This window comes from Tiliqua scincoides, chromosome 9 (assembly GCF_035046505.1).
Source record: "Tiliqua scincoides isolate rTilSci1 chromosome 9, rTilSci1.hap2, whole genome shotgun sequence".
Taxonomy (NCBI): domain Eukaryota; kingdom Metazoa; phylum Chordata; class Lepidosauria; order Squamata; family Scincidae; genus Tiliqua; species Tiliqua scincoides.
Genome location: NC_089829.1, coordinates 3,132,654 through 3,419,701, shown reverse-complemented (window position 1 = coordinate 3,419,701; position 287,048 = coordinate 3,132,654). Strand labels below are relative to the sequence as shown.

The window sequence follows — 287,048 nt, the reverse complement described above, 5'->3', positions numbered from 1 at the left end:
ATAACATGCTGGTATTCCTCCAAACTGTGATTTTAGTGATTTTGGTCAGTAGTAGTAGTAGTAGTAGTAGTAGTAGTAGTAGTAGTAGTAGTAGTAACTTTATTGTCATTGTGCTACAGCACAATGAAATTTATGCACCTTTGAGATACAAGCATAAATATATACTACAATTCCAACAATCTCACTCACCCACGCATACATGGATACACTATACAACATGCATCATAATATAAAAACAGTATAACAGACCATAATGCTCAGGAGCATGGTAACAACTATATCGCCTTATTCAACGTAATTATGGCTGTGGGCTAAAAACTGTTCAGGAATCGTGTGGTGCTGCTCTACTAGTTCTGTATCGTCTACCCGAAGGCAACAGTTCAAAGAACTTATGAGCCGGATGGAAGGGGTCTCTCAGAATACTATGTGACTTTTGCGGACAGCGAGATGTATAGATGTCCGCCAAAGCTGGTAGATGAAGGTTGATGATGTGCTGCGCAATCTTAATAATTCTCTGCAGAACTTTTTTGTCCCCTGCAGAGCAATTTCCGTACCACACCAAGATATCCACTAAAATTGAGTGTTGGGAGAGTTAGAACAGACAAAAGAAAATATTTCTTTACTCAGCGTGTGGTTGGTCTGTGGAACTCCTTGCCACAGGATGTGGTGATGGTGTCTGGCCTGGATGCCTTTAAAAGGGGATTGGACAAGTTTCTGGAGGAAAAATCCATTATGGGTTACAAGCCATGATGTGTATGTACAACCTCCTGATTTTAGAAATGGGCTATGTCAGAATGCCAGATGCAAGGGAGGGCACCAGGATGAGGTCTCTTGTTATCTGGTGTGCTCCCTGGGGCATTTGGTGGGCCGCTGTGAGATGCAGGAAGCTGGACTAGATGGGCCTTTGGCCTGATCCAGTGGGGCTGTTCTTATGTTCTTATCATAGGTTAGGACACTCTCAATGGTGCAACGATAGTAAGACACAAGTAGCTGCTGTGATAAATTTAACCTCCCAAGCGTCCTCAGAAAATATAACCGCTTTTGTGCCTTTTTTATCAACATGCTGGTGTTAATAGTCCTCTGTGAGAGGTCCTCTGTGATATAAATACCTAGGAATTTGAAACTAGCAACCCTCTCCACCTCCTCACCATTTATTTAAAATGGTGTATGTACATCCCTCTTTTTCCAGAAGTCAATTATAAGTTCTTTAGTTTTTTTGATGTAAAGTGAGAGATGATTTTCTTTGCACCACAATAACAACTCCTGTACCTCCTTCCTATAAGCAGACTCATCATTTCCGCTAACAAGCCCCGTCACTGGAGTAACACTAGTGGTGTTACACCCCTCTCCCAGGGTGTCAACTTACTAACACCTTATTGCAGCAGTTATCAAACTTTTAGCACTGGGACCCACTTTTTAGAATGACAATCTGTCCAAGACCCACCAGAAGTGATGTCATGGTGGAAGTGACATCATCAGGCAAATTAAAATAAATCAGTATAAATAATTAAAGTAAAACAAATAATTAAATAAGCAGAAGCCAGCCCTGTTCCACCAAGTGAATTTCCTCTGTAGCCTACCTGCAATAACACCCCCCTCCTCCAAAACCAGTAAGGTTTTCAGCCCTACCCAGTGCCCAGTTCAATTTAAACTTCTGTTTAAACCAGATCACTGTCAGGATTCACCTGGCTTTGCAAGTCTCAAAAAGGTTCACCTTATCAGCTGAAGCCTCTGTTTTGATCCTTTTTAGTGGGGAGGGGGGGGCTGCCTTCTGGAGCATTTGTAGAGCTCCAGTTCCATCAGATCAGGACCATTCTGGGGGCTTCACATTCCCCTTTGCCTGGCCTGATCACCAGCCAAGGCATGTTCGCTTACTCGTGAGTAAACGCAACCATGAGGCTTAGTTTCGCTTTCCATAGGGCGAACATTCCATACATTCATCTTCTCTGAGGGAGGGATTTCCTTCTCAGGTGTTTTGGGGTGCTGTGTTCATTGGATCAGGACCATTCTGATGTTGTTGGATTCCTCTCAGCCTGCCCTTTCCAACAGACTAAGGCCTACTCACCTAAGTTCACCTACTCACACGTAAACATGTGATACAGCTTCGTTTCACTATCCATGCATTTTTTGTTCTCCGATTTGTTTGACCATAAGATAGATAGAAAGGATATATTCATTTGATAGAAAGGAGATATTTCACCCTGTTTTTTTGCATTGCATTCTGCTGGAAATTCCACATCCAACGGTATATAACACTATGGTATTACTCCTAACCACCGTGATTTTAGCATGTCAGGCCCCCCCAGTGCGTGTCAGCCCCCCATGCGCGTCACCCGGTACAACCTGCACCCCCCCAAGCGACTCTACAGGTCACAGGGTTCCTGATCTTCCCTGCCAGCTAGTCTCTAACTCAACCAGCTTTTTCTCATACCTGACCCTCTCCTTAGATTCCCCTGGCCCTGATGGGTCCGTCCCCTTTCCTGGTCCCACCTACCCAGCCTGGTCGCCTTCTGGTCCTAAGCCTTCTGGAAGGAGGGAGGCTCCTGCAGACACTTACAGCTCCATGCAACTCCAACTTCTGTTAAGCTCTGTTTACAGAACATGTTTTTCTCTTCTCTTGGTCACAATCTCCTGTGCATTCCCCAACCTCCTGCACCCACATGTTCTGAAGTTCTGACAGTGAAGGATTCCAACTTGCAGTGACAGATGCATGGCTCATGTTTTCTTTCTCCGAAGATGAATTGAACCGAGCAATCCTGTAATTACCCTGCCATCTTATCCCTGTCACCCTTCATTGTTCGAAATGTCTGTTCTTTGAGGCAGCAAACTCAGCTTGTCACCTGTGAAACTGTAGCAGCTTCCTCAGTCCTAAGAGTCATATTGGTATTTTTCACTTAGAGGGAAAATGTAATACCTGATTGCTAATAAAAACAATACGCAGACATTTCTATTTCCAGTGTGGATGGGCAGGCAGTAGAAATTGCATTTGTAAATGAAGTGTGATGCAAAAGGGCATGCATGGATTTCCGCTCATATGTCATTTGGTCTTACGCATGTGCATCCAGAAGGAACACCCACTGAGTTCAGTGCAGGGAGTTGAACCTACTTGGAATCTGAAACCCCAAATCAGCTCAGAACTGAACTCAGATCTCATTTGTCTTGAACCAGAACAGAATGCCTAAAGAGAAAATGAAAGAGAATAGGCAGAGAATGCCTATTGTGGAGAAGGGAATAATGCCTGTTCAAATGAAGTGGTTACAGCACAATTCTATGCATGTAGAATTGCATGTAGAATTCTATGCATGTAGAATTCTTACTCAGTAGTAAGCTTCATTGGGATCAATGGGAGTTACTTCTGTAAGTGTGTATAGCAGCTGTGGTTTGAGCCCTGGGGTCATTTGAGGTGGCATGTAAATGCTGCCCCATCAAATTCCCCAAATAAGTGCGGGAGGAGGGGGAGGAGCCTCTTTCCCTTTGGGATACTGGTAGCCCCCTTCTGATAGATGGGGAAACAGGGTGGCATGGGTGCTGCTGTAACTACCACCTCGTGCGTTCTGCTCTCTCAGTTGCACTTGCAGGGAGAGGCAAGGAAGGCTGTACCCACCCCTTATGTCCCCTTCTGTGCTGCCTCCTTGTTTGTCCTCACATGGGGCATGAGGAGTGGAGCATGCTGGTCTCTTCCTGTTCATTTTAAAGAAGAACCATGCAGAGGACAAGCAAGGAGATGGTCTGAGGCAGGAGGTAAAGGGCAGGATCACTGTGCCTTGACTTTCCTGGCCCACACAGCTGCAGCCAAGTGGGCAGAGAGAGTGAGGAGGTTGTGACAGTGGCAGCTGCTGCAATTTTTGCTTTTCCTCCAGCATGGAGAGAGAAGAGGGCTTCTCACTGAGCAGGAAGAGGAGTGAAGTGCTGACCAGAAGGGCTCCATCACCAGCAGGGTGGAGGAGGACAGTGGACAAATGGGTGCTACTCATCAATTCACCATCACCCGAAAGTGCTGCTCGATGTGATTCGTTCATGTTTTGTCATCTGTGGGCTGGCCCTGGGGTTTAAGAGTGCAGCCTGAATCCATTATCAAGCGCTTGGCTTCCTGTTGTATAATTCATGTCCCTGTGTTTTATCCTACTGTATGTGTTTTGTTTGGAAAACACCCAAAAAATAATGAACAATTAAAATAATTCCTTTCCCCCCCCCCCCAGTTAAATAATTGTCATTGTGTTCAATTTAGATCACAAAAATTGCCAACCTTTCAGACCCTCTGAGTCACATACAACAACCTTCAGAGAGCCACAAGATGGGTACACCATGTACATGTGTTTTAAATCTTCTTTTAGTTCCTCCAGAGTAAGTATGCAAGAGTTACAACCTTAGGGCCCAATCCTATCCAATTTTCCATTGCTGGTGCAGCTGTGCCAATAGGGCATGCACTGCATCTTGTGGTGGGGCAGCAGTCACAGAGGCTCCGTTAAGATATGGGAACACTTGTTCCCTTCCCTTGGAGTTGCATTGCGACTGCACCAATGCTGGAAAATAGGATAGGATTGGGCCCTTAGGCTGGAGACAGTAGTGTTTAAGTAAATGACTTGAGAAAAGTATTCCTTCCGTGGTGTGTTCACACATTGCTTTTTATCTGTGGTAATGCTGATCAAACAGCTTCTAGAGGCTCTTGATATTAACCCTAATATTGTCACAAGCTCTCAAGTGAAGTCAACTCTGCCTTTTTCTGTCCCTGCTTTTTCATGCCAAGTTCACTGTCCTGAACCATAGTGGAAGACTATTATGGCACAGATGTATTTGGCTAGTGAGCAAATCTCATCATTTGGTCTGTTTGCTTGGTTCCCATGGCAGAGCTAGCATCCAAGGCTTTAAACAGTCAGATGGTATTGCTGGCAGGCCACAATACCGAAGTATATGACTTAGTGTGCCAAGGCTTGATGGTATGTAAAAGCTTCATGAATGAACACCACTGGTCTCAGAGCTGGAAGCAAGATTATTTCACCTGAGCAGGGTTAATCCACAGCTGCACCTCCCGCTTCCCTCATTTCATATCACATTCTCTTCCCGTTGCTGTCCCAGAGTTGCAAGAACGGGGACAAGTGGCTGCAGCGGAGCAATGAAAGGAATTTTGTACAAGGCTCTAAGAATGGTGGAGGAGGGGCTAGAAAGGCAGAAGTTTATGCTTCTTAAGAGAAATACAGATTTTATGGGGAGGGATGCACTCACACTGATGTGCATACATCAGGGAAAGGGGAGTAGAGCCTAGTGTGCTCAGCATGCACTCACCCCTTTCTGCTCCCTGCCTACCCGTTATTAGACCAGCAGCTGAATTGGGGGGGGGGGACTTTAATTTGTAGATGCTGCCACTGTCCCAGGCTACAGGCAGAGTGGGGCTGTATGGAACCCCTCCTAGGCTAGCACTGAAACCAGAGATTCTTATTAATAGACCAGTAGCAGTAGTACTGGGATCTGCCAGCAGGCTATGCTGGAAGGTGGGAATTAGGATGTGAGGTCATTCCTTTCCCATTCTGAAAATGGCCTTCTGGCTAAACTGATATGGTTGCCTCATGGAAGCCACATGGCTACTGATATGCGAGCAAGCTTATTGGCACTTGGCACAGCCACTGCAGGGGCTGCAGGGTCAGGGTCAGGAAACATAAAAGGGGAATCTGATGTTTCTTGTTTCTTTAAAGCTCTGTTTTTGTCACTTTCTCAGGTCTGAAAGGGAGGCCCTTGTGAGTGGCGTCCAGCTAATGGAAGTTGATGTGTTTTCACCGGAGTGCCATAATAAACTCTGAAAGATTGGAGAGGCATTGCTCCCCCCATCTGCTACTCCTGCAGCTCAAAACAACTTCTGAAGTGTATAATTGCAATTTCACACTTTCATGAGAGAAGATTTTCTAGGAAGGAAATGAAAACAAAATGAAAACACCGAAAATGTCATGGGCAAGAACAAAATATGCTTCGGTTGAGCTGCTACTAAGGGACCGACACTGCAAATGACTGTGGAAAATTGCTGTGACTGAACAGGGTGCTAGGTGCTGTATGCTGGCTCAGTAGCATAGCTAGAGGGGGGCAAAACGGTAAGCACTGCAGGCACTGCAATACGCAGTGTAAGTGGCCCCACCCACTCACCATTGGAGCCATTCCAGGCAGCAACAGCAACACACAGGCATATGCTGAACCAAATGGCATCTCCTGTGCATTGCCATCGCTGCCCAGATGGCTCAGAAAGGGAGTGGGAGGGGCCGCTTACATGGCACATCGCAGCACTTGCAGTAATTACTGTTTTGCCTCCTCTCTAGCTGCACTATGTGCTGGCTGGGCTGCTCAAAAGAGCCATCTGCTTGGAGCCAGTTATATCATTTTGAAACCATATGGATGATGTCTTCTGACACCACTCCTGCACACAGACCACCTCTGCCTGGCATCTTAGAAGGAATCAACTAGTTTTTCAATATTTGAAAAAGCAGCTCTTTATTAGGTGTTCCTTTAAAAGCCAAAATTAAAAATAACAGATTCAACCCTGGAGTCCAATGGAGTGATGGTTGCAAACACACAGGCACACGCAGACTTTTTGCTTGTCAACACACAGAATTGGTCCTGAAATCTCCTGAATTTGGAGAGTCTACTATCTTGTAAAATGTATGCATAACTATGCATAATATGTCCAGCCTAACTGACCAGGAATCAAAATGAACTTTTGGGCACATTTCAAGCAGACAACCTCAAAAACATGAGCCTCTGCAAATCATTGCTTGGATCTTTCAGAAAGGTTCAATTGGGCCCACAAAAGGATGAAGCCTTGTGAGCATCCTCAGCTTGCAAAGGTTTGCAAGAAAAAGAACCTTTGGGTATAGTTGGTTTTCTCACAGAGGTTCAAACCGTTGCAGGAAAATTCATACATGGTCTTGATTCTGCTTGTACGCATTCAAGCAGGGAGTACTATTGCTTTTTAGCTCCCTTGGTGGAGCTAAAATGCTTGCACCAGCTGTGAAGGTGAAAGCCACATGTGCAGACCCTACCTGCCTCTGCATGCTTCTAACGTATTCACCTGGGAGCAGAAATGGACAGGCTGGTTTAAGCTCACCCTAGATCTGTTTGAAAATTACCTAACTTCTTCCCCAAACCACAAATTTCTTCCCTATTCTGTCCTGGAGTAATGTGATATTGGAGGCTGTGGGTTGCAGTCTGTATCTTCCTGCAGCGCCTTACTGCGTCCCACCCAGTACCACCCACCCCGTCTCCCCAGCATGCCTAGCTCTGTAACAAGCCTGCTGGTGAGAATGTGCCCTCCAGAGCAGTGGTCTTCTATGAGTCAAGAACTGGGACCCACCCACCTGAAGAGTTTTCCTTTCAAGAGTCCAACGGACAAGAGGGGCAGACATGTAAGCAGCCCTGGTTGCTTTCCTTTAACTGTCAAGTTAAAGGATTCAGTGTGCATCGCTGCTGTGTCATTCTGCCCATTCCTTCCAGGTCAGTTGAAAGGCGGGGGTGGGGGGGAGAAAGAGGCACAGCAGCAGCACGCATTCTGTTTCAAAAAGTGAGGAGAGAGAATATGGAAGTGAGGAGAGGCAGAGGGAGCAGTGTGACAGGGAGAGCAGGTGGGTGGGTGGGAGACCAAGGGAAGAGGAGAGGCTTGGCCAGAGCAACATTCATCCTGGGATTCCCTTTTTCTGGTTATGGTGCAAAACTGAATCCCAGCTGTTAGCAGCAGTCCTGCTGGGACTATGGAGGGCCTGCTGCTTCCCTGGCCTGGTACCTTTACCCAGGAGGCCTGAATTATACTTTCTTCCACCCCAAATAACCAATCCCAGAAGTTACTCTTTTTTCCCCTTCAAAATACCAGTTTTTCTAGAAGCCTCCGCTTAAAAAGAGAATAGAGCAAATACTCAAAGAGGATTTTTGCAATGAGAAAAGCATCCCATGATGGTTTTTCTGATAAAAATTACATTTCAAAGTGGGGGGGGGGATCATTTTGGACCATCTGTGCTCCATTTGCCGTGCAAAGGCTTTTCATCAGTTCTCATTAGGCTAACCTCCAGAATGTGGGCTGAGGGGTCAGACCAGGGCAGCTGCCCTGCATGTGGGACGAAGGAGCACCATATGGAGAGCTCTAATGTATGTTAACAGGCATCAGAGGGCTAAATTGAAAGAATAATGGGTTGTCCTTGGTGTGGCAGCCATGCTGAGGCAAACTTCAGCACCGATTTATCAGAGGTAATTTCTGGTCATTACGAGGCTGTTAAGTAGAGCCCAGCAGACAAGCAAGAGAGATTAATCTGACACCAAGAAGACTTACGGTCTGGCCTTCTATGACACTCTCCTTCTGGCCCACCCCGATAGCAAATGTCACCAAAAGCAGGTTTTCCTGCTTCTTCTCTTGAGTCTACAGGGCATAGATGCAAAATAAGAGCCTTGTGGCACCTGAAAGACTCACAGAGTGTTGGTTTGGTTTGTCTTCCAAGTGCCACAAAACTCTTGGGTGTGTATATCTTTGCTATAATAGACATGTAAACATGGCTGCCCCCCCTCCCTGGAGTTTGTGTCAATGGGGAGGAGATCATGAAGTGTATCCAAAGGCTGTATGAAGGTGCTACAGGTCAGAAAGCCCCTAGGGTATGCCACACAGTCACAATTGCAGTGGGGCCACATGTCACCTGCCAATACTTGGAAGTCTCACTAGTTGACAGGCACTGACTGGTAGTGAATGACTGGTAGTGTCTCACCAAGTTTTCCAGCAGGGGTATTTCCTATCCTACCCTACCTGGAGACACTGTGAGGACTTGAACCTGGGAAACTTCTATGCAAACCAATGGTTCAATCAGTGAACTTTGAACACTTCACCCTGGATGGTGCCCTGGTGTGGGCATGGAGGAGCTTCAGGCACCTGCCCCTATGCAGTCAGGCAGCCAGCAGCAGGGTGAGGGCTATCCAGTGTTTTGTGTCAAGTGTCACATGTATGATTATATGCCTCATGGGTGTGTCCTTGGTGCAAGGAACTCCAGGGGCTCAGGGAACATATCTGCTCCCTTGAAGCCTTGGTTGCCAACCTGGAGAAGCAGCAGTAGACAGAGAAGGACCACAGAGAGACTTCCGGGGACAAGTAGGCTCCGTTCCACCCTCAGGTGTGCAGTTCCTCAGCTGCCGGTTAGGAAGTCTCAGGGCTGGAGGACATCATCCTGGAGAGGAGGGAAACAATCCCCTAGGGGGGACCCCTTCTCCAGGGGATGGGCCCATATCCAATTGCACGAAGGATACTCCTTGGCGGGGGGGGGTCTTCTTGTAGTGGGTGATTCGATTATCAGAAACATAGAGAGGGGGATGTGAGGACCACATGGTGACTTGCCTGCCTGGTGCAAAGGTTACAGACATCACTTCTCGTCTAGACAGGCTGGTTGATAGTGCTGGGGAGGAGGTAGTGGTTGTGATGCATGTTGGCACCGAAGATGTGGGCAAGTGTAACTGGGAGATCCTGGAGGCTAAACTTAGGCTATTGGGTAGGAAGCTGAAAGCCAGGACCCCAAAGGTAGCGTTCTTGGAAATGCTACCTGTACCATGCGCCAGCTAGGTGGGCGGAGATCAGGGGTCTCAATGTGTGGATGAGATGGTGGTGTAGGGAGGAGGGGTTTAGATTCGTTAGGCACTATGGAACATTTTGGGACAAGCGGAGCCTGTATGAGAAGGACGGGCTCCACTTGAACCAGAATGGAACCAGACTGCTGGTGCATAGCATTAAAAAGGTGGCAGAGCAGCTTTTAAACTGATCCCTGAGGGAAAGCCGACAGGAGCCGAGGGGCATTCGGTTCCCTATGGGACGAGGATGGGGAGGTTAGAGAACAACAAGGTAAAGACACAGTAGGAGAAGAAATTGGCAATGGAAGCACGATGGGATGTGATAAACGGTTTGGCACAATGAGAGGTTGCAGGGATAAAGGAGCTAATAAGCAGCCCATCCTGGGGGATTTCATGCCGAAGTGCTTTTATACAAATGCCCGAAATCTCTGAGCAAAGATGGGAGCACTGGAATGCTTGGTGACTAAGGAAAACATTGATATAGTGGGCATAACAGAAACCTGATGGAATGTGGAGAATCAGAGGGATACTGCAATCCCAGGCTATAAACTCTACAGGATGGACAGGGAGGGGCACATTGGAGGTGGGGTGGCCATTTATGTTAAAGAAGGGGTAGAATCCAGCAGAGGTTGAAGGCGGGTCCAACTCCACCATAGAATCTTTGTGGGTTAAATTACCAGACCTGAAGAGTGATGTAATACTGGGGGCGTACTATCCTCCTCCAGACCAGAAACGTGAAGGGGCCCTTGAAATGAGGAAACAGATCAGGAGGGACAGGGGACTCATGGGGGACTTCAATTATCCTCACATCGACTGGGTCAATTTGTGTTCTGGTCACGAAAGAGATTTATTTATGTATTTAGCGTATGGCAACTGTTACCCTGCACATGCCCGATCTTGTCTGATCTCAGAAGCTAAGCAGGGTCAGGCCTGGTTAGTACTTGGATGGGAGACCACTTGGGAATACCAGGTGCTGTAGGCTTATACCAGGCATGTCCAACTTCAAACAGGTCGTGATCTACTCTTTCTGGCCAAAAGTGCTGGTGATCTACCACCATGAAAATTAAGTTTCAAATTAGTTTCAAATTAAATTTTAACCCAATAAAGTTGGAGGTCCCCCCCCCCATCTTCAATAAACCTTCTGTCATTTACTTGGATGTGATCAGCAGTTAAGCAAAAACAAAACAGAGAGACAAAGATCCAGTAAGAACTGCGAGGGGAAATGGAAAGTACATTTTTTCTTAAAGTTTTATTGACTAATAACTTTCTTTAACTTTTATTGAGTAATTTGTGTTATACTTAGGTTGAGTATTGATCCAGGCTGATCTTGCACAATCTTTAATATTTCGCTCTTGCTCGTTAGTGAGACGTCTGAGCCTGCATTTTATCCACCAGCTTTTTGAAGCTGGGTGAATATTGCGTGAGGGCCAGTCTCAGGGAATCCCAAAGATGTTCATCTGACATGTTGGAATGTTGTGTACTCTTTGTCATTTTCAGATGGGAAAACGCAGATTCACACAAATAAGTTGAACCGAAACAGGAGTGCACTGCATCTTCTCAAGTTGGGAAATTTGTCTCTAGGCACTAGCTTCCAAAACGATTCTTGCTCAGCAAGGGTCTTGAGAAAAATGTCATTTTTAAGGGTTAATATTTCCTTTTCAAGAGATGGCTTGTTCAATTAGTAATTTTTACTGATAGCAGCTGCAGTTTCTTTAATGTCCACATCTACTTTGTATGGGTATGACAAATACTCCACAACTGTTCCAATTTTTTGAAAGTCACAGAATCTATTTTCGAATTCCTGGATAACAGAACAGACTTCTGTCACATACTTCTCGTTCTGAAAAACAAAATTTAGATATTGTCCCAGATGGTCCTGCATATTAGGAAAATGATCAAAAGTGTTGTTTGCAAGGTCAGTCATCATTAGCTCAAATTTGCTCTTGTAGGATGAAACTGTACTCATCATCTCACCAATGCATTTGTTTTTACCTTGTAGTTCAAGGTTCATATCACTTAGTTCGCCTGTAAAGTCAGCGAGAAATGCCAGATCACATAACCACTCCTCATCTTTCAACTCTGCTTCTTATTTCATTCAGCAAATCACGAAATCTTTGCAGAAATTTGTGCCTACTTAGCCACCTTATATCTGTGTGCAAAATGATTTCCACTGCCCCTTCATCAAGAGTAAGATTAAAAAGCCGTCTTTGAAGTGGTCTTCCACGAACTGAATTTACAATTTTGAAAGTGATGTCCATGACAGTCTTTGTATTGAGTCTCTTGCTTGCCAAAACTTGATGGTGAATGATGCAGTGGTAAGAAAGGAAATCTGGGAAGTCGTCATGCTGTCTGCAGAGGGCTAGGAAACCATTAACCTCACCTGTCATTGCTCTTGCTCCATCAGTAGTGATGGAAACAAGTTATGCAATGGAAGACTACACTTTGTCACAAAAGAATGGAAAGAACTGAATATTTCCTGACCGGTAGTTCTCCCTTTTAAAGAAATCATTCCAAGTAGTTCTTCTTTAACACTGAAGTCTTCAAAAACTATCTGGATAAAGACTAGTAACTGGGCTATGTCTGTAGAGTCATCCAGTTGGAGTGAGAAAGCAACACAATTTGAAACATCCTCCAACAATTGTTCAGTTGTGTCTCCACACATCTTTTCTATTCGCTGCACGACGGTGTTTCTTGACAATTGTACATCTTGAATAGCAGCTATGATCTCTTTTTTATTTTAAAATCCTTCAAAAAGATTGTCAGCTGCTTCAAGAAAACAGTCTTTCTTATTTCTGCTTCTTAAAAACAATCTTCAAGGTCAGCAACCTGATCGCAAAGAAATGCAAACCTTTCACTGAAGGGGAATTTGAAAAAGATTGTTTTCTTGTTTTACTCAATAAAAGTTAAAGATTAAGACAGTTAAAGAAAGTTATTACTCAATAAAACTTTAAGAAAAAATGTACTTTCCATTTCCCCTCGCAGTTTTGGATCTTTGTCTCTCTGTTTTGTTTTTGCTTAATTTGCTTAACTGCTGATCACATCCAAGTAAATGACAGAAGGTTCATTAAAAATGGGGGGGGGAAATCCTCCAACTTTATTGGGTTAAAATTTAAATTGAAACTAAATGGTTGGCAACCTTCAGTCTCGAAAGACTATGGTATAAGCCTACAGCACCCAGTAATCCCAGGCGGTCTCCCATCCAAGTACTAACCAGGCCTGAACTTGCTTAGCTTCCAAGATCAGACAAGATCAGGCATCTGCTTGAAATTTAATTTTCATGGTGGTAGATCACTGGCACTCTTGGCCGGAAAAAGTAGATCACGACCTGTTCGAAGTTGGACATGCCTGTGATAGAATATTGTTAGAAACAAAAGAAAAATATACTTTTAAAAATGTATATGTTTTTATTGGATTTTGAGATGCAAGAAGAAATAGTAAAACAATGTATGATAAAATGGGCACAAAATATAGGCCATAATATCATAATAGATCAATGGGAACAGATCTGGAAGCATAATATAAAACTTATTAGAGCAACACATTTTAAAAACCTGAATTATTTTGTTTAAAATGATTTTAGATGTTATAGATAAAGAAAAAGATGTGTATTTAGTTATGATTTTAATTGTAGTGAGGATTTTATATGTTAGGTATTGAAAGGATTTTAAAATACCATTGAAAGATGAATTAATAGAGAAAATATTGAATGCGGCAGAAATGGATAGGTTTTCAAAAAAATTGGATCAACAATGAAAACTGACACAAATTGAGCAATGGAAATAATTTTATGCTTGGTTGAAAATGAAGTTTTAGAAATATATGACAGGGCATTTAGATGATTGTATTACATATATACTATGATCGATATAATAGATGAATGATGAATGAAAGAGGTAAATTTAGAAGAGGAAACTGATTAAGATATGTAATGATTTATTAGTTTTAGAAGTGGCAAAAGTCCCCTTCTCCCGAGGTGCCTCCTGGGGCACACAGCATCCGGCAGCAGCCTTTCTCAGAGCCACCAAGGCTGTGCTCCCCAGGCAGCTCAGAATTGGGCTGTAAGATGATTACTGGGCTGGGGCACCTTCCTTATGAGGAAAGGCTATAGCGTTTGGGTCTCTTCAGCCTACAAAAGAGGTTCCTGATGACATACAAAATCATGCAGGGAAACGATAGAGTGGATAGATGCTCTTTACACTCTCACATAACACCAGAACCAGGGGACATCCGCTAAAAGTGAGTGTTGGGAGAGTTAGGACAGACAAAAGAAAATATTTCTTTACTCAGCGTGTGGTTGGTCTGTGGAACACCACAGGATGTGGTGATGGCATCTTGCCTGGATTCCTTTAAAAGGGGATTGGACCAATTTCTGGAGGAAAAATCCATTACGGGTTACAAGCCATGATGTGTACGTGCAACCTCCTGATTTTAGAAATGGGCTATGTCAGAATGCCAGATGCAAGGGATGCAAGGAATGCCAGGATGCGGGTCTCTTGTTATCTTGTGTGCTCCCTGAGACATTTGGTGGGTCACAGGAAGCTGGACTAGATGAGTCTATGGCCTGATCCAGCGGGGCTGGTTCTTATGTTCTCCTCAACATGCAGTGGACTGAATGAGGGTGAGGGAATATATCACCAATCCAGCCCATAATGTCCACTCAACCTTGACTTTTGTACCTAAGCCATTCTATAAAGTCTCTTGTGCTCACTCTCCTCCAAAGGTACCTTTGGAGTATTAAGGATACCCTGGAATTTGGATTCAATTTCATGCCCAGTTGAAGAATTAAGGGGAGGAGGTCTGGTCTAGAGGGTACAGCCTCCATTAGCCCGAAGATAACATCAGAAGGTCACCAGTTCGAGGCCACCGGCAGCTCCCTGAATGGTGAGACCTTGAAGCAGGAGACAAACCGAGCAGAGTTATTCCATCTGCTCTTCGGTGTGTGAGCAAAGAAGCATCTTGGCTGCCCTCCATGTGAGAGATGAAGGAGCTGCTCATCAGCCTGCGTGGGAGGCAACTGGAGGCCAGAAGTGACACCAGACCAAAAAAGATCCATCTGAAATGTTGTTGGTTCTTGAAAGAGAGAAACTTCTATGATTGTAAAAATCCCCTTGAGGGATTTAGAAACGCCTGCCTCTGTAAACCACCTTGAATAAAGTCAGAGGAGTAATCCGATGACCAGAAAGGCAGTATATAAATAAGGAGTTTTTTATATAAATTTAATCAGGGATCAGGGAGTATATAAATAAGGAGTTGTTATATATATTTATAAGGAGTTGTTGTTGTTGTTGTTATGCCTGCCGCCCTCGCTCCATCCTGCTGTATCCACCACCTGAAGAACTTGACATATGAGTCACATGCTTCCCTTCAGACCCCTCCTCTGTGATTAAGCCCCTCCCCTGGAGTTCTGAGACAGCCACGGTTTCCTCCTGCTCCAGCAACCTGCCAGCCACTCTGCCAGAGAAATAAGGTGGTGTGTTTTCCACCCTGTTCACTCACAGTGGAGGGTGTGAGGCTCTCTCTCACACACATACCGATTGCAGAGCAGACTCTCATTCTTTGCCGATTCAGCCTGTGACCACATTTCACATAAAACACTTTTGAAAAGGCAATGTCCTGATTATTATCCCATAGTATCCTGGGGACTTTGCATGTCTTTGCATCTGTCTTCACGGCAGAAGACCTCGGGCAGATACCGCTGCCCAAACGGCCCCTCCTGACCGAGGAGTTAAGTCAGATAGAGGTTAAAAGAGAAGATGTTTCAGACCTCATTGATAAATTAAAGATCAATAAGTCACCGGGCCCTGATGGCATCCACCCAAGAGTTGGATTAAGGAATTGAAGAATGAAGTTGCTGATCTCTTGACTAAGATATGCAACTTGTCCCTCAAAACGGCCACGGTGCCAGAAGATTGGAGGATAGCAAATGTCACGCCTATTTTTAAAAAGGGAAAGAGGGGGGACCCGGGAAACTATAGGCCGGTCAGCCTAACATCCATACCGGGTAAGATGGTGGAATGCCTCATCAAAGATAGGATCTCAAAACAAATAGACGAACAGGCCTTGCTGAGGGAGAGTCAGCATGGCTTCTGTAAGGGTAAGTCTTGCCTCACGAACCTTATAGAATTCTTTGAAAAGGTCAATAGGCATGTGGATGTGGGAGAACCCGTGGACATTATATATCTGGACTTTCAGAAGGCGTTTGACACGGTCCCTCACCAAAGGCTACTGAAAAAACTCCACAGTCAGGGAATTAGAGGACAGGTTCTCTCATGGATTGAGAACTGGTTGGAGGCCAGGAAGCAGAGAGTGGGTGTCAATGGGCAATTTTCACAATGGAGAGAGGTGAAAAGCGGTGTGCCCCAAGGATCTGTCCTGGAACCGGTGCTTTTCAACCTCTTCATAAATGACCTGGAGACAGGGTTGAGCAGTGAAGTGGCTAAGTTTGCAGACGACACCAAACTTTTCCGAGTGGTGAAGGCCACAAGTGATTGTGAGGAGCTCCAGAAGGATCTCTCCAGACTGGCAGAATGGGCAGCAAAATGGCAGATGCGCTTCAATGTCAGTAAGTGTAAAGTCATGCACATTGGGGCAAAAAATCAAAACTTTAGATATAGGCTGATGGGTTCTGAGCTGTCTGTGACAGATCAGGAGAGAGATCTTGGGGTGGTGGTGGACAGGTTGATGAAAGTATCGACCCAATGTGTGGCAGCAGTGAAGAAGGCCAATTCTATGCTTGGGATCATTAGGAAGGGTATTGAGAACAAAACGGCTAGTATTATAATGCCGTTGTACAAATCTATGGAAAGGCCACACCTGGAGTATTGTGTCCAGTTCTGGTCGCCGCATCTCAAAAAAGACATAGTGGAAATGGAAAAGGTGCAAAAGAGAGCGACTAAGATGATTACGGGGCTGGGGCACCTTCCTTATGAGGAAAGGCTACGGCGTTTGGGCCTCTTCAGCCTAGAAAAGAGACGCCTGAGGGGAGACATGATTGAGACATACAAAATTATGCAGGGGATGGACAGAGTGGATAGGGAGATGCTCTTTACACTCTCACATAATACCAGAACCAGGGGACATCCACTCAAATTGAGTGTTGGGCGGGTTAGGACAGACAAAAGAATATATTTCTTTACTCAGCATGTGGTTGGTCTGTGGAACTCCTTGCCACAGGATATGGTGCTGGCGTCTAGCCTAGATGCCTTTAAAAGGGGATTGGACAAGTTTCTGGAGGAAAAATCCATTATGGGGTACAAGCCATGATGTGTATGCGCAACCTCCTGATTTTAGAAATGGGTTATGTCAGAATGCCAGATGCAAGGGAGGGCACCAGGATGAGGTCTCTTGTTATCTGGTGTGCTCCCTGGGGCATTTGGTGGGCCGCTGTGAGATACGGGAAGCTGGACTAGATGGGCCTATGGCCTGATCCAGTGGGGCTGTTCTTATGTTCTTATGTTCTTATGACTTTTACCCAGTTAATTAAATGGAAGAAGCACTTTTTCGATGTGCTAACATCCTTACATTTAGCCAGGGGAGGGCAACTGTCCCTGTCCACACTAGCGTGTTCTAGTGTTTGTTTGTGTCTCCCTTGAGTTCCTTTTTCAGAGCATGAGTTCCCTACAGGGAAGGGTCTCCTTGTTCTTTCTGCTTTATGAAGCTTTGTTGTTGATGGAAAGTGGTATCATTGGTATCAATTGTCGGGGTTCCCCTCCTCCCACAAGTCCCCAACTTACCCAGGGGGAAGGCTTCTGAGCCAGAGGATCAGGGAGGAAGCCGGTGGAACATGGGGCCACCTCCCCATAGGCTGCCTGGGCACTCCTGTAGGCGGCAAAGCGCAGCAGAGGAACACGGCGTGCTGAACCCCCCGCTTCTCCCTCTGCCTTGGAGGAGGGAGGGCGAGACAGGACGCAGGCCATTCAGCTGCTGGGCAGTCGCCCCTCCCCCGCCTCAGGGAAAAGGGGAGCATTCCTTTGCCCAGCCAGCCAGGACCTGCCTTGACAGGCAGGGCACCTGGTTATGACAGGGGCCCACAACCAGACCTCCCAATGTCACCTACCGAGCTACAGGACCCAGGTGGGCAGGGCCAGCCCAACCCCCAAAGGCAGAGACCAGAGCAGAGGCAGCAGCCTTCCCAGCCCTCTCAGGAACAACCCTGGCATCTCCAGGTGAGGGGAGTTGGGAGGGAAACAGAGAGAGGAAGGGGAGGAGTTGTGGTAGTCCCAGGGGACGGCTGTCCCAGAGACAGGACCGTTTTGTACCATTCCTGTGAGGGAAGGGGAGGGGCCAAAGGGGAGGGGTCTGCCCTACTTAAACCTGGAGGTCAGGGATGACAAGGCAAATGCTACCAACCCAAAGATGGGAACCAGGTGACACAACCCCCCTTCTTCTGGTGAACTGTTCTGAGGCCTCCACAAGGGGGCCCCCCTCGGAAAGGCTGGGCGGGCCCTCCCCTCCCCCCACAGGGAGGCCTCACATCAATCAATTAATTAATTAATAATTAAACCATGCCTCAGCTCTGATCCAAATTGCCACCCCCAGCTACAATTAGCCACAGGGGAGAAAATGTACAGGTACAATTTTAGCTTCACTAAAGCGGTTCATATGCTTCTGCTCCTTATTCCTGCCTCCATCTTCCTTCCATTCCTCCATCGTGTCAGTATCTAGCCTGTAAGCACCTCGGGGCAGAGATCTGTCGTCTTCTTCTTTAATGTAAACCACCATGCACACTGAGGGAGCTATAGAAATTATAAATGGAGCAAGAGAAAAGAGTTGCAGCACAATCTTATGCACATCTACTCACCGAGTAGAGACCTGGGGCCCAATCCTATCCAATTTTCCAGTACTGGTACAGCTGTGCCAACAGGATGTGCACTGCATCCTGTGGTGGGGAGGCAGTCACAGAGGCCTCCCCAAGGTATGGGAACATTTGTTCCCTTGCCTCAGGGCTGCATTATGGTTGCACTGGTGCTGGAAAGTTGTGTTGCAAGGCGGATAAGCAACTCAGATGAACGACTCAGTACACAGAGATGAAGGTTCACAGGCTTTTATTGAATTGTATACAATTGGTTCACAGGAGTCATGTCCAAAGAACAGACCCCATCTGAACACTGGTCCTTAACCTTTATACCACACAATCCTTTGTCTGAAAATCTAGACCTCATTCGCTGAAAGTTTAACATCATAAATGGGGCTAACTTTTAACAGGATATAGATAAAATACTATTTACATACAAGATGAAAAATAGGTGGGCAACAGATGAACAAAACCATTGATTGGCTCTTATTTACATACAGGTGGGGTTTCATCCTAAAACTTTGCCAAAATTACACAATTTCCAAAAGTTTTAAAAAACCAGTAGGGTTCGCTGTAACATCCTCATTAAAGAGAACTCAAAAACACTTAAACACGGGTGTGAAGACCTTATTTGGTAGAACTTCTGGCCCATTTATTGACAAATATTCCTTTCAAACCCTTCCTAATCAGGATGGCCTTGCTTGAACTACTTATCTTTTTTGCATCTCTTTTCCTGGTTTTAGTATATTCCCTGTGGGCCCTCTGCAAACCTTTGTAAACCAGAGTCTTTTAAACTTCCTTTTAACAGTTTTAGTCTATGTCTTAATTCTATTATAACTATTGTGACTAGTTACTTTGAGTACATTGGTATTGACGGCTCTATAGTGGTGTATATAAGTGACCTCTTCCCTTTTGTGGCTGGCTAAGGCTTCAGCCAGCTTCTTGTGATTTTTCATATATTTTAAAACAAGCCAAACTTTACTGCACCAGGATTTCTTTTTAAGAAATCCTTCTCCCATTTACCTTTAAACAAGTTACTCAGACAAGCCAAGCAAACTGTTTGAAGCAACCCTGCACCAGCCCCCTTTAACATTCATTTCTCCATTTCAGTTGCAATGTGATTCTCATGGATGTTCTCTGCTTATCTAATTAAATGTATTCTTTTTCTAAATTCGTCTCTTGCAAGTGTCCAGCTAGCTAAACACTTTTCTTACTTCTAATGACTACAATGTTGCATATATGTGTTTTCTCAGCTTGTGATATCTTGGCTGGCCATATACTTCTGCCAAGATGTAGATACGACTCCCTTTTCCAAACTCTAAAGTGTATCACAGCCTTTGAAGCTCAAGGTCTCTCTTCTAAATTATTCCTTCAAGTGGCTTTTCTGTGAGACTAACTATGATGTTAAATAAAACAGCTTTTTATTTTGTGTACCTTTATGCTGTAGCAGTGTGGCTGTTAAGCTGTTAAGCATTTGTTTCTAAAATCAAGCAGCTCTCTTCCATTGTGTGTTATACTATAATATCTCTGGGTTAAAAAGCTTTTAAAATAATTCTTAGTACTCTGCTTATACCTTACTGGGCTATCCAGTTACTTTACAATCTAGGGTTAAGGGTCACCGTGCCTCAGTTGGGCCCCTACTCTACTAAGAGCCCAATCCAAACTTGAACTTGGGCCAATGCTAGTCCCTTGCTCTGGCCAGGAAGTGTTGCAAAAGTGCCATAAAGCACTCTTGTGCCACTCTTCTTTTGGTTGGTGCACAGCCCTTGCCTGCATTCCCAGTTGTCTCCAAGTGCTGCTTTTGAAAACAAAAACCCCATCAGGAGTTCCAATCACAGAGCCAAACTATGCCTGCTTTGCTCTCTTCTTCCCCAGAGTACTGTGAATTTGCCAGGTTCTGGAATGCACATTGATGCTGCCCGGAAGCTGGCACTGCCTGTGTTCTTGCTGCTGCACTCTTATCTTTCCTTCCCAGGCTGTAGATCTATAAACAAACAGGTGCTGAGTTTGTTTTCCTACAAGGACATAGGATTCTCCAGCATTTTCTCTTTCTATCAACCAGACGGGCTCTGAAAACACCCTCCAGTCCCACGTGCCACTGCGAGGATGTGCTGATGTGGAAGATGGTTCAGAAAGAAAGTCTTTCCTGCTGCTTAGCATTCTAAGCTGGGCCCTGTCTGTCTGTCTGTCTGTCTGTCTGTCTGTCTGTCAGGATGTTCTGCCAGATTCCCACTCCAAGCCTCACTTAGGGAACTTATGCCCACTCTAAGCTAATTAGCTCCCCTTTCGTTCCCCAACAATGGCCCCAGTTCTCTACAGCAGCACTGCTAGACTCCACCACCAGGGTAGCTTGCCTGTTTAAACTGCAGGGACTCAGTTCCTAAGGCAGCAGTCCTTCCCGGTATAGCAGCACACCTCAGCTCTCCACAGCCTGGTCAAGTAGTCCTTTAGTCAGTCAGAGTGATTAAAGAGTGACTAAAAGTCAGACTAAAACCTTTAGTCACAAAGTCAGTCAGAGTATCCAGGGCAAAGTCCAAAGTCAATAAGCCAAGTCACAGTCTGAGGTCAGATTCCAAAGTCAATAAGCCAAGTCACAGTCTGAGGTCGGTCGGTCGGTCGGTCGGTCGGTCGGTCGGTCGGCCTGCCGGCCGGCCGGCCCGCCCGCCCGCCCGCCCGCCCTCCTTCTACAACCCACAAACCCTTCCTGCCTCAGGTGCTCTTATATCCCTGAGAGCCCTATTGCCTTCAAGTGGCTGCAGCTGTGCAGCACACTCTGCTGGATGCCCAGGCCTTACCCTTAAAGGGGCCACATCTACCTCCTCGCCAGATCTTCCGCAATTCCAATACACAGGACTGTTCCAAAAGATTTGACCATGAAGAGTTGCTTTCATTTCCATCCACACAGATAGGGTGAAGCTTCCAACACTTCCACTCTCTGAGCCCAACGGGGGTGTCATGGGGGCGCGAACCCCGATGGGGATGACGCACCCATGGGGACCCGGCCGGGCCGCAGGAGCTCACCTGGAGAAGAGGCCAGGGCAGCTTCCTCCGGGGGGCTGTGTGGCTGGGGCGGACGCCCAGGACCTGCAGCTGGGTGGCGTACGGCACCAACGGGGCTCGCTGCCTCCACCGCGATGCAACCCCATGCGGGAACATCGCCACCGCTGGGGAGGCAGGACGCCCCTCCCGCCCACGTGGGTGACAGCGGGAGTTGGGGGTGGCCGGTGACGGCAGCACCCAGCGGGCCGGCAGAGGGGCGCGCTGCGGAGGGGCGGGGATTCCCCACTGGCTTGAGAATGGGAGGGGTGGAAAGGAGAGGCCCAGAAGAGGGTGTAGGCAGGCGTTGGGGAGGAAGTATAAGAAGAGGAGAGAGATGGGAGGAAGGGGAGGGGGCCCGTGAAAGGAACGAGGCCACTCCCCTTTGCCTCAGAGGGATGTGAGACAAGGAAGAGGGAGAAAGAGAGCCCGGGTAAACACGACCTGAGGGATGCCTAGGAGCCAGTCCCTTCGTAGGACGAGGAAGAGGGCTTGGAAAGGGAACGCCCTACCATCCCGGAGGAACCCTAGACGTGTCAGGGAAAGACCCGAGCAAGGGAAGTGGGTGTTTGGAGGTATCTAGCCTTGACACTCCCTTACGTCAAGTTTGTGAGAGACCAGTGAGAATACAGGGGTTGGCTATGAGAAGAAAGTCTTGTTAAGTAGAGGGGAACGCAGACTCATGAATGTCAAAGCGCTGACTAAATTAAATCGCATTCACAGAACTTGGACTGCCGCCTCTACTTCTTCCCGAGCAGCGGGTAGGAGGAAGGGAACCCCTGGGGGGGAGGCGGCTGCAGGAATGGACATCACAGGGGGATTGAGACAACATGACCCTTTTCCATGAGACAACATGAGACAACATGACCCTCAACATGACAGGCAAATTTCCTCACTTTGGTGCTTTTCTCGTTGTCAGGCTGGCTCTTTTGATGAGTATCTCCTGATGATTCTGGCACAGTGATTTTTGTTTACCTCTGTCCCTCCAGAGACTGCTGGAGTCCAGAATTCAGTCCCAGAGTTTGGCCAATCATGATAAGGGCAAAAGAAAAGAGACAACAACTGGGTCCCCTGGATCCAAGATATATTCACACATTGTGTATTTTCTTTATGATAGCAGAGAAGTGAAAGCACTGAGTCTTAACGCTTAAGCATTACTGTTTAAGTATTTTGTCTTAAACTAGTAGAATTTCCTTGTCCTGGAGTAGATGGGCCTTGGGCCTGGTCCAGCAAAACTCTCTTAAGACCCATATAAAACTGCCCAGATCCTTCAATTAGCCTCAGAGGCCTTGCTGATTGAGGCAGCAACTGTTACCCTGTACATGCCCAATCTCATCTGATCTCAGAAGCTAAGCAGGGTCAGGCCTGGTTAGTACTTGGATGGGAGACCGCCTGGGAATACCAAGTGCTGTAGGCTTATACCATAGTCTTTCGAGACTGAAGGTTGCCAACCATCTCCCTATACTGAACACTATCTCCTGATCTTGTCTGATCTCGGAAGCTAAGCAGGGTCAGGCCTGGTTAGTATTTGGATGGGAGACCGCCTGGGAATACCAAGTGCTATAGGCTTATACCATAGTCTTTCGAGACTGAAGGTTGCCAACCAACCTTGCTGATTGGCCCATTGTCCTAGTCTCTACATTTGCAGGTTTCTGATGCAGGACTTGTGGTGGTTCCTCCATTGTGGAATGTCCTCCCTGGGAAGATCTGGCAGGCTCTCTCATTTTTTGCCTTTAGGCAGTCTGTTCTGATATTCTTATCCAAGCAGGCATTTGGCATTTAGTTGTATTACCTTCACGGCCCCTTTTGTGTTATTATTTTACATTCCTTTGTTTTGACTAGTGCTTTTTTCCTCTAATGTGTATACCTCACCCTGGATACTTTAAAAAAAAAAAATAGAAAAGTAGTCTATAGTAGTGGTATACATTTATAAATAAATATTAGCGCCAAGGATGTTGGAAGTCCAAGCACTACAGACCAAGCTGGACACCAGACAAAAAACATCGAAGGGAGTGGGAGAAAAAAGAAGGGCAAGGCACTGGAGCCCTCAAGTGTTTCTGTACCTCCCAGATACAAATGTTCTCCAACCTCCAGTCATCACTAGTTCAATAGTGTTGGCATCCTTCAGTCTCGGAAGACTATGGTAACGCGCTCTGAATAGTGTTCTGGAACAGAGTGTCCTCTCCAGTGCGCGAAGCCTGGGTAAAGGATATGGAGGATAGGCTGTTACCCATGCAGCAAATCCCCCCTCTCCACGTCGCTGAAATGGTCCAATGGAAAGGCAGAGGCCAATACGGTTGGTTCCAGCAGCGTCGCAGGAGTTGCCAGAACATGACTGTGTTCAGCCATGAACTGCCTCAGGGACTCCAGCTCCGGATTTTGCCTCGAGGTTGACTCCTGAAGCCTTTTCCACAACTGGATGTAGCCACAAGGCAGTGGAGGTTTGGGATCAGAGTTTTCCTTCTCTCAGATGAGCTGCCTTCCCAGGCTATCGAGTCCCATCTACCCGGTGGCTGTTTAGTCACCTCTTACGACAAGTACAGCCAAACTGAGGGCCTGATCTTATCCCCAGCCCCCAGGGGAAAGTTCAATAGTTCAATAGTATCTTGATGCAAAGAGAACTTTCTTGTTATATACTGTGATGTTTTTGTATTTATTATTTTCCTCTCTGTGTGTTATAATTATAATCCTATTTTTAGAAAAGTAACTTTGATAAAAGTTTTTTTGCTTTTTGTTTTTAATGGAGGTCTGGCAATATTAGGCATGTAATGAAATTGGCCTCTGCTAGATGCAAAGCAGATTTCTAGTTGTGCCAAGGGCTGCTGAAACAAGACAGGTGACTTCTCATTTTTCTAAATTATAAAATGTACATGTTCCCTGAATCTGTTTCCAACACGCAGGGCTCAAATCAGTCACCAGCTCTTTCTGTTCACAGTGCCACAGGTGACACTGCCATTTTCCATTGGCCAGAGGACTTCGGGCACCTGAGAAGAAAAGCAAAGCAAGCCAAAAGCAAGGGGTGGGGACCAGCCAGGCATTGACCAAGGAAGGAGGTGCACCTGCAGGAAACTTTCCCCTTCCAAGTAAGGCTGCAATCCTGTCCACACTTTCCTGGAAGTAAGCCCCACAATGAGACTTACTTCTGAGTGGATTGTGGAGTAACTCTGCTTCAGTCTCCCATTGCCCTGGGAATGCAGAAACAGGAAGGTGTCTTGAGGTTGTTAGGAATGGGAAGGAAGAACACATGGCTGAGGGCATTATCTCTCCTCCCTCTGTTTCTAAGTCCTCACACTATGAAGTTCTTATCAGCCGCTAGCTCCTTGCTCCCAGTGCTGGGGGGTCTGCCGGTTCCAAAAGGGAATTACCAGCCTATGCAGTCAGCAGTTTGCCATCCTATCCCATGTACCTCCTGACCTGGGAAGTTGGGGATGCCAGGAGGGCTGCTTGGATGCTACTGAGGGACGTGAAGATTAACAGAGCCACTGATTGCACATAGTCTGAGCTGTCTTCCAGTACCTTCTGCACCACCAGAGCACTGCAGTCCAGCTTGTCTGTCTCTGCCCTTCAGTCTGCTCTTCCTGCCTAAGTGCCCGCCACATGCCCAGCCTGGAGTTCTCTGTTCAGGTTGGTGAGATCATTGTGGCTCCAGGCCTCACACTCCAGTTCTCAGCTTTCCTGACCTCTCCCCACCCCAAAATTCAGAGATTCCTCCATTGGATAATTACCTCTGAAGAAGTAGCCTTGTTTAAGTGTTCTCCAGTGGAGGAAGGGTGCATTCCTTAGCATGGGTTTGCCCCTGAGTTGCAAGGAGGGGGGTTCTAATCAAGTCATATGACCTCCTCCATTTGGAGGGCTCTCATCTCCCAGATTGGCCCTACCTTGCTGGCGAAAGGTTGCAAGTTACACTGCTCCTCATTTGAGGTGGCTGTTTCACTCTTCCCTCCTTTTTCTGCTGCAATAAATGGTTTTTCTATTTTCCTCCTCCTGCCTCCTCTCCCCTTGTCCTTTAAGGGACTGGATGGAAAATGCGGTAAAGCTTCCTCAGGGGCTCCACTTCAGCAGTAGGGAGCTTAAATTTTTTTCATGAGGGACTTTCACACCAGGAGCTTCTCAGCTCCCCCATGTTATTTTCCCCCCAGTCTGCCACTGGTGAGGGCAGCAATGGTCCAGAGCAATGTTTCTCAAACTGTGGGTCGGGACCCACTAGGTGGGTCACAAACCAATTTCAGGTGGGTCCCCATTCATTTCAATATTTTATTTTTAATATATTAGATGATGCTACCATGGGATGTGACTGCATTTGGGGAAATGTTACAGACCTGTACTTTTAACAAGTTACTATGTATATTCTTTTAACAGTGATAGTCAATGGGACTTAGTCCTGAGTAAGTGTGGGTAGGATTGCAGCCTAGGATTGTTAAAAAGTTTCCTGCTTCATGATGTCACTTCCAGTCATGACATCACTTCTGGTGGTCCTGACAGATTCTCATTTTAAAAAGTTAAAAAGTTTCTCTGAACCACTGGTCCAGAGAAATCATAGTGCCAACTGCCTCATTCTCCACATTCCGCCACGACCTGAACAGGTCCAAAACCTTTGCGCCTCACAGCTGTTGCGGTGGGAGTGAAGGAGCTGGTGCTGTGTACTGACCCTGCTTTTATTCCCAAAGTAAACTCTTCATTTCATGGAGAACAGGAAATCAATCCTCCTTTTGCAGCACCCCAAGCCATCCACAAGAGAAAATCTGGCTCAGGTTAGATGTGAGAAGAGTGCTCTGTTTTTATACCCAGCCTCTACACAAGTCCAAAGCTCTGTTCATTGCCTTTCAGGGAAACTCCACAGGAAAGAAAATCTCCTCTTCTGCTTTGGCACTCTGGATAGTGAAATGTGCTATAGAGTACTGGAAGTCTCTCTTCTGGAGGATATCCAAGCACATTCATTTAGAGGTGAGGCTACCTCAGCCGCTTTCAGAGCGGCCTCTTCACTTAGTGACATCTGCAAAGCAACGATGTGGACCACACCTTCGCCAAACATTCTAAGATTGTTTTTGCTGCTCCTTCAGATGCCTCCTGTGGGAGAAGCGTTCTCCAGAACGTCCTTAATCCCAAAGTGAATGTCCCTGTCTCCTACCCAGAGAGGGTACTGTTCTAGTACATCCCACGCTAAGGAATGCACCCTTCCTCCCCTGGAGAAAAGACAAGTTCCTAACATTTTCAGGTCTTGTTCTCTGTGGAGGAAGGGGCATCCTGCCCACCTCCTGAATGTGGGATGGTATTTTTGAGTTGATGGGACTGTCCCCTCGATTCCCTCTCCTTTTCTATGGACCATTTGCAGGGCCTCTGAGAGAAATTTTATCAGGGGGTGCAAAGTTTCTTTTGGGCCTCTTCCCAATGAGGGAGGGGGTGAAACAGAGTGGGGGGGTGGCAATGGGGGCAAAACAGGCAGGGGGAAAGTGGCAACAGCCAGAATTGTCTTTGAAGCCCAGTTCTACCAGTCTTCGCAATGCAGAGCTCAGGTCTACCTGCCTGCCCGGCATTGGCAGCTAGATACAGTAATACAGAAAACCAAACACACTCCTAAGTCTCTCCAAAATCTTTCAAATATAGAAAATAATTGCAGGGGTTTAGTAGCATTGTATTTAGGCTCACACTAGAATAGAAAGTGTCCTGCTTGCACCAAAACGGACTTCTGCAGCAGCTGCAGTCCCACAGCTATGTCACTAAGCTCCTATATACTCTTTCATGGTAAGCAGATCCACAAGCCAAAGAGCTACTGTAGCAGGTCGGTTTCCTCCCAGATGTGACACTGTTAAGGAATGTATGCATTCCTGCGTCTGGTGTGCATGGCTTGTGACAGTAGTCACTGCCATGTGCCTACGGTATTTGTCCCCAGCATCCCATGCGGGCAGTGAGTCTAGGTGATATTGGGAAATGTAAGATCCCAGGAAATTTCTGGATCCCCTCCTTGGGCTCCTGGGCCCCCTTTCTGACCCTGGGCCCAGGTACAAAATACCCCCTTTACCCCCCTTCTCCTAGGCCCTGACCATTTGTCCTACTTGACTCGAAGCTCTCCCTAGTTTCTACTTCTGACTGTGCCTGGACATTTATTTTCCTATCTGAAGTTACTGCGGATTGGTTCTCATACCATCTGGGACACGAGAATGCTCTGTGCAGAGGAGGTCATGTGCCTTGATTAGACCCTGCCTCCTAGCAAACCCTTGCTAAGGAATGCAACCTTTCTCCACGGAGAACAAGACTCCTTAGGTAAGAAACATGTCTTTTATCAGATCTTTTATTCTCCAAACTCCCTGGCAAGGAGCCACCAGAGTCTTTCGCACAAGGGGAAGTGTATTGTCTCGATCTCAAAAGCAGAAGAGTCCTTTTCTAAGGCACCCTGAAGAAGAGATGGGCAAGTGGCCCATGCAGGTGGACTTGCCCATGATTCGCTTTTGAGTTCTGACAATGTGCTCTTGGGCTGCCATGACTTGCCACCCCCAGAGTGGATATTGGCAGAGGAGACAAAGACATCAGCAATGAGGCAGCTTTGATTTTTGGAGAATCAAAAGCAGAGGTGGGCGACAGCTTTTTGTGCTTCAGTTTTCATGTGTGTGCATGGAGTGTGTGCATGGAGGGCATTTTCTCAGCCATTCGACTGTCTTGAAATGCTTTGAGAAAATCTGGAGCTGGCTTGCTGTCTGCAGGGTAGCTCCATGGTGGAGCAGTTGCTGTGCATGCAGTAAGTCCTAGTGTTTGGCAACTCCAGGGAAAGATCCCTGTTCAAATGCTGGAATTGATGAGCAAATTTCTCATGACACCTGAGAGATAGGAATGGAAACGCCTATCTGTGTTCTATCTGTGAAACTCCTCTCTCCTCTCTCCTACACTCTGCAGAGACAGTGTACTTCTGTCTGGGGGAAGCAGCAGAGGAGGGTTGCTGGTTTCATGCCCTGCTTGTGGACTTCTTGTTGGCTCATCTGGAATGCTTGATTTGATGGGCATCTCCCTTGTTCTTAACCAGGCTTGCCCCAGATCGAAACCAGGAGGTCTCAGCCCCCTAGCTCTTGAAAGAAACACCAAGACAAAAGAAAGCCATCAGGTCCTGCTCCAAGGTGCCTTTAGGCCATGCTTTTATTTGCAGATGGAGGCACCAGAAAGCCAAAATTTGAATCATTAAGAAAGAAAGAAAGAAAGAAAGAAAGAAAGAAAGAAAGAAAGAAAGAAAGAAAGAAAGAAAGAAAGAAAGAAAGAAAGAAAGAAAGAAAGAAAGAAATCACAGATGGGCAGATGCTGTTTGACCATGGCAGGTAGAGTTGCCAGGGACGGGGAGCAGGGGCAAGAGGGGAAAGAGGGTTGCCAGCTTCTGAACCCAGTCCTCTTACTGGTCCTTTGAACAGCTGGTTGATCTGTAGTCACTAGCAGGTAATTGCTTTCCCAGCTCCTTTCCCCTTTCCATGCCCTGAAAAATATATTCCTCTGCTGGTTTCTGCAGATCCAACTGCTGTTAAAGGGCCAGGAGCAGGATTTTATCTCCCCCCTGGCCAGTTAGCAACCCTACACTGTGGGAGATGCGTCAGAGGGCCCCTGATCCAGAGGCAAAAGAGGCGGGGGGGGAGGGAAGGGGAACAATGTTAGCAAGCGGTGAAGGTTTTCCAGAAGAAATTTTTACAGGGGGCTTTGCGATCTCGCTGGTTCAGTTGGGATAGCTGCCCTAATACCGAGTGGTCTTCATCAAGTTTGTCCTCCAGTGGGTCATCCGAGTTGAACAAAGATGTCATATCATGGCCCATGTCCACCCCGTCAAGGAGATCTGCCAGCATTTTCATGATCAGGCCTTTCCGGGCTTTGGTTTGCTCCTGTAGTCAGGACACACACACGGACACACACACACACACACAGAGAGAGAGAGAGAGAGAGAGAGAGAGAGAGAGAGAGAGAGATGGTGAGATTTTCTCCCTTGCTGGAGAGTGCAGGCACACAGGGTCTCAGAAAGACACAGAGTTGTGGGGTTCAGCCTGGCACTCTCAAGGTTGCCACATGCTGGGTTTCTGCTCCTTCCACAGTTTGCTGAAATAACCTTTTCTGAAGGGAAACTGGACAATACATGGAGGGGCAGACTGCAGGGTACTGCAGATCAGATGATACCCTCATCTGATCTTGGAAGCTAAGCAGGGTCAGGCCTGGTTAGTACTTGGATGGGAGACCGCCTGGGAATACCGGGTGCTGTAGGCTTATACCATAGTCTTTCGAGACTGAAGGTTGCCAACCACATTGGAGGATTTGGGCCCCCTACCAACAGAATCGTGCACCTTGTCACTCGTCAAAATACTGATGGTGTACCTTGCTAATTTTAGTACCTTGTCAGTGTGCCATGAGATGAAAAAGATTGAAAATCACTGATCTACACTGACTGGCGGCAACGCTCCAGGGCTTCAGACAGGAATTTATCTCTGATATGCCTAGAGATATTGCTGGGGATTGGACTGCATGCAGGGCAGGCATTCTGTCACTGAGACACAGCTGCATGTCTTGAAATGCCAGCTGCTGGGAAACAGTAATAGGAGACAACTCTTGTGCTGCGCTTCTAAGAGACATCTTGCTGGCCACTATGCAAACAGGATGCTGACCTAGCCCTAGATGTACCCTTGGTCTGACCCAGCTGGGCTCAGCTTATGTTCTTTTTGGCCTTGGTGGCTGATGGAACCTCCATGTTCAGGCACTGTGTACCTGTGAATTCCATTAGGTATGTGGGGGAGAAGCAAACTATTGCTTTCAAGGCCTGCTTGTGGGTTTCCTGGAGACAAGTTGTGGGAATCAAGATGCTGGACTTGAGGGCCTTTGGTCTGATCCCACAGGGAGGGTGACTTGCTCACCCTGCACAATAAGCTTCCCTGCCAGAATTCCCTGCTCTGCATGTTTAGAGAGACATGTTTTCCTCTTGGCCTTTTGCTGTCTTCATCAATGTCTTTTCTACAGTCCCTGCCTGATTCCTTTAACAGAAAACAGACAAGCAAGAGTTATGAGTACTGTATTACCACCCTTGCATTACAGCCCCTAGTCAGTGTTGGCTCCAGAATTTGAAGTCCCTGGACCAAAAGTCCTGTGAGGACCGCCCCTATGGACCGCTTCCCGCCATCCCTTGGCAAACAGCAGTTACCCTCACTGCCTTAGAACTTGGCAAGCCAGCCAGGGGACAAATGTGTGCCCCCCACCCTGTGCCTCACTAGGCCAATACCTGTGGAGATACCGTAGCCTGCTTAGTACTTGAGGCACCAGAGATTTTTTTGCACCTTCCAAAACAGGTTAGAATCCATTCATCCCCTCTCTTAACACACCTTGGGGACAATGTGTGGTGCAGCAAAAGAGTTCTGGGCCAATAGACATGACAGCAGGAGATTGGTTAGTTTAACTGTGTGAACTAGCTTGGTCCCCAATTAAAACTGGTACAGTTTAATTTAAATACATTAAATTTCCCTTACTTTTCAATCTTACCAGTCCCCTGCTATGACTTTCCCTTTCAGCAACACAGACACTGTGTTGGCTATTGTACTGCTATTTATTGTTTTAATGCCAATAAAGGTTTACGGTATGGTATGGTACATTAAATTTGAACAAATGAAAGCTAGGGAAGTTGAGCAAGCTGACAGTCCCTGGTTGAATCCCCCAACATCTCCGAGAGAGTCGGGAAAGACCTTTGGAGAGTCTTTTCCAGTCAGACCTCTGCCAGTGACAGCAGACTCGGCATGGCAGCTCCTTCCACTCCCACTCCCCAGAAGGGGCGTGTGGGGTGTTACACCCTCCTCGTCTGTTGCTTTCCTCCCTCCTATGTTTTTCTTTGGCTGACCTTGAATACCTGAAGACAAGGAGAAAAAACCAGCATCTTCAGGACAGACGGACACTGAGGGAGATAAGCCAGGCGTCCCTGTGTCCACCTTTCACTTTGAACCTGGGACTTCTTGCGCATACAGGTCGGACTTCTTGCACATACAGAATTTGCCCTCCTGCCTAATTCTTCAATACCTAATTCTTCAGTTTGTTTTTCTCCCTGGAACTGCAGGGCTGGACTCCGTGACTGAAGGACAGGAATGGCAAGTGGTTAGTGATATTTCTGGTGACCCATGCAGGGATTTTGTTGTGTATTATCCTGCAAGGATGGGGGAGGAGAAGCTGCATTGTTTGAATGGCCTCTGTCCTGTGGAACTATTTAAGATGCAGAAGTTCTGTTTTACTTTGCATCTGGTCACTCTTCCATCCCCCCAGCTATCCAGGCAGAAGTTCAACAGCTACATGCAGCCAGGATGTAACTGGGAATGCTCTATCAACTTTCACACTGCTTTCAAAAGGACAGAGACTACAGTATCAAGAAAAAGGGGACACAGCTAGCCATGCTTTGGGTCGAGTTTGGTTTACATGGGGCCTCTATAGAATTAAAAGGGATGGTCTGTTAGCAGTGTAGTTGGAGCTCAACTACAGGAGAGCATCTCTGTTGTTTACAGAATGTCCCAAGTTTGATTCCTGGCATCTCTAGGTTAGGATGGAGAAGCCACTGCCAATGTATCCTAAACTGGTCCTGACTTAGTATTGTTATTATTAAGAATATTTATATACCTCTCTTCAACAAAAAAAAGTTCACAAAGCAGTTTACAGACAAAAATAAAATAACTAAGTGGCTTACTGTCCCAAAAATGTTCACAATATAAAAAGATGCAGAACACCAGCAAACAGCTACTAGAAAACACCCTGTGCTGGAGTGAAGAAGGTCAATTACCCCCCCCCCCACTAAAAATGGACACCACTTGAGAAAAGTGCCTATTTACCCAGTTAGTAGGAAGGCAGCTTCTTATGTTCATTGCAACTGAAATTGTAGAGAGAGGAAAAAAATACTGGAGTAATTGCTGTAAACTAGTTTAGCTGCTGTGTAACACTTAGAACCACAAGGTAGTTACTCAATCACTTGATTTAAGGCAAGCAGTCTTTTTGGACTCTGCAAAGAAGACTAATGTTTTTTTTCCATAGCAGCACCTTAAATAGGCAACAATCCAACAGATGCTGCTTTACCCATTCCAATGTTCCCACATTGGGAGGAGTTGCACCTGTTGAATTTTTGCATGTGAAAGGTGCTACTATGAGGAAAAAATGTTACTCTACCCCAAAAGACTCTAGATACTAGAAAATAAGGAGAACAAGAACTCCTCTAGCTAAAAAAAAGTGGAAACCTTAAGTACTTCTTTTCATTTCCTTCCAGAACCACCATTCAGAGAGCAATACCATAGTCTTTCGAGACTGAAGGTTGCCAACAGGGATAGGTGGAAAGTAGATTTTCATGACCTGGCTTGGATTGCCAAGATTAGGCAGATACATGATGATGAGACAAACCTACAATTTCTGAGATCTGGGAAAGGTGTGATTTCTGAAGTGCCAATGGTCTTGAATGAATTTCATAAAGGCCATCCCAACTATTATTAATAATTATAGATACAGCACCATCAAAGTGGGTGATGCTTTAGAGTGAAAAGACCAAGAAACTTGCAGTCTATATATTAATACAAAGGAGATAAGGGAGTAGAGACAATACAATTAATGGAGATAATACAATTATTAATACAATTAATACAATGGAGATAAGGGGGTGGAGGCAAGGGTAAACATGGGAAGCCCTTGCTACTAGTTCAGTCACACACAGTTAAGTAATCACCCTTTCCCCATTTATCTGCTTCCTTTCAGTCTGCCCCATCAAGATGGCCAATACAAAGGATGCTTTTGAAATGCAGCATATCAAAAAAACGACATCTTCTGTGGTGCTTTGAAATGATATCTATTGAAAGCACCAGAAAAAAATTGGGGGACACAAAGAGGACAAGGTCTTGGGGATTTCTTGGGGACCCATGTTTTACCCCACACATTAGATTTTCTGATAAGAGAAACACTGCTCTTTCCTCCTTAATCAATACTCTCCTACTGAACGTATTTTCTCTTGTCCACTTTGATGGAGTTAACTTTTAAACATGCAGGCTTAGGAATGCAGCCTTATTTTAATTTCCAAGTGTTGATTCAGCAGTGGAAGTGAGTTGTTAAGTGTGTGCATGTGTGTGAATTGCCCCCCTTACCCTACCTGAAACGTTTAATACCACTTCTCGGTGCCCTTTCCAAACAAGAGACATGCCTCAAAAGAAAGATTATGGAAACCTGTCCCGTCTTTGCTTTTCTTCCCCTTCACCCCTCCTCCTTTTTCCCCCCTTCCATCCCTTCTTTCCATTCCTGCCTGCCTTCTCCCTTTTCTTTTGCTCCCTAGTTCTTTTGCTGTCCCATTTATTCTGCATTTGATTGCTAGTGCAAAACTCTCTGCCAATCCCTTTGAGTGATTAAAAACCCTTCCTTCTTCCTCAGACTTCACTCTCTCCTCCTTTTTGCTTATGGTTCTCTCTTCTCCCCGTTTCTCCTCTTGCCTTCCCCCTCTTTGTTCAGAACTGCTCACTCTGATCTGTTCTCATGTTGTCTGCCTCTTTAAAACCATGCCTAGTTGTGTTCCATTGGCTTGCAAGAAGAGATCTGACTCTCTTCAAACACGATTTTTCATTAGGTGCCAGCATGCTTGGAAGCTGCTAATGAGAGGTGTCCCACCCTTCCACTCCCCATGCCAAATCCCAGTTGCCTGAAGGAATGTGGTGCTTTTTGACTCACCCTGCTGCTCAGTATGGAAAATTTGTCCTCTCCCGGCAATGCAGATGCTCGCACACTCCAGACCAACAGCAGAACTGCTATGAGTCTGGCTACCAGCTGCATGATGGATGTTATCTGGAAGCTCCTTGGACAAGGCTGAGCGGCTTCTCGATTCTGAGCTGTCTCAGAAAGTGGCTGCCACTCGTTTTATAAAGCCCTCCCTGAGCAGTGCCAGCTGACACAGAGAGTCAGATCTCCCTTGCAAACCAATGGGACTTTAGAGCAGTGTCAGGCCAAGCCTGCTTGAGGGGGAGTGTGGCAACATAGAAGAGCGACAAGCCCAAGGATGTGCTTTCAGTCGATGGCAGAGGAGAAAGAGTGTGTCTCTCTGCTCCTTTCTTAAAAAGAAATCTAGACAGCCAGCAGAGCCCCACAGCTGATGGGGCTGTGCAAAACAGAGTCAGCTAGTAGTTCCTTCTGCTTTCCTGCAGATGAGTGTTACCTAGTTAGGAACACAAGAAGTTGCCATATTGAGTCAGAGCATTGGCTTTTCTTTGTCAACATTGTCAACACAGGCTGGCAGCAGCTATTTAGAGTTTGAAGCTGCAAAAAGGTGGATTGAAAGGGGGGGAGAGAGAGAGAGTGCCATGTACAACTCTATATGTGCTCAAGAGGGCGGGCTGATTTGTACATTGCATTCCCCATTCAAACAGAAGCTGCCACACAGCAGTAGATGCTAATGCAGATTTGTTTGGTTGAGAGTGCGATCCTAAAAAGGCAATGGTCTGGCGCAATTCCCCATAAAGCACTTTTGTGCCACTGGGAGAGGAGGGAGGCCCACTTGGCAGACCTAAAAAGTAAGCCCGCGCCAGTCAAACTAGGCTGGCGTGGGGATCTGGAGGGGCGTGGGGAGGGTGGGAGGGAGGCAATTTGGGATGGGGGAAGGCGGGCAGCAGGTGAGGGGGCAGGGCCATTATCCGGCATGTATGTATGATCCCATCCCTGTTCCCGGGCAGTCCAGGGCAGCTGCTCAGATCTGCGCCACCTCTTTAGGTGGCGCAGATCTGAGTTGCCCCATTGGGGCTGCTGCCATTTTACGCAGGGAAAGGGGAAACAATTCCCCTTGCCCAACCCATTGGCCTGCCTGCTCCAGGGCAGGTTAGGATTGGGCACTGCACTGTAATGCGCCTGCTTCTCCTGTGCCTGCTTCTCCTGGAGGAGGTGCTGCCATGCTCACCGAGGCCTGCTTCCGAGCTAAGTGTGATCACAGCCACAATTGCCTGCCTGCTTCCAGGTCTCATTGCCACTTTCCCTCCATCCCAACTCCCCCTCATCAAGGTCTGATGATATTATTTGTGAAACGGCTGATGGTCTCGGATATTTGCAACAGTAATTTTTGGGAGTAGAACCTGGCCCACTGTTTTGGCTGCTTTGTTGTGGCTGCACTCAGTCGTGCAGTCAGTGCTGGCCTGCTGTGGAAGGTGTGGTGGTTCAGTGAGCTCAAGATGATTTCCATATACAACACCAATTTTAAAACAGTTGCCTTAAGTAAGGCCTACACTGAGGACCTACATTTGGTTTGAACCAAGGGTTGGTTGAACCGAAGCTACTGTATATTTTCATTTGTATTGGGCGTGATACAGTAGTTTTGACTCATCACGATGCTCTCTTGTTGCTAGCGTATTTCTTCCTTGCTATCTTTTCATTATGTCCTGCCTTTCTTCGCTGATCTTAAGGAAGCAAAAGAATACAAAGAATACAAACAAAAACTGGTTCAATAAAATCAACAAATCTGCTCAGGGCAGAGTTAAGATCCAAACCGCACTTGCTCTGGAGCAGTCTCTAACGGAGCAATCCTATGCACATCTACTCAGAAGTACGTCCCATTGTGTTCACTGGGCCGCCTTCCAAAAAAGTGCTTGTAGGATTTCCAGTACATTGCACCAGCTCTCTTTTGGTCAGCTTACAGAGAGGCAGCAACAGCCCAAGTTCTTCCCAGTCTCATCTGGGTTGCCAAACAGTTCCCTCTTCAGAAGCCAACAGAAAGAATCTTCTCTCTCTGAACCCAGGAATGAAATGGTTGGAAGGACTGAAATACAATGGTGACTTGGTTGCATGCAGAGTGAAGAAGTACAGGTTGATTAATCCATTGGCATCGCAATCCTGACTTGCGCTGGAATGGGGAGGCTGGCAGGTCTGCCCTGTATCCAATGCGAGTTTGGGCCTGAAAGCGGCTCAGCCTGGGGCAAGGGGAATTGCTTCCCTTTACCCCAGGGAGAGCCACTGCAGCCCCAGTGTGCCTTCTAAGGCGTGGTGCAGATTCAGGCTGCCTGGAGTTGCACAAGTGCTGGATCCTGGCCCCACCCCCTCCTCTCCCATTGCCCACCCTCCCCTACCCTGAAACGCCTCCTCCCTGCTCTCACCAACCCCCCTCCCTCAGCCCTGCACTGACTGAGCTCGGCTTGTGCGGACTTACTCCATTCCGTCACTGTGGAGGCTGGATCTGGCCTACACAGGTAGGCGCACCTTTACGGCGCATTCGCAACACTCTCCGGCCACTGGCTCAGTGCAATCTTGGGACTGCACTCTAAATCAGGCTGTGCTAAGAGTTTTACATCTACAGTAGGACCTCCAAAGTTGACCACCTTTCTATAATGACCACCTCCTTTAGCTGACCTAATTTTCTAGAGCCTTGGGTTTTTCTAGACCTAATTTTCTAGAGCCTTCCCCCCCCCGTATGTTGACCACCACCCCTATGTTGACCAATTCCTCCAGTCCCTTCAACTTAAAGAGGTTCTACTGTATATGTAACCTGAACTGTAGCTCTCTAAGAAGGCCTTGAATAGGCAGTGGAGGCTCAGTAATCCTGAGGCTGCACAAGTTCCGACAACTTCTCCAAGGAAGGAACGGCCTATGTTGTTTTGCCAGCAATAGTAACTACTGGGGGGGGGGGAGGACAGGGCGGCAAGTACTAGAGGCATTGCAATGTGCCATATAGCAGCCACTTCCACTCACTGTCAGAGCCATTCAACGTAGCGACAGGTGCCACAGGCGTAGCTACAGGGAGGCAGCGCACTAAGTTTTGCAGGGAGCCTTCCTGCAGTGTTCAAGTGGTTCCCCCCTCCACTTGGGAGCCATTCACCTTTGTTTCCCCCCCCCACCCACATGGCTCCCAAGGGGAGGGGGAGGAGGCGCTTGCACATTGCAGGGAGGTTTCCTGCAAAACTTAGTGCACCGCACCCCCTCTCACTACACCATTGTGAGAGGTGCATCAGTGTGTTGCCACCACTGCCTGGACTGTCTCTGACAGCGAGGGACTACTTACATGGCACACTGTGGTGTCTACAATACCTGGCACCCCCTGTTGCTCCGCCACTGTTTGCCAGCCTACCAGGTGTGCACGTGTTGGTCTCTGTCCAAAGCAGCCCTGCTCTTCCTTCCTGAATATTAACTTATTAAATATGCAAAAACTGGTCAAGTTGCTCCAGGCTGAGTGCTAAACTTGTATTTTTTTGTAAAGCATTTACCAGGGCAAATTAGACTTGCTTCTAAATAGTGATTTTAAAAGGTAATGGTTCTCTTTTGTGACTGCAGCCAATAATGGACACTCTTGAAATGAGAGATTATGTAAGATGCCCCCCCAGAACTTAAGGAGCCTTCTAAAGTTGATTTTCAATATTGTATTTCAATATTGTATCGTTTCATAGTCATAAAATCCTGTCCTTCCTTTGATGAGCTTCAAAGAGTGTGACACTCTTGTTCAGCCAAACAAGGGTTGGCGGTTGGGCAAGGTACATGCATGTCAGAAAGTCCAGCTGGCCAGCCTGACCCCTGACCCTTCAGTATTGGTGGCAGATAAGCACCATCAGAAGGTGGGGAAGTGTGTGCCATTGGGACCCTGTGCAGGGCTTTGTTCCAACCTCAAAACAAATCAGGGAGGTTAGGCTGAGACTGATTCATCCAAGATCCCCTAGCTGAGCAGAGATTTGAACTGACACTCCCTTGTCTATGTCCCCCAGTCTAACCACTACAAGATGGACGCTGCGGCATGAGGTGTACTGCAATTCCTCAGCTACAGCCCTGGGTTGGACAAGCGCCCGTCCAGCACAGAAGAACCCACTCACAGATTTCTTCCTGCAATGCAAAAAGGTGCTGGAATGTTCATCCCACGGTTTTGCAAAACCCTGTAGCCCCAGAGCACCATTTTCCCACAGTGCAGCATGAAGCCGAAACGTAGCAGGTTAATTAGCATATATAATTAACTACAAGGCTGATGATGGGCTTATCATCAGTAATAATGATGAGTAAACATGGGGGAATGCTGTGTTGCCCCTTAGCAAATTTACCTTCTGGCTAAGCTTTGTGAAAAATATATATCTGTGTGGTGGGGACCTATCAGATATCTAAATGTTAGATCATATTTGCGTTTACAAAGACTTCAGAATGCATTCCTGGCAAATTCTCTCTCTCTCTCTCTCTCTCTCTCTGAGGCTTTTCAAACACCTGCCCCTTTATTGAAGTCTCACAAATTGCACTGCAGTGGTTACATTTTGATTTTCATGGAACACTTCGTCCTAGGAGTGTGGGGGAAGAGCAGTATGTCTACTCAGAAGTAAGTTCCATTACTTCTACTAAGGCTGAAAAGCATCTTACAAATATTGTAAAAAAGGAAATCAACACCAGAGGGCAGGAGTTGCCTTGTCCTCATTGAATGGGCCCATTGCTGCAGTCAGTGTGACCTAGACAGGTAACCTTCTGGTCAGCACTGCCTCACTTCAGCACCACCTCCTTTCAGACAGGATGAATAAACCTTAGGATGAAGAACTGAACGAGTCTCATATTGTTCTTTGGTTTACTGACTCACCCATTTCTCTTCCCTGCCTCTCTTCTCCCCCTTGTGGTTATCTGGACTGTACACACCTCAGGGCAGAGATCTTCAATCTGCATACGCTGGCAGTGCCCAACTAAGGCTGCAATCCTATACACCAGTGATTTCCAAACTCACTGCTGCCATGATGCCTTTGCACTCACGGGGCTTTGCATGGTAGGCATTAGATCCAGTGGGCCACATGGTGTGAGGCATCCTGTGGTGTCCCAGAGCACTTGGAAAGCCTTCTGAGCCTCCAGAGGGCCCTTTAAGGGCTTAAGCGGGTGCCACACAGGGCTCCACACAGGGCTCCAGAGCTCCCAGGTTAGTGAGGGGTACCAGCCTGGGGGGGGGGGGTTGATGCCAGCCAGGGAGGCACACTCTTACAGTCATGGCCTTGGACATGACATCGCCCAGGGTTGCCACTCTCACATGGCATCTTCTTCCTAGCTCATTGGGCTGAGACCACGTAAAATCTCAGGAGATTGTGGGAGACTTGTGTGATCTTGCGCAATTCTTGCATGAATTGTGTGAGATTTCATGCAATCTCAGCCCAGCAAGCTGGGAAGAAAAGCCCCTATGAGTGCAAAGGGCACTGAGACCACAGTGAGTTTGGGAACCACTGATGCATAGGATTGCAGCCTTCGTGTGCCACAATGGACAGCTTGGGAGGACTGCTCCACGTGCCCGCCTAGGATAAGGTCCCATTGTATTCAGTGAGACTTTCTTCTGAGTAGACACACAAAGGTTTGTGCTGTAATAAGTAAGGATGGTTCACTGTACATTCTCTGGCCTACCTTCTGAAAAGTGGTTCTTTTTGGGAACATGAAGCCACTCCCTTTTGTTTCGTCACAGAGCTTAATTGGAGTTAAACATGTATTTCCAATCCTTATGAAACAGAGAAACTGGGCATCCAACAGCAAGTTCTGGTAAGAAACATAGAATCATAGTGTTGGAAGGGGGCCTTAAGGCCATCTAGTCCATGCGTCTGACACCTTTTGGAGATGCACTACAGAAGTGTAGGGGCCCACCCTGGAGGGGCCTGAAGCAGGCTTGTTCTCCTCAGATTGGCTGGAAGGGAAGGGGTTCCAGCACCCTTGTCCTCCTCCTTAGCAGAGCTGCCACACCTGGCTTGGGAGCAGGAGCTGTTCACCCCACAGCTCCCTACTTCACACTGCCTCCCTCTCATCCCTGGCTTCCCTGTTTTATGGAGCAAGCCTGCCCCCTTTTGGCCCCTCCCCTTCCTCCAGGTGGGGCAGAAAAGGCCTTTTCTGTTCCTGGTTTGTTTCCTTCTGTGTTCCTTGTTTGCCCTCTGTCAGGTTGGGGTGAGCCAACCTTCTTTGCCTCCCTCTAGGGCAGGGAAACCTCCCCACCCTGGGTATGGGGTGCCTGCTCCAGGGTAAGTCAGGGATCAGGGCATCTGGGAGGGGCATCCTTCTTCAAGCAAAATCTTCTGTAGTACATCTCCAAAAGATGTCAGTCAAGCCTCTGCTTGAAGACTCCAGAGATGGAGAACCCACCACTTCCCTCAGTAGTATCAAACTGCTCTTATCATTAAGAAACTGTTTCTGATATTCAACTGAAATCTCCCTTTCTACAGTTTAAGTAGTGTGGCGTACTCCAAGGTAAGTATATTTAAGACTGCAGCCTCAGACAGGGTTTAAAACTTTCCAACCCATATGTGGAAATCCTTGATTGTTTACACAATGAGAGCAGAGCTTCACATCCCATAGCTAGATCGCTAGAATTACTTGGAACATCAGGAAGCCAGGGAAATGTTGTGCTAGAATTGCTGCCGGCTTTGTACCAGATGCCAATCTAGCAGCCCAGCCCTAGGCTAGAGTAGGACTGGCAGTGTGATCATCGACAGCCTGCTTCATCCCTCACTGTGTCAAGATAAGAGACGCAGCTCCTGCAGTTACCTATTCCAAGGCAAAGCCGTGAAACTGGAGATAGTCTTACTGGAGGAGCTATTCAGCACCACCGAGAGCGCCATCCTCTTTATGAGTAGGGCACAGAGCCTATATTTACAAATTTGCTTTTAATTCCTTAATGGCAGTTTGCCACCTAGAAGAGGGATTTGGAAGATAATCTTTTACCAACAGATGAAGTGACATCACTTTTGAGGGGCGTTTTGCTCTCTGACACCAGGGACAGCATCCAATATGGCTCCGATTTATTGACGCAACATCTTCTTTGACAACATGCAGTTTCATTCATTGCTTTGCTTGTTTCCTGATCTTTCTCAGGAAGGAACCTGTTTGTGCAGCAGACTGGACACACAATCCAATCCTATGCATGTCTACTCAGATGTAAGTCTCATTAAAGTCAATGGGGCTTGCTCCCAGGAAAGTGTGGATAGGATTGAGCTGTGAGTTAGCTTACAGACGTTATGTATCCAGAAATGGGGATTTGGTTTCATTTATTCTGTTTTTACTTCCTTTGTCTAAACAGCCTTGTGTGTGTATTGAAACTCTCACCCTTTGAGGCTGACTCAAACTACAAGAAAACTTCTACGCTCCATCCTTATATTTTACAAGCTGCAGACTGTTGGGCTCTTGTACAACATGCCCCCCACCCCCTGCCCTTTTCTTAACATCCAGCGTAATAAAGAAGCCTCGAGAATGGAAAGGCTTGATGTTAGCATTGGTCTGAATAAAGGTGTTATTCCACTGTTGATCATGGATCATTTGCATGCCTCTGATGCTTCTGAAACTAGAAATCTCTACATTGATTGTGTCTGATGCAAAACATTGCACATTAAAATAAAAATGCACTCCCAACCCCAGGGTGTTATCTCTGAATTAACTTTGTAAGGCTCTGAAATTGAGAGGACATAAAAACAACCAAGATGCAATAGGAAGCTTAGCCCCTGTCCATGGGTCTGTTGTGCAGAAGCAAGTCTTAACCAAGGAATAATAAGTTATCCAGAAACTTTGAGTTTGTTTATTATCTTTCTTTTTCTAAGCAAGGGAAGGGATGTGTTATAGGAGCTTATGTTGGGTTATATTGCTTATAGGAGTTACAAGGAGCTTATAGGAGGAGTTATAGGAGCTTATGCTGCAAGCTGGAGAGGGTTACAAAATTGGCCTCCAAAACTCATGCTATATAACCTTTAGGAAAGTACCCTGACCTCATGCTTTCTGTAATGTATTTACCCCTAAAATGCAAGCAATTTTTTATTTATTTGAAAATTTATATCCCGCCTTTCTCATGTCAAAGCACATGCCCAAGCTGGTTACAAAGTACAATATAGCACAACAATGAAGAGTGAAAACATCAAAACTGAGGATTAAAACTGTTATCTAGTGGGTCCATGCGAATAAAGGAAGGCTCAATATGTTTATTGAAGATAAACAGCTCAATATGTTTATTCCATCTTCAGAACAGAACCTGGCAATGAATCATAAGGCAAACACCGCTGGCTTTTATACCCTTTAGCTCCGCCCAGACTCCCTATGAGTGGTGCAATTGAAACATTAACTAGAGGGCCAATTGGATGGTAGGATTTCGATCCATCACCCAATTGGCCAGCCATAAGTCTGGGCCAATCAGTTATGCAGGATTTCGATCCTGCATTTCGATTTCGATCCTGCATAACTTCGATTTCGATTTCGATTTCCTGCATTTCGATTTCCTGCATTTCGATCCTGCATAACTTCGATTTCGATCCTGCATAAATTGCATACATAACAAAAACATTAATGTTAATATTAAACCCAAAAACATTGAAGACATAAACAATGCAAAATAAAGCCCAACACACATCATCGAGCCATTGGGAGGGGGGAGCAAATTAGTTCAGGGAAGCAGTCAACAACAAAGCATCAGATGAGACAGGTATATTTTGAGTCCTCATCAAAAAACCATGAGGGAGGGAATAGTTCTTCATTCCTCAGCAACATCAGGTCTTTCCATGAGGACAGATCAGGAGAGAGATCTTGGGGTGGTGGTGGACAGGTCGATGAAAGTGTCGACCAGTGTGCGGCAGCAATAAAGAAGGCCATTTCTATGCTTGGGATCATTAGAGAGGTATTGAGAACAAAACGGCTAATATTATAATGCTGTTGTACAAATCTATGGTAAGGCCACACCTGGTGTATTGTGTCCAGTTCTGGGCGCTGCATCTCAAAAAGGACATAGTGGAAATGGAAAAGGTGCAAAAGAGAGCGACTAAGATGATTACGGGCTGGGGCACCTTCCTTATGAGGAAAGGCTACGGCATTTGGGCCTCTTCAGCCGAGAAAAGAGACGCCTGAGGGGGGACATGATTGAGACATACAAAATTATGCAGGGGATGGACAGAGTGGATAGGGAGATGCTCTTTACACTCTCACATAACACCAGAACCAGGGGACATTCACTAAAATTGAGTGTTGGGAGAGTTAGAACAGAGTAAAGAAAATATTTCTTTACTCAGCATGTGGTTGGTCTGTGGAACTCCTTGCCACAGGATGTGGTGATGGCATCTGGCCTGGATGCCTTTAAAAGGGGATTGGACAAGTTTCTGGAGGAAAAATCCATTACGGGTTACAAGCCATGATGTGTATGTGCAACCTCCTGATTTTAGAAATGGGCTATGTCAGATACAAGGGATGGCACCAGGATGAGGTCTCTTGTTATCAGGTGTGCTCCCTGGGGCATTTGGTGGGCCGCTGTGAGATACAGGAAACTGGACTAGGTGGGCCTTTGGCCTGATCCAGTGGGGCTGTTCTTATGTTCTTAACTACAATTCCCAGGAAGCCTTGCAGGTCTCTTGTTATCTGGTGTGCTCCCTGAGGCATTTGGTGGGCCGCTGTGAGATACAGGAAGCTGGACTAGATGGGCCTATGGCCTGATCCAGTGGGGCTGTTCTTATGTTCTTAACTACAATTCCCAGGAAGCCTTGCAGGTCTCTTGTTATCTGGTGTGCTCCCTGGGGCATTTGGTGGGCCGCTGTGAGATACAGGAAGCTGGACTAGATGGGCCTATCTAGTCCCCCCCCTTTTGATCTCTCTCTTTCTTTCCCCAAAAGATTCCTCAATAAACTCTTTATCTTCTTTGAAAAGCTCTGTCTTGCGGTTATTGTTAGCCTAATTTTGAGGCACTTTGAGATTGGTTGCACTTCTCATTGATCCCAAACCTTGTCACACTGGTTTTGACCTCTTGCTTGCTGATGTCCCCAATTTTAGTTATGTGCACATGACACATGCAGGTCACACGTGTACATGTTGGCAACACTGCCGGAGCCGTACTGAGCAGCAGAAGCAACGTGGACATATCTCCTGTGCATTGCTCCCACATAGGATGTAACACATGTCCCGTTTGCACACTTGCATCAGCACTGGAAATTTTGATCGGATTGGGCCCTTAATTCCCATCTGGTGATGCAGTGGCACCAGTGCTGGCTACACTGCATCCTGCAGGGGAATTTCAACAGCTGGACAAATTTCAACATTTGTCCCCTTGCCCCTGGGTAAGCCCTATCAGCCATTATGGGTCAATGTGGACCTGCGCCAGCTAGACCTGATGCATGTCTGCAGATCAGGCCCAGGAAGGGAAATAGGATATGGCGTACACAGACATCACCGATCCCACCCCCTCCGGGTCTGATCCATTTACCCCTGCCTCTGTCGCCACCCTCCACCTGCCCTATTTCATCCCTTCCTGCCCTCCCCCTCCCCCTCTGATCTGGACTTCAGTGAGCATCCTATGCTCCGCCAGCACATGTGGGAAGGCCCAGGCCTTCCCCCCAGCATGCTGGTTTCTAACACTGTCCGAAATAGCTTTATGGTGCTTTTGCAACAGTGTGTGCCAGCAGAACGTGTGTTCTACCAGCACAGCCTATCCATGGGATCAGGCCGTCAGTCTTCCTCTAATGGAATGCAAAGCTCCACTGATTATTAATTATTATTTTTTTAATGTTCAGAATTGAAAAGGATAAAAGAGATTCTTTCTAAGCTTGTGCACTTTGATTTGTTCAGCAGTGGTGGAAACTGCTCTCTGGATAAAGGCAAGAAGCATCTCAAAGGACTTTGCCTTTTATAGACAAGTCCCTTGTCACACCCCTGAGGAAAACTACACAATGTTCTGACCACAATGTTTCCCCAGGAGCAGTGTTGGGGAGGGCTGTGGAGATGATGAGTCACACTTGTCTGCTCACCTGTGACCCAGAAGCACATGCTATTTGCCCTCTAATGCATTTATGTCTTTTGCCAAACCATTGGTTCTACACAATGAGCGACCATCATAACTAAATAGACCCATTTCATGGTTACGTGTTTCCCAGAGATGTATAGCCTGCTGCTCAAGAGAAAACTCAAGGATGTGTGGGGTGGTGGTGAAAGCAAGGTGACAAGGTCTTGGCAAAAGACATAAATGCATTAGAGGGCAAATAGCATGTGCTTCTGGGTCACAGGTGAGCAGACAAGTGTGACTCATCATCTCCACAGCCCTCCCCAACACTGCTCCTGGGGAAACATTGTGGTCAGAACATTGTGTAGTTTTCCTCAGGGATGTGACAAGGGACTTGTCTATAAAAGGCAAAGTCCTTTTCTAGTCTGTTCTAAAAGTCTGTTCTAGAACCCCTAGTGGATTTTTTAAAAATCCATGGATAAAAAAGCAATGGAAAAATAGATTGAAAGACCCACATCAGGTTTCTTGCCCCTCCATTGCTCCTAATGAAATATAGTCTTGCCCCCACATCTGCAGGCGTTTAATTGAGGTGTTTGTTTCTTGTGAGCAAGAAAGGACTACAGCCTAAATCTTACTGAACACAATGGGCTTACTTATATAATAAATGACACTATTTTCAAATACCTCTGATCATAATACGTTTGTCAACTCAGAAGTAAGTCCCATTGTCTTCAATGGGGCTTACTCTCAGGAAAAGTGCAGCTTTAGAGAGGTACAGCACAATCCTAACCATGTCGAGTGTCACAAACTTAGGGGGGGTTGGGGTACTCAGAGTTCTTGGTTCTCAAACCCTAAAGCCCTCAAGGCCCCCCCGTCCAGTAGTACTGCCACCACCCTGAGGTACTGCCAGTACCTCAGTCCAGGGACACTGAGACCCTCTAGGCTTAACTCTATCCGTTGCAGGCACTGAGCGCTTTCTCCAATTAAAGCTTCAGTCCTCAAGTTACTAGACCTCAATGAGCACTTGGTAGCTTGCTGAACGGCTAGGCAGGATTGTCCCCAACAGACAGTGAAACAACTTGGTAAAAGAGATTTTAGTTTATTAAGTACATAAGGTTACATACTGTACAATAAGGCAGCAAATGCTAGAGGCATAAACATCTAGGAAACATATCAGCAATAGAATAATAAAGCTAGCTGGCTATCTCTATTAATCCCTATCTCTCACCTGGGTCAGTTACTCTTGTAGATCTTTTAGCTCCAGGCTACCTGTGAAGCCAGATGCCCATGGTGGACAATGGAGCTCCCAGCGTGCAGGATGTTGCACCCCAAAACTCTGTCCAAGGACCCGGGCACACCCCTTGGGCACTCATTATTATACTTCTCATGCTAATAGTACTGAGGTGACCATACTTATTTAGACTGTCCAATCAGAAACTTTTGAGGACAGAACCTTCTTGGAGTGGGTCTGGTTGCCAGCCCTCCTAGTTCTTACCCTTCCCAACTGGAGATCCATAGCTGCATTCCATTCCAGCGCCCCTCAGTCTACTGAGGTGTTAAACATTCCAATGGGTTGTAATTCTTATTGTCTGTCCTTTCTGGCCAGCAAAGGAGAGACAACAATCTCTTTGTTTGTTGACTCACATTCTTGCAGCTAGGAACTGCTAGCCACTACTCCGTTAGTGACTTAGTTTGGTTCAGGCGTCAATGCTAACCTCAGCCTAAACTGTACATATTCATGACATCTAGTCAGAAGTAAATCCTATTGTGTTTCGTGGGGCTTATTCCCAGGAATATTCCATCTTTTCTCTGAGCCTTGTGCTTCATTTACTTGTTGCAGGAATCCAGCTGGCAGGGATATTTTTGCAATGGTTTGAAAGAAAAACATTTTGAACAGCAGAGTCAACTGGAGAAGCAACACAGGCAAGAAAGAAGAGCTATAGGCCCCTGTTCTTCACTAAGAGGTGAGATGGCTGCAGGCTCTGGAGGTGACTCAGGTGGCTGTAGATGTAGCAGAAGATGAACCAGAGAGGTCTTCAGCCAGTCACAGAAGGCCCCCAAGAGCTAACATAAGTCATAGTGATCATCATCCAGTGAGCTTTCTATGCCACTGGCCTGTTCCCAGCAGAACTCATTTGTCAGAATGCTGCAGACCCTCCAATAGAAACTGTAGAGGGATGTGTGTGCCTTGTGGTTGGTAGCATCTGTGCACCGCTTACTGAGTTTGCACTGTCCTCCATAGCCCTCCATAGGCATTTAGATCCTTTGATCCTTTAATAATTGATCCTTTGATCTAATGTTTGGGGGAACATTTTGGTACAAGCAGAGCCTGTACAAGAGGGACGGGCTTCACTTGAACCAGAATTAAGAAGGTGGCAGAGCAGCTTTTAAACTGACCTCTGGGGAAAGCCAACAGGAGCTGAGGGGCATCCAAGGGGCATCCGGTTTGGATCCAAGGGGATCCGGTTGGATCCCTTTGGGATGAGGATGGGGAGGTTGGAGAACAACAAGGTAGTGTCAGAGTACGAGAAGGAACTGGGAATGGAAGTGTGATGGGATGCAATAGACAGTTTGGCAAAAAGAGAGGTTGCAGGGATAAAAGAACTAATAAGCAGGACATCTTGGGGGATTTCATGCCCAAGTGCTTTAATGCAAATGCCCAGAGACTCTGAGTGAAGATGGGAAAACTGGAATGTTTGGTGACTAGGGAAAACATTGATATAGTGGACATAACAGCAACCTGATGGAATGTGGAGAATCAGAGGGATACTGCAATCCCAGGCTATAAACTCTAAGGAGGGACAGAAAGGGGCAAGTTGGAGGTGGGGTGGCCATTTATGTTAAAGAAGGGGTAGAAGCCAGCAAAGCAGAGATTGAAGGTGGGTCCAACTCTACCATAGAATTGCTGTGGGTTGAATTACCAGGCTTGAGGAGCGATGTAATAGGTATGCTATCATCTTCTGGACCAGAAACCTGAAGGGAACCTTGAAATGAGGAAACAGATCAGGGAGCATCAAAGAGGGACAGGGTTGTAATCATGGGGGGGACTTCAATTAGCCTCATATCGATTGGATCAATTTGTGCTCTGGTCACGAAAGAGAGACCAGATTCCTTGGCTTGCTAATAACTATACCTTAGAGCAGCTATGGAGCCCACCAGAGAACAGGTGACTCTGGATTTAATATTGTGTGGTACTCTGAACTTGGTTAGAAATGCAGATGTTCCTGAGCCATTGGGGGAACAGTGACCATGCTGCAATCTGCTTTGACATGCATGTCGGGGGAGGAGTACCAGGCAAACCTGACACAAAACCCTTGACTTCTGAAGGGTACACTTCCTTCAAATGAGGAGGCTGGTTAGAAAGAAGTTGAAAAGAAAGGGAAGTCCAGTCCTCCAGAGTGCACGGAGGCTGTTTAAAACAACAGTAATAGAGGCCCAGCAGAAATGTGTACTGCAAAAGAAGAAGGGCTCGACTAAGTCCAGGAGGGCCAGCATGGCCAACGAGCAATTTTGGAGAGTCTATAAAGGGCAAGGAAGCTTCCTTCCATAAATGGAAGTCTTGCCCTAATGAGGAGAATAAAATGGAACATAAACCCCTGCTAATTGGGTAAGAGGCACTTTTTCAAGTGAGTGCTCCTTCTTTTTAGCAGGGGGAGAGTAACTGGCCCACCTCACCCCAGCACTGTCTGTTCTAGTGGCTGTCTGCTGGTATTCCTTTGCATCTTTTTAGATTGTGAGCCCTTTTGGGACAGGGAGCCATTTAGTTATTTGATTTTTCTCTGTAAACCGCTTTGTGAACTTTTAGTTGAAAAGCGGTATATAAATACTGTTAATAATAATAATAATAATAATAATAATAATAATAATAATAATAATAATAATAATAATAATAATAATAATAATTTGTATTTGTATTGGCAACCTTCAGTCTCAAAAGACTATGGTATCGCGCTCTGAATGGTGGCTCTGGCACAGCGTCTAGTGTGGCTGAAAAGGCCAATTCGGGAGTGACAATCCCTTCCACACTGGGAGCAAGTGCAGTCTGTCCCTGGTCTGTCTCCCTGGCTATGGGCCTTCCTTCTTTGCCTCTTTGCCTCAGACTGTTGGCCAAGTGTCTCTTCAAACTGGGAAAGGCCAAGCTGCACAGCCTGCCTCCAAGCGGGCCGCTCAGAGGCCAGGGTTTCCCACTTGTTGAGGTCCATCCCTAAGGCCTTCAGATCCCTCTTGCAGATGTCCTTGTATCACAGTTGTGGTCTACCTGTAGGGCGCTTTCCTTGCATGAGTTCTCCATAGAGGAGATCCTTTGTGATCCGGCCATCATCCATTCTCATGACATGACCGAGCCAACACAGGCGTCTCTGTTTCAGCAGTGCATACATGCTAGGGATTCCAGCTCGTTCCAGGACTGTGTTGTTAGGAACTTTGTCCTGCCAGGTGATGCCGAGAATGCGCCGGAGGCAGCGCATGTGGAAAGCGCTCAGTTTCCTCTCCTGCTGTGAGCGGAGAGTCCATGACTCGCTGCAGTATGGAAGTGTACTCAGGATGCAAGCTCTGTAGACCTGGATCTTGGTATGTTCTGTCAGCTTCTTGTTGGACCAGACTCTCTTTGTGATGATGATGATGATGATGATGATGATAATAATAATAATAATAATAATAATAATAATAATAATAATAATAATAATAATAATAATAATAAACAACTATGGCAAAAGAAATGTGAGAAGATGATACAGGAGGCCAAGAAAGACTATGAGCCAGCAACACATGGCCAGCAACATTAAGAGGAATAATAAAAGCTTCTTCAATGTTAGCAGCAGAAAACCTGCCAGAGAAGCAGTTGGGTCGCTGAACAGTGAGAGAAGGAAGAGGAGATAAAAGGGGACTTAGAGATGGCAGAAAAAAAAATATGTTCTTTGCATCTGTCTTCAGGGCAGAAGTCCTTGGGTAGATACTACTGCCTGAACGGCCCCTTCCTGACTAAGCAATTAAGTAGAATAGAGGTTAAAAGTTTCAGACCTAATTGACAAATTAAAGATCAGTAAGTCACTGGGCCCAGATGGCATCCACCCAAGAGTTATTAAGGAATTGAAGAATGAAGTTGCTGATATGCAAATTTGCTAACATATGCAACTTGTCCCTTAAAACGACCACAGTGCCTGAGGATTGGAAGATAGCAAATGTCATACCAATCTTTAAAAAGTGAAGGAGGGGGACCCGGGAAACTATAGGCCGGTCAGCTTTCAGGTAAGATGGTGGAATTCCTCATCAAAGATAGAATCTCAATAGAATCTCAATAGATGAACAAGCCTTGCTGAGGGAGAATCAGCCTGGCTTCTGTAAGGGTAAGTCTTGCTTCATGAATCTTTTAGAATTCTTTGAAAAGGTCAACAGGCATGTGGATGCGGGAGAACCTGTGGACAGGGCCTCTGAGAGGAATTTTATCAAGGGGTACAAAGTTTCTTTTGGGCCCCTTTGCAAAGGGAGGGGGGTGAATCAGAGTGGGCAAGGGTGATTTGTACGTGAGGGTGAGTTGTAATCTTGCTGGGTGTGGCTGCAATCCTTTCCACACTTTCCTGGGAGTAAGCTCCATTGACTCAAATGGGGCTTATTTCTGAGTAGACCTATATAATAATAATAATAATAATAATAATAATAATAATAATAATAATAATAATAATATACAATATTTATATACCGCCTTTCTTGGTCTTTATTCAAGACTTTATTCAAGGCGGTTTACACAGGCAGGCTTATTAAATCCACGCAGGGATTTTTACAAATTGAAAGAAGGTTCTCTCTTTCAAGAACCACCACATTCAAGATGATACACTCCGATCTGGTTTAACATTCTGGCCTCCATCCTCCCACGCTCCGAGCAGATGGAACAGCTCAGCTGCAGCTTGCCAGCTGCTTCAAGGTCGCACGGTGCCGGTGGCCTCGAACTGCCGACCTTGTGGATGTTAATCTTCAGGCAAATGGAGGCTCTACCCTCTAGACCAGACCTCCTGCCCTACATAGACCAGACCTACATAGGCTTGGGGTCTGTGTCAGCTTAACCCAGGATCCTCACCTTTCTCTTTTTCACTTCAAAAAAGAAAAAAAGCCACTCTGGATGACTTTGTCTCCAAAAATTGATTAAAAATAAAAATCCCCATTCCTTTTTAGCCATTCCCCTTTTTCCTCCTGCCTCCTTTTTTTTTTGGGGGGGGGGGGAGGTACTCTGTTGGCTGCTATTGTAAGACAAAAGGCACAATCCTAGCTAGGTCTACTCAGAAGTAAGTCCTATTGTGTTCAATGGGACTTACTCCCAGGAAAGCGGGGTTAGGATTCCAGCCAAACAGTCTCTAGGTCTCAGTTTGCATCAGTTTGCAATTAGCAGATACACACAAAACAAAGTCTTCACCCCTCCCTTCATCACTTCCCCCCTCCCTTTCCAAAACCCTCCAGGTGTGCTGCTAATAAACTCAGGGCACAATCCTAACCAGGTCTACTCAGAAGTCCTATTTTGTTCAATGGGGCTTACTCTCAGGTAAGTGTGGTTAGGACTGCAGCCTCAGAGTGCTGGCAGCCTTGTTTCTAGTGTATAATTATAACAGCTTCATCCCCATTTTGGGGGTAACTGAGGTGAGGTGTTGTAATGGGGAGCCGTGGCCAGTGGCTACAAGGATCAGGGGAGGCTTGAGCCAGAAAAGTTCAAGAACCACTGTTCTAGTGTGTTCTTCTCCTGCCAATTATTCATAGTTCATCAAAGGATGTAGATCACCTCATCCCATACTCTTGGAATGGGTTAGCTTGCCAAATGTCCATCCTGTCTTACTTACTGGAAACGCTCTGCTTTTGGATTTGTCATTTTGAATTAATAATGCTGGACTGTAGGTTTAAACTTGCAAGTAGGCCTGGCAACTGGCAACAAACCGTTGACTGTCTCAGTGGCTTCACCACCACAGGGATGGAACCCATTTGTCCTGGGCTTCCTGTATATTATAATCCACATCTCCACCAAAATGCAGCTGCTGACTTGGCCTCTGTTCCAGGCCGTCATGCTTTAATTAGAGATTGTTACTGACCTTCCTCAGTAGGAGATGTAGCTCATTAACTGGTATGTTAACTCTGAAATGGGTACAGTAAGGAGGCTGCACCCTGTACATGAAGCTCTGGCCTTGGCACCTTCATCTGCCTTCATGCAATCAACCACTTAGAATTGTCCCAAACGCTGGTGCAGCCACAGGGTACAGTTATACTGCAGGCACCACAACATGCCGTGCCGTCGGAGCCATTTTGGGCAGTGAACAGGAACGCTCTTGTATGTTGCCATCGCTGCCTGGAATGGCTCAGGGAGTGGAAGGGGCTGCTTACATGGCTCATTGCAGTGCCTGCAGTACTACTGCACTGCCCTCTGTAGCTCCTGGTTCCAGTCCAGGTATCTGATGGTATCCCTTCCTCAGGTATCCCTATAAGTTGTACCTCTTCTTTACTCCAACACATGGCCGTCTAGCCTCTGCTTGAAGACCTCTAACAAGGGAGAGCCCAGCATTGCACAGTAGGAAATGCTTCTTTGGGCCTAACCTGAAGCTGCTGCCCTGCTGTTTCAGCCCTTGGGTTCTGACTGGGAGCCACTGAAAGCAGGTCTCCCCTTTTTTCTACCCGTCATCCCATCCAATGCTTGAAGATGACTCTCCTCTCTTCACTTAGTCTCTTCTCCAGGCTAAACATACCTGGGTCCTTCCACTGTTCCTCAGATGATTCGGTTTCCAGACCCCTCACTTACAGAATACTTCCTAGTTCTGTAGTAATATTTCATTTAAAAAATACAAAGAGGAAGAAATGAAAAATAAAATGGAATTGTATCCTAGACATTTCTAGAGCACTGAACAAACCGTGGCCTGTCATTAAAATTATAATTTTTAGAATTTTTGTTTTACTTTTGGACAGTCCACCACAGCAGGCACCCAGCAGGCCACATCACTTCCAACAAAGATTTTATCGACAGAGTACCACTGAAGGGCTTATTTAGAATTTGCTTCTTGAAGGTCTTTAGACACTGAAAAAGTGGAAATCTTTTGCCAAATATGTACTCAAATGTCCTCATGTACAGAGGAACCTAACAGTGCCATTTTGTGCAGATTTACTCAGAAGTAAATCCCACTGCAATCAATGAGGTATACTGCCAAGAAAAAGAATTGCAATTTAAGAGCCTAAACCTATACTTACCTCCTGCTGGCGGCACTCCTCTTCCCTGGCACCGATTGCCATAAAGCAGTCAGCACCAGTCGTAAAAGGAACTCCACCAGCGTTAATCAGTGTGGTTTCTTCTCCCACAGCTTACTGGAGCAGGTAAGTCAGCAGGAGAGGCAGAACAGGGTGGGGGAAGGGCGAAATGGTGGCATTGAGGGGCAAAACTGGGTTGGGAGGGGTGGGGGATGAGTGGATCTCGTTCTGGTTTGGTGGCAGTAGCACCAAACTCCTTCCTGGACCTGATCCCACTGGGCAGGTCTATACAGATATACACCAGCAATTTAGCTCTGAGTAGATTCCCCCTCCCCCAGTCATGGAGGCTTAACCCTGTTTAAGGCAACAATTACCCTTATCCACAAGAGACCTCCTGGACTGCCCCCCTCCAACACAGGACGCAATGCATTGGCACTGCTGCATGGGAGGGCGTGGGTGGAGAAAAGATTGGATTGGGCTGTAATTCTCTTTTCCGTTGTGTTGTTGTACATGTCTCTTTTACAAACAGGTTTCTAACAAGATCTGTGATGGCCTAGATGTCTTTAAAAGTGGATTGAACATTTTTGGAGGAAAAAGTCAATCACAGGTTAAAAGCCATGATGACTTTGACATGATGATTATGCAACCTCTGGGTTTCAGAGGTAGACTATCACTGAATACCAGATGCAAGGGAGTGGCCACAGTATCCAGGTCTCTTGTTATCTAGCTTGAACTCAGAGGCAACTGGAGGGCCATATTGAGACATAGGAAGTTGAACTATATGGGCCTCTTGCCTGATCCAGTAGGGCTCTTCTTATGTTCTTTCCATTTATATGATTGTGGGGGCAGGCAGGCCCTGTGTCAGTTGTTCAGTCAGGTCTAGGTTGACCAAATACAAAGTGGGGCACAGTGCCTATAACCACAGTGCCTTTAACCACTGTATCGAAGAAGGAATTTTGACTGGTGTAGCTTTTTAAACTCTTCCATGTTGAGCTGAGAGGGAAAATTCCCTCTTCTAAACAATGATTAAAGGCACTCAGTCCCACTTTGTATCTGATAACCCTAGCCAGGCCTGCTCCAGGTAGCGAATGTGAGCTGTCCGGGGCAGAACATAAGGGGCCTTTGTGAAAGCTTAGGGCAGCCTCAGACTGCCCTAAGGAGGGTCCCAGAGGAGCCTCAGACCCAGAGGAGGGTCTTGAGAATTCCCCAGCGTCTGCCTCCTGCCTTTATTCAATGGCCTAAAGTCTCAAGGCTCATGCCTACCCTATACCGAGCTCCTCCTCGTCTGTTGGGGGATCATTATGTACAGTCACCCCTGCCCCTTCCTGCCCTTGCCCATGTGAAAGTAATGCTCCTTTCATGGGCCCCAGTCTTGGAAGGAGCTTTCTCTCTGCCTGTTTGTCATGCCAGGCTTGCCAGAAGGTCTTTGAGTCTGTGGCTGCATTGCCATGTTGAGAGATCGTTATCTGGAGGGGATGGGGCTGTTTGTGACCCAGTTGCATCCCAATGAACCCAGAGGTGGCTGCCACATTGGGCACTGACTGCACCAGTTGGCTGAAGTCACCCCAGCCACTTCGGGAAGGTCACTGTGGCTGGGCTGCCTGGCGAAAGGCTCAGTGGAGCCATGGAAGAGCCTCCTGGCCATCAGGGGCTCTCAGCGGCAGCCCATGGGGGCTGGAGGTGAGGACCACTCCAGACAATGTGGTTGAAATATTCCCTCAGGAACACCTCTGTCTTGTCCAAATCTAACTTCAGCTTTTTCACCCACATTTGTCTCTCATTACACTCTATCCTTCCCAGATATCCCAGTCCCTGGTAGAACAGAATTGTTTGTACTTCTTTGGAATAATCCTTGTTGGCAATCAAATCTATAGAGGCTACTAAAATGATGGCCTGGCTGTCAGCCTCCCTGATGAATCAAAACTTCCTGAATCAAATCTTCTAGTTAAGCTGGGATTGTGGGCAGAACGAACCAGGAACAATAAAAGAGGGCCGAGGCTCATTTTCCATGAAATGGGTCATTACCTTCCCAGATTGCTCTTGGATTAACTCCAGGAACAGTTTGCATCCACCAACCATACTCTGCGAGGGTTACTTAAGGAGCATGGAAGCATTCCCAGACAGAGACCATCCTCTAAGAGCAGCTCTTAGACCGAGCCCAAGGAGGACTCTCTGATCCAGAGTCATCATGAAGAAGATGGTGCTTCTGTTCTCTGTCATGCTGCTGGTTTGGGCTGTGAATGCTTCAAAAGAAGATGAATGCATGGAAGAAGCAAAAAGTGTATTTGACAAGGTATCTAGAATGTTGAATACTGTGTGCAATGCTGATTGCCTTGGGTTTTCTTTCAATACACAAGGCATATGATGTGAGTGACAAATTGGAACATCTTTGTTATTTTCAAGAGGACTTGCATGAGCCATGTCCAAGTCCACAAAATGACTAGTTGTCTAGGAGAGAGCTGAAATGTCTCACTCATCCGTTCAGGGCTCAGAAGGGATGTGTTTGCAAAGCTTGAGGGTTGAGGATTTTGGGTGGGGAAAACATGGGGGAAAAGCCAAAGGGGCTTACTAGCAGGAGGGAAGACTGGCCCCCAGAAGCGAGGGCTGCCATTCCCACCCTACCCCTTGGAAGGATGCCATGCATGATGTAGGGGGCTTCTGGCATTGAGTGGCTGGTTTGTCCAACTACCCCACATGGCTTGACAGACCTGCAGCCTCCTACCGCATGTCAGGATTGGGTCTCTGGGCACAGATTGCTCACCATGCATCACATGACTGCATATATCACATGACTGCATATAAATTGGGGTTACTTCCCAGGATCTCCCCCCCCCCCGAATCTTCTGTAAAGCTGAAGGGGTGCCTGGCAGATGCTTATAGAAGAAAATTCCTTGATAGTTATGGTAAGGAGTCCATAGAGAATAGAGAACGTGCATTGCTGTAGAAGAACCAGTTCATCTTTCTCTTTTCCCTACAAACAGGCACAGGGCATGATTGACGCTGTTAAGGACAAAACAGTTAAAGCATATCATGGTACGAAAGATCTATGGAATCGCATCAAGCAGATATGGAATGGAAAAAAGTTCTGTCCCGAAGTCAAAGAAGTGAAATGTGGCAAATAGCTGAATCCTCCTCTTGGAATGGCAGTCGGCTCTCAAGCTCCTCCAGATGCATTCCGCAATCACTCAGAGAGAGCCACGGAACATCTCCAGTATTTCTTCCATCAAACTTCCCACTGTCTAAGTCCCCCACAACTGGGGGCTTTGCTTTCCCGCCAGTGCTCAGGCTTCTGATTCTGCTGTTTCTATTCACAATTAAATCCCCATCATGCACCTTTGTCTGAGTTTCCAACTTCATTTCCACCAGAGGCCCAGAACTGTGCAGAGAATGAATTTTGTGGTGAGCTCATATGGGGCTTATACACTCTCAAGCAGAGAGTGACCAAATTGGATGAAGCGGTGGGGGGATGGACCCAAGAGAGTGGGGGCAAAGACTGGAAAACTCCAGTGCCCTGCACTTGGTTGGCTGTGGGTGGCCTCTCTCTTGGTTGCCTCTCCTCTTTTCACCAGGCCTTGTGTTCTCTCACCCTGGAGAGTTGAGAAAATCCTGCCTTCACCTGAGAAAAACCTGTGCTCTTTCCTTTGGAGAAAAGGGCAATGAAGAGAGGGCATGATTAAGGCTTTTTTTCACCGAAGACTCATTGAACCAGGAGCCATCCACTGAAAGTAACTGGTGGGACACTCATGGCAGCAAGAGGAGACATCAGGAACATGCTGAAGCCTGCGCCACATAATGCAGCAACCACTGTTGGCCCTGATTGCTGTAGATTTGAATTAGACAGAGTATGGCAGAGGCCAGGGCTATCAATCCCCATAGATTGTACAATCTGGGCCATTGGTGCTAGCTGCTTGGATGAGGAAGAGGCAGTGAGGCAGCAGGAGGGGGTTAAACCAGCTGGCTTCCTCCTCCTGCCTTCTCCTCCCAGGGAACACAGGCAGCCACCTTCACATGGTAGTTGCTTATCCTTTCCTGAGCTCCTCATGGGCTGCTGGGGGATTTTTATGGACAGGCTTGTCCATAAAACAGGGCAATTTTATGTCCATTTTTATGGACAGGCTTGTCTCCACCCTGCCCCTTCCTGCCCTTTCCCCTGTGTAAGTGATGCTCCCTTTGCGGGCCCCAGTCCTGGAGGGAGCCTCCTCTCCATGCCTGGTTGTCCTACCAGGTCTGCTGGAAAGTTACTAAGTCTGGGGCTGTGTGGCTGTGCCATTGGCCAGTTATCTTGAGGGGGTGGTGCTGTCTGTGACCAAGTCACCTCACGGAGAACCATCAGGTGGCTGCATCAGGTCCCAATCACATCACCTGGCCAAATTTGTCACAGTGGGCTCAGAAACTTTGGGGAGGTTGCAGTGGCTGGACTGCAGAGAAGGAATCAGGGGGTCCACAGGAGAGCCCGTTGGGACTGGAAGTGAGAACTGCTCCCCAGAAATGTTGCTAGCTGTGTTGCCTGTGTGGAATCTCCAGGTTCAGAGTCAGGATATCTGTGAACAGCAGTTGCTGTGGGGTCAAAGAGTGGGGAGGGCCACTGTATTCATGCTCTGCCAGTGGGGCTTCAGATTACCCATTGTGGGAAGAAAGGTGATGAACTTTATTCAGATCCAGAAGAGCTCTTCTTATGTTCAAACAAGCCTGGTCAGAAAGGTCCTTTAGTGGTCAGGTAGGACCACCTGATAGGTTTCATTAGGTGATCATCAGGTGCTTGGAAGGTGGTGACCTGCAGGCCAAACCCCCCTCCCCAGGTGCCATATTTTTGATCTGTCATGGGGTCTGTACCCTGCTAGGACTGAATTATGGGGAAGAGAAGGCAGTTGTAATAACAAGGATCAAGCTATGACAACTTCTCAGAGAGGAGGTGGAGCATATGTGCTTTTCCTCAAAGAGCTCAGTGCATGGAAAGCCAGGAAGGAAGGTGCAGGTCAAGACCCCAGCCTGTCAGGAAAGGGACTTCCAGGAGAAGACCAACTGACCTAGGGGAGTGGCATCTAGTGGGTAGTGCACACACACCCCTTCCTGCTTTCACTTTCCTTGGACCACTAGGCTGAATGGAGAAAAACCTTGGTCATTCGTATCTGCTCTCACCACTCCAGGCTACAGAAACCAGACATAGGAGGACTGCCTGAGAAAACCCAACCTTCCAGGACAGCACCCCTGAACCCCAGAGGTTCATAGTAAAAATCAAACCCACAGCAGTGTCTGCAGGGAGGAGATGTGGCAATCCACTGAATCATATCTGAACACAGACCAGGCAGACCAAGGGTAAAAAAATAAACTAGTTCATTAACAGTCCAAAAGAAAAGGGAATTAACAAAATGGAGAATGAAAGGTGGACGGTAAAAGTACAAGTAGCCTGTTGGAAAATGCTCACGCTTGGCTGGAAATAATAAAGAAATATTTTTGCCGAATGGATGCAGAAAGGATCCCCCAACCCACTACCCATCCACCCCAACTGTGTGAAGCAGAGTAGGTTTGCATGCTGACTGGAGTCAACAGACGGCCACTCTATCCACTCCCTTGACCAAGATGGGCAAGCTTCACTGCCCAGTCGCCAAGCAATTGTCAGTTCAGGCAGGAACAGAAACTGAATCCACCAACAGCACAACCTGGGAGTGAATGCAATGTCCAAACAGAGGGAAATGGCTGCTTGCAAAAGAGGCTTCTGAACACAGGAGCTTCCGTCCCGTTAAACGTGTCCAAAAACCCATAGCAATTAGCAAAAATAGTGGGAAATGCAGGGTGTTAAATCACACAGCCAAATGGAAATTGAGCTATGGAGGGCCATTCTGGGCCTTGGCAGAGCTGACCCCTTTCTGAGTGGAATTGGATAGCGTTGACTCCTGTGTGTCTATAGCAGTAGCATAGCTACTAAAGGTGCTAGGGGTAGCAAATACACCGGTCAACAAGCTTTAGGGGGGCAACAACCTGAGCTTGACACTAGTGGCCAAAATTGTGAAAACCTTGGTATTTTTGAATAACACTATCATGTTACCCAACATGCAATGCAGAATTTAATGCAAAATGCAGTGAAACAATCCAGGTCAAAATATCTCTATTCTAGCAAATGTTACAGCCAATTAACCAGAAAATAAAAACGCACCTGCATTATGTAACAAAAACTGAATTTTCTTAACTTAAAACTGACCAATGAGACCACTTGTTCCAAGAGCCAATTAGGTGTTATTATGATATAGCAGGGAACCAATAAGGTGTTAATCTGAGTCCGCTCTCATTTCCATGAATCATAATACAGTTGCCGCTGCTAACTGGGTCAAGAGGCACTTTTTCAAGTCTCATACGTAGGAGTGGGAGAATAACTGCCCCACTTCACCCCAGTACAGTGTTTCTAACCAGTATGGGGCACACTTTTTATTAATTAATTAATTAATTAATTAATTAATTAATTAATTAATTAATTAATTAATTAATTAAATTTGATTTCATCATGGGGGGGCTACAAAATCTTCTTTGACCCTGGGTAGCAGAAGCCTTAGCTATGCCGTCAGCTGGGGAGGGGAGGTGGCAGAGCAAGTGTGCCACAAGCTGCTGTGAGGAGGAGGTGGATTTCCCCCCCATTCCATTTTTTTTAAAGCCTGGACGTGACATCACTTCTGGAGCATCATTTTGAGCTACATGATCAGGCTACCAGGCTACATGATCATTAGCTACCCCACTGCATCCAGGCCTGCCCCAGAAGTCTTTGAGGGCAGGCCAGGCCTGGTTTGGGCTGTGAATGCTTTAGGCCTGGTGGGAACCAGTGGCCAGAACTTGGAGCGCACTGTGAGCTCTTCCCATCTTCTCTCTATGGCTGCTGAAATGGGGTGGAGGGACTCAGTAACACAAGGATAAGGAGCAGGTTCCAGTTTCCATCCTAGACAATATCTCCAGATTGGGCATGTGTGCTGCATCCTGCAGTTGTGGGGCAGTCACGGAGTCTTCCTCAAGAATGTTTGTTCGCTTACCTTGGGGCTGCACTGAGGCTGCATTGGCCCTGCAAAGTTGCATAAGGTTTGAATGGAATTTCCACCCCAATATGTGTGCTTTGGATGATGGCCTTAAGCTGCTTCCCTCCAGATAGGTGTTTATGTGCCACTGGAACCAGATTCTGTTCCGTCCACTGTCCCAACAGCTTCTGGAGAAGTGCTCAGTGTCTGGGGCATGAGTGAGGTGAGTCTCAAAATGCCTCAAAAGGAAATGAGGCTAGATCATCCAAAATTCCCTCTGTTCCTCAGCTGCGAAGGTGCAGGGTCCTTGCTGCCTTGGCATCTGATAATTTTGTGGGCAGAAAGGAATTATGAAACCTCCCATCTCTCTCGGGTGGCCAACATCTCAAGAGCCTCTGCTCTGGGGGTTTCCAGCAGAACAGAGAAACACAGCCCAGCCTAGAGAGCAGAAATCCCTGTCCTTGGACCAATCCCCTTGCCTTTCCAGTCACAGCTTCTGATCCAGGCAGACCTCTCTGTGTAGTGACTTCATGGAAGATATTACCGAGGAGATAGGGTGTGGTGTCCACAGTGCCCCTTGCTCTAAGTAAATGCAGGGTTAAAGCCCAGGTGGTAGCTGGAGGGGTGCTGCACAGCTGCAGCCACTAGAGGCTAAAGTGAACCTGGGAGCATGTAAACAGCACCTGAAGGAACTAGTGGTGTGGGTTGTAGGAGGAGTGTATGTTGGAGAGGTGAGGGGCAAACTGACATTGGACTGTGACTCCGCATATTGAGTCTGGACTCTTAATTGGCAACTTTCATTGATTGGACTGGGAACTGACTCTGACTTGTTTGCTGCACTGGTGAGTAAAACCAGGGAAACTAATCAGCCTTAAGCGGGTGTGAGGCCAAGTGGGGAGGAGCTGTGATGTAACACTCTGCACCTTCCCTGGCCTCTTCTCCTGGATCTGGACAAGCAGCTTGGTCCAGCAGTCCTACATGGTCCAGTGCACCGTCATGGAATCACCAGGTCTCCTCCCTCCCCCTCTCAGCCTTGTCTTCCAGGCGAGTTGAAGATGGAGCCAGTTCCAGTCCTTGTGAAACTCCTGCTTCTTCTTGCTGTGGTGCTACCAGCGATCCTCAAGGTAAGACTCCAGGGAGTGTGGGAAGGACCAATGTGACTTCTGTCACTGAAGTAGCCACAGCAGGACAGGCACAAAGAATCTGAGAAGCCTTGTGGCTCTGCCCACCCCTCCTTCTAACCTAGCCAGGAAGCCCACAAGCAAGGCTGAAGTCAACAATGGTCCCCAGCACGTGGGCCTTCAAGGGTACACTGCCCCTGCACCGGAGCCATCATGTCTAATATCCAGAGACAGATGGATCGATATCCTGCCTTTCACAAGAGATTCAAGGTGGCTCATGGCAGGGATCAAAACACAGTAAAATGGTAGAAAGGAGGGAAAACCAGAGCGCTCCCCTTCAAGCAGAAAAGGAAAAGTCAGGGAAGAAAAGAGCAACAACACAATCAGAGAAGCAACCATGCTGTCAGCCTCCTCCAGAGGAGCAGTAATCAGTCTGATTTTCCCTTCCTTCCACCAAAACCATCTGACTCTGTCAGGGCATGTGGCTGTCACACTGGTATGACAGTGAATGTCATGACTGACAGCAAGAAAGCCTAGGCATGTCTCCTCACAAGTAGGCCCAACAGGCCCAATGGGACTTATTCCCAGATAAGTAAGAACACAAGAAAAGCCCTGCTGGATCAGACCAGAGGCCCATCTAGTCCAGCTTCCTGTATCTCACAGGGGCCCACCAAATGCCCCAGGGAGCACACCAGATAACAAGAGACCTCATCCTGGTGCCCTCCCTTGCATCTGGCATTCTGACATAGCCCATTTCTAAAATCAGGAGGTTGCGCATACACATCATGATTGCTTGTAACCCGCAATGGACTTTTCTTCCATAAATTTGTCCAATCCCCTTTAAAGGCACCCAGGCCAGATGCCATCACCACACATCCTTTCACAACAAGTTCCACAGGCTAATTACACCCTGGGTAAAGAAATATATTCTTTTGTCTGTTCCAACTATCCTGACACTCAATTTTAGTGGATGTCCCCTGGCTCAGGTGTTGTGAGAGGGGAAAGAACATCCCTCTCTCCACTCTGTCCATTCCCTGAGCAAGTTTGTATGTCTCGATCATGTTCCCCTTCAGGCACCTCTCTTCTAGACTGAAGAGCCCCAAATGCTGTAGTCTTTCCTTGTAAGGGAGGTGCCCCATCACACAAATCATTTTGGTTGCTCTCCTCTGTACCTTTTTCGGTTCCACTATATCCTTTTTGAGATGTGGCAAGGAGAACTGTATGCAATACTCTAGGTGCAGCCTTACCATTGATTTGTACAATGATATTACAGGTAGTGCCTTGTTATCTACTGGGATTCTGTTCCAGAACCCTCAGTGGATTAAAAAAAAAAGTCAGTGAATACTGAATCAGTGGAAAAATAGCTTTCAAGACCCACTTCTGGGTTTCTTGCTCCTCCACTGTAGCCCCAGAATTCACTGGTATAGATACTATACCTCACACAGCTGGTATAGTTATATCAATGAATTCTGGGTGACAGTGGAGGAGCAAGAAACCCAGAAGTGGGTTCTTAAAGCTATCTTTAACTCCAAGAGGCTTGCAACAAGTGCAGTTTAACAGTGCAGAGGTAGGAAATGGGATTTTGGTGCTTCTTTTCTTGTTAAAAGACATTTAAAGATGGACCCCAGTATCAGAGGATGCCAAACCAGTGGATAATGAGGCACAGCCTGTTTAATATTGGCCATTTTATTTTATACCTGAGGTATTCAATCTGTGCACCCCGCCTCCCTAGTGAGGTGTGGCTAGCCTCCAGGGGCATCCTGATGCATCTGGGGGGAGAGGTGGCTGTAGCTGCACGTGCTGCCTGCTGACTTGCTGCTTTTCTGCAGCTGTGAACGAGGTGGGTCCCTGCAGCGTAGGGTGGGGAGAGGTGGGAGAGAAGGCTGACTGGGCAGTGGCAGAAGTACTGCATCTCATAAGCTCAGGGTGCAATCCTGGTAGGCTTCAAACTGGGAGGGAAGGGTAAGTACAAGCAGCTCAGCGATCTTCTCTACTTGGGATGGAAGGAGCCCTAATTAGGGCTAATTAGGAGCCCTAATTAGGAGCCCTCCTAATGCCCCTCCATCTTGCACTCCTCCATCTTGCCTGGGGGGAGTAGGGGTGGCATCTGCATGTTGGGGTGTATGTGTGTGAGCAGCCCCCACTTACTTTGGGGTGAGTTGTTATCTTGCTCAATGTGGCTGTAATCCTTTCTACACTTTCCTGGAAGTAAGCCCATTTGACTCAAATGGGACTTACTTCTGAGTAGACCTACATAGGCTTGGGGGTCTGTGTCAGCTTAACCCAGGATCCTCACCCTTCTCTTTTTCCTCCCCCTTCAAAAAAGAAAAAAAGCCACTCTTTATGACTTTGTCTCCAAAAATTGATTAAAAATAAAAATCCCCATTCCTTTTTAGCCATTCCCCTTTTTCCTCCTGCCTCCTTTGGGGGGGGGGGGGTACACTGTTGGCTGCTAGTATAAGACAAAAGGCACAATTCTAGCTAGGTCTACTCAGAAGTAAGTTCTATTGTGTTCAATGGGACTTACTCCCAGGAAAGTGAGGTTAGGATTGCAGCAAAACAGTCTCTAGGTCTCAGTTTGCAATTAGTTTTTGCAGTTGTGCAAAAACACACAAAACAGACTTCCCCTCCCCCAGCAAATTCATCACTTCCCCCCTCCCTTTCCAAAACCCTCCAGGTGTGCTGCTAACAAACTCAGGGTACAATCCTAACCAGGTCTACTCAGAAGTAAGTCCTATTTTGTTCAATGGGGCTTACTCTCAGGTAAGTGTGTTTAGGATTGCAGAGTGCTGGCAGCTGTTTTTTTGTTTCTAGTGTATAATTATTCATCCCCATTCATCTTCATCCCCATTTTGGGGGTAACTGAGGTGAGGTGTTGTAATGGGGAGCCGTGGCCAATGGCTACAAGGATCAGGGAAGCTGTGAACCAGAAAAGTTCGAGAACCACTGCTCTATACCTTTTCTAATGATCCCAAGCATAGAGTTGGCCTTCTTCATCGCCACCGCACATTGGGTTGATACTTTCATCAAGCTGTCCACCAGCATCCCAAGATTTCTCTCCTGATCTGTCACAGGCAGCTCAGAACCCATTCGCCTATAAGTGAAGTTTTGATTCTTTGCCCCAATGTGCATGACTTTACACTTACTTACATTGAAACACATCTGCCATTTTGCTGTCCATTCTCCCAGTTTGGAAAGATCCTCCTGGATCCTTCTTCACGATTCCCTCTGGTCTTTGCCACTCTGAAAAGTTTAGTGTCATCTGCAAAGTTGGCCACCTCACTGCTTATCCCTGTCTCCAGGTCATTAATGAACATGTTGAAAAGCACCACTCCCTTGGGGCACACTGCTTTTCACCATAGTGAGAATTACCCATTGACACCCACTCTTTGTTTCCTGGTCCTCAGCCAGGAAGCCTAATCCATCAGAGGATCTGCACTCTTATTCTCTGACTGTGGAATTTTCTCAGCAGCCTTTGGTGAGGGACCATGACAAATGCCTTCTGAAAATCCAAATATATAATATCCACAGATCAGTGTGACATTTGCCATCCTGCAATCCTCTGGCCCCATGGCCATTTTTAGGGACATGTTGCATATTAAGAGATCAACAATGTCATTCTTCAGTTCCTTAAATACTCTTGGGTGGCCATCTGGGTCCAGTGATTTATTGATCGTTAATTTGTCAGTTAGGTCTGAAACATTCTCTTTTAATCTCTATTGATAAGTCAATGGGACTTATCAATCAATGTGATAGTCAATGGGCAGTGGCATAGCTAGCGAGGGGCAGGGGGGCAGTCCACCCCAGGTCTTGGGGGGGTTGTTGTTGGCAACCTTCATTCTTGAATGTCTATGGTATCGCGCTATGAATGGTGGTTCTGGAACAGCGTCTAGTGTGGCTGAAAAGGCGGATTCGGGAATGACAATCCCTTCCACAGTGGGAGCAAGTGAGTCTGCCCCTGGCTATCAGCCTTCCTTCTTTGCCTCTTTGCCTCAGTCTGTTGGCCAAGTGTCTCTTCAAACTGGGAGAGGCCATGCCTGCCTCCAAGCGGGACACTCAGAGGCCAAGGTTTCCCATCTGTTGAGGTCTATTCCTATTCCCTCTTGCAGATATCCTTGTATCGCAGCTGTGGTCTACCTGTAGTGTGCTTTCCCTGCACAAGTTCTCCATAGAGGAGATCCTTTAGGATCTGACCATCGCCCATTCTCACGACATGACCAAGCCAACGCAGGCATCTCTGTTTCAGCACTGTATATACACTGGGGATTCCAGCTGAAACCAGGACTGTGTTGTTTGGAACTTTGTCCTGCCAGGTGATACCGAGGATGCATCAGGGGCAGCGCATGTGGAAAATGTTCGGTTTCCTCTCCTGTTGTGAGCAAAGAGTCCATGACTCGCTTCAGTACAGAAATGTACTCAAGACGCAAGCTCTGTAGACTTGGATCTTGGTATGTTCTGTCAGCTTCTCGTTGGACCAGACTCTCTTTGTGAGTCTGGAAAATGTGGTAGCTGCTTTACCGATGCGTTTGTTTAGTTCAGTACTGAGAGAAAGAGTGTCGGAGATCGTTGAGCCAAGGTACACAAAGTCATGGACAACCTCCAGTTCGTGCGCAGAGATTGTAATGCAGGGAGGCGAGTTCACATGGTTCAGGAACCATGACCTGTGTTTTCTTCAGGCTGATTGTCAGTTCAAAGTCTTGGCAGGCCTTGCTAAAACAATTCATGAGCTGCTGGAGATCTTTGGCAGAGTGGGCTGTGACAGCTGCATCCTCAGCAAAGAGGAAGTCACTCAGACATTTCAGCTGGACTTTGGACTTTGCTCTCAGTCTGGAGAGGTTGAAGAGCTTTCCCTCTGGTCTGGAGATAGATGCCTTCTGTTGCAGTTCCAAAGGCATGCTTCAGCAGGACAGTGAAGAAAATCCCAAACAAAGTTGGTGCGAGAACACAGCCCTGCTTCACGCCACTTCAGATGTCAAAGGGGTCTGATGTGGAACCATCAAAGACTACAGTGCCCTTCATGTCATAAGAACATAAGCACAGCCCCACTGGATCAGGCCATAGGCCCATCTAGTTCAGCTTCCTGTATCTCACCACCAAATGCCCCAGGGAGCACACCAGATAACAAGAGACCTCATCCTGGTGCCCTCCCTTGCATTTGGCATTCTGACATAGCCCATTTCTAAAATCAGGAGGTTGCACATACACATCATGGCTTGTAACCCGTAATGGATTTTTCCTCCAGAAACTTGTCCAATCCCCTTTTAAAGGCATGCAGGCCAGAAGCCATCACCACATCCTGTGGCAAGGAGTTCCACAGACCAACCACATGCTGAGTAAAGAAACATGTGGTTTCCCAACACTCAATTTTAGTGGATGTGCCCTGGTTCTGGTGTAAAGAGCATCTCTTCATCCACTCTGTCCATCCCCTGCATAATTTTGTATGTCTCAGTCATGTCCCCCTCAGGCGTCTCTTTTCTAGGCTGAAGAGGCCCAAACTCTGTAGCCTTTCCTCATAAGGAAGGTGCCCCAGCCCGTAATCATCTTAGTCGCTCTCTTTTGCACCTTTTCCATCTCCACTATGTCCTTTTTGAGATGCGGCAACCAGAACTGGACACAATACTCCAGGTGTGGCCTTACCATCGATTTGTACAACGGCATTATAATATTAGCCATTTTGTTCTCAATACCTCTCTAATGATCCCAAGCATAGAATTGGCCTTCTTCACTGCCGCCGCACACTGGGTCGACACTTTCATCGACCTGTCCACCACCACTCCAAGATCTCTCTCCTGATCTGTCCTCATGGAAAGACCTGATGTTGCTGAGGAGCCAAGGTGGACATCTTGGGGAGAATCTTGAAGAGGCCGTCCCTGCTGACCAGGTCGAAAGCCTTCGTGAGATCTATGAAGGCTATGTATTGGAATCACAGAAGATCAGGTGAGGAGATAGCAGTGACAGCAGTGGGCTTTGAGCAGAGGGTGTGCTGCACAGCTGCAGCCACTAGAGGCAGCCAGGCCATTACATCAGGCCATTAAGGAGCACCTGATGCAGAGAGAGTTTGTGGATTGTAGGAGTTGTTGGAGTGAGAGTGGAGGAGGGAGAGGAGGCTTGCTGGCAAAACAGACTGACTTTTTTGGCTAAACTGACCTACTGGCTTGTGGACTTACAGATTGACTCATGGCTCTACCTATTGGACTGACTTTCTGGCATACTGATTCACAAACTGGCAAGCGATCAACGAACTGGCACTTGGATGGACTGGAGGATGAACTGCAAACCTACAGACTAACAAATGGACTAATCTAACAGACTGCTGCGTGGTGGAGAACTGAAGTGGTGCTGCTGCTTGGAAAGCTGGGTCCCTGCAGACTTACAGGCAAGCCACCTACTGGTCTCCTTCCTGCTGATACAGGCAGATTTAGCTGTAGTCAAGCTGGGGGAACTAATTAGCATTAAAGTGGGCACAGGATCTCTAGGCAAAGCTCAGAACAGGGAGCTTGGCAGGACAGGCTATAAAGAGTGGCTGTCGTCGTTCCCTGCATTTCTCCTACAGCTGTCTAAGGGAGAATACCATATCGGTGGTGGACCTGTTGGCTCGGAATCCGCACTGCGATTCTGGATAAACGCTCTCTGCTGGAGCCTCTTTAGTGCAACTCGGGCAAACAGCTTTCCTACAATGCTAAGGAGAGAGAAGCCACAGTAGCTATTGCAGTCACCCCTGTCGCCTTTTAGTGCATATTTTTAACAAAAACAAATACCTCTACCTCTATGCCACCATGGATGTTTGGAATCCACTTTTAATGATGCAATCCTAACTGCACCTTGGGCCTCGTTTGCGCCTCCTCAGAAGTCAGCCGGGCCGGCACAGGGAGGTGCGCTGGCCTGCCGAGGCTGAATCCACCCTCTGTGCCAACTCCGGCAGGGAAGGCTGTGTTGGCCAAGCTCAGCTGAGGTCTGGGATGGGTGGGGAGGAGGCGGGAGGGAGGTGTTCCGGGAGAAGGGAAGGGCAGAAAGAGGATGGTTCTGGGGGTGGGCGGGCGGGCAGGGAGTGGGAGGCGGGGCTGTGCAGTTCCCGGCACATCCCAACCCTGTTCCCGGAGCAGTGTGGAGTGGCTGCAAGCTGTTCATAAGAACATAAGAACAGCCCCACTGGATCAGGCCACAGGCCCATCTAGTCCAGCTTCCTGTATCTCACAGCGGCCCACCAAATGCCCCAGGGAGCACACCAGATAACAAGAGACCTCATCCTGGTGCCCTCCCTGGCATCTGGCATTCTGACATAACCCATTTCTAAAATCAGGAGGTTGCGCATACACATCATGGCTTGTACCCCGTAATGGATTTTTCCTCCAGAAACTTGTCCAATCCCCTTTTAAAGGCATCCAGGCTAGACGCCAGCACCACATCCTGTGGCAAGGAGTTCCACAGACCGACCACACGCTGAGAAATATTTTCTTTGGTCTGTCCTAACCCGCCCAACACTCAATTTTAGTGGATGTCCCCTGGTTCTGGTATTATGTGAGAGTGTAAAGAGCATCTCCCTCTCCACTCTGTCCATCCCCTGCATAATTTTGTATGTCTCAATCATGTCCCCCCTCAGGCCTCTTTTTTCTAGGCTGAAGGGGCCCAATCGCTGTAGCCTTTCCTCATAAGGAAGGTAATCATCCCCAGCCCCGTAATCATCTTAGTTGCTCTCTGTTCCACTTTCCTCAGACTTAAGGGACTTCTCAGATACCTCTCCAGAGGTGGCGCAAATCCAAGGAGACCCATTGGGGCTATGGTGCCTTACCAGGGGGTAAGGGGAAGAGTTTCTCCTTGCATCTGGCTGAGCCACTTCTGGCCCTAGTCTTGTGCTGGATACAGCACTGGCCTACTGGCCTGCCTGTTCCAGCGCAAGGTAGGATTGTGCTGCACACCAGTGACCAACAAGACCCAAACTTCCCACACCAATATTAACTTCCAACCCCCTCCTATTCAACATGCTACAGGAACTGACCTGAAAGACTTTGCATATAAGCAAAACCCATGAGAATGTTTTTCTGCTATGATTATTAACTTTGCATAAACTTTACATAGTTAAACAGAGTTATTCTAACCCCCTCCTTCTATTCCCAGTCCCCATTCCCACAAGAATTCACTTAATGACTCCCTGATAGTAATCCTTCCACCTATTCCCCCCTCCTCCCCCCAATATTAGCCCCCCACACGTTCCCCCTTGATGATTTCACCCCCACCAGGTTCTGGGGTCCAGTGATCAACAACAATAAGTCCGCTTTCCTTAGACTTATGCCACCTCTGGAGGTGGTGCAAGTTCGAGGTGACCCATTGGGGCTGCAGAGAAGAGTTTTGCCTTACCTACTGGCCTGCGTGTTCCAATGCAAGATGGGATTGCATTGAGGCTAAAAGAGAAGATGTTTCAAGCTTAATCAACAAGCTAAGGATCAATATGTCACTGGGCCTAGATGGCATCCTCCCAAGGAACTGAAGAATGAAGTTTCTCATCTCATGACTAAAATATGCAACTTTTCTCTTAAAATGGCCATGGTGCCAGAGGACTGGAGGATAATGTCACACCAATCTTTAAAAAAAGGAGAGGGGCCCCACAGGCCTCAGGGAGCACACAATACAACAAGAGACCTGCATCCTGGTGCCCTCCCTTGCATCTGGCATTCTGAGGCAGCCTGCTTCGAAAATCAGGAGGTTGCACTTACCCATCATGGCTTGTAACCTGCAATGGACTTTTCCAAAGGAAAAGAGTTTAGTCCCCTTTGAAAGACACCAGATGCTATCACCACATCCTTTGGCAAGGAGTTCCACAGACTAATTACACACTGGGTAAATAAATATTTTCTTCTGTCTGTCCTAACTCTCCTAACATTCAATTTTAGTGGCTGTCCCCTGGTTCTGGTGTTGTGTAAAAGGGGAAAAAAACATCCCTGCGTAACTTTGTATGTCCCAAATCATGTCCCCTTCAGGCGCCTTGAAGAGCCCCAAATGCTGTAACCTTTCTTCACAAGCATCCCCTGCTCCTTTCAAACCTCTGAGCATCACCCCTCCCACCCCTCCCATGCAAGGGGTTGCTATATTCTTTATTAATCACATTTTTATATGCGGTAGCCCTTCTTACAGCTGTTCCATTCCTTTTGACCTCACAACAACCCTGTGAGGTAGATGAAGCTGAGAGAAACAGACTGGTCCAAGGTCACCCAGGAAGCTTCATGGCTGAGTGATCTTCCAGGTCTAAGTCCAACTCCCAAACCACTACACCACCCTGTTTCTCCTATCTTTAGAGTTAGATAGGACTCCAGCTAACCAGAGGCCCAGGCCTTCATTCTGGAGGGATGATGTAATGAAATCTTCTAATCTAGGCTGTCGGTCCCCTGGAGAGTCCAACTGGAGAGTCACAACTACAATCTTGGCAATTAATTGGCACAACCTTGGAGTGCCAGGCTCAAGGGAGTTTGCACCACCCAAGGGAGTTTGCGCCACCCAGCCTTTTTTCTCACATCCAGTTAAGCCAGATTAACCTAGTGGTGGCAAAGTTGGCTGCTGGTTCACGAAATTGAGTCAGCCCCAGGCCCAGGGGCTTACCTACTTGCTGCAATGGAGTAGGACCTTCCCAGCTGTGCTCTGCAGTATCCCCAGCTGTTTCTGACTCTGTCCACCTTCAGATGGGCAGTGAAGTTCTTTTGCTTGACTGCCTTCTAGTTTTCTTCTTTCCCTTTGCTCGTTTTGTGGCAGGCTGTTCAGGCAAAATTATTTCGATCTGTGTTGCTGTATTTTGAAAACAGAGGTTAATATTGTTTGATTGAATGGTTGCTGCTGGAGCACCCTCCTACAAGGGGTTCCTACAATGGGGCAAAAAGATAGCAGAGGCTGCAACCCTGTACACACTGCAATGTGTCACACCTCGCGGCCTCCTGCTGGGTCAAGCCATTCTTCCATGTCATTCAGTATTGCCAGATACTGCCAGATACTGGCAATATTGCCAGTATTGGCAGCCTCTCTCTAGCCCAGGGGTGTCCAAAGTTTTTGGCAGGAGGGCCACATCATCTCTCTGACACTGTGTCAGGGGGCAGGGAAAAAAAGCATTAATTTACATTTAAAATTTGAATAAATTTACGTAAGTTTACGTAAATGAAAATATTAAAGATGAACTTATATGAATGAATGAAGGTCTTTCTTCTTTCTTCATTTCTTCAAAAGCCAGCCTTTCCTTTGCTGCTGCTACTGCATCAGAGACATGAAACAGCAAGCAGTGGAAGGAGCCCTCATCCCACAGCTCACTCAAGAGGTCAAACGGTAGCCCTCATGCTGAAAGCAGTTGCATGGGACCTGTGCAGGCTCCAGCAAGTCTCTGGAGGGCCAGAGGCTCATTGGGACTCCCTGAGGGCAGCATTAGGAGTCCTTGACGGCCGCAAGTGGCCCCAAGGCTGGGGTTTGGGCACCCCTGCTCTAGGCTTTTAGACAGGCATCTTCCCCAGCCCAGTTTTGAAATTGTCTAGGACAGTGTTTCTCAAACTGTGGGTCGTGAGCCAATTTCAGGTGGGTCCCCATTCATTTTTGCCAGTTGCTCTGGGTTTTTTGACATATTTAACTCCCCAGAATCTCCAGTGCCGGTTCAACAGCCTAGCAACTGCCAGGGCCTACTTTGCCAGCAGCATTCCCCTCTGTTTGGACACTGCATTTGCCCCCAGGTTGTGCTATTGGTGGAATCGGCTTCTGTTCCTGCCTGGATTGACAAGTGCTTGACAACTAGGCAGCGAAAGCCTGTCTATCTTGGTTGGTGGCAACCATGCACATCCCCTATCCCAGGCCTGTTCCACTCACGTGGATCTGCTTGCACAGGTCTGAGAAGACCTGTTGCAGTTGCTGGGGTTTGCCCCAGGGCAAGGGGGCAAATGCCCTCTTACCTCAAAGAGCCTTCCAGCCTTCCAAATGCAGCACAGACCATACTGCCCTGCTGCATTACGTGTGTGTAGGTGGGGGGTTTGGATAGGACTGGGCTGTCTGTTGCCCTTTTCTCCAAACAAAAGAGTACCAGATTGTTTTTCCCCAGGTGAGGGCAGGATTTGCTCTACTCTCTAGGGCAGGGGTCTCCAAACCCCGGCCTGGGGGCCAGATGTGGCCCGCGTGGAGCCTCTATCTGGTCCGTGGCCAGCCTCTTGTCCCCTGAAAACCTCTAGCCCACTTGGCCAAACATGACTGAAGCTATGCTCTGGTTGTGTCTGGAGGGTGTTCAAGGGCCAGAGAGGTTGAATGAATGATCCCATTCATTCATTTAATCACTCATGTAAGTTCCATCTCTAATTTATTTAAATAAATTTTATATTTAAACTTTTTTTTCTGACCCTCAACACCATGCCAGATATTTGATGAGGCCCTCTGGCCAAAAAGTTTGGAGACCTAGTGGTCTAGGGCAGGGGTCGGCAACCTGCGGCTCTAGAGCTGCTTGTGGCTCTTTCAGCTGTCTGCTGCGGCTCCTCCAGGCTGTAGCATTTCAGTGCTACTTGGGAAGCAGCTTGAGGAAGCTGCTTGGTGTGGCACAGAAGCCATGGCGAAGAATCAGACAACAGACAGGTTTCAGAGAGGTGCAGAAAGGCTGGAAGCGGGAGCAGGAATGAGAAGTCCATCTCGCCCCGCCTCTTGCCAGCTTTATTTATACTTTAAACATGTCGCAATCCCTTGCAATACACTGAAGGCCAGGGAACCGGCTGTCTCTGCCCGGCTCTCCGGCTAACCACAATACACATTCCATTAACAAAGATAAGGGGTCTTTTTCATAACACTGTCTTCCCATCCTCCTCTCTTGTTTACCATACCCAGGCAATGAATCAGAAGTCTGCAGCTTCTAACAAGGCAGAGGCTTCTAGATGTGTCTAGGTGCCAACGCAAGTGTGCTTGCCGATTGCCATGTCTCTAAAAGCCTGATGTTCTATGCATTTTCCTACACAGGTGAAAGTGGCAAAGAGTGTGTCAGGAGGCACCTGTGTTGGGAGGGCAGGCTGCTTCCCTCCTCTCCCTTCACCCCCAACTGCCCCGCATTGGTTTCCCTTTTCAATTTTGCCCGCTCTGCAGGCTTAAGCACCCTGTTTTTCCCTTCCCCAACTCTCCAGCAGGCTCAGCCAATCAGCATCCAGCAGGCTCCTGGCTTTTTCTGTTGGAATGGCTCAGGGCCCTTCACTGGCTGACCTGGCTCATGGCTCCACACTATCCTGGGAGTAAGCCCCATTGGCTACAATGGGACTTCTGAGCAGACAAGTTGGTTGGAGCTCTCAGGCTGCAGTCCTCTCCACACTTTCCTGGGAGGAAGCCTCACTTGTGAGTAGACCTGCATAGGAGGGGGCATAGGCCCCTTGTGAGTAGACCTGCATAGGAGGGGGCATAGGCTCCTGGCTTTTTCTGTTGGAATGGCTCAGGGCCCTTCACTGGCCAATCCTGAGCCGCCTTCCTCCTCAGCCGTTGAGAGCCCTTGCAGCCGACTTTCCCTAAGCAGGTCCCCACAAGGAGAGGCTTTTCCTCCACATCAGAGGAGACATCCTGTGTGTCTACTCAGTAGTAAGCCCCATTACAGTGGATGAAGCTTGCTCCCAGGAAAGGGTGCCTGGGATTGCAGCCGTGGAGCCTGCTCCTATGTGTAGACTCAGTTGTAAGCCCCATTACAGAGGATGAAGCTTACTCCCAGGAAAGGGTGCCTGGGATGGCAGCCTTGAAGCCTGCTCAAGGCCAAGTGAGTGGGAGCCTGCACAGGTCTGTTCCAGAGTAAGCCCTGATGTAGTCCCTGGGCTACTCCCAGGAAGGTGTGGAGGGCTGTATCCTCAGCCTCCTCCTGTGCAGGTCTACTCACAAGTAAGCCCCGCTGTAGTCAGTGGGGCTTCCTCCCAGGAAGGTGTGGAGGGCTGCAGCCTCAGCCCCCTCCTATGCAGGTCTACTCACAAGTAGTCAGTGAGGCTTCCTCCCAGGAAAGCGTGGAGAGGACTGCAGCCTGAGAGCTCCAACCAACTTGTCTGCTCAGAAGTCCCATTGTAGCCAATGGGGCTTACTCCCAGGATAGTGTGGAGAGGGTTGCAGTCTAGAATAGTGGATAGTGAGGGAGGTCAGGCAGGCAGGCAGGGCAGAAGCTGGCCTGTGGTTGCCCCCCCCCCAGCTCTGGCTTCTTCTCTTCCCCACCTCTGGAGTCTGTGTCCTTTTTTCCTTCCAGCAGGGTGCCTCTGGAAGGTGGGGGGAGTTCTTTAGTATCCATGTAAGATAAGCAGATATCATAACTGCCATATGTATTGGAATCCTGGTGAGGAGGTAGGCTGTGGTGTCAGCAGTGGCCCCTTTAAGGGTAAGGCCTGGGCATCCAGCAGAGTGTGCTGCACAGCTGCAGCCACTTGAAGGCAATAGGGCCCTCAGGGATATAAGGAGCACCTGAGGCAGGGGGTGTGGGTTGTAGAAGGAGTGCAGGTTAGAGGTAGGAGATGAGACCTGACTGACTGACTTGGCTTATTGACTTTGACTTGGATACTCTGACTGATTTGACTGACTTACTTTGGAATCTGACCTTGGACTGTGACTTGGCTTATTGACTTTGGACTCTGCCCTGGATGCTCTGACTGACTTTGTGACTAATGGACTGCTGGAGACACTGGAGTTTGGTGTGTGACTGCTGTGCCCAAGACCTGCTGAGGACCCAGGGTCTGCTGTAGTGGTGGGAGGCTGCTGGCAGGAGAGAGGACCTCTGCAGGTTGAACAGGCGAGCTACCCTGGAGGTGGGGTCCAGCAGGACTGCAGGGCAGAACCAGGGTCATTTGTTGGGGGAAAGAAGGGGAGCTAATTTGCTTAAAGTGGGCATAATTCTCCAGGCAGAGAATGGCCTTGGAATCAGGCAAAACACCATAGAGGACCAGGCGTCGGAAAACACAGGACAAGAATTACACAGGACAAAAACACAGGACAAAACTAACTAAAAGCTACAAGAGGGGGTTACATTATAAAAATAGGACCTATAAAAGCATAAGGGTGAAAGCATAAAGGGACCTATAAAAGCATAAAGTGCAGAGCTTGGTGTTGGAGACAGCTGGACAGTTCAAGGGTGGCCATTGCTGGAGGGGGTCATAGCTGGAGGGGGGCGGAACACTCGGGGGGCCATACAGCTTCGTTCCCCCTGCCAGGAATGGCTCCAAAGAGAGGGGCCGCTCGCCCACCTCCCTGCCAGGCTGAGTGCTCCGCCCCCTCCAGCTATGCCACTGGCCATTGGAGCTCTCCAGTCTTTGCCCCACCCAGTTGGGCCCTGGTGTGGTGGCCACCGTATGGTCTGTGTGGTGGCCATCTATAAGCCCCATATGAGCTCACCACGAAATGGGTTCCTTGCTAGCTCACTCTGCATAGTTCTGGGCCTCTGGGGGAAATGAAGTTGGAAACTCAAACAGACAAAGGTTCATGACGGGAATTTAATTGTGAATAGAACTGACAGAATCAGAAGCTGGCGGGAAAGCAAAGCCCCCAGTTGTGGGGGCTTAGATGGTGGGAAGTTTAGATGGTGGGAAGTTTGACGGGACAGATATTGGAGATGTTTTCTGGCTCCCTCTGAGGGTCTGTGATCTGCATCCAGAGGACTTTGAGAACCATCTGCCATTCCAAGAGGAGGATTCTGTTATTTGACACATTTTGCTATTTTATGGTGCTGCCTTCTCTTCTGCACCATGGTTCTTGCTTTCACGATACTTATGATTTTCACCCATTATCTTTTTCATTCCCTCCATGAATTTCTTTCCGAAATTCTTAAACATGTTCTTCGCAATATTATATCCAGTCTTCAGCTGTTTGTAGGGACAAAAGAAAGATGAACTGGTTTCTCCTACAGCAGTGCAAATTCTCTATTCTCTACAGACACCTCACAATACCTGCCAAGGAATTTTCTTCTGTAAGCATCTGTCAGGCACCCCTTCAGTTTTACAGAAGATTTTGGGAGCTATCCTGGGACATAACCCAAATTCATATGCACTCATGTGATTGGACGTGGTGAACAATCTGTGCCCCAGAGAAGCTTTTGGCCCCATCCTGACATGGGACAGGTCTGTCAAGCAGTGTGGCCAGTGGAACCAACAGGTGAGACTCGGTGCCAGATCAGAAGCCCCCTACAACAGTGGTCCCCAAACGTTTTAGCACTGGGACCCATGTTTTAAAATGACATTCTATTGGGACCCACCTAGGTTTACAAAAAGGAGATCTAGAAAGAAATAATATTTTATTTATTTATGTATAAGTAATAATAACCAGGAAAAGACCCTCAAACATTTATCTCCCTATATTTACACATGCTTGCAAACTGCAGGAGCTGAGCTCTTTGCAGGGTAATTACCAGCTTTTTGTATCAGCTTTTTGAATAGCCTCAGGACTTGAGGCAATTAGGGCGCAATCTAACCAACTTTCCAGCACTGACTTAGCCACAATGCAGCCCCCAAGATTCATGCCCCCAACAAACATGTTCTTAGCTTGAGGAGGCCCCCTTGACTACCTCCCCACTGCAGGATGAAGTGCACACCACATTGGCGCAGCTATGTCAGTGCTGGAAAGTTGGTTAGCATTGTGCCCTTAGTTATCTTTCCATCACCCTTTGGTGACCCATCAAAAATCGGATTGCGACCCACAGTTTGGAAACCACTGCCCTAGAACTGTGCTACATCATGCTTGGCATCCTTCCAAGCAGTCTTTGGTATGGGGGGGAATGGTAGCCCTCTCTTCTGGGTGCCAATCTTGCCTCCTGCTAGTAAGCCCCTTGAGCCTTTTCCCAGTGTTTGCCCACCTAAAATCACCCTCACCTATCTTCAAAGTTTGCCTGACTTTTCACTTCTAAGCTGAGAATTGACCAGTGAGACATTTCAGCGCTCTCTTAGATGACTGGTCAGTTTGTGGATTGGGCCAGGGCTTCACACAACTCCTCTTGAAAGACTAGAAAGTCATGCCCCAATTTATCACTCACATCATTTGCTTTGAGTCTTACAAGAAAGGGCAAACAGCATTGCACACAACATTCAATGTCTGAGATACTTACAAAATACATCATACCACTTCCTTTTTGTTTCTTCTGCTCCTCGTCCTCATCCTTGTCCTTGTCCTCATCTCCTGAAGCATTCACAACCCAAATCAGCAGCATGACAGCAAACAGAAGCACCGTCTTCTTCATGATGACTCTGGAACAGAGTGGTCTAAGGTGCAGAGAGGAAGAGCTGCTCCTAGAAGATAGTCTATGTCTAGGAATGCCCTTCTTAAGTAACCCTCATAGAGTATGGCTGGTGGATACAAACTGTTTCTGGAGTTAATCCAAGTGCAGTTTGGGAAGGCAATGGCCCATTTCAGGAAAAATGAGCCTCAGTCCCCCTTTATCGCTCCTGGTTCGTTCTGCCCACAATCCCAGCTTAACTAGATTTGATTCAGGAAGTTTTGATCTATCAGGGAAGTTGGCAGCCAGGCTACTCCCCACCATTTTAGTAGTCTCTATAGTTTTGATTGCCAACAAGGATTATTCCAAAGAAGTACAAACAATTCTGTTCTACCAGGGACTGGGATATCTTGGAAGGATATATAATGAGAGACAAATGTGGGTGAAAAAGCTGAAGTTAGATTTGGACAAGACAGAAGTGTTCCTGAGGGAATATTTCAACCACATTGTCTGGAGTGGTCCTCATCTCCAGCCCCCATGGGCTGCCGCTAAGAACCCCTGATGTCCAGGAGGCTCTTCCACTGGCCTTTTGCCAGGCAGCCCGGCCACAGTGACCTTCCCGAAGTGGCTGGGGTGACTTCAGTCAGTGCCCAATGCAGCAGCCACCTCTGGGTTCATTGTGATGCATCTGGGTCACAAACAGCTCCATTGGGGAAAAAAAGTTGAAATTAGATATGGACAAGACAGCTTCCTTGTCTTGCAGCTTCCTTGTGGGTCAGAGGGTCAAGCTTCCTTCCTTCCTTCACAAGGAAGCTGCTTGAACCATTCACGAATGAGGCTATGCTGTATCTCAGAAACTGGACATGATATGGCAAAATTGATGCCATTTTGGGAATCAGTGCCCCAAGGAATAGGGATAGGAATAGGTCTAACTATTCAGACCACAAAATGCATGTTGGCCTGTGTTATTACAAGCTTGTGTCTGCGTGAGTAAAAAAAAACTGGTCTCACCTAAGCCCGGCCTAGGCCACTCAAGTCTGCTACTGGAGCAAGCATGTAAGATGAGTGTGTAGAATTGGTCCACGAGACCCTGGACATGTCATTTTCTGATTTTCTCTGATTTTCTGATTTTCTCCTTCTTCCACAAAAGCCCTTTGAATTTATTAGAGCATGTGGCCATCACCCTGTTATGACACTGAGGGCGCAGTCTAACTAACTTTCCAGCAGCAAGGTAAGAGCAATGCAGCTCCAAGGTAAGATAATAAACATTCCCTTACCTTAAGGAGGCCTCTGTGACTGCCACCCAACTGGTGGCAGCACATTTCCCATTGGCACAGCTATGTCAGTCCTGGAAAATTCGTTAGGATTTGGGCCTGTATGCCACTTTACAGCATGTAAGCATGTAAGACATATACGAGGGTCGCCCAGAAAGTAATGCACCACATTTTTTTTCTCAGCCTACAGTAATGGTACGAATGCGAAACTTTAGATATACATTATTTGAATTTTCAGGAGTGCGCACACAAATTTTTGGTTTCTTCAGACAGATAGCATAGCTGCAGCAGTGTTTTGAAATGGCGTCTGTAAGTGATGTACGTTACAAGCAGCATTTCGTCATTGAATTTCTCACTGCGGAGAAAGAAACTGTTGGGAACATTCACAAACATTTGTGTACAGTTTATGGAGAATCTGCAGTCGACAGAAGTACAGTTAGTCGCTGGGCACAGAGGGTGAGGCCATTAGGAGGCGGTTCGGCAGAGCTCCAAGATTTGCAGCGTTCGGGGCGGCCATCCACGGCTGTCACACCTGACAAAACGCAGCTTGCTGATGTGCTCATTCACGAGGACTGACGCATAACGACTAGGCAGTTGGCGCTGAAGCTGTCAATCAGCAAAGGAAGTGTGGATGCAATCATCCGTGCTCTTGATTACTCAAAAGTGTGTGCACGATGGGTTCCGCGCTGTCTTACGGTGGACCACAAATCTCTCAGAAAAAACATTTCTTCTGAGTTGCTGAAACGTTTTGAAGATGAGGGGGAAGCGTTCTTGTCCAGGATTGTGACAGGTGATGAAACCTGGGTTCACCATTTTGAGCCCAAAACAAAACGACAGTCGATGGAATGGCGTCATCCTCAATCTCCACAGAAGAAAAAATTCAAAGCAACTGCTTCCGCCGGTAAGGTCATGATCACTGTGTTTTGGGACTGTGAGGGCGTCATACTCATTGATGTGATGCCAAGAGGCAGCACCATTAATTCTGAAGCTTATGTGAAGACATTAACCAAACTCAAGAAGCGCTTCCAGCGACTTCGGCGCCATAACAACAACAACATGTGAATATTTGATTCAACATGATAACGCTCGGCCTCACACAAGTTTGAGGACTTTGGAATACATCACTAAACAGGGTTGGACTGTGTTACCCCATCCACCCTACAGCCCTGACCTAGCTCCCTCAGACTTCCACTTGTTTGGGCCATTAAAGGATGCCATTCGCGGAAGACATTTTGACAAAGAGGTGATTCGCACTGTGCAGAAATGGCTTCGTGACCAGAACAAGGAGTGGTACCGACAGGGCATACATGCCTGTAGCATTTCAGTGCTACTTGAGGAGCAGCTTGAGATGCTGCGTTGGTATGGCAAAGAAGCCATGGCAAGAATTAGACAACAGACACAGGTTTCAGAGAGGTTGAAAGTGCTGGAAGCAGGAGCAAGAATGAAATCAAGGGAGAAGTGAAGTGTCTCCCAGCTCCTGACCCAGCTTTTTATTAAGTCTTAAAACACATAATATAAGGCTACATAATAGGGAAATTTCTAAGAGGATGTTGACATTCATACTGGCTGTAACCCGCCGGCTCTAAAGCTTAACCACAAACACATTCCTAGATATGATTCTCCTTCATAACATTCTGCTGCTCACAGGCACAGAGTTCAATGACCCAACATATTTTCAAGGTTGGTTGAGCGTGCTCAACTGCGCAGGCGTGCCTGACTGTCCTTGATGCCAAATATGCAAAGACATCTTAAAGCCTGTGCATCTTAAAGCCTGTGCATGTAAATACTACACATGCCCTTGTGTCTCACTGGAGGAAGGCCATAGAACTGGACGGAGATTACGTGGAAAAATAGGGAATGTAGAAGAAACATCATTATTTCTTGTGTGTAAGTTTCATTGTGTTCAATAAATAATTGTTGAAGAAAAAAAATGTGGTGCATTACTTTCTGGGCGACCCTCGTATAAGCCCCACAGAGTTTAATGGGACTTACTCCCAGGTAGGTATGTTCAGGATTGCCTCTACAATTATGTATCATGAAGGTCTCTCAAAGACTCTTTGACTGGCTTTATCTAAGTCAGGCACTGGCCACACAGGTCTCAGTCCAATCAAAATTACAACTCGGAAGCAGCTGTGCCAACAGATTGTGTGCGCTGTGTCCTGTGGTGGGGGGAGCAGTCACAGAGGCCTCCACTGTTCCTTTCCCCTGGGGCTGCACTGGGGTTGGAAGTTTGGATAGGATTGGGCCCTCAATCTGCTACTGGGATGAACCAGAGGCTTGAGTCCTGTTTGGGGAGCTCAGAGCCTGCAAGTGCTGGGGACTGTAGGACTTCAGCATCCCCTGGGCTGCAGGACTGGGTGTTAGAAGGGGTACTGGTGCCTATCGGAGGGCAGATTGCCCTGGGGGCTTATACACCCACCTGTTTGGTGTGTTTGGCCAGTCAGGAGAATGTGTGCAAGAACTTGTACTCAACATTTGGCTTTCTGCCTAGGAACTGTGCCTGACTCTTTCCTGGAGTATGAGGAACTCCACCCTTGAGATGGGAGGATACACAAGATCAAATTGGGAACATGCATTTCTGACTCACTTAGGGGTGTGACCAGTGAACCAGAAGTGTGTATAATTGGTCCATGAGACCCTAGACCATGAGAGACTGTCTGTGGAATTCATTGCCACAAGATATGGTGATGACCACTTCTTGTGTGATCTTAAAGTGGGCTTGGACAAACTCATGAAGGACTAGAAGTCTTATCGGCTACTAGTCACGATGGTGATGCTCTGCCTGTGGGTTCATACATAGTGTGCCCCTGAATACCAGTTGAAGCCCCCTTCAACTGCAGTGGTGGGAGAGAGGTTCACCTTTGTCTCCTCCCCTTGAGTTTCTTCTGGGGCCCCTAAGTGGTTATGGGAAAGAGGATGCTGACCTCAATTCACCTCTCATCTCAAACATTTTCTTACATTCTTATGAAATAAATTTGAAAACTCAAGAAGGAAGAGGCAGAGTCGTGTGATTGGGGTTTATTTGTGAACAGAGCTTTTCCATCAGAAAAGCTATGTACAGTAAGAATTGGAAGGAGTTACTGGGGAAGGAGGCCCCAGGTGGGTGGAAGGGACATCTGATGAGACAGATATTGGCAGTGGCCTGTGGATGAGCTGGAGGGTCTTCAGTCCAGCACTGGACACTGCACTGTTCTTCACAGAGAAGGTCATGGTTTGCACAGCAATGCTTATGCTTTTTATTTTCCCCGTGCAGTGGCATCACTAGGATTTGCGTCACCCGGTGCGGGAGGCCTGTGCATGGGGTGGGGCAACACCCCAGGTGGTGGGCATGGTGATGTACCATCACTCTGCCCCCACTGGTTTTTTGGCTGTACCTTTTGATAGAACACAGATATTTCAATGAGGTTTGTTTCATTGCATTCTGCACGAAACTTCGCATTGATTGATATATAACATGATGGTATTAATCATGGTATCCAAACTCTAATTTTAGTGATTTTGAAAACTTGTAGAGTCTCTCACACACACACACCCCATGTCAATTTACTAACACCTTATTGCAGCAATTCTCAAACTTTTAGCACCAGGACCCACTTTATAGAATGACAATCTGTCCAGGACCCATTGGAAGTGATGTCATGGCCAGAAGTGACATCATCAAGCAAATTAAAATAAATAATTGAATTAAAATAAAAGAAATAATTAAATAAGGGGGAGCCAGCCCTGTTCCACCAAGTGAATTTTCTCTGTAGCCTGCCTGCAATAACACCCCCCCAAAAGAATCCATGAGATTTTCAGCCCTCCCCAGTTTAAAGTTCTATTTCAAGCATATCAAGGTAAAGACCCACCTGACTTTACAAGTGCAAAATATTTCTACATTCCCCTTCCCAGTTCAAGCCTCTTTTTTGTCCTTTTTGAGGGGAGGAGAGGCTGCCTTCTGGAGCATTTGTTGCTCTGGAGTCAGTTGCACTCCAGAATTGGGACCATTCTGGTGTCCTCACATTCCCCTTGTGCCTGATCACAAGCCAAGGCAAGTCTGCCTACTCGTGAGTAAACGCAGCTGCGTGACTTATTTTCGCTTTCCATAGGGCTCTCCTCTCACAGCAGGGAGAGAGGGACTTCCTTCTTGGGTGTTTTTGGGGGGCCGCATTCATTGGATAGGGACTGTTCTGGTGTCATTGGATTCCTCTCAGCCTGCCCTTTCCGGTGCACTAAGGCAAGCTCGCCTTAGTGAGTAAACACGCGATACGGCTCTTTCACTTTCCATAGGGCTGCATGCATTTTGGGGTTTCTGGTTTTTCGGCCATAACTTTTGAAGGAAAGGAGCTATTTCACTCTGGGTTTTTGCATTGCATTCCATTGGAAATTACACATCCAACAGTGTATGGCATGATAGGGTTGCTCCTAAAAACAGAGATTTTAGCACATCACCCCCCCAGTGCGCTTCACCCCCCGTGTGTGCCGCACAGCCCGCACCCCCTGCACCCTCCTAGCGACGCCAATGTCCCCGTGGTCTTTTCTTGCCTCCTGTCTTGTATTTATCTGGGATGATAACATCATTGCTAAAATCATAAAATCCTGCTAATTGGGTAAGAGGCACTTTTTCAAGTGGGTGCTCCTTTTTTTAGCAGGGGAAGAGTAACTGGCCCACCTCACCCCAGCACTGTCTGTTCTAGTGGCTGTCTGCTGGTATTCATTTGCATCTGTTTAGATTGTGAGCCCTTTTGGGACAGGGAGCCATTTAGTTATTTGATTTTTCTCTGGAAACCGCTTTGTGAACTTTTAGTTGAAAAGCGGTATATAAATATTGTTAATAATAATAATAATATTTTCTCTGGGCATTTTGATTCTGGCTGGTGACATTGTTCCCAGAATAAAAGTTTGCACAGACACCTGACTGTTCACTGCTGGTTGCTAAGAAGAGAATACTGACAATTTTTAGATCCTTGCAAATTGTGAAGCTCTAAGCTGGAACTTGTTTAGTTTTGGTTTAGTTTTTAGTTTTTGGTTTAGTTTCGGCACCGGTTTTTCCCTCCCTGGTTCTTTGGTTGTTGCAGCTTTAGACAGGTGCTCCCCCCCCCCCATTGCCATCTCCTTTTGTTCCTGCCTGGTGTCCTGGGTGAGAGTAGAGTAAGGGAGAGTGCTTCTTAACAGAGACACCCTATTTTGTGTCTATTCTTACAATTTCCAAGTGTGATCAGGAGAGAGAAAGGGAGCAAGGATAAAGGAACACCCTCCTCTGCTGAAAACCCCTGCTCTATAGGTAGTCTGCTCTGTGGTAGCCAAATAGTGTAAGGCCGTTCCAGAGAACAACCTCTTTTCCCATCTGCAGGACCAAGATCACACATGGAGCTTCTCTAGGGGTCAATCTGCAACTAGAGAGCACAGGGGATGTAGCATGGTGACTACGGGACAGTGATATGAATCAGGATCTCCCTAGGTGGAATTTTGCCTATGCCCCGGACTCAATAGATGGCTTTATGCAGGCTACTGCATTCTGGCCTCAATCTTCCCTGTCTGCAATCTGGGGGTAATAACTGAAATTCACCTTACAGAGTTGTTGTAAGGCTTCCATCCTGCACACAGCCCTTGAAGTGTTTGAAATTCTCTCTACCTGCCTTCCCTTTTTGGTGTCCTCTCTTCTTTGATTTTCTTCTTCTAGCACCCACAGTCCAAACTAGCAGCATTAGCGCCAGCAAGAGGGCCACCTTCTTCATGATGGGTTACGATCTGAGTATCCTCCACAGGCTGGACACAGGAGAGCCACTCCTTGACTGGATATGCTGCCAGACCTATTTATGTAGCCCTCTCTGGAGGGTGACACCGCCTGTTTCTCTATTCACACCAAGTGCAGTTTGGAAAGGCAATGTTCCACTTCTTGCTTGCATGGGCCATCCTCACAGAGAGCAAGCAGGTACCCTCCATCCTCTTCCTGGATTGTTCCTGGCTCATTCTGCCCCGAATCCCAGCTTAGCTCAGTCTCATAGCTAAGCTCTTCCCAAACTTTAAGGAATACATACTTTGACCCATTGGGAAGTAACCATCCCCTTACTTGTTTCCATGGTTGTGTAAAGGGGAGGCTCTTCCAGGTGAGTGAATTACTGCACTTTCAAAACCAAGGTTTCTCCTTGTTGACCAGATCCAAAGACAGATTTTTATTTTTATTTTTTATTTTTGGCTTGGGGGATCATGAGAATTGGCCCCAGAATTGGCCCTGGTTTTCCTGCTCCTTGACTCAAATCCTCACCAGGATTTAAAATGGGGAATTCAGGCTGGGGAAAGGACTCCCCCTCTCTTAGGCTGTCACATCTTCACCCTGCCTGTAAATGGTTAGGCTGTGGCACCATCTGGTGGTTGGCTCACAGGCAGCTCCAAGCAAGCCGTCCCCCCATGTCCCTTCTTGATGCTCCCTCAGGTGCTAACAAAGCCCTTTCCCAGCCTCACCCTCGTGGCAGCGGTGGGGCTTCTTCTTAAGAATGTAGGAAGCTGCCCTATACTGAGGCAGAGATCTGGTTCCTCTAGCACAGTGTTCCTCAACCAGTGGTACTGGTACCACCAGTGGTACTTGAGGTATTCCTGGGACTCCTGGACACCTGCTGCCCACAAGTGTCATGGTAGTGGTAGTGGTAGGAGGCTCCGTGTAATGCTTTTCCATGCTCAAAAAAGGTCTCCCCTACACCCTGAGCCTCTTATTGGTGTTCGTCACGTTGCATCTGACCTCCCAGCCCAGAAGTAATTGGTAATTATGTCATCGCCAGTTCCTTCCGGTGGTACTTCAAAAAGGTGGATCATGTGAAGTGGTATGGTGGAGGGCAAACACGGAGAAACACTGCTTTAGCACTTCTGACTGCTTTGGCAGCAGCTGTCCAGGGTTTCTTCCTCTGACCTCCCAGGGACTGATACCTCTTGCAAAGCAAGTGCTCAGCAATGGCCCCTCCCACTTTCCTCAGCGGCTCCATGTCAGTTCCTGTTCAGCCACATTGGCATCCTGCACTGGTGTCTGATGAGCTTCCATCAACACAACTCCTGATGGAGCCAGTTCATCCTCTGTGCCATTTGCTATGGTATAGCTACACTCGTATATTGCACTTTTTGCACGGTTTGAGGAGATGACTCAGGGTACCCAAAGAGGTACATTTTTTCGTACATTTTTTGTACATTTTGAGGACACAACAGTGTTTGGTACTTCGTGACACAGGCTGCCATTTCACACTTGGAGATTAAATTCAGTTAGATCGAGGAGGTTAAGAAAGAATTCAAAGAATTCAAAGGTCAGGATGCCTCCCAAGGATATAGATCCAAAACATCAGTGTTGCCATATTTTTTAGCTGCTGTGCCCCAAGTCAGGGCAGGTCATTGTACTGTAGGGGCAGGTCCAGAGTTTGTGTTTGCGGGGTGGGGGGGCATGAGCAGTAAGGTCACAATCCTAACCAACTTCCCAGCACTGATATAAGGGCACTTCAACACCAAAATAAGGGAACAAACATTGCCTATCTTGAGATTTCTGCTTCTTCAACAAGCCCACACGCTTCATGCGGAAAGCCTGCTTTGGAAACTTAATGTGGAAAGCCACAGGCCTCCTATGCCTTTAACAGGGACATTGTACGACAGACAAGAATTTAGCAGCTGTTCTTATGCGCCAAGGACCAGCTAATCCAGTGATTTTCAACTTTTTTCATCTCACAGCACACTGACACCCCTTGGACTAAAATTGTCAAGGCACACCATCAGTTTTTTGACAAGGTACACCATGCTGTTAGTAGGGGGCTCACATCCCCCAATGATCCTACCCCAAACTCCCGCACATGCAGACCATTTGCGGCACACTGCGCAGTGGTTGAAAATGGCTGAGCTAAGATTAAAGGCTAAGATTAAGATTAATTAAGGGCCCAATACTATCCAACTTTCCAGCAAAGGAATGTTTGTTCATGCTTTGACTTTTTAGTTGGTTCTAATATGTTTAAGTGTGTGTGTATTGTCTGAAAGACACCCAACCCTATGCATTATCTGAAAGACACCCAACTCAGAAGTAAGTCCCATTATAGTCAATGGGGCTTGCTCCCAGGTAAGTGTGGACAGGATTGCAGTCTAAGAGAGCCCAAACCTAGGCATGTCTACCCAGAAGTAAGTCCCATTATAGTCCATGGGAATTACTCCCAGGTAAGTGTGCATAGGATCACAGTCTGAGACAGCACGAGAAAAGTCACCAAAAAGCACAACAGATGAGTAGAGAGTGAGGGGCTGGGAGGTTTTTAGCTGTACAGCTAGCAGCTTAACCAGGTTGATGTCATGGCTGGAGGGCCCCTGACCCAGGTGACCTGCAGGTCAGCAAAGATGCAGTTGACCAGCATGTCTACCCATCCCTGCTGGGTCTGGAGGAGCAGCAGCAAGAGGCAAAAGGAGCAGCCAGGCACGGCTCCACACACCCAGCCCCCCCCTTGGATCTGCCCTGGTGGTACTGTGACTTGTGTTGTGGGCCTCTTGTTGTGGGCCAGCAACCTCTAGCACTGGACCCATGGGGGAAAAAAAGCCTTCCCAGTGTGATTTATTGTGGCATCCCATTACTTTTTTTCCTGCTCACTGATGTCCACAGCACAAGTTGTTCTTGATAAGAATGATGCAGGTATTCAATCTCAATACATTCAGGTCTAGTCCAGCTCTTTCCTGGTTCCTTCCTATATAATCAGGGTGGCAACTGCCTTCTGAGATGGAACAGGCACAAGAGGCAGCTCACCTGCTTGATCAACCCGAAAAGGCACCCCCACATTGATTTATCATGCAACTGAGCTGCAGCTTGCTTATTGCCATTCTGCTGATCTATACAACGACAACTGTTGCCAAGGCAGAGATGGGTGATACCTTGGGAGGCAACCTGGTGAGTAGTTGGACTAGTCAAAGAACAGGGTTCAAGATGGTGAGCTGACTCAAAAGAGGCCGGTCCAAACAAAAAGACCCTCTCCTGTTTATGTTGGATCCACACTTCCTTTTGGCTGTGGCCATTTATGGGACACTCAGTGCCCTGCAATGGAAACTTAATCATGTTGGGGACGCTCTAGCCTTGCACTGATCTCCCCTGTGGTCCTTCTGCCTGAATGAGGGCTTTCAATGGGAACAGGAAGTGAGGGCTGTGTGTTTGCCTTCCTTTGATCTCCATGTCTGCCGAACTGTTGTAGCAGGCTTTCAGGGGGGGGGGGATTTGACTCTGCAGACACTGAAGATTTCCACATATTCTGGTGGATCTCTGGTGGATCTCCTCATCACTGAAGAGGCTGCTTGTACAGGTGCCATTCCTGAAAGGTCAGTACCTCATGTCTTTGGGTTTCTACATGGCAACAACATTGCTGCTAGGCACAGAAATACCTTCTGTAAGTTGTTTTGATCGCTGCATAACTTACAGAGACACAGGGCAAGAGACCAAAAGAGTAGTGGAGGGTTGTGAACTAGGATGCAGCCAAGGCTAAAAGCAGAAATTACAGAGACAGGGCTGGCCCATCCAGCCAACTGAAGCAATTGTCTCTGGCAGCAGATTTGTGTGGGTGGGGGGTGTCCATCACCTCTGTCTGCCTACTTGCCATTTCTGCTTCTCCTTCTCCTTCTACTCCCTGAACTGGAAGACAACAGAGAGCAGGAAGAAATGTGGAGAAGAGAGAGCCAAACTAGAATGTGGAAGGAATTCACACATCACTGGGTAAAAAGTGTATGGAGGTCTTGGGCCAACCGCAGACAGGCCTGAGGCTGAGTACCAAGAGAGTCAGTCAGTCAGTGGGAAGAGGCTGGGCCAGGCAGGATGAGATAAATCTGCTTTGTTATTCTGATGGCTAAGTTGGGCTCCAGGCAAGGCTTTTATAGAGCCAAATGGCTGGCTAACAGCATCACTGCACCCCAGAAGGAGCACTTGGCCCAAGAACCTTGAATGATGCCAAGAGCATGATGATGATCAGGCACCAGATCAGGCCGCCAGGTTAAGTCACACATTAACTAAGCACCTCTCAATGTGTGCCTTGATTCAGTCTGCACACATTGACAGATTTCATGTAACAGGTTTGGATACCTGGTGAGGGCTTATCATGCTGACATGTAATCTGCTTAGGAAAGGGAGAGGGAGATCCTCTCCCTCACTGAAATTGGCTCACTGAAAGGGGGGAGAAGTCATTCATCTCCATGCATGCCATGCTTGCCATACTGCTCTCCCTGAACACTTTAAGGGAGTGTTCTGCTCCCCCTGTGAGAGTTCATGAAGCAGAACAATGTTCTGAAATTGGGAGAGAAGGGGGATTCCCTGGCAGGGGTGCCAGATGAAGCAGCAGCCCGTGGGTTGGGGGCAGACTCTGAATTGGTTGACCAGGGTGGCAGAGGGGACAGGCAGGAGGGGGGGAAATGCACACCACAATCCACAGAAGCAGGCGGCATGAGGACAAGTTGCGGCTGCCCTGGGCTTTGGCCAGTGAAAGAGATTCAGCACCTGGGACAACTCCAAAGATTGTCCAGGGGGTGATGGCTCAGCAAGCCAGGGAGGCAAAAGAGGGGCAGGCAGGAAAAGAAGGGAACTGCAGAGAAAAGGGGGCAGATTAAAGCAGTCACTCAGTCCCCACATGCTTCTGTGCCAGCTTTGAGATTGTAACACGTTGCTGTGTTGTTTCAATATTTTACATTTTGTACGACCGCGAAAGAGTTTGAATTAATTGCTTTCCTCTTCAGTTCTTTCAGACAAAGATCCATGTTAGAGAGGGTGTTTTCTGTTTGTTTTTCCTATTAGATATCCTTTCACTGGGTGCCTGCTTAATACTCTTATTTTTTTAGTGCCCTTCTTTAAAATGGGGAGAAGAACCATGTTGAGCCAAATGCTTTATCATGTTGAGCCAGGAGCTTTATCATTTGCTCCTTTTCTCTACCTGGAGGTCCCTCCCCCCTTTCTCCTTTAGATCTCCAGTGATCCTTTCGATCCTCCAATGGTCAGATAGTGGCAAACAAAACCCTGTCCTCTGTGTCAAAGAGGGACTCTTGTATCTATTTAGAAGGGTGTCATGGTCCTAGCACTATGTCTTGGGGCCACCCAATGTGGCACAAGGACTTTGCAACTGTGGGCAGGCAGCTCTGTGATTTTCTGTCCAGCACACACTAAATTGGGTGGGAGACTTCACCTCCCAAACCAAGCTCCATGTGGGTCCGATAATTTTGAGTGGTGGGCTGGATTTGATCCATGGGCCTTGTTCTAGAGGGACAGCTGCATTAGTCCCATTAGCTGCAGCAGATACAACCTTGACAAAGCAGGTTCCTTTCTAAGCCAAAAAAGACTTGTTCTATGAAACACTTACCCATCTATAAGAAACCTAAGTGAGAAGGGCCCCTCACTGTGAGAAGGGATACAGAAGATTCCAGGTTCCAGTCAACTATGGGAGAAGTTCAAGCCTCCTTCTGTTTACTTTCAACAGGACACCTCAGGTGACTGGAGTGGAAACTTCAGAAAACGTGACACGATTAACCCCAAAGACCTTCACATTTCTCCCAATGAGCGCTATTATCAACCAGCACCAGACCATCCAATAGCCTTGCCTCTGAGATCCTAATTGTGAAATATTTCATCACCTGCTCTTCCCCCTTCTTGCTTCTGATCCAGGACCCGCAGGTGCACCCAGCCTGCCCTTGCTCACAACTCCTGTCCCAGCAGGCATTCAGAAATTCAACCAGACCTCTGCAAACAGAACCCACTTATCAGAGCTCTCGCTGTCTGTAAAGGGATTCCAACATTGTCATGCTTAAATAAAACCAAAAGAGTGCGTATTTCTGTGTCTTTATTGAGAGGCATTTAGCAAAGATCTTCATTTGACTCCAGAATGGTGTGGGAAGAAGACCAGGTCATCAGGTAGCAAACTGTGGGTGTCAGAACCAATAGGTCTAGCCCAGGGACCCAGGATGCAGCCCACGGAAGCTTTTAATCTGGCCTTCAGGCTCTCAGCAGTGGCAATTACTGCTGAAAGGACAGCACATATGAAAATTTGGCTCTACCATATCTTGAAATACGATTAAGATTTGCATATTTTCTCTTCTGCCATTTGCAACTAATGAGTTTCTAAGTGAGAAAAAGTTCTTATTTTGGTTGTGACCTTTTTAATTACATCACTTCCTGCCTAATGACATCACCTCTGACCCTCAGCAGGCATCATGAATGCTATTTGGCTGGCTGTATTGAATGAGTTTGACACCCCTGGTCTAGCCCATTTAGCACAATGCATTTAGAAATTCTCTTTCTTGGGGGGTTTTCAGGGAAGTCTCACTCAATGCCCATTTTAGGACTTCTGATCCTGGTGCAGCAAGTCGAACCATCAGTGGCACATGAAGGGCTATTAGGTTTGACCTAAGCCCTCTTCTTGAGCCCATGTCATAGAAGGTGCACCCTTCTGACAATAAGACACTTTCTCAGTCCTAACTGCTGGAGGTGGCACATCCTGTAGTTGAGTCCTTTGGCTCCAGCCCCCTCCGTCTCTTGTCTTTGAAAGCTTGTGCCACTGTATGCTGCTAGTCATTGACATGCCATGAAAGTCTTTCTTGGTTTTTAGGGAGGTGCCATCCAGTTCAAGCTCTCTGTTGGAGAGGTTCAGATGCTAGATAGTTCCATCATCTCTTGCATTTGCTACCAACAGGAAAAATCAAACCACCGGGTTTCAGAAAAACCTTCACTCTTCAGAAAAAGCAATTAAAAGGTTAATTTAGAAGATAATTACCTTGATTCTGAAAAATTTGTTCCTGCCCTGAACCAGACTAACAGCAAATAAAACTTGACCAAAAGGCTATCTGACATTTCTTCGTAATTCAAGTTGCTGTGTGCTTGCTTTGCTGTGTACTTGTATAGTGCCACAAGACCCTCTGGGTGATCCAGAAGTGACTACAATCACCCTGGCAAGTGCCTGCCTAGGTGATTGTGCTGTGGCCAGTGTCTCCAGGCTGACTGCAGCACTTTGATTGCCACTGATCAACTGGGCAGTGTGGAGCAGGGACTCAGAAGTGCCTGCCATCAGGGGGGTGCTTACAACTCCCCCTCCCCACATACCCTGCCACCACCCTTTTTTCTTTCAATTTGGCTCAGAGACTTGAGTCGGAACTTCAGACTTGAGGGCAGAGACTTGAGACTTGGGATTACGGACTTGAATATATAATTGCAGTTTGCAAATAAAGTTAGAGCCAAACATGCCAAACCCAGCATGTCATACATTTTGTTCTGAAAAGCACTTTGTGAAGGTAGATGATGGCATCCAGGCACAAGCCCCCCTCCCCACTTCTGCTGCACTGCCTGGACAATGCTGGGTGAGACACTCCTGATGCTTCCACCAACTGGGTCTCAGGTTGGTCACACTAGCTTGGCACTTTAATCTAGGATTAAATCCTGGGTTAGTCAAGTCTTATCATGAGTTGGTCAGTGGCTGAGCAATAGCAGTTTCAGGCTAGAGATCCTTTTTCTTCTGCAATGCTTTGTCCAACCCTCCTCTGGTCCATTATCCTGTTTATAGTGTTGCCCACCCTTCTGTCTATCTTTGAAGAATGCATGTTTGGCAGCAATCTGACTCTCCACTGAACAGAACAGCCCTAAAGAAAGAAGGAAAAATGACATGAGGCAGAAGACTCTAACTAGTAGGCCAGCCAGCTCCTCAATCTGACCAGCACACAGGTGAAAAACATATGAATCCAGCATTCATTTCTGGGCCTAAGGCACCATCAGAACCCAAGCCCAGTCACCCACCCTGCCTGAAAGCAATGCAGCCCTCCTCCTGGAAGTGGGGGCATGGGCGCAAAGGCACAGGCCTTATGGGATCCCAGATGGATGCAATTGACCCGCCCCTCCTGAATATCCCTGTGGGCTGGTTTTCTGATTGTACTATTCTTTGTCAAGGGTACACACAAGGTCACAGGATGACCAAGGGTCCCTGTGAAATGGGGCTCTGCTCCTGTTGCAGAGGGATTCTGTAAAAGACCAAGCAAGCATGGCCAGCCGGTAATGATCAGGAACGAGGGGAGCATAGGCGGTCAGGCTTGCCTGCCCAGCCAGCTGCTGCTGCCACCCTCCTCTTCCAGTCCTACTTGAGCATGAAGAGGGTGATAGAAGCAGCACTCCCTTCCTCCCGCACCCCATTGCCATGACCCCTTTGGTGCTTGCATGGGAGAAGCAGAGCAGGATGAGGCTCAGGGCTGGGGCTGGAAGGGGGCGGTTGGTACCACCCTGTGCTCCCCTTCTTGCTCTGCTGCTTCCCTTGTGGAAAGGGAAACAAGCACCCAGCTGGCCAGAGGATCGCTGAGGCTCAGAGGACAATTGGCCTGCATCAACAGGGGTGCTACAAAAAACAGGGTGGGTGGGTGGAAGGCATGGGCTCTGTGGTTGGAAGGGTTGGGGCTAAAAATCAACTGGCTCCCTTTTATCCTGGGTTATCCCTTTTATCCCTTTTTAAGAACAGCTTCATGCAATGGAGGGGGAGCCCACTGCAAGACCAGGCCTGCTGCATTGGGAGGGACACGCAGGCCCAAGCCTGACCGCCTCCTTGCCCTCCAGATCTGCATTTGGGCTCCACCCAGACGTGGATTGCTGTGCCTGGTACAGCTCCAGAAAGGCCTGGAAGCCTTTGCAGGGCAGGAGGGAATTGAGTTGTCGCAGCCCTTCGATTGAAATCACCCAAGAGAATCCTGTCTGGCCTGCCATGAGGTGGGCAACCTGCCTGCCTGCTCTCCTGGCCCTGAATGTGGCATTGGCCACAGAGGAGGCTGTCGTGAGCGATGGCTCCACCAAGGAGTGGATGGTGAGTACCAGGAATGCTGCTCTTTTGGGTGCAGGGATTCCTGGGGAGGAGTGTCATAAGGGCCTAAAGAATAGAAGGTTTGGATAAGTGACTAGTCCTAACGAAGCCAGCATGGAAGACTCGAAATATGGATGGATGAAATATGAATTACTTACATTGCGTTTCAATGTAAGTACATGTAAAGTCATGCACATTGGGGCAAAAAATCAAAACTTCACATATAGGCTGATGGGTTCTGAGCTGTGACAGATCAGGAGAGAGATCTTGGGGTGGTGGTGGACAGGTCGAAGAAAGTGTCGACCCAATGTGTGGTGGCAGTGAAGAAGGCCAATTCTATGCTTGGTGTCACTAGAAAAGTTATTGAGAACAAAACAGCTAATATTATAATGCCATTGTACAAATCTATGGTAAGGCCACACCTGGAGTATTGTGTCCAGTTCTGGTTGCCGCATCTCAAAAAAGACATAGTGGAAATGGAAAAGGTGCAAAAGAGAGCGACTAAGATGATTACTGGGCTGGGCTGAGGAAAGGCTACGGCGTTTGGGCCTCTTCAGCCTAGAAAAGAGACACCTGAGGGGGGACTTGATTGAGACATACAAAATTATGCAGGGGATGGATAGAGTGGATAGAGAGATGCTCTTTACACTCTTACATAACACCAGAACCAGGGTTCATCCGCTAAAATTGAGTGTTGGGAGAGTTAGGACAGACAAAAGAAAATATTTCTTTACTCAGAGTGTGGTTGGTCTGTGGAACTCCAGATGTGGTGATGGAATCTGGCCTGGACGCCTTTAAAAGGGGATTGGACAAGTTTCTGGAGGAACAATCCACCGTTGCAAGCCATGATGTGTATGTGCAACCTCCTGATTTTAGAAATGGGCTTTGTCAGATGCAAGGGAGGGCACCAGGATGCAGGTCTCTTGTTATCTGGTGTGCTCCCTGGGGCATTTGGTGGGCCGCTGTGAGATACAGGAAGCTGGACTAGATGGGCCTATGGGGCTGTTCTTATAGGTCTTGTAGGATGACCAGAGAGATCACAGCTTCAGCACCAGAGATATGAGATCAAATCCAAAAGTTTCAAGGTCTACTAAAGGCAAGAAGGGACTCATGCATCTGAGAGAGAGAGAGAGTCTGTTTGCATAAACGTAACTGTGCCTTGCTATTTAGTAGGAACCTCAATTAATAACTCACTGTGAGCCCAAGTCAACCTGCAGGGGGCTTTCTTTTAAAGTCCAGATTCAGATCTCTCACTTTAGGAGAAACAATGTTCTCTTTGCATTTGGGGGGACTCTTCTTTAACTTCCAAATGCTACAGGAAATGTAGCACAGCATTAGCAGGGCCTTGTGGGCCCAGCTCCATCACAGATCATGTGCATACTGAAAGTCCCAGGCGTGATCTATTTAAAGTCTCTCTGGTTGGGAAAGTTGGATCCCGACCTCAGGCTTTGAAGGACTGCTCCTGTAATGCCAGTCTTTGAGAACCCAAAATGTTCTGTTGAGGCCAAATGCTTTTTCAGAACTGTTTTAATCAGAAAACATCTCAAATGACACCTTTGCTTGGGGTTGCTGGTGCCTTTGACCACAAGAGGTGTGCCCAGTCACCCCTCAGAGCAGCAGCGGCATCTCTCACCCCTACTCTCTCTCTCTCTCTCTCTATGTTTGGGCAGCCTATTTCTGATCCTCCTTTCATCCCTGCCCTTCTTCTTCCCTTCCTTTAGGCCTTTGCCTGACTGCCTGATCCCTTTCTCCTTTCCCTCCCCACAGGCTGATGGGAAGGCCATTTTGAGGCTCCCCAACCAGCACTTCTTTCCCCATTATTCAGAGGTCTGTGCCATCTTCAGTCCCCGGCTCAGAAACTCTGGGGGCCTAAAGAAGGCCAGGGCATGGGCAGCGATGCTGAGGGCCCCCAGAACAGCAGAGGAAGCATCTCACTTCTCCTTCCAACCAACAGGAGGCGCTCCAGTCTCGCAAGGGGAGGTCCCTGGAAGATGTCCCACCTGACAGCAATCGAGCTGTACGTGCCACTTCAGAGAAACCAACGCCACTGATCTGCAAGAAGTTTTTTGAAGGAGGCTGGAGAGATTGCTGACTCTGCTCTCGCCGGCTCCTGGCTCCTGCTGATGAAATGGTTTCACTACCCCAATGCATTTTCCCTGGTGTATGTTGTCCTTTGCTATGTGGTGATTCAGTCCTCTTACTCCACTCAGGGCTGGCTGGTTTTGGGAGGAGGGAGCAGCATTTTCCACCAGAAAACTGGGCCCTTGCTTAGCGATTGATTGTTGCTTGTCTTCTTGCCCCTTCTCCAGTTTTGCCTCCAGTAGACATGCAAAACATGCTTCTGCACAACCCACAAATCAATAAAGAATGAAAGGGGGAGAACCTGCTAATTACAGACTCCTTGTTATGGTCATGCTCTACACTGCTCTGTGTCCACTTGGTGACTCAGTCATGCCAGTAGCCCAGCCCTGCCAGTGGGAAGTGAGGGTGACTCTCCCCCCAGCTTGGTTGGATAGGGGGTCCTGCTTTCCATAGAGGTGAAATGAATGGCAGCCCCAATCCTGTCACCCTACCTGAGGTCATTTTTCTGGGGTGAAAGTGGGATTTGCCAGTTGAGTCCCCAGAAGCACCCTCCCCTCAGTCATGCCACAGCATCACTCGGGGACTGCCTGTGAAAACCATGGCAGCCACCAGTGGCGAAGACAAAAGAAAAACGTGCCACTACAGAGCAGGACAGTGGTCAGCAACAAAAAGGTATGTGGGGGAGTGTCTTTCTCTCTCTAGGTCTCCCCTCCCCTCAATTGGAAACAACAGTACCCCTTGATTCTCTTCTTGTGCACCTGCTATTGGTAGCCCCTGAAAGGTCACTTCATGAGATTGCCTTGCTAGTCCAATACAGGCATCCCCTGCAGCTCCCCAGTAATGCAACTCTGTGATGAAATCGTTGTGCAGTATTCAAATTAATTACTGTTATTAATATCATTAAGACAGAATCTTGAATACAGGGAGAGATGGCTGCCTTTGTCCTTGCCTTTGGGCTCCCCAGAAGAATCTGGCCATCACTGTGGGAAGTAGGATTCTGCCCAAGATGGACTTGATCTATCTTGGGATACATCCTGGGATACAAGACACTCCAAAGTCGCCAGGTATGGGGAGGTAGATGAGGCAGAGCCTCTCCACTGGAGTGTCCACAGTAAAGCACCACAGCCATGTGAGGCACCCGTGTGCTTTGTGTGTTGTGGGTGCTTCATACAGAGGTAGCGCTTCTCGAAGGACTCCTGTGTGGAGGCTTTGCCTCACCTGCCTCCCTACACGCTGCTCCCTTAAAGTCACTATGCCTAGCACGCAACTTGCGGGGATCTTGTGGTGGGCTAAGGGAGGAAATTTCCCCACAAGCAGGTGCTCATTGCCTGCATCACTGCAACTTACTAATGGCCCCACCAAGAACCGAGCTGTGCAAAGGCTAGATGGCTCAGAATAAGCTGGCAAGGCCTGCAAGGAGCAGATAATACTTATGGTGGCAACGCAAATGTAGCCAACAGATGTTCCCATTGGCCAGCTCTTGAATGGCCCTGTTTCGTGCCATTAGAAAGCAAACAAAACCATCACGAATGATGTAACATGGAACAACCGCTGTGCCATGCCTATTAAGAGAAGGCATTGTACCCATTAGGAGAAGATGTGCTGCTCACTCAAGAGCCACAGCTGCAGCCACAGGCCATAAGACTGGCACGTTTTGCCCAAAAGCACCGGCAAAATTGAGGAAGACAGGGAGAGCCAATGGAAAGATAGCCCCTAGAACAAAGGCTCCCAACCTGTGGACCATGGAGGCAAAGATGGGAAAAGTCATGGACCACATGCAACCCCCCCACCCCTGCACACACACAAAATACAATTATAGTCAGAAGATTTATTAGATTTATTATTTACAGAGAAGATTTGTGCATTGCTGTTCTTATTGCCAGCTGTGGCTGTGGGTGGTCTGTTCTCCACCCTCTCTGGTGGTCTGTGGAGGGATGCTAAGAATGTAAGAAGAGCCCAAGGCCCATCTAGTCCAGCTTTCTGTATCTCACAGTGGTCCAACAGATGCATAAGAGAGCATAAGACAACACGAGACCTAAATTCTGTTGCCATTCCTTGCATTCTTGAAGTAGCCTTCTTCTAAAATCAGGAGGTTGCACATACCCATCATGAGGAAAGGCTACAGCATTTGGAGCTCTTCAGTTAGAAAAGAGGTGCCTGATTGAGACATACAAAATTATGCAGGGGATGGACAGAGTGGATACGGAGACACTCTTTTCCCTCTCACATAACACAGGGGACATCCACAAAAGTTGAGTGTTGAGAGAGTTAGGACAGACAGAAGAAAATATTTCTTTATCCAGCATGTAATTAGTTTGTGGAACTCCTTGCCACAGTGATGGCATCTTGCCTGGATGCCTTTAAGAGGGGAATTGGACAAATTTCTGGAGGAAAAGTTCATTATGGGTTACATGTCATAGTAGGTATGTGCTCTTGGTTTTAGAAGCAGGTTACCTCTGATGCAGGGGTGGGCACAGCAGATTGTGTCTGCTGTCTTGTGTGCTCCCTGGGGCATTTGGTGGGCCACTGTGAGATACAAGAAGATGGACTAGATGGGCCTTTGGCCTGATCCAACAGGGCTCTTCTTATGTTCATAGGTGGCTTTCTAAGTACAAAGTATAGCAACAGGTAGAAACAAATAAGACATTAAAAACAAACAAATAAGACATTAAAAACATTAAATTTTCACATTATGATATAGTGGAATGAACCAAAACAGAGCAGAAACAAGCAATTAATGTAAGTCCAGGGAGGCAGTCAAATCACAGTAGTATTTCAGAGGCATGGGGGGCAAATATCCACTCAGCAACCAAATGTCAGATGAGAAAGGTATGTTTTGAGCCCTCACCCAAAAGCCATGAGCAAGGGAGTAGTTCTCAATACCCCTGGGAGGGAATTCCACAGTTGTGGAGCCACTACAGAGACGGCTTGCCCCCAAGCTGCCACCCCTCTCACCTGGGACAAAGGTGGCACTTGCAGAAAAGCCCTGTCAGATGACCTAAGAAGCTGGAATGTATGGAAGGATGGAATGTCTTTCAGGAATGTCTTTCAGGATGGAATGTCTTTCAGAACCTTAAAGGTTAGAACTAGCACCTTGAATTGGAACCAGAAGCGAATGGGCAGCCAGGGAAGCAGCGGTCCAGTCGAGTCATAACATCCAGCACCTATAACCACTGGTGTACCTAGAGGTGGGCAAATGGGGCAAATGCCCTGAGCGCCGACCCTCCAGGGGCACTGCCTCAAGCCTCCCCCCCGCCACCCTCCCACCCACATGCCCGCTTTTTCCTTTAAAGGGAGAGAAGCCGGCAGCTCAGCCGGCTTCTGTCCCTTTAAGAAAGCCTCAAGAAAGGACCGCTCCAGGACTGCTCAAGGTTCTTGCTTGCTACCTCTAGCAAGAAGCTGCTTCTCTGGGAGCAACTCAGCACTGGAATGAGCCACCCCCACATCCTCCTTTATAGGAGGAAAGGGCAGGGCCCTAGAACATCAGCGTGGCTCATGTAGCGCTCCGTCAGGACCTCGGTTGCCTCCTTTGTTCCCCCTTTTTTCCAAAGGGGGAATGGAGGAAGTAGCCGCAAGAAAGTAATTGCGGTGACGATGACGTCACCGCAATTACTTCCAGGTCACGGGTGGGGGGCAAGGGGGGCAGAAAACTCGGGGACCCCCAGGTACACCACTGGCTGTAACCACTCAATTCTCTGCATTGTGCACTAATTACAGTTTCTGAACTATTTTAGAGGGTAGCCCCACACAGAGCTCATTGCAGTAGTCCAGTCTTGAAGCTACTAAAACATGGGTCACCTCTGGGAGGCTTTCAGGTCCAAACAGCTCAAGTATGGTCTCAGTTGACGCAAGCTGGGTGAACACATTTCTAGCGACTGCTGGTTCTCCAGAGAGAGCTGAGAGTCCAGGAGAACTCCCAAACTGCACACCTGTTCTTGTAAGAGGAATGCAACTCCGTTCAGATAATGCAGTATTCATAATGGAAGGCATTCATAATGGAAGTGCGCCATACCAGTAATCCTTTTGGTCACTCTCTTCTGCACCTTTTCCAGTTCCACTATGTCCTTTTTGAGATGTGGTGACCAGAACATTTATACAATGGCATTATAATATTGTCTGCTTTATTCTCAATTCCTTTTTTTTTAAATTTATTTTTTATTATTTTCCAAAATAAAAACAAACAACAAATATAGGCAAACACATAACAAACACAAACTCAATACACAACACACGCACAAACACAAAAACACACCATTGGAGGGGTGCAGGCAATCATATAACAATATATCTAATCAATCAATACATATCTTCTAATCTTGTTCTTCTAGCTTAACCTCTTAGTATCATTTATCTATCATATCATATCTTGTATAATAGATCATGTATACAATATATTCATCTAAATGCCCTATCTTATACATCTACAACTTCATTTTCAACTAAGCATAAAATGGTCTCCATTGCTCTATCTGTGTCAGTTTACGCTGTTGAGCCAAAGACTCTGTAAGCCTATCCATTTCCACCACATTCATTATTTTCTCTATTAATTCATCGTTGGAATTTTAAGAACTTTCCAGTATCTAGCATATAAAATCCTTATAGCAGTTAATATCATAATAACTAAATACACATCATTTTCTTTATCTATAATATCTTCATTATATAATATTCCTTATCTATAATATCTAAGATAATATTAAGCAAATAACTTTTGCAATTGAAGGAAGACTTTCGTTTTTGAGGTGAATTTAAGCCATTTATGTTGACAGAGTAAATACTCCATCCTGCCTTAACCATCATGTTTCTTTTTACTATTCACCTTTTTTTGTCTTCTTCTTGTTGCTATCAGTGAGTGCCTCTTTGCCCCTCTAGTTTCTTCCTCCTCTGATTCCTCAATTGTCTCTGAATCATCTGATTCTTTTCTTCCAGCTCCATTTCTACACTTTCTAATTCTTTTCTTCTCAATTCCTCTTCCTTGTTTTCTTCATTTCTCGTCTCACCTTTCATCACTGTTCTCAAAAAAATTTCTGCTTTCATTGTTGAATTTATATTATATATCTGTGTGTGGAATTGAAAAAACATACCTTCTGGGAGAAGCCATCTATATGGTATTTGCTTTCCTCTTAAAAATTTTACTAGCTCTTCATATTCTTTTCTCTTCTTTCTCACTCTCCATGGGACATGTCTCAGAATTTTCACTTTCACTCCACCATCCATTCCTTTTCCTGTGAGATCTTCAATATTTTATCTTTGTAAAAAGTTCTGATGAATTTCACATGGATTTCTCTTGGTAGTTCATATTTTCTTAGATAGAAAGTGCTCACTCTTCTCGCTGAATCCAGATCCTCTGTTGGCGTTTTGATCCACTCTGATATTAAATCACCACTAAGACGTCGTGTTTCTTCCCCTTTCTGTTCTGGTACATTTTGTATTCTCACCACTCGAGCTGCAGTCTCCATCTGAATTTCCATTAAAGTTACCTCTCCATCGTATTGGTTTTGTTCTATCTCCTGTATTCTAGATTGATCTTTTGTTGTCTTTTTTTCTAATTTTCTAATCTTTTGTGTATTCTCATCTGCTTGATCTTTCAGTTGCACACTAAGATTAGTTGTGTAGTTAAAGCATCCAGACTAGCTTGAACCTGCAAAAATTGATTTGTGTGCTGCTGTCCCATCATACCTAATTTTTCTATATTGTCTTGTAATGTCAGCTTCCAATCTTTCCCTTTCAGTTCCTCTTGTGTTAGTTTTCCCAAGCTTGACTCCAGGGCAGGAGAGCCCCTAACTTTTGCTCCTTTTCCTGTCATCCTTTTTCTTCCTTCTTATATCTTCTTTCCTGTAAAACTCAAATATCTGATCACCTATATCACTATCAGTTACCCATATATCACATCACATCATAAAAAAAAAAAATTCAACTGCTCACCCATAAAAACCAACACAGGGGAATTTTAAATCAAATAAACCTTTGCTTTGCAATGTTTTTTTAATGCCACTAAATACTCTCAGGATATCCTCCTCCTTACTTCACTTGTCAAGTCCTGTTCTTATCCTTGCAATGTCTTTTTAAATCCACTAGATGTCCCCGATGTTCTATTCTTCTTATTCTGTTATCTTGGTTCTATTGCTTACGTTTGTTGCTATATCAACCACATTCTGTTCCAAGAGATAGTCCAAGGAATTCAAAACAATGAAACCGCTTTTGCAAAACAAAGAAATGCAGATCTCCAGCCCTCTCCACAGGGACTCCAAGATCTCCACAGGAAAACTGAATGTTTCAAAGCAAAGTTTTTATTCCAAAAGGATAAATTTTGGATATATTCCAAAAGGATAAATTCCAAAAGGATAAACAAGTTTTAGATTTGTAAAGTTAGAGTTATGCTCTCATATTTCCATAACAAGCTCAGCAGGTCTCCTCCAAAGCTTCTTCTCACACAAGCAAACAAATGAGCAGAGAAAGCCTCCCTCCTCTTCCTCTTCCCAGAGGGGGAAAACCTGCCCCTCCTTCTTCTTCCCTCTGGCAAAAGCTTAATCAGGCAGTCAATTAATCAATCAATGCCAGACACACACAGCAGAACAACACTCACTTAGTTCTTCCAAGGTCCTTCCCTGCTTGGGGCCTTCAACATGAATCCTCACCAACACTGACACTGATGGCTGGGTTCCCTTAGAGAAAAAACAGCCCCTGGAGACCCTTCCTCTCCAAAACTGTACACCATCTGTAGGATTGAATCTCTCCTGATCACAGATCCTCGGATCTCATCAGACCCGATTTTTTGGCAGGAAATAGCATGCTTTCCCAAGAGCTTTCAAGAGCTCAGAAAAGCTCTCCATTCAGCTCAGAAAAGCTCTCAGAAAAGCCTCTGGCCCCACCCCCCCTTCTCAATCCCTTTTTAAATGATCCAATGCTTGGGCATGGAATCGGCCTCCTTCACCGTCACTACACACTGGGTCAACACTTTCATCAAGTTATCCTCCAGCACCTGAAGTTCCCTCTCCTGATCTGTCACAGACAGCTCAGAACCCATTAGCCTATATGTGAAGTTTTTATTTTTTGCCCCAATGTGCATGACTTTACACTGACTTACATTGAAATGCATCTACCATTTTGCTGCCCAGTCTGCCAGTTTGGAGTGATCCTTTTGGAGCTCATCACAGTATCTTCTGGTCTTCACCCCCCAGAAACGTTTAGTGTCATCTGCAAACTGTTTATCCCCAATTCCAGGTTATTTATTAACAGGTTGAAAAGTACAGGACAGATCCTTGAGGCACTCCACTTTTCACCTCTCTCCATTGTGAAAACAGCCCATTGATACCCACTCTCTGTTTCCTGGTCCTCAACCAATTCTTAATCCATGCGAGGACCTGCCTTCCCTGATTGTGGAGTTTTCTCAGCAGCCTATTATTTCTAGCTCAACAAGACACTGGAAGTGATCCAAAGCAATCTTTATTTCCCCTGAGATCTTGCAGACCATTTCTCAGGTCTCATGGACCACCTCTGGGAGGCTTTCAGAGGCACGTGTAGGCCGCACATAACCTCCTCTCACCTCCAAATATCTCCCAGGTGTGACCAGAAGGCACTTCTGATTGCATCTGTGAAGTTTGGTGAGGCCCTTCGGATATGTGCCAGGACCCATGGTAAGTCAAATCCATGGGTCTTGAATCCACAAATAAGGAGGGTCCACCCAGGAAAAGGAATTTGTGAGACTTAAAGCTCAGGGCCCTTGCAAAACAGGACTTGTTTGCTTAGCAAACACAAAATTAGGGAACATAAGACGGCCGAAGATGTGAGCATCCCTGACGGTGGAATTTCTCCTTACCACCAACAGGGGCCTGAAGAGACACTTGTGGCAGACTTCAGGTGTGGGGGAAATCACGCTTCCTGCTCTGTTGGTTATGATACTGGACCTCCATGGAAATTCTTGGGGTCTCTGACCTGCGATGAAGGCACCAGGGTGGGCATGTTTGCTAGTGGCTGTTGGTGACGCCATCTTCTGGACCAGGATTGCATTTCTTGAGACACAACAATGACCAGCAAACAGCATCTCTGGGTTCTTTATGCACAGTTGGCACTGCCTGTCCTCTGAAATGGCAACCGCTTGACGCCAACATTGGCTCCTCTCTCATTCGGTTACTCAGGCTCTTGTTTGGATTGTGGAGCTTCTCTTCCCAGACAAAGCAGCACCAAACATGCCCTCTCCAGTCCTTGCATCTCTAGTTAAGGGTCAGAGGGCTGTTCCAAGCCGCAGCTTCCCCCAGCATTTTGAAATGGGGTGAACTTTTCGTGGGGATATTTTTGTTACAGGGAGCTTTTCTTTGAGATGGGGTGGGATAAAACATTTGGAACCTTGTAGCTTTGACAAAACAGTGGCAGCCGCTTTGTTTTTCAAATGTTTTCTCCTTTCCCTAAAATAGGAACAAACAATGACCAAAATACAGAAACAAGAAATTTTGCACCAGCGCTGTAGTTTGTGTTTCTCACCAAATTTTGGAGTTCCGTGTCTTGGGAGACTGTGCCTCTGCAGGGGAGCAATGGCAGGAGTGGGTGCAGGATGCTGGGCCAAAGGGCCCCCTTTGAGTATATAAAGCAGGGCTTATATACTGGAGTTCCACTGGTCAGAGAAGTTCAAAAGCATGCCACAATTTCAAGTTACTAGTCCTCATTGAGGACAATTCTACACATACACACCCATGCAGGAAAGGCTGAAACTCAATACATATAGACTTGGGACTATGACTCATCAAACTAAATAGGATTTACTTCTGAGTGAGTATGTGTTGCTTTTTAGAAAAATACAAAAGTACATACTGTATAACAGAAAATGCCATCTAAATGACAATAGCCAATATCTAGCTGAGATAATTCCTCCTGTACTGATCTAAAGATGTGACTATATGCTAACAATTAAAATTCAACATTCATTCCCTAATAAGAGTTTGCCTAACTCACAAATGTATTCCAGACTGGCAGGAAGCATGCTTGATGCTTGACTGCCAGGGTGGTGTAGTGGTTTGGGGGGTAGACTCAGACCTGGAAGATCCAGATTCAAATCCCCCCTCAGCCATGAAGCTTCCTGGATGACCTTGGGCCAGTCACTTTCTCTCACAGGGTTGTTGTGAGGAGAAAAGGAGGGGATTGATCACTCTAACTTTGACCATAGGAAGCTGTTGCACAGAGTCAGACCCTTGGGCCATCTTGCTCAGTATTGGCTTCTCTGGCTGGCAGCCAACTCTCTGGGTTTTGCATGGGGTTTTCCAAATCACCAGAGAAACAACAAATTAAAGCAAAATTAAAAATGCTGTAATGACAAGACACATCTGACCATAGCCTGAAACCCGATGCTCAGACACAGAAGGACTGAGCAGAACTACTAGCCAAGTGGAAATGCTTTGTAAGAACTCGGGTCTTGGCTCAGTGACCAAAAAAGGCCCGAAGACAAGCCCTGCTGGATCCAGCCACAGATTCCACTGGTACAAGCCAGTATTCTGCTTCCCACAATGGCCGACCAGATACCAGGAATGGGTGCCCCCCCCCTCCTCCCACTGTTCCTCTGCAACTGGGATTTCAGGTCAGCTGAAGCTGGAGGGAGCTCTCCCTCAGAGCTCTCCCTGTGCTGAGACAGCACAGACCCACCCCCCAGCCAATTTTGGGAGAGAGCCTTTGGCCAGACAGCCTCTCTTGACCTGAGTTTTCCAGCCTGGGCTAGTGGCAGCCTGTTCAGTCCCTGTCTGCCTAGTTAGGAATGAAGAAGAGAGCAAGGGAGACCAACGTTGTGGTTGCCATCCTTTAGGCACAGGGTCCTTCTTGCCCTCTATCTCTCCACAAGACAACAAAACACACAAGACAACTTGGGGGGGGGGAGAGTGTCATTCTTTATTTGTGGACTGGAACCATCTCAATCAAAAGAAGGCTTCAAATGACTGGACAGGAGAAGAGGAATATTTCCACTTCAGCCAGCTATCTTCAACTTGGGGGCCACCCAAGTCTTCCACAAGTGGCCTGGAAGGGGTTGGCATGTGGCCCACTGCTGTTAGCATGCCTGCCACGTGCCACCCCTGTTCTTAATTCTACACCCCAAAGACCAGTTGTTTTCAGCACTTGGGGGCTCAGGTAAGGCTCGAGAGCCACGCATCAGTAACTTTTCCAAGGATCTCTGTCCACGGACCTGGAACTCCCCCTGTGGGTTGAAAGATGAGGCGATGTTAAGGCTTCAGGCTGAAGACCTGATGCAGTAGACAGTGTTCACACAACCATGCCATCCTCCCACTCTGTATTAATGAGGCTGGCTCTCTTTTGACTCTGCCTCCTACCTACTGGAAAATTATGTTTCACAGAAGCCACCAGAACAAGGCGGCCCAAGGTCTCCAAGTACACAAGACAGTGTGCCAAATTCCTTCCCTGTACAGTGCCTTGTGACCTGGCTTACCTGTTTGTACCCCAGTTATGAAGAGGAAGGGAGCAGGAAAGGAAGTGTGGAAGAGGGAGAATAGGGTGGTCCAGGGCAGGAGTGTCTCTCCTGTCCTCCACACTTTCTCTTCTGACCTAGTCCCCTCTCAGATTCAGTGTGTGGGAAGAATGGCAACACCTTCTACTGTTCTGCCCAGACTGACCTTGTAGAGTCTAAACATTTTACAAAAATTCAATCCCAACATTCTACCTGTCTCTCTTATGACCTGCCTCCTCCCAGTCTTGGTGCCCAGAAGGGAGTGGCTGATACTCACTGCCTGCTTTTCATCCAGAACAGCTTCCTCTGTGGCCAGCGCTACACTTAGGGCCAGCAAAGACACCAAAAGGCTGGCTGTGAACTTCATGGCAGATGGAGCCAGGAGTTTTGCTGGCGAGGGGAGACCCTCACAAAGGCTGAGAGAGATGGCTGTACCTTGAGGTTCACTCAAGCGGTGCTTGCAGTCCAGACTGGGCTGTTTAAAAAGCCTTCCCGGAGCAGTGCTGGAGGGTCCAGCCCATTGCTGAGTGGAATCCAAATGTTATTTTGAGGGTGATAAGCAATTTTCTGTTTGAAAGGGGAACATCTTGCACTTGGTAGCTGGAAATGCCCTTGGGGGAATGACACGCTACAAACCAGAGCACGGCGTCCTTCTCCAGTCACCCAGGCAGAAGGAGAATCCACGTGACTATCTGTGCCCAGAGACGTCACTGGGCCACTCAATGCAAGAGCTCACTGCGTCACCCCCATGATGCACCTCCTCTTGTACCAGAATAAATTACAGTAGCATAAGCATAACCTAATTGCGGTAGCATCACGAGGGTTGGTGTCACCCCCCATTAACTTCATATATTTGTTCATTTACATATAGAACAGTACAGGTAATCCAAGAAACAAAAGTGGCCAATTTGATGACCCTCACACAAGTGAAAAAGAGTTCTAGTAAGCTCTGATATATGGAAATGAGACCTGACCTTATTGCAGTGGTTCTTTAACTTTTCTGGCCCGCAGCTCCCGATCCTTGTGGCCATTGGCCAGGGCTCCCCACTACACCACCTAACAAGCATTACATCAGTTACCCCCAAAATGGGGGTGGTGTTATAATTATACACTAGAAACAAAAAAAAGCTGCCAGCACTCTGAGGTTGCAATCCTAACCACACTTACCTGAGAGTAAGCCCCACTGAACAAAATAGGACTGTAATGCCCATAGTGGGCAAAGACCCCACCCCTTGGTGTGTGACCAAATGTGGGGGGGCTTACCCTGTTGATGACAGGTGGTCATTGGCGGAGAGATAGGCAGGAGACAGACACGGTCGCTTTACACAGTTGATTTACTTGTGTCAGACATTTGATATTCATGGGGCCTGTTATGGGGCAGGAGGTCTGGTCTAGGGTAGAGCCTCTGTTAGCCCAAAGATAACATCAGAAGGTCGCCAGTTCAAGGACACCGGCAGCTCCCTGAACTGCTGAGAATGGCGAGACCTTGAAGCAGCTGACAAGCTGAGCTGAGCTGAGTGATTCCACCTGCTCTTGCTGTGAGCAAGTGTCTTGGCTACCCTCCATGTGAGAGATGGAGCTGCTTGCCAGCCTGCCTGGGAGAACTGGAGGCCAGAAGTGAGACCAAACCAGGAAGATTCATTCTGAAATGTTGGTGGTTCTTGAAAGAGAACCTCTATGATTGTAAAAATCCCCTTGAGGGATTTAGAAACGCCTGCCTATGTAAACCGCCTTGAATTAAGTCAGAGGAATAATCCAATGACCAGAAAGGCGGCATATATTTATAACATTGTTGTCACAGGCCCTTTTGGCTTACATAGATTTGTGCCATTGGCACACGCTCGGATCATTCCCTGACCCTTCCCGACCCCTTGAGGTTCCAGGCAGAGCTGTCCGGCAGGTTCCCAAGGGGTTGCTCACCTGCTGCACTGGTGTTTGAGGTCAGCCCAGATGTCCTCGGGAAGGCCCCAAGCACCTCAGTGTTTGGACTTCGATCAGCTGGCCAGCGTTGGGGAGAATTGGCTTACAATCCTAGAGCCTGCAGCCTTGCTTCTCCTGGGGTCATCCCAGGGACCCAGGAGGGTCCCAGTCCTGGGGGCTCCCAGTCCCGGTTTGTTCCCTCCAGGACTGAGGCAGTCAAGACCCCTTTCAGGTGATGGACCTGCAGAATAAGGCCGGGGTTGCTTAGCCCTGTGGCACTGCTGCTGCCTGGAGAGGACTGACCTCTTTTGAAGCCTGTGTCTGGCTTAGCCAGCTGTACCCTTTCCGGCCACTGTAGCTGTTTGAGGCTTCCAGGAGGCCATGGGCCCTATTCCTGGGGAGATGCCCTGCCTGGGGGCCCAATCTTGGCAGTACTTGTGACTTACCCCCAAGGAGGCCCCTGCCCCTGAGGAGACCCCTGCTCCTGCCACAGGGGGCTGGGCCCAGGTGACAAGGACTTACTTCTGAGTAGACCTGGTTAGGATTGTGCCCTGAGTTTGTTAGCAGCACACCTGGAGGGTTTTGGAAAGGGAGGGGGGAAGTGATGAATTTGCTGGGGGAGGGGAAGACTTTGTTTTGTGTGTATCTGCTAATTGCAAACAGACTCAGACTGTTTGGCTGCAATCCTAACCTCACTTTCCTGGAAGTAAGTCCCATTGAACACAATAGGACTTATTTCCTAGATAGGTCTACTTGAGTAGATTGTGCCTTTTGTCTTATAATAGCAGCCAACATGGGAAGTACCCCCCCCCTCTCCAAAAGGAGGCAGGAGGAAAAAGGGGGCTGGCTGAAAAGGAATGGGCATTTTTATTTTTTAAACAATTTTTGGAGGAAAAGCTTGACTGATCAAGCGCTGCTTTTTTTGAAGGGGGAGGAAAAAGAGAAAGGTGAAGATCCTTGGCTAAGCTCTCACACACCCCAAGCCTATGTAGATCTACTCAGAAGTAAGTCCCATTTGAGTCAATGGGGCTTACTCCCAGGAAAGTGTGGAAACGATTGCAGCCATACCAAGCAAGATTACAACTCACCCCCAAAATAGATGGGGTGCTCACACACATACACCCCAACATGCAGATGCCACCCCTATTCCCCCCAGGTAAGACGAAGGAATGCAGGCTGGGGCATTTGGACACACACACCCCCACTAAGAGCAGGCCGGACTCCCTCCTTCCCAAGCGGAGGAAAGCGCTGCACTGCCTGTACTTACTGGTGGAGCTCTCGAGGTCGTTTCCCTCCCAGTTTGAAGCCTGCTAGGAGCGTGCTGTGCTGATGAGATGCAGCACCTCCACCACTGCCCAGCCAGCCTTCCCTCAGTTTGGCGAGGAGGCTCCACCACCTCCCCCCACCATGTTTCACATGCCCTCCCCACCTCACACTGCCCCACCTACCTCATTCATAGCCCACAGAAAAGTAGCAAGTAGGGAAGCAGCACAAGCAGAGCAGCTGTGGCCACCTCCCCCCCATGCCTCAGGATGCCCCTGGGTCACGCCCCCTAGGTACTCAATGCACAGATTGAATACCTCAGCCTTATTGGTTCCCTGCTGTGTCATCCTAACACCTTATTGGCTCTCAGAACAATGAGTTCCATTGGTCAAGTTTTGAGTGATTGGAAATCCACTTTTGTGGCATAAGGCAGTTGCGTTTTCCTTTTGTGGTTATTTGGCTATAACATTTGATAGCATACAGCTATTTCAACTCAGTTTACTTCACACCACTGTTTCTACCTCGGCTCATTTGATGTTTGCTTGCAGAAAGCTCCAGAACATCCTTCCTCAAAGGATGCACTTGCAAGCCGGAGGACTTGTTTAAACACACACACACAAGATTAAGATTATGCTACAGCAACCTGTATTGTATTGGTAGTATTGGCTACAACCAATATGTATGTAGTCCTATTTACCTGTAACCTGGAGATTAATACTGGGCAACATAAATGATATTACTCAACTGGAAGATGCCCACCAACTTGTGCCCAAAGATGGATATCTTACATTTATCAGTGTTTGAATGAATTTGTATGCTATTTGAATCAACATCAGTTGTGTATGGACATAATATAAAAGAATCATAGAAACATCAAGTTGGAAGGGACCTAAAAGGTAATCTAGAACAGTGGTTCTCACACATTTAGCACCGGGACCCACTTTTTAGAATGAGAATCTGTCAGGACCCACCGGAAGTGATATCATGACCAGTAGTGACATCATCAAGCAAGAACATTTTTAACAATCCTAGGCTGCAATCCTACCCACACTTACCCAGGAGTAAGTCCCATTGGCTATCATTGTTAAAAGAAAATATACACAGTAGCTTGTTAAAAGTACAGGTCTGTAACATTTCCCCAAATGCAGTCACATCCCATGTTAGCATCAAGTCTAGTATATTAAAAATAAAACATTGAAATGAATGGGGATCCACCTGAAATTGGCTTGCGGCCCACCTAGTGGGTCCCGACCCACAGTTTGAGAAACACTGTCCTTGAGCATCTCCAGCAGGTGCTTGTTGAGCCTCTGCTTGAAGATCTCCCATGAGATCCACCAGCTCTCTCGGCAATCTGTTCCACTGCTGAACACCCCTGACCATCAGGAACTTTTTTCCTGCTATCCAATCGGAATCTCAGTTTTTATCCGTTGGATCTAGTTCTACTTTCAGAGGAAGAAACAGAACAATGTAAAAATCAGTGGCAACACGGTGAGTCCTAAGCAGGGACGTGCAGTGGTGGGGAGGCAGGTGAGGCAGAGCCTCTCCACCAGACTCCTTCAAAAAGAAGGACCACCATGTGAGGTACCCAAGCTCAACTGAACACCTCACATGCTCAACTCCAGCCTCCTCACCCATCACAGATCCCTGGCCATAAAAGCAAGGGCTGATGGCCAGCCCTAAACACCCTGTCTGTAGCCCACAGAGTTATTTTATACTAAATGTTAAAGATCCTTGAATCACCACTTGGCGCTGTGGTGCCACTTGGCACTGTGTGCAGTTGACACCTTTTGTGGCCTAGATAAGGGGTGTCCAAACTTTTTGGCAGGAGGGCCACATCATCTCTCTGACACTGTGTCAGGGGCTGGGAAAAAAAGTCGATTTACATTTCAAATTTGAATAAATTTCAATAAATTAATATATTAAAGACGGAATTTATATGAATGATGGTCTTGTAGTAGCTCAATTCACTCCCGAATTGGCCTTTTCAGCCACACTAGACGCTGTTCCAGAACCACCTTTCAGAGCGCGATACCATAGTCTTTTGAGACTGAAGGTTGCCAACAACAACAGTAGCTCAATCCCCAGGGGCCGGATTGGGAGCCCCCAAGAGCCACAAGTGGCCCCAGGGCTGGGGTTTGGACACCCCTGCCTTAAAGGGACAGGGACCCACATGAATTGGTGGGTCAAGACTCACCAGTTTGAGAACCACTGCTGTAGAGTGTTGTGCTATGAACTACTTTACATACTAGACCTGTTCCATTCTTCCCCCCCAGGGAACTGATTCTTAGCCAGCATGTAATTTCAGCCTACGACTGGACTTCATGTACCCTCCCCATGTCATGTAGCATTGTGATATTATATATGCTCCACCATCCAAGATTTCATAATACATGGTCCACAATTTCTAGTAGAATAGTGGGAAGTCTGCTTTAAAAAGAAAAGACACACATGTATACACAATAGATGTTGAGATTCTCATGATGCCAAGTTCTACCTATAATACCAGATTCCAGTGTAAACAGAATAGACCAAAGTTGTGTTTTGCTTCCTTGAAGCATAAACAGTATAAATGCTGTTAAGTAGGAAATAGGTATTATTTTCTACTGGCTGTGGTTCATCTTCCCAGGCTTCCAGACCTTCATGCGTATTTAAAAAATCCCTTTCCCCACCTCCAAGCCAAAACATTTTGGCATCCTTCTCCCATCAGAGGGCAGAGCTAAGTTCTAGGATGAGATTGAGCTCAGCTAATCTTAAACATAATTCTGTAACCACACACCAATACTCTAAAGACATGTGAAGAGAAGAAGAAGAAGAGAAGCTGCCAGCAACAGAAAGTGAGATCCATCTCCAAGAAGAAAGTATGGTTCTAGTCTCCACTTTGACCAATGGGAGGATGCTCTGCATTTAAAATATCTCCCTAACTCTGCCCCCCACAGCCAACATTCGGAGCAACAGTAGCAGGAATTGACCACAGGCGGGAATGTAAGTAACATGCAGTTGGAGGGAGATTCAATTCTAGTGTCACCCCCTCCCTCCAAACACTGACAAAACATGATATGCCAGTGATTTGGGAGTACAGAGGAGGTGGCTGGTAGAAAGAAGACAGACAAAGGAACAATAGGTATCTTCAAATAGCAGGGTGTGTGCGTTAACTCTCACCAGGCAGTCAACGAACAAGGCAGTTTGAGCTTGCTGTGGTCGTGTCCCCCCCCAACTTTATCCAACTGATCATTGCTTATTATACAGCCAGGGAACAGGATCCTATCAACAAAACAGTTTCATGGCTCAAACTGCCAAAAGAGGCCCCAAATGTCTACCCCTTTATTAAAGTTCATTTCTATCAAGCTCCACTGGGGGAGCGACTAAATCCATCCAATTAAAAAGCCCAGTAGGCGTTCTTCTGAGAGCCAATGGGCTCCGAGTCAACAGCAAGGTATTCTTTTCGACACCTGAACAGATGAAGGGGAAACAAAGAAAGAGAAAGATCGATCGGTGAAGGTGAAGTGCAGTAGGATGGAGGAGGGTGGAGCAAAGAAATCTGGCGCCCAGGGAGGTGCTATCAAGCCACCTTCAGCTCTACCCCTACCATCCTTTTTGTTGCATCAGAGGGGAGGAGTGCAGAACCAATCACTTGATATCCTACAGTAGGCAGAAGACTGATAAAGGGAGATAAAAATTACACCATCAGTTATAAATACAGCACTTGGATGAGCAAGGGGGAAATGACAAGGAAGCAGGCGGAAGCCCCCAGACTCTCTAGAGTCCATTCCCAGTCCTGGGGGGAGGGGAGAGAGTGCAGCTCAAGCATTGGCCCATCAAAGCCAAAACTGTTGCCTTTCAGAGTCCCCGAGAGGGTGCAAGTCTCCAAAAGTCAACTCAATATACATCATTGGAAGGAATGTTTGGCTGAAGCGGCAGCAGACAGGAAGCTGCAAAAAGGGCCCATGGAGGAAATCCGCCACATTGATGTCACTTCAAGATCCTCAGGGAGGGGTGTCCATAGGCGAGGGGCAGAGATGCCTGTCAAAGCTCTCACACAGTGCTCAAGGCCTGGAAGACAAGTAGAAAGTGTGAGGGTGCCACAGCGGGCAGAATGAAACTGGGCAGACAGTCGCACACCAATTCACAGCTTCTGACCTTGGCGGGAAAACACCTTCTGCGGGTCAAAGATACATTCAGGAATAGGAATATTATTAACCTGAATCCCCTCCCCCAAAAAGGATCCATCTAGCTTGGAATCTTGTCACCTGCTGGAAAATCTCTTGCAGGCCCACACAGTGCACCTGCCTCACAGACTTCTACACTAGTTCTCTCCAAACTGGGGGAATGAGAAATACAACAGCAAGAACAGTGTGTGCTTACTAACAGTGCACTGACTTCTGGGAAGCCAGAAGCAGGGTACAGAGGGACAGCAACCCCCACCTTTGCTAGTCCCTTAGCCACCAGTTTTCCAAGATACACTGCCCCATGACCATGGAGGTTCCATTAAGTGTGTACGTGACCCATACAAAGTGTACAAATTATGCACACTGGGATAAAATACACACACACACACACACACACACACACACACAAAACCCCAAATGCCACATATTCAGCATTACCTTTCGTGCAAACTCTGGCAGGACAAAGGCTGCCCGGTGGATGTCCGAGTTGTAATACTTAAGATTCATCGTTTCCACCTGCTCTTGGGAGAGCTGCTGGACAGGCTCCCGGAAGTTCGTGCTCTGCAAGGAGAGTAGAGAAAACCTCTCTTATTGGCTTGCCCAGTAATGTGAAAAGGGGATGCCCTGATCCCAAAACCTGCATCGTAAATGGCTGGATGTTTCGGGGCAGGAAAATTACACCTATTTGGCGTCTCTTTGGCACACAGAGAGTTTTAAGATATCCTCGGCACTTGAGGATCTCCAGAAATGAACAGGTTTTGATGCGTGCTTTTGAGAGTTCTGGTGTGTACCTCTGGGCACCACTTAACAATGAAGCAATAATGTGTAGCGGGATTGACCCCTCCTTACATATTTCTGGGGAACTCAGCAACTCCTTAGGAAGAGATAATGAGAGCAACAGCTCCTTACACCCTGCTTAGTATGGTTAAAAAAAATTCTGAGACAAATAGATGCTTAATTCAAAGTACTCTATTTTGCAACTAGCTCCTGATAGTGGATCTCGGGTTTGGGGGATGAGAATGTGGCTCAATGAAGAACTCTCTAGAAGGTCCTAGATACCATCCTTGGCACATCCACATAAGGCTGATAAAGATTGTGCAATTGCTACAAGTCAGTGTAAACAATATTGGGTTAGCTGGACAAAGAATCTGACTCCAGCAGGCAGTTTCACATGTTCACCAAAAATGAAACAGATCCTATAAGGAATGAAGTCCACCCACATCTAGCACTGCACAATCATGTGTTTTCAAAAGGTGCTCTCTTCCCCCCCCCCTCCACCTTGCTGATAATAGTTTATGGCTAAAAGCTCCTCACCCCACCAGGGCACACAAAGACTCCAGCATAAAAATATCAGTGTCCCCAAAAAGGAGAAAAACTCCTGGTACTTACCGGGTTCTTGCTACAGAGCATGAAGCCGATCTGACCACTGGGATATGTTGGGATGGTGCAGTAGGCGTATTCTACCACAGGGAACAAAGATTTGCAAAACTGACGCATCTTCTTAATGAGGTCAAGGTGTAACCACTGACATTCACCTGGCCAAGAAAAGAAGATGTTACAGCATGTTTGTTCGGGGTGGGGGGGCATGCACTGCAAACTTCCCAAAAGTCCAGGAGAAGTTCAGGTACCCACGCTCCCCACTCTCCCTAGACACCAGAGTAGGCAATTTTCGATATTTAAGGGATTCCAGGTTGCAGCAAAACATTGGGCAGATGAGTTCTGATGTGGGGTGCCATCAACAAGAAGGTCCTGCATCACAGAGAGCCACAGGCTTTCATGGAAGATCTTACAGCACAGGGAGGTATGTGTTGGAACTCCCTTGTTGGAGCTGGCCAAAAGATGCCCAATCTAGTCCAGCATCCTTTTTTCCCCAATCAGATGCCCCCAGGAGGCCTACAAACAAGGCAGTAGGGTGTGGTCCTCACAGGTAGATTGCCTCTGTACCTAGAGGCTCAATTTAGTCATGATGGCTAAAAGGAGGGAGCCTTTCCTCAAGTAAGCAGGGCCCAAGGCATCCTGGGGCTTTACAGGCACTTCAAGGCAACCAACCAGCAGCTGCTACAGAAGGGCAGCTCCAAGACACACAGAAATGACATGCAGGTGAACCCTTTTTATCTGCCGGTTCAGAACCTGCAGATTTGACTCAGTGCGGGTTTCAGACTGGAGCATCCCACCTGATCTCCCAAATGTGATTGGAAGCACCTTCCAGTCACATCCAGGAGGCCTTCTGAGGCCCCTGAAGGCGTCGAAACTGTGGCTTGGATCAGTTTTGATTATCCGTAGGTTTTGGTATCTATGGAAGGGTCTGGGAATGGAACTCCTGCAGATAAACAGGTTCAACTGTATGTTTTGCCCTCACCTTGGCAACAGAGGATTCCATCTTCCCGCAGGGCCGTCTTCATCAGCTGGTAGTAGGATTCTTTGAACAGGCTTTCTGCAGGACCTTGAAACAAGATGACAAAGACATTTCCCAAGGGGGAGCTGTTTCACAGCCCTCAGGAGGAATCAGAGGGGAGCAGTGGAAGGGGGAGAGAGGGGGGAACTTAATATGTGCCCCAAACCACAAAGTGAGAACTGGTTCAATTTCAAAGCAGCGCTTTACTATTTCCACATTGGGCAATCTGCCTCCCCTAGAAAGTTCCAATGGTGAGCAGAACACATAGTTTTACTTAACACAGCCAAGTGTTTAACTGAGTGGCACGGAGAGCTGGTTTCACATGGAGGCAACCCCAGGTTCAGAGGACACAATTCCCTAAGCTCATGCAAGAACTTTCCAGAAATGGCATGAGATGGGTCTAGTGCGTTTGTTCGTGCAGGAGTCCAAATAGACACCCAGACAAATTCTCAGTGCTCACCCATGGGGTCCGAAGAGTCTGTGATGATCACGTCAAAAGCCTCTTGGTTCTGCTTCATGAACTCAAAGCCATCTCCGACGTGCAAGGTGAGTTTCGGACTGGAGTACCCCACAGCCATGCCTGGGAGGAACTTCTTTGATGCCTGAATCACATCCTGCAAGGCAGACCACACCAGAGGTTGGATAAAGGACGCAGGCCAGCAGCCATATGAACACCATTAAGCCCTTCAGAAACCCACCTTTCACCCCTGAACGCGTGCATGCCCAGTTTTCTTCAGCTCTCTTTTGGATGACCAGATAAAGAAGAGGACCAGCCCCCTGTGTTTCAAGTGACTGAGAAGAGGAGCAAGTGCCATCAGCTCACTCAGGGTGAAGACATAGCAATTTAAAATGTATATTTGTCTACTCAACTATTAAAGACAAAAAAGACTCTGTCCTCCTTTACATTTAGTCTGTTTCTCTTCTAATTTTTTCTATAAAAAAAATCTGCAGAAGCAACTTTGGATGTTCATCATCAGTTAAGGGGACCAGCAGGTTCTGGGGTAGGGACCTCTATCCATGACCACAAAAACACCCTGGAGTGGAACTAATAAAGCCAGAATGGAAAGGAACTGGGAAAGCTTTGCACTCACTGCCCAAGGACAACCTTCAAACTGCTGCCCCACTGGGTCTGGGGAAAGGGGTGGAGTCAGGTTGGAGAGACAGGCTGCTGCATCCTAGGATCCTACAAGAAGAGACAGGCTGGCAAAGCCACACTCTCAGCCTCTTCACCTGCCAAACCTGTTCAGAATGGCCACAAACTCCACCTCCTGCTGAGTCAGCATTTCCTGCCTTGAGCTGCTAGCAGACGATTGGTCCAAAACCAGCTGCTTGCCCCCATCTCTTTTCTGGGACAAGAAATCCAATGCCAGCCCATCCCTGCCCTTGAGCTGCCATTTCTCAAAGCAGCAGACTTCGCCAGCCGGTCCTAAAGAGGACAGCCTCCAGCTGCCAAAAACTGCAGCTGCTTTCTGGGGATGCAAACCAATGCTTCCTCCTCCACCTAACTGCAGAAGCTTTATTCAGAGTTAAGCTGCTGTGAGCAACCCTTGAAGCGGTGTTGTTATTATTATATATTATTATTATAACCCAACGCTGGGTGCAAGAAGACAGAGGCCTGGAGACGTGGCGCTCTGGAGACATGCATTGTGCTATGCATGGGGAGGCTGCATGCAAACCCAACCCCCAGGCATGCACTCCCCCCAGATACAAAAAGGGAGGGTGAAAGGATCCCAGAAGCTCCTTGATGCCACAAGCCATAGGAGTAACCCAGAAGCTGTCCATATGAACTTGCCACCCCTGGCAGAGGAAGCAAATAGAAGAGGACTCCCATCCCATGGGAAAAGGCCAGTGCTGGCGGCTTCTCTGTTTAGGGCAGGGGTCTCCAAAGCCCAGCTTGGGGGTCAGATGCGGCCCACAACAAGCCTCTAGTTCCTTGCTCAACAAGCCTCTGGCCTGCTCAACCAAATGTGCTCCAGTTGTGTCTGGAAGGTGTTCTGAGGACCAGGGAGGCCATGTGCCTCTCTTAAAAATGCCTTCTAAAGGCCTAAAAACATCATCACCTCCTAGTTTTCCTGAAAAATCAGAAGTGACATTTTTGGGCTGTCTGAAGGCCTTAGGCTTTCTAATGTATTTATTTAAATTTTATATTGAAAATTTATTTATTATTCTGGCCCTCGACACCATGATAGATATTTGATGTGGCCCTCTGGCCTAAAAGTTTAAAGACCCCTGGTTTAGGAGATTAAAAAGAGATAACTTGGAAGAGGAGACCTACCAGATCAGGGCTGGTCACCTTTATTTTTTGCAAGATTTGCGTGGCCCAGAGAAATCTTGAACTCGGGGGCCGAGAGAAGGAAACAGACCCTCCTGCTGATCAGGACAGGAGAAAGCAAATCCTTTACATGATGTGACAGGAGAAAGCAAGTCCTTCACATGATGTGACATCAACATATGGAACTCCATGGCCAGCAGCTAGCCTAGCTGGCTCCAGAAGAGAAATCCCTTCCTCACTGCACTAAGGCAAGACAGGGAGGGAGGTGGTGGTGGTGGTGGGCAACCTTCAGTCTCGAAAGACTATGGTATAAGCCTACAGCACCCGGTATTCCCAGGCGGTCTCCCATCCAAGTACTAACCAGGCCTGACCTTGCTTAGCTTCCAAGATCATGGTATAAGCCTACAGCACCCGGTATTCCCAGACGGTCTCCCATCCAAGTACTAACCAGGCCTGACCCTGCTTAGCTTCCGAGATCGGAGAGAAAAGAGAGATTGTCAAAGTAATTTCTGATTACAGAGAGGCTGTGAGAATAATTTCCAACAGCTGACCAAGGAGTTTCCCCAATGCCCTGTCCCTTGAAGCAAGACAGGATCAGACCGGCTGAACAATTTCCACATTTCATCACTGGGCAGTCTTGCCAGTGTAAGGGGCATGACCTGTCCTGCAGTTCTGTGGGCTTAACTGAAAGAAAAAATGGATTTTTCTCTATGGGAGAGGAACCATACCCTGAATTTTCATCCGGGGGGAAAGGGGGGGAACCTAGAAAGCCAAAGTTTGGGAGGCCCCAGGATGCTACTGACGCACCTCGTCGATTTCACACTGTATCACCGACTCCACTGATGGATGCTTCACCACTTCTCGCAGGACCCCTCCATCGCCACCGCCGATAATGAGCACCTGGGCAAAGAAAGAAGGCACCGTCATTGAAGCCTGAGAGCATTCAGGGAGCCAGCAGGGGCTTTAACTCTGCTTGCCTGATGCTGCTCTGTGAGCTGTACAGGCTTCTATCATTCCCCTGAAATTTTCTGGGTTCAGCAGTTAGCAGACTTGTCTCTTTCCTCCACACCTCTCAATTTATGGGCCTCTTTTTTCAAAATGTTTTCCTTTATAAACCCATGGAGAAAGCAGGATCTTATATTCATTTCTGTTTTGTTTCTTTTCCCTACAAGGACTAGAAGCACTGGATTAAAAAAGAAAAAGAAAAAGAAACAGCAGCATTTAGATACTATATTCTGCACTGGGGGGGGGTGCAGCTGCAGTCACATGTGGTCCTAGCCAGTAATACATTGCATTTTGCAAAATAAGCAAGCTGTCCCATTAGGCAAGGAGTATCATAAGGCAACCAGGACAATTTTAGTGGGGGAAATACGATGCAGAGCCAAAAGCTCTACTCAAAAGTCTCCCAAATCCAGAGCTTCCTTGTGCGACTAGCTGGAATTGAGGTGGGGGAAGAGACATGTAAGAGGTATTCTCTAGTGGGGAGCACACAAAATGCCAAAATCTCACCTTCTGTGGATTAGGGTGGCTGCACAGGGGCAGGTTGGCAATCATTTCTTGGTAGGAAAACTCATCTCTCTCCGTACATTGGATGACGCCATCAAGGACCAAGACATTCCCGTACGTTTTGCTGCGGGCGAGAGGCAAAGAGTGGTTGGCAGGGATGGAGATCGCAATGGTGGGGACTTCCCCACATCCTCCTGAACCTGCCTGGCCCCTTCAAATGACTGCAGGGGGCTCTTGCTGGAATCTGTCATCTGAAATCACTTCCAAGAACTAGAGACAAGATCCTTCTTGTCACTGGTGGCCATATCCATGGAACTGACAGCCCCCTGAAATACACCAGGCCTCCTTCATGCTCATGTTTCACTGTTTGGACCTGTGTTATCGTGAGCTGCCTTCTGCTCCTTTTGCCTGGGGAGGTAGGGCAAGAACAACACTTTGCACTCGTACAGCATTTTGCAGTCACTTGCACATTACAAAACAACCCTCTAAGATCAGTAACTATGACTCTTTCCATATTGCAGATGGGAAAGGCGGGGGGGGGGATGATGGCGGGGGGGATGATGATGGCCTAAAGCCCCACACAGCACAGTCCTTTGCCTATTTACTCCAAAGTCAGTCACACTGTACTCAGTGGACCTCATTCCCTGGTTAGTGTGCACAAGGTAATTGTAGTGCAAAGGTGATTTGCAAAAGTCCTGATTCACACCTCAGTCACTATGCTCCACCAACATCCCACGCCACCATCACTTAAGCCTCAAACCACCCTTGACCCCCAACTGCAGGGAATGCTAAGCAAATTCAAGACACTCCCTCCCCAGTCAGACTGACAGTCCTGGTCAGCTAGCACTCTGTTTCCCCACAGTAATCCACACTTGAGCTGAGTTGGAGACCCTCAAAAATGAACAGCAGCCAAAGGTTATCATATTACCAACCCCCCATTTTATAATGGAGATGGGAGATGGGACCTGACCTCAGTTTTCCCTGCAAATTGGTGAGGAGCACAGCAGGGCTTTCTTGATATTCTTCTGAAGTGGTTAATACAGTCCTTATTGCTATTTTATTACCAGGGCTGCAACTCAGTGCTAAAATATGCTGCATGCAGAAGCAGAGTGAACCGATTCAAAGTGGGACAGTGTGTCCATACCGTGAACCATGGTACAGAAGAGCAAATTTTGGCAGATGCAGATCAACATGGAAGGGTTTAAAGAAAGCTGCATCTGCCAAGATTCGTTCTTCTATACCAGGGGTCTCTAAACTTTTCAGCCGAAGGGCCACATCAAACATCTGGCACAGTGTCGAGGGAAAAAAATTAAATATAAGATTTAAATAAATACATTGGAGATGAATGAATAAATGGGCTCAAATGTCCAGGATTTCTCCAAACACTAACATAGCCTAAAGCGCACACTTAAACGGACCCCCATTCCCCTACCCCACAAGTACAACTCCAGTTTGTTTGGTCAGCTGGGCCAGAGGCTCTCAGAGTATCAGAGGCTGGCTGCAGGCCAGATAGAGGCTGCAGGCCGCATCTGGCCACTGGGCCGGGGTTTGGAAACCCCTGTTCTATACCATGGTTCAAGGTAGAGGTACTCTATCCCCTTTTGCATCTGGTACCTCTACTGCTGTATCAGGCCTCAAAATCCAGCATCCTTCTGCTTTCCTACAGCACCAGTCAGATTAGGCCCACTCCAAGCCCAGCGTTCTGCTTCCAGCAGGGTGTGAAGCCCACAAATGGCAGCTTCCTCACAGTGCAATCTAGGGTGTCCCTAGGGGGGACAAAGAGGGGGACAGAGTGCAGTCTCTACCTTGAACCATTGTACAGAAGAGGAATTTTAGCAGGTGTGGCTCAACAGGGAAGGGTTTAAAAAGCTGCACCAAGATTCCCTCTTTTATAGAAGAGGTTCAAAGTAGAAGCACTCTGCCCCCCCTTGCATCTGGCAACCCTAACTCAAGGGCCACCTAGGCCTACCAGAGCCACCCCCAGAGCCCCACTCCCTCTCGCTCCCTGATTGATCACTGAGGGGTCTCACTGCTCTAGGCCCGGGGGACCAGATGCAAAGGGGGACAGACCGAGAGCAGCCTCTACCTTGAACCATTGCACAGAAGAAGGAATTTGAGCAGGTGCAGTTCAACAGGCAAGGGTTTAAAAAGCCCACGGACCACTGAGGAAAAAACTGGGAATGCTGCAGACCACATGCAGTGCTGGTTGCGGATGGGGTCCATTCTTCACCCTCTCTGGTGGTCCATGGCGAAGCATCTCCTGAGCAAGTGCTCCCCCACGGACTGCCACAAAGAATGGATTGCCCACAATCGCAGCTGACACTTCAGCACCAGCTGTGGCTACAGGCGGCCCACTCTCCGCCCTCTCTGGTGGGAGAAGTACTTGCACATGAGATGCTGGAAGTGAACACAGACAGTCCCTTTTCCTCAGAGACCTTGTGGACCACTTCCCAGGGTCTTGCGGACCACAGGCCGGGAAGCAGTGCCCTGCGCATGTCTTCAGCACCAGTGGCATAGCTGGAGGGGGCGGAGCGCTCAGTCCGGCAGGGAGGCTCAGTGGGGCGGGCAAGCTGGAGCTGTACAGGGAATGGTTCCGGAGGGGCCACTCGCCTGCCCCACTGAGCCTCCCCGCCGGGATCAGCGCCCCGCCCCCCTCCAGCTACGCCACCATTCAGCACGCGTGGCAGGGAGCAGACCTGAGACTGCACTGCTGCTGCCACTCAAAGCGCTGGGCCAGGCAGAGGCCAAGTTCTCAGCACCACCAGCTCCAGGGGATCTCAGGCGGCCGTCCTGGCGAGATGCTCCGGGCTCTGCAGCCCGGCTGCCGGGCAGCGAGAAGGGGGAAGCACTGAGTCTACTTGGAAGAAAGTGCCACTGAGTTCAATGGCGCCTACTCCCAGGGACGCGTGCCTGGGAGTGCGCCCGAGTCCACTGAACCCCCGAGGCTGCCTTCCCTGTTGTGACACGTGTCTGGCGCCTCCACACGTGCGCTGCGCCCCACCTCCTGAAGACGAGGATCTCCTGGAAGCGCGAGCGCCGCTGATGCAGCACCTCCTCCACCTGCAGGGAAAGGGCCTGTCCCGGCCACAGGCTGCACGTCTCCCGGAACCAGCCCTCCCGGAGCACGGCCGAGGCCGAGGCGGCTGCTCCGGCGCCGGGCTCCATGGCCGCTCCGCTCGGGGCGCCTCCTCCGCGGGCGGCTGCAGCCCCAGCGCCAGCCACCTGTGCGCGCCTCAGCCTAACCCGCGGGAAAGGCGCGACGGGGGCGCGGCCGCTGCCGTCCCGCAGGCGCCCAATGTGAGGCCGCGCTCTCCCACGCCGGCCTCTCGTTGGCCAGCCTGGAGGGGGCCGGGAGGACCAATAGAGAGCGGGCGCGCAGAGGCAGCGGGGTAGGTTGCGCGCTCGGGTGGCCACGTGGGGTCGGCCGGACTGGGCGTTCCTGCCGGTGAGCATGCGGGGAGTCAGCGGGTGGGCGGGGCTCGCTCCTGATTGGCTGGGAGGGGGAAGGAGATAGGTTGGCAGCCTCCACGTGGCTTGTGGCAGGCAGTGGCGGAGCGCGCAGCCCAACCCTGGCAGGTCTACTCATAACTAAGACCCCCTGTGTTCAATGGACTTTACTCCCAGGAAAGTGTGCACAGAGTGTAGCCTCGGGCTCTGCCACCCTGGGCTGAAGGAAGGCTTTGGAATCAAATTTAATTAATTACTTATTTAATTACTATTTAATTAATTCAGTGGCTCTCACACATTTAGCACTGGGACCCACTTTTTTTAGAATGAGAACCTGTCAGGACCCACCGGAAGTGATGTCATGACCAGAAGTGACATCATCAAGCAGGAAAATTTTTAACAATCCTTGGCTGCAATCCTACCCAAGAGTAAGCCCCATTGACTACCATTATTAAAAGCATATACTTTTAATATATAGCTTGTGAAAAGTACAGGTCTGCTACACTTCCCCAAATGCAGTCACATACCATGGCAGCATCAAGTCGAATCTATTAAAAATAAAATATTAAAATGAATGGGGACCCACCTGGAATTGGCTCACAACCCACCTAGTGGATTAAAACCCAGTTTGAGAAACACTGAACTAATTAATTAAAAGTTTCTGGTTAATTGGCCATGGTGTTTGATAGAATACAGATATTCCAATGCGGTCTGTTTCATTGCATTCTGCATTAAATTACCTTTCCAATGATATATAACATGATGGTATTATTCATACTGACCAAACTTTTCCTAATTTTGGACACCATTCATGTCAAGCTCAGGTTGTTGCCTTCCCCCTAAAGCTCACTGCATGGTGCAATTGCCACCCCTGCACCACACCCTTAGCCACACCACTGCTGCAGAGCTTTACTTCTGAGTATCTGGGTTTGTTTTTTTGAAGGCACAAGGTTGCTCTTCTGCCTCCAAAGCCAGGTGCCTCCCTGTAAGGATGTCAGTTCTCCAGGATCACCTTGGAGCCTCCAGGCATCCCGTCTCCAGCTGCACACTGAAAGCCAGGCTGGAGCAATAGTGCCCCTCTAGCTACACTAAGTTTTGCACAGTGCCTCACTGTGGTGTGCAAGCAACCCCCCCCCCCAACCATTCTGGGCTGCTGGTGGACCTGAATGACTCTGAAGGGGGGCTGCTTGCACACTGTGGTGAGGCACAATGCAAAACTTAGTGCTCTAGCTACACTAGTGGCCTGGAAATTTCCTGCATGAATTTCCAATGTTGTATTATGTGGGGGGGGGGGGGAAGAAGGGGGGAAATGTCCCTCAATAGCCACAAGTCACACTTGACAGCCCACACTCCCACACTCCACATCTGGGGAAGTTGGATGAAGACTTTTGTTCAAGTAGAAAATTAAATGCCCAGTTGTCCCCTTATGGCAGAGCTTTCAAGCAGTACTTTTCAAGCAGTACTACTTATGCTTTACAAGCATAGCTCCAAGAATGCTCTGTCCTTAGGACCTCTGAACTTGGTCAGACTACGTCCAAGTTCAGAGGTCCTAAGGACAGAGCATTCTTGGAGCTATGGGGCAGAGGAGAAGAAAGGGCTTGGCTTTGCCTGCTCATTTAACTGGATTCAAATATTTTCGAGGCAGAAAAAGATGAACACTGATAGGCATTTAAATCAGGCTGCTACTAGGACATCTGTGGCCTCTGCTTTTTCCCTCCTCCAGGTCAAACCTTCCCCTCTGTTTTAAGCAAAACACAGTCCAGGACATAGATCTTAGTGCTTCCGAACCTACCTGGAAAGGCAGGCACCATCTCCTGGTACTGGACAAATTCATTTATCAGCAAGGCATGGCAATGCACTCTGCAGCTGCTCAGAGACGCTCTAGCTTGCCAGCCAGCCCAGGAAGTTCCAGGACTGGGGGCTAAAATTGCTGCTGCCCAATTTCACAGCAGCAAAATATGGTTGGGTTCTTTTCTTGCACAACTAAGTGAGTAACCAGGCACTGCTAATTTTCTGCCTTGATGAGAGATGCCTTGAGGCCCACATCAAAGGCTGGTGGTTGCCAGGAGCTAGATTCCAGTCCCTCCCTAGTAACTGGAGTCATCTGAGAGGAAGTTCAAAACATCACCAGCAATGCAGATTTTAAAAATCTTTTTTTTCCTTTTTGCAGAGGTACATTCCCCCCTCCCCCTTTTTGAAGCCTATGATGCAGCCCATTTGTGACACAGGCAGGCCATTTTTCCTTCTCTGCAGGCCATTTGTGACACAGGCACCTGCAGCCGACAAAACAGTGGACTTGGGCTAGGAAAGCCAAATTCAAATCCCCATCTCTCTCATGACTGCTGGCTAGTCCCAGGCCAATCCCTCTCCTCTTTTCCCTCTCGCATAACACCAGGACATCCACGAAAGTTGAGTGTTGGGAGAGTTAGGACAGACAGAAGAAAATACTTCTTTACCCAGCGTGTAATTAGTTTGTGGAACTCTTTGCCACAAGAAGCAGTTATGGCATCTTGTCTGGATGAATTTCTGGAGAAGTTCATTACGGGTTACAAGTCATAGTAGGTATGTGCAAGCTCTTGGTTTTAGAGGCAGGCTGCCTCTGATTGCCAGATGCAGGGGAGGACACCAGGACGCACATTGTGCCTGTTGTCTTGTGTGCTCCCTGGGGCATTTGGTGGACCACTGTGAGATACAGGAAGCTGGACTAGATGGGCCTTTGGCCTGACCCAGCGGGGCACTTCTTATGTTCCTTCTGGGGTCATGTTTTGAGCTTATTTCTCTGTTTTTTTCAATTTACAAACTAATACATGCCTGGCACCACCAAGGAGTCCCCTGCGTGCATCATGAGAAACATTTGTCTTGTGTTTTCTAAGTATTATCTTGATGTAATCTCTACAAAAAGCCTGAAATATTATTATGCCCATACTGCAGATGGAGAAGACAGAGGCTGAGAGGGCATGGCTTGCCAAAGGTCACCAGTCAATTCAAGGCAAAGGCGAGGTCTGAAGAGGGTCCTGGACCCTACACTAAACTAGTTCTCCAAGTTACAAACTAGAGTACTGTTCCATGATGAGTCTCCCCAAATACACAAAAGCCAGTATCTTATTTTTAGGTGCCCTTCTTTGGCTGAGAAATTGACAGGCCCCAGCTGCTGCCCAGATCCAGTATCAGATGGAATAGTAATGATGCCATGCTGTCAAACAGAAGAAATCCAATCCAGCCAGGATAGCGTGGTGGTTGTATACTATGCAGTAGCTGATGCATTCTGGTCAGCCCTGGTCAGCCCACAAGCTAAGAGTGAAGCAGCAGCAGGCCTGCTGCATACATAACAACTCTGTGATGATGGCTTTCCCTAAGAGGACCAAGAGCTAGTCGAGGGGGCCAAGCTGTCTGAGAAGCAGACTCTCACAGGAAGCTGCTTCCAACCAAGTCAGTTCATTGATCCGTCTTGTTCAGCACTGTCCACACTGATCGGCAGCAGCTTTCCAAGGTTTTAAGCAAGGAGATCTTTCTCAACTCTACCAGGAGATGCTGTCAGGAACTGAATCTGGGCCCTTCTACATGCAAAAGCAGGTGCTCTGCCCTGACCTAGAGCCCCCATCACCTTATCAGAAACCCTTAAAAAAAATAATTTAAATAATTGAGAGAAGAAAGGGGGGGAAGAGACAAGCCTATTCAGATTTTCTCTCCCCCAGTTTTGGGGAAAGAAAAATAGTTTAATAGTCTTTTCTTTTAAAAAAACATACATCCATACAAAAAGCACTAGCAGAAACCAGCCCCCCTCCCCATTAATCATTTCACTACTGTGTTCCATAGGTCTTTTTCCAGAGGGTTCCTTGAACAGTCTTATCTTTTCGGCCAGTTGTGCCTGAAGCCCCTGTGCAGAGAATGAAAGAAAGTTCACTTTTTTTAAACAGTCAATTATTTGGGGAACTTTGAGCTGACCGCATGATGCATTTGCTGTCTCAGTACTTCAGCTATGACTTCAGGCTGGGTTAATTGTTTGGGTTTTACTGCCTGGATCATCCAGGGTGTCTGACTCCCAACTGCCCCCAAAAGTTTCTATCCATTGGAAAGAAGATATCCTGGTGGAGGGGGAGGGGGGATTTTGCCTGAAGGGTTTGTTAGCTCAGTCTTGATACTGAAAACAAATTCCAGAACCCATGATCAAAAGAACCTGGTTCCTGAATTTGAGATGAGTGCCTGTCTCCTGAGCTGCCATTCTGTACAAAGCTCTTGTGACTGGACCTCAGGATGTAAGGAAGAAATCAGGTGGATCCCACCAGTGTGGCTTCTGCAGACACGCATGTTGTGGACTAAGGACCAAATCCTATCCAATTTTTAGTGCTGGTGCAGCTGTGCCAATGGGGCCTGCACTGCATCCTGTGGTGTGGAGACAGTCACAGAGGCCTCCTCAAGGTATGGAAACAGTTGTTCCCTTACCTCAGGGCTGCATTGCGGCTGCACCAGAGCTGGAAAGTTGGGTCATAAGACTTTCTGAAGATTTCGATGCTAGGGGATCCCAACATGACAGGATGAAAACAAGCCGTCTGGACATACCTCCTGGACTTCCCAGCCATGTAGGTCAGGCTTTTCGATCCAGCGGGCTGCTGAACTTTGCTGGCTCCCAAAAACTTCTTCTGTTGTTTTTTTTTAATTTAGGAGAGAAGGAGAGAAGACACATGACCGAGCCGAAGTCACTCCACGACTCAACTGGCACCTGATCCATGGTGCAGCCTCGTCCCCCCTCTAGCCCTTACTCAGTCCCCTATCCCCCACTCCAAACTGTGACCAAGCTCAAGTCCCTTTGCACCCTCCCTCTGCTGTGTCACCCAACACTAGAGGGTGCCTCTCTGCACTTCTGCTTCATGGACTGACAAGGGCTGCATCAAGACGGATGAGCCAGAGCTGGTGGGGTGGCAAAGAGCCAGAACACTCTTTGCAGGCACAACCCGAGGTGTGGGGTCACTTTTCTTCCCCCAGAGCAGATACCTGGTGTCATTAACAGAGGCTTTCCTAGCTCAGAACGGAGGCTTCTTCTGGACTCTGACTACTATTCAGTTGCACATGGGAGTTTTGGTTCTCCGTGTTTAGCAAAAACTGAAAAATACCTCCCTGCAATGGCTTGCCTGCCTGTCCACTCGCCCACCCCATGGTCTTTCAGCCCCCTGTTCTTTTAATGCCACTGCTTACAGCACAGAACAGCCTTACCTTGCCAGTGTGGGCCAGTTTGGCAGGGTCGAACTGTGACGATGCTTTGGGCTTGCTGCTCCCTGGAAGAGAGGAAGGGAGGAAGGCATCTTTTGACAGAGGTTTCTAGGACTTGGATTCAGAGCTCAATTTGGAGCTGGTGCTGGGTGTCTCAAACATGTCACAAGGCATGCCTGCAACACTCAGTGAGCAAGCTATGAGCTCCAGGTGGTGGAGAGGTTTGTTGGGGTGGGGGGAGGAAGGAGCTGGATTCTGAACTCTGTGTCAGGTCTTCTGGCCTGACACGGAGTCTCTCAGCTCTGTGCTAGCAAAATAGCTGTGCAGACTTGAGAAGCCCCTTTGTGGGGCTTGGGGCTTTCCCCAGAGGGACAAAAGTCCCCTTCCTCTGAGGAGACAATGGAGTAGTGGCCGCCAGGAAGTAGTGGCCGCCAGTGGCTGCCAGGAAGTTTAGGACTGGACTGTATGTCTCTTACCTGGAGCAGTGGATGTGTGCATCTTGATCCATTTCAGGAACATTTTAATTCACCTAGGGCAGCAACTTCCTTGGCCTGCCCACTTGTCTTCTATTTCCGATTTAAAAGATTTTCACCTTAGCCTCTCTGTGATCTCTTTGGTCTTGCCCACAGATGGTAAAATCGAGCTTAAAGAGTCATCACTCCACCCATTGAACCATACTGCTTTTCTTCACACAGGAGTACCGGCAGGTCAGACAACCGATTATCCTGTGACTTGCACTTACCGGCAAAGACCTGGAGGTCAGATTTGCTGTAGTCAAAAGGAGTGAAAGGCTTCAGGGTCTCAGCCTCCTCTGGCTGCTGGGCAGGCTTGCCCTTTTTCTTCTCTTGCTTGGGCATGTCTGTGCCAGGCTCACTTGCCACTCTCGCCCTCTTCCTACCAGCTTGTTCTTGCTACAAACACAAGGAAGAAGAGATTTTTTTTAAAAAAGAAACTTTTTTTCTTTAACATAAAAACACTTAAAAGTTTTAACCAGCAAAAGTGGTCAGAAGTGCCCAGAACAGCAGAACAAAACCTGGGAAAGAGAGACTTACTGCAAGTAGCTGGCGAACGGAAGCTGTGTTCTTGGCTCGCTCTTTGCACTCTTTCTCAGCAGTTGCACGAACCACTGGTGGGGGGTGGAAAAGACAGGATGGGTGACCTTCAAGGAGAGGCTGTAGCTGGGTGGTTGAGCCTGTCTGCATGCAGAAGGGCTTGCCAGGACATACAGGTAGGGCTGAGAAAACCCCCTCCCCAAACCCAGAGAGCCACTGCCAGGCGCTATTAATTTGAAAATACATCTGGGCCGCCTTTCAGGCCCAATGTAGGGACCACCAAGATGGCACACAGACATGGACATTAAAAGAACCAAGAATCAAAACAATCCAGAAGCAAGTAGGGAGTGGAGTCATCTACAAGAGGCACTAAGTGATTACTCAGAAGAAAGCCAAGCAATTCAAGGAGGTCTTCACTCTCTATTCAAAAGCAGGCCACAGGGGGTCAGCCTGGCATCACAGAAAAAGGAAGCTCCAGAACCAGGGGCTGCCTCTGAGAGAGCTGTCAATACTGGGCTGGACAGCTCAACTGCTGGTTGGGGCAAGGCAGCTCCCGAGACAAGAAGAGATCCCTTCCAGCTGGGACACAGAAGGCCCTCCATGCCACTAGCTCAACTCTAACCAAATCTGTTCAGAACTGGAAGTTTGTCCAGTCCTTAATTCTGGAAGTTAATTTAGGGTCCTGGTCATGATTCCACAGTGCAGCAGGCAGAATGCAAGCGAGCCAGCCTCACCTGTCTGCTGCAGCGGCTTCTTTGGAGGTGGCTCTTTCCTGGCAGGTGCTTGGAGCTGTGCTTGGCTGAGGAGCTTCCATCGGTTACTGATCTGGGCAAATGAAGAAGGCAAAATAAAGGGATAGAGTGCCACCAACCATCAAGCCCAGAGCCTGGTGTTTAGCCGTTTTGTCAAGTCAGCCCCCCTTGACCAGCTGGAACAGTGTGTGGGGGGGCAGCTCCTGGAGGGCAGCTGCCAGCCAGTGCCATTATCACTGGGCTAGACTCACCATGAGTTGGGCCCAGGACTCAGCTCTTCTCACCTGCACACACCAGGAACATACCTCATAGATTTTGGATGATGGATCAAACTTGGCAGACTGGGAGATATGAGCAGGGTTCTCTTCTGCAGGCAAATACTGAGGAAGAAAAGAAGGATATGATGTGACCATCTAAGTCAGGAATGGCCAATTTCTGTGTTCAGGGTATGTACATGTGTGGGAGACTCCACTCTGCCCACAATGGTTCAGGTGGGGGCCCTTCTTTCCCCCCGTTGTGCCCAGCCCCCAAGCAGCAAGTCTCTGCAGTAAACACAGCAACATGCAGCAGTGAAGGCTTCCAAGCGCACACAGCTCAAGTGCTGCCCTAGTCATTAACATGTACAGTTACCTATTACGTGCTCAAAATAAAAACAAAAAGGAGATGCAGCATGGAATCTCTCCAAAAGCATTTTTTCCTGCTCTTCATGAATGGAACCAGGGGCAATGCTTGTACTGTGCCTCTACTGAAGAGGCAAGACCACCTGTCAGCGAGGTGGGAAATAAATCTTGCAGAATAAAATAGCATAAAATTTGAACAGCATACAGATTTGTTGGTGATCCTTGGTCTAGAATGCCATGTTACAGTGGGAAGACACGGCTTCTCTCTCACACACATACACACCTCCCCCTTGGTTCTAGCCACATGAATTTGAATTTTACTTCTTTTTATGAATTTGAAATTAAGTTTTCAAGTTTGACGGATGTTTACTAAACACGACAATTATCTTCCAGAATTAAAATGAAAATTACTGGAAATAAGAATCCCAACCAAGAGAGAGAGAGCCACCTGCATATGTGTAAGCTGATTACAGCCCAATCCTATCCACACTTCCCTTGGAGTAAGCCCCATTGACTATAATGGAACTTACTTCTGAGTAGACATACATAGGATTGGGCTGTTAATTGTCTATTCTCCCCAAATTTCTTCCTGCCTCCATTTCCATCCTTTTCATCTGTTGTCTCCCTTCTGCCAATTTCAAAACTGTGAGCCTCTTGGGGCAGGGACTGTTTCTTCAAGATCTGTACAGCATCACGCACACAGATGGTGACTATTTAAACAGAACACACACATATAAGGATTTGCTTATTGCCACCAAGGAGGGAGTGACCAAGGGAGCAGCGTGGTGAAGTCTTTAATAAATGTTTCCCTTGGGAAGTGTGCAGGATGGTCAAGCCCTGCCCCTTCCAAGGAAGAAGCAGCCAAAGCCAGAAATAAGGAACATTTAAAAGAGTGGACTGGGGGAAGTGGCATAGCTAAGGGGGTGCAGGGGGTAGCAGTTGCACCGGGTATCAAGCTTTAGGGGGGCAACAAGCTGAGCTTGACACTAGTGACAAAAATTGCAAAAATCTTGGTATGTATGAATACAGAAAGGTAATCTAATGCAGAATGCAATGCAACAAACCACAATGAAATATCTGTATTCTATCAAACATTATGGCCAATTAACCAGAAAATGAAAACACAACTGCCTTGTGGAACAAAAAGTGGATTTGCTTAACCCCAAACTGACCTGTGAGACTGATTGTTCTGAATGCCAATGAGATATTATGATACAGCCTGGAACCAATACCTTTTTATTTATTTACTTAATTAAATTTGATTTTGTCATGCAGGGGGGCTACAGAATCTTCTTTGACCCCAGGTAGCAGATATATGCCTTAGCTATGCCACTGACTGGGGGGAGACAACAGTGCTAGTGGGTGGTGAGCTGCTGGGGGGAGGAGGTAGGTTCCTCCAAATTTTCACTTTTTTAAAAGCCCAGGCATGGTCTGGTTGTGACGTCACTTCCGAGGCAACACTATGAACTCGGCACCGGGCTACACGATCATTAGCTACGTCACTGACCGGGGAAGGAAGTGCTTCCAGTGAAAGGATGCAGGTTTAGTAAGAACACAAACAAATACACCCTTTCTGACACATGTGTCTGTGTGCTTGACAATGGCACAATATGAACGTTTACTTAGGAGACAGAGGAGGAACTGCACAAGGGAAACGCTGACATTTTATCCCGGTCCTGAATCAAGGGCAGAGAAGATGGGAAGAGTTTCAGAGAATGGAGAGGAAGCAAGACACATAAGCATTGCTACTGCTCCTGGTGAGAACCTGCCTAGCCGTGGAGTGCTGGGTCCCACAGAGCAATCAGGGAGTGGCTGCACCCCAACTGACCAAAATACCCCAAGGTATTTTAGAACTGGAGAGGCTGCTGGTGTGAGAGGCTACTGCTCTGGGGGTGATGTTTAACACCTCTTCCTAGGGGTCCCCTCTTGCATGCATCGGGGTGCAAAGAGGATCTGAACAAGCACTCATTGTACAGGTACAGCCAAAATATAAATACTGCACAGGTAGTATTGAACAGAGACCAACAGGAAGTGGAAGTTTTTGCAGAACATGGAGTTGGGAATGTGCAGCCTCACCCCTTTCCCCCAAAATATGTGACCTGCATGAGCATCTAATGGAGAAACAGAGATTGAGATGGAGTTTTGAGAGTGTTGAGTTCAGAGAGTGTCCATCTACTGTTATGTGTGTGTGTGTGTACACACATTGTGTGTGTACACACACACACACACTATATCTATGTATAGAGATGTACACAGAAAAAGTGTCCATCTACTGTTACGTGTGTGTGTGTGTGTGTGTGTGTGTGTGTGTGTGTGTGTGTGCACGCGCGCGCACTGTATCTATGTATAGAGATGTATACAGAAAAAGAGCCTAGAATGCAATGCTGGTACTGGCAGGCAGAACTGTTAGGCACTGGACTGCCTAAGACATTGTATTGGAACTGCGGAAGATCTGACAAGGAAGCAGGATGTGGTGTCAGCAGTGGCCCCTTTAAGGGTCAGGCCTGGGCATTCAGCAGAGAGTGTGCTGCACAGCAATGCTGAGGGCAACAGGGCCCTCAGGAATAAAAGCACTTTGTTGTTGGCAACCTTCGGTCTCGAAAGACTATGGTATAAGCCTACAGCACCCAGTATTCCCAGGTGGTCTCCCATCCGAGTACTAACCAGGCCTGACCCTGCTTAGCTTCCGAGATCAGACGAGATCGGGCACGTGCAGGGTAACAGTTGCATTTGGTGTGGGTAGTAGAAGGAGGAAAGCTTGAGGAAGGGAGACTGGATTGATGGACTGAGGAGCTAATGGACTATTAGAACTGCTGATGGACTGTTGTGTGAATGGACTTTGGAGGCTGCTGGAGCAGAAACTGCTGGAGACACTGAGATTGGTGTTTGGCTGCCATGCCCAAGACCTGTGGTGGACCCAAGTGTTGCTGTAGTGGTGGGAGCAGCTGCTGGCAGGAAAGGAGGACCTCTGCAGGTGGAACAGGTGAGCTACCTTGGTGGTGGGGTTCAGCAGTGCTGCAGGGCAGAACTAGGGTCATTTATGGGGAAAGAAGGGGAGCTAATTAGCTGAAAGTGGGCAAGTTCTAGGTGGAGCTTGGCCTTGGTATCTGGCAGAACAGACATTGTCCACTGCTCAAAGATAACATGAATACAATGAAACCAAGAGACAGGAATAGGAAATAAGAAAGGAAAAACATTGCTTGTAGCAAATCGGAACTCGTTACCATTCGAAAGGGGTTTTCAAAGGACTCCATGATGTGGCGGGCTTTCTGCTGTGCAACAGTCAACTTCACACCCTCCTCTTCCTCCACATCAGGTTCCTGTGGGAATGCAAGAACAACAAGGAATTTCAAACTGGAAGGGTTTCAACAGAGGGTTGAAGGGAGAGGGAATCGGACTCTGCTGCGAGCACAACATCCAAAGTACGCTCAAGCGTAGCTATTTCCGGATTTATATACACTTGCAGAGTCCAACTCCAAATTGATTTGGGGAGAATTTGCTCATTGCTATTTGAGCCCAAAATGATCATTAAAAGGGGACAATCCACTTCAGATTAGAGCCCAAATAAAGCCTCCTTCCTATAACTAGATATGGGAGGCCAAGAGAGACTATGAGGAACACATGGCCAGCAGCATTAAGGGGAATAATAAAAGCTTCTTCAAATATGTTAGAAGCAGGAAACCCACCAGAGAAGCAGATGGCCCTCTGGATGGTAAGGGAGAGAAAGGGGAGATAAAAGGAGACTTAGAGATCGCAGAGAAATTAAATGAGTTCTTTGCATCTGTCTTCACAGCAGAAGACCTCGGGCAAATACTGCTGCCCGAATGGCCCCTCCTGACCAAGGAATTAAGTCAGATAGAGGTTAAAAGAGAAGATGTTTCAGACCTCATTGATAAATTAAAGATCAATAAGTCACCGGGCCCTGATGGCATCCACCCAAGAGTTATTAAGGAATTGAAGAATGAAGTTGCTGATCTCTTGACTAAAATATGCAACTTGTCCCTCAAAACAGCCACAGTACCAGAGGACTGGAGGATAGCAAATGTCATGCTGATCTTTAAAAAGGAAAAGATCTTTAAACCCGGAAAACTATAGGCCGGTCAGCCTAACATCTATACCAGGTAAGATGGTGGAATGCCTCATCAAAGATAGAATCTCAAAACACATAGATGAACAAGCCTTGCTGAGGGAGAATCAGCATGGCTTCTGTAAGGTTAAGTCTTGCCTCACAAACCTTTTAGAATTCTTTGAAAATGTCAACAGGCATGTGGATGCGGGAGAACCCATGAACATTATATATCTGGACTTTCAGAAGGCGTTTGACACAGTCCCTCACCAAAGGCTACTAAAAAAATTCCACAGTCAGGGAATTAGAGGGCAGGTCCTCTCCTGGACTGAGACCTGGTTGAAGACCAGGAAACAGAGAGCGGGTGTCAATGGGCAATTTTCACAATGGAGAGAAGTGAAAAGCGGTGTGCCCCAAGGATCTGTCCTGGGAACGGTGCTTTTCAACTTCTTCATAAATGACCTGGAGACTGGGCTGAGCAGTGAGGTGGCTAAGTTTGCAGACAACACCAAACTTTTCCAAGTGGTGAAGACCAGAAGTGGAGCTCGAGAAGGATCTCTCCAAACTGGCAGAATGGGCAGCAAAATGGCAGATGCGTTTCAATGTAAGTGTAAAGTAATGCACATTGGGGCAAAAAATCAAAACTTCACATATAGGCTAATGGGTTCTAAGCTGCATGTGACAGATCAGGAGAGAGATCTTGGGGTGGTGGTGGACAAGTCGATGAAAGTGTCGACCCAATGTGCAGCGGCAGTAAAGAAGGCCAATTCTATGCTTGGGATCATTAGAAAAGGTATTGAGAACAACACAGCTAATATTATAATGCCATTTTACAAATCTATGGTAAGGCCAGACCTGGAGTATTGTGTCCAGTTCTGGTTGCCACATCTCAAAAAGGATACAGTGGAAATGGAAAAGATGCAAAAGAGAGCAACTAAGATGATTGCTGGGCTGGGGCACCTTTCTTATGAAAGGCTACAGCGTTTGGGCCTCTTCAGCCTAAAAAAGAGACGCCTGAGGGGGGACAAGATTGAGACATACAAAATTATGCATGGGAAGGATAAAGTGGATAGAGAGATGCTCTTTACACTCTCACATAACACCACAAAAGAAATTATTTCTTTACTCAGCATGTGGTTGGTCTGTGGAACTTGCCACAAGATGTGGTGACGGCATCTGGCCTGGATGCCTTTAAAAGGGGATTGGACAAGTTTCTGGAGGAAAAATCCATTACGGGTTACAAGCCATGATGTGTATGTGCAACCTCCTGATTTTAGAAATGGGCTATGTCAGATGCAAGGGAGGGCACCAGGATGCAGGTCTCTTGTTATCAGGCATGCTCCCTGGGGTATTTGGTGGGGCTGCTGTGAAATACAGGAAGCTGGACTAGATGGGCCTATGGCCTGATCCAGTGGGACTGTTCTTATGTTCTTAACTTCCACAACAGACTCTAGGGTGGATTGTGAGAGCGAATATACCAAACTGGATATATTTCCCACCATCTTCCTGTGCTTCTGCCCAATGAAGCATTCTGGAAACATCTTTAATATTATGGAAAGGGTCAGTGTCATGCCCCCAGTCTGTGAGGTCAGGCATTGTATCCAATTTACTTGTTCCCTTGCCTTCTGGCTTTCTCCTGCAGAGCCAGTGTGGAATAGCACTGGGAACACTGGGGGAGATCTGAACTTGGGTCTCCAAATAACCATGAAGATTGCTTGCTGATCTCAGGCTGGTTGCACCCTCTCACAGGCTAAGCTACCAAAACAATAGCCTCCTTAATGAGAGAAAGAGAGAGAGAGAGAGAGAGAGAGGGCAGCTGGCTGACAATCCATCAATCCTCCTCTCTCCAGCGGACCCCTCCCTTCCCCCTGAGCATGTGAAAGAAAGGTGATAGCTTTGCATTGGCCAAGGGAGGGACTGAGTGAAACGCTTGGACAACTGATTGATGGATTGTCTTCTTAATAACTCTTAGAGTCAAAAGGTCAGCAAGTCAGTTTTTCAAAAAGAAACTTTGTTTTTTAAATTGATTTGCTATAGTGTGTTTTCTGCAAATCCACTGTGAGTGCTTGGAATGGAACCCACACGAATAATTAGTCTCAACTGTATTGTATTTTCTAAAACTACATTTCATTCCTGAAAAAGGCAGAATTTCCACCCTTCAGCCTGCCATAACTTACATTAAAAATACTGATGCTGGCTCTTAGCTGGAGGCATGGCGAGTCAGGTGACTGCCCAGTCCTGTCAGTTTCCTGTTCCGTCTCTGAAAAGAGGGCTGCATGCTCCAGGGAGAGTCCAGGTGCTATGTGAGGACAAAGGTGGCAAGGGGGAGGAGGGTTAGGCTGCTCCTTTTATTTCACAGATTTGCATCCCCTTTTCTTCCAAGATGCCCAGGGAGAGAATCCTCCTTACTCTCAGCAACTGTCAGGGTATGCTGCTCCCAAATCTGGAAGTTCTATTTAGCCCACCAGAGCTCGTATCTGTTGATTGGCTTTACCCTCTGTGAACGGGTCTAATCCCCTCTAAAGCCATCTAAGCTAGGGCAGCTTGTGGCAGCAAGCTCCATAAGTTAACTACATGTTCAAGAAACACAGGTTCAAAGCCCCCTTGACCAAGAGGAGCTTATTGTACCATTCTTCCAATTCTAGCCAGAAGAGGACAAGCCCCCCAAATGTCCAGGTGCCCACTGTGGCATCTCATTTTTAAAACCTTGTTGGCTACTGATGTCTTGCACCTCTGCTATTGCTAAAACCTTGTGCTGCTTCATTTTTAAGTGTTCCACCCAAGGACCTCTCTTTGCACTCCCCTGGCATTACCACGGTTTTCAGTTTTGGACTTTTGTTCAACATGGGGCCAGATTACCGAGGTCTAACTGGTGAGCCTTCTCATCTGGAGGGCATCGCGAGCTGTCGTGTGGTCCAAACAAGTGATTCTCCGGCTTCTGCCAAAAATAAAAGATGCAGGAACTGAGCCTTGTTTTCAAAAGCGCAGGTTGCCTTCTCAGGCCCCAGGGGAAAACAGGCCTGGAATGGGAGGGAGGTTCCTCCCACCAAAGGGGACCGTGCACAAAATCACTTGCAAAGCCCTGCTCCTGAAGCAGGTGGGGAGTAACCCACTTGCTGGATAATGCCCACTGCTGAGGAAGAATGAGTCACATTGCAACACCCACTGGCTGTGTGAAAGCAGCACAATTCACGTCATAATGAAAGGCGAGAAGTTAGATGGGGGGTTCTGCAAGAGTCTAAAACAAAGGGAGGATTGACCCCAGAGGCCACTTACCTCTACAGTTAGAAGAGGCCCTTTCCTTTTCACTCCAGCTACAAGTTCAGACTAAAAAGGAGAGGAGAAGGAATTAAAAAATCTACACCCAACAACCTCGTTTGCCTCGGAGTCTTGCATCTGCCCACTCCGCTGGCTCTAAAGCCCACTTCCCAATTAGGGGTTGAGCTCTAACTGTTCAGGAGAAACAGCCTGCGCTAGGCTGCTGATGGACAACCCGTGATCTTATCTTCCTTTGGAGAAGGGTTGGAGCTTGGAGACACAGCAGCTGCTTTTCATGCAGATAGTTGTGGGGTCAATCCTTGGGAAGGGCTGGGAAAGGAAGATCTGTGTCTGGAGCCCAGGGTGCCCAACTGGGCTTAGAGTAGCATCGTTACAGTTCAGTCCTAAGAATGTTGACTCTGAAATCAGCTCCACTGAGGTCAACGGGGCCTACTCCCAGGTTCAGGTATACAAGACTGCTGCCTCATATTCTTTCCAGGCCAGGGAGCTTGGGCAAATGTGCCTGATGTAATGTGTCAGGCACTGAAAGTAATACGCTCTCTGCAGTGGTCCCCTACCTTCAGCAGTGGCATCTCTCTGGCCTGCTGGACAAGGAGGTGTATTTCGTTGATCTGCTGTCGAATGAGCGGCGGGACTGGGTTGCAGCAGGCGATGATGCCCTGAGGTTCCCTGTAGATGGAAATGGGGCACAAAGTCACCTGATGTACATGTGGCAGTGGACTCAACATAGTCATTAGTCAAAAATGAACCAGAGCCAACCACCAGAAGGCGAGAATTCAGGTGAGCTGAAACTGCTGGTGTGTTTCATGGTGCCAATTCAGAAAGCTCTTAACACTCAGGCTTAAGTATGTAAACCCCTGCTAACTGGCAAAGAGGCACTTTTTTCAGGTGGTGCTCCTCTTTTTAGCAAGGGGAAAGTAACTCACCCACCTCACCCCAGCAGTGTCTTTTCTAGTGGCTGTCTGCTGATTTTTTTGCATCTTTTTAGAGCCATTAGTTATTTGATTTTTCTCTGTAAACCGCTTTGTGAACTTTTTGGTTGAAAAGCAGTATATAAATACTGTTGCTATTATTATTATTAAAGAAAGCAAGAAGGTTCTGATTCTGAGAGAGATATGTAGTCATTTTGTGGCAGGATGGAGATGCTTCCACCAGCTACTGCTAGCTTCCCTCCCAGCCCCTGCAGCAGAGCATCACCCCTACTCCAAGGGAGTTTCCTCATTGACAGGAGCACCCCTGCCAATAGTGGTCAACATCATGGACCCCATTCCCCAACATCTGCTACAGGCAACTTCTTTTGCAACACTCCTGTGGGGGATTGAGTGGTGACTCAGGCGGGAAGGCCAGAGTGTGACTGTTGGAGCACCAGGCCAATCACAAGAGAGTGAGCCACGGGCTGGGGGTGGGGAGCCATGATATGAATCCTTGAGACACTTTCTCCAACCTAGAATTTACCTGCTGAATTGGAGAAACTTACTTGGGCAGTTCCTCAGCTATCTTTATCAGCATGTGGTTTGGAAGCACATACCTATGGCACAAAAAAACAAGTTTAGAAGCGGGGCCGTACATCATCCTTATAGCTCCCAAAATGTGTAGTCAGAGAGAGAAGAGAGGGTGCAAGAAGGAACGAGCAAATCTGTGAGAGAAAGTCGTGTTGCTTGTAGAGGAGGTGCCTGTTGCACTCCTGCAAATCACTGTCCTGGCTGCTACACGGCAACTCACACAGAGTTGCTATGGGGCCATCCTCCAAGGGTCAGCACTTACATCACACCTCTGGTTCAGAGCCACTGAGAGCCACTTGCGGCTGATGTGACAGTCATCCTTCTCCCAGTCAGGACTGTTCAGAAGGAGATACAGGGACAGCGCAGTGAATGGCACTGCAGTGAGTGAGCACAGTGAATGGCACTGCAGACTCACTGCGCAGTGAGTGGCAAAGGGAGTAGCCTCCTTTGTGGATGGGTGTTTTAGGGGGGATGACGTGAGTCTTCCTGTGGACCACTGGCAGTCCTTTCGCCACACCCAAGTAGGCTTCAATACACTGTGTGAGAGGTAGTGCTCTAAATCAAGGATGTGCACTGCAGGGGCGGCAGGTAAGGCAGAACCGCCCCACCAGCATCCTCCAAAAATTGCCGCAGTCACCCAGTGATCGTGCATGCTAATCACTTAGACTGCAGTAATTTTTGGAGGACGCTGGTGAGGCGGTTCTGCCTCACCTGCCACCCCGGCATAGCATATCCCTGGTCTAAACAGAGAAGCAACAGTAAACATAAGCTGGCAAACAAAGCACTCCTCACCCGGTGCTCTCATCCTCTTGACGGGCCATCCTGTCCCTCCAGGCAAAGAGCAACCGAAAGGCCGTCAACTGCTGGCTGTTGAGGTGCTTCTTCTGCTTCCGGTACAGCTCAAGGTACGAGTCCTCAGTGAAGATGGGCTTGATGTATTTCTAAGAGGGAAGAGGCAATGTGTTCACCTGGAAAAACATGAGTGGCTCTTCTGCTAATAAACCTGGGGGGGGGGGAACCTTGGAGAAATTACAAATCTCATTATGGGGGACAACCAGCGACGTGCCCTGGCAACACCTGGCCAAAAGCAGAGAGGAAGTTCCAACAGCAGTGCCACAAGGTGAGTCACCAGCTCAGGAGGCCATCTGAACTTGCCCATTGCTACAGAAAGGCGCCAGAGCTTTGCACCCGGAAAGTCCCAGGTTTGAGCCCTGGAGCCTCCTATTAACCAGCGCTGTAATAAATGGAGTTTTCCTCCACCTATTTTCATCAGGAAAAAAGATGCTAAAACCAAGCAGATGCCTCCTCAAGCTTCATCGTAGAGGAGAGGCAGAGTATCCAGGCTCCCTTTGCATTTTGGGCACCCGGCTCCTCCAGCTGCCCCTGACGCTAGGATCTCACCTTTAAGCAGATGGCTTTGCTTCTCTGCCACACCACCCGGAGCTGGGAGGGCAGCCTGCTGGCTTGGTCCCACAGTGCCTCCCTCATTCGGTCGTAGATGTAGAGCAAATAGTGAGTGTCGTCACGGGCGTACTGGAACATCTCTTCTGGGAGGGGCCTGGGAGAGGGAGAGCAGGGAGTGGATATCGGGGATGACGCAGGTTCTTACCAGTTCTTTCCTACTCAAAGTGCTTGCTGAGAGCAGCATCTCATCGTTTGTTTTTCCACTGCAACTAATACCATTTTTTTCTGATTGCACCTTCATCCGTTTCAGTTAGAATTCGTTATGACAGACCAAGAAAGCCCCAGGGAACATGAAGAAGGCTGCAGAGAGCTAATGCAGGGATGAAGAGAACAAGCTGCAATCCACAAGGCTGCAATCTGTGCAGATCAACACACCTGGAAACTGACCAGGTGGCTCTTAGGCAACCGGGCATTCAATCAGTGAGGGCCCACCATTCCATGTGCCTTGCTCACTGCCACCTGCGGCAAGTCCTGGCCTCCCTCCCAGCCCTGGAGCCGTGAAAGGGCAAGGACGGTCTTTGCAGCTGCATGGCACTTTGGAGTGTTTCAGAAATGATCCTTACCACCACCCCAGCTCAAAAATCGGGGAAAAGGATTGGCTGCTATGTATCTTCAGGGCCAAAATGACAAGCCACAGACTTCTGCTAGGGTGCAACAGAGGAGGAATAGGAGGGACTGCACTGACTATACTCAAATTATCACCCAGGGCCTTGGTTCAGGTGCCCAGTTTGTTGGAAGCTTGACTGGTATCCACGAGAAGCAGATGGCTTGTTCCTTTGGAATGCCCTTCCTACTGACCACATTATATGCCTTTGGGTGCATGAAGGAGTAGTGGTTCTTCAGTAAGACTTTTGGTGCTGCCTAATATTATTATACTTATTCTACTGTCTGCTGATTTGGCTGCTTTAGGGAATTAGTTTTGATGGTCTTAACAATCATCTTACTGATTTAGTCAGGTATTTATTGGCATTTTTTTGTAGTAAACAGCCTTGGACTGAATAGGCGCTAAGGTGCAAATAAACAGTCTCACTGCTTCGCTTCAAGGCTTGGTCTAGATCGAAATAGGGGATTATTCCTGCAGTTCTGCTGGTTTCCCCTCCCCGACAAGCAACACAAGCAGGCTTACCGTATCCTCCAGTCAGCAAGCTGATACTGCTTGTTGGCATCCACGCTGCAGTAGAGCTTCAGCAAATAAGCCAAGGAGTGACTCCCCAGGTTCAGCAACTGGGCAGCCTGGCGTGTGTCAAACATGTTCACCAAGTAGAGGCCAAAATCCCTCTGGAGCCACTCCACGTCTGAATCAGCCCCATGCAAGACCTGAAATGTTCCACCCAGGACAGACAAAGAGAAGACACATTAATTATTATTAACATCTATTTTTTCTGAAAATTGCTTTGAATGCATATAACAAAAATTTAAACTTCAAAAAACGTTATATTTCAACCATAGGGAAAAAGAGGTGTATCAAAGTTAACATTTTTCTTAACTCTGGGAGCTCCTCATGCACCCCATGGACTCCCTTCCTCCCCAAGTACAGGCCCCAAAGTTTAAGAATCCCTGGCTTAACGCATCAATTGTTATGAAAATATTTCTTTCCTGGGTTGTGGTTGTTTCTGTATACAGGTCAAGAACAAAATTGTGACAGCTCATCAAGGAACAGTTCCCTTACCCATGTCACCATTCTTTGCCCACTAGATGGAGGGTTGAACCCATCTGTCACGTTTTTGTCCCAGGAAAGCTACCTCTGCTACCTCTTCCCTTTTACATCTAAACAGATCCTGGTTTTCCAGTCGAGCAGAAAAGGAAGCCACTCGGCCCAAGCGCCATTCACAGCAGCCTCAGAGAGATGCCCCTTCTTACCTTGACAATCGCAGGGTCTGTGAAGACTTCGTTTAGGATGTACAAGTCACTCCGCAATTCCAGTGTATCGATGAGGAAGTCTTCCGTCCGGGTTGAAATCTGCATCAGGCATGTCAAGCCTAGGAAGCTCCGGTAGGAATGGTGCTACAGGATGGGGTGAAATGGGAAGAGGCTCCATCAGTTCAAAACAGACACATCAGGCTGCCTCTTGAAGGTTCATGTGGATTTTGCCTCGAGAGTTTAAATGGCAGGCTCGTGTTCTGAAAAACTGACCCCCACCTCTCCTTGCAAAAGTTTTTAGGGGTTATTCTTATGCAACAGCCTCAAACAAGCTTTTACCTCCAAATCCAAGGCAAATTCTTTACAACCCACTAGTTTCTCATTCAACTCCACCAACTTGTCCAAGGTAGAGACAAAATGGCAGGGTGTTTCTGCAAGAGGACGGTACATCTGGCAGGAGAAAAAGGACAAATGTTAGGATTTTACTGGAACTGGGCTGCAGCTGCAAGGTCAAAATGTTTCTGAAATAGGGTGTTGCGATTCAAGCTGAGGACTCACCTGGATGCATGGTTTGTCAAGGAGCTCAGCTGGGGGTGAGAACTGCTCCAGTTCGTACAGGTAAGGGTGAGCAAACCTGCACAAGTCAGGAAGAGACACAGACTTAATTCAGGAGGAGGGGTGTGAGGAGACTCCAACTGCAGAGAAAAGGGAGTGGGCAATGATGCGACAGGCCAGCAGTTTCCAAAGTTTCTCCCTTCAGGAAACCCTTTTCTCATTGGCTCACTTGTCAAGGATTTTGGGACATACTCTAGGATGCACTGCTGGTTCATGTAAAGCTGGACCTGGATTACATATTTATTTCTTTTAGGGCACAATCCTAACCCCTTATGTCAGTGCTTTCCAGCACTGGCATAGTGGTGCCCATGGGACATGTGCTGCATCCTGCAGTTGGACGTCACTCATGGAGGCCTCCTCAAAGTGAGGGAATGTTTGTTCCCTTATGTCAGTGCTGGAAAGCACTGACATAAGGGGTTAGGAGTAAGCCCTTAACCAATTAATTTTCTTCCTTTCTACCTCACGTGGCTGACAGGCAGTAGATGGCAAGATAGAGATGCCCCCTAAGCATCAACTCCAGCTTCAGGAATGAAGGGCAATGGAGAAGCCAGACCTGGCTAACTGGGCAAAGAGGGTCTTTTTAAACAGGGATTCTCTTATGTTTAGCAGAGAGAGAACAACTGTCCCTCTTCATCCTCAGCACAGCATCCCTTCCGGCGGTTGTTTGCTAGTCTCTCCTTTGCATTATCTTTAAGAATGTGAGCCCTTTACAGACAGCCCTTTACAGTCTTATTCTTTTGCTAGGCAAACTGCTTTGTAACCTTTTTTTTTTGTTGGAAAGCAGCAAACAATTAAATGCACCCCTCTCCTCCTATGATTGCTCTTACATATCCTGCTCAGTCTGTTGGGTCCTCTGCTGATGCAGGAAGTCGGCCAGGGCAGCTGGCACATCCAGGTCCTCCGGGCGCTCCTTCCGTTCTTGCCTGCATTTTGAGAGCACTGAAGCACCAGAAACAAACAGTTAGGTGTGCTGGCCACAGCACTCTTCTGTCCTCACCAAGGACACCTCTGCCTCTCTGACATCCTCACCTTCTGGCAGGGGCTTCAGAGCGTTGGGCTTGACAAAAAGCTTTGGGATGAAGGGGGTGTTGGAATTATCCACCTTCTCACGGAACTTGACTTGGGGACGTGCAGTGTTTCTGGCGTGGAGCAGGCGGAAGGTTTCAGACTTTGTTCTCTTGCTGGGGTCCCCGTTTTGCTTGAAGGGGGAGGACAGCGTGACACATGTTAAGGCAGAGTGAAGAAAATCAAAGGGGCAATAGGAGGGCCCAATTGCACTAGACACTGCAAATGGTCCTGCCAGATGAGACTGAAGGAAGAACTCCCCCAACCCACTTGTTTTGCAACGCACAACTCTCACCTTTCGGTTCCAGCTGGAAATGATGGTCTTGGGAGCCTGCAGGCCTGAGGGAAGAATAGGCTGCTGGTTCTTGTTCACACCTGCTGCTTCGTCCAACAGAATGCCCTGAAATGTCAAAACAGGAAGTTCTGCAAAGTGCCACGGTGAGAGAGCCCAAATGGCAGCTGCTCCTGGCTGAGTTGATGGATGAGGCCTCACTGCTGCCCCTTTTTCTCTAAGGCTGCCAAGCACACTGTTCTAGTTGGGTCTGGTGAGCGAATGATCTGGCTAGCCAGCCTACAGGGAGAGGCATCAACCAGGAAGTTGAGAGGACTCTGCACAGGGCCAGGGTCCACTCACCACTCTTTCCAGGATGGCATCGTTTGCATCGACAAGCAGATCAAACTTATCCTCCAGCTCTGTGACTTTGCTCTGATCCTTGATATGGCTACGGCAGCCGTGGTACTGCATCACTCTGCTCATGCTGACGAGAGAAAAAGGGGAACGCACAGTGAGGGGGAAGCATGAGGGACTTGACTCTCGCTGGGGAGTCCAGATCCTACTCTGAAGTTTTGCCCCCCCCCCCGTTCCATTCTCTACTCATCAGCAGTGTGCCAGGCTTCAACCAGATCCAATCACCATCCCATCTGAACTGCAGGGGTTTTAAAGGTGCTCAGAACCTCTAGTAGCGATTAGTGAAATATAGCTAGTGGCATGAATGCAGCAATCCACTGGAAGTCATGACCTCCTTCTGTATCTTGTCCTCCTGTGGAAGGTCTATTACCTAGGCCACAATAGAGCAATCTACTGCATGAAGCAAAGAAAGGGAAAGCTGCACCTCCAAGCTCCATGCAACGTGCCTGGCTCCCCCAGGGGCAAGATTAGCCAGTCTGGCAATTGGAACCAACACTGAGAGACTTACCAATGCAGCAACCTGTCCCCTTGTGTTTCGCAGTAGGCCTGGAAACCTGGGAAGCTGCGGTAGAAGTCATACTCATCTCCTGGCTGAGGAAGGCCACTTGATGCCTTGGTGGCGGACACAACTGTGCCGAGGGCATGCTGCACAATGAAAACAATGGCCTTGGAATAATCAGGCAACTTCTGCATTTGTATGGTTACAGCTGCCATACCCTAGAAAGCCTATCACAGCAATTTCCTTATTTATTTATTAAAGGACCAATCTGGTTTGACTGAGTACATCTCACCCATGCTCTGTTTTTTTTAATCTATAACTCCCTGTCTCTGAACATCCTGTCTCTGCATGAATACATTAGACAGGCCTCTCCCATATGTGCCTCAGCTTTCCCTATCTGCAATATGGCCATGACTCTGTTCTGCCGTACAGGGTTGCTGAAAGGTTTGCATCAAAATAACAGATATGACTGTGAAGTGTGCTGAATGCTCATAAGAACATAAGAACAGCCCCATAGGCCATAGGCCCCAAGATCAGGCCATAGGCCCATCTAGTCCAGCTTCCTGTATCTCACAGCAGCCCACCAAATGCCCCAGGGAGCACACCAGGTAACAAGAGACCTCACCCTGGTGCCCTCCCTTGCATCTGGCATTCTGACATAACCCATTTCTACAATCAGGAGGTTGCGCATTCACAACATGGCTTGTACCCCATAATGGATTTTTCCTCCAGAAACTTGTCCAATCCCCTTTTAAAGGCGTCTAGGCTAGACGCCAGCACCACATCCTGTGGCAAGGAGTTCCACAGACCGACCACACGCTGAGTAAAGAAATATTTTCTTTTGTCTGTCCTAACCCGCCCAACACTCAATTTTAGTGGATGTCCCCTGGTTCTGGTATTATGTGAGAGTGTAAAGAGCATCTCCCTATCCACTCTGTCCATCCCCTGCATAATTTTGTATGTCTCAATCATGTCCCCCCTCAGGCGTCTCTTTTCTAGGCTGAAGAGGCCCAAACACCGTAGCCTTTCCTCATAAGGAAGGTGCCCCAGCCCCGTAATCATCTTAGTCGCTCTCTTTTGCACCTTTTCCATTTCCACTATGTCTTTTTTGAGATGCGGTGACCAGAACTGGACACAATACTCCAGGTGTGGCTTTACCATCGATTTGTACAACGGCATTATAATACTAGCCATTATACTAGCTCAGTACTAGCCATTATACTAGCTCAATACTAGCCGTTATACTAGCTCAAATGTACATTCAAATACTTATTATATTGATTTGTTAGAGGCCCTGGGCTGGTTTCATGCAGGGTTTGCAGGCAGCGCAGAGACAGAAAGAGGAGAGAATGAGGAGGGCTGCAATCAGACAAGGGGTGCAATCCTAACCAATTTTCCAGCACCAAGGTAAGGGCAATGCAACTCCAAAGTAAGGGAACAAACACTGCCTTACCTTGAGGAGGCGCCTGTGACTGCCCCCCAACTGCAGGATGCAGCACACATCCCACTGACGCAGCTATGCCTATGCTGGAAAGATGGTTAGAACTGCAACCAAAGTCAAGTCATTTGCAGGATGGGGGGGGGAGAGAACTGCAGATAAGTGAAACCGCAGACATAAGACCCATGGATATGGAAGGGGGGCTGGAGTGGCGAATTCTAGACACCTGCTGTGTTTGCCAACACAAACACAGTAAGCTTTAAAAATAAAGCAGGACAGTAAGCTTTAAAAATAAAGAAATATCTTGATTATAGGGTTGTCAATGCTCCTGGATTGATCTGGAGCAGGGGTGGGCAAACCCCAGTCCACGGGCCATTTGCAGCCCTCAGCCCTTCATGCAATCCAGCCTGCAGGGAGCTCCCATTCTCCAATGTGACTCGGGCCCATCAGCGACTGTTGGAGTTCACACTGGCCCGCGACTGCTGGTCATGACCACCAGACACGAGTTGCGGGTAGAGTTACAGCAAGGCTTTCTGTAGTCTCCATGTGTTTTCTGCTTTTCCCTGGGCATTATTTTAACCTCCCCCCATTGCCTCTGAACAACTTATGCACATCGCCATGTGTTTCGGACTTGGTCTGCATGTTTTCCTGTACAAGAGGTGTGTGGCAAACAGTTCACAGTCCTCATGTGGTTCTACATGCCTGTATTATAGTTTTCATGTGAGTTATAAACAAGCTCAGCAAAATTCATTCATTCATATAAGTCCCTCTCTAATGTATTCATTTATTTAAATTTATTCAAATTTGAAATTTAAATGAATTTTTTCCCCAGACCCCTGACAGAGTGTCAGAGAGATGATGTGGCCCTCCTGCAGAAGTGTTTGCTCACCTCTGGTCTAGAGCATCAGTCTCTGGGTGACTCCGGGGAGCAAACCCAGAGATATTAACAGACCATCTCTGGCTAAATGCCATTAAATAATTTCAGGGGGGGAGGGGAATAACATCTGCTCAAATGGTGCAACCAGATTTGGAAGCCCCACTTAATTATTCACACTTGGTCTGCAGTGACTCAAAGTACTAAGCGTCTTGCAGCACCATAATAGTCAATTACCATCCAAATCCTCCTTAATTATGTCCAATTATATAATATCTATCCTCCATATAATGTCCAATTATAATCCCAAATCCCCCCCCCCGGGGAAATCACAGGTCAGGTTCCATCCGGTTGCATAGGAGAGGCGCCTTTCCATGCCTGGGAAGGACAAGTACTGCTCAGAACTCTCCTCTCCAACACAGGTCTACCAGGCTTAAGAGACTACGACTCCCATCATGCTTAGCGCTCACAAGACCCAGTAAGGCTACAGCTCCCATCATGCTCAGCGCTCACTGGACCAAGTCTCATTGGCATCCTTCAGTCTCGGAAGACTATGGTACCGCGCTCTGAAACTGGACCAAGCGAGACTACGAATCCCATCATGCTCAGCGCTCAAGGACCGAGCGAGATTATGACTCCCAGCATGCTTAGCGCTCACAGGACCCCATCAGGCCCCCATCAAATACCCTCACGAAGGAATCGGCATCCTGGAATCCCGGCAGCACCGTGCCCGCGCTGCCGCTTCCCGTCTCCTGCGCCTCGGCCTGGGCGGTCAAGCTCCGGCCGCCTTCCTCCGCCGCCATTTCTCTTCTCTGAGGGGCCGCCGCTCCTCTGCCTCAGCAGACAGCCGCCATGTTGGACGGCACTTCAGGCTCCAGTCGCTAGTCCCGTTTTCTCTCGCGAGAACTCTTCTGAACAGGAGGGGCCACGCGCTCTCCGCAGACACGAACCCGGAAGCTGCCCCTGGCGACCCACGTGGCTCAGGGCGGGCGACTCGCCGGCAGCGGCTAGAGCGCCTCTCTGTTGTGTTCGCCAGCAGTGGATGACTGGAAGCCTGCCCTCGCTGGGTCCTTCTGAGGCCCCTGCCCAGGAGCACTGCCCGAGGGGCAGCTGGCACTACAAGAGGACCAGGCGCCCCACCCCGTGGGACCCCCAAGAAGGATGCAAAGTTAAAGTTAAAAGTCACTCATTCTATCAGGAAGTTAAACACTATTATTTAGAACACTTAAATTCTAAATTTAAACTCTACTCCAGTGGCTCTCCCACATTTAGTACCAGGACCCACTTTTTAGAATGAGAATCTGTCAGGACTCACCAGAAGTGACATCACCAAGCAGGGAAATTTGTAACCATCCTAGGCTGCAATCCTACCCAAGAGTAAGTCCCATTTACTACCATTGTTGCTCACATGGAGGAGGAGGAGGAGGAGGGCGTTTAAGTTCTTTTCCAGGACACCAGGCTAAAAAAAGGACATCCTGGAGAAAGAGGGCATTGTCTGGTCACCCTGGCACTGCCACTCCCAATTCGCTCTACATCTTTGCCTATGGAATCATTCAGAACTGATTCCACAGACCTAGCGGAGAAGACGGAGCTTCCTTTCAGGGCCAATTGAAGGAGCTGTGTTTGCTCCAAGAGCTAACCTGAAGAACAGCAGCAGAAATGGATAACCACAGTTGTTAGTTTGGTGAGGACAGATCAGGTGGTGCCTGGGGGAGACTAGGGGGAGGGCCTAGAAAGGGAGCAGAGGATGCTCTCAGCTGGGGAAGCAGGGGGAGAACTGGGCAGCAGTGAGTGCGGTCACTGTTGGGTGAGGTTAGCCTGGAAAGGGAGCAGAAAGTGATGCTGGTGGGGAGGGAGACCAGTATTGCCTCTTCACTCAGTCTTCTGGACATGAATTTGTTCAGATTTATTCAGTTTGATTTAATTTCCTGCTTCCTTGATAACAAATCCAATTCTACCTCCTACACTTATTAATGGGCCCAGAGATGCCTCCCAGCTCACCTGTCCTCCCCTGGGGTCCTTCATGGCAGTTATGGATGAAGACACACTTCACAATCCAGCTTTACACAGGTCAGGTACTTTATTGGCACAAAAATATTCAACTACAACATGGCATCTAAAGATAGGTACACTTTGTGCATCCTTAATGGTTGTTTCATTAATAGAATTGTAACAATGCAATGCACCCGCTCTTGTGTTTAACACCCATTCCTCCCTCCCTCCAATATCACTCAGGTTCCTTTTCTAAAGCCAGTCCTGATTTTAGGCTCCAGATTAATGCTTTCCCCTAATTTCTCTCTGCTCAGTGCCAGCATGGAAAACTCCTCAGAGATAAACACTTACAATTGGTAATGTCCCGTTCCTATTATGATAACATGGCTCCTACAGATTCTTATAACTTCTTTGTCCTTCCATGCAAATTTAGTCAGAAACATGCTATAATTAGATTAGCATCCCCCAGTGTCAGTCACAATTTGGTTGGAGCAAGGTTTGAGATAGGCAAGGTAAACCGACCACAGAGCAACAGATTGCTCCTTCTTACACGCTTTGTACCTCCCATATTTAAGCAAGGTCACTTGTGTCATGGAAATGAATTCACTGCAGCCTGACTATGTTACCGTTACACGCTTTTACTGAAGTTTCTTGAAGAAACATCATTGTCCACCATTCTTACCGTCCCTAATTCCCCCTAAAGGCCAAACTCTTCTTCAGCAGCACTGAGTATATATGCCTATTTTAATCCACTTCAGAAGTTCCCAGGTGTGTATGCTGTGGTAGGCCAACCACCCACCTCGCACACAACAGCTTAAAACAACTTAATATACAGCATTTTCCTCTCATTTACATTTCAAAATATCTGAGAAAGGCAATTTCCCCCCCCCCTTCTCCGGTGTCTCTTTTTTCTCCCCTCCTCTCACTCCTCTCACTAGAGGGACATTCTGGAGCACAAAAGCCTCCAGGAGGATCCGCTGTAGATGTTCTGTTGCAACATTACCAAAAAGGGCACCTGAAGGAAAGAAAGAACAAATGTGAAACAAGTGCCTGTAATTCATCCAGGATACAAACCGCTGCGCACTGGGGGGGTGGGATAGGCAGAAGGGGAAGAATAACTTTTTTTTTTTTTGAAAGGGGAAATTATCCTTTTGCATGTCACAGGTATTCATCCAGAAAGGTGGTGGCATGACCCCAGGCAGCTGACTCAAACCTCAATCGGTTCTGGGGAGAAAGATGGGAGTTCAGACCACAATAGATCAACACAAGAGTCAGCACCTTGAGGGCTGCAAGGGGAATTGGAGAAGTTTAGACTTGATACAGACCACACAGAGCAAGCTCAGATGTTGATCTAGGAACGGCCTGAAGCTCACTGGGAACTTCAGCTAGTTTATTAATCCAATTTATTATCCAATAATAATAATTGGATTTGTAATCCGCCTTTCTCCCCAGACGGCACACAAGGCAGAGAGCCCCCATGTTAAGGGGAGCTGGGAGAAAATTAAGCTCCACTGCAGGGTCCTCTAGGGCAGGGGTCTCCAAACTTTTTGGCCAGAGGGTTGCATCAAATGACTGGCACGACATTAAAAGAGGAGGGGGGCTCCAAGACGGCTACCAAGGCAGCTGTCTCTACGGTGTGCTCCGGTTTTTAATTCTATTTATTGGTTTTAACTATTGTTTTATCGAGAACTACCGTGGCAGTTTGGTCTGTGAAGGCGTCCTCCTCCAGTTCCTAATTGAAGGTATCTTCTTGGCTGCTTTTTGAAGCTTCCTTATTAGTAATTCCGATATCTGCACTCCAAATGGGAAGAAAACGCCAACTTTCCTAGGAGAGTCCTGACCTTGGGTCTCCTCCCTCAGCCTTTAAACAACCTAAACAATCTAAACTTGAGGATTTTTTTGAACCTACAAGGAGTCCCTCCCATGTTTCTCATGTAGAGGCTGATACAGACTTCCCGAGGACTAGTGACTATTCACGCCTCTCACCAGATCTCTGATTAGAGACCTGATTGATGATCAGGGTCGGGACCCTCCAAGTGTTAGGGAAGCTTTACCAGATTCTGGCACTACAGAACTATTATTGCAACAATTTACTTCTATGTCTCTGGATGTGAAGAAAATCCTCAAATATTTAGAGAATATTCTGCTTCTCTTAAAGGACCAGACTCCAAATTATGTGAATCCTTACCTGCACCTTTGTAAATCTAGCTCTACCTTTAAACCCTCAGAGCCTCAGGCTTTTCTTCCTCCCCCAGAAGAGCCTTTTCTTCCACCATCTGGAATTTCTGCTACCAAGCTTATATTGGACCCCAAGATTGTTGCCTTTTCAGTACATTATCATCCAAGGCATTCTCCGGACTGGACGCAGCTATGGAAGGCTAAGAAATACTTGTCAAATATTTTGAGGAAAAACCTTTCTAAGATAGACCTGTATAAAATTGAGAAACTGCCTTCATTTTTACGGCAGACACGCGTTCTTTTATATTTTAGATCGCATTATGTCCCGAGCCTGATATTCCCTCATGCCCATGTTTTTAGAGACCTAAGTATTTTTCCTCAAAGACATTTTAAAAACTTGATTACTGCTCGGCTGCAAGTGATTAAATCCGGGAAGCCCTTTAAACTCTCAAAGGAGGCTCCTGTAACTCATAACATCAATACTGCACACAGTATGCCACAACCAGAATGCCTTTTCCACTCCTCATCCAGCTCTCCTTCTCCTTCGATGGCCTCTAGACCTAAGGACTTGAGATGCCCTGCACTCTATACTTTTCCTTCCGACAAGCCTATTGAATTTAATGAGAGCCCTCCATCTATGTGTCCCTCTCCTCTTTCTGAGGGTGTCCCCCTTTCACCTATCTGTGTTGTGGATCGATCTTGGCAAAGTGGTGTATTTACTCTTGTCAATGCCCAGGCGCAAGCTGTTCCTCCGAAGACTTTCCTTCTCTCTACCATGTCGACCACCAAGCCAGCAGCTCCTTCTATGATTTCCCATTCTGTTCCCCCAGAGCCTTGTACCACAGATACTTGGTCGAATCGAAATGATAAGCCTTATACGCCTGTAAGTTCTGGCTGAAACAGTTGCGTTATTTCGGAAATTCCTCTAAATATTGATGTTGATGTATCGTTTCAATGACTACTGAATTTTTCTTCATTCCCCTCACCTTCTGGATCTCCCTCCAAGTCTTCACTTCGCCGTCCAGTAAGTCAGCTTAAATCAGGAGCTACATTTAAATCTGAGCTCTGTCAGCCTGTCAACTGGATCACAGAAAGGAGTCTATCGTCGCCCGTGGAGAGGCCACATCTATCTTTTGCATCTCAAAGTCCTCCTGAAATTATATATTGCAATTCTGGTTTGACTGCTCCGGAACCTAAAAGGCCTTCATTTATAGTGCCAAGTATCCTTGATACTTTAAATGTTATTTCTTGGAACATCACTGGCTGGATTCATAAATCCATGGACAACAATTTTAAAGACTTTTGCTCTCAATTTGACATAATCGCTTTTCAAGAGACCTGGCTATTGCCGGCATCATCTCCTTCTATTCCTGGTTATACTGCCTTTGTTAAACTAGCTGCCAAATCCTTGTCCGGCGGACGGGCTATGGGAGGTCTAGCTACTTTAGTCTCTACCCATAAAACTTTAAAGACAGAAGTTCTAGACATTCTTCCTAGCTTAAATATTTTGGCCATATCTGTGTCCTGGTCTCCCTCCTTTAAATTCATTTTGTTGAATGTATATTGTCCCCCTAAGGATTTGCACTGTCCTGAGATTTCTACGTTGGCTGCTTTGGATCAGGCGATGTCGGAACTGCCTGAGGAATATCCTGGTCTCCCCGTTTTATTAGTCGGGGACATGAATGCCAGAATGGGGCAAAATAACACCACCATGGGAGATAAACTGGGCCTAACTCCAGAAGAGATTATTTATCTCCTGGAGAGATTCTCATTTGACGCTGGAGTAAACAAAGCCAGCATAACTTTATTCAGTTTGATTTATAAATACCACCTCCTTATATGCAACGGCTTAACTCCAGACCCTGACTCTGCTTCTTTTACCTTTTTTGGCCATAGGGGCAATAGTGTCATCGACTATATGTTGGTTTCATCTACCTTTTTGCCCTACTTTCAGTCCTTCAAAGTCCTATGTAGGCCAGAAAGCGATCATATGCCAATCTCTTTGGTTATTTCCTTGCCCTCAGGCAATCAGAAGCAAAAGTCTCTTCTTTATTGCTATGCGAAAGAAGACTCCGTTGGTCAGACAAACTTCAGGACCAAGTATCTTGTCTTCTGGGATCCACTACTCTGTTATCACTCAGAGACTCCATTTCTGAGGCCTCAAATCCTTTGGTTATTTATAATCAAATTACTGAAGAAATTAGGCCTCTTCTTGTTACCTCTAAGCCAACGGGACAAGAATCACACTCATATGACGGCTGGTTTGATTGGGAGTGTATTCGACACAAACGATATTGGCCAGAGCTCTTAGAATCCTGAGGAGGAGGGATTCGGCCGTAAACTTTGCCTCCTACATCCAACTGAGGAGAGACTATAAAAACCTTCTAAGATCTAAAAATGCTGATCAGGCTAGAAAGTCTTGGCAAGACCTCGCCTTGGCCGCCTCTGAAAAGGATTCTTCCAAGTTCTGGTCTTTGATCTCTAGAGGTATGAAGCCTCAACATGGCGTTTTGGATAACCAGATAACTACCCTCCAGTGGCAAAATCATTTTTCGGTGATCGTCACTGAAAATGCAAATTTAAACTTGTTATCTCCTTTTTGTGACTTGGCTACTCCTTCTCTCCGTCTCATACCGGATGGGGAACCTGTCACCTCGGCAGAAATAAAAGACTTGATATCTTCTATTTCAAATAACAAAGCCCCGGGCCCGGACATGCTACCTGGTGAACTTTTCAAACACAACCCAGACTGGTGGTGTGAAATCCTTATTAAATTATTCTCCCATATAAATCACTCTGGAGATTTTCCCCAGGGTTGGGAGGATAGTATTGTGGTGCCCATTCACAAGAAAGGTTCCAGATCGAACCCCAAAAATTTTAGACCCATTAGCCTTCTTAGTGTAGCGTCCAAACTTTACACTAAGTATCTCCTACGCAAATTGGAGGCATGGGCTAAAGACAACTCGATCATCGCTGAAGAACAGGCTGGGTTCCAAAAGGGAAAGTCCACGTTGGATCATAGTTTCGTTATCCATCACTTGATCTATAAATACACTCAGACTGGCTACAAAAGACTTTATGCGGTTTTTGTTGACCTTACCTCGGCATTTGATTCTATTAACAGAATGCGTTTATGGCAGAAGCTATCTGCAACTAACATCGATAGGAGACTCCTTCTTTTAGTGCAGAGGATTCATATGAACACCAATTTAAGAGTCAGACTTGGGACATCAGGCATGCTCTCTGAGAAAATTTCTACCGATAAGGGAGTTCAACAAGGTTGCCTATTGGCTCCTTTTCTTTTTAATTTTTATATAAACGATATTGTACATGCTCTCCAAGGACCGGAGTTTTTTCCTCCTGTGATAGGGGATACTAAACTTCCAATTCTTTTGTATGCCGACGACATACCATTTTTTTCTATTACATCTATTGGGCTGTGCAGGTCATTGTCTAGATTAAGCTCCTTTTGTATACAGTGATGCCTCGCAAGACGAATGCCTCACGCAACGAAAAACTCGCAAGACGAAAGCATTTTGCGATTTTTTTGGTGACTCGCAAGACGAATTTTTCTATGGCCGTGCTTCGCAAGACGAATTTTTGCAAAGCAAAATGTTTGCTGATTTTTAAATGTTTTTCTGTCATGTTTAAAAAGTTGAAGTTTTGTGCTTGAAATTTTTGAAATCCTCTGTACAGTATGTATGCCTTTAAAGAGTACTTAATAAACACTTTGTAAACCAAATTTGACTTTGTTCTGACTTTTTTTGCCCATGGGAACGCATTAATTAAATTTCAATGCATTCCTATGGGAAACCGCGCTTCGCAAGACGAAATTTTCACAATACGAAACGACTCGCAGAACGAATTAATTTCGTCTTGCGAGGCATCACTGTACAGGAAAAAGTGTCTATAAACCACAATAAGACTAAAGTGGTTCTTTTTGGTAAACAAAAAAAAATGGTTGGCAACCTTCAGTCTCGAAAGACTATGGTATAAGCCTACAGCACCCAGTATTCCCAAGCGGTCGCCCATCCAAGTACTAACCAGGCCCGACCCTGCTTAGCTTCTGAGATCAGACAAGATTAGGCATGTGCAGGGAGCCCAAAGCACAAATGGAGGACTGACGGTAATTCCATAGAACAACTTAGAGCTTTTAAATATTTAGGCGTCACCTTCAACACCCAACTTGCCTGGTCTCCTCATTTAAATATGGCCAAGCTTAAAGTAGCTCATACAATTCAATCTTTACTACACTTTATGAGAACTAAAGGAGGTAACCTTGTGACTCCTGCGGTAGAGGTCTTTGCTAAGAAAATAATCCCCCAAATTATTTTTGGAGGAGAAATCTGGGGCTATTCAAAAACCTCTACATTAGAATCAGCCCAAAATGCTTTTATATGTTCATTATTAAATGTCCCTTGGCAAACTTTATCCCCTCTTCTCAGAGCAGAAGTGGGTTTAATTTCGATAGAAGCCCACTGTCATACTGCGCTAGCTCTGTACTGGTATAAATTAGCAGCAATGGATGATTCCCGTCTCCCCAAGATGTGTTTTAGAGAACAACTTTTTAACTCTGCTCGGCTGTCCTGGGCAACTTTAGTAAAACAGATCTTGGGGAAATATGAAATAGTCACGGACACTTTGCCTTCCTATATATCTAAAAACGTTAAGGCTATGGTAAAAGATACGTAAAATTCGACTTTACCATATGAGACGTGACTTGTGTAATATTTCCAGCTCACCTTACTCATCTTGAACATAAGAACAGCCCCACTGGATCAGGCCATAGGCCCATCTAGTCCAGCTTCCTGTATCTCACAGCGGCCCACCAAATGCCCCAGGGAGCACACCAGATAACAAGAGACCTCATCCTGGTGCCCTCCCTTGCATCTGGCATTCTGACATAACCCATTTCTAAAATCAGGAGGTTGCGCATTCACATCATGGCTTGTACCCCATAATGGATTTTTCCTCCAGAAACTTGTCCAATCCCCTTTTAAAGGCGTCTAGGCTAGACGCCATCACCACATCCTGTGGCAAGGAGTTCCACAGACCGACCACACGCTGAGTAAAGAAATATTTTCTTTTGTCTGTCCTAACCCGCCCAACACTCAATTTTAGTGGATGTCCCCTGGTTCTGGTATTATGTGAGAGTGTAAAGAGCATCTCCCTATCCACTCTGTCCATCCCCTGCATAATTTTGTATGTCTCAATCATGTCCCCCCTCAGGCGTCTCTTTCTAGGCTGAAGAGGCCCAAACGCCGTAGCCTTTCCTCATAAGGAAGGTGCCCCAGCCCCGTAATCATCTTAGTCGCTCTCTTTTGCACCTTTTCCATTTCCACTATGTCTTTTTTGAGATGTGGCGACGAGAACTGGACACAATACTCCAGGTGTGGCCTTACCAAAGATTTGTACAACGGCATTATAATACTAGCCGTTTTGTTCTCAATACCCTTCCTAATGATCCCAAGCATAGAATTGGCCTTCTTCACTGCCGCCGCACATTGGGTCGACACTTTCATCGACCTGTCCACCACCACCCCAAGATCTCTCTCCTGATCTGTCACAGACAGCTCAGAACCCATCAGCCTATATCTAAAGTTTTGATTTTTTGCCCCAATGTGCATGACTTTACACTTACTGACATTGAAGCGCATCTGCCATTTTGCTGCCCATTCTGCCAGTCTGGAGAGATCCTTCTGGAGCTCCTCACAATCACTTCTGGTCTTCACCACTCAGAAAAGTTTGGTGTCGTCTGCAAACTTAGCCACTTCACTGCTCAACCCTGTCTCCAGGTCACTTATGAAGAGGTTGAAAAGCACCGGTCCCAGGACAGATCCTTGGAGCACACCGCTTTTCACCTCTCTCCATTGTGAAAATTGCCCACTGACACCCACTCTCTGCTTCCTGGCCTCCAACCAGTTCTCAATCCACGAGAGGACCTGTCCTCTAATTCCCTGACTGTGGAGTTTTTTCAGTAGCCTTTGGCGAGGGACCGTGTCAAATGCCTTCTGAAAGTCCAGATATATAATGTCCATGGGTTCTCCCGCATCCGCATGCCTGTTGACCTTTTCAAATAATTCTATAAGGTTCGTGAGGCAAGACCCTTACAGAAGCCATGCTGACTCTCCCTCAGCAAGGCCTGTTCGTCTATGTGTTTTGAGAGAATGCCTTTGATGAGGCATTCCACCATCTTACCCGGTATGGATGTTAGGCTGACCGGCCTATAGTTTCCCGGGTCCCCCCTCTTTCCCTTTTTAAAAATAGGCGTGACATTTGCTATCCTCCAATCTTCTGGCACCATGGCCATTTTGAGGGACAAGTTGCATACCTTAGTCAAGAGGTCTGCAACTTCATTCTTCAATTCCTTAATAACTCTTGGGTGGATGCCATCAGGGCCCGGTGACTTATTGATCTTTAATTTATCAATGAGGTCTGAAACATCTTCTCTTTTAACCTCTATCTGACTTAACTCCTCGGTCAGGAGGGGCCGTTCGGGCAGCGGTATCTGCCCGAGGTCTTCTGCCGTGAAGACAGATGCAAAGAACTCATTTAATTTCTCTGCCATCTCTAAGTCTCCTTTTATCTCCCCTTTCCCTCCCTCACCATCCAGAGGGCCAACCGCTTCTCTGGCGGGTTTCCTGCTTCTAACGTATTTGAAGAAGCTTTTATTATTCCCCTTAATGTTGCTGGCCATGCGTTCCTCATAGTCTCGCTTGGCCTCCAGTATCACCTTCTTACATTTCTTTTGCCACAGTTTATGTTCCTTTTTATTCTCCTCATTAGGGCAAGACTTCCATTTACGGAAGGAAGCTTCCTTGCCCTTCACAGCCTCTCTAACTTGGCTGGTTAGCCATGCGGGCACCCTCCTGGATTTAGTGGAACCCTTCTTTCTTTGCGGTATACACCTCTGCTGGGCCTCTATTACTGTTGTTTTAAGCAGCCTCCATGCACTCTGGAGAGACTGGACTCTTTTTACCCTCCCTTTCAACCTCCTTCTAACCAGCCTCCTCATTTGAGGGAAGTCCGCCCGTCGGAAGTCAAGGGTTTTTGTTAGAGATTTGCCTGGTATTCTTCCCCCAACGTGCACGTCAAAACGGATCACAGCATGATCACTGTTCCCCAATGGCTCAGTAACGTTTACATCTCTAACCAGGTCCTGCGTACCGCACAATATTAAATCCAGAGTCACCTGTCCTCTGGTGGGCTCCGTGACTAGCTGATCTAAGCCACAGTCATTTAGCACGTCAAGAAATCCGGTTTCCTTATCGTGATCAGAACACAAATTGACCCAGTCAATATGAGGATAATTGAAGTCCCCCTACAACCCTGTCCCTCCTTGTCACCTCCCTGATCTGTTTCCTCATTTCAAGGTCCGCATCCTATTTCTGGTCTGGAGGACGATAGCACGCCCCCAGTATTACATCGCTCCTCAGGCCTGGTAATTTAACCCACAGAGATTCTACGGTGGAGTCGGACCCACCTTCAATCTCTACTTTGCTGGATTCTATCCCTTCCTTAACATAAACAGCCACCCCACCTCCAACACGCCCCTGCCTGTCCCTCCTGTAGAGTTTATAGCCTGGGATTGCGGTATCCCACTGATTCTCCGCATTCCACCAGGTTTCCGTTATGCCCACTATGTCAATATTTTCCCTTGTCACCAGACATTCCAGTTCTCCCACCTTTGCTCGTAGACTTCGGGCATTCGCATAAAAGCATTTGTACACGGACAGCCCCAGGATGCGCTGCTTATTCGCTCCTTTGTCCCTGCATCCTCTCATTGTGCCAAACCGTCTATCACATCCCATCACACTACCTTTCCCAATTTCTTCTCCTACTCTGCCTTTGTCTTGTTGTTCTCTAACCTCCCCATCCTCATCCCATAGGGATGAGGAGTCACGAACCGGATGCCCCTCGGCTCCTGTCGGCCTTCCCCCAGGGATCAGTTTAAAAGCTGCTCTGCCACCTTTTTAATCTTGGCTTCCATTGTTTAAGTTATCATTTGTTTCAGAAAATTATTTAACTTATCTTACAGTGCCAGCATTGCGCAAAGCCTTTACTGCCTTGCGCTTTCAGTGTATGCAGACTACAGTCCTTGAAGGCAGATATAAAAATACTCCCTACCATCTACTTGCATTTGCAACTCTGGTGAAATAGAGGATATTTCCCACTATCTATTAAAATGTCCTTTATATGAGCTTCCTAGATCAAAATATCTATTTAATATTATTGCTCTGTTCCAAGAGAGATCTACCTCAGCTTTGATTTGCTGGCTTCTGGCTGACCCTGACCCTGATGTCACTTATAAAGTGGCTATCTTTGCCCTTGTGGCAAAGAAAATATGAGCCAAATTTTTGTTATCTTAAACTCAAATTTTTTTGTCCTCTTTATTAGTTGGCAAGATCCCGATAATGGTTGAAGCTTCTTTTATTTTTGAACTATTCCAAAAAATATCCTCCATTTTATGGATCTGACCTACGCTGAGTACTAAAATTTTTTGCCTCATTTTATGTGTTTGGAAGGCTGTAATGCTATTGTTTGTTTTATATGTGTATATTGCAGTATGTGCTTTCATACATTGTAATGACCTATGGTTATATAATAAATTCCTAAATTTCAAATTTCAAATGTCTGGCACGGTTTTGAGGGCTGAAAAAAAATATAAATATAAAATTTATATAAATAGAGATGGAACTTAGATGTGTGAATAAATGAATGAATGGGCTCATTCATCCAACCTCTCTGGCCCTTGGAACACCCTCCAGATGCAACCAGAGCATAGTTCTAGTCCTGTTCAGCAAAATGGGCCAGGGGCTTTCAGGGGACAAGAGGCTGGCCACGGGCCAGATAGAGGCTCGCCGCGGGCCACATCTGGCCCCCGGGCTGGGGTTTGGAGACCCCTGCTCTAGGGAGTCAAGCTGCATCCTCTGCTGATGGAAGGGTTCAGGCTAATAACTCTTGCAAAATATTGTGGCTGGATGGGTTTCTATCTATAAGTCAAAGTGCCTTCTTAACAGATTTCTGAGGCAATCCACTGAGACCAGATCACCGAAAAAGACAGCTAAAAGAGAGGTGGTTGATGCTTCAATAAGTCTATTCTGAGAACATGCTAAGTTTGGGAGTTTCCTACTTGGCATCTGAAAGCTTCAGGGCTATGGCCACTGGGATGAATGAACTAGCAACTCTTTTTTCATCCCATCTGGGACTCTCAGAGAAGAGGGGGACGGGGCTCAACAGCTGTTCTGCTCCAAGGCAAGGCTCACCATCCAATGTAGCACTGGCAAAGATTCTCATGGGAAGTAGCTTGCTTAATGAGCAGCTCCACCTGTGTGGGTACGTCCAATGTTTCATCGTGTGAGAAGTCGCGCCCTAAGTAATGAAGAGAGAGAGAGAAAAAAACAGCTTAGGGGGCTGCTCACAAGCCCCCCCTTCCACCACATGTTGCAAGAAGGAAAGGAATGCTTTCTCAGTTCATTTTGTCAGACAGATAAAATGTTGGGGCCAAAAGCCTCACTTAAAAGGAGCGCCTGAACTCAAGGTGAGCATGTGAAACACGCATCACTTACCAGTGAGTTTATCACGGACCCTGTTGATAATCTGTATCGCCTTTTTATTCAGTGCTTCTGGCTTCACGAGACCGTCCCCAACTGGAGAACAGAAACAGGGAACACAGTTTAGACGTGGAAATGCAAATCAAAGAGGTGTTTCAAGTGATTTTTCCTCTATATCAGGGGTGCTCAATAGGTCGATCGTGATCGACAGGTCGATCACTAGGGCAAAATGAGTCGATCGCGGAGCTGCTCCAGCTGTTCCTGAAGTTCCGCGGCTTGGCCAGCAGGTGGCGCCGAAGAGCCGCCTTCTGGGTTCTGAGAGCCTGCACAGGGGCAGCCTAGAGTGCGACGAGGGTGTGCGCGCGCTCTGTGACTCTCCCCGGGCGTGGGGGTGGGCGGAAAAACGAAGTGAGAGCGTGCGCAGTCGCTGTTTGTCGCTCCGCTTGCACCCCCTCCCCCTCAGCGCCCGGGCTGGACAGGAGAGGCTGGAGCTGCAGCAGCGCAGGCCGCCGGACAAGGGTGGGTGGGGGGGAGGGAGAAGAGAGCCTCGCATCACCTCGCCTCCCTGCTGTGCAGCTTTTGTGAGAGGAATCGCCCCTCTCTCCAGACCACCCCTAGGGTAGAGGGTGGCCTGGGCGCAGCCCTGGGCTGGAAGGTGAGCGGGCGGCGGGGACCCTGCAGGCGGAGCGTGGGGGGCTGCAGGAGGGCAGCAGGTGGTCCAGGCTGCTGGCCCGCCCGCCCGCTCTGGGAGGCGTGACTGCTGCTGCTGCACCTGCACCTGCTGCTGGACCAGGCAGTCCCTCCCCCCTCCCTCCGCAGCCTTTGGGGAGGGGGCTGCCAGGGCAAGCCCGGCCACCTGCTCCTCTGCTGGTCCTCCTGCAGGCGGGGGGCTCCCGGCACGGGCCAGGCAGGGCGTCCCTGTGGAGGGGCGAGCCTGTGCAGGGAAGGCGCTCTGCACGTGCTCAGGAGCACCTCCAGCCGGTGGCGTAGCTGGAGGGGGCGGGGCACCCAGTCTGGCGAGGGGAAAAACACTTTGCACATGCTCAGAGGTGGTGGCACAGCTGGAGGGGGGCGGTAGATCTCCAGGCCTTGCTGGGTTTCAAAGTAGCTCTCGAGCCAAAAAAGTGTGAGCACCCCTGCTCTATATGGTTGTGCTGGCAAATCACAGCACAGCAAATCACAGGCCAGCTGTGCTGGCAAATCACAGAAGCCAGGAGCATGTTAGTGGTGGGAATCAGCTCAGTTGTAGGTTCTTATAGACAGTTCTGGTCATCCCATTTCCAAGAGAGAGACAGAATGACCCATCTCATCTATATACGAGAGCACATATTTCTCTCCTCTATAGAGAAGTGCCCAAAACATTGAGGGGTGAGAGCACATTTCTTAAGCAAAGAGACAACAGCTTTGGTGTTTTCTGGCTGAGGAAAAAAGACAAAGGGGGAGGTTTGTAAAGGCTCTCACACACTGTGCACAGCACTGTGTTAGTCCAGTGACATTATAACCTCCCTTGGGGGGCTGCTTCAGTTTTCAAGAAGTACATTCACAGCGCTATAGGAGGTATTGCAACTGGCTTCTCCACCATGGGTTCTTTTAGTGCAGAGCTGAGACAGAGTTCCTCTGCAGCTGGAAATGCAGAGCAGACTTACTGAAGGAGTGGATAGACTCAGGCACTGTGGTCCCCGCCTTCTTGTGTGCCGTCTCTCCCAGCTCCACGCTGTCGAGCATCTCTAATTAGGGAAGACAATGGTCAGAACAAGGGTGAACATCTATCCACCCTGTGTGTCCTCCCCAGGGGAAGCCGTCTGTTTTCAAGTGGGCATCATGTGGCTGGCGGCTTGAGAGAATCAACTGTCAGCCACTTTGTCCCACATAGCAAGACGCAGAGCGGCATTATTGGGGCTAAAGTCAGAAAAGTAAGGCTTGTGTGCATTTGGCAGGAATGCTGTCCATCATTTGCCAGAGGAACACCTCACACTGCACCCAGCCACTGTGGTGCCGGACTGTCCTGGAGAACCTTCATTATGGATGATTCCTAGACCCCCTGATCTAGCATCCTGCCTGAAGTTGGTGTGTATTATCTCTTTGGGGGTGGGAGGTGAAAGACGGGCATAGTCTATAGACCAGCGTCACAACAGTAACAGAAAACATGCAATTTCCCAGGTTCAATTCCTGGCAAGATCTCCAGGCAGGGCTCGAAAACGGCCAGGTCAGTGTCCTGCTGAGCTACTGTGCTCAGTGGTCAAATCAGGCTTCCCATGCTCAAGGGCTGTTTTTGGAAATGAGAAACAAGCCTGGATCCATCGCAATTTGATGCCAACAACATCCAGTCTAATTCAGAGTCTAATTTGAAAAATAAGGGGAAAGAATCCCCCCACTCAAAAAACATCCCCCACCATGAGAAAAAAGCTACCCCAAAACGACAGGCAGCGGTTGACCTATGCTCACCTACTGACTGGCCGGCAGAGTAAGAGTCTGTCCGCGTTCGCGACCGCTTATTGCCCTTTGTGTTTGCTGCAAAGAGAGCAAACCTGTTGTCACTTCAAAGCACACACTGCAGGTTCTCCTTGCAAATCTTTATATTCTCCTGAAAGTTGCAGAAGGCCACAAAATCTTGCTGTTGAGGACTATTAAGTTTGGAGGAAGAGCATGCACTTCCTAGAAGAAATGGGCCTACATTTTTTGAATAAAAAGAGCTCCTCTTAGACAACACTGACATCCATAGACAACACTGACATCCCCTTCCTCAGGACAGGCACAAAGTTTTGGCTTCATCTCCCTCTTCTTTACATTCCATATTCAGTGTGTCACCATATCACATCATTTCTCCATAAAATTACAAGAATTTGGCCCTTCCTTCTTCTCTGCCCCCTCTACAAACACAGTAGCTCATCTCTTGCCTTGACTCATGTCAATTTCTAGACTGCAAGCCCATCAGGGCAGGAATCTGTTTTTTCACTCTGTGTAAAGTGCTGCTAGGCTTCCTGTCTGTTTCAGGTCCACTTACTGTCCATGAGCCTCCAGTTCAGCAAGGGGTCATACACAAAAGCTTCCAAAACAGCCATAACGCTGTCTTTGTGTTCACGCAGGACTTCCATCACAGTGTGGCAGGTGATCCTGTAATTACCATCTAAGCCAGTCACCTGTGGAGAAAATGGAAGATAGGCTCACCTTCCCTTCCCCAATGCCTCATGCAAATGGATGAAGCAATCTCAGAACTGGAATCTTACAGATTCAGGGCTTTTTGGACTAGGAAGCCTCTCATAAGAACAGCCCCAATGGATCAGGCCATAGGCCCAGCTAGTCCAGCTTCCTGTATCTCACAGCGGCCCACCAAATGCCCCAGGGAGCACACCAGATAACAAGAGACCTGCATCCTGGTGCCCTCCCTTGCATCTAACATAGCCCATTTCTAAAATCAGGAGGTTGCACATACACATCATGGCTTGTAACCCGTAATGGATTTTTCCTCCAGAAACTTGTCCAATCCCCTTTTAAAGGCATCCAGGCCAGATGCCGTCACCACATCCTGCAGCAAGGAGTTCCACAGACCAACCACACGCTGAGTAAAGAAATATTTTCTTTTGTCTGTCCTAACTCTCCCAACACTCAATTTCAGTTGATGTCCCCTGGTTCTGGTGTTATGTGAGAGTGTAAAGAGCATCTCTCTATCCACTTTATCCTTCCCCTGCATAATTTTGTATGCCTCGATCATGTCCCCCCTCAGGCGACTCTTTTCTAGGCTGAAGAGGCCCAAACGCTGTAGCCTTTCCTCATAAGGAAGGTGCCCCAGCCCAGTAATCATCTTAGGGCGCAATCCATAACTTAGGGAGCAATTATGCCAGTATAGGTGGCCCTGGAGGGTCGCAAACGTGCTGTAAAGCATGCATAAAACACGTAAAGCATTCAGATGCTCTGACACGCAGACGGAGGCAGAAGCCTCCACTGCAGCTCCCGCGCCGCCACTTGCGTTGGCGTGAGCCACCGACATAGGCTGCAAAGGTAGGCATGGGGAGCAGGGGCAGGCGCACGGGGAGCCAGGGGCAGGGCTGGGACCCGGCAGTTATGCCAGATCCCAACCCCCTGGGGCGAGCGGAGCGGCTTCAAGCCACTCCACTCTCCTTGGACTTGCGCCACCACCGGAGGTGGCGCAGGTCCAAGGACACCCATAGGGGCAAGCAGCCCTTACCCAGGGGTAAGGGGAAGAGCTTCCCCTTGCCTGTGGCTGAGCCGCTGCTCAATGCAATCCCGTGTTGGATGCAGCGCAAGCCTCCTGGCTTGCCTGCTCCAGCGCGGGTTAGGATTGTGCCCTAAGTCGCTTTCTTTTGCACCTTTTCCATTTCCACTATGTCCTTTTTGAGATGTGGGGACCAGAACTGGACACAATACTCCAGGTGTGGCCTTACCATCGATTTGTACAACGGAATTATAATATTAGCCGTTTTGTTCTCAATACCTTTTCTAATGATCCCATGCATAGAACTGGCCTTCTTTACTGCCGCCGCACATTGGGTTGACACTTTCATTGACCTGTCTACCACTGCCCCAAGATCTCTCTCCTGATCTGCCACAGACAGCTCAGAACCCATGAGCCTATATGTGAAGTTTTGATTTTTTGCCCCAATGTGCATGACTTTACACTTACTTACATTGAAACGCATCTGCCATTTTGCTGCCCATTCTGCCAATTTGGAGAGTTCCTTCTGGAGCTCTTCACAATCACTTCTGGTCTTCACCACTCGGAAAAGTTTGGTGTCGTCTGCAAACTTAGCCACCTCACTGCTCAACCCTGTCTCCAGGTCATTTATGAAGAGGTTGAAAAGCAGTGGGCCCAGGACAGATCCTTGGGGCACACCGCTTTTCACCTCTCTCCATTGTGAAAATTGCCCATTGACACCCACCCTTTGTTTCCTGGTTTTCAACCAGGTCTCAATCCAGGAGAGGACCTGCCCTCTAATTCCCTGACTGTGGAGTTTTTTCAGTAGCCTTTGGTGAGGGACTGTGTCGAACACCTTCTGAAAGCCTCTCATGCACTCACCCTAAATTCTATAAGGATATCAAGGAAAGTTTGGCCTGATTTACCTGACAAAAGCCATTTTGCTTCTAGGATTTAGATTTTCCAACTACTGATTTGTTCCCTTTGGGGAGGAAGCACAGAAAAGCAAGAGGAATGGGAATGAATCATTCATTCAGATCATTCGTGTCAAGCAGGCTGCTTGCTTCCTTACTAACTGAGCAACCCTCAGTTCAGGAGCCCTCATAAGCTTCCAATCTGACAGCCACAGTACTAACTATTGTCAGGTGAATAGGGAAAAGAGTGAAGCCTCTGGCAGGGTTTGGCAGCAGCTATACACTCTTTGTTTTGTGCAATTCTGTCCGAAGGTAGTTCTTCTGCTGATGGAGAGCAACTACCGATTCCCACTTACCTCCATGGCATTTGTCAGCATTCTTGTCAGCCTGAAGGGAATCTTCTCCGGGAACTTCTCTCTGGTCATTGCAACCTAAGGCCGGAATGAAGTAGAAGTGTGACAAGGCAAACAGTCCCAATCCAAGATTTAATATCAACAAAAGAGGAGAGCTGCGAGATCTATGATCAGATCCTTCTGATGTTATAATGTTTAACATACAAGTATCCGTGGGGTGCATGTATTGGATCAGGTAGCACAGGGTAAGAGCTGGTTTCTAACATCCCCTGCTGCAGCTATTATAAGCTCCAAAGCAGGAAACATGCAGAAACCTGCTTTCAAAAGTCTACATTAAAACAATGTGACATCCAAACAGGCTCTTATCTGTTTGGCCCTGATGCCAAATTTATGTCTTTATGAGATCAACCAACCTAATTTTCTTCTCCCCCCCCCCAAAAAAAAATTGGAATCCAGACACAAGATTACCTCAAAACAATCTCCAAAGTCAATGTGTAGGATCTTGCCACTGAGTCTGTCAAGCATAAGATTTGATGGGTGCCTGTTGAAGGAACATATTAGTGTTATGTCTATAAATTGCCATCAACACACATGGTGCTCTGGGGGAGGCGGTTCCTTGCCCCAAGGGGCTCACAATCTAAAAACCGATACAAACAAATCTAAAACCAGATCCAAATATGGAGGAGGGAAAAGGGGAGCAGTGCCAGGGTCAACAGGGGGGAAGAATACACAAATATTTCAGGTACACGTGTGTCCAAAATGACATATGAATCATTTTCCAAAAATCTTTCGGTGTATCTGAATAGTCTCCCTGCTCCACTGTCACTGAGGCCAGGTGTGTGTGACTGAAATGATCACATTTTCATCCCCACCTCTAGTTACCTTCCTCTTTTGTCAGTAGCATAGCTGAGGGAAGGCATGTGGTAAATACTGTGGGTGCTGCAACATGCTGTGTAAGTGGCCCATCCCACTTTCCATTGGAACCATTCCAGGCAGCATTGCCACCACTGCCTGGAATGGCTCCAATGGCGAGTGGGAGGGGCCGCTCACACAGTGCATTGCAGCGCCTGCGATTTATCATGCCCCCTGTCCCAGCTACCCTACTGTTGTCTCCAAGGTGATTTTGCAAAGCAATTGGTAGCAGATTTGTGACAAAAAGATAGACAAAAGTTTCATAAAGTAGCTGTGTGTTGTGTGAACTACTTCACACAATGCACAGCTAAATTATGAAATTAGATGCTGGAAGATGACCAGAGGCTTAAACCACTTTAAAAAGGGATTGGACAAGTTCATGATTGAGGATAACCCTGTTAAAAGGCACAAGCTCAATGGAGCTTCCATGCCACTGATCAGCAGGAGCTGATAGCTCAGTGTTCACCAGCCTCAGTATTATCTATTCTAGTTGGCAGTCCAACCTCCAAGATTTGAGACAGGGGTCTTTCCAAGCTCTTCTGGGAGATGCTGCCAAGGATGGAACTTTCAGCTCACTTCGCAGGTGCTCTGTCACAAGGTAGGTCCCCTTCCCCATCATTGTAACAATCAGCTTTTACTTTACACTGATATTAATTGAATATCATATCATGTTTGAAAAAAGGAGGAAGAAATACTTTTAAAAAGCAGTTCAATCTGTGGGTAACTTGTCTGGAAAGAGGTTGAGTTCATAACCTGATGGCCCTTATTCATCACTGGATTCTTTTCATCTGTGAACGCTTTTATTTTTAAAGGGAAAATGAGTTCCTTTTCACTTACCTGTCCCCAAGGCCCAAAATATAACCAACCATTGACATCACAGCTAACGAGCGAGTGTAATTTGTTCTTCTGTCAAACCACACCTGAAACGTGAATATGAAGTGAAATTAGAGTTCCAAATGAACCATGTCTGCCCCATAAATGATTTCTTGGGGGGAGGGGGAATGTTAAAAAGCTGACGCCACAGCAGTGAAACATCGGGGGCAAGACATCCAAGACTGGATGGGCCATTAAGTTCTGTCATGCCCCCTTCCTCCTCATCTGCTTCTCAGTTCCACCTTCCTCACAACGTCCATGTAAATCACATAGACATAAATTTCAAGTTTTCAACAACATTTATTAAAATATTTGTATCCAGCCCTTTCACTTCCAAATGAAAGGTCATCGGGGGCCCAACACCACATTAAAATTCAACAAGAGAAGCATAGTTAGATTCAGCTGCCTCTCTTCCAGCACACCTGCACTGTGACTATCATCAAGATTCCAGAAGATGACACTTTCTTTTGCCCACAAGCACCCTGAATATTGTGATGTGGATGTGACAACAAACAGTTCACGGCCTCGTCGCATTTTGCCTGCCACATGTTTTAAAACTGCAGCCCTTCATACTTCCAGCTGCACAGTATCTGGTGCTGGCTGACTAAATATGACCACTGTGCCCACATTCTTGCTCGCTGACATGTGCAGTCTGTTAACGCCACCACTGCGGAGGATCTTTAAGACACCCAGAAGTGCCCAGAGCTGGCTGTACCTCAGAGCTGGGGCTCTTCAGCCACAGAAGTTTGGCAAGATCATCTCCAGCGGTGTTGTTCACAGCATGTTCAAACACCTCTACCTTTTGCATCAAAGTGAGATGGTCATAATCGGGAGCCATCTAAAATAAAAGGAAAGGAGGATCAGCTGCATTTAGTTTTGATTGTGTTTCTCAAAGAGGAAAAGGACAAGAAACATTCTGAGACAGTAAAGGTAGCAGCAATACACGCCAACACATAACAAGGAAGTGCTATATCATGACCAGGGTCCAGAGTCTCCTGGAGGGCCCTGCGAGTCCTCCGTTAGGGGACACCTGTTGTGCCAAGGCTGCCAGGGGAGGCCTCAGACCAGTCCAAAGGAGAGGGAGCTGCACCACTGCACCAGTTGCATCCTGCACCCATTGGTTGCAGCCCTTTGGGGGCTCACGGGCAGGCAGTTGTTGACTTCACAGTCTCCTGCTTCCCCATGCTTTCCTCCTGTCATCACAGCCCCCCCTAGACTTTATAGAACTGGCCTGCCCTACCTGGCTACACCCTTTCTACCCCAGAGGGGGTCATAAAGACACGCCAGTCAGTTTCCCCGGGCTTTCCTTGATGGCTAGCAGTGCCTCCCCCCGCCTTTGCCCCGTTTCTGGCCTCTCACCATCCTTTCCCTTTGCCTGCATTGTCATGGAGGATCTCCTGACAATCATGTTGTCAGGAGGTCTCCCTCCTCTCGCCCTCATCACCCCCGAGACATCCCCCCTGCGGTGGGAGCAGCTGGGGGCTGCACATCAGCAGCAGGTGCCGGCCAGCTGGGTTGCCCACCACTGACATCAGCATCCAGGCCACAGGCTGTGGTGATGGCATCTGGCCTGGATGCCTTTAAAAGGGGATTGGACAAGTTTCTGGAGGAAAAATCCATTATGGGTTACAAGACATGATGTGTATGTGCAACCTCCTGATTTTAAAAATGGGCTATGTCAGAATGCCAGATGCAAGGGAGGGCACCAGAATGAGGTCTCTTGTTATCTGGTGTGCTCCCTGGGGCATTTGGTGGGCCGCTGTGAGATACAGGAAGCTGGACTAGCTGGGCCTATGACCTGATCCAGTGGGGCTGTTCTTATGTTAGGCCGTAGAAGGCTCCAGGGCTCTCTGGTGTTCCCCAGCTGGTGAGGAGTGGGCGCTTCAAGTGGTCACGCCTCTGCTGGCTGTTCCTGACTAGGAATCACTGGCAATAGCAGCACCTGCTAAGGTCTCAGTTTGGCCAGCCACCTGTCCCCATAGAGGACTGCCCTCTGCCTGTCCATTGCATTGGGTGTGCCCCCTTGATCTGGCGAGGCATGAGGAGGCCAGGCATCTGCTTCCCATTGGATGGCCTGGGCGTTTCCTCGCCTCCTTCCTTCTACGCATCCACTGCTGGAGCCTCTATAGGGATAAGCTGGTGACTGGGGCTCTGGATGGGCCCCTACAAGCTAACCCCCCCCCCACAGAAGCCTTAGAATTGGATACCTGTTGATCCAGTCTTACCCGAAGCATTATTCGGTGTTCAATGTTGAGAAGAATTTTCTTCTTTTCCCTGTAGTCTCGGATAAGTGCATGCAGTGTGTCACAGTGGGGCACCCAGCCTATGAGCCCGGAGTTGGTTGACAGGGGAATCACTGCATACCGCTGTATGCTGCAAGCAGAGAGATAAGGAAAGACAACTAGAAATGACTCATTTTTGGAAACCAGCACAACATTCAGAACCCACACATTTAACAACACCAAATGAAATGCTCACATTCTTGTGTCTGAGCTTCGTCAAACAACCTGGAATTTCCTGCTCACCTGGGGTGCCTGCTGTTTAGCATCAAAGCAACAAATTGCATCTGCTTGTCTTTTTTCCTAACCCTTACACCTGCGGGTTTCAAACTCTCCGGGAGTTTGAAACCCACAGTAAGTCTTTGCGGGGGCCGGGGGGGAAAGGCAGCAGGAGCAGGGGGAAGGCAGCAATCCCCAGGATCGCGTCACTCAGGGGGCTGCAGAGACTGGGATGCACTCACCAGTCCCTGCAGCAGCCGTCCCTGTGTGCAGGGAGCCCTGCGCGAGCGCCTGCAGGGGGCCCCAGGTCAAGGAAAGGGAGAGTGGAGTGATCTGCTCTGCCTCCACAAAAGCAGAAGCGGAGCGCGATCGCCCCACTCTCCCATTCCCTGACCTGGGGAGCCCTGCAGGCGCTCGCGCAGGGCTCCCCACACACAGGGATGGCTGCTGCAGGGACTGTGAGTGCACCCCAGTCCCTGCAACCCTGTCAGAAGGGAAAGTGGAGCAAATGTGCTTCCGGTTCCGGTTTTGCGGAGCAGGGCGCAATTGCTCCGCTTTCCTGTTTCCTGACCTGGGGAGCCCTGCCGAAGGTTGCACAGGGCTCCCCACACCCCCGGGAGGCTGCAGGAGGCTTGGGCAAGTGCACCCAAGCCCCTGCAGCCCCCCTGAGCGGCGCAATCCTGCGGATCGCGCCACTGCCTTACCCCTGTCTCCTGGCTGCCCCTGCCCCTTAAGGGGGTAGAGGCCAGGACCCACAGGCTGGGGCGTCGCAATGCCCCAGTTTGAATACCACTGCCTTACACGTTTGAACTGTGTTACTGTCACCAGGGTATCTTCTTCCCTTTAAGTCTGGGCTGGCAGAGCTCACATCTCCACCCAGGTCAGAATACCTTGCAATATTACAGCAGCTGCACTCTGAACACATCCCAGTGTTTTGTTGCACATGCTTTAATATTAGCTGGCTCTCTTTAAATGGTGGGTTTCCAGATGATACATTTTGCAGGAAACAGAGAGGGGGCTGGCTTGTCCTTATTGACAAGATTCTTATCCCAATAACACAAGAGGCATGGTTGTGGTCTTTACCCACCCAAGGTTTTTGCGGAGGGATGTTGGGTCGTTGGCTAGCAGTGTGTTCACAAGGCCAAAAAGTTGCATCACTCTTTCATCCTGACGAAGATCCTCGTGGCCCTTCAGAAGGAACACAAATTCATGCCCATTGCTTCCTGTATGGGAAGAGAAGGTCTGCTGAGGTGAAAACAGTGGGATGCAGGGGGAAAAAAATAAGAGCCCTGCTGGATGGAACTGAGGGTCCTGGTTGTCTGGGATCTCATTTCCAACAGTGGTTGATCATTTGCTCCCAAGAAGATAACAGCCCTCCTCCTGTCCCCAGCACCTGCTATTTAGTTACCCTGCCCCTGAAGGCTCCATTTAGCTTATCACAGCTGTTTCGAAACCAATCCTATCCCTAGATTTGTGTGACATTTTAAAAAAGCAATTTTGACCTGTAGCCATGAGATGAGTTGACAGAGGGGAAAATATAATCAAATCAGAGGGTCATTTGAGCCTTTTCATCCACAAGTCTCTCACCCATTAATGTTAATTTCCTTGGTCTCTGCTTGGATGTGATGACCTGCAATGATGGAGCGATGGACTGAATACGGATGATTTGCTGGTTGGGGTCGTATGTTCCTGGGACTGCCAATTCCAAGTCCCGGCACATCAGGAGCTTGGGTGAAACGTACTGGAGCTCCAAAGAAGTCAGCTATGGGTAAGGAGGTGGGAGAAAAGTAATTCAGTCCTGGTCCTCATGGTTAAAATCTCTGGGTTTACCAGTCATAAAATTCCAAAACAACTAATGTTGTTTGATGAATTAAAAACAAAGTTTCTTCTTACAATCGCTGTAGACATTATCAGGCACCCAAAGGCAAGACTCACCATTCCAAGGCATGTCAACTTCCTATTCTCTATTTAACAGCAACGGTCTTATCAAACCCGAGTTAATTAGAGGCATCCAATACACATGGGACTTCATCCTAATGTACTTATAAGAGGCACTTAAATTGACAACTTCCTTTAAGTTAATTCTTACTTTCAAAATTACTAAAAACTTCCTTTTAAACATCCAGTCATGTTGAAAAATAGTATGATAGTCAGTTTCTTTGATGACATGAGACTATCTTCTGAGTAGCAGACATAATCCAGAGTTCTCCAAAACTGGTATCCAAATACATTTCAGAAACAAGGGTTCCTTCTTTTTATTCATATTATCCTTATATTTAAATATCTCAATTGCTTCTAGCTGCATTCTCTGGAAATAATGTAACTCTCAGTAAAACTGTAGAGTCAAGCTTCACATTACGTCCTGTTTTTTTCCACATGCTCTGCAATAGCTGACTTATCTATCTGCTTTAACCTTACATTTCCCTGACGTTCTTTAATCCGGGTAGCTACTGATCTTTTTGTAGTTCCCACATACACTTTTCAAATTCACAAGGGATACTATAATTACCAGGGTTCAGCCAAGGATGTATTGGATCTTCAGTCCTCATTGTTAGAGACCCTCACTGAATACTTGGTAATAACAGAGCCACCCACAAGAAGAAAATTCTACCTCTCCCCCCACCTGAGGCAGTTGCTTAGAAATGCGCCTGAATACGTGGTAGTAGAGATCCCAGGCTTGGGTGAGGTCCTTGACATTCCCAGATTTCATGTATTTCCTGCACCACTCCTGGGCCTCCATGAGGTCTCTGCCATAAGCCTGCAGAGGAAGAAGAAAATTAAACCCTCAGCTCTGTCCAAGAAGGAGGGGAGCTGCCTGGATGCTGTACCCTCAGACTTGTTCAATGAGTCCCCTTTTTCCTTCTTTCGTATGGTGGACAGTCTTACCCAACTGGTAAAACATTTTCTGAGAATTATTTACAGCCATCAATTTATGTCTCATCTGACACTTTTTACTATTCTCCTGCCTCCTTGATTGCTCCTTTCTGGAGTGGAAAGGCGGGATATAAATTCTATTAATAAATAATAATAGATAAATAACTAATCGTCACTGAGGGCTAGCAGTTCATCTAGTATCTGTTCCCTGCTCACTGTCTCCTTCCAGTTCATTCAGCGTTTTTTATTATTTTGGTCAAGGATTTTTTGGGAATTTATGTCCCACAAGCCTCCAACAAGGATACATTTCTTCTGGGGCTGTGGTTGAGCACTCATCGATACCTGATTGAAGGATGTTTCCTTCAGCGTCTGAGGGCCACGCTCCATCATGGCATGCAGTGGCTCCAGCACTTCAAACATGCCCTTCACGTTTCTCTCCCCAAAATAGAGACGGGATGCCTCTTCCAGACCTTCGTGCCACATCTCATGCCAAAGAATGGCCACTCGGATTAGTTCTTCGCTCACCTGGATTTAACAGAAGATACAAACTGTTCAGATGGATTTGAGATGTCCAGACCATCAAATCCTGGACTGTCCCATCTAGCAGTAGCGAGGTCCTTCCTCGTGCTATTATCTCCAAGGACTGAACCCTGAGACCTTCTGCAGGCCACACGCATGTTCTGTTATGTTGCTACGGTCTTCCTGTTTCAACTAACACAGCAAAGTTTTTAAAAAGTTTTTATTAATTAATTTACTGTTTTAAAAAGTTTATTTGAAAGAATCCCCACCTGGATTTTAAGTACTAGTGTAATGACATGTGCTCTTCCATGGGAGTAATTTCAAAAATGCACTTGTGGGAGGGGGTATGAAAGCCCCAAAACAGACCCTAAAAAGACCCTGTACTCTTAGTCTGTGGCTAGGGGAGCACTTTTCACACAAAATGCTAAACTGAACTTTTTTTTTTTTTTTTTTGCAATTACCACAGTGACTTAAATGCAGTTTCAATGCAAATTGATTTGAAAAATGAGTCTTTCCCACTTTCTGTCTGCAAGAAGGAGCAAGGCTGAGCAGTAAAATCAGGAATTTTGGCTTACCTTGGTAAGTCCTGTTCCTGGTGGAGACAGGGGGCATTCCTGACAGATGGGAATGTCCCTCGTCGCTTCATATAGGCAGGTCAAACCCAAAGGAGGGTGGAGCTCCCTGTGCGCGGGGACCAGGACCCAGACTAATAGCCGAGCCACAGTTCTCAGAGATAAAACTTAATAACTGGAAAAGATTAAACTTCAGCGAAAAAAGGCAGACCAATATCCAGGATAGAACAAAGGTCAGCAAGACCCCAACCACCAGTATAAGCCCATCATGTGTAACAAAATTTAACTGAACCAGAAGAGTGTAGAGTCCAACGAGAATAGAAAAAGGGAGGGCAGAATGCCCCGTCTCCACCTGGAACAGGACTTACCAAGGTAAGCCAAAACTCCTGATTTCCCTGGTGGAGACGGGGGCATTCCTGACAGATGGGATCTCCCTGAACAGCAATCCCTGAGTTGGGCAGGATCAGATACAGAACATATTAAACGCTAAGCACCGTCTGGAGGACTCTACGTCCGAAGGCAGCCTCTGCAAAGGTGTGAGAACTAACTTTAGAGTGTTTCAGAAAAGTATGTGGTGGCAACTATGTAGCTGCTCTACAATCTCAGACAAGGTTATGTCATCAAAAGCAGCCGAAATGGCTGCCCCTCTCAATGAGTGAGCAAGGATCCCTTCAAGGGGCTGAAGTCCCAAAGTGTTGTAAAGCCATGGAAAGGCAGGTTCTCAACCACCTAGCCAAGGTAACAGGCAATATTTTTCTTCTTAGTGTCCTAACCTGATAGGCTATAAGGGCATCAGTCTTTCTAAAGGGTTTAGTGCGCTTTGTGTAAAATCTAGTAGCCCTACGTACATCTAGCATATGGCAAGATCTCTCTTTAGGAAGTTTGGGATTAGGACAAAAGGATGGCAAGACTAATTCTTGTTGATGGTGGAAAATTGAATTAATTTTGGACTTTCTAGTCCTGGACTGTCTAGTCCTGGACTGAACAGATCAGTCCAAAGAACCAAGCTATCTTTGTGAAGATGCAGAGCTTGGGATGGATAGACAGCTCTCCCAGCTGCAAAAGCCTACAAGCGGAGGCGATAGCCACCAGGAAGGCAGTCTTGATAGAGAGTAGCTTTAAGGGATTGTAGCTAAAGGCTCAAAGGGAGCACTAAACAAAGCTGTAAGAGCCTTGAAAAGGTCCCAAGTAGGGACTCTGTGAATGGGAGGAGGATTAAGCAGATCCATCCCCTTTAAAAACCATTTAACATGAGGGTTCATCAGCAATGACAGATGACCTCCTGCTCCCAAAGTGCCTTGAATTGCTGCCACCTGGCATTGCAGGTTGGAGGTCTTGAGGCCCTTCTCTAACCCATCCTGCGAGAAAACAAGAATAACAAAGACTGATGGAGAGGTGGGATCAAGGTTCTTTTTTCTACACCCTGAATGAAACTCTTCCACCTGGTTCTATAAACCCTTCTTGTGGAAGAAGGTCTAGAAGATAACCTGGTGGAGATTACCCTCTCAGAGAGACCTAAGTGTTGATGCTCTAACCTTTCCACACAGACAGATGGAGTTTGTATGACTGTGGGTGATTTAGCAGACCCTGGGACAGAAGATCTGCTCGATGAGGAATTGCCCAAGGGGGAAGAACTGACAACTGCAGTAGCTCTGACTACTGGCCTTCTTGGCCAGCTTGAGACAACTAGGGCTACTGGTGCCTTGTATACCCCTATTAGACTGAGCATTTGCGTCAGAAGGGGAACAGGAGGGAAGGTGTAAAGAAGACCCTTGGGCCAAGGGTTTGATAATGCGTCAATTGCCTCTGCCTTCAGGTCCTCCAACCTGGAAAGAATCTCACCACTTGGGCGTATTCGCCTATAGTGAATGGATCCAGTACTGGCAGACCAAAGTGGACTGTGATTTTCGAGGTCTGAGGATGCAGACGCCATTCTGCCCCTGCAAGCCTGCTCTGACTTAGCCAATCCACCTCTACATTCAGTTCCCCCCCAGATGTTGTGTGCCTAGAGACATTAAATTTCTTTCTGCCCATTGAAGGATTAGGTTTGTCTCCCTCATCAGCTGCCTTGACCCCCCCCCCCCTTGGTGGTTCAGGAAGGCTTTGGTCGACCAATTGTCGGTCCTGTCTAGGACGTGTCCCTGGCACAGAAGAGGCTCAATCGCTCTCAATTCCAGCAGTTGATGTTGAGAGCTGATTCCAGGGAGGACCATTGTCCCTGAATTGATCTCCAGTTCAGGTGAGCCCCCCCCCCCCCATTCTATTAAGCTGGCATCTGTGGTTAGGACTATTTTGGGATTAGCATGAAGACTGACTCCTAGAGCTAACCAGTTCTCAGTCAGCCACCACCGCAGGTCCTTCTTCAATGACAGAGGAACGTGAATCCTAAGCTGAGACCTTCTCTCTGTTAGATTTGTATAAGGGGACAGAAACTGCTGAAGTTTCCGAGTATGAAAAGACATGCCCAGTTGACTAGCTGAAGACACGAAATCAGCATTCCCCGAAACCTGGCAAGTGTATGTAACAATTGTGTGATCTTCTGTTGTCTGTCGCTGGAGGGGAAAGCTCGAAAAACTCTGGGTACCAAACTAAAACCCCCAGGTGACACTTGTGAGGGTGTCAGCACACTTTCGGTTTTGTTGATAACAAACCTATACTGTTTGAGACACTGTACTGTAAGGGTGGTGTGCACCTGAGCTAAATCCCTGCATGACACTTTGATCAGGAACAAATTTATCCACTTTAAATCTAGGATCCCCCACATCTCTCCGTTTCATTTTGGAAATGGAGAAAGAGATTAAGTAGACCCCAGAGTTCCTTTCTGGCAGAGGAACCTCTTCTACCACCGCTATTGAGAGAAGAAGATTTAAGGCATCTAACATAGTAGAGAGTATTGCTGGTACCCTGGAGAAAAAAACCTGCCAGAACCTGTCTTGAGGTTTCCTGAGGAACTCCAGGGAGTAACCTCTGCTGACAGTTTCCAGGACCCAGGCATCTGAGGTGATTTGATGCCATAGGAGGGCAAATTGAAGAAGCCTGGCTCCCACTGGAACTGAGGGAGGGGGTGAGACTTGGCGTCATGCCGACTTATCCTTGGAAGATCTGGGGTTTGAATTGGCCCACTGAGAAGAGTGAAGTTTTCCCCGTTTCTGGGGAAATCTGCCTATGTTCCACCTAGGCTTAAATCTGTTTGTTCTCTAGATATACCGGAGGAATGAAAGGAGCGAAAAGGCAGGTTTAGTTTAAACTTGACCTGACTTTTGGGTGCAGAAGGCAAAACCCTTTTGGGTCCCTTTTTGGGAGAAGGGCGGGATAAAAATAAAGTTTTATTATTATTTATTATTAAAACCTTCGCTTGTCCTTGTTTTCTATCAGGACAGGCTCAAGAGACTGTCCAAAAGGTTTGCCCCGACAAAGGGGTGCCTACCAGTCTGCTTTGCGAACAAGAATCAGCATCCCAAGGGCAAAGTCCCAGGTTACATCTAGCAACTACATTGGATGCCATGGCCCTGGATGAGAACTGGAGTGCATCCAAGGAAGAATCGGTCACAAACGCTACTGTCAGGGAGATCTTTTTGAGGGGAACTTGATGGCCTTAGGGAGAGAAGGGCTGGAGTTAGACTACTCATCAACCCAAAGAAAGGTAAGTCTAGCAAAGATAGAAATTGCAGCCACAGCATGCAGGGCAAGAGGAAGCCTCGAAAGCACTCTTGAGAGCAGACTTGATTATCTTATCTTGATCCTGAGGTCTGCCCTCCGTTTTGGATAGAATGATAGTATCGGTGGCCAAGGCTGCTACTGGGGCATCAACAGAAGGCGTCTTAAGTTTCTCAAGAACTTCCTTGCGGAGGGAGTAGAACTTGTTGACTAATCTAGCATCCCTCCTGCCATGTAAAATCTGCCCACTCAGATTCCATGATTTATTAACAGTCTTAAGATCTTAAGAGAAGCCTCAGGAAAGGGTATCTCTGCCTGGTGGAGAGGCCCATGGGGAAAAAAAGAGGTCTTCCAGATGCAGAGGACAGTGCTGTAGAGCTAGGCTTACCCTCTGCTGATGCTTTGAGGCTTAATGCTTTAAATTACTTTCTCCAACACCCTGGGGAGGAATACTGCTAGAAAAAGGCGATTCATGTTGGAGTCAGCACCCTCCTGGTCCTCCCCTGAGAAACTCCCTTTCTTCTTTGGAAGAGTGTTCCTCTGAGGAACTAAGTTCAGAGCCCCCATAACCCACAGCTGTTAGGAGCTTGTGATTTTGCTGGCACGTGTGGCTCCCCGTGATTTAGGGGATTTGAGATTTTTCTTGTGCCAGGAGGCATGGGAGTCTGAGGTAGCTGAAAAATCAGACCCCTGCGGAGCCAGGGGAGGAGATAGGGGGCCTGGGGCATTTAGTTTTGCCCTTACCCTTGGTGCTGGAGGGATACTGTGGCTGAAAGGCAGAGCCATGTGCAGCCAATCTGGAGTCTATAGGCCCCTCCAGCCATAGTACAATATGCTCTCTGTCTGCATTCCCTAGAGGTGAGGGGGCAGCAGGAGTCTTGGTGCCTTGTGAGTAGGTGCAGCTCTGCCCAGTGATTTGGCTAATCTGGGTATGCGTGAGGTACCTAGGTCAGGAAGGCCGGATTCAGAACTCGCGTCAGAGGACATTGTGAGCTCAGAAGAAACTAACAAATAATCTCTATGAATGCAAATAGATTTTTTTTTGAGGGGGGGCAAAGGAAGTTTACCAGCAAAGAGCAACTAACAATTTAACAGCCTCAGCCAAGCCAACCAGGCAAAGCCTAAATAGAAAATTTTCACCAGCCAGAGCCAAGAGACTGAGGCTGCAATCCTAACCACACTTTCCTGAGAATAAGCCCCATTGAACCAGATAGGGCTTACTTCTGAGCAGACCCAGTTCGAAATGTGCCCTAAATCACTGTAAAAAGGCTTCCCAGCCCCTTGCGCCTCACAGTTTAGGCGGGAAGCAGGAGAGCAGGGCACAAGCAAGCAGCCCTGAAATGGCGTCCACGGCTCTGTGCAGGCACCTGAAGCTGGGGTGCGCGGGGCAGACCTGGGCGCCCAGAACTTGTGGAGTGGAGCCGTCTGCCTGGTCTGAACCCAGGCACTGCGTTAGCGCCAGGCAGACCTAAGGGGAGAAGGCAGTTGCTCCCCCCTCCCTGTCACCACCTCTGAGAGGCGCGGACCAGGCGCGCCAAAATCCTGCTGCTGCTGCTTCCCTAGGAACGGGCGCGTGGCTGCGACGCTGCAGGGACCTCAGAGCGGCAAGGCACGGAGGCAGGCTGTGAGCACTGCGGGGAGGAACATGCCTGCCTGCTCCAGAGGGCTTCACGCCGCCCCTGCTTTCAAGCCCCAGGAGGGGGGAGGGAGAAGAGGTGCGAGGAGAAGAAGAAAGAAGCGCTGTGCAGGAGAGCTCCAGGAGGGCAACCAGCCTCTGCGTGAGGCAGGAACGATCTGGGTCCTGGTCCCCGCGCACAGGGAGCTCCACCATCCTTTGGGTTTGACCTGCCTATATGAAGCGACGAGGGACATTCCCATCTGTCAGGAATGCCCCCATCTCCACCAAGGAACACGGGCAGATAAGCAGTGAGTTGTACTCTGGGGATCTCTGGCAGAAGCAAACCAGGTTTTCAGGTAGGGTCTTTTCCAGCTCTACCCGAACCAAGGACCAAAACTGGAACCTAGTGCATGCAAAGCCAGGGTTCTGCAGTGGTGTGGTGGTCCCTCCTCTCCCTGTTGTTTCTCTGCACAGGCATACACACGCACACACATGCTCACCATCACAGCTTGCTGGACCAGTGTGTTGCTGTGTTCACACATATTCTTTAGGATCTTGTTGGCAGCATTGTGACGGGCTGTTGTTGTAGACTTTGAAGCAACAGTCAGTGGGTAGATCAAAGCCTAAGGCAGACAACAGAGGATAGCAATTTCTAACAGTACTCATTTACAGACTGGAAAGCCAGAGTGGAATGACAGCAGGAAGAGGGAGAGCTTACCTGCGGATGGTACCTCCCAATATCCGTGAGAAGTTGGTAAATTAGTCGACCCACCAAAGGACGAGGAGTATCAATTCGAGCAATGAGCTGAGGGATTACCTGGTTTTGGAGGACAAGAGCAGATAAAACCCCATCAAGTTAAGAAATGAAACCTGCCTAAACCCAGTAGTCTCACATTATAGCCAGATTGCCTGGCTGGAGGATTCCACGCTACAAACTAAAATCACAAGAGGCTGTCTGCAACAACCGAAAGGCCCAGTAATTTGTGCACAACAACTGAGTTTCAGGTGGAGTTGATACATGGAACGGGGACTCCTCAGATCTTGTTTGGCAGGTAAAACCACTAAAGGGCGGGTGGCTCTTCAGGTGTGTAGGAATAGGGTTTGGAAACACACAGGTGACAATGTCCCACTTTATTTTAGCTTTGTGTTGTGGAGAATTGTGTAGTGCTTTGACTCAAATAAGAAGAAAAACAGAACCTCACCTGCAGCCAGGTGTCTATCTGGATGGCCTTGACCCCTTCCACCAGGGCTTCGTTAACTTCTGGCCAGTGGCCATAGTCAAACCATAAAGTAAGGACTCTGGAAGAGGAAAAGCAGGACATGTAGCATCATTTTCCCCCACCCAGAGAGATCTCCATAATAAGCAGAACAAGGGCACTGAGATAATAAACAATAGCTTAAAAACTCCGCAGTGATTCAGCAGAGCTGCACAAGATGCTCAATGCACTAGGTTCAGCAAAAGCCACAGAAGCAAAACAAAGCTCTTGACAATTGTTTTCAAAATGCAGCCCTTTCAGCTCTCTGCAGAAAGTACCTGAGAGTGTCCTGCAAATTGTTCCCTCGGGACAAAGAAATGGACCGGAAGAAACCCTGGACAGCTGGAACTGTATACATCAGGAGAGTCTTGGACAAGTCCTGTTGGGGGACAAAGGCATAGTGGATCAATGTCCCAAAGTTGGGCAAGAGACAAGGACTCAGGATGTCAAATGAAAGCTGAGAGACGCAGGGCCGCCTGCAAAATGAATGGAAAGACATCAAGCCACACCTCTGTCACTTTCTTTTGCACAGGGGATGGGACAGGGCTGTTCTCTGTGCTCTCCGCCTCGCTCTCGCTGTTGCTACCCTCTGTGTTGGCACTAGTGACACTGGTCCCACTGGCATGGCGCAGCTTCTTCTTCTCATCCCTGGCCTGGTTCTGGTGCTTGTAGTGAAGTACAGCCTCAAAGTTCATCACTGCCCAGGCGTGCCAGGCCTGCAGGGGGCGATAATACCATTAACATTGGCCCTTCCTGCCTCCGCTTGTTGCTGAGTGCAGGACAGAGAGAAGGCAGGATTTCCAGCTCCCAATGACTGAACAATAGAAAACAACAACAACCTAAATAACACCCCTAAATTAGGCTGCTAAAATAAACGGCAGAAAACAAGGGATTCATTTTTATGTGAAAGGACTGTAAGCTCAGTTCTGACATTGAAGGGGGAAAAAATCTCCTTGGCTGAGCATAAGCTCAGAGGTGCCCTGGTCCTCCCCTCAAGTCACTAGTTTATACCTGGCAGCTAGACCTCAACATTCCAGCAAGAAAACTACAAAGCAGATCACAAGAAGTGTGCCCACTCCTGGCTGTAGAGCATTTGTTTTCAGTGGGTAGACTGAGACTCCCAAATGCGTTTTGCTCTGACCTAAGATGGATCTTGCCAGTGGCACCACCATGAATATTGCTTGTTTGGGTTACATAGGTTGAAACCACTTTATACTGAATCACACCATTGGTCCACTTAAGCTCGGTATCACCTACTCTTGACTGACTAAAGTGCAAAATGTATAACAAAGACACTAAGACAACAACAACAGAACTTGAGCACAAAGAACAAAGCCAAAAGGCTGGGCACCAGAAAAATTCCCTGGAGTAGAGCACTGCAAAGAGCAAGCTGTGACAACTGGTTGGCACCTTTCAGGCCTCTGTTTAGTGCTGCTCCCTGTTATTTTCTTCCTGCTATATTGCTTGGAATTGTTTTTGTGGGGCTTATGTAAATTGTCCATTGCTGTTTTGGCTTGCAACCCTGAATTCATTTTTATTGTGTTAGTTAAGATGTTGTTAGTTAGTTAGATGTTGAGGGAGGGAAGATGTGGAATATAAATATTTTGAATTAAACCAGAATGGGGTCTGTTTTGCCTGTCCAACCTCAAAAAGGGCAGGGATGCTCAGAGCAGGACCACCTGAACATTCTGATACATTCACATGAGAGCACACGGTCCTTGTAGGATAGCTGACCAGGGACTGTATGTTCTCATTCCAGAAAGAGTGGTCAACCCCCTCTCCCTGCTCACCTTGTACCAATTGCGGTCGTGCTCTGTGGAAGCACTGTAGTATTGCAGGACTTTGGGGATGGTACTTTCATTGATGCCCTGCAGGTTAAGCTGCCATTCGCCCAATTTCAGGAAGCACCTGAGAAGGGGATGAACAACGTAAGAATCGTGAAGCAGCAATGGTCCATTTAGGAAAGAGAATTCTTGGCTGGGGACCTTGCTCTTGGGACCAATCCACTGCCACGAGATGATCACTCACCTGAGAGCTTTGGCCAGGGACTTGAGTCTGGACAGTCACAAAGAGGCATGGCCTCCATCAACTCAATGGCAATGGCTTCAGCAGGGTGGGGTTACGACTGTGCAGGGCTATACAGAAGTGACCTAAAAGGTCTGAGGAGGGGCAAATGGGGCTGTGCCCTTGCACAAGGTGAGTGACAAGGTCCTGCTCAAAGCCTCGAGCTGGCCCTGTGTTGTTAAAAGCACTGTGTTGTCAAAGCACTGTCAAAGTGCTTTGAGTACCCTGGCAATGTAGCAGCCAACCATCAGCTCCACTGGCATTTCTGACTGTGTCTTGACAAGGCAGGCACTCACCGTGCCATGAGCTTGTGGAGCTCCTGCCTATGCTGCTGATCCTCTGTTGCAATAGCATGCTGGGCCTGCTGCTGCATCGTCTGAACAAAGTGCTGCATGTGCTGGAATGCGTCAATCTGAAAAATGAATGCACAATTTCATAACATGTTGAGATGAACTCAGAACGTGGGAGAGACTGTATCAGTGAATATGCAGGACAGGGAGCATAGTTTCTCACTGAATGTGCATGTAAGGGAGAATTGTTTAAAGATGGCAAGAAGGTGGTGCATGACTCCAGCTATAACAAATACAAACAAAAGCAACTATGCAGATTCTCTCCATGAGACAAGGCCAGAGGGACTCAGCCTCAGCCCTGCAAAGCCAAAGCATTTGACCTTGTGCAGCCCTGTGGCTTTTCCAGCTGTTTTTCTGCTGGATCTAGGTCTACAGAGCTTGCTTTCTGAGTACACTTCTGTACTGCAGCGAGTCATGGACTCTTTGCTCACAACAGAAGAGGAAACTGAACGCTTTCCACATGCGCTGCCTCCGACGCATTCTCGGCATCACCTGGAAGGACAAAGTTCCTAACAACACAGTCCTGGAACGTGCTGGAATCCCTAGCATGCATGCACTGCTGAAACAGAGACACCTGCGTTGGCTCGGTCATGTCGTGAGAATGGATAATGCCCGGATCCCGAAGGATCTCCTCTATGGAGAACTCGTGCAAGGAAAGCGCCCTACAGGTAGACCACAGCTGCGATAAAAGGACATCTGCAAGAGGGATCTGAAGGCCTTAGGCGTGGACCTCAACAGGTGGGAAACCCTGGCCTCTGAGCGGCCCGCTTGGAGGCAGGCTGTGCAGCATGGCCTTTCACAGTTTGAAGAGACACTTGGCCAACAGTCTGAGGCTAAGAGGCAAAGAAGGAAGGCCCATAGCCAGGGAGACAGACCAGGGACAGACTGCACTTGCTCCCAGTGTGGAAGGGACTGGACTCCCGAATTGGCCTTTTCAGCCACACTAGACGCTGTTCCAGAACCACCTTTCAGAGCGCGATACCATAGTCTTTCGAGACTGAAGGTTGCCAACAACAATTCCTGCCTGCAAAGAGATGTTTTGTCGACAAACCTTGCTGGTTACACAGCATGGCTGCTTGTTTCTTTACTGGCCATTGGGTGACTAGGAACACACACACACAAAATGTTGGGACAGGAAAGAAGATCACCCACATGTCAAAGCTGGAGGAGGTGGGTCAGCAAGGAAGACAGATGCCTGCTTTTCTGCTTTGCAGAGCAGTGGATGTAGGAAGCTGTGTGACTGGCAGAAGGGAGAAAAGCATTTTTGAGATTCTTGGCAATGACTTACCTTGCGGGCGCTTTTCCACATGTGCTTCATGTATGCATAGGTCACCTGAGGATGCAAAGTCGGCAAAGGGTGATCCAGCTGCCGGGATGGGTCAACCCCCAGAAGCAACACAAGGGTCTTATGGGCCAAAGCCTGGAACAAAAAGAAGGGGGCAGAAAGGTTAACAAAAGGTGTTTTGCAAGGCAGACATAGCACTGAACCCCATGGTTCAGATTTGCAGAAAACACAGGGAGGCATCTTTAAGATCTGGCAATGAGAATCTTTCAGTGATCCTGCTTCCTGTTAGGCTGATGGTCATTGCTGAACGAACCTTTTTAGTCATGACCCTGAAGCTCTAGAACCTGATTTAAAACAGACTGACCTAAAATGTCATCTACTCTTCATTTTCCAGGTAGTGAAAACTGAGGAGGGGTGAATCGTTGCCCTTAGTGGGCCCTTAGTGGGCAGTGGGAGGGGTGAATTGTTGCCTGCTGGGCAGCCAGTAATTGCCATTTTAAAACTTCCCATCAGACCTCTTGGAACAACAGAATATCAGGAAACAGCATTGCTCCCAGGACAGTCATGGAAGATTAAAATGACAGCTGCCCAGTGCAGTGCACCAGTTAAGAGGGCAGCAGTAAGGAAAACAGGTGAGCTGGGAGTGGCAGTATGGGAAGAATTCCCCCCACCCCCAATTTTGCTTTAAAAGTCCTCAACAGAGACACTCACCAGTCTTCCACTCTTGCCGCACAAACTGGCATACTTGAGCCACGTCCTCATGTCCTCGTGGGGACTGACAACCAGGGACCGAACCATGAGTATTCTCTGCCAATCCTCGACAATTCGCTGGCAGCCCTGGAAAAAAAAAGACACAGGGATCACTTTCACGTCCTGTCTAACTGCAATGAACAGGCAGCAGGCTTAAGACAAAGGAGAAGTAGCACACAACACACCACTGTGAGAGCAACCAGCATAAAGGATTACACTGGACATATGAAGCTGCCCTGAACTCAACAGGACGTACTTCTGAGTAGACATGAAGGGGATTGCACAGCAAGAGTGTGAACGTTCTGAGAGAGGGGAGGACTTTTGGGAAGAGTGGCCAATAATCAGAGGGAGATACTTCACACTATTTCTAGTCTGGAAATCCATGGGGAATTGAGTGGCACAGCACTCTTATCAACTCTTATCTGTGATGAGGACTGAATGGAACCAGCAGCAGCTGACCACTGAATTCCAGTTCCTGGAGGTTCTTTCTTAGATCCTGTGAAAGCCTGCTTCTATGTCTCCTCTGGAATTCTAAGCAGACACATGATTTTTGCAGAACTGCATGATTTTTAATAGAATTGTAAAAGAAGGAAGGCCCATAGCCAGGGAGACAGACCAGGGACAGACTGCACTTGCTCCCAGTGTGGAAGGGACTGGACTCCCGAATTGGCCTTTTCAGCCACACTAGACGCTGTTCCAGAACCACCTTTCAGAGCGCGATACCATAGTCTTTCGAGACTGAAGGTTGCCAACAACAATTCCTCAATCTCAATCTTCCCATATGGCTCTGCCTACTGCCCTTGTTAGTTATCCAAGGTTCTGCCCTGTGTTCCTCCCCCATCAGAAATTTGGGTTGCGGTGACACAGGATAGGGTTGTTTTAGCTGCAACCCCCAGATTCCCTGCTCCAGGGGATGATTTGGCCTCCCTCACTGTTGTCTTCTGAGAGTGCCTAGTTAAACACTTTGTTTGTTTGACCAAGCATTGCAGATTATTTGATAACCTCCTTGTTAGGTTAGGGTTCTTTTGTTCAATGGTTATTTTAATTTTTCATTATTTAATTGCACATTATTTCATTTTTTATTAACAGAGTTTGTAAATTTTAATGTTGTTGAGAGTCACCTTGGGGAGATAAAAATTCTCAGAAAAGCAAATGAAATCTCTAGGGAAAGGGAGAGAACGAAACAAAGATTATTCTATTTTGTAATTACAACAGCACTCCTAACCTAGTACCAGGAGTGCTATTCCAGACAAGTAGTTACTGTTTCTACAAATACTAAACAAAGCTTGCCCCCCCCCTCTCTCTCTCTCTCTCTCTCTCTCTCTCTCTCTATATATATATATATATATATATACACAGTATATATATATACTGTGCCTAGTTCTCAAAGTTTAACGAGGTTTGTTAATGGAAAAAGAAAAGAAGGAATGATCAACAGATAGGGAATATACTTCTTAGCAATGAAGTCATAACTTCTGTGCTCCCCTAAATCCCTTCCAGAATAACAAGACCAAAAAAAAAAAGTCACACTTTGGGTTCTGACTAGGGTTTGTTTAAGGAGCAAAATGTATGAAAACAAGAAATGAGAATAAATCAAGACGGGGTGATGTCTGTGTGCACACTCTGTCTCTCACACACGCAGCATGGATATTTTTGTCACTGTGTGTATTTTGTCCTCTCTGCCCAGTGCTAGGCATTTTGCTGCTGTTATGCTGCTTTGGTTGTCCCATTAACTAGGGTGGTAGTGTTGGAAGTTGAACAGCTCACACAGACACCATCTAGCTCCTGTCTGACTGCACCAAGTGCCATAACAGCATCCTCTCCACTGTGACACAGAGGGAAGCTGATCCTGGGTTGCTAGGGGGCAGAGAACACCTTGGTTGAAGGGATGGATGGGAAAGCCTGTTGGTTACCTGCTGGGCAAGAGAATGGCATGTCCCATGGGGCCAAACAGAAGGACTTTCCAATCCTAGGGATTTCCATAGGAGGGATTTAAGTACATGCTTAACTCTTTCATTGTTGGTTTAGTTTGATTTGGTAAGTTAAGCACTTGTCTGCTAAATCGCTCCAATGGGAAAAAAATTGGGGCTTGAAAGTGCTCAGCTTCAGCTGATCACATCCCATGTGCTGTATGATTTTGCATGGGTTCTGCTTTCAAGTGCAGAATCTTGAGTTTTCCTAGCAGAAAAATCTGGGCATCCTTTTCCATTTTAGACTGCATCACCAGCCGCCAGGGCCCAGAAGACTCTGTAGACCAATGGGAAAGTTGCTTTTATGGGCCAGCCTCTTTGGGGGCAAGCTATGCAATTCAATTGCACCTTCTTCTGCTCTTTCCCTGCAGAGGGAAGAGGCAGAAACCTGGACTGTTATGGCCAGCAGCTAGGCCCATTCGCCTGTCCCTCAGACATCACACACTGTAACTGCAAGCCATTTGGGGAGCCAATCATAGAGCATGTGAGTGATTCAAACTCCGTTTGTGAAGCCTAGAAATACAGAAGGACTCAGAGGCCACCTGGGCTTATGCCTCCTTTCACAAACTATAGTCTTTTGCATCAATGTAAGAGAATGCCTTGAGAGCTTCCACGTACTGAAAGTAGCTCCATGTACCAGCCAGCATTCAACTGTTGGTCAGAAAGACTGAAGAGAAGTCTTTTTCCTTAGAACAAACAGAGATAGTGGAATGCCTTGATTAGCTCCCCAGGTATGCCATATTGCTGGTTTCTCTCCCCCCTTTCAAATTAGGCAGGAAACCTGCTGCTTCCTGACGGACAAACATTCCACCAAGCAATCCAGCGTGCCTTTCGTAATTATTAGTAAGATGCTATAAAATGCACAAGAACTCCATGTACCGCTTCTCTCTCTTTTTTTTGCAGTTCTATAAACAGTCACATCTGCAGATTCTGCCCGCCCAGACTCAGACTTTCCTCTCTGGCAGCCTTTCCAGACAGGAATGCAGTTCTGGAGGCAAAACGCTTTGTCACAGCTTCCTCAATGGCAGAGGCAGAGAAGGGTGCTGGAAGCGACAGGAACACAGGTCCTCATGCAGCAGGGAAGCACGTGGGAGAACCAGAGGAAATAGAGAGCGACCACCTCAGGGAGGGTGCTGAAGTTTGCTGCAGGACAGCAGGTGCTGCAAATCGTACAAACATGGCAGGAAAGGGGGTCTTGGGGGTGGTGCAGCTCTGCATGTCAAAGATGGGATGGAATTCAACATGCTAGAAAACTCAGGGGGAACGGACTCCTCCACAGAATTATTGTGGGTAGAAATACCAGGCCTAGATAGCAATTTAGTGCTGGGGGTGCGGTATTGCCCTCCTGACCAAAATGCTGAAGGCAATCTTGACTGGGATAAAGAAATCAGGCAGACATCAAGAGGAGAAGGCATCATAGTAACAGGTGACTTCAATCACCCACATGAACACTGGGTGAATTCAGGTTCAGACCAGATCTACATTGACCAGATCTAGACCAGACTAGATCTACATTGTCTGCAGTGAAGCCCAATGCAAATTATTTATTTAGCTTCTCTGCAATCTCCATGTTCTCTGCAACCTTCCATTTTAATTCTTTATTACTGAACAGTCCAATCGCCTCCCTGGCAGTTTTCCTGCCTTCACTCTTAAAGAAGCGCTCACTGTGTGTCTTGAGATTTCAGCCACAGGCTCCTTTTATTCTCGTTTTGCAATCCTTGTTGTCAGCCTGCATTTCTCTTGTTGGAGTTTGTTTCTTTTGGTTCTCCTCGTAAATAAATGGAATGAATGAGGAATAAGCAGGCAATTCTCAAAGAGAAGGGAAGTCCTGATTCCCATTCCAACCCTTTAGCCATATACCACCACATTAGCTTCAAAAATTCTCTTAAATATTCTGATCTTTGTGACAAGTGGCTGAGAAAAACTGAGCTGAATAAATCTGTCATTCAGCAATAGAAGTTCACCTTTTGTTCTCTGCTCTATTCCAAGAGTTGGATATGGTTGTATCATAGTGTAGCTATAGGGGAGGCAGAGCGGTGCAGACGCTGCAATGCGCCATGTAAGCACTCCCTCCCACTTGCTGTTAGAGCACCAACAGTGATGCTGTTGTTCTTACCTGCAATCTCTCCCACCAGATCTGACGGATGATCTCGCGTCGCTCTGGTACGAGCTTATACTGCATGACTTCTTCCAGCTCCGACAGCATCTGGCAGGATACCATCGCCTAAAGGAAACAGTCGATCACATTCCATCCCAATCACTGATGCACTGGCACCAATCCCAAAGGAGATCCAGGCCCAAAACCGGGAGGCAATGCGCTCACCCCATAGGCGCGGCTGTAACTCTCTCCTGCCATGGCAGTCAGCTCAGCATCTAATAGATCTCGGGCTTTGTCGATGCACTGAAGAAAAAAACACAGAAAGAAAGGAGCTGCTAAGATTTCTTTTTCCTAAGACTTATGACAAAGATGGATGGTAAAATCCAAACTAAAGAATTATTACAACATGCTCGATGTGGGATTGCCCTTGAAAATGATTCCAGAAAGTGCAAGTAGCTGCAGTCAGGTTACTGATGAGTCCAGGTGGACTAAGGATCTGGCCACATGGCAGGGTGGGGGGAACCCAGCACTCCCTTCTACACAGGAACTACAATGACTTCCCCCTTTGGTTTCGGGGTCTAGTTGTTACCTTTAAAGCTTTACACAGTTTTGGCAGCAATGCCTTGAGGATTGCCTTCTAAGACCTGAATCTACCTGCCTGGTGATATCTTCAGGGGAGACTGCATGTGCCACCACTGAATGGCTGCTCTGAGATTTCCTTGTGTTATCAGGGGGATTGACCAGGACAGCAGGCATGAACAATACTGCTCCCCCAGAACCTGAAGACTCACCTGGTTGTGCAGCTGGTTTTCGCATCCCCCTCTGCTGCTCTTGGCAGGCTTGTCAGCCTGGGAATTTAACTGGCCAGAACTTTGGGCTCCTTCTTGGCTGCAGTTTGGCAGCCTTTGCATTGTGGGCAGTATCTGGCTCCCACAAGCGTGTGACAGTGCATCAGGAGGCTACCCAAAGTGGTTGCCACTCAACATGGACAATAATGACCCAGGTGGACTAAGGGTCTGACTCAGTAGGAAGCCACTTCCTAGGACTTATGCAGAAGGTCCCAGATTTAATATCAAGTGGCAGGAATTAAACAATGTGTTGTAGGCCTCTGCCAGAAGCCTTCAAGTCACTATCAGATGGAGGTTCAAGCACATCTTGTGTCTTCCCAAAACCTCAGCTAAAATGTTCCCAAGACATTATCTGCAAAAATCTGCTCTGTATTGCTTTTTTACTTACCATTACCTATGGGTTTTTAGAATTGTTAAACCATTTGCTGTGAAGAGGGGATTGGACAAATTTCTGGAGGAAAAGTTCATTACAGGTTACAGGTCATAGTAGGAATGTGCAAGCTTTTGGTTTTAGAGGCAGGTTGCCTCTGATTGCCAGATGCAGGGGAGAGCGCTGGGATGCAGATTGTGTCTGTTGTCTTGTGTGCTCCCTGGGACATTTGGTGGGCCACTGTGAGATACAGGAAGTTGGACCAGATGGGCCTTTGGCCTGATCCAGCAGGGCTCTTCTTATGTTCTTATGGCAGAGGATTTCAGACTGGGGTGTCTTGACACCCCAGCCTGAGGGCCCTGGCCTCTTTCCCCTTAAGGGGCAGGAAGGAGGCAGGAAGGAGACACCAGCATGATCCCTAGGATCGTGCCGCTCAGGGGGCTGCAGTGGCTTGGCTGCACTTACCAGAGCCTCCTGCAGCCTCCCGGGGGCATAGGGAGCCCTGCGCAAGTGTCTGCAGGGCTCCCCAAAGCTGCAAAAGTGAAAGTGCAGCACTCGCGCCCTGAGTCCACTAAAAAAAAGTGGAGTGTGATTGCTCCACTTTCACTTCTAACAGGGCTGCAGGGACTGGGATGCACTCACCAGTCCCTGCAGCAGCTGTCTTAGGGTGCAGGGAGCCCTGTGCGAGCGTTTGCAGGGCTCCCCAGGTCAGCAGAAGTATAAGTGGAGCGATTGTACTCCCAGTTTTGTGGAAGTGGACCGCAATTGCTCCACTTTCACTTCTGCTGACCTGGGGAGCTGACCTTCCCCCGCCCCCGCTGTCTCCCCCACCCCCGTAAGGACTTACTCCCAGAGAGTTTGAAAACCAGAGAATTATGGTTTAGATTTAGAATTTATGTTTAGAATTTATGTTTAGAATTTATGTTAAATGTTTAGTTTTTAAAAATTTTAGGTTGCATTCTATCTATATTTATCGAGTACTGTAAACTGCCTTGAGCTCTTGGAAAGATGGAATATAAATAGTCCAAATAAATCTGCCTTTGCCAGAACACTATCTATTCTGCCCTCCTGCACACAGTCTCTCAAATAGGCATTGTGGTTCCCTGTGCACCAGAGCTTTCCTTTGCATCTTACAGGCTCATGTTCTTATTTCCACAAGAGCATAACAGAGGACTGAGAGGTAGTCCTGGTGCTGTGTTTTAGGCAACATCCCCTCTGCTGCTCCCCACCCTGCCTGTTCCTTCCCAAGGTGTCAAGAAGGTTAATTACAGAGCCCTGGTCCTTTCAAGATGCCTGGTTGAGTTTTCTTGTTCGCACCAGCAGAGATGTAGACAGATTCTGACAAGACAGGTAAGATTTCTCTTTAGGGGGAAATCCAGTTCTACAGCACTGAGTGTTGGGTATGGGGGGGCAGTTCCCAAATGCAAGTTTCCTCAGATGGTACATCTACATGTTTCATACTTACACAAGTAACCATCTGCATCTGTGACAGCAGTATTTTGACAATGCAGAAGAACTACTCCCAGGCTGAATGAAATCAGAGGGCAGGCTACCCACCTTGCTGGAGAAAAGCCTTTTCATAAGCAGCAAGAAAAGCTTTATCAATCCTCCTGAAGAGAGAAGCTGCAACAGTCTGCAGCACCTCAAAGGCCAACAGATTTATTATGGCAGAAGCTTCTGCAGACTGAAGCCCACTTCTTCAGACACGTGAAGTGTTATCTAACCCTCTAACTGAGGCTAATGCAAGATACATGGGTGCAAAGAAAAATAGGTCAACACATGGATGAGGAGGCCTTGAAATGCACGAGGGACAGTTTGCAACTCTCTGTGTGAAGCTTATACCAGTTACTGGATGATTGCTGTCAGCTGCAGAAACAGGGAAAACTGCACTCTTTCTAGTTTTGCTAGGCATGGATTTACAAAAACAGCCTACAAACAAAAGATGGTTATTTTAGATCACAAACGAGATCTAAATTCTTGGGCAAATGTGGGCAAATTCTTATAGGAGTCTGTAATGGTTACTAATCTACATCTCCAGTTCAGGAGATATAGTCATCTATAATTCCATGTTCCATCTAGCCCTGAACTGTGGCTCCTTTTACTAAGGAAGTTCATGGCAGAGGCTCTCAAAAGGTCAACAAACCCATTGCTGTTTGCCCTCCTCCAGTTTTACTCACCTGTAAAACTGAAAACCTGTAAACCTGTAAAACTGAAAACTATGAATACAAGCAGAGAATGAGAGAACTGCAAAGCAAAACAGCCAAATGTGACAAGGGAGCAGGCAGGCAATTCCCAGTTGTTGGCCTGATGGACTTCACACCCACCAAACTGGTGATTGTAAGGGATTATAAAACATACCTGCTGGGCCAATGAAAAAAGATCCTGGTGTAGTGCCAACACAGCTCGGTAGAAGGCACCATCATGTGTGTCCCTTGGGATCATACAGGTGTATTCCTCCATGCTGTCCCACTGACCTGCAGAGACAGACATGGTCTGGATATGCAGCCTGAGCTGGAAGGGAGGCCAGTGGATGAGCTACATCACCTCCCCATCTAAGAAAGGGATTATGCAATGTCAAAAGCTTCTCTGGCAGAAGCCAGGCTAACATTTTCAGCACTCCTCCTTGTGGGAAGGAGATTCTACAACCACCCTCTGTACTATACTGAACATCTCTCTGAAGCAGTTTCTTCCCCAATTTTCAGCTCATTTTCTAGCCTGCTGTATATACCTATACTTTACACATGTCTATGTTAAAGAGGAATTGATTATCATGGCCATCTGCTCCAGGACTGGGATTAACAGAAACCTGGCAAACCTGAGACAAAGAGTGAATAAGAGAGACTGTGAGTCTGAGGAGGGAAGAGACAAAACAGCCTGAAGCCAACAGAATTAAAGCTGGCATAGGCTTGCTTAACTATATGGTGGATTGGGGCCAACTTGTTTGACCTTGATGTATCTTAGGGCAATTAATTTGTGGAATTCTTTGCCACAGGATATTGTTACCTGGCCTTGATGCCTTTAAGAGCAGATTGGACAGATTTATAGAAGACAAGTCCAACACAGATTACACAGATCTTGATGACTACAGGCAACCTCTGGATTGTAGAGGCACAGCCTATCTCTGAATGCAAGATGTGAGGAATTGGCAACATATTATAGGTCTCTTGTGTGCTCCCTGAGGCATCTGTTGGGCCACTGTGAGATGCAGGAACCTGGACTGAACCAGGTCTTTGATGTGATCTAGTGATTCTTATGATGCAAGTACACTTATCAGGTCTGCAAAGGGCCCCTTCAAATGTCCAACTGACTTCACATTATTCTCTGCAGACTTGCATAGGCATTTGGAACACAGGCACAGTGGGGAATCAGGAAGGCCCTGGAGAAGCTTGCCTGATCTGTTGGATTACACATCTGCATTGGGATGTTCAAGCAAGTGACAGTGGGGGTAGGGCCCATGCATGCCTACTGGGAGGGCTGAGCTATTGTTATCCCAATCCCCCTCATTGTATGCACATTACAACTACAGCAGTACAAGAACTTCCCTTTCAGTAACTCACACTCTTTACCTACACAATGGCAAGAGAACAACATGCCTATCTGGTGGCAATGAACTAGCACTGGCACGACATTTACCTAAGCCCCAGGCTGCAGCTGCTGCCATCCGTGCCATTCTTGCCTGGGTTTCGTCATTCACCAATGTCCACTTCTCACAGCACTGCTGGTGGAGCTGCCCCCTGTGAAGAGAAACACAAGAGTTTCTGTCTGTCTAGTTAAAGCAGTTGTACTCCACCCTTCAGCCAGCAAAGTTCCCAGAGTGGCTTACACAGAAATAAACAATGGGAAGTCCTTACAACAGAGGAACATATGTTTGCGTGTGCTCACTCGCACAGAAAATCATTACAGAAGCAATTCACAATATCAATTCAAACAATGATGATAATAAACATGTAATAGCAAGTGATCAAAACAGCAAATAAGAGCATAATAGAAGATGTAGACAGAGAAAGCAAACCCTGTAACCAACCCAGATATTAATTCGGTCTTCATATCTAATTCAGGAAACAAAATTACAGGGCCCAAGAACCTCAGCCATACCAGCAGAGGTTTACTCCCTTGCTCACTGTTTCCCCAGTGCAATCCATGCCACCACCTGTCAATGGTGCCCTTCTGTTGTCTACTCAGGGCAAATCTCTTTGCAAAATAATAAATGGAAACAAATCTGACACAGCAACATTCAGCAAGCACAGAGAGAACATTTCAGTCTCCCAGGATTCTCCCAGTCTCTGCAGATTACCTGAAGTCAACATTCTTCAGCAATGGAACCTCACAAAGGGAGATTCCAGACTGAAATTACTGAATTAAAATTTTTTCAGCAGGTTTGATTCTGTTGATTTAGGGCTAAATCAAGACTAGGGTTAATTAAGTCAGCAAAGCCATCTTCTCCCACATGAACCTCCCCCCACCCCAGCTGTGCTCACAAGAACATAAGAAGAGCTCCACTGGATCAGGCCAAAGGCCCCTCTAGACCAGCTTCTTGCATCTCACAGTGGCCTCAGGAAGCACACAACAAGAAACCTGAATCCTGACATCACTCCCTTCCATATGGCATTCAGAAATAGCCTACTTGTAGAACCAGGAGGTTGCATTTACCCATTATGACTTGTGATGGAATTTTCCTCTATAAATTTGTCCAATCCCCCTTTAAAGGCATCTAGGCTAGATGCCAAAACCGCATCCTGTGGCAAGGAGTTCCACAGTTCATCTTTAGGGGTCTGCTCTGTGTACAAATGCCTGAAGAAGTGCAATTGGTGGAAATGTGAGATGGACCTTCTTGGTGGTGACACCCGAATTGTGGCACTCTCTCCCTTGGGAGGCCCGGTTGGTTCCATAACCTGGTATCTACGTGTGCAGCGAAGATGCACCTGTTCCATTCTGCTTTCTGTAGATTAGCCTTCTGTTTTGGCAGCTCTTAACCTCTGAGGTAATAAAAGGTATTTGTTTTATTGTCTCTCAAATATTTAATTGTTGATTCTATGTATATTATTTTGAAATGCTGTCAGCCATCCTGATGGTGGGGATGAAAGGACAAGAGACAAATATTTTTGACAGCATAAATAATAAAATTAATGTTCAAAGGCAGCAAGCAATAACAGTTGTTGGGAAGCAAAAGAGGGTTCCTGTCTTCATGCCATGTTTGTAGGCTTCCCAGAGGCATTCAGTCAGCTGCTGTGGGAAGCAGAAAGTCAGACCATGTGGGCCTCTGGCCTGACCCAGGAAGGCTATTTTTACGAAGGCATTGTGGGAACCATCTCAGGTAGTCCTGCACAACAGCCAAGCCACTTGATTTGTTTAGTGACTTCAATGGACAGGCATCTCTCCCCTTACGTGTGCCATCAATGTGGGTTCATGTCAGGATCCATCAAAACAGCAGCTCAATGATTTAGGCAGGATTTGCTCAAATCTGCTGCACCCTCCAGGCTGAAGTGAACACTATGTTGCACGGAGCCTGTCTTCTCCAATTAGCTTCCAGAAAGCACAGCCACCACCCCCCAACCTCCAAAACACACGTAATCTGCATGCTGCGGATCATTGCTTTTAAGACTCTGGAGGCTTTATCCACATGCTGCTGTGAAGTGCACCCAGCCACACTGCAATTATCCCTGCATGGTCCTCCTCCCACAAGTTGCATCTGGTCACTGTGGGATAAAGGAGCAGGTATTTTATTTTAATTATAAAATGCATAACCTGCTTTTTGGCTGAAGCTCTCAAGAAAGTTCCCACATCAATAGAAATAAGATCAATTAAGAACCACTAAAAAAAGCCAAACAATAAATTAAAAGGAACCACCTAAAAATGCAATAATTAAAATACTGCTAATTAAGGCAGCTTAAATAGGCTTTAAAATTCGAGTCTGAAGACAATTTTTTGAAGCTCAGAAAGCCATTTTCATTTTAACAGGTTTTGGATTCCTCTTATTCAGATGTTTTAACTGCTGATTTATATGGCTGAGTTTCACCAATAAGATTTGTTTATATTATTCTGTTATTTATGATTTAAAATGTTGCCAGCCAGAACTCTTGTTTAGACCAGGGTGCTCCAAACTGCAGCCCTTGTTAACCCTTCCCCCGCGTGAACGGAGCTTACCATTTCACGGAGGAGGCTGTCGTTGTTGCCGCCAACCTCTCCCCATGTTTGCTGTGTCAGCCGCTTCCATGTTCTGCCACCCCAGCAGGATTTGCACCATAATTCCTGGCAGACACGGCTGGGCGAAGCGAACATGGGGAAAGATAGGTTATGACAACAGCAGCCTCCCTGGTGGAACAGTAAGCTCTGGTCGCACCGGGGAGGCTGTTCCCAGTGCACAGCAGTCTCCAGTTTGAAGACCTCTGGTTTAGACAGAGGAGCGGGACAAGAATGCCTAAAAAAACACACAGACATAAATAAATAAAAGTGCTATGATGCCTTCAATGCTTAACAGAGGAGAGGACAGAAATGCATTTTAGCAGTGGAGAGAGGAGTGCAATCTTCACCCCTACTCAGAAGGATTTTAGTCTTGTTAATGTCACTTCTGCTTCCAAGAGCAGGAAAGTGAAATTGACCAGGCTTATCCAATTGAAACTGGTCAATTCATTTACTTGAATGCAATTTAGCATATATTTATTTATGTGAGAAGACCATGGTTGCATCAAAGAGTTAGAATCCACATTGTTAAAAAAAGTCCAACATTTCGTTATATTTTTTCAGAATTTCATCAGAGAAAACACACCTAGACAGGACACATTGCTAGAGAGCAAGCCAGAAACAGCTTGTAAACAGAAACAAAAACCAGTACCCTCCAGGTGCTTAGAGATTCATTTTACTGATGCGTTCTTAAAGCAAACTCAGCCTAAACCCAGTAACCCATCTCTGCTAGAAACCTCTTCCTTATAAAGCTCTTCAATGGCTGTTCTTCTCAAACCAGAAGCCAGGTATTCCTAATACGCAAAGCCTCTTCTGTTGATATGGGGGTGTTGAACTATTTCAATCGCTTCTCTGTAAAGCCTTGGGAAATAAAATCTACTATTTGAAAGAACCTGTGTGGCCTCAAAATTTATTTGATGACCCATTTCTACTGTATGCTGTGCTACTGCTGATTGATCCAGGTGCATTAAACGGCAGTGCCTCTCACATTCTGCAAGTCTGGTTTTTATAGAACGTCTGGTGGTGCCTATATAGACACAATTACACTCACAGGGTATCCTATACATGCCAGGTGTATCTAACTGTTGTCTCTTATCCTTAGGATTTCTAAGAAGTTGCTGGATCTTGATAGTTGGTGTGAAGATTGTTCTGAAATTTGCTTTATGGAAAATATTACTAATCTTGTCTGTCATGCCTTTGATGTAAGGAAGTAAAACATGGCCTTTATATGCAGGTGGCACCTTAGCATTTTTCTACCATCTGCGTTGTCTCATAGCATTATTACAATCATTCCTGGCATATCCATTGCAGAACTTGTTTGACATGTTGTAATTCCTTTTCAGATATCGTGGTTCTGAAAGTAATTCTGTTTACTTACATACAACACTTATTGTTGTTGGCAACCTTCAGTCTCGAAAGACTATGGTATCGCACTCTGAAAGGTGGTTCTGGAACAGCGTCTAGTGTGGCTGAAAAGGCCAATTCCGGAGTGACAATCCCTTCCACACTGGGAGCAAATGCAGTCTGTCCCTGGTCTGTCTCCCTGGATATGGGCCTTCCTTCTTTGTCTCTTAGCCTCAGACTGTTGGCCAAGTGTCTCTTCAAACTGGGAAAGGCCATGCTGCACAGCCTGCCTCCAAGCGGGACACTCAGAGGCCAGGGTTTCCCACCTGTTGAGGTCCACTCCTAAGGCCTTCAGATCCCTCTTGCAGATGTCCTTGTATAACAGCTGTGGTCTACCTGTAGGGCGCTTTCCTTCCACAAGTTCTCCACAGAGGAGATCCTTTGGGATCTGGCCATCATCCATTCTCACGACATGACCGAGCCAACGCAGGCGTCTCTGTTTCAGCAGTGCATACATGCTAGGGATTCCAGCACGTTCCAGGACTGTGTTGTTAGGAACTTTGTCCTGCCAGGTGATGCCGAGAATGCGTCGGAGGCAGCGCATGTGGAAAGCATTCAGTTTCCTCTTCTGTTGTGAGCGAAGAGTCCATGACTCGCTGCAGTACAGAAGTGTACTCAGGACGCAAGCTCTGTAGACCTGGATCTTGGAATGTTCTGTCAGTTTGTTGGACCAGACTCTCTTTGTGAGTCTGGAAAACGTGGTAGCTGCTTTACCGATGCGTTTATTTAGCTCGGTCTCGAGAGAAAGCGTGTCGGAGATCGTTGAGCCAAGGTACACAAAGTCATGGACAACCTCCAGTTCACACGCAGAGATTGTAATGCAGGGAGGTGAGTCCACATCCTGAACCATGACCTGTGTTTTCTTAAGGCTGATCGTCAGTCCAAAATCTTGGCAGGCCTTGCTAAAACGATCCATGAGCTGCTGGAGATCTTTGGCAGAGGGGGTAGTGACAGCTGCATCGTCAGCAAAGAGGAAGTCACGCAGACATTTCAGCTGGACTTTGGACTTTGCTCTCAGTCTGGAGAGGTTGAAGAGCTTTCCATCTGATCTGGTCTAGAGATAGATGCCTTCTGTTGCAATTCCAAAGGCATGCTTCAGCAGAACAGCAAAGAAAATCCCAAACAAGGTTGATGCAAGAACACAGCCCTGCTTCACGCCACTTCGGATGTCAAAGGGGTCTGATGTGGAGCCATTGAAGACAACAGTGCCCTTCATGTCCTTGTGGAAGGATCTGATGATGCTGAGGAGCCTGGGTGGACATCCAAACTTGGGGAGAATCTTGAAGAGGCCATCCCTGCTGACCAGGTCGAAGGCCTTCGTGAGATTTATGAAGGCTATAAAGAGTGGCTGTCATTGTTCCCTGCATTTCTCCTGCAGTTGTCTAAGGGAGAATACCATATCAGTGGTGGACCTGTTGGCTCGGAATCCGCACTGTGATTCTGGATAAACCCTCTCTGCAAGTACCTGGAGCTTCTTTAGTGCAACTCGGGCAAACAACTTTCCTACAACGCTAAGGAGAGAGATGCCACGGTAGTTGTTGCAGTCACCCGTCGCCTTTGTTCTTGTGCAGCGTGATGATGTTTGCATCCCTCATGTCTTGAGGTACTCCACCTTCTGTTCAGCAGAGACAGAGGATTTCATGCAGCTCAGTGACGATGATCTCTTTGCAGCACTTTAGGACTTCAGCAGGGATGCTGTCTTTTCCAGGTGCCTTGCCAAAGGCAAGGGAGTCCAGGGCCACGTGAAGTTCTTCTAGGGTTGGTTCACTGTCAAGCTCCTTCAGCACAGGCAGGCACTCAATGTTGTTCAGCGCTTCTTCGGTGACTACATTTTCTCTGGAATATAGTTCAGAGTAGTACTAAACTCAGCGTTCCATCTGCTGTGCCCGATCCTGGATGACCTCACCTATGGTTGGCAACCTTCAGTCTCGAAAGACTATGGTATATAAGCCTACAGCACCTGGTATTCCCTGGCAGTCTCCCATCCTTAATACTTATTAACCAGGCCTGACCCTGCTTAGCTTCTGAGATCAGATGAATGCAGTTTGTTCAATCATCTCAGCAATTTGTTACCTAATTCTGCTGCATGTGTAGACTGAGCCCACACTAGCTCTTGCCACGCATGCCAATAAGAAATCTTAATAGCCTTGGATGTGCCTAACTTGGGACAGAAAAGGTAGGTTTTCTCAGCGGCCAAACACTGCTGTTTGAGCCCTACAAGAAAGTGTTGTTTGATCAACAGAAGAGCTAACACTGATGTAGTTCAGAACTGAACCCCTCAAAAAAGTAATGTGTGCATGAAAAGTTTCACTTATTGAAAATTGCTATGGAAACAGACTCAAGATGGGCACAGTATGAGGGCAGAAATGGTTTTGCATGCTTGAGAGGCAAACACAGATGCATGTGAAGCCAACACCTCACCATTCCCCCAAGGCCTCCAGGCAGCGCATGCGGCCCAGCATCAGTTCTGGGTCATCCTTGTTTGTGTCCATCTTTTTGTCATAGGCTACCAGAGCATCTTCCCACTCGTGCAGCTTCTCATACCAGGTTGCTTGGATTTCCTGCAGGCAAGCACAAAGAAAATCAGACAAAACACGGGATGCCATGATGCATCCAGCTGCTTTGGAAAACCTTGCTACTGACTTCAGATGATAAAGTTTGTCCTAAAGATGTGCAGTTCATTATATTGTTACAGAATATAAAATTGGAGGATAAGCTTGTTGCTTGATATCAGCTATATCAGTGACATCCCAGACACTCTGGTGTCAAGAGCAGACATTAACAATGGCAGTTGGGTTCATATATTTGTTCATGCACATACACATTTCATAAATTAATCAAAAAGAATTCTCAAGTACAGCTAAAGCACCAGAAAGGGTTCAGGAGCTCTATCTAAAATAAGCCTTGATAGCCTTTAATATACAAGGACAAATAATAAGAGTTGGACAGTGGTGATTTATACTAGGCCTATGGCAAGGATATTTCATCTTTGACAGTTCTCTTTAGCTTGACTAGGAACTAGAGGGCAAAAGTAATGAGAATTGTGTTGTAGAGAGGGGGTAATGTACAGCAAAGTTTAGGGAGGTTATTATTTTGGGTATGAGCACTGCATTCCTGTACAGTGCCTTGTCAATACAGTTATTGAGGCATCTAATAATTACATTTTTCATAATAATAATCACCCCCCATAGTACAAGAGTGTTGGGGGGGCTGACGATGGGGGAGAGTGGCTTGTCTATCTAGTGAGTTCCCAACATCTAAAGGAGTTCCCTGGTTCAGGATCTGTGAGTCTGGTTCTCTGGCTCAGTCACTTAGCCACCATGCAAGCAGCTGAGCTACCTGCTGACTTCAAGCCTTTTTGAAGACTGTATTTGTGCTTCAGGCCACAGTAATCTCTCAGGGCAATGAATGCTACATGCTCATTATGCTCTGTCTGAAGAACAACAACAGGAGGCACACACCATGCTGTTCCTCATCAGATCTAAGCCCAAGTCACATCAACATCTAAACAAGAGCAGCAGGGATGAAGACTGGGAAGGAGATGATTAGCGGCCAAGTCCATGAGCCACGTAATTTGGTAGAGGCTCAGGCACTCTGCAGCAAGGGAGGATTCTTAAGTCTGATAAAAACTTTTACCCCCTACACCTAATAAGTTTAAAAACAAAACAGAAAAGGATTAATCAACGATGGATTTCAAATCTCCCAAATCTTTTCAAACCACTTGCTTTAGGATTTTTGTTTCATGGTACTGAAAAAAACAACCAGCAGCCAGCAACCCACCCTTGGAACCTTACTGGATTTTTAGCGCTCCTCCTGCCTTAAGGTGGGCTCCAGCCCAACGTTCTTTCTTGCTCAGCCCTTGGCAGTTCTTGCTGCGACACATGCCAAGCAGCGGATTCTTTCAGGGCCTTCAGGCAGGATAAAGCTACACACACAGCACTTCAGAGGCTTCCACGTGAGACTGAACCACTCCAACTCCAGCCTGAGAATGGCTACCAGGCTGCTGCAAAGCCTGCTCAAGGCAATAGAATATGTTTTTCCAAGATCATGGGGTCTGCTTGATTCATTTTTGAAAAATGGTTGGTGGTGTTAGCAGCAGCTTCAGTGGGCTGTGAAGACAACCCACAAAAGGCAGTCAAACTGGGCAACAAGCAAGTTACCTGCAACACTGAACCTGAAACTGCAAAACCAATGCAGTGGACAGAACACTGGCCATAGGCGGAAAGACTGCTGATTTTATTGCTGCTGGTTGTTTTTTATCTATTTTATTGTTGTTTTTATGTATTTTATGACTTTTAAATGTTGTTAGCCACCTTGGGTGCCCTCCGGGGAGAAAGGCAGATTACAAATCAAATAAATAAATACATAAATAAACATCCAGGTTCAATTTCCCACTCAGTCTTGAAGCTCACAGGGTGGTCTTGGCCCAAAGATTCTCTCAGCCTAACCTGTCTTAGAAGGCAAGGATAAAATAGTTCACCAGATATTCCCCTGAGCTCATATGCGGAAGGAGAAGAGCATGAAGAAGAGCCCTGCTGGATCAGCCGAAAAGTGAATTGAGGCCAGTATCCTGCTTTCCACAGGGGTAGCCAGATGCCTTCAGGAGGTGCACAAGCAGGAGATAAAGGCACATCCTTCTTGGGATGCTGCTTCCCAGCAACTGCTATTCAGCAGCAAACCGCCCCTGGACATGGGTGCGCTACACAGCCATCTGACTAGCAAACATTTTCAGACCTTATCTCTTCCAAGAATTTTTCTAATTCCTTGTTAAAGCTGGCTAAGCAACCATTACACACATCTTGTGGCACTGGGTTCCACAAATCAGTGAAAAAGGACTCTCTTTTCTCTGCCTTGAATCTGCCATTCATCCATTTCACTTGACATTGTTAACAAAATGTCCTGTTTGTAAGCTCCTATTAGCCCCTTAGTAATGTTGGTTGTCCTCTGCCACACCTTTTCTAGTTTAACGATGATCATTTGGCCATGGAGTAACCATCTCATCATAAATATATAAATGGCTCACAAAAAGCACCCACCCCAAAACTGAACCACATATTCTACAACAGCATTCCCTCTACGTTGTTCAACCACGTGGCTGTGCACTTCCCAGCTGAGTTCTATGCAGCATAGAGTTCAGCAACCTGGAAATTTGGCAATGACACGATGATGTCTGGATGCAGTGTTGCGATGAATCATGACACTGGGTAACTGCTGAAGCTGGTACGCTAACCCCTTAGAGCAGCAGTACTCAAACTCACAGGAAGTTTGAGAACCAAAATAAGTCTTAGCAGGGGCATGGTGATGACATGATCGTGCCACTGCCAGGGACACAGGGTTTTTTTTGTTTGTTTACCGAACCCTGTCCTCAGCAGGGGGGCAGGCAGCCCACACCTCAAAACATAAAAAAAATGTGATCATGACCCACCTCTGGTTTCACGATTGCAACCTGGAAAACACTTTTTTAATGTTTTGAGGTGTGGGGAGAGCTCCACAGCCCCCCCCCGAAGGACAGGAGTAAGTAAAAAAACTCCAATGGTGGTGGTGCGATTGTTCTGATACCATTGTTGCCATCCCCCCTTCCCCCATCCCTTAAGGGTTGGTGGGTCACAACCCACCAGTTCGAGAACCCCTTCCTTAGAGGGTACACCATTCTGTCCCGTCCCGTCCCCCATTTTCAACACATGCTTCTGTTTTAGGGAATTTGCATGCAACTGTGACGCAACAGCAATGTCTGCTGTGGTCTCATAATATTTATTAATACGAGGAGAGCAGAAGGTGAAGGCCATGTATACCCTTTGCTTTGAGTTGCTGGTAGACCTAGTCTCCAGCAGGGGATTGTAGGGTGGTCAGGTCTAACTTATGCTTTGAGTAGCCCACACTAGGTGCCAACTACACTAGGTAGATCACTGCTACCACCCATCTAGAGAGTCAGGTCTTTCAAATTAGATCCTGGTCCAGATCTCAAGATCCAGATCTCCCTCTTCTTTTGTAGAGTCACATGACTGCTAGAAAACATGCCTTAACTCAGAACATTCTTATTTCACAAAGCTGAGACAGTCACTCATTCAAACTTGAAAAAGAGAAAAAGAGTACTCACTAGCTCCCCAAAGTGTTTCATTGCATATTCCAAGACCCCTGATGCTGCCTCGGGCTGTTGCAGTTTGTTGTTGATGCTAGGAAGACAAAAGGAGAGACAAGAGGACATTTAAGGCATTTATTGGTGCTTGCTGTATAAGGCAGTCCTCAGGAGCCGCTATCAACTATCTCTAAAGGCGATGGCACCTGCAGCAGAACCTCTCAATGAGCTCATGGTGTTTGCAGATTCACAGAGGAAGAGACAGTTCTCAAGTATTTAGGTTCCAAACCATTCTGAAAACATATTGTTAAGGGATTTTCAGCAGACTGGTCATTGCAGATAGCATTCTCATTTCAAACAAACAGGTGATTTGGAAGCTACCACTCCACTGGAAACTAACATTGCTCCGCACCCCCTTTCCACACAACAGTAAGAACTAGTGATGGTCTAGTGAAGCAAGAACTAGCTGAACACAGGCAAACATTACTGTACTGGTCACATTTAGGCAAGTCACTGGTACAGCCACTTTACAACACCACAAATTCAGTGTTTGAAGACAGGAAGTCAGGACTGATTTTCTGCAAGCTGCTGTTGGAGCCTTATTGGCTGTAGAGAGGGTACAAATGTTTTAAATACAAATAAAATAAAGTGGGAGATCCAAAAGGGTTCTTTGGCCTCACTTTTGTAGCTGTGTTTCTCAAACTGTGGGTCAGGACCTACTAGGGGGGTCCTCATTTATTCCAGTATTTTATTTTTTAATGTTAGACTTGATGCTACCATGTATGTGACTGCATTTGGGAAAATGCTACAGATCTGTATGTTTAACAGGTTACTGTATATATTATTTTTACAATTAGTCAATGGGACTTAGTCCTGGGTATGTATGGGTAGGATTACAGCCTAGGATTGTTAAAAATCTTCCTGCTTGATGATGTCACTTCCAGTGGGTCATGACAGATTCACATTCTAAAAAGTGGGTCCCAGTGCTAAGTTTGAGAACCACTGCCCTACACAAACTCTTCCTTTCCCCATCCACCTTGACTGCTGTTGTTGCCACGTGATTCCAGGCTTTGAGTGAGATTTAGCAGAAACTGATCAGCAAAAGGGACTTCAGCAAGGCTCATGTGTTTGTTCTTTGTCTTTGCTTTAATTTCCTCCAGGCTGCTCTAACTTAAGCTAGGACTTCCTCTCTTCAGCCTGTTACTGCTCCTGAAAGTCCACGTATGCAAGTGCTTTTGGCCATCAAAACAACTGTCCTCCCCTGATGCGTGGGAGCCCTCTGATGTTATTTCCCCTTGAAAAATGGCTTCAAATCTCTTAGAACGTGAGTCCCCAAATGTTCAGCTGCTACAACCACATCAGTCTTGCTCTTATGGTGGACTAGAGTGGGTCAACTGCAAAAAATCAAACACTTAAAAAGTTCAGTTCAGTAAGACCTTTATTGGCATAAAATACAGAGAAAGAACAGAACAGAACAGGAATATACAAAGACAACACAACACAACACAAGCATAAACATCAGTCACTGCCCAGAGTCCCAGGGCTCTGCCTGGCTATTACCCCAGATAAAAAGGAAGCAACATTATCCAGAGTCTCAGGATCAGGAGTGGAAAGGAGAGACTGAAGCATGGTTGAATCCTCCCAGCCCTGCATCCTAGCTAGCAATGGACCTAGAAATTTCTTGCGTGACACAACATGTAGCGGGCAGTAAAAAAAGGTATGCATTAAAGTCTCAACGCAATCCCTACCACACTTGCATTTCCTCTCTAAGTAGGGGATACCGCTGAACCTGCCCGTTAACAAGGCTGATGGAAGAGCGTTACACCTTGCCAGTGTGAAAGCTCTCCGGGCCTGTGGGCACACCAGGTGGTAAAAGGAGGCCGGTTTCCCAAAACTGACTGGAATATGAAGATGGATTGGAGAACATGTGGTTCTGGCGGCACTAAACAGCTCTTGTTGTTCAATATCCAGAATTCTTCCTTTGACAATTCTGTAAGCTGCATCACAACCAATCATACCTAACTCTGCAGTGTCCAGCCCTATTGACTTAATTTTAGTTAGAAGATCAGTGATCTCTATAGGCAGGACTGGATCCGATAATAATTGTTGCATTAGATCAGAAGAGGTGGGGTTAAATAAAATCCTAAACCAAAATTTCAGAAGTCTTAACCATACAGTAGTCCTTACAAGCAGCTACGCCTGGAGGATCTCCCAGCATGGTCAGACACAGTAGGTGAGCTCATGAATCTCACTTCTCCCAACAGATATGAAGCTCTTCATGTTTCCAAATCAGAGGCAGAGAGGAATTACCAGTCTCCCTTCAGTCATACTGGCACGGCGTCAGCCTGCCCTCCCTCACCCACCCTTTCAGCTCCCTCTCCACAGGACAAGCAGTCATTATCTCAGCAGAACGGTCCCAGTAACTGCTTCTTGACCTTGCTGGGCGATTACAATATTATCATTGGAAACACGCTTCTTTTTGTATGCAAACAGCTTAATACTATTCTTTCCCAGCTGGACTCACTTCACAAGGCCGTTCAACCACCTTTACCTTCCCTCTCTGCTCAAGCTCTGGGTCTGAACTTTAGGGAAGCTGAACTGCTGGGGCTGCATGAGAATCTGGATTGTGGAGAAGCAGCCTACTGTTTGTTGAAAAATCAGATACTGCTGGAATTCCAGGACTCTCCCATTCATAAGGGGCGCTGGGCCAATAAACTGAGGGCAAAAGACTCTCTATGCAGATTATTACACCTTGATCCATCTCAGGCTGACTGTGTTGATCTGCAGGAAATCATAAAACTCCCTTGGATTCCCCAGTCTCCAAATTGGACCCGGCTTCTTTTGAAGTTTGGCACCTCTCGGATGCCAGGCCAGCTGCATGGGAAGAGTTTGTTTCTTCGGTCCTTTGGCATTTTCTTGCGGAGGGTGTTTGCCGACATGATTATTAAACCTCTGCTCCCAAAAATGCAGCCTCCCCCTCCTCTCCTTCCATCCAGCCTTGCGCAGGCTGGCTCTGTGCCCAGTCACTGGAGGAGAGATAATCACACCCAGAGCGTGGGAGTTGCCAATTGCTTTTCTCCTGATTCAAGCCCCTTGGTGCTGCCGAGTGTTAATGAGTTAAAGGCTGCCACTGACTCTTTGGGAAATGCTTTGCTTCACTTGAAATCTTCACTGCACAAGCCACAAGCTTTTGCTTTCTCTCAGCCAGTTAATTCAACAATTGGCTGTTCAACAAGTGCAGCTTCTAATAGCGAATGGCAAGTCCAGCCTTCTGGCGCTGGCACCGAACCTCAAGCACCAGATCAGGCACATTCTTCGTTGATATCTGAGATGGTGGGAGCTCAGTCACCCTCCGTCTGCATACCCCCCCTAACTGGAGCAGCTGAGCCTATGGATAGCTCTCCTTCTGAAGCCTTTAAGCCTGTGCTGATGAATGAATCGGCCAGTGAGGTGGACTATCTCAATGGAGTGGGTTTGCTGTGCCATTCAACTAACTCGGAGGAGGTCTTGCATCATGTTGTGGCTATCCAACAATTGCCTAGGGACTCAGCCCAGGTCTTGTCATCTTCCCCAAGTTCATCACAGCCTAATATGAACTCCTTATCTAAAGCCCTGGATGGGGTACCATCAGGGGCAACGTCTGCTGTTCCCTGCGATGAGGAATTGGAATCAGCTCTTGAGTCCTGTAAAGCTTTGCCAGAGATTCCTGGCTCCCACCTACCCTCCAGGTTCCTTGGGGACATAGAAGTGAATGGCCAAAATTCAGGTTCAGCTAACTCAATTACTACTGACCTCCCAATGCATTTACCTACCGATGACCATTCACTCATCCCAAGGGCACTCCCAGCCCCCAAAGGCCCCTTGTCAACGGAACAAGGCCGTAGGGCAGATCCTCCTGCACTGGTGGCTAAAGATCTGATAATGGAATTACAGCTGGAGGGGGATGACATTGTGGAGGGTGCCATCAGCGCCTTTAAGGAACTCACAAGACCAGAACAATTAAATATTATCAGATCCCTGGACAGGGTTAAAGCAGAACTTCTCAATTATAATACGGAAACTTTGATCTATGAAATCCATCCTCTGACCCTTCCAGTGCCAGCATCTGCTCTTCAATCTGCTTCAGAAGTAGCCACTGAGGCAATTCCCGTCCCTTATTCCAGGGATTTTACACCATCTCCTGTGACCAACTTAGCCCTGAGTAGCTGCATGTCTCATCATCCTTCTGGTGCTGAGTGTCCATCAGGAAGCAAAGATTGACTAATTAATGCTTCTCCAGCCCCTGCTACTTCTTCCCAACTAAGAATTCTTTCCTGGAACATTGCAGGGTGGAAGAATAAGAAAAATGACAGTAGTTTCTTAAGCTATCTCAGAACGTTTGATATTATTCTGTTGCAGGAGACATGGGTTGTGGACCATCTGTACATCCCTGGCTACAAGGCTTTTGCAGTACCTGCAACTAAACCCACCTCTAATGGTCGTCCTTTGGTGGGTTTAGCCAGCCTTGTACTGAAGCGGTTTAAGTCATGCCCTTTAGACATCCTTCCAGGTTGTTGTAAGATACAAGCACTGAGGGTGTCTTTTGCAGACATTGACTTAATCTGCGTCAACACCTATATTCCTCCTTTGCTTAAGAGCTTACAAAGGACCCAGCTCTGGAATGATCTATTGACACTTAAAAAGTAAACTATGCATTCTGCATATAACTTTGAGAATTTTCACAGTCGGGGGAAAACAACTTCATTCAACAGGAGGAAGAAGTGTTGTTGCAAGGATAAAGGGAGAGGAGGAGTCACTCATGATCAATGAGTATTCTTTCTAGTCAACTTTAATGAATGAAAGTCACATCATGGTAAACATGTCTGTCTGTACACGCACATGCACACACCTTCAAAACAATCTGCTGCAATTCTGCATGACAGAGGATGAAGGCCAGTGGGATCTGCAGCACAGAAGTAAGGAATAGCATCTGCCACAGTTCTCTTTGGCACCACAACGCAACACATAAGATGCCAAGAAACCTCTTTTGGCAGTGCTGCGAGAACAAAACACTTCAGCCTCTTGTGCCCCATCTGGAGAAAGAACCAGCTAGGATGGTCAAACCTAGCATACCTGCCCAGTTCTGCAATACTGTAATCCTTTGATATGTTTAGGCTTCATGTTGGTTTTATGAGCCTCTGCAGAGGACCCAGTTGGCCTATTAAAGGAAGGCCTCAGTGCACCCTCCCCATGTGCCCATTTTTCATTATGACTTTCTCTTTAATGGGTTGGCCTAGGACTTTGCAAAGTTGGTTTTATTGCAGCTTCTGACTGTACTCTCTTTTATTGTGGTATGAGCTATAAGGGTTCAAAGCAAGGCTTATTTTCTCCCCGTAAAAATACAAGGGGACTAAAGATTTGAGAAAATTTCCTGATTGAGCCCCAGGGAAACACTGCTGAACTAAACGGACCAAGTCTGACTCATGGCTTCCCATGTTCCTAAGAGCACTACCTCCAACTAGAGGAGGAAGTGGTGTTTTAAGCCCAGGCATAATGATCCTGGTTATCCAACACTGTTGAAAAGGGGCTGTTCTGTTTTGCAGCCCGCTGTAGTTTCCAACCAGTCTTCCAATTACTTGTTGACATCAAGGGTATCGGCAAACAAGACGACATAATTCTGCTGCCTCCAGAAGATAAGAACAGGACTCGCTTTTCTCTTTGAGCAAGAGGCAGTCAGCACAGTGCTGTAAAAGTGATAAATAGTCATATTTCACAGATCAAGGTTCCCTGCTGGCAAGCAATCACTCTCTGCATGTCAGACAGTTAATTACTTCCAACTTTATCTCTCTTGTCAACACCTACCGACAAATTGATCATTATCGCCATCTCTTTTTTTCCCTCTGTCTCCCTCTTCCATAATTAGTGGTGCTCCTTCACTTCTGCTGTCTAGCAGGCCAATCCTCTCTTTTGGCAACTTGTCAAAGGGAGAAAGATATTTTGCACTTCGAACAAGACTGAACAAGATAGAACTTATGTTTAAATCTTAGGAGAGGAAAAAACAGGGGGAAGATTTGCAGCTGTCAACATCCTTTTCCATTCTTTTTCTCTTGAAAGAGCAGAGATCTGTCAGCAACCATTTCAATCTGTATAATGAATACAAAGGCTTGCAGAAGAACCGATGAAACATGCACCCACGTACACAGGCCATCAGGATCTTGAAGCCTGCAAGTCACAGTGACATGAATGGAGCTGGGCAAGCAAAGATCATTGGCAGGGATCTCTGGGTGGGCAGAAAACCTCTGAGAATTTTCACATTTTATTGAAATCCACTTCTCTTGAAAATTCTCAGATATTTCTCTTTGAGAGGACCCCTGAAAACAGCTTCAAATGTCACTTTTTCAAGTTCTGGAGCCAGCCCTAATCAGAATAAAAAAGTAGGGAGGTAAGGCCAAGATGGGCTTCAAAGGCAAGGGTGAAAAGCTAATGCAGAATCTGGCAGCAACAGGGTCATGTGAGTAGGGATCACATGACCCAAGCAACAAAAGACAAATGATTTTGGCAACAGAGGTCTGGGCATACAGAGGAACATAAGGGACTACCTGAGAGGGGGCTGTGGCAATCTAGGCAAGAGATGAAAAGTATACCTATCAGAATTTTTTTGCCAAGAAGAATATTCTGTTCAGTGTAAGTAAGGTTTGTTGCAATCATCTTTGCGTTCATTGAACTATTATTAATGGCCTATTGACAAATTATGAAATCCATTTTACCATCACTGACTGGAACAGTGAATGTTTTTGAAGGGAAGTCAGTCACTTAATAACAAAGTTCTCTTCAGAGGTTGGAATGAAAGACCAGAGGGGGATAAGAAGGGAAAGAGGATGTACTTTCCAAGAAGCCCGTGACTAACTGTTGAATCAACCAGCTTCCAAATAGGGCTGTGATAGGAAGTTCGCACACAGCTTCCTCCTTGCCCCCATTTCTGAAGGGCGCAGGCCCTGCCTCCACAGGCGTCAGCACACCACACCTTGGCTTGGGTCCCTAAGCACCAATTTTTTCAAATTTCTGTAACATTCTTGAGAAGTTACAAGATTGTTTTCCAGTTAGCTTTGCCCAGCAAAGGAGAAGTATGGGAAGGAAAATATGCAGGTTTATGCAGATCACCTCTCAGGGGATTAATATTCCTGTTGCTGAGGTCTCAACATATTTTGTTAGTAAGAAACAGGTGGATGTTTTTCCTTGCATTGGCTAGCTGGTTCTGGAGAAATTGTTTTCCCTGCAGTTTCCTGAGGGTTTTCAAGAAAAAAAAATGGAAGGGGCTTTTGAGCTCCACAAATACTTTTTAAAACTGTGCACATTAGTTCTAACAAGAAGCTAAAGCCAGGATTGTCTTTTACAGTGGAGAACATATGTGACCATATGTTAACACAGTGAAGAAGGTACCTTCAGATCTTCATTTTGACATTCTCCCAGTCAAATTGCTTTGGCTTAGTGTGTTCAGAGCTCCCTGCATTGGAACCAAAGACCTAGGAGCACATACGCATGATCCAGTGTTGTAATTCTTTTGGGTTGCACATGCTTGCATGCTATGGTGGTGCATCTCCAACAGTAGTGGAAGGGCACCTCCTTGCTGATGCTCTTTAGCCCAAGAAAAACAGCACATGGCACACAGCTGCAAGGCCACCTTTGAAAACTCCAATTGGGTTTGAGCTCCACTAGTACATTTTCCCCAGCACCAAAGAAATTGCCTTGTTTTCTTAGGAAGTGATTTTTTTTTTAACTGCACTAAGTGGAGAAAAGAACATATGCCTTGTGGTTTATTCATCATCATAATCCTCCCATCATCAATGTGAAATTACTTTGGTTTTCATAAGACTCTGACATCCCCTCATAAAACTGAGTTTGTTTTTCAGTTTTGTCAGGGGCCTTGAGTCTGTCTCATAAAAGGCAGAAAGCTTGATCTTCAGGTTATTATTTCTTTTACATAACATCTCAACTATACATAGGCAAGTCTTGTCACTACAGGTTGTGAAGACAAAGGGAAGGAATGTAGGCCAGGAAACTATGGGTTCAAAGCTCAGCTACATGAACTCACTGGAAGGACATGGGCAAGCCCCTTTATAGGACTCAGCAGAGTTCTCAGAGTTCTCAGCAGAGTTCTGGCTACTGGACACCAAGACCCACGTGAGTTGTGTCTCAGCTTAACAATGGATATGGGGACAGATCAGGCATATAGGAAACTGCCTTACACCAAGTTAAAATCTTAGTCCATCTAGCTCAGGGTTGTCACCACTAAGTTTCTGGGTAGGAATTTTCCTCTGATTCCTTAGAAATGCTACTTGGAATGAATCTGAGACCTTTGGTTGAAAATGCTGCAATCCCAGTGGCTCAGACGCAGCAGATGAGGCATAACTGAGAAATCTAGACACCAGGGGAACAGGGACAACTAGGGGAAGCAGCAAGAGACACTCAGCACGCTCATTCCTTGGACTTCCATTTGATAAATATGTTTCTCATCACAAGAAGAAGTCCAGAGAAGAATTTGCTCCAGGGAATGACAGAAACTGTGGCCGGGAGGGGAACTCAGAAGAGATTATGGAGAGAATGAAAAAGGTCAGGGGTTGGACAAGGGAAGCTGACACCCTGCGCATTTCGTGAAAGCAATTTATTTTCATCAGGAGTTCTGACAAAAAGAGACTTCCCTAGAAACACAAGCAGCAGCAGCAGCAGCGACTAAATATCCAGTGTAAGTGTGCATCTTTCATACTCTGGTCCAGCAAGGCTGATGTTTCTGCATGTGGGACTCTGGTGGCATCTCGGGTCATGGGAAGGCACAAGCACCCAAGGCTGTGGTGCGTGCAGAGTTCAAGGAGGGTGAAATTTCAGGATGTTCATTCCTTTTTGTTGCACCAAACATTAAACAATTCAGAAGCAGCAACATCTGTGTCACCACAAAGGAGTCTGCATACACTCCTGTGCAATCATCCTCCCACTCCATCTCACCAAGACTACCACCTGGGAAGATAAGAGGGGGCTTGGTTGTTTGAAAGTCTCTTGTTCCATTGAGTTCAGTATTCAGAGAAAATGCCACAAGAAGCTCCTTCCATCCAGTTAGGCCACAGGCCCATCTAGCTCAGAATTGGAGACATGGAGCAATAGTGGCTCCTGCAGCTGAACTGCTGAGGTCTTTCCTAAAGAGGAAAGAGGTCTTTCCTAAAGATCCTTCTTCTTTGGAATGCCAGGGAATGATCCTCAAAGCCTCTACATACAGAAGATGTACTCTATCACTGAGAGACTTCTCTGGCTCCATGAAGTAAGGCCAACAGCTTTACTGCAACTTTTCTTAGCTGAGGAGTGCCCCAAATATATTGCTCTGAAAATGGGTCAAAGAGTTCTCTAAAAACAGGTCAATTAATGACGTTTAGTTGCAAAGGCAGCCATTTCAAATCTGACTGGTGACCCATCTGTGCCTCACGGCAGAACCAGATGCAAAGGAAGCATCACATCCGTGCTCCACCATCTACTAGCGCAGACATTTTCAAACTGTGTTATTCTGGGGAAACCTGGACTTTTGTGGAAACTTCACAGGGGTCCTTTGTTGAGACAGTGATCCTTTGCTGAGCGGTGGTGGACAAGCTTCCCCCAAAGGCAGTGTGCCATCATAATGTCTCTGCCTCCCTACTCTTGGGTGCCAGGGACTGCCACACCTGGTGGCTCAGAGCTGTATTTCCAGCCACTGTTGGCATCCTTCAGTCTCGGAAGACTATGGTGTCACGCTCTGAATGGTGGTTCTGGAACAGAGTGTCCTCTTCAGTGCATGAAGCCTGGGTAAAGTAGGTATGGAGGATAGGCTGTTACCCATGCAGCAAATCCCCCCTCTCCACGTCGCTGAAATGGTCCAATGGAAAGGCAGAGGCCAATACGGTTGGTTCCAGCGGTGTCGCAGGAGTTGCCAGAACGTGACTGTGTTCAGCCATGAACTGCTGCAGGGACTCCGGCTCCGGATTTTGCCTCGAGATTGACTCCTGAAGCCTTTTCCATAACTGGATGTAGCCACAAGGCAGTGGAGGTTTGGGATCAGAGTTTTCCTTCTCTCAGATGAGCTGCCTTCCCAGGCTGTATTTCCAGCACATTACAATGAATATGTAGAAGGAGAATCTAAGTCAGTTCAAGTGTGCCATTATCTCCTCCCACTGGCAGCCTGAAGCTTGGCTTGCTTGAGTCACCTGCTTTGCAAGTGGGGCACCTGTTTGTAGCACAACACGGCCCTTTCCTCCCAGTAGGGACCATGAACCAGTTGGCCTTTTAATCCTTTCTACTGAGCCAGCCAGAAGAACATACCAGAGGTACAACTCATGCTGGCTCTTTTAATTGACTCCTGAAAAGGGATTACCCCCCCTAGGAGAGGGCATGTACCCAGCATGTTACATAATTAGGAGACCTGCAGAATCCCTTCCAGTTACAGGACTTGCAGTCCTGTTACGTTGCTTGGCATGCCAGGATGTTAGTCACTGGGAAAGCTAAAATCCAGAAGGATGCAGTTACTGGCACCTCCCACAGTTTCCCTGCTCTTTGCTCCTACCTGGGAGAATAACAGAGCTCAGGAGGGAGAGCTTCCAACCCACCCACCCACTCTCCTTTAGGAAAAAAAAAACCAACCCAAACACTCAAAGCTGCCTTGGCTTCAGCCAATGTAAGCAAATGGGTTGGGAGTGGCTTTACAGGATGTGCATGGCAGCAAGGGGGGGGAGGTGCCCAGGAGCAATGGATATTTAAGGTGCTGTGTGTGAGGAGAGACAAACTTCCAGAAAGCAGAGACTCTGATGTGAAAGCTCCACCTTTAGAGGTTGGGTTCACTGAAAAAGAGACCTAACTACCCTTCAAGAAAACTTTCTTACCTGCAGAATTCAAGGCGAACGCCAGCTCCGCCTCTGGGAGAAGCCAAGACTTTCAGAAGCAGATACTGGGAGCAAGAAATGCAGACCATGTTTAGTGCTCAGCTGGCCTGGCTATGTGTCTTGACAGTCTCCTTGGTGGTGGATCCGGTATGGCTGCAGAAACCTCCGAAGAGGAAGGTAGTCCACACCAAGGCCACAGGCTGCTGCGAGGAGCTGAAGGAACTGAAGGTGCAGGTGGCCAATCTCTCTGCCTTGATTGAGGAGCTGAGCAAGAAGCAGGATGATGAGCTAGGCAACGCCATCATGCAGGTGATGGAGCTGGAAGGCAGCTTCAAGCAGATGGACCTGCGCCTCAATGATGTGGAAGGGAAGTATTCTGAGATGAACAACCAGCTGGGCATCGTGCAACTCCAGGCAGCCCAAACCGTTACGCAAACATCTGCCGGTAAGAAGGGACTTCTCCCTCCGCAAAAGCCTGGAAAGCACTGCCTGTAATGGCTCGCAGGAGAAGGTAACAGGGCTCCCTCAAGCCTGGCATGCTGTTTTCCTTGGTGGGAAGGCTTTTGTGGAAAACAGTAACATTGCACTTTGCAACATCTGTCTGGATTTCTAATTTTGTCCAGGAAAGATGCATGGGTGGGCAGCATGCTAGGTGACTGCTGATCCTTCTCATGGATCTTTCCTTTCATGACACTTGGCTGTCATGTCTTCCACAGGTGTTCTTTCCAAAAGCACTCATGCAGAAAAAAATGCCCCATTAAGAGGCCCTCTGCCATGAAAATTGCCTTCAGCAACAGGTTTGGGATTCTTCTACTTTGTTCAGAGCACAGATGAGTGCTCAGAATAATGACTTTGACTGCAGCCCTAAATCTGCATACTCCAGAGTAGCAAGCCCCACTGAAATCAGCAGGGGTTCAATTCCAAGCAGATACAGTTAGAATCATATGAGTATTTGAGCTGGGTTGGAAGAACAAGAACAGATTCTGAGGCTGCAGAGCTGTGGAATCTGCCCGAAACCTCTTTTCCCCTCCTCAGTCTGAACAAGAAACCATCTGCTTGTATGTTTTAAACCTCTCCTGTTTCACCATGTCCTCCACAGGTTTGTTAAAAGAATTATAAAACCTTCCCAAACAACCACAAGGAGAAAAAATCTTTGCACTTGCTCCTGAGCTAGATTTCTTTTCCCAACAACGACAATAATAATGGTTGATCTAAGACATCCTTCTTTAGCATCTTAATGCAGGGACGAAGATTTTTCTTCATTTTTATGATTCTCAAAGAAGGGCCATTTGAAACAAAACAAAGAGAATGTGCAGTGCAATTCCAAATCTAATGCTTAGATTGCTGTGTGAGGTACAAGATGCCTCTGCAAATTTCTCCAGCTTAAAGAGCATGTTAAGACAAGAGGGAACACCTGCAATTTTCAAAATTTCATTAGAAATATTACTGTTGTCCAGAATAAATTATGGATTGAATTCTGTCATAAATCCAGTTTATGAAGGCGGCAGAAGGAGATATTGCATACCTTGATTCTAAATATGCAGCTTAGCAAAATCCAGAGTTGTTTTCAGCATTTACCTACACTAATTTAAACTCCAGGGCCCCAAACCACTCTTTACAACAATCAAATTTACAGGATTTTCCTTGCTTTCACAAGAATCTGGAAAGAAGAAAATTCATTTTGGAGAGGAAAGTGGGCATGAAATTGATATGTATTCAACTAGGCACATTTAGAGACAGAGTGCTGGAGTAGAGCTTTGAACTAATTGATCCAGGCACTTGTTACATCCTTGGTCATTTTAAAGGAACCCTTGGGGATTTCAAAAGGGGCTCTCTCTTAAGCACCACATCTAGGATAGTAAAATTGGGTTTATTTCTCACTGAGGTTGTGAAGAGGGCACAGGTTTGCTCTGCTCACTGAGAACCAGGCCTTAAGAGTACCTGGTTGGTGAGTCCTGATGAGGCAAGAGTGGGGCACACCACCTCCTATGGTATTAGGCAGACCTTCTAGCTTTCTGCCTGGCTATTGTCAACTCCTGTGTGATACTACTTTTTACCAATTCAGGTGATTGGTCCAGCTATCCAAATACTGTCAGCCCAGACTGACAGCAGCTCTCCAGGGTTTCAGACAAGAGTCAGTCTAGCCCTATGTGGAGATGCTGCCAGGGACCAAACTGGGAACCTTTTGCATGCAAACCTGAGTGATCAATGGTTCCATTCTCAACACCAGCAGTCCTTATATGTTGCCCCACAATGCCACTGGTGTGTACCCACATCTGTCTCTGTGGGTCATACCATTTGGGGAGGAGTTTTAAAGGCCAAGCAAACAGAGTTTCTTGAAATCAAGGCCAATACACGCATGCAGAGCTGCTTTTGTTTTTACAGAGCAACCTCTCCTAAGTGAGGCATGGTAGGACATACATTCTGCTTGCAGAACAAACCAGCCCAGGTAGAAGGCAGCCGCACAGGGCCTTGAACCAATGGATACAAGGAAGTTGTGGCTGACACTTAATCCTTCCTACTACCTTGCTGTAGTCTACTAAAGCTATCAGGACAGATAAAAATTCAACTTGAGTGGAACCCCTCCCTGTCCAGGGGAGCAGATGGGAGTGCAGTTCCTACACAGAAAGGGAAGCTTCAACAAGAGCAGGCCTTGATGCAGAAAAGAAACTCTGGGCAGATGAGCCAAATCAGCAGCTCCAAAATGTTAGTGCTGGGCAAACACACAATTGAAACAGGCAAGCTGGCTCCAGGCCTGGCCATCCCATCAGATCAACCCACTTGAATCTGAAGAAGCAGGAAACACACCCAATCTCCCACAAGTGTTGTAAGGGTGTTTAAGAGACAAGGAGATGTTTTACAATGAGAAAGATGCAACTGGCTCTCTCCTCCCCTGGCTGTTAGCCAACATAGCCTGAGTAAGACATTTCTGGTCAATCTCACATATAGCAATCAAACTGCTGAGTGCATGCACCACCATCTCCTGGGTCTTCCTAAGGGAGATGATTGGGGGGTGGGGTGCAAGTCCATGCCAATCAACATCTTAGCACCCCAACCTTCTCTTAAAGGCTTCCAGGTTTGCAGTTCCACAAAGTCTTCAGTAAAATTACAATACAGAGGATATTTCTAAGGCTTAACCCAACAGGATTCTTTGTAAACGATGCAACAACATCTGAAAGCTGCTCGTAGGATCTACAGACATTTCATTTCCCTTATTAGATTGCATTGTATTAGAAAAACATGTTGAGAAAACATTAGTTGAAAAGTCCACTACTACTTTGGAAATTAGCACTGGGAAATGGGGGAAGAGAGAACGCAGATTGATCTCTTCAAATGCTCAAGTTCAAATTTCTTGCTTCTGGTTCACACAGATGCTGTGTATGACTGCTCATCCCTTTATCAGAGAAATTACAGAACCTCTGGTGTTTACAAACTCCTCCCTGATGAATTCCTTGGGACTCCAGAACTTCAGGTAAGAAAGCATGATGCGCATGTGTGCCACTGATGCTTTGTGCTCATTTTCCATGACTGCAGTGCAGAGGAGACACTACCATTTAAGACAGGCTCCTATAAAGTCACACACATTTGCTATCCATACACTTCAGAGGGTGACCTCTATTTATTAGACCTAAGAAAGTCTCCTGTCTCTGGAATGCCCCAACCTGTGAGACTGCATGGTAGGAATAAGATCTATTCTCCAAGAGACTAGGATTGAAGCATTAATTCTTTGCAACTAGGAATAAAAAACAAAACAGCTTTCCCACTTGTGGATTTTGCTTCTTCTGAGCCCGAAATGACTCTCCCCACAATGTTGCTTCACCTAACCTAAATAAACACTAAATAAACACTACCCCAAGCTAAAAAGTAGCTGACTTCACAGAAAATGCTATCATTTAGTTTTTATTTCTAGCCTGGTTTTATTTTCTTTTTGCTTACTCCACCAAATGTATCCAAAGTGGCAAACCAGTAGGGGCACGCGCACATAATAGCAATATTTGCTATTCATAACAAAACAGCTAACAACCCTAAAAATCAATATAAATATCAGGTTACAAACAGCAGATCAGATGAAAAATGTTTTCAAATGGGGAGGGAAAGGGAGTTCTATGACCATAGCTCTACCAACAAGCTGGTCTTGTCTCTGGAAATTTCCAATCAGAAGCCTAAGAAAGGTCACAGAGCAGTGTTGAAGCTGCTTAAGGGACTGGGGAGGCTCAAATGGACAAAGCATCCCTTGAGGTCCCAAGCAGTTTGCAATGCAGTACGTGCCCCTAAAAAGCAGAAAGACTTCCAGAGAGAAGAGCACTTCCAATAATTTCCCCTCATCTATTCAAGTCCACTCAGATACACTTTGAAAAATTGGTTTTCCAGGTCACTGAGCAGTCACTCTGTGGTGGTGAAATGAAAGAAATATTTATACAAGAACAGGTCCTGGATAGCTCCTGGAGTCACTGACCAACTGTAACTGCTGCTCTTGTCCACCGCCCTGCCAGGTGTTTTGCGACATGGAGACAGACGGTGGAGGCTGGACCATCATCCAGAGGCGCAAAGTGGGCCTGATCTCATTCAGCCGGGATTGGAAACACTACAAGGAAGGGTTTGGCAGCATCCAGGGAGATTTCTGGCTCGGGAATGAACATATCTATCGGCTGTCACAGCGGCCAACTGTGCTGCGTGTGGAACTGGAGGTAAGCAGACAGCTTGAAGCCCTACAAACACACATTACAGAAGGTTTCAACACTAGGAGAAAAAGAAGTCCAGAGGCGCAAGACAGTTTAGCAGTGCATTTCTTAGGACTGATTTATTCAGACAAGGCTGCTAAAGATGGGCAAATCGGTCATACCCTTAGTTACACTTCCCTTAGGAGTGCCATCTGTGCATCAGACTCAAACCAGGACTCAGAGTTGGGCATCTGTGGTGGCTCTTGCTTTCCTCTGCAGTCCATCCAGCTAAAGGCAGAGTAAGATCTTTTCTGCAGAGGATTATTTAATTTACTATAATTGGTATGCTTTAATCCTTAACTTGTTTAAAAAAAAATGTTACATCCATCTTGAGCCTTCAGGACCAGGAAAGGAGAGCACATTTAAACAAATAAAGGCACAGAAAGATCATGTTTCAGATAAGCCAGGCTAGCAAATGAGGCCCCTCAGTGGTGGATGCATGACTAGCATGCAGAATGTTGAAAACAGAAATTGTTTCACCACATCTATGCAAATCGTGCTGAAAAAAGTGGAAGTTCTTATAAGGTAATATATACTAAGCAGGCATCTCAGGAAAGCCTCCGACTCGTTGGCACTTCCTCTCCAGCTCTTTCTTGTTCCTACCTGGCAGGACTGGAACGGCAACATCCGCTATGCTCAATACAATCACTTCACTCTGGGCGATGAATTCAACAGCTACCGCCTCTTCTTGTCCAACTACAGTGGAAACGTCCCACATGACTCCATGAGGTACCACAACAACACAGCCTTCAGCACCAAGGACAAGGACAATGACAAGTGTGTGGATCACTGTGCGCTGTTGCGCAAAGGTAAGATGTGTATAGGTGTCAAGTTCCAACCGTGCACAGCCCTGCTCCATTCTGCCCTTGAAAGATGTCTTAAAATTCCATGCACCAGCCCCAATCCTGCTCTTGCTCCCCACCAGAGATAGCTGAAAGAGATCTTGTTCTGACTATGGGGACAACTTCCAGATTTGAGTGCTGCTTACTCTGTCCAAGTACTCAAGTAATGGGACGGGGAAGGGAAGGCGGGGTAGGTCCTTGCTGAAATCCATGCTACACCCCTGGCGCCCTCAATTTCAGTCCAGCCATGACCTTTACACCTAGAGCCTTCTAAAAACAGATATCACAAAAGGCTCTCTCTGCATGCATGAAGTCATAAAACAGACTTTAGAGCATCCCTTTTGGGGTTGATGAGCAAAGTCAGGGAAAGAGCTTTCCTCCATTTTTCTTATGTGTGCAGTGGGGTTTCCTCTTAATCACCAACTGCCGTCTTCAACAATTAACACAAAGACAATGCAGCTCTTATCAATTATGAGACAAACAGTATCCTGGGAAGCTCAGGAGTTCTTCAGTAGTTTCTTTAGTGGGAAGACCAATCAAAATGATCATTCTACCTTGAAACAGAGGTTATCCACAATGTCTTCCCCTGCAAAAATGCAGCTGCAGAAGCATGTGTTCTAGGTCACACATCAAACTGGGCAATATTAAAGGCCTAAATGTGACCCCAGCACTGTGTCAGTTGAGTGTGTCCCAGAATCCTTTGCAACATGCTGGGATGGCAGAACATGTAGGGTTTCTGGTTAGATGAGTCAGTAGAGACAGAGTTCCCTGAAGGTAGAATTGTTTGAAAATTCTTGATAAATGCTTTTATCCACTTGTTTCTGGAAAGGTGGCTACTGGTACAACTGCTGCACAGACTCCAACCTCAATGGGATTTATTACCGCAATGGTGACCACAACAAGAGCACAGATGGCATCACCTGGTATGGCTGGCATGGCAAAACCTATTCCCTGAAGAGGGTCGAGATGAAGATTCGACCAGCAGACTTCAAATCCCAAAGGGACATTAACAAAGTCAAGTAAGGTTGCAGAGACACCACTTCATGGGGAAATATGGGGGGAGGGCAGGGCAGAAAAAAAGAAGGAGAAATCCTCTTGGCCACAAAACACATAACCACTGATCTGAAATACAAGGGCTGTACACAGAGATTGCACTTCAAACATTACTAAGGACACATGCCCCCCCCCCAAAGTCTCTCAAACTCAGCCAATAGTGTTTACACCTTCTCATGACCATGCTCACTCCAAGGTATTCAAAACAAGCACCAACATGTTCCCTCTTGAAAGAGCATCTTCATCTGGGGAAGATGAAGATAATCCCAATCATCACAGTGTTTGCTTAGCAATTTATTCCAGGCAAAGAAATAGATTAGGTTGGGTGGAGGCAGAGCCTTTAAAATATAACTCTAAATGTCCACCTTGTAGTTTCTGTCTGTTTGGGGTAAGGATCAACCACAGATGCGAGTCTCACCAAAAGAGTAAGAAGACCAGAGTGGTTTGGGTGGAGAGCTGTTGCAAGATGGGAAAGCAAGCATTGGACGAGGACAATGGCACTAGGAAGGCATTCTTCTGTGATGGCTTGCTTATGACCAGATTACAAAAAAAACAAAATTAGGTGATTCGTAGACTGAGATAGCCAACTGTGGCTAATTTTCCTTGAGCAAAGAAAGGCTCTGTGTTGAAATGTATCTGCAGAATTGTATAAAGTAGTTTAACAAGGGCATTCTAGGTCTGAAAGCCTGGTAGTTATGCCTTGAGTCCTGGTGGGGTTTGGGGGTTAGTGCTAGCAAACAAACTATCAAGATTGATATCATGAAATGCAGAATAGGAGTTGACAGTCATGAATAGCATTCTGACAAGGGGGAATGATACCAGTTACACCAGCACATATTGTAACAAAAGCAAACAATTGCACTCTTCTTTGTGACAATAAGACATTTGGGAGATCTGCTAATTAAACAAAAACTACCAAGCACTCCCTCACACCCCAATTCCCTGCTTAGCTGTGTTGCCAAAGTGGGTTAATAGTTAATATATCTATTTTTATTCACTTTTTTATCATTACCAGAGGGATTTAGCTTAATTTAAAAGTTGCTGCTTTGTCACCAGGAGATGCCAGTTTTCTGGGGAGTGTCTTGTATATGTTAACTAGCCAAGCCTTGGAGCATTTTGCCAGAAACCCTCTGCTGTTGCTATCAGAAGGTTGCTGCGTGGGAGATGTTCCAGGTGGATCTGTGCATGCTGTAAATTGAAAGAGCGCTGTACAAAATTGCCATGCTTGTGCAATAGGATTTTTGTTTGTCTGTTTCAGATTCTATAATAAAACTCTCTCATTTTTAAAGCTGCATTTTCAACTTTTTGTCCAAATACTAAGACATAGGCAGACTTGTCTGAAACACACGCACGCCCAGGAAAGGAGGCAAACTATGTTTGCTGTGTGTCTCCCAGTTTAGTATAAGCATGGTCAGAAATAACCCAGTGTGTTAAACAAAAGATAACACCGAATGGAGAGGAGATGGAAAATGACCATCCCCCTAGACTCCTGCCTGAAAAACAGAAGAGCAAGTCACTGTCCTTGATTTCACATACATACACACACAAACACATGCACTTGGAAAAGACTGAAAAGAAGATGCAAATAATTTGTTAGTGATTGATTAGCAGGTGCACGGCTAATTATGCAACCCCCTAAGATACATATTTTCCACAAGAAATTCACAGCTTTAACAAACACTATCTTGCCACAAAAGCAACTTATTAGATGTGACAAAATGTACTGAAACAGAACCAAAAGTATCAAACTAGCCCATGCTTGTTCTGCAAAAAGATACACAAGGACGCTAGCAGAACCCTTCAGTCACAGCTTTAATTGCTGGATTTCAGCTTTTCCAATCATGCCCCATTTTTTGATCAATCCACAAGCAGCAGTCAAACTAACCCAATCTAAACCTAATGGTGGGATACTAGAGTGGCCACCACAAAGGTGATAATTCAACTAGGAACACACTATGGATATAGGTCTGAGAATGTTTTGGAATCTCATCTCTGATTCCAGCCTCTAATGCAGCAGTCATACTGAGAATTTGAGATATGAGAAAAAGGAACATTTCAGTCTGGCCTTGGTGGCAATTTAAAGGGAAATTCAAACATCTTTGTTATCCCTTTAATTGACTGTTCTCTTTTGCTGCATTGGCTCCTGGTCATTTTAGATCTCGGTTCTCCAGAGTGACACAGGCAAATCGCAGCAGTTCTGAGATAAAGCGCGTTCAATCAAGGGTTGGAAAACACCACAACAGCATGATGGGCAGCTAAATGCAATTTTCAAATTGAATAGTGCACAGAGAGAGGCCCAGACAGAAGCAAAGAAAAGTCTGCAGAGTTTTCTGGCAGGGATCTGACTCATTTCTATTGTTTTTGGCCTCAGGCATTTGAATACCAGATGATGGTATTTTAAGGCACAAGGAGGGTCAGTTCCTGGAGTTTTTATGAGCTTATATTAGGCTGAAGTGCTTCTGCTACCACTTGCCAGGCTGACTGATAGAGAAATCTCTACTAATCTCCAAACCAGCATGAGGTGGGAGTCCAAGTGCTTCATAAACTGCACCGCTATTTATGGTATTTGTGCTTTTTAAGAAGGCATCAGCCAACGTCTTCAAAATGTCCCTTACATAAAGTATCTTGAAAGTCACTTAATGCTTTGGTTGAGGATGACATACTAAAGAGAGGCTTCCTTAGCACCAAGATTTTGTCTTATTTGCTTCATGCCTTATAAAAAGGAGAAAAGAGACGAGTCGAGAGGCGCAGGGCCCTCCTGCATTCATACTTAGGAAACAATTCTATGGCAAAAAGAGATCAATTACATGCCCTTTCTGCCAACACAGAACGTGGCACATGGCAGCCTTCTGCCCTCGGTCCCCCCCTTACAAAAATCCACACAATCCAAAAATAAAAGACAAGGCAGCACAACATGAATGACTTAAGCCATTTTGCAAAAAACATTTTTCATCAACTTTCCCAAGTAACCTTTTGAAACTTTGAGTCCACGTCATGAATTAATGGCAGAGGCCGGGTTCAACCCAGGGAAGTTCAGATCTACAATCTCTTCGCCCCTGTGCTACACCAGCTCACCAGCAAGACCATCAGAACTGGAGAGTCCCCATTTGGGTGCCCACTTCTCTCCTACTACCCACATACAAGAGACTCAAAGCAGCAGACTCTCTACCTGATCAGAGACTCCAGGATTGCAGGGGTGGGTCCTTTCTGGAACTCCAGTTCCTTGTAGTGCAAGGCCTTGGCATATGCCCGGCATTTTGCAGCCCGCTCCCCCAGCAGGACAATGCCATTATCATCCCCCAATGGCAGTGGACCCTGCAGAAGACAAAGCAGGACAAAATATCAAGGAGTTGGCATATCAAGGAGTTGGCATATCACCAGGGTGTACCTCCAAGACTGGGGGCTGGACCAGGCCAGCGGCATTCCTCAAGCATCCACCAGTGTCCAGACGTGAGGGGTCCATTGTCTGCAGAAGAGGCTGAAGGGCAGGCAACACAGGAAAAGCAGGAGTGGCTGGAGGGAAAAACTGGTCCTCCTCACCTCCCACTACCAGGCTGCTGGCAGAATGTTCAGGTCTTGGGTTAACCCACTCTTCCCTGCTGCTCCAATTAAGCAGAATTAAGTTGGAACTGATCAGCTTCACCACTAACAGAAACAGATGGAGCTTCCTGGGCTTTCTATGTGAGCTCAGATGGATGTGCTAAAAGATGAGAACTTACAGAAGCACAGCATTGCAAAGCCTGGGGCAAGTAAGAATGGCCTCCAGGTGACCAGGCAAGGAAGTATTACAAAAGCTATGCCATCTTAACTTTTAATGAACGTTTAAAAGAATCCTTCTGGTTCAGACTGTGGCATTTTCAGTTTCAAGGGAATTCAGATGGCAGGACCAAGAAAATCACCTCTGGTCCGAGACTTTGGAGGACTGCTGCCAGTCAGAGTTGGTGGTACTAGGCTAGAGGGGCAAGTGTTCAGACACAGTAGATTGCAGCTTTGTATGTTCAAATGGTTAAACAGGGATATGGAACTGCAGGACTAATTAACCTTTTGGGAGGCTAGTGTCTTCTGCAGACTTATTTTCAGTCTGGTCCTAGCAGCCTCTCTTCACACACTCACATGGAGAAGGTTTCTTCAAAGGCCTGTACCTTGTCACTGTGCTCCATGAACTCAGCCAGGTTCAGCAGGGTCTGTGTGACCTCTGCAATGTCTTGAGAAGTCAGTGCCAACTCAATGCTGCGGATCAGCTCATCCTGCTGGTCTTCGTTCAGTTCAGACCAGCATGAAACAAAAGCTGCATTGAAGAGATCTCTGTGGGCAGGACAAGAGGAGAGAGAAGCAAATTAGCTGTAAGTAAAGCAAATACGAAACAGCTTGCCCCAACACACTTTTGAAACTGTATTCTCCCGATATCCCAAGGCAGATGGAGAGTTATGACCAGTAAAGTCTTTAGAAATAAGTCACACAGGCATCTCCACCTGAGGAGATGCCTCTGATTGATTGTAAAGATTGGTGGGTCTTGGTAATTACTACAACCACTATGGAGAGCTTCCTTCCTGGTCTCTCTCAGCACTGGCACCTGTTCTCTTGCCTTCCAGCAGCACTGGCCTTCTTGCATGCAAAAGGGAAGTTGCTGTCAACAGCCCTGTCCCTTTTTGGCATTTGCAAGCAGCAGTCAGGAATTGCCAGAGATGGGAAGGAATGTGGGTGTGAAGACAACTAGAAAGGGGCTTACCACAAGAGAGTACAGCAGTTGCTAGAACGGATAGCTGCTACAGTCACTCAGGTGCCTGTCACATTGAAGTTTGTTTAGGGGCTCCTACAGGAACCAGGTGCTTGTCCTGCCAGTTCACATCCCAAACCTGTGCTTGTTGTGCTAAAATTAAGGGCAGGGGAAAAGAACACAAGTGGAGCCTCTCTACCAGGCCTAAAGCAGCAAATGTCCACAAACCGTAGGTCGCCATGATACTCAGGGTCAACTTCTTTTCCACAAGGCAGGGCCTCTGAACAGAGACACAGCAACTGCTGCCTCAGCAATCCATTTGCAACTGATCCGGGTTTCAGACACTCAGCAAAAGAGTCAATGTATGTCTTGGAACATTATGAGCTCCAAAAGGCTAAAAAGATCTTGATGAGCTACTAGGAAAATCAGGATCCAAACCCAGAAGGATTACAACTCTAACAGATATAGCCTCTGAGAATCAATTGTGGAGAAAAAGAGGTTATGTGGGGATGCCATTGTGAACTCAGAAAACATGGAGAAAGCCAAGACATGCATTTGTCCCAGGGGAAGGCTCTTGCTGTTCCAGTTCAGGGGCACAACTGGTGTCTCAAGCTTATTTTATAATCTTGCTGTACATAGAAAATGGGACACATAAAATGAAAGAGGTTTTACGGCAGGTTTTAGGTCTTCTTTCAACAGAATGTAGCTTCCTGCATTCTTACTGAGATTCTCACTTCAGAGGGAACCTGATTCTGTCCCAAATCGTATCCTAAATACCAGCAGCCAGATCACACTGGCCCTCTTCAGTATGACCAGTCTACGTTCAGATTGACTCTGGCACCTGCAAAAGAGCTCCTGCAACGTCAGCAATTTTTGGCTTGTCTGACAACAGCTAAGTCACCCTTGCCTGGATTTGAACACTAAATCCATGGATTGTTAGAACTCCAAGCCCCATCTTTAGCTCCTTGAGCCACAAGGGGGCTTAGAGGCTGAAACACACATTGTCAAATCCTGCCTGCCACACACATGCAATTACAACATCAGTTGTGTAACAGTTCTGTTCTTGCTACACAAAATAGCTGCCTGAGTTAATTTCAATTCAAAATCTCTTCGGAGACTACTGGGTGAAAGGAACAAAATTAGAGAGAAGGGGATCACTGGCTAAAGAGAAAAGGCCAGCATATTGCTTAGAATGTTTGAAAGGCAAGGCTAAGGCTGTCTCTCATGTACTCAAAGCTTGGGGTACTGCTATAAATAAAGGAAGTAAAACAAGGCCTGCTTCAGCAGACCTGTCTCTCTGCTAGGCTGGGCATTTCCCACCATCTTGGACCTGGAAAGAACTAGCTGCTTACTAGGGAAATGTTACTAATAGATTTTCCTAGAAGAGAGATGTCTTATATCCAAAGCACACATAATCTAGACATGTTGAACCAGACCCTGATTGACTTAGGGCACCAGGAAATTGCCCAGACTTTCCAAAAAGGCACTATTCTGCTACCACCAAAGGATGTCTGGAGGGAGGCAAGGCCAGAACTCACATAAAGACACAGCAAGCAGCCTCTTCTGTGCATAGGTGCCTTAGGGTACAGTCCTGAGAGCACCCTTGGCTGGCACAAGTCCCTTGTGATGGCTGAAGAGTGTCACAAAAGTGCCATAAAGCACTTTCATGCCACCTTTGTAGGATGAAGGCCAGCGCACAGACGTGGGTTAGAGGAGGAGGTAAGCCCATGCAGACATGGGCTGACACAGGGCTGACACAGGGGTTGGGGGGGGCAGGGGGAAGGCAGGGAGGAGGCATTTTAGGCAGGGGAGGGCAGGCGGTGGGTGAGCAGAGCCAGGATCTGGCACTTATGCCGGATCCTATCCTTGGTCCTGGGCAGCTCCAAGTTGCTTGGATCAAGAGGTGGCGCAGATCCGAGTTGCCCCATTGGGGCTTCTGCAGCTTTATCTGGCGTAAGGGGTAAACGATGCCCCAGGTCGAGCCACTTTCAGCCCCAGACACAACCCCACATTGGATATGGGGTAGGCCAGCCAGCCTCTCCGTACCAGCACGAGTTAGGATTTGGCTGCCCAACTCTCAAGAAGCTTTAATTATTGCAACTATTGCATAAACCAAGCAGTTTCTCCTCTCAGCCTGAAAAGGGACCATGTGTCTCAATTAACTCTGGGGATAGAACAGAATAATCGCTGGTCTACGTATTTCTAAAAAAGGGTGAAAAGTCATTACTGTCTCCTCTTCATCCAGAATCCATTGGTAGAAATGAGATTTGGTCTCGCACCTACTGAGCTAATCAATATGAGTCTGCTTAATTCCTGCTGAACTCCATTCTAAGATAGTTTATTTTTTATTTTTACTTTGCTTAACATCTTGCTCAGATAAGAGTACTGGAGAATCTGAAAGCTTGCTGAAGATTCTGTGTCATTTTGGTCAATCCAATAAAAGGTACAGACAGGTCCCCAAATCCATGGATGCAGTTATGCACGGACCTGCCCCCTCTCACTCATAACTGAGTTTTATTGAAGAAGAACTTGCAATGAAAGTGTTTCTTTCTTAAACAGTCATGCTTAACTAAAGAGCCAAACATGCAGGCAACAAGCATGCACAATAGAGGATGACTAAAAGGAAGCATATTCTCTATTCATACAGGTGCATACATCTGCAGGACAGTGGTGGCAAAATAGAACCCCTGCAGATATGGGGTATGCCTGTATTGCTGGAAAGTGGAGCTTTCAAGTTGTGCCTCCCCCCATTCTGCTAAATGACAATGCCCTATGCACCCCACAGAAAAATCATTCAGCAGGTGGTCAGCCCTTTACAGCAATCCCAAGGCGGCCAAGAAATCTGCCACGAGGAGCGCCCATTCAGACACGCGTCTGTACAAACTAATTTTACTATTTCACCACCACGTTTCACTGCTATCACATATTGGAAATGTTGGCAACCTTCAGTCTCGAAAGACTATGGTATCGCGCTCTGAAAGGTGGTTCTGGAACAGCGTCTAGTGTGGCTGAAAAGGCCAATTCGGAAGTGACAATTCCTTTCACACTGGGAGCAAATATAGTGTGTCCCTGGTCTGTCTCCCTGGCTATGGGACTTCCTTCTTTGCCTCTTTGCCTCAGTCCGTTGGCAAAGTGTCTCTCCAAACTGGGAAAGGCCATGCTGCACAGCCTGCCTCCAAGCGGGACACTCAGAGGCCAAGGTTTCCCATCTGTTGAGGTTCATTCCTAAGGCTTTCAGATTCCTCTTGCAGATATCCTTGTAGCGCAGCTGTTTTCTACCTGTAGGGCGCTTTCCCTGCACAAGTTCTCCACAGAGGAGATCCTTTGGGATCCAACCATCGCCCATTCTCACGACATGACCAAGCCAACGCAGGCATCTCTGTTTCAGCAGTGTATACATGTATACAGCATGTATACAGTATACATCTCTGTTTCAGCAGTGTATACGAGCTGGGGATTCCAGCTCGTTCCAGGACTGTGTTGTTTGGAACTTTGTCCTGCCATGTGATACCGAGGATGCATCGGAGGCAGCGCATGTGGAAAGCGTTCAGCTTCTTCTCCTGTTGTGAGCAAAGAGTTTATGACTCGCTGCAGTACAGAAGTGTACTCAAGACACAAGCTCTGTAGACCTGGATCTTGGTATGTTCCGTCAGCTTCTTGTTGGACCAGACTCTCTTTCTGAGTCTGGAAAACGTGGCAGCCGCTTTACCGATGCGTTTGTTTAGCTCGGTATCCAGAGAAAGAGTGTTGGAGATCGTTGAGCCAAGGTACACAAAGTCATGGACAACCTCCAGCTCATGCACAGAGATTGCAATGCAGGGGGGTGAGTCCACATCCTGAAACATGACCTGTATTTTCTTCAGGCTGATTGTCAGTCCAAAGTCCAAAGTCTTTGGCAGGCCTTGCTAAAACAGTTCATGAGCTGCTGGAGATCTTTGGCAGAGTGGGCGGTGACAGCTGCATCGTCCGCAAAGAGGAAGTCACACAGACATTTCAGCTGGACTTTGGACTTTGCTCTCAGTCTGGAGAGGTTGAAGAGCTTTCCGTCTGATCTGGTTCAGAGATAGATGCCTTCTGTTGCAGTTCCAAAGGCCTGCTTCAGCAGGACAGTGAAGAAAATCCCAAACAAGGTCGGCGCAAGAACACAGCCCTGCTTCACTCCACTTTGGATGTCAAAGGGGTCTGATGTGGAGCCATCAAAGACTACAGTGCCCTTCATGTCCTCCTAGAAAGACCTGATGATGCTGAGGAGCCTGGGTGGACATCCGATCTTGGGGAGAATCTTGAAGAGTCCATCCCTGCTGACCAGGTCGAAAGCCTTCGTGAGATTTATGAAGGCTATAAAGAGTGGCTGTCGTTCTCTGCATTTCTCCTGCAGCTGTCTAAGGGAGAATACCATATCGGTGGTGGACCTGTTGGCTCAGAATCCGCACTGCGATTCTGGATAGACGCTCTCTGCAAGTACCTGGAGCCTCTTCAGTGCAACTCGGGCAAATAGCTTTCCTACAACGCTAAGGAGAGAGATGCCACGGTAGTTATTGCAGTCACCCCTGTCGCCTTTGTTCTTGTACAGCGTGACGATGTTTGCATCCCTCATGTCCTGTGGTACTCCACCTTCTCTCCAGCAGAGGATTTCATGCAGCTCAGTGGCGATGATCTCTTTGCAGTACTTTAGGACTTCAGCAGGGATGCTGTCTTTCCCAGGTGCCTTGCCAAAGGCAAGGGAGTCCAGGGCCATGTGAAGTTCTGCTAGGGTTGATTCACTGTCAAGCTCCTCCAACACAGGCAGGCACTCGAAGTTGTTCAGTGCTTCCTCGGTTACTGCATTTTCTCAGGAATATAGCTCAGAGTAGTGCTACACCCAGCGTCCCATCTGCTGTGCCCGGTCCTGGATGACCTCGCCTGTGGCAGACTTCAGAGGGCAGTTTTCTTCTGTGTTGGATCTAGGGCCAGCTTGATACTGTCATACATCCCCTTGATGTTGCCCCTGTCAGCTGCTATCTGTATCTGGGAACAGAGTTGGAGCCAGTAGTCATTAGCATATCTCCTGGCAGTCTGCTGGACTTTGCTGTGAGCAGCTCAGAGGACCTGCAGGTTGCACTTACTGGGATAGGCTTTGTATACTGCTAGAGCTCTCTTCTTTTCCTCAATGACTGGTGTCAACACCTCAGAGTGGGCTTCAAACCAGTCTGCCGTCTTGTTGGTCTTCTTGCTGAATATGGACAAGGCGGTGTTGTAAACGGCATTTTTGAAATGTTCCCATCTGTTGGATGCATCTGCATCGGCTGGGCCTGGAAAGATTCCTCAAGCGCTCGTGCAAATTCCTCCACTTTTCCCTGGTCCCGGGTCTTGCTGGTGTCAATGCGAGGTCTTCCTTCCTTTTTTGTGTGATACAGTCGCTTAGTTCGCAGTTTCAATCTGCTGCACACCAGGGAGTGGTCAGTATCGCAGGCAGCACCCTGATAACTGTGTGTGATCTTGATGCTGGGAAGGCTGGTGAGAATCAGGTTGAGCTGCTGCCAGTGCTTTGATCTTGGGTGTCTCCAAGAGACTGTATGTTGGGCTTCATGTTGAAGAAGGTGTTGCTGACGCAGAGACCGTGATGACAGCAATGCTCTAGCAGTCGCTGGCCATTTTCATTCATCCTCCCAGTGCCGAACTGGCCTAAGCAAGTGTGCCACAAACTGTGATCAGCACCAACTCTAGCATTGAAATCGCCGAGGATGAACAATGGCTCTTTTTCAGGGATTTTCTTGATAGTGGTGGCCAGGTCATCATAGAATTTGTCTTTAGCTTCTGCTGAAGATGACAGTCGATGCATATGCACTGATGAGAGTGACAAGTCCTGCTGATGAGTGGAGCTGCAGGGACAAAAATCTTTCACTTCCTGCAGAAGGTGGGATGATGGATTTCAGCAGGGTATTTCTGACCGCAAAGCCAATACCATGTTCCCTGGTCTCGTTTAGTGGTTTTCCCTGCCAGAAAAATGAGAAATTTCTCTCCTTGACAGATTCTGAGTCCAGCAGCCTCATCTCTTGAAGGGCGACGATGTCCATCTGCAGTCTGCTCAGCTCCATGTCGATGACATGGCGTCGTCTATTTTTGCAGGCGTCATCTATTTCTTGTAGGTCATCAGAGAAGCCAGGTGTCATTGTCCTAATATTCCAGGTGCCCAGCTTTAGGGCAGGAGTTTTCTGTTTTCTGGTGCAGAGTTGTCAATCCACTTGTCAGTTTTCACCCTAAACCCCACGCACCCCGTGAGGTTAACGGACCATGGCGAGGCAGTACCTTACTGGCCAGGCACTGCCCAGCTTAAGGCAGGCGGTAGCTGCCCAATGAGATGCAATGATCTCCCCCACCATCGGCAGCAGCCCCTGGCATCTCGCTCTACGCCAATTGAGCGAAGACTTATAACTGGTAAACTGCTGCTTCCCGTGTTGTGACAACACCATATGGCAAAGTTGGAGTGTCCTCTCCAGTGCACGTGGTCTGGGTAAAGTGGGTATGGAGGATAGACTGTTACCCATGCAGCAAATCCCCCCTCTCCACGTCGCTGAAATGGTCCAATGGAAAGGCAGAGCCCAATATGGTTGGTTTCAGCGGTGTCGCAGGAGTTGCCAGAGCGTGACTGTGTTCACTCGCGAACTGCCTCAGGGACTCCAGATTTTGCCTCGAGGTTGACTCCCGAAGCCTTTTCCACAACTGGATATAGCCACAAGGCAGTGGAGGTTTGAGGTCAGAGTTTCCTTCTCTTAGATGAGCTGCCCTCCCAGGCTGACGAGCCTCATCTACCCGGTTATTGGAAATAGCAGCAGGAATATTCAAACATTTGGAGTTTTTCCCCTCTGAGCTCCTAAGAAACACACCTCGTGGAACTGCCAGTCAGAAGAGGCTACCTACAAAATCAGATTCCAGTGCTTTTATTTGCCTCCAGATGGTAGTTAACTCTCGCCTGGGAACACCACTGCCTTCTATTTCTAACTTTTTATGGCATCTGGCTGGGGCGGGCGCCACTAGGAGAGTCAGGAAATGCCATTACCTGGCCATGGGGTTGTAAGCCTGGGCCAAGGCCCAGCATGAGCGCAGGGATGGCGATGAAGAATCTTTCAGCAGTTCCAAGCTTAGCCGCCTCAGCCACTCCAACCAGTCATCTTTGGAAACTCTCCTCGCCGCACCCCAGGCCTGAAACACAGAAGACACTTTCATGAACCGTAAAAAAGGAGCCACAGATTGGCTCAATGCATGCTGTTTTTCATTTGTTTTAAAAGAGCTTTACATATATATATATATGTAAATATATATGTAAATATATAGGCTTTACATATAAATTTACATATAGGCAAACTTTACATATAGGCTAATGGGTTATGAGCTGCCTGTGACAAATCAGGACAGATCTTGGGGGCGTGGTGGACAGTTCAATGAAACTGTGAACTCAACGTGCGTCAGCAGTGAAGAAAGCTAATACATATTATAATGCCAATGTACAAATCAATGGTAAGGCCACACCTGGAACACTGCATCCAGTTCTGGTCGCCACATCTCAAAAAGGATATACAGGTTGAGACCAATTATTCATGTGGGTTCCATTCCAAGCACTCACGTGGATGGCAAAAAATTCAATATAGCAAATCCATTTAAAAAACAAAATTTCTTTGCTCTGCTGATTTAAAAACAGCCTTGCTGACCTTTGTGATGTAAGATAAGAGTCATTAACAAGACAATCCATCAATCCTCCTCCAAGAGCTTACAAAGAGCTGAGAGCTTACTCTCAGCCCCTCCCTTCACCAATGCAAAGGGATCACCTTTATTTCACTTGCTCAGGAGGAAGGGAGGGGTCCACTGGGGAGAGAAGGACTGATAGATTGTCAGCCAGCTGCCCCCCCCCCTCTCATGAAGGAGGCTATTGTTAAAGAACTGTTCCGTTTTTTAAACTGATTTTAAAGGGATGCATTTTTCCCCTTCCCCAGAGATCAGCACATTCCTTCTCATTTGCAGGGGCCATTCGTGTCGAGTCAAATCCGTGTATAAAAAATCTATGTATAAATAGGTTGGACCTGTAGTTGAAATGGAAAAGGTGCAGAAGAGAGCAATCAAAATGACTGCTCACCTCCCTTACCTGGGAAGGCTATAGCAGGGGTGTCAAACATAAGGCCCGGGGGCTGGATGCATCCCACGGAAGCTTTTTATCTGGCCCTTAGGCTCTTAGCTGCTGGGTAGTGCTGAGGTGTCACTGGTGAAATTATTTCTTGTTATCATCTATTAAATGACATCACTTTCTGCCTAATAACATCACTTGCAGCCCTTAGCAGGTGTCATGGATGCTAATCGGCCCGCTGTATGAAACAAGATTGACACCCCTGGGCTACAGTGTTTGGGGCTCTTCGTTTTAGAAAAGAGATGCCTGAGGGGGGACATGATTGAGATGTACAAAATTATGTAGGGGATGGACAGAGAGATGCTCTTTTCCCTCTCACATAACACCAGAACCAGGGGACATCCACTAAAATTGAGTGTTGGGAGAGTTAGGACAAACAAAATATTTCTTTACCCAGCGTATAATTAATTTGTGGAACTCCTTGCCACAGGAACTGGTGATGGCATCTCGCCTAGATGCCTTTAAGAGGGGATTGGACAAATTTCTGGAGGAAAAGTCCATAACGAGTTACAAGTCATGATAGGTATGTGCAAGCTCCTGAATTTAGAAGCAGGCGAGGGCACCAGGAAACAGGTTGTGTCTTGTTGTCTTGTGTGCTCCCTGAAGCAGTGGGCCACTGTGAGATACAGGAGGCTGGACTAGATGGGCCTTTGGCCTGATCCAGTGAGGCTCTTGTGTTCATTACAAACATTCAAGCATTACAGATAATTAAATACAGGCACACACACCTCAATCCACAAGTATCTTAAACTAAACTGGGGAGCCAATTTTTATTTTATTTTTTAAAATAGAATAAAGGAAAACTATAATAGAATAAAATAAAACTAAAATAGAATAAAGGAAAAAGAGGATGGAATAAGAACATAAGAACATAAGAACAGCCCCACTGGATCAGGCCATAGGCCCATCTAGTCCAGCTTCCTGTATCTCACAGCGGCCCACCAAATGCCCCAGGGAGCACACCAGATAACAAGAGACCTCATCCTGGTGCCCTCCCCTACATCTGGCATTCTGACTTAACCCATTCCTAAAATCAGGAGGTTGCGCATACACATCATGGCTTGTACCCCATAATGGATTTTTCCTCCAGAAACTCGTCCAATCCCCTTTTAAAGGCGTCTAGGCTAGACGCCAGCACCACATCCTGTGGCAAGGAGTTCCACAGACCGACCACGCGCTGAGTAAAGAAATATTTTCTTTTGTCTGTCCTAACCCGCCCAACACTCAATTTTAGTGGATGTCCCCTGGTTCTGGTATTATGTGAGAGTGTAAAGAGCATCTCCCTATCCACTCTGTCCATCCCCTGCATAATTTTGTATGTCTCAATCATGTCCCCCCTCAAGCGTCTCTTTTCTAGGCTGAAGAGGCCCAAACGCCGTAGCCTTTCCTCATAAGGAAGGTGCCCCAGCCCCGTAATCATCTTAGTCGCTCTCTTTTGCACCTTTTCCATTTCCACTATGTCTTTTTTGAGATGCGGCGACCAGAACTGGACACAATACTCCAGGTGTGGCCTTACCATCGATTTGTACAACGGCATTATAATACTAACCGTTTTGTTCTCAATACCCTTCCTAATGATCCCAAGCATAGAATTGGCCTTCTTCACTGCCGCCGCACATTGTGTCGACACTTTCATCGACCTGTCCACCACCACCCCAAGATCTCTCTCCTGATCTGTCACAGACAGCTCAGAACCCATCAGCCTATATCTAAAGTTTTGATTTTTTGCCCCAATGTGCATGACTTTACACTTACTGACATTGAAGCGCATCTGCCATTTTGCTGCCCATTCTGCCAGTCTGGAGAGATCCTTCTGGAGCTCCTCACAATCACTTCTGGTCTTTACCACTCGGAAAAGTTTGGTGTCGTCTGCAAACTTAGCCACTTCACTGCTCAACCCTGTCTCCAGGTCATTTATGAAGAGGTTGAAAAGCACCGGTCCCAGGACAGATCCTTGGGGCACACCGCTTTTCACCTCTCTCCATTGTGAAAATTGCCCACTGACACCCACTCTCTGCTTCCTGGCCTCCAACCAGTTCTCAATCCACGAGAGGACCTGTCCTCTAATTCCCTGACTGTGGAGTTTTTTCAGTAGCCTTTGGTGAGGGACCATGTCAAACGCCTTCTGAAAGTCCAGATATATTATGTCCATGGGTTCTCCCGCATCCACATGCCTGTTGACCTTTTCAAAGAATTCTATAAGGTTTGTGAGGCAAGACTTACCCTTACAGAAGCCATGCTGACTCTCCCTCAGCAAGGCCTGTTCGTCTATGTGTTTTGAGATCCTATCTTTGATGAGGCATTCCACCATCTTACCCGGTATGGATGTTAGGCTGACCGGCCTATAGTTTCCCGGGTCCCCCCTCTTTCCCTTTTTAAAAATAGGCGTGACATTTGCTATCCTCCAATCTTCTGGTACAGTGGCCGTTTTGAGGGACAAGTTGCATACCTTAGTCAAGAGATCTGCAACTTCATTCTTCAATTCCTTAATAACCCTTGGGTGGATGCCATCAGGGCCCGGTGACTTATTGATCTTTAATTTATCAATGAGGTCTGAAACATCTTCTCTTTTAACCTCTATCTGACTTAACTCCTCGGTCAGGAGGGGCCGTTCGGGCAGCGGTATCTGCCCCAGGTCTTCTGCCGTGAAGACAGATGCAAAGAACTCATTTAATTTCTCTGCCATCTCTAAGTCTCCTTTTATCTCCCCTTTCCCTCCCTCACCATCCAGAGGGCCAACCGCTTCTCTGGCGGGTTTCCTGCTTCTAACATATTTGAAGAAGCTTTTATTATTCCCCTTAATGTTGCTGGCCATGCGTTCCTCATAGTCTCGCTTGGCCTCCCCTATCACCTTCTTACATTTCTTTTGCCACAGTTTATGTTCCTTTTTATTCTCTTCATTAGGGCAAGACTTCCATTTACGGAAGGAAGCTTCCTTGCCCTTCACAGCCTCTCTAACTTGGCTGGTTAGCCATGTGGGCACCCTCCTGGATTTAGTGGAACCCTTCTTTCTTTGCGGTATACACCTCTGCTGGGCCTCTATTACTGTTGTTTTAAGCAGCCTCCATGCACTCTGGAGAGACTGGACTCTTTTTACCCTCCCTTTCAACCTCCTTCTAACCAGCCTCCTCATTTGAGGGAAGTCCGCCCGTCGGAAGTCAAGGGTTTTTGTTAGAGATTTGCCTGGTATTCTTCCCCCAACGTGCACGTCAAAACGGATCGCAGCATGATCACTGTTCCCCAATGGCTCAGTGACGTTTACATCTCTAACCAGGTCCTGCGTACCGCACAAAATTAAATCCAGAGTCACCTGTCCTCTGGTGGGCTCCGTGACTAGCTGATCTAAGCCACAGTCATTTAGCACATCAAGAAATCCGGTTTCCTTATCGTGACCAGAACACAAATTGACCCAGTCAATATGAGGATAATTGAAGTCCCCCATGATTACAACCCTGTCCTTCCTTGTCACCTCCCTGATCTGTTTCCTCATTTCAAGGTCCCCATCAGATTTCTGGTCTGGAGGACGATAGAACGCCCCCAGTATTACATCGCTGCACAATGGATCCTAGCAAAAGAACAGTTCCCCAACTGATGTTATAAACAATCAGGGATTTCATTTTCTGCAGTATTTTCTTCAATATGAGAAAGACACAGATATTCTCATTTATATGGTTGATCCTAAATCTTATTGTTCAATCACTGCTGTTTATACTGATTTTGTGGTTTAAAAAATTCTTGTAAGTTTTGTTTTTATTAAAAGTGGAGTATCAGTAACTAAAAAGTATTTGCACTTACTAGATCTCAGAATCCACAGATTGCACAGGCCCACACACATTTTGGTGTCTTAAAAGTTAGACCTATCCTATTTATAGATATTTGGGGCACTGCATTATTTATATTTATAGATACTTGAGGTGCTGATTCCAAAAATGGCATTGGTTTTGTCATATAACATCTAGTTTCAGAGATACAACATAGCCTCATTAGTGAATGGTTCAAGGAGGTTCCTTGTGAGGAAGCCTATATCATGGCTTCCTGCCAAGGAAGCTGCTTCAAGCATTCACTAACAAGGCTACATTGTATTTCAGAAACTAGAAGTGATAGGGCAAAACTGATCCCATTTTTGGAATCAGCGTCCCAAATTTATAATAAGCCACCATAAATTTTGAAAAAAAATTTTCTGACCCTCAAATTTGCAGGCCTGTGTTATGGGGCCAATAGGCCTTTGTTGTCTTCCCATTAATCACAACAAAATTGTGAAAAGCCCAGTGCATGACTAGATATTCTGTTCAGGAAATCACACTAAGCCTTTTTATTTTTATTTTATCCAACAGTACACCTCTTGTTGAGATATTCCAGTTTTTTCATATTTTTTGAAAAATACAAATTATATAATTTTAAAAACTCCCAATAAATAAATGAGTGTGTGTGCATTAGTGAAGATTTGCCTTGTGGTTGCAGCACGCATGTGAAAACCAATTAGGGGTGTATTTGGTAAGATTAAAAAAAACTTGTGGAGATCTCAAACTACCAAAAAACTGTGATTAAAAGATGAAAGATGTCATGTGCCAGCAAGGTGAGGTGCCTCTATCTTTCATAGTACAGTGGGGGAGGGGCGGTCTCCAAAACAGGCACTTCTTTTCAGATCTTGCCAAGGGAGACACTTTGATCCTACCCATTTGATGTAATTGCATTAATGTCTGACTGGGAACAGATGGAGGGGAAAATGTTATGCACAATGTAAACACCTGCAAAGCTAGTAATTTTGTTGGCTGATGGCCCTACAGCCTATGACTTTGTAACTTTATACCGCTGCCTGCTGCCCAGGAGGAGGAGCATTTTAAGAACATAAGAACCACCCCACAGGATCAGCCAAAGGCCCATCCAGTCTAGCTTCCTGTATCACACAGTGGCCCACCAAATGATTCAGGGAGCACACAAGACAACAAAACACAACCTGCATCCTGGTGCCCTCCCCTACATCTGGCATTCTGAGGTAGCCTACTTCTAAAATCAGGAGCTTGCACATACCTATCATGATGCGTAATTCGTGATGGAGTTTTCCTCCATAAATTTGTCCAATCCCCTCTTAAAGGCATCTAGGCAAGATGCCATCACCACTTCCTGTGGCAAGGAGTTCCACAGACTAATTACATGCTGGGTAAAGAAATATTTTAGGACATTTTGAGTTAGGACCATTTTGCAGTACCTGAAAAAGCTTCGCCTAGACATGACCTGGAAAATTCTGACAATTCCTTCCATAAATATATGAAGCTGCCCTCTACTACTGAGTCAGACCGTTGGTTCAGCCAGGACAGTATCATTTGCATAGAATGGCTGGACCAAGTGGTTCTCCAAGACAGTGGACAGGCATCTTTCCCAGCCCTATCTGGAGGTAATGCCAGGGACTGAACCAGGGATCTTCTGCAAGCAAAGCAGGGACTGTACCACTGAGCTATGGTCCTATCCTTCAACCTTCTCCGAGGAGGCTGGGAAAGTTCTGGAATAGACCCAATTATATCTGAAGAAGTTTCACCTTTTTTTAAAAAAAGAAACTTCTCAACTTTGAGTCAGTGTGACAAATTCAGAAGGCCTTTCCTTAGGTCTGCCAGGAAACCAGCTGAGGAAGCAGGCGCAGTGCAACAAGATGAACTCCTTTCTAAAAAACATCCATCCTCCTCCTCTTCCACAGGAAGTCTCTGCTCAGCAACCTCACACCTACCTTCTGCAAGTTGATGGTACTGACGTGCAATTTCTTCATGGGACCTGTATCTGTAGGGCCACTAGTTAAAGCTTCTCCTTGGTTACTCCTTTGCATTCGGTGCTGGTAGATCAGTGGGTCTTCTTCCTCATCAGCAAGAGTGTAGCCCTAATTCAAAGCAGTTTTGCTATTTATTTCCCTCACTGTTTTATGCTTTTATTGTATAGAAATATAAAACATTACAAGATACGTTTCATTAAAAACTATACCTCTCCAACAACCATCTGGGCCATTCATAATAAAATGTCCGACAGATAAAGACACTGGGGGTGCAGACAAATGCTGCAGCCCTTAAATACAATACCCTCCTCCTCACCCCCCCTTTTGAATTCTTCCAAGAAACTGACCTTCACAATCCTGCAGATGAGAACATCATATCGCTGGTGATTGATCCTGTGTCGCACTAAGACTTTGTTCACCATTGGGATAAAAATCTGATACTGAAAATGAGAGGAAAGAAGTTAGCCTCATGATAATGAAACCATGGAGACCAGTGAAGTAACAATAGATTACCCAACCACCCCACCCCCCAAAAAAAACCAAAAACAAGAAAACTGTTTGAAAAGGAGTATCTCCCTCAAGGAAAAAAATGCTAGAGAAATGCAGATCTTTTCAAAAAGTGGCCAATTTCTGGATATAACAACTTTTTACCTTCTTCCCTAGCTGGAACACTAAGGAGGACAGCGTATCCATGGCAGGTACCCGGAGTTCTGGACTCTGATCAAGAGTTCGTACTATAGGGTGGATAATTCGTGAGGCATAATCAGTGAAGTCCAAAGACTCTGTCAAGCGATCCACCGTTTCTAAGGCAGCTCTGAAGGTTGGCGAAAATAAACCCAACAACGTTGTGATGACTACCACAAAATGAAAGCAAGAACTTCATGTGAAGATGCAAAAAGGTAGTCCATTAATTTAATATAAACCGATAATCACCTTTTGGGGAAAACACAAATATTTGATCAATACCACCCACATATTTAGACTCTCTAGCCTGGATTTCTTTCCAGGAAAAAGTGATGCTGTGGAATTCAATTCACACCAAGTTGAAGGTACAGAACTAAGTTGGAATGGAGATATGCTCTCCTTTTCCAAAGAGAACATGTTCCTCTTCTTTTTTAGAAACTGGATGAGCCAACAATGCAGAAATGTGGCAGTTACTTCTTGATAACCCTTACAGGCTTCCTTTCCTGTGGACAGTAACATTCAGTGATGGAGTAGCATTTTCTTCCCATTTGACAGGTGACATGAGAACAGATAGTGGGAGGACCAGTTAGAAGCACAAACCCTATGAAATATCAGCTGTTACCCAGAAACACATTCACAGCATGAGTTGAGGGGGGGTGAAATAATGCAGAAGAGCAGGGTGCTTACTTGCGAGCCGATAGTGGGGCATCAGGAGCATCAAAGAGCTTCACGATAGGAGGCAGTAATAAATGCAGGTAGTCATCCAGATTGGCACCAAACAACTGAATGGCATTCAATAGCTGGAAAGGAGAGACATGAGCAAGATCTACATTCAGAAAGTATATCTGTTGGTGTGTTTTCAAGAAGATGGATAGCCCAGCTCAGAGATTTGGATATATTTCTTTAAATGAATGCTAAGTAAATATCGACAGTTGCCAAACTGTCCCTCCTTTTTTCCCAGAAGGTTAGAATAACTAAACACAAGATTTCTTGTGGAGTTATACTCCAATAATATTTGTGTGAATAACCAGCAAGGCACACCCCTCTTGAATAACTCTAAATCCAGCATTGTTTATCTTTATTCATGCAAGGGCAGTGGCAAAAGCTTCTCAGAGAGGTTGAAGATTGACTGAATCGCACTGATCATTGACTGAACCACTCACCAGGCTTAACACAGACCTTCTCTGCCTCAGCCCTGACTTTGGAGTAAGCAGACAAATTCCCAAGATGTACCAGTCTTCTACATAGAGGCAGGGCTCAGGATTGCTCTGCTTACATGTTGCAGTGCTCACCTTGGTGGAGACATTGCGGGTGCTGCTGCTGTCATGCATGAGGACTCGAAGCATGTGAGGGATGAGCTGGGGAAGGTAGAGTTTGAACTCCCCACCTAAGGCCACCACGATTTGCTCAATAAGGAGGATGATGGTGCTTTGAATGGAGTTGTTCACAACCCAGAAGTCCTGGAAGGAAGAAGAAAGGCTGTACAATACTATGGAGATATAGTTACTAATGAATGCAGTTCTTTTTGTCCAACAAAGTGCCAAGAGCTAGACAAAACAGAGGTGAGACACAGACAGGGCCATGCACTACCCATTACTTGAGATGGGGACACAAAATCTACATGATCTGTGAGCATCATGCACACACTGGAGGTTACTACTGCAGTATTTATATAGAATCCTACTCCCTTGCCCAGACCAGATAAGGCTGAGCCTGCAAGGAAAGTCAGAGGATGCTGAGCCAGGAGAATGGACTGAGAGGACAGAGCAGTGGAGTCTACTCTACGCTGCCAAGACATGGCAGGAGCGAAGAGTAAATTGGTAGAAGAGCTTCAGTACCCTGGACAGATCCCAGAGAGAAGATACTTTATCCAAGGAGGGTTTGGTTGTTACTGAGCCCTTATATACTCCCTGGGCTTGACTCTCTCCCCCAAGCTGGGCATCCTTGTTGGAAAACTTAAAAGGGCCAGCCCTCTGGCTTGAAGTCTGGTACTCATCTCTCCATCGTCTTTCACTGGGTGAACTGCTGATAATACTCAATGGGCTCAGACGGACACAAGAACTTTGGGGGGGTAGCAAGGATACCACCTTCCTAGCATTATCTGCCACAGGAGATCCATGGTTGTTGAATTTGGGCTTGGTGACAAGGCTCTGTTTCCATTTCTGTCAGAAACTGCCCAAGCACACACCAAAATTGCAAGGTTTTTCCTTGGGGTAACTGTTAGTAACAATCCTGAGTGGTAGATGGGCTGGTGCAAGTTCCTTGCACTGGCCCAATGTCATCGCAAAAGTTCTGTGAAGTAGTCACTGTGGACAAAACTGAGACAGAGGGGCTGACAGTCTGTACAAGGCATACATATGTTTCCTCTACAAGGTTTCATATGTTTCCCAAGGCAAACCACCCAGAGAGGGGCGCATTCATGAAAAAGACCTACACTGGATTTCATATTGAAAGTTGGGAGCAAAGCAGGGTCTTAGTTCTGAAAAAGTTGAATACAACTATTCTATAGAACATGACAGGATGCTGAGAAAGGATTCTCTTTTTAGCTGCTCATTCATGCCCTATCTCAGTGCAGGAAGGCAGATTAGAGAAACTTCAGGGTCCTCCAGATCCTACAAAACTTAAATCTCATGACTTTCTCCATCCAGGACAAAGCGCTAGCAAGTCTTACTCACTGTCTCTACTGTCCTATATAAAGCCCCCAGTTTCAGGTGGTATTGCAGGTCAGCAAGGAAACCTCTCTGGACATCAAGGGCTGTTTGACCTGGTTTAGAGTTAATTTCTCTGTGATAACATAAGTTACAAGACAAGGAACCTCAGCACCACCTTGAAATATAATCTTTTTCCTGTTCACACCCCCTTTAGTTCTCATAAATGTGTACGTCTGTTATGCAGGCAACTGGCAAGCTGCCAGGAGGACCTACACAGATTATCACTTCTGAAGGAATGGTTTTTCTGTAGCAAGTAGATTTAGTAAATTTTCTTAGTAAAGCAAATTTTGCATACACAACCCGGAATGCATATCAGTGCATGGACCCACTTTCCTTCCGTCCTCAATTTCCCCTTTCAATGCACAGGGAATAAACAGACATGTTTGACTTTCATCAGGAGTTATTTTTCACTTTCTGACACCTGAAAATCAGATCAAAGGAAATATGGACCTACTAAGCCATGAAACTCTGCCTTAATAAATCTATTCCATATAAATGCTTCTTTTGTAACTGCCAAGGCAGGAATAGAATGCAGAGCCATTGAATGTCCAGATGCACATTTGAGTGGCTCTCATCAAAATTATAGCATCTCAATTTCTTGCACTGGCTTTTTTCCTTCAGTCTCCATATTGTTCCTTGCCTCCCCAAAACATTTCTAAGTTCCATAAATGAAAAATGAAAACAGAAAAGGAACAATAAATTGGATTGTCATGCTTACCCTCATGAGTGTGACAATTTCATCCATGTATGGTCGAATGTGGCTCCTCACAAAAGACACCAACATTCCCAGTTGCTGGAAGAGGAACTGAACCGGGGGGGGGGGGGAGAAAGAGAAGGACTTTATAGAAGTGCAGGAAAGAGTCGAAGTCAGAAGACCTTGTTTGCAAGCTTTTTCCAGAATAGACACACACACACACACACACCACATAAGCTATGGCATGCTGTAAACCTTATTTTATTTCGGAACCTCACACCCATCCTTCTGTATGGCTTCAGGCACTCCTGTGCATGGTTAAGAACCCCCAAGGTGCAGGTCCACAAGAGGCATCAGGAAAAGCACAGCTGCGTAATGAGCAAGCAAGCAACCCCACATGCAAGCATTTACACCAGACCAGAACTAGACTGCCATAGAACTTTGCCAACTCACCTTAGAGAGGAGCCTTCCCTCACCCCTGACTGGTTTCGGCAGCCAATTTCAGACAAGTTTTCCAAACTACCCAAATAAACATTCCTTCTTTCTCTTTCTCTTTCTCTTTCCTACCCTGCCCTTTGCCGTGTTCAGATATGCATTTATGAGAAGTAGCAAGACAGGAGAATATGCAAAGTTGGCTATTGCTGTGTACTGTAGTAGTATGTATTTGATGGTTTACCCAATGCTAAATGAAATGAAAAAAGTGAAACAATTTTGTGCATCTAAAGAGAGAGTGTCAAGAAAGGCACAAGAACGCCAGAGGAGTCATGTGGGATCAAGCCAAAGGCCCATCTGATCCAGCACTTTGTTTTCTGTGGTGGCCCACCAGTTAGCTCCAGGTGGACAGACCTCTCTCCTGCTGTTGCTCTCTTGCAACTGGCATTAAGAGGCACACTGCCCCTGAACTGATAGCCCCATCATCTGTGCATTTGACCAAATCCCTTTTAAAAGGTATCTTTTGTGGCAGTAGTATCCTGTGGCAGCAGATTCTATAAACATCCTGTGTAGCAGATTCTATAAAGGAAAGATGTGCTAAATGCTATAGATTAGCAACGGTAAAATGACTGCCTGTATTGAAATTACCATTGTTTTCCAGACTGGCAACATCTAGCAAGGCCTTGTGTCATGTGCTCCCCCTTCATCGTCTGAGGTGTGGTAGGTGGGCACAAGAGCTTTCCTGTGGCAGCACCAAGACCTGTCCTTGCATCTGGCCCCTTCTGGAGAGCAGACCAGACTTTCTACTCCAGAAGGCCTAGCTATGTTCTCTTTCATCTGCTGCTGTCCTCAATATCGTCTGCTGATTTTTATAACCGTAACAGATTGCTCATACACGCGATACAGTGCTGAGCTGGGGGATCAAATGGGTTCTGTGGTGCTGGCAGAAAGGGGAGTCACAGAGGTGCTGATCTGGCAAAGAAAGCTGACTATTGGAACTTTATGGAACAAAAAACCCAGAGACAGTCTATCAGGATAGGACAGGATGTGTGCCACTTACAGGAAAAGAGAAGTGAGCAGACAAAGGAGGAGGAGCAGCCACAGAGGTGGGGGTGGAGAGCTTCATGTATTGATTAGACCTACCCTGGCAACATTTCAAGTTGAAGGTCTAGTTACATTTACCAAAAACAAAACCCTGAGCTCTGGGAAGTGCCATCTTTGGCTGCTTACATACACACAATACAGGAAGTGCCTTGCTTGGGTGTTTAAACGTCACACGTACCCACCTCGGCTCTTCTCCCCAGTACACTTTCACCGTCTTCTTTTACCTGAAAATTTTTAAAGAGAGTATGCAAAGTGCGTAGCTTTCAAAGAGGTCAGATCAAGTCAGGTTCAGGCACCCAGCAAACCCAGAGGCACCAAGATTTGGGTCTTCAAATCCACAGAGTTTTCTTGTTGTGGGAGAGAACAGCCAGTGGCAATCACACTTCTACAAAAGCAACTTGACAGCAAGCAGCTCATGCCAAAAGCACATTCCACGTACAACAAGCAACTGTAACGAATTCTGTGTTCCCACTTGTCTACTCTAAGAATGCAGAACAGTACCCAGCGGATGGTAGGTGTGCTCAAGTCCTGAGAGCAAACAGACTAAGTGTGTAATTGTAAGCACATTTACTCAGAAGTAAGTACCTCTAAGTTTAATGAGTTTTACTCTCTGGTAAGCGTGCTTAGGATTGCAGCTGAAGGCGTTTAATTTTACGTTTAAATCGAAAAGATTTTGATGAAGCACCAGCATACCTAACTTTCCTCTGAGCTGCATGCCATTCAAGAAGCCATGCTAAGCAAGTACAGTTGAGGCATTTGCTATTCCAGCACAATTTCAGGAGACAAAAATTTAGCCCAGAAGATAAATTGTAACTTTGGTCTCCCCAAGTATAATAATCCCAGCTCATTGGGTAAGCCTTAAGCTTTCGGCCTCAGAGTTACTGTCCTCTGTTTAAAGTAGTGATTGTCAGGCCTTGTAGTTTTAGAAAATGATAGAGGCATTCGTTTGCCTTTTGTTTGTTTTATGGCATATAACAGGGGTGGCATGTAGCCTGCAAACAGTTGCAGAGGTGGCACGCCCAATGAAAAATCATTGTTCTGATTCAGACCTTTGACTTGACAAAGTGGGAAACTGACCAGCAGAACTGTGTTCTATGCAGTTAAGCTACTCTGGAGTGAAAGAATGAGACGATTTCTATGGCAGGGAGGTGAGCACCACCTGAAAGCAGCATCCCTCAACAAGGAAGTCACTACATGGTGATCTTCCAAACAAGAAGCAGGGATGACTGGCAGAGCACAACTTTCAGAGAAAACACCCAAAACAAGACAGAGCAAGCACAGGCTGTGACTCACTTTTGTTGCCCAGCAGCAGGGCAACGCAGAACAACCCTGAACATCCGAATCACCTTCTCTTTTGGAAATGTGTGCTGCTTTCAAGGGAATGGGGGGGGCAGCCAAAGCAGCACTCACCTCGCGGATGGCACCATCACAAACCCGAATGACGTTGAGGAAGGTCGGCATGACTTGGGGCAGGAACTGCACACACTTGAGCCCAAGGGATTTGAAAATAAACGTAATGGCTTGGACCACCATGGTGTGGTGGTGGGACAAGGACTGGTCCCGGAAAATCCGCATTAGCGCAACCATAGAGATGGCGGGGTAGAATTCATCCAGCGGCAGGTTGCCCATGTTAACCAGCATCTCGCTGGTGCTGTAATCAGCTGGGAAGGAAGAACAGTCCATGTCACACAACTGAGACAGCCAAAGAACAGCAGAGCAATCCAAAAGGCAGGTGTTTTTGAGGTCCTGTTCATTTGGGACTTAGGAGGACTGAGCAAGCTATGCTTGCTCATGAACCTTACGGTATGCCCCCCACCCTGTATGCAGCCAAAGCGGTTTAAGGGAGGGTCAGAGCTCAAGGGTAGTCACATGCTTTGCATGCAGAAGGTCCTAGGTTCCAGTCACAGGCATCTCCAGGCAGGACTGGGAAAGAAATGTCAAGCTTTGGAGAGCTGTCGCTGGTCAGACTCAGCACAGACAATATTAAGCTGGAGCAGTGGTTCTCAAACTTTTTAGCACTGGGACCAACCTTTTAAATTGACACTATCAGGACCCACCTAGCTTTATGAGGCTTTTAAAAAGGTGATCTAGAAAGAAATACCTTATTTATTTGCAAAACACTTGATCCATTTCTCATAATGAGGCAACCCTAATGAATAGCCTCAAGGCTTGAGGGGTTAGTTATGCGACCCAGCCTTCATCTGACCCCACTACCAGTCATTGACAAACTTGGGAAAAAACACACCAGAAAAAAGACGCTCAAACATTTATCTCCCTATACCCCTGCAAACAGAAGGAGCTCAGCTTTTTGCTGTATAATTAGCAACTATCTTGCAAACTGCAGGAGCTTAGCTCTTTGCAGGGCAGTTAGCAGCTATCTGATTCCTGAACAGCCTCAGGGCTTGAGGCAATTAGTTATCTGATCTTTCCATCACCCATGTTTTTATTGGAGGATCTGCAGGACCCACCAGAAATCAGGTCCCAACCCATAATTTGGGAAACGCTGAGCTAGATGAACCCAGTCTGAATCAGTGTAAGGCAGCTTCCTGTATTTCTATGATGTACTCGCAAGACAGCTGAATTTGACAGGGGAGACCTGGATTCATACCCCAAGTTTTGAAAGTTCACCATGGACCTTTGGGTAAGGCAGAGACTTTCAGCTTAACAGACCTCACAAGGCTGTTGTGGGGATAAAGGGGGTATGAGAAATCATTTATACCCCCCAACTGAGTTCTTTGGAGGAATGGAAGGATTTTAAAAAATGAATTTAATAAATTATGTGCTATTACTTTAGACTCTCTTCTCTTAGTATTTTTAGTTTCACATAATTTTTTTTAAAGTAGATATTAAAACAATTCTACCAGTTACAGAAGAGCAACAGTGGAAGAGAAGCATGCCTCTCACTCTACTGCTTGTTGGCTTCCCAGAGGCAGCTGGTGAGCCACTATACACAAATGGCTGCTGGATTAACTGGGGCTTTGGAATCATGCCCATGGAGTAGCAAGGGCCTCTTTCTCCAATCATTTCCTTAATAAAGTGTTTATCAAAGGGAACGAGCCAAGCAGTGTCTTAACTTGCAAGCTAATCAGTGATAGTCACCACTGGAGATATTTATAATCTCCTGTACTTCTACTAGTTCCTCTCTTTTTTTTCTTTTTCTTTTTTACATATGGCAAAATCTTGGCTCTCTCATCAACTCTAAAGAGGAGCAAATTGGTTGGTATTTTATTGCTGCCATTAATAAGTTCAGTTCTAAGGGTTTGGGTCTTACTGTGCCTAACCTACAAGTCCAGGGTGCTTTAAAATACATTTTAAAGCACCCTGGGCTTGTAAGTTATTAAATCCACACAAAGGAAATAGAAAAAAAGCAAACTGAAGCTAACATCTGGCAGACAGCTGTATGGCCACACCTCATCAATTAGTTTAGCACCTCTCACTTTCTAATTCAGGAAAAGGCAAGAGGCAGGAAATGAGGAAAACGGAGCTGCCATGCACTGAAATGTTCCTGGGCACCTTTCGCTGGAAAGGGAGGCAGCTTTTTTTGTCCACAAACAGACCATTCATGGTTTAACCAGAATGTCAAACCTTAGTATCTTTTGTGGTCAATCAGCTGCCTTGTTTTTCAAGGAAGAGGATGAGAGATCTTTATTTTGTCACATATAATGCAGTTTTCACTCTTCCCAGTCTACTTACAAGAGTCCTGGCTGGATTTGGATTCTGAGAGGCTGACGGCAGAAGCATCCCGCGACTGGTCTATCATGCCAATGTTCACCTTATGCTTGTAGGGATCAAGAGCCCCCAGGAGACCAAGGACGCGGATGGCCTGGCAGGAGGAAAAACCAAGAGTCAGCTAACGTTAAAGGCAGCACCACAACATGAAAAGGGATTGTGGCATTGCCCACAACCTGAAACCAAAAATTGTGGGAGCAGATGAGGGGATTTTGAGAACCTAGTGTTCAGATTTCCTATGATCTCAGGATTTTGCTGAAGGAGAGGAGAGCAAAGAGCTCAAGCAAGCCAGCCACAGGCATCTACCTCTCTGCGGGTTCCTTGGTTCTGCTCCGTCTTCAGGAAGTTCAGCAACACCTCCAAGAGAGTTGGGTATTTCCTATAGGGTTCCACCACATAACCAGTGCTGGCCACCAGCTGACCCAAGGTCCAAAGAGCCACCTGGAAGAGATTTGACAAAACAGGAAGCTGTTTATTTCAATGAGGACTGTTTTGGTAACTGTTGAGATATTCAGGACCAACTGTTGAGGTGACTCTCCTCTTAATAAGAACTTGCAGAGACAGAAATGGGTAACATGGCTTAAGCCCCACACATAAGCCCAACCATACTGATGATCTTTATATACAACTTTTTTACTCTACAGTACTCCAGGGATGTTGTGTCAGGGAAGGGTCTCAACGACATTATGCAAAATTATGCAGAGGATGGACAGAGTGGATAGAGAGATGCTCTTTACACTCTCACATAACACCAGAACCAGGGGACATCCGCTAAAATTGAGTGTTGGGAGGGTTAGGACAGACAAAAGAAAATATTTCTTTACTCAGCATGTGGTCGGTCTGTGGAACTCCTTGCCACAGGATGTGGTGCTGGCGTCTAGCCTAGACGCCTTTAAAAGGGGATTGGACAAGTTTCTGGAGGAAAAATCCATTATGGGGTACAAGCCATGATGTGTATGCGCAACCTCCTGATTTTAGAAATGGGCTATGTCAGAATGCCAGATGCAAGGGAGGGCACCAGGATGAGGTCTCTTGTTATCTAGTGTGCTCCCTGGGGCATTTGGTGGGCCGCTGTGAGATACAGGAAGTTGGACTAGATGGGCCTATGGCCTGATCCAGTGGGGCTGTTCTTATGTTCTTATGACACCAAGGATTGTGTGGGGCTGTGTGCATGTGCGTGATGCCAATCACAGTGAGGGGACTCCATTGTGCACAGGACCAAGCTTTGTCCCCATGCAGCACATCCAAGCCTACAGCTCATTGCCAACAGTCTCCACAGGTAGTTGCTGCTATTTCTGGATGAGAACACCAGGCCCTGGGAGCTTACAATGTACCTCTTGGACAGAGCTCCAAGACTATCGTCACTGCATTTTAAGACTGGGTGCTCTCTCCCTTTTAAATTGATTCTGTGACCACAATGCTGTTTCATTTCTTCAATTTCTTTCATTTCTCAAACTACCATATTATTATTATTTTTAACTCTGAGCCCCTTGGGGACAGAACGCACTGTAAGCCACTGAAACAGAACAGTATATAAACTGAACAAGCAAACATAGTGTCCCAGGGCCAGAGAGGTATAAGACAGCAAGTTTTAATGTAAGCAATCCTTTCCTCACCTGTCTCTTTGCAAGCAGAGAGGAGTCCTGCAGCATGTCCATGATAATAACGAAAAGCTCGTCCACCCACTTCCTCATCTCCAAACCGCTCACCTGCTCAAGAAAAATATCAGGAACCAAAAGCCTATATTCTAGAACAAAGCATGAACACAGAAATGCCAAGAGTGCCGTAATCACACCACACTGCCAAGCAAAATCCAAGACACATTGTTTTGCTGCCTCAGCTTACCTGTGCCAGCTCTCCTATTGTAGCCAGGACATTATTGATCACCCCAGGATTGGGATCAGGATCAGGGTCCTTCAATTTCACAATCAGTGCCTGTTAAATGTTATATGAAACAAAAGAAAGGCTGATGGTGGGGAAGATAAATCATACTAGTCCATTTGTGGACCATTTTGTCAGTGTCTTTACACTCCTCTGACAGAGGTTTTCAATTCAGTCATCAAATTAACTGTGAGATGTATAGTGGGCCCTCAGTATCTGCAGGGAATTTGTTCTAGGACCCCCCACAGATACTGAATAATAGAAGCTGTATGGGGGGGCAGTGCCATGCCACAATTACTTACTTAAGTACAGCGTGCGGCCTCCTCAGAAGCCTCCAGGACACTACTGGAAGTCACTTCTGGTTCACACTGGTGACTTTTGGTTGCACGTGGAAGGCAGAACACCCCCCCCCCCACAAGGGGAGCAACGGAGGGGCTGCACCTCAGAACACGTCCCAGACACAAGTAGAAGCCACTTCTGGGAAATCCTCCGAGACCCTCCAACCGTGGATTTGGCATCCACAGATGCCAAGCCCGCAGATAAAGGAGGGCCCACTGTATTTGCAAGTTTAGAGAATGTTTCTACAAGCAGTGTAAAAGCCCTACCTTGAGAATGGGTTCCATATAAGGGCGAATAAGTCGTGGGGCATTGGAGACCAAGTGCCCCAACATCCGGGCACTCTGCTCTTTAATCCTGCCGACCCCGCTGTGCTCCAGCTCTGTCAAGATCTGAAAGGTAAAAGGAGATGTCATCAGGTGAGAGTGAAAGGGGAAAGGTTGTCTTTTTCAGGCGAGGTCAAGAAGAGAAAGAAGACAACCTGCATTCTCTTGCCATTCTCTTTTATCTCTTCACTTTCTGCCCCCAAAGTGAAAATCTCCAGGAAATGATACACAACACTCTGACCCAACATCCTCTTCTCCCCTTGCTAAGTAATTCTGAACATACACTCTGACCTCTTATGGGAAAAGCAATCAAATTATTTATAAACACTGATTTTCTTAGCTTTCTGCCCCCAAACAGAGGCTGCTTACACAATACTGATTAAAAACAACAAAAAGTGGAGATCAGTCAAAAGAAAATCAAAACTGAGCGGCATGCCAGCTCAGGGATGAATGAATCTTTGGTCTGGATAGTGTGCTGCCTGTTTTTGATTGCTGTGAGACTACACTCAAAAATGCACAGCAAGTCTTGTCCTTTATACCAATTCAGATGTTCACAATAATTCTCTTCAGAAGTTCAAGGACTCATCTGCATGTCTAATGAATACTGAAGAGGATATCCTTTCTGTTGCGTGCTCAAAAGCTCTTCTTCCTAGCTAACACCACATAACCTGCCTCCTCTGATAGTAGTTGCCTGTGTAGAACCAAGAATGGAAAGACAGGCCCTTCACGAACGTTTGGATTCTCCTCAACTGCTGAAGGTGGCCCCTTTGCTCAGTGTTGTCCAGATCTCTTGAAAGTCTACACAGAGATGAAGCTGGAGCCAGGCCAAAACCAGGACAGGGTGAAACTGACATGGCTTACAGGTGAACAGAGAAAGGTGACTGGATGACCTTCAGGGGCAAAACTTTCTTTTGCCACCAGGATGGGAGTGCTTCTTACCTGGATCAGCATCTTGCGCAAAAATGGCATAACAAAAGCAGGGTTCATGCTGCTCAATCGGCCGACAGTGCAGATGGCCAACTCACGGATTTCAAACACCTGGTCATTCAGTGCCACAAAGAGGGCCTGTAAGTTCTCAGCCTGGGCCAGGTGCGCATCGAACCGCTCATCCAGGGAGGCCAGCACACAGTAGCGGATGTCAGGGTCTGAAAGAGCACATCTGAATGGTCGGTGCCTGTGGGTGCTTGGGCAATAAGTAAAATAAAGCTCCTGAAGGCTTGGTCAAGTCCAAAGGAACTGAACACCATTGTTTTAGACCCTGCTTCAAAGGGACTGTGCCACTGTGTCCCTTGGTCAGGGCTGGGCTGAGGCTTCATGGAAGCAAAATGCCCATCCTTGGTTCCTGTGCTTACCTGGGTCTGTGATGCCAACCACCAAAAGCTTGCTGAGGACATCTGCCACCACCTGAACAGCAGTCTGGCTCACAACATGAGCATGCCCGCTGATCAGATGAATGGATGGTGTAAGGAGGCGTGAGCATGTGCGGGACGCTTCCATCCGGATCTCCTTGTGCTCGCTATTGAGGAAGTGATCCGCGCAGTGCCGGACAAACTGAGTCAGAGAATGTCCTAAAAGGGAGCAGGGTGGAGTGGGCAAAGGACAGAGGAGAGTTGTAGGTTCTTTGATAAGGTTGCCTCCCATCCAGTGCACATAACAGAGTACTGATCTGTCAGGACAACAGAACTGCATGAATTTAAGAACACACAACAGCTCTGAGTAAATCCACATAATAATTAGGTTTTGCAACTTTAAAAGTCAATTAACACTGAAATGACTGTGTTAGTTCAGATTTTCTCATCTTTTTCTACCTTAAACCTACATGGTTTTCCTGGGAAAGAAAGGGCTCATGGAAATATATAAGAAGGGCCCTGCTGGATCAGGCCAACAACCCATCAAGTTCAGTATCCTGCTTCTCACAGGAGTCTATCAGATGCCTCTAGGAGGAGATGAAGGCATGCCCCTCTCCCACACCCACATTGCAGAATACAGCCATCATGACTACTAGCCAGTGACAGGTTTGTCTGCCATGAATTGTCTAATCCAGTGGTTCTCAAACTTTTAGGGAGATTGGCAGCCCAATGTTGAGCTGCCCGTTGCTCTGAAACCTTCACAGTGCCGAAACGGCTGCCACAGCATCCTATGTACAACAGGGTAGCTGCCGCCAGATCTTTGGGGGACAGGGACTTTTTATCCCCTTCACCCGGGTAAGGGAAGTAGTCCTACAGTGGGGCTACTCAATTCTGCAGCAGCCCTGTGGCTTCTGTAAAATCAAGAGCCTCCTTGTTGGGCCTCGCAGCCTGACACAGAGGCTCTGAATGTGGCAGAGCAGAGCTCTGCCGGTCCCACCTCCCTCCCAACCTGCTCCCTCACCCTGGCATGACTCCTCCCTGCCCTCCCCACTCACCTCTCCACCACCCGGTGGTCCATGAAACCACCAAGCGGTGATGCACCAGCGATCCACTGATGCTAGCCCAACACTGGCTGGCACTGAGCTACCTCAGGCACTGGGCTGGAGTCAAGGACCGCAAACATGCTTTATGGCACATTTGTGACACTCACACCGGTGGAGTGCTGGCAGTACAAGCTCAGGATTGGGATCTTACTCCCTGTCAGTCTTTGCAGAGGAGGGGTGAGGGAAGTGACAGGATCCCAGGATCGCATCACTAACGGGACGAGAGGGGCCGTTTTTACATACTGTGGGCTTGGGCAAGCAGCAGGAGGTGCGGGAGCCCCATGCAGCCCTCCACAGGGCTCCTTGAGACTTGGAATGTTGAGCAACAGTGTGCACAAACCACTTCCAATTTCATATTGCAACCAGGAGGTGGTTTGTGCGCACTGCAGGAGGGCTGCATGGGACTTCCTGCACCCACCTCAGCAACATGATCCTGGGGATCCCATCGCTCCCTCCCCCGCCCCTTAAAGGGATGTGGAAGCTTTACATGAACTGGTGGGTTGCGACCCACCAGTTTGAGAACCACTGGTCTAATTGTTTTTTAAAGCCAGTTAAACTAGTGGTCATCACCATATCTTGTGGAAGATAATTCTACAGATTGCTTATCCTTCACCTCCTTGCAACAGGAGAGCTCAGAATAGGGCTTCCTTCCTATCAGAAAAAGATTGCCTGAAGGCTTCATGTTTCATTTCATGTAACTTATAAAAGCGAGTTACAAGCAAGTTATAAAACACTAATGCGAACATGCTTTGCAAGCATAAAACATGGAGAAGGAATGAAGGTGCCAGGCAATCTTCAGAGAAAGGTGCTAGCACTGCCAAGTCACTTCTGGTCTGATCATTTTCCACTTTTACGCTTTCAAACAGAAGGTCAAGATGGGCGAAGTTTCATAAGCATTATATAGGAAAGCGTCCTTATCGGTGCCTATGCTACACACTACCTCAACAGGAAAGAAAACTCACATGAACGTTCAACTAGAGCTGCCTTCCTAACAACCACGTCCATCTGCCACTCAATTGTGGCAGATGTGGCAGTTGTTCTTATGCTCTTATGTTCTTATGACAACTTACAGCACCCCTTGCCTCTTTCATTCTTAAGAGTTTCAAGCTGTGATCTCCTCAACCAAACCTTACCTTCAAACTCAAAGCTGCCCAGGGTGCGGAGTGCAAGTGTGATGCTGCCCACATCAGTGGTCTCAGGAATATTGGTGAGGCTCGGAGAAGCCAGCTGATGGGTCAGACCTTTGGGCATGCCTGGATGGCGTAGGGGCTTGTGCATCAGAACCAAGGAAAGCATCTTCAGGAGCCCATCCTGGATCTCCTTCTTCAGCTGCGGGATCTGGCGACTCAAGTCATACAGTACAGCTGTCAAAGCAGGACTGAGGGGAAAGACAAAACGCCATACAGTTAGTTTTAACGAATTGTGATCGGGCTTCAAGTTCACTCTCAGGCCTCATTTTCACTGAGGTGGTAAAGTTGAGAGTTCCATGATATAAGAGGCAAGATAAAAATTTAATAAATAAATGCGTGCAACGTGAAGGATAGAGAGCTGTATCACATTAAACTAGGAAGGGCATATTTCTGATTTTTAAAAACCCATTCTACATGTAACACATACTCTGTGCTAAATATGTCTCCCTGATCTGCTAGTCACCCATTTATAGGAGGTTTTTGGTATAGTTTTCTTTCTTTTTCTTTCTGACAAGTGGAAGCATTTAAAAAATGTGTAGCTGTCCTTTAGGTATATGCTGCCCAATTCATCCTTTAGTCCAAAATATGCTGACATCGACTAGACCACAGGGTGTTAGCCTTGTTGCAAATTCTGTTAATAGTCCAAATGAGGCTTAAAATACCCACCAGGCAGAGCCCATATCTCTTTCTCATACACAAAATCACCAATAAACCCTAAGAACCGCCTTGCTTCTCAAGGCTGGAAAACAATTCTGGCTTCAGATGGACTGCCGGGGCGTAATCCCACCTAATAGCCAGAATCTTGGCAGAGGGTCAGAGAAGGTCAGTGGCAAACCAACAAACAAAAAATATTTGCTCACTTGCTCAGGCATTTGCCTCTCAAGAGGTTTCTCTGAATGGTGGAAGTGGAGACCTTCACATGGAATTTCAGACATTCCTGACAGACTGCCATACTTGCTTGGACTCTCAATAGATGCACAGAAACACAATCTTTTCACTGGAAATGCCACCAGTCCCTCAGAGCTACACAGCCCCTATGCCTAGCAGACAAGCACAGGCGGCAGCCAAGTGCCTGGGACAGCAAAGTTAGGGTTCAATCCTTTCCAACTTTCCAGCACCAATGCAGTCGCAATGCAGCTCTGAGGTAAGGGCTCTGAGGTAACATTCCCTTATATTGAGGGCCTCTGGGACTGCCCACCCCCACAACAGGACTCTATTGGTACAGCTGCATCAGTGCTGGAAAGATGGATAAGATTGGGCCCTGTGGTTAGCAAAACAGAGAGCTGATATGCCTCACTTAATCAGAGTGCCAATGATCCCGCCACCTCATGCCACAGCTGGAGCCCTCTGGGGCTGCAGAGGGCCCAGGATCTCACTGGCTTCCTTGTCTAACTGGATATCAGAAAAGGAGTTTGAAACAGGCATGTTTATATACAGGAACAAGCTTCACGGACAGGGTGTGTGTGCACAAATGTGTGCATGTGCGGCTTTCCCTGAATAATGGTTCACTAATGTTTTCCTGAATAATGCAGGCACTCAGGGACAAAGCACATTGTTTACTCCCCTTCTCTCCTCAATGGTGGCACAGCTCAGCCTGGATGACAATACTTGATGACAATAGCCTGGATGACAATACTTGGCTAGTTCTTAGTTGATCTGACTTGATATAAGGTTGATTTATATGGAGGTCATCTAATCAAGACCAACTCTTTATGACCCAGCAGCTCTCATGCTGTATTAATATTGTCTACAGTTATTTTTAACCTTTTCCCCATTCCATTCTGACAAGGCACTAAAATTTTCAGGTCACACCATCAGTCTTTTGGAAACTGACAAAGCACATCTTGCTGCTGGTGGGGGGTCACATTCCCCAATGGCCCTACTAATAAATGATCCTCCCCCAAACTCCTGTGACACACCTATGAATCAATCACAGCACACCAATGTGAAATGGCACACTGGTTGAAAATCGCTGGTCTACACTGAAATTCAGGAAAGCCGCTGCCATTCAGACAAGCATCTTCTCTCTGCCCAGCTTGGGGATGATGAAAGGGACTAGAACTGGGACCTTCTGTATGCAACGCAAAGCTCTTTGCACAGAGCCACGGCTCCTCCCAAATAGTCACATTCCCTCACAATCTACACAGGAGAGAGCTTTCTAATTTGTGATGGGGTACTTCGAGGTTGCACCTAAAGTTTACAGTTCTCATACATGGAGAGGGCACATAACTGGAGTTTCCCAAACACAGGATAAGACTGTGAGCAGCCTCCTTGCCAAAACTTCAGGGCTTCCAGGACAACTTCATAAGTTTGTTGACTAAGAATATTTCCTGCAAAGAACAATGTAACCTAAACAAATGCTGTTCTTCTGCAACCATGTGATGGTGAGGCACCAAAGGAGAGATCAGTAGCGACTCCCTGTCAGGCTCCAACTTTGTTTACAGATCTCTGAATGTTTACTGTGAGACACAGAGAGGACTTGCGCTTCACGGCATCTGGATTTCCAGCAAGGCAGAGCCCTCTTTATGTCTCTTATAGCAGTTAAACTTTGCTTAGTAGAAAGAATCACTAACTCAAGAGCACCACATAGTGGTTGGTAAAGGTCACTGAGAGTCCTTACCTCAGGCCCACAGCCAGCATGGGTTCCAGAAGTTCCTTGATGTCTTGCTGGATGGAGGGTCCCATCGCTCGTGCCAGCATACTTATACAGGTGAAGACTGTGGCATCCACCTGAAATGTCTTCTGTCTCCTGGAAACATGTATCAAAGTTACAAGGCCTCCAAGATGGGTGCTTTGCCCTGAACTGCATCACAACTAAGTATATGTAGACAAATCTCAGACTAGTTTTGATGTATGCAGTGGTGACTCAGTGAAGGAACACCTGCTTTGCCTGCAGGAAGTCCTAGGTTCACCCCACAGCATCCCCAATTGAAATGATCTCAAGGTAGCAGGGCCAGGAATACTTGGGAACCTGGAAAGCTTAGTCGGAAGTAGGGACACTGGTTTGACTTGACAGGAAGGAGCTTCGGAAGCTCTTTATGTCAAGAAACTGTAGTAGTTAAAGTTTCCGCATGATGTTGGGAGCCTGTCGCTCTGGCAGTCTTAAAGCACCCAGTAACCACAACGATGGAAGCCTTCCCAGTCACATCATCAATTAAACTTTGTTTTGTCTCAAACTCTGATTTCAGCCACCCTTAAGGTTTCTTTGGCTCACAGGGGATCATGATGAAAAGAAACTGCACCTCTCAGTGCTCTATGAGCAAAACCCTCTATGAGCACCTCTCAGTGCTCTCAGTGCTCTATGAGCAAAACCCACCTGGGGAACGGGCAAAATCGAGACTTTTTGGCACAAGCCCTCTCCTTGCACATTGTTGGCAACCTTCAGTCTCGGAAGACTATGGTATCGCGCTCTGGATGGTGGTTCTGGCACAGCGTCTAGTGTGGCTGAAAAGGCCAATTCGGGAGTGACAATCCCTTCCACACTGGGAGCAAGTATAGTGTGTCCCTGGTCTGTCTCCCTGGATATGGGACTTCCTTCTTTGCCTCTTTGCCTCAGACTGTTGGCCAAGTGTCTCTTCAAACTGTGAAAGGCCATGCTGCACAGCCTGCCTCCAAGCGGGCCGCTCAGACGCCAGGGTTTCCCACCTGTTGAGGTCCACTCCTAAGGCCTTCAGATCCCTCTTGCAGATGTCCTTGTATCGCAGCTGTGATCTACCTGTAGGGCGCTTTCCTTGCACGAGTTCTCCATAGAGCAGATCCTTTGGGATCCGGCCATCATCCATTCTCACAACATGACCAAGCCAACGCAGGCTTGTGATCTACCTGTAGGGCGCTTTCCTTGCACGAGTTGTGCACAAGCACCTCCCTCAATCACCCCACATCATCCTAAAAAGGCTTCAGTTCACAAACTTCCAGGACATCTCCCACCTCCACAGAGACTCACTTGTGAGCAAAATCCTTCAGTGGGAGGGCAGCCTTGATGATCTCGAGGACCTTGGGGAGGTAAATTTGGAATTCTGACCTCACAGCCACAGAGAGCAAGCCCAGGGCCTGGAAAGCCGCTGTTCGCTCCTTTTCCTTCTTAACACAGCTCAACACATGGTTCATGGTGTCTGGAAGGTAGTGATCAGCTGCTCACAATACACACAGGAAAGGAGGAAAAAAAGACAAGCAGTTGATTCGTTTCAAGACACAGATGATTGATCAAGCCTGCCTGTGACCCACAAGCCTAACCTTGACCAGATGGAGGTAAAGTTTGGTTAAACAGCAGTTGCTGTCTTTGAGTCCTGCCCACAACCTCTGCTCTTCCCATGTCCTCAACTGTCCAAAAACTCCTGCTCCCTCAATGGACTCCATCTTCATACTTTCCCCCTTGCTGCCCTTTACGCTGCCCTTCATGCAGTTCCTTATGCCAGTGGTACTCAAACTTTTCCAGTCAGTGGCTCCCTTTACCTCTGTGACTGTGATTCCCCATCATGTTCCCGAGGGCTGGAAGTGACATCATTAAAAAGGAAGTGGCCAGAAATATTAACTATATTAATATTAATTATATTAATCATATCATTAATTAAATGCAGATCTTAAAAATATATTATTAATACACAGAAATATACATGCTTTATAAATGATCAGCTGCTGATCACTGTTGGAGACAGGATACTGGAGTAGGTAGATTTTGTCTGGTCCAGGAAGACTCATTTTTTTAACTCTGTAAGCATACCAATAGAATTGTTTTATCAAATGAACTTTGTGAACAACCAGTCTGACCAACATCTCTCTCACTCACACACAAACACACACACCCATGGACCCCAATCCAACTAGTCATTTCTCCCATTCTCCTTGGATAGGACTGAACCCTTTATTAATTTAATTTAATTTTTCCAGCAGCTGGTGGGGAAAACAAAAATAGACCATGAAAATATATCAGAGTTGATAAGGGTTTGGTTAGGAGGCTGATTTGTCTCCTATACTAGGAGATGCACAGCTCAAGCCTATGCATGTCTACTCAGAATTAAGTTCCATTAGAGTCAATGGGGATATCCCAGGATATCCCAGGAAATCCCAGGGATATCCCAGGAAAGTGTGGATAGGATTGGGCTGGCAATCACTTCATCAATCATAAGTATTCCCTTCAAATTCCCTTTTAAATTCATCACTTTAAAAATACAGCCTTTCCTCTTCAGTCAAACAACAAGATTAATAAATCACTTTAAAAACAGTACCCTTTTTCTGCTCCTGGCCAAGTAAAGTATGTGCTTGTCTCTCCCCTCCCCCTTTGCCAACTGCATGGAAACAACTTTAAGGGGAGGGGGAGGAAAGCAGGAAGGTTTGGAGATCAAAATGGGGGAGTGGAAGAGGGAGGGGGTTGAAAAGAGAGATTTCACTTTGATGAGAAGCGATCCCAGGCTGGGAACTAGGAACCAACCAGACAAGGATCAAGGAGGGTTTCTTTCTGACAGTCAGCAAGGACAAGGACTGTAAAATTGGTCCCCTGCTAATTGGGTAAAAGGCACTTTTTTAAGTGGGTGCTCCTTTTTTTTAGCAGGGGGAGAGTAACTGGCCCACCTCACCCCAGCACTGTCTGTTCTAGTGGCTGTCTGCTAGTATTCCTTGGCATTTTTTTAGATTGTGAGCCCTTTTGGGACAGGGAGCCATTTAGTTATTTGATTTTTCTCTGTAAAACGCTTTGTGAACTTTTAGTTGAAAAGCGGTATATAAATACTGTTAATAATAAAATTGCTTGGTCATGCTTGGTCCAGATGGGGGCTGGAGTGGAAGAGCTTTGCAAACAACATGCAGCAAACACAGAAGGCAGCAGCCTTGGAGTGGAGGGAGAAGAGGGTGGGGCGGCAGCAGCCACTCTCGCAGCTGAGCAGCTTCCAGAGGGAGCAGCTGAGCAACTGTTTCTTCTGCTTTAAAAAAAAGTGCAGAAAAGGGCAGAGGACGGGCTCATATTCTGCCCAGGAGTGTGACTGTATCGCTTCAAGAGGACATCCCGCACCTCCCCTTTGAGTTCCTGGCACCTCCCTAACAAGCCGCGCCTCACAGTTTGAATAACACTGCCTTATGCCCTTGAAACTGTCTCCCAGAACAGCTTTAAAACAGCAAGATACAGCTTTAAAACTCCTTAAAACTCACCTTTTCTGCAAAACCTTTGACACCATGCCTGAAACCTGCACACACTTCCCTTGGAGTCAGCCCTATTGAACACCAGTCAATAGGTCAACCCTACTGAACACTATTACTGCTGAGCAGGCATGAATAGGATTGTGCTGCAAGTCCCCATTCTCGACTGTAACCAAGCTTCCCTATGCTCACCTGAAACACCTACATAGGGTCCTTCTGTTTAGCCCTGCTTCCGCCCTTCATCCCTCCCTCTGTAGCTTTCCTTGTGTTGATATCTAGATGGTAACACCCTGGAGTAGAGACCTATATTTCTACTCTATGTAAAATGCCATGCACATTGATGCTGCTATATATAAACAAATAATAAGATCCTCTTTACTTGGCAGAGGTAGATAACAAGAAGAAGCTCTAACTAAGAACAATATTTTGATACATTTTTAGCCTGTCTTTAATTCATGGTTTATAAGAAAGCATGCAGGAGATGCTGGGGCCAGGGTCCATCATCAAGCAACAGATGAAAATTAGAACTGGGATCCTCAACTGTTCAGCCTGAGAAAATGAGCTGGCAATTAGCAGGAAGAGATACTTCCCCTGAGAAGTAGAATATTCTATCCTGTAAACCCTCAACAGAGCAAGACTAGCAGATGAAAGTGTTCCAGGAGAGGCCCAGCCCATCCCAGCTCCACCTCTGCAGAGCTGACTCCAAGGACCGCTTTTACCTGTGAAAGCAGAAGGGCGGAAAGCAGCCAGGCGTGGCAACAAACTGAGGACTGTCATTTGGATCAGCGAGTTCTTACTGCTTCGGCACTTCAAAACCCAGTAGCACACCTGGAAGGTAGGGAGGGGAGCGGGGCATTAAAGGTGCCAGCAGTTACCCCAATTTCCCAAGAGGGAAAGGCAGGATATAGATCACTTATATAAATAAATAAAATAGAGTAAGCAGGGTGGGTTGGGTCACTTCAGGCTGAAGTGACTGAAAGTTTCTCCACATCAACACTAAAATTCCACACCTAGAAAACCAGCATGCCAAGGAGAAGGTGACAGGTGAGTGCTCCACTTTTAAGAAGAGATCCCCTAACTCACCTGGTCAAACTTCTCTTCCATCAGCTCTCTGCAGCACCGGCTCTCCACCAAGGTCGACTTGGCTGGAACTGGAGATACTGCAAAGCCCATGATTCCCTGGTGGGGGCTGTAGCCCAGAAGCCCCATTAAGGCATTGGACTGCTGGGGCTGTACAGACTGGAAGCTGGCAAAGGGGGTGATGTGGCGGGGTTTGGTCCCAAAACCCAGGAGATCTCTGCAGTATTTGTCATGAACCAACTGCTGCTGTGTGATCTCTTCCATCTCTTCTCGAAGACGCTGTGCAGAGACAAAAATGCTAAGTGCACAGGAGACCCCAGGCCTTATGATGCAGGGCACACAAGGAGAGCTGCGTTGGGTCAGGGCAAGGATCCAGTTCACCCACAATCCTGTTACCCCAAGTGGGCAGCCAGATTCAACACCCCAAACCCAAACGGTCAATATTCCTATTCTCAGGCTTCCAGACCCCAAAAGATAATGGAATATTCTGAGAAACCTTTTTCATCACATAGGAAAAATGGAGCTGTGCAGCTCTCTGCAATTATGAGACCATGGACTGTGATTTTTTCTTGTTGGAGGGTGGGTGGGAGAAGGTTCAGCCATTCGCTCCAATTCACAGTGTACTGAATGAACCAACACAAACCTATTCAAAGTAACACAAGAGCTGACTTTAATAGCCCATTGCTCCCCTAACTGGTTCAGGGTCACTCAGTTTTGTCAACTCAGACATAAGAGAGACAGAGGAGCCCTCTTGATCTGGCTGTCACGATGGTGCAAACTGCAGGTTGAAAACTCCTTTGCTAACTCACCTCTCCTTCCATGCTGCTGATCCTCACCAGCTCATTCAGGATCAGCAAAGCCCCATGGATGCGGTCGTCACGGTTCATCCCCTTTTCTTTGGCCACAGTCTCATCAAAACCCTTCTCAGCCTCCTCGTATGTTTGCTGAAACAACCACACAACAGGACAGGTAAGGCAGACTTCACTCCCTGGCTACCATAGCTATGAGGGATTTTACTCTCTGGGCTTGGATGGTCGCTCAGCACACAGGTCCACCAGGTTGGGAGGTCTTTGCTTCCTGGAATCAGACCATATCCTGCTGGTGCTTTACAGTCTGCCCTCGCTACCCATTGCTCCCAAGGCTCAAGCAGGGCCTTGATAAATACCTAAAAAGCTCAAGCCTAAAAAGTGGCTTGGGATTTATCATTCTGCCACACTTTATGGCCAGGGTCCAGCTATGCCCTATGTCACAGAATCACAGCTGGAGTGGGGGAGGGGGTGCACAACATTTTCAAAAGCTGAATCCAGGGTATGGAATTCCCTACCCTATGAGACCCAAGTGACTCCACTGCTGCCAGTTGTTAAAAGACTTGTTAAGGCCTTCCTGTTTTGTTTGGCCTTTTGTTAAATAGCCATGCTGCTTGCTCTGTAGTTTTACATTTCCTCTGAACTTGCTAAGATTTCTTGGCTCTGTTTTGGCTAATTGGGACTGTACAGAATGGGGATACTGTTTTTAAAAAAAGAAAAAATTGTGTTGTGGAAGCTGACTTGATTATCATTTTAATGCCACAGAAATAAGATTAAAAGGTGGAGTCATATGTGGACTATGAATGAAGACCCAAGTCTATCGGGGTGGGGGGAGGAACCAATGGGTCCAAATTGCATTGAGTCACATTCCCAGGACATTTATAAAGACACACCATGGAATGGAGAAGACCAGAAGCTGGAGAGACTCTTTGCTTACTCGGTACCACTGTGGTTTCTGCATCTCTTTAGACTCCCTCTGAGTGGTTAGGATGAGGCAGGCCCGTAAGGCAGAAACGGCTCCCTCACGAATGGCTTGCTTCGGATCCCACACAGCCACAAATATGTTATCGAAAAACGGCTGCACTTGCTGAAAGAAGAAGGTCGGGACGCTGATTGCCAGTTCTCTCAAGACTAAGACCTGCAGAAGAGGGAAAGAGATGCAATATAAATAAAGGCCTAAAAAGCCTAAAATAAAGGCCTAAAATCAGCACATGTTCACTCCCCCCAATTCTTAGGGTGTATATATACATCTGACTTAAATCGGTTTAACAGTTACTTCCTCTCTGGGAACTGTAACTTGTTGTGGAGACACAGAGCAAGTGAGGTGGTTAGGGTTCTATAACAAGATTGTCAGCAAACTACAGTTCCTATGGTTTTTCAAGAAAAGCAAGGGCAGTTCAATTGGTATGAAATATGTTTCATGTACAGATAAGCCCTGAGAACTATTCCTATTCTGGTTCAGCCTTCCTAAATTAGCAGTCAGTGAAACATTACTGGTTCAAAAAAATGTGTTGAGTAAATTTAAGATAGAAAACTCAGGATTTGAGATGAGAATAGGAGGAGATGAGAATTAAAGGAAGAGCTGGAACATGGGTACTTACACAGTGAAGTGGCTCTGACATTTACCAAGCCTATTCCTGCCCCTGCCCCAAAAGATTGCTCAATAGCTCTCAGACTTTACATATACAAATGTTACATCACAGGTATGAAAAAACAAGATAAGAACAGGCTCATACCGCAGCATGCCTACGACCCTCATTCCTGTCTGCTCCCAGCCATTCCAGGGCCCGCTTCACTTCAAACTCCACATACTCCGCCGTGAAGGTGTCGCCTGCCATGGCCAACCGCCCAATGGCCTTGGAGGCCATCTCCATGACAACAGGGTCATTGGAAGGGAGGAGGTTCCTCAGGTAGTTGGCAAATCTGCCAATGCGGGTGGCGTTGCCTCCCTCGACACCAATGAGGCTCGCTAGGAAAGAAAACGTTCCAGTGAACTTATGCACTTATATGCAACACTTACATAGTATTGTCACAGATTGCAACTACTGCATTTCACAGTTCACTGCGTGTGGACTGCAATTCATAAAACCTTCGGCTGCAAGAAACTGGCTAATTTTTCAGATGCCACAAGAAGATTCTTTGCAGCTTTTACTTTCATAGATTAACACAACTGGGAATGATCACAACAAAATCTATACTGGTTCAGGGGAGTCTTCTAAAGCAGTAGAAATAACAGCTGTAGTTCACAATGACTTAACTACAGTTTAAGTTAAGTTACAGTTAATCTGGCATATTACTGCCGTTTTAACATTCTGACTGTCCTCATTTTTATATTTTCTACTGTTTGCCTTGGATCATTTTTTTCCAACAACACAGCAGTTTATGAAGCCTTCATGTTCAAATAAAGTATCAAATAAAGTGTGTTGGGTACAAAATGAGAACTTATATGACTTGATGCGGCAACAAAATGAAGGATTTCTCACCAAAAGGTATTCATTCACCTTTCCATGAATGGATGCTCACCTATGGCCAAAATGCCTCCTTTCCTCTCGTTTGCATCTGAACTGGAGACCAACTCAAAGATGTGGTGATTTAGCTGATCGTAAAAACGGGTCGACTCCTCTTGGCTCATCTATGCAGGGTGGAGGAATGGGGGGAGGGGAAAGGAGGAAAAAGTTCAGTGCAACACAGTTTCTTCAGGCCACAAACAGCCAAAGTTAAATGTATTTATACCCCACCTTTCCCCCACACTGAAGGCACCCAAGACAGCTAACAAAATAAATAAAAATGAGAATCCTTTTCCTGACTCAGGGACCAATCCTATCCCAGTGCCAGTGGTGCTGTGCCAATGGGGTGTGCACTGTTTCCTGTGATGGGGAGGCAATGTCAGAGCCCTCTTCAAGCTATGGGAACATTTGTCCCCTGACCTCGGGGCTGCACTGAGGTTGCACCGGTGCTGGAAAGTTACTGGAATGAAGAAATGCAATCCCCACATTAAAATTACTGGCATGGATCTTGGTAAAGGTGACATACGCTTGTACATCAAGCCACCGTTATTAATACAGCAGCCAAGTACCTGCTGCTTTCCAAAGTTCAAGCAGAAACAAAACACTTAGGTTTCTACCTGCAATGAGGATACAATCTAAAACTGAAAATGGGGAATGACAAAAAAAATGAAAGAAGGTAAAGACTGGAGCAGGAGAGAAGGCATGTAAGTAAAAATGTGTTTTTAAGTGTAGTTTCTTTTGGGTTGACAAATAAGGAGCTAAGCCACTGGCCATATGGGAAAGTTAGAGAGAAAATTGTATTTCCCTTCTTTTGTCTCTAGACAGAGCACAGAGGAGTCTCCCCTGTTCACCCCTGACTCACCTCACGGAGCTCCATCGTAACATAATGTTGCAAATCTTTGGCAGCTTTTGTTCTGGCTTCTTCGTTGCGACTCTTGAGGCCGCCAGCAAACTGCTGCAGAATAGTGACAGTCCCAGCCATGGTGGCGGAAAGTCAGTCGCTGGGGCATCAAGTCCACTGGGCCTTTATCGAAAAATAAACAAAAACAAAGAGTTAAAAGAAGAGTTAAAAGAAAAGTTCAATGCTGCTTGTCCTACGTTGCCCACCCCAAGCATGTTTGTCTTCCGATTTCACAGAATCTTAGTGAGACAAGCCACAAGCTTCCAAAGAGAAGCGCAAACCAGTTATGAATTTCAGCCTCCCTGATTAGTCCTGGGCATTATAGTCCATAAAGTTAACTGCTAATATAATTAGTGGAGAGAACTACCATTAACCCATTTCTGTCCAGCCCACAGGTGTCCACATTTGGTCCCTGTAGCGTATATGCAACTTGGGCAGAAATTACTTAATTGAAACTGAGCAATTTCAAAGTTGCAATTGATTTGTCCAGACAACTGTCCCTAGGAAGCATACTGTTTGTTTTTTAAGATGATCACCACTTTTTGTCTTGGGGACAACAGTTTGTAACATTTTTTGTAGCATTATATAGCATTACAACAGTTTTCCAGCATTACACAGCAAAACAACAAGAGTTTTCCTTGGTCAACAAGAGTTGACCAGTAAAATCAGAGATAAGAAGGAAGAGAACAACACACAACATCCAGCCAGCAGCAACCACTAAAAGACCAGCACATTGCACATTGCATCACCCCCTCAAAAGTCTGCACCAGCACATCTGCAGTCCTGTACACAGCCTGCAGTTCTTTCCTGGAGTAAGTTCCACTGAACACAACGGGACTTACTTCCAAGTAGAATTGTGTTGTAGCACTGCCTTGGGTAGCCTTCAAAACATGAGAGGAATGAAGGAATAGATCACACATGGGCTTTTAGGGCATGCTGAAGTTCTGATGCTACCAGTTTTCAGAAGGCAACCAAAGTGACTGCAGGGCTACAGCACCTTCCCTACAAGGAAAGGCAACAACACTTGGGCTTTTTGACTTGGAAAAAGGTGATTAAAGGGGCAGGGGAGACATGACTGAGACTTATACAATGATGCATGGTGTGAAGAGAATGGAGAGAGAAAAAGAGTTTCTCCCTCTCTTGCAGTACTACAACCAGGAGTTATACGCTAAAATGGCCTGGATTAGTATTTTTCAATGTCTGTCCTCCACCGTACCACTTCACATGGTCCACCTATTTGAAGTACCACTGGAAGTAACTGACAATGACATCATCACCAGTTACTTCTGAGCTGGGAGGCCAGATGCAACAGCAGTAAGAGGCTCAGGGTGGGTGGGTGGGAGGGCTTTTTGGAGTGTGGAAACACATGCTTTGGAGCTCTGCTCACCAAAGCCAAGCCTCCTATCGCCATTTGGTTGTGACACTTTCCTAGTCTGGCTGCCACATGGCAGGTGTCCAAGTACCACCAGACATCACCTCAAGTACCACTGGTACTGGTACCACTGGTAGAGAAACATTGACCTGGATGGAAATTTGGGTAAGAGAAAAGAGGGGACTTCTTCGCACAGGGAATCATTAGCCCATGGAACTCATTGCAACAACATGTGAGGACAGCCACTAGCTCAGAAAATGTTAAGAGGGGATCACGCAGCAGTTCACAAAGCAGCCAGTCTGTTGATGGCTACTAGCTATGCGAGTTGCCTCTGAATTTCAGTCACAGGAAGAGCAACGGTGGGAGAGAAGGAGGCCTTCATTTCCCAGAGGCCGCTGGTGGGAAACAAGGATGTTGGGCTAGGTGAGCTTCTTAGCTCGATCCAGCGTGGCTCTTCTTAGGTCCCTCATTATAGTTAAATGAAGCTGATCTATGATCTATATGTTTTTATCTGTTTGTTAAATTATGTTTTAATCTGTTTTTAACATGTTGTAAGCCGCCCTGGGTCCCTTTGTGGAGAAGGGCGGGGTATAAATAAAATTTATTATTATTATTATCATCTGTGGCGGAAAAAGTAGGGTGCTCAACCTGAGGTGAACCCCTCTGACACGCTCCACTAGCGCGGCTCCTGTTCTTACTTGGCTGTGACAGTCAGGAGCGAAGCCTCCATGCTGAAGTGCAGTCTACCTCATTATAGTTAAAGCTGATCTGTGGTGGAAGAAACAGGATGCTTGACTTGAGGTGGAACCTTCTGGCCTGCTCCTCCAGCATGACTCCTGTTCTTACTTAGCTGTGACAGTCAGCTCCATGCTGAGGCACAGTCTACCTCATCATAGTTAAATGAAACTGATATGTGGTGGAAGAAGTAGGATAGTCGACTTGAGGAGGACTCTTCCGGCACACTCCTCCAGCACAGCTCCTGTTCTTACTTAGCTGTGATGGTCAGGAGTAGAGCCTCCATGCCAAGGCGCAGTCTACCTCAGAGTTGCAGCTCTGAGCCCACAGCAGAGGAGATGGGGAAGGGAGAGAAGGGGGAGAGAAGAAGAGGGGGGTAGGCCTGAGCTGATAGCAAACTGATAGCAAAAGACGTTAAAAAATACACCTATACATATATTTTTATTAAAACTGAGGTGAAATTATGAGGTTGCATTTGCTTCTTTTATGTTAAAAACAAGAATTTCGTTCCTTAATTCAACGTTAAAATACAAACGCTGCGGGGGGAGGGGTAAAAAAGGCGGGAATTCCACCTCCTCTCCTCTTCCCTCCCTCGGGATGGAACGTTGACTACATCACTCACCGATCCCTCAGCGGCTTCAGGCAGCCCGTTTCTTCCTCAGCCGCCTCTCCGCCTCATTGTCCTCTCCTTCTCACGGCCTGTCCGGCTCTGCCTTCCCCGACCTGCCAGCCCCGCCCCTCACCTGTCCATCCAGCCAATCAGCCCATGCCGAGCTCCTCGACGGGCAGGGCCTTCTGCCAATGAGAACAACGAAGGTGGGCCTAAGTCCCGCCCACAGGTATTCGTCTCCTTCCCTCTCCAACGCATGAGACGCAGCGAAAAAAACCCAAAGCAGGAACCCAATCAGCGGGCAGCGACGCGCAGGATGGCGTCCAAAAGAAGCCAATAGGATGCATGCTGTGAGGGGAGGGCGGGACGACAAAGAGGCATGCGTGAGAGCTCAGACAATCACTTCCGCCCTCTTGAAGCTGGGGTGGAAACGCGCATGTGCGAGTTCTGGGGCTTCTGGGATATGAAGTCCAGACTAGTCTGAGCAAGAAAGCCTCTCTAGGAGTAAAGTCACTTTCTACACTGTGGTGGTGGTTTCTCCCTAATAAAGTCATCAGGAGTTAAGATTATGAATTGACTGAAGGGGGAAAAGCAGCTCAGTTTGAGGTTTTACGTGTTTAAGGAATATCCCCATTGAAGCACATGCTAGTGGCAACACCCCTTGCATTACATTATATTACATTATGTTATAATAATGCAAATAAAATAATATAATAATGCAAATTTTGCACTATGATAATACAGCAGTTCTCAAACGTTTAGCCCTCAAACAAGCGTTCTCTCAAACTGGGACCCACTTTTTAGAATGAGAATCTGTCATGACCCACCAGAAGTGATGTCATGACTGGAAGTGACATCATCAAGCTTCCCTGCTTGATTTTTAACAATCCTAGGCTGCAAACCTACCCACACTTGCCCAGGAGTGAGTCCCACTGACTGTCATTGTTAGTATTGTTGTACAGGATTGAAAGAGACCACTGACACCAAGCTACGTTTAAGGTTTTTTATTAGGAGGAATGGAACCTGAACCAAACAAATCAAAATGACCTTGTTCCAAATTCCCTCAGGCAGGCAGGCAGGAGGTAGCAGGACTTGAGGCAAGCCAGGCAAAGGCTGGGTGGTTCTTCCCTTCTCTGGTCCTCAGAGGCTCTCCCAGGGGCTCCTTCTGATACAGGGTCATGAATGCCATTTATGCTATGCAATTAGAACAAATTATAAGTTTAGAAATAGGGAAAATGTTCAAATGTTTACAAAAATCCACTTCACTGTGTCTGTCTGAAGAGGCCTGAAAATTGTAAGCTGACAGCTAGATTTGGCAGAATGTCAAAAATGCTTGGCAGTGAAACAAGAGATAACGGTTTAGAACAGGGGTGCTCAATACGTCGTTCGCGATCTACCAGTCGATCGCGAGGCAAAATGAGTCGATCACAGGCTTCTCTCCCGTCCACGCATCCCTGGGAGTGAGCCCTGTCCTGGGAGTGAGCTCCCTGGGAGTGACGCATCCCTGGGAGTGAGCTCCTGTCCACGCATCCCTGGGAGTGAGCCCCGTTGACTCTACTGTGGCTGACTCATGAGTAGACCTGGAGAGGAGCCGCTGGCAGGCTTCTCTCCAGTCCACGCATCCCTGGGAGTGAGCCCCGTTGACTCTACTGGGGCTGACTTACCTTTCCCCTGTTTTTGCACTGGTATGTATGGAGATCTGCCCCCCCCCAACTTCCATCTGTTGATTCTGTGTGCAAGGGGTTTTGCACTGGTCTTGCTGTGATGTCTATATAGAGATCTTCCCTCCCCCACACCTTTCCCCTGTTTTTGCACTGGTCTGTATAGAGATCTGCTCCCCCCCCCACTTGTATTGGAATCGAGGAAGATCTGGTGAGGAGGTAGATGTGGTGTCAGCAGTGGCCCCTTTAAGGGTAAGGCCTGGGCATCCAGCAGAGTGTGCTGCACAGCTGCAGCCACTTGAAGGCAATAGGGCCCTCAGGGATATAAGAGTACCTGAGGCAGGAAGGGCTCCATGTATTTATGTGAGTCAGCCTTTTCCTACATGAAGATCATTAAGTCCAAGTACCGTTCCACCATGACTGATGAACATCTGGAAGTGTGCTTGAGGTTGGCTGTCAGCAGCTACTGTCCGGACTATGCATCCTTGGCTGATTCACTTCAGTGCAAGTCATCAAAGTAATTACAAAAAATGTTTATAGTTAATTATGTTGTGTTGTGCAATATTGGCTCATGCCAATATGCAAGGTACACCAACATACATTGTACACATAAATGTTATATGTTATGATGGCGCCAACATCGTAAAAAAACTCTGGTAGATCTCCAGGCCTTGCTGGGTTTCAAAGTGGCTCTCGAACCAAAAAAGTGTGAGCACCCCTGGTTTAGAACAATACAAGGCTTTGAAAACAGGGAGGATGCTGGAAAGCATCCAAGTCATCTTAAACTCCCTGCTTGTATGTCAAAACAAGTGGACAGATGAAAACCCATGGCAAAAAAGGCAACTTGCAGTTTAAAACCATTATTCTGTCAGGGTTCCTTTTAAACCAAAGAACAGTGTAATATATATATTTAACACTAAGATAGCTATTTAGAAGGTATTATACCAAAGTTTTACAATGTTTGCATGCTTGCCAAATATCCTTCAATGCCTTAATAGTTATTGTCTTTAAAGTGCAGCTATTAGAGTAAATTTAATTGCCTGATTTCATTAAAAGGTTGATCAAAGCATAAAAACACACAGAATAGTAAAAAGCTATTAGATTTTACTATTAAAGATGCTTACGCCTTAACCTTGGCAAAAGCATTCCTAAGCCTGTATTTCTGTAGACCTTGAGGACTCAAAGTCCTGCTTGATACTTTTGGAATTGTTGCATCTCAGATAGACTTTTGGCAACAGCAAACGGGGAAAGCAAGAGGGAGTAGCATTTCAAAGATAGATAAGCCTTTGTTGGCACCAGAAAGCAGGAAAATTGGAATGTTATGAGGCTGAAAACACACAAATTTGTAACATTTTGGTGGTGGAGAAGCAATGCAGGGACAGTTTATCTGTTGGCAAGTGGAAATAGAATTCCTAACAAATAAAGATACAAACAGCTAGACAGAAGATAAGCAGAAACATTCTTGAGAAAGTCCCTGGATGAGAGTTTGCCTGACATGAAATGTAATTTGGTTAAAAGTAAATAAGAAAAGAATCCTTAAAAGAAATCCTTTTTTACAATAAGAGTTTAGTTTGTTTATATTAAAGTACACCACTATACATCCCTAAAGGAACTCAAAAGGTAACAGGTCACATATGGGATCACAGCACGGAATAGAAAGGACTTGGCTCAGCTTAAACAAAGGTTGGCAGAGAGCCCCCACAGTGTATGGTAGAAAGAATGTGGAGAGATAGCACAGGTGGCTCCTTGCAACATGCCAAGGCCATCCAAGTTGAGGATGCCAAGAAATAAGTACAAGGACATGCCAAAGGGCCAGTTCTGAATAAAACTGATAAGAACATAAGAACATAAGAACAGCCCCACTGGATCAGGCCATAGGCCCATCTAGTCCAGCTTCCTGTATCTCACAGCGGCCCACCAAATGCCCCAGGGAGCACACCAGATAACAAGAGACCTCATTCTGGTGCCCTCCCCTACATCTGGCATTCTGACTTAACCCATTTCTAAAATCAGGAGGTTGCGCATACACATCATGGCTTGTACCCCATAATTGATTTTTCCTCCAGAAACTTGTCCAATCCCCTTATTACAGTGCTCTCTACTGATGTTACAGTGCTCTCTACTGGTACTTGAAAACAAAGTTTTCTATATGTTTAAATGTATGATATTGCCTCATTTGAAACCTGTAACTTGAAGCTCACCAATCAAATGTCTGTATGGCTATCTCTAACCAACCCAGAGTAAGCCCCATCTATGATGTCACACTCTAGCCAATGAAAAGTGTAAAACTCCTGAAACAAAGGACCCAAAATGAAATATAAGGGACAGGCTCAGATTGGAAAATTGCTCTCACTGCTTCGGATAGGAGTCCCTTGAGACGCCCATTGCTGGCAAAGAAATAAAGCTTGCAGATTATCACCATTCTTGCCTACTGAGTTTGCTTCCAGCAGCTCTCTCCTCAGCTCTCCCTCAGAGCTCATGTTTCAGCTCCACTCTGCAGCTTGGTCTCTCCCAGCTCACTCCTCGCAGCTTCTATTCCTGGACGTCTCCACAGCTTGCTCTTCCAGCTCCTTCTCTGCAGACGCTCCCCAAAGCTCCTCACAGCAGCTCTGTGGCTTGGTCTCTAGTTCTGCAGAGCCTGAACTTGAAGCTCCTCTTGGCAGCTCTCCCCTGGTGGTCTCTGTGCTGGTGCAGCCCCTTTTATAGCCTCAGTGGCTCTGCACACAGCAGCCCTCTACCTTTGGATGGTACTGCAGCCTTTTTGCACACTGCACTCAAGTCTCCTGCTCAGCCCCTCCCAGTCCTCCTCCTGTCTCTCCAATGCAGCAGTTTTCCATTTGGTCTCAAACTCTCAAGGGCTTGTTACAAGGTACTCAGCAAGTGAGCCTATTGGCTCAGACAAAACTTCTTACTATTGGCTCAGACAAGCACAGCTATGATCCTACCAGGTCAAGTTACAGTAGTCAACTGAGCCCAAGTTCTGCACATATCAGTATAGATCTGTAACACTCCCCAAATGCTGTCATATACCATGGCAGCATCAAGTCTATTAAAAATAAAATATTGGAATGAATGGGGACCCACTTGAAATTGGCTTGTGACCCACCTAGTGGGTCCCAACCCACAGTTTGAGAAACTATAATATAAAAAAGCAAACTTTTTGTTGAAAAGCAGTATATAATAATATATATGATATAATATAGACATATATCATCCCCTGAGGGCTGGGGATAAGAATAGGCCCTCAGTTTGGCTGTACTTGTCGTAAGAGGCGACTGAAAAGCCACCAGGTAGATGGGACTCGTCAGCCTGGGAAGGCTGCTCATCTGAGAGAAGGAAAACTCTGATCCCAAACCTCCACTGCCTTGTGGCTACATCCAGTTATGGAAAAGGCTTCAGGAGTCAACCTCGAGGCAAAATCCAGAGCCAGAGTCCCTGAGGCAGTTCATGGCTGAACACAGTCACAGCAACTCCTGCGACATCGCTGGAACCAACCGTATTGGCTTCTGCCTTTCCATTGGACCATTTCAGCCACGTGGAGAGGGGGGATTTGCTGCATGGGTAACAGTCTATCCTCCATACCTACTTTACCCAGGCTTCGCGCACTGGAGAGGACACTGTTCCAGAACACTATTCAGAGTGTGATACCATGGTCTTCCGAGACTGAAGGATGCCAGCAAAATATCACATCATATTAATATGTTGCTTTTCAACAAAAGGTCTGTTATATATATCAAACACACACACACATATACATACACACACGTGTGTGTGTGTTGTTATGTGAAAATCCCCTTTTGCCTTTTAGTGGTGATTTTCTCTCTAACTGGTTATGTACTATGGACTAAAAAATCATGCAGGTTAAACCTCAGCACACAGGTCACAATCAGGTCAAGTCACAAGCTTACACAGCCTCCACCTCCCAGTGGTTACATTACTGTACTCATTGTATTGTTTTAACCCAATCACTGTTTAAGAACTGTATGCAAAAGTGTCTCCTAATCCAATCATTGTTTATGCAAACACATTATAGGAGGAAGTCTGGCATCTTAAATTCACCTCCCTGTGAAGAAGTCTGGCATAGTAGGAAGCCAGACATTTGACCCCATTGAATTTTGCTGATAAGGGACACCCTGATCCTTTCAATGTTTTACACACTCCACTGCTAAGTGGTAGTAAGGAAGTTACCATCCAGCTCAACACAGTCAGAAAACCCCTTTTTAAGAGAGGGCTTCTGCCCACATGCTCTCTCTCTGGCTCCCCCTCCAAGGACACAACACATCTGTGTTGTGTCAGAGGGTCCTCCACACAGGACTCTCCCCCCCCATCCAACTGCTCTACAGGACTTGCACCTGAAACTCTTTCCCTTCTTTCCCCCCTTTTTTCTCCCTGTCTCTCCCCATCTTTAGTTAGCAACTGGGTTTGGCAGATCAGGGACCCCTAAAATCCTTCCCTACAATCTTCCCTTTTTCTAATTTCCTTGGATGCACCAAATACTCTCCACACGCAGCCACCATGAAAGCTAGGTACACTGGATTAAAGTACTAGGACCAAGAAACATATCATTTTTCCATGTGCTTTAGGTTTACCTTTGTGCTTTTGTAATAAAACTATAATTTTTATTAAAAGTTATCTTTCTCTCAGTCTCCTTTTTCTCTGCATTACGCCATCTTGTTATCCAGCCTGCGATCCTGAGGTTCCAATAAGGGTAGTGTAATAATTCCCCTAAACAAAACAGCCCTTTTGGTAACAGTGTGTGTGCGTATGTATGTATATTGTAATTATATGTATGTAATTATTATGTATGTAATTATATGTAATTAATTGTATGTAGGATTATTGTAATATATTATTATAATGCATACATAATATCTATTATGTATTATGTATACATAATTATGTATACATATTTATTATGTATTCATAATACACACACACATACATACATAGATATTATGTATACATAGATATTATGTATGTATTATAATAATATATTACAATAATCCTATCCAACTTTTCAGCACTGATGAACTTTTTCTGAACTTTTTCAGCACTGATGAAGCTGCAATGCAGCCCAAAGTAAAGGAACCAGTGTTCCCATTCTTTGAGATCTCTGTGGCTGCCCCGCACCACAGGATGCAGCCTGTGGCACAGCTGCATCAGCACTTGGAAAGGACTGGGCTGTGTGTTATTTTTGCAGTATTATTTATTATTTCTCCTTTGTCCTGATTTTTGGTCATATTTCATGGGGGGGAAAGTTGAAAAAGCCCTTAAGGAAACTGTGCATCTGAATCTAGCTTTTCTGAAGTCTGCAGTGTTTTCTGACCAGCTGAACATACAGGGCTGAGAGAGTTCCCTCCCTCATCTTCCTGGACCAGCTAAGAGCTGGCTCCTATCCAATTTTCCAGGGCCAGTGCAACTATATCAATGGGGCTTGCGCTGCATCCTGCGGCGGGGGACGGTCACATAGGCCTCCTCAAGGTATGGGAGCATTTGTTCCCTTACCTCGGGGCTGCATTGCGGCTACACCAGAGCTGGATAGTTGGATAGGATTGGGCCCTCAGTCAAAGGCAGAAGAGGAAGATCTTACTGTAATGCTCGGAGTGGGTGCACATCCAGGAGCTCTTCTGTTAATATGCAGAAGCTATACAAACAAGGTCTTAAGATACCTGCCATTAGCAATTATAATTATAATTAGATTTAAACTACACATCACAATATCTAAATTGATCCTATTATCACAATAATTAAAAAATGAATAATCTGAAAGTATATTCTATCATAACATATTTTCAAGAAAAGCTCTGTGAACAATATTAAAGCATCATCTTAGCAGCTTGTGTAATGTGTAATCTAACAAATTTAAGGCAGTGCAAGTCTATACATGTTTACTCAGAAGGAATGCCAGCTATATTAATTGGAGCTTACTCTCAGGTAAGTGTGCAGAGGCGTCCAGCCTTGCAGCACAAGCCTATGCATGTCTACTCAAAAGTAAATCCCACTGAATGCAATGGTACTTACTCTCAGATAAGAAGATTTAGGATTGCAATCCTATTCATTAAGAGATTGAGGCCGCACCCATAAACGGAATGCCCAGTGGCTGAGGGTTAGAAGATGGAAAGTTAAGAAGTCACTAGAGAGACAAAAAACAGAAGCCATCATGCAACATTATATTAAAATGCAATGTTAAAAGAATACAGCAGCATTAACAACATACATACATACTGCACCAATACCTACTTGATACTTGGATCTCAGGAGGAGACTTGTGTCAATTCCTCAACTCCAGTAATGATGATGATGATGATGATAACTCACAGCAGCATTCCTGAGCCACCCCTAGTCTGCAACCCAAAACACATTTGCATGGGAGTAAGAAGAACTCAGTGGGATTTACTTCTGAGTAGCCATAGACGACTGTGCTGTAAGCAACCTATCTATATAGGTTGCTTACAGCACAGTCCTATATGTCTACTCAGGAGTAACTGTATGTGTATAACACGTCCATGCAAACCATAACTAAGGTTGCAATCCTATGCATACTTTCCTGAGAGAAAGCCTAATGGAACTCAATGGGATTTACTTCTGAGTAGCTGTGCTGTAAGCAACCTTATATACAAACATATTTATAGAGAGATATATAGATATACGTATAGATAGATGTCTACTCATATAGATATATGCTATGTGTGTGTGTTTATATATAGATATACATATATGTGTGTGTGTATATAAACACACACACATATATAGTCACAAATAATAGTGACATAATACAATAAAGGGAACACTTAAACAACACATCCGAGATCTGAATGAACGAAATATGCCTATTAAATACTTTGTTCCTGACATAGTTGAATGTGCTGACAACAAAATCACACAACAATCATCAATGGAAATCACATTTATCAACCCATGGAGGTCTGGGTTTGGTGTCATACTCAAAATTGAAGTGGAAAAACACACTACAGGCTGATCCAACTTCGATGTAATGTCCATAAAGCAAGTCAAAATGAGGCTCAGTAGTGTGTGTGGCCTCCACGTGCCTGTATGACCTCCCTACAACGCCTGGGCATGCTCCTGATGAGGTGGCGGATAGTCTCCTGAGGGATCGCCTCCCAGACCTGGACTAAAGCATCCGCCAACTCCTGGACAGTCTGTGGTGCAACGTGGCGCTGGTGGATGGAGCGAGACATGATGTCCCAGATGTGCTCAATTGGATTCAGGTCTGGGGAACGGCCGGGCCAGTCCATAGCATCAATGCCTTCATCTTGTAGGAACTGCTGACACACTCCAGCCACATGAGGTCTAGCATTGTCCTGCATTAGGAGGAACCCAGGGCCAACCGTGCCAGCATATGGTCTCACAAGGGGTCTGAGGATCTCATCTCGGTACCTAATGGCAGTCAGGCTACCTCTGGCGAGCACATGGAGGGCTGTGCGGCCCCCCAAAGAAATGCCACCCCACACCATTACTGACCCACTGCCAAACCGGTCATGCTGGAGGATGTTGCAGGCAGCAGAACGTTCTCCCTGCCGTCTCCAGACTCTGTCACGTCTGTCACATGTGCTCAGTGTGAACCTGCTTTCATCTGTGAAGAGCACAGGGCGCCAGTGGCGAGGTTGCCAATCTTGGTGTTCTCTGGCAAATGCCAAACGTCCTGCACGGTGTCGGGCTGTCAGCAGAACCCCCACCTGTGGACGCCAGGCCCTCATACCACCCTCATGGAGTCTGTTTCTGACCATTTGAGCAGACACATGCACATCTGTGGCCTGCTGGAGGTCATTTTGCAGGGCTCTGGCAGTGCTCCTCCTGTTCCTCCTGGCACGAAGGCGGAGGTAGCGGTCCTGATGCTGGGTTGTTGCCCTCCTAAGGCCTCCTCCACGTCTCCTGGTGTACTGGCCTGTCTCCTGGTAGCGCCTCCATGCTCTGGACACTACACTGACAGACACAGCAAACCTTCTTGCCACAGCTCGCATTGATGTGCCATCCTGGATGAGCTGCACTACCTGAGCCACTTGTTTGGGTTGCAGACTGCGCCTCATGCTGCCACTAGAGTGACAGCACCGACAGCATTTAAAGGTCACCCAAACATCAGCCAGAAAGTGGGACTGTGAAGTGGTCTGTGGTCACCACCTGCAGAACCACTCCTTTATTGGGGGTGTCTTGTTACTTGCCTATGATTTCCACCTATTGTCTACTCCATTTGTGCAACAGCATGTGAACTTGATTGTCAATCGGTGTGGCTTCCTAGGTGGTCAGTTTGATTTCACAGAAATGTGATTGACTTGGAGTGACATTGTGTTGTTTAAGTGTTCCCTTTATTGTTTTGAGCAGTGTATTATATTATGTCATAATGTCATAATATTTGTGACATAATAGTCACAAATCAGGCACGTTTGATCTTCAAATGAGGCACATAATCTTGCCCTTACTGCATTTAAGCTATATTTAAGCATTCAAGACAAAAGCACTAATCAACTAATAGATGCAATTCCGGTCACTTCTGCAACTAAGGACACAATCCTAAAATGTTCTGGAATAGGCAGGCTGACTGGCCCACACTGAAAGAGCACAAGGTAGGTGCGGGCTTGGATTACATTCCCCTTACCGTGTCATGTGCCAGCCCAGCGCAACTACTCAGATCCTCACCTGTGATTGCACGGGCACAAATCAGAGCAGCCCATCTAATTCTGGTCAGGCCAGGAATGGGGGTTAGCTACTGGTCCCTTCCCCCTACCGGGTTGCTTCTTGAGCTGCCCTCCCCACCCTAAAATGCCCCCTCCCCATCACCTTCTCCAGTTCCCAGTGCTGGCTTGCTTGGGCCTGCATAATTTTTTTTTCTCCCAATGTAGGTCTGGCATTGCTAGTCCAGCACATGTTCTTGCAGGAGCTGACGAAAGGGACTTGCACTGGCTTGGGGGGGGGGGTGTGGTAGTTAGGATTGTGCTGTAGGAAATAGTTGCTGTGCACCTTCCATTAACAGATGTGTGCACAGAGATGCACACATTTGAATATTCCTGTAAACACCTATATATATATATATATATATATATATATATATATATATATATATATATATATATATATATATAGTCATAGTCATGATGTGTGAACAGGGGCTGCTCGGCGTCCTGAGCAGCAAAGACAGAGCCTGTCCTGAGGGAAGCCCCTTCAAGGAAGAAGAGAAGAACCAGCAGCTGGAAAAAGTAAAAATCTTTATTGCGCAATAAAGGATATAAGCTGACAGTCTGCCCAAAAAACTTGTATCTCCTACATCTCCAGAGGGGTTACTTTTATACCTCCATCTCCAGAGCACATACGTGTTTTCATACATAACAAAGTTAAAACATAAGATTCATCCTGAACTATGAATCAGCATGTACCAGTGCGGGTACAGCTGTGCCAATGGGACACGCACTGCATCTTGGGTGGGGCAGCAGTCAGAGGCCCCCCTAAGGTGTGGGAACATTTGTTCCCTTGCCTGGGGGCTGCATTGCAGCTGGTGCTGGAAAACTGGACGGGACTGGACTAGTGGCACTGAGGGGCTTTCTGCCTGCGGTGGGTCCTTCCGCGCCGGGGCTTTCCTGGATTCCTTCATCCTTCCTTTGTCTAACCTCAACCTCTCTCCCCGCAGACAGGAAGGAAGGAGGGAGGGGAGTTGCGAGGCGCGTCGCCTCCCCCTTTCCTCCCCTCTGTTTTCCGTCTTGGTCTTTTCTCTCTTAATGTTTTTAATTACTACAAACTCTAACAAAAATATAAGCACAACGATTCGCCCCCCGCTTCAGCGACAGGCCTGAGCGTGTGCCTGAGAGGGAGAGAGGACTGAACTCCTGCTCCCGAGTAGACCTGCCTGGGCTCCCGCCTGCTGGGGAAGGCGAGTCCTCCCCCGGCAGGGCCTCGGCAAGGGCGGAACTCCCGGCCCGGGGAGCAGCTCCTGCCGAGCAGCTTCTGGAGCCGCTCGCCTTCCCGGCGCGGAGAGCGCTTGCGCGGGCCGCCCTTCCGCTCGCTCGCTCGCGGCGGCCAATGGGCGCCCTGCAGAGGCGAGGAGCCTCCCTCCGGCGCCCGGGAGCTGCGCGGCCACGCCCGCCGAGCGCGTCCAGTGCTCCCTATAAGAGAGCCCGCGCCCATGGAGGCTGCGTCCGGCCCGCAGGCGAGTCTTCCCGCAGTCCCGGGAGCAGGCGCCATTCGCTGCAACGGGACCTGCTCCTGACAAGGCTCGCCTGCTCAGAAGGCAGTCCCAGGAGTGGACTCTCTCCTTGACCCTGCTGGGGAGGAAGCGCCACCTGCGGGTGTTCCGCCAGCTGTGCAGTCCTGAAAGTGCAGGCAGCATCCCGTCAGGTGAGCAGAGGAAGCTCCCTCACTGTTCAGCCCAGGCTGGCAGCATCTCTCGCTGAGTCTTCTCTGCCCTCCCTGGAGAGGCTTCCAGGGCAGCGGGTGCTCTTCCGGTGCGCGATGGCCCTGCCTTACAGTGCCTGGTGCTGCTTCCTGCAGAGCGAGGCTGCTGCTCTTATCCAGCCTTGTTCTGCCAGAAGTGGTGCTGGGGTCTTTCCAGCTCTGCTGTCAAAGAACCTGTCAAATCAACCAGGTGATGGCTCCGGTTGAACCTGCATGTTGAACATGAATCTGTATGTTGTACCTGTGCCCATCTACCCAAGATTGTTTATCCCAACTGTTCTTTGGCTGTCTGAGGCTGTGAGTGGAGGGCTTTCCCAGCCTTGTTACTAGGGTCCTTTTTATCTGGATTGGGCTGGTTCCTGTCAGCCCTGTACCCCTTTGTGGTTTCTGCTAAAGTTGCTACTCAAACTTCCCTCCTTCTTTCCAGATTCACTTCTGACCTCTGACCTCACAGCGGCATATTAAAAATGGAAACAGAAGAGGAAGTGAAGAAGATTAGTGTTGTTATGGACAACCATGAGAACAAGACAGCAGATCATGGAGTGGGACTGATTGACTCTCAGAAGAGTCTTCCTGGCACCTGGAAACACAAATGTGCATCCTATGTGTTGGCCCTCCGGCCCTGGAGTTTCAGCGCTTCCCTTACCCCAGTAGCACTTGGAAGCGCCCTTGCCTATCGCTCCCAGGGCACCTTGGACCCAGGACTTTTGATCGGCAGTGCAGTTACCGTCTTGGCAGTGCATGGGGCAGGGAATCTTGTGAATACCTATTATGATTTCTCCAAGGGTATTGATCACAAGAAGAGTGATGACCGGACTTTAGTAGACCGGATCTTGGAGCCCCAAGATGTTGTTAGATTTGGCGTTCTCTTGTACACTCTTGGGTGCCTCTCAGCAGCCTGCCTATATTGCCTTTCCACCCTCAAGCTGGAGCATCTGGCCCTGATCTATTTTGGGGGGCTCTCCAGCTCCTTTCTTTACACTGGAGGTAAGGAGTCCTCGCAGGCATGTACCCTCAGGCATGTATTTCTTGTTAGTTTCTTAGCTTGTTAGCCTGTTGTGTATTCTCCTGAATATTTTGCACCCATTTACTCCAAAGAGGAAGCCCCTTCCTGACAAGAAATGTTTGTAGTTTAGACGGAAGGGGGACATTCCAGAGGCTTATAAAATGATGCATGATTAGGAGAAACAGGAATTGGGGGTCATCCCATGAAGCAGATTGGTAAGAGATTCAGGCTAGGCAAAAGACCAACCTGTTCTCCACAATGCAGATTCAATTTGTGGAATTAGCCCTGTGTTGTGGGGAGAGCCACCAGCTTGAAAAAAAAAGAAATAAATTCACCAAAGGGGAGAGATCCCCTGTTGGCTTATTGATCATAATTGCTATGAGGCACTTCCAGGTTGAAAAGCTGTCAGTTGCTGAAGGGGAGCCACAGAAGTGGGGTTTCAGGCCCTTCTAGTGGGCTTTTTGTGGGCATCTGATTGGTCTCTGAGGGTAGACAAGTGGTCTTTGGTCTAATCTAGCAGGACCCTTTTCAGATTCTTAATTCAGGTCTGAAGTTTGAATTCTATGATGCATACATATTTAAAATATGCAAAATGACTTAATTTGTCATCTCCCAAGTTGCTAGTTCCTAGTGAGGGACAAAGAGTTATGGAGGTTGTGGGAATTGCCCGCCATTGTCAATTGTAATCTCCCCCCACCCTTGCCATGTAAAATAGTGTCAAGCATCACCTCCTCCTGTCACAGTCAGTCTGTGCTGTAGAAAGAACAAGCAACATGGCTTTGTTATATATATAGTGTACTGACAGTCTGAAGAGAACTGACAGTCTTAGCAAGTAGAACTCAGTGTTTTGTGGCATGAACACAAAGTTCAAAAAGAAAGGTGCTTTGGTCTTCATTAGAGCAAGCTGGAGAAGCTTTATAAAATGTAGCCTGAAGGCCTCCTTCCAAATGAGTGTGGCCTGTCCTCTGAATTCTGTTTCTGGGCACTTTTTCCACTTATAGTACAAATTCTCCCCCATGGTCCCCAGCATTGGGATTCTCTCCATTTCCCCAACAGATTTTCTGCTGATGGTCTTTGTGACATTTGTTGTTTCAGGTATTGGGTTCAAGTATGTGGCACTGGGCGACGTGGTCATCCTGATCACATTTGGACCGCTAGCCGTGATGTTTGCCTATGCCCTGCAGGTGGGCTACTTGTCTGCCTCGCCATTGTTCTACGCCATCCCACTGGCCCTCAGCACAGAAGCCATCTTGCACAGTAACAACACACGGGACATGGAGTCGGACCGGCAGGCAGGCATTGTCACCCTGGCCATCCTAATTGGCCCCACCCTCTCCTACTTCCTCTACAATACACTTCTCTTTCTGCCATATCTGATCTTCTGCGTTCTGGCCACCCGCTATACCATCAGTATGGCCCTGCCACTCCTGACCATCCCCATGGCCTTCTCATTGGAGAGACAATTCCGGAGCCAAAGCTTTGTCAAGATCCCCCAAAGGACAGCCAAGCTCAACCTTTTGTTGGGACTCTTCTATGTCTTTGGTATTCTCTTGGCACCACCAGGCACGCTCCCCAAACTTTAGGGTGGTGTTGAGGCTCTGGGGTGGGAGGTTTTGGCGTCACCTCCTCACATCAGAGCTTGGGTTCAAGCCTTCCTAGGACCGAAGAAGCAGGAGCATCAGAATGACCCTTTGTGGGTTTGTCTTAAGTGCTTGGAGCCAGTCCTGCATTATAGGCCCCTCTGTCTTGGTGCTTCAAGTGTTTTCTTTAAAAAGGGGCAATGATATTATATGACTTAACTCTCAGAATATTGTTTGCTTTTTTTCCAAAATGGTTTATTTAAGAAAAGAAGCAGCTGGTTTTTCAGGGAAGGGGGACAGGGGTTTGCTCACTTTCCGTGCTGTGACCTGTACTGTTCAAATCACTTTGTAGTACAAGAAAGAAAAGAAAAATCTGAGCAAGGAAGCTAAAGAGTTGTAATTTTACAACTCGAAGGGCTGGATGTCTTGAAGGTATGTTCCTGTTTCAGTCCATGATCTTCAGGCAGGGCTGAGGTTAACCCCTCTGGAGATCTGCTGTCCAGTCAGAGTAGGCAAAGCTGGGATAGATGGATGTAGGAAGCTCCCTGCAGCAAGTCTGACCATTGGAGGCAGTACCCTGTGTAATTGTAGCACATAAAATCGGTTAGTATGTCACAGCTAATCTAAACAATATTTCCAAAGGTTTCCCAATTCCTATAGGGAGGAGTCTGATCTCTCTTGGAGGAGAGAATTCCTGAGGGTTTACCACCACTGCTGACCTGTGCCCCAGTTCATCTGATCTCACACACCTGGGGCAGAAAGCCATGCAACCTCTTCAGATCTCAGCTGTTGTTGCTTAGTTATCCAATACTTTAGCAGTGTTTCCAAGAAGGTGCTCAGTGGGAGGGCGAACTTGATGATGCAATAGTTGACCTCAAACGCTGGAACTCATTTCTGATTTGTTATCTGTGTGGCTGCTTGAGCTGTTGTTATGATTGCCCCTTTCCTTTCTTCCAAAACATTAGAAGTGCTATTAATGGTGGATATATACACAGAAGAAGTGGTGCGTGCTAATTACCAACGTTGAGGACCAACAAAAGTTTTTAAAAATGCATTGGTCAAAGGCCAGTGGCAGGGAGTTCAACTGTGTACAAATATTTATTTGGCTGCAAGAAGTCATGCCCCAGGTGAACCGAGAGGTGAACCAACTTCAGTGTTGCAAGGTAGTCATTGATGGGCACCTCCTCAAAGGACAGAACATAAACAGCCTGTATGTTCTTTAAGCAAGTGC

At 47.0% G+C, this 287,048-nt stretch overlaps 5 protein-coding genes and 2 pseudogenes across 6 annotated transcripts in view; 3 read left to right on the top strand and 4 right to left on the bottom strand.

Annotated features, from left to right (window-relative positions):
* The first annotated feature begins 10,435 nt into the window (after nt 1-10,435).
* Nucleotides 10,436-10,555, top strand: LOC136661007 (5S ribosomal RNA; annotated as a pseudogene).
* Nucleotides 10,556-105,501: 94,946 nt separating this feature from the next.
* On the bottom strand, nt 105,502-122,850 carry SRM (spermidine synthase). Of its 2 annotated transcripts, none has more exons than XM_066637120.1 (8): nt 122,619-122,850; nt 119,621-119,741; nt 118,919-119,011; nt 116,300-116,453; nt 115,804-115,887; nt 114,834-114,979; nt 113,883-114,005; nt 105,502-105,828 (listed from the first exon to the last, which is right to left on the bottom strand). In XM_066637120.1, the coding sequence occupies exons 1-8, from the start codon at nt 122,780-122,782 to the stop codon at nt 105,682-105,684; spliced, it is 1,032 nt and encodes a 343-aa protein (XP_066493217.1). In that variant the 5' UTR covers nt 122,783-122,850; the 3' UTR covers nt 105,502-105,681. The 2 variants fall into 2 exon arrangements, with proteins under 2 accessions (XP_066493217.1, XP_066493218.1); XM_066637121.1 differs by lacking the exon at nt 105,502-105,828 and adding an exon at nt 109,928-113,328.
* Nucleotides 122,851-126,755: 3,905 nt separating this feature from the next.
* Nucleotides 126,756-148,923, bottom strand: EXOSC10 (exosome component 10). The gene is made up of 25 exons (XM_066637038.1): nt 148,733-148,923; nt 145,744-145,880; nt 145,182-145,305; nt 144,843-144,947; nt 144,512-144,680; nt 144,310-144,421; nt 143,426-143,501; nt 143,207-143,317; nt 142,868-143,011; nt 142,134-142,324; nt 140,945-141,101; nt 140,336-140,484; nt 139,519-139,569; nt 138,599-138,710; nt 138,039-138,089; nt 137,622-137,700; nt 136,940-137,061; nt 133,921-134,016; nt 130,382-130,456; nt 130,059-130,149; nt 129,325-129,398; nt 129,015-129,183; nt 128,276-128,337; nt 127,625-127,704; nt 126,756-126,941 (listed from the first exon to the last, which is right to left on the bottom strand). Exons 1-25 carry the CDS (start codon nt 148,847-148,849, stop codon nt 126,911-126,913), a joined length of 2,685 nt encoding a protein of 894 aa, XP_066493135.1. The 5' UTR covers nt 148,850-148,923; the 3' UTR covers nt 126,756-126,910.
* LOC136660800 (5S ribosomal RNA) lies at nt 133,312-133,428 on the bottom strand (annotated as a pseudogene).
* A 1,184-nt stretch (nt 148,924-150,107) lies between the features above and the next one.
* On the bottom strand, nt 150,108-271,288 carry MTOR (mechanistic target of rapamycin kinase). The gene is made up of 59 exons (XM_066636827.1): nt 271,182-271,288; nt 268,414-268,575; nt 267,568-267,676; nt 266,781-267,013; nt 265,982-266,182; nt 265,048-265,182; nt 264,242-264,517; nt 263,878-263,986; nt 260,973-261,159; nt 259,650-259,778; nt 256,973-257,217; nt 254,740-254,955; nt 254,327-254,532; nt 253,331-253,453; nt 252,690-252,779; nt 252,461-252,553; nt 251,151-251,285; nt 250,809-250,938; nt 248,526-248,776; nt 247,298-247,339; nt 245,604-245,690; nt 243,467-243,634; nt 242,862-242,974; nt 242,142-242,304; nt 241,838-241,930; nt 241,452-241,598; nt 234,611-234,753; nt 226,997-227,159; nt 226,024-226,169; nt 205,386-205,461; nt 201,710-201,849; nt 195,338-195,438; nt 194,063-194,178; nt 190,712-190,789; nt 190,505-190,612; nt 186,380-186,505; nt 185,672-185,803; nt 184,330-184,445; nt 183,760-183,877; nt 182,479-182,685; nt 182,248-182,348; nt 181,916-182,012; nt 181,432-181,530; nt 181,214-181,336; nt 174,690-174,872; nt 174,097-174,231; nt 173,061-173,235; nt 172,561-172,696; nt 171,201-171,348; nt 169,691-169,813; nt 168,940-169,022; nt 167,659-167,731; nt 167,194-167,268; nt 164,775-164,910; nt 164,216-164,281; nt 163,417-163,497; nt 161,786-161,866; nt 161,483-161,588; nt 150,108-151,053 (listed from the first exon to the last, which is right to left on the bottom strand). The coding sequence occupies exons 2-59, from the start codon at nt 268,531-268,533 to the stop codon at nt 151,038-151,040; spliced, it is 7,608 nt and encodes a 2,535-aa protein (XP_066492924.1). The 5' UTR covers nt 268,534-268,575; nt 271,182-271,288; the 3' UTR covers nt 150,108-151,037.
* On the top strand, nt 216,317-222,824 carry ANGPTL7 (angiopoietin like 7). The gene is made up of 5 exons (XM_066637747.1): nt 216,317-216,683; nt 219,610-219,710; nt 220,732-220,926; nt 221,570-221,768; nt 222,631-222,824. Exons 1-5 carry the CDS (start codon nt 216,317-216,319, stop codon nt 222,822-222,824), a joined length of 1,056 nt encoding a protein of 351 aa, XP_066493844.1.
* Nucleotides 271,289-282,953: 11,665 nt separating the features above from the next.
* The window catches only part of UBIAD1 (UbiA prenyltransferase domain containing 1), a 6,030-nt gene continuing 1,935 nt past the window's right edge, over nt 282,954-287,048 (top strand). Inside the window, exons 1-3 of the mRNA XM_066637216.1 lie at nt 282,954-283,174; nt 283,659-284,218; nt 285,333-287,048. The exon at nt 285,333-287,048 is cut by the window's right edge and continues 1,935 nt beyond it. Of these exons, the coding sequence (XP_066493313.1) occupies nt 283,699-284,218; nt 285,333-285,820 (1,008 nt within the window). The 5' untranslated portion in view covers nt 282,954-283,174; nt 283,659-283,698 and the 3' untranslated portion in view covers nt 285,821-287,048. The remainder of the gene's footprint in view (nt 283,175-283,658; nt 284,219-285,332) is intronic.

Bases quoted from the DNA above. Each gene is read 5' to 3' on its own strand.
- MTOR (XM_066636827.1), bottom strand. From the start codon at position 268,533: ATGGCTGGGACTGTCACTATTCTGCAGCAGTTTGCTGGCGGCCTCAAG. The intron at 243,635-245,603 runs GTAAGCATGACA...TCTTCCTTCCAG, and splicing joins AAATTGTCACACTCATGAGG to GACTTCTGGGTTGTGAACAA. The intron at 173,236-174,096 runs GTGGGGGGAGAG...CCTTACCCATAG, and splicing joins TTTCTAAGCAACTGCCTCAG to CTGACTTCTTTGGAGCTCCA.
- EXOSC10 (XM_066637038.1), bottom strand. From the start codon at position 148,849: ATGGCGGCGGAGGAAGGCGGCCGGAGCTTGACCGCCCAGGCCGAGGCG. The intron at 143,502-144,309 runs GTAAGAGCAATC...TGACTTGTGCAG, and splicing joins CAACAGACTGAGCAGGATAT to GTTTGCTCACCCTTACCTGT. The intron at 129,399-130,058 runs GTGAGGCTGGCT...ACCCCCCACCAG, and splicing joins GAAGCCGCTGCAGCAGACAG to TGGTTCGTGCAACTGCTGAG.
- ANGPTL7 (XM_066637747.1), top strand. From the start codon at position 216,317: ATGCAGACCATGTTTAGTGCTCAGCTGGCCTGGCTATGTGTCTTGACA. The intron at 216,684-219,609 runs GTAAGAAGGGAC...TGGTTCACACAG, and splicing joins CGTTACGCAAACATCTGCCG to ATGCTGTGTATGACTGCTCA. The intron at 219,711-220,731 runs GTAAGAAAGCAT...CCGCCCTGCCAG, and splicing joins TTGGGACTCCAGAACTTCAG to GTGTTTTGCGACATGGAGAC.
- SRM (XM_066637120.1), bottom strand. From the start codon at position 122,782: ATGGAGCCCGGCGCCGGAGCAGCCGCCTCGGCCTCGGCCGTGCTCCGG. The intron at 119,742-122,618 runs GTGGGGCGCAGC...TCTCGCCCGCAG, and splicing joins GAGATCCTCGTCTTCAGGAG to CAAAACGTACGGGAATGTCT. The intron at 115,888-116,299 runs GTGAGCACTGAG...TCTTGTTTCAAG, and splicing joins AGACTCTTCGGACCCCATGG to GTCCTGCAGAAAGCCTGTTC.